Genomic DNA, 288,358 nt, shown 5'->3' with positions numbered 1-288,358 from the left:
TCATGCTGAAATGTCCAATTTTACAGCAGAAATCAATATGTTTACAGAATGGTAGAAAGAATAGTTACGGTCTCAATAGCTTATTTACCCATTCACAACACCTTCACAGGGGATGAACTTTTGCATAACTCTTCTGTTTAAATTGTACTGAGACTTGAAGTTGTGAAAAACTTTTCCCTAAATCTCTGCAACACAGATAGAGAACATAAAGTCAGCACAACCCATGAAGCCACAGCACTGGCAGGTTAAAGTCAAACCAAGTCTATTCATAAAGCATGTTTAAAACTACTATTGAGCAAAATACTGTACATGCTAGGGCAAAAAATACAAAATAATTGAAATAAAACAGGACTAAAAAAGTAATAAAACAAGGTAGGACAACTGGAACCATCCTTTAAAACAGATGCTGCCAGATGTTTTTGAGCAATTAAACCACAGAGACAAACAAGAAAGGCACTCAGAGAGCACAGTACTCCCCTGTTACATCACTGTATCAAAATCTTGAAAAAATGCATGGCAGAAATCATGGCACTGTAGAATGTGGCCATTTAGTATAGATGTACCCCAAAACAAAATGACCTTAGACTGAGCAAAGGCATGTTTTATACGTGCGTACGTTATGTACGGATACCAAATCGTGTGACCTAAATAATGTAGCAGGCGGCGGGAACTGATGGGACTTGGAAACACCCTCACCCTTTGTTCAATTGTTCCTTGTATCATTCCCAACGGGTAAGTCCCGATAAGTCTGCAGCGGTTGATTTGTAGTTGGATTGCAATCATGTGATCATCAGCAGACAGCTGATGTAGTGTTCACTTGTTGCCATAGTTACAGTGACACCTTGCCACTATCTTGCAGTGACACAGAAATGTTAAACAAATCCATGGATCCAGACTGTAAGCTGCATCACTGCCAAAATCTAATCAGTTGGTCTTTCTGTCATTTCTGACTTTCCCTGAAAGTTTCATCAAAACCCATGAAACCGTTTTTGAGTAATGTTGCACACGGACTGACAGAAGGACAAAGTACGCCAATCACCACATAACTCCACCGTTCCTTGGCAGAGTAGCAAGAAGAGAGACAAGGATGAACATTATAATATGAAAATGTTCATTATTGCATTATTTGTGTTTAATCCACCAGCATCAAACTTTCATTCTCTTTTTAAGTAGGTAGTGTCTACAGATACGGACCCGTACCCGTAGCCTGTGGCCTACGGATACGGCACTTTCCATTTGCCGACAGATACAGACCCGTATGCGAGTCTCGCGAGTCAAGAAGCTGCTAACTACTGCAAACTGTTGAAAGGTAAGCAAAGGTTAAGGTTAGGGTTAGGGTTAGGGTTAGGTTTAGGGTCCGTACCTGTAGTACCGATGCTACGGGTCTGTGCCTCCAGCGTCTACCGGGAGTCACGTGACCAGATCTCGTGTATCTGATTGGCAAATGGAAAGTGCCGTATCCGTAGGCCACAGGCTATGGGTACGGGTCCGTACCTCTAGCAACAACCTTTTAAGTAACTTAATCACTAAAAATAAAGACATTAAAGACATTGCTGTGGTGGATATTTTCTGAATTATAGCACAAGACTGAGATCACCTTTATGGAGTTCTGAAATTAACTGAAACAGCAGCGTGCTTTAAGAATATAGAATAGGCTGTACATGACTTGTGGTATATGTGCTTAAATATGAACATTTATGCATATTGGATTTAAAAAGTTAAAAATCACCTTCACTTTTCTAAAAAAAAACAGCAGGAAAGTGTTTTGTTGTGTTGCGTAAAGCATAATTAATTTGTTGAAATGTGCTTAAACATGAAAAATCGCTGGTTTTGTACCTTTTCAGCAGGTCTTTGTGTGTTTGTGTTTCGGTCATGTGTGTGTCCACCAAGGGCATCATTTATCCAGCAGACCAGCGGCTAAAACAACCTGCTGCCAGTATTGATGGTTCCTCCTGCAGCACCTGTGTGGATTGGGTTCAGAGGTCAGCAGTCACAGGCAATCAGGAGTAAATGGAGCCTGTGTAACACCAGACAAACGGCTAAGAGCTTTAGAACAAAGCCAAGGCCGCCGTCCTGTGTGTGCTGCTGTGCATGTGTGTGTGTGTGTTCCTGCATCGCTGCCTCATTTCACTCAACCTTCGCCACTGTAACAGGATTAATTCTTGTTTATTTCTGAGCGTCTGACCTTGCTGATGATCCCTTTATCCCTTTACTTCTCCTCGAGACTGCAAACCTCGCCAAAAAAAATCGCATTTTTAACTCGGTGAAATGACTGCCGGGTGAGCCACTCGGCAGCCAGAACACATTTCCAATCCTTTTATCCCACTAGTGAGGTTTTAACACTCTCAGCTCCTGCAGTCGGGCTCGTCCTCCAGCTAATCGGACGTCGTTTTATTGTCTTACTGACTCTTGGAGAGATTGGTAACAGCTTGTGGGAAGCGTCACGAAGGCGAGCTGCCGAATTCGACGTCTCCAAGCGGGACGAGTGGAAGGAGGGGCCCACTGGAGGAGGAAGGAGACACATATCAAAGAGGTTTTAAACGCACTGATCCGCTTTGCCTTAACTCACTCTTACATCATCATAAAACATCATCCAATTTACCGGCACTGTCAGAGAGGAACCATAACACATTTGCATAATGCAGCGTCTTCACTATGTTAATTCTCCCTCAACTCAGCCATGTACAAGGACTCTTTCTTTTTGTGTTTATTCCATCTCTCGCTCTCGGTCTATAGTGTGTGCATGAGTGCATTACACCCTGCTAGCGTGTGGAAGATTATGGAGGTAAATGAGGCTCTCCAAAGCCCTCCAAGCTCTCGGTGATGGTCGCTGATACCGCGGGGTATCGCAGGAGGAGCAATAGAAACACATTACCGCTGAAATCACATTGCTCTCCTCCACTGAGGGGTGTAAGTTACTGGGGAAATGGATGGAGCTCACATGTGGGGTGGTGAGGGTGGTGGAGGAGGTGGGAGGGCTGAGGTACTCCACAATTTGCATGGACACATGTGATCTCTTTTTAATTTTCCCGGCAGTGTGAAATATGGGAGATGACTTGATTAAATTTCTTCCTCGGCTGGATTCAGATGCAAAGCGGCGCTCAGAGACTGACTGACTGCACACAAACCGCCGCTGCATTTGGAAGTTCCAGTGCGTTAAAGGGAGAAAATGCTCCTTCAGACTCAGTTTTTATCGCATCGATTTGTGGCTTTTGCAGGAATCGCTTGTAGCCGTTCTGGTTTCACGGCTCAGTTTGGTGGTCATATCAGTCTGACGGCTGGTTCACCACTTTATCCTGGACTCTGTGATTTGTTTAATGGTCGGGACCTTTTGACTTTGCCTGCAGCAGCACAATGAGGTTGATGTTTTTGGAATAATTCCATCTCTGGTCATTGATTGATCCTTAAAGCCCTAAAAAAACATCTTTATGCATCGAAATTGAAAGTTAGCTTTAAAATTTCTACCTTGGTGCCATTTTTTTTTTACTAATTTTCTGTCGTTTTTAAAGAACTTTATTAAGTTTTATGTTGTTGCACAGCCTTGAGGACAGCCACTTTCACTTCATTTACTGTATGAGCATGTGATGAAAACTCTTGAATCAAGGTTACTTATTGAAGCATTTTTATTTTTTGTGTGCAAATAATCTCTTCTTACTAGAAAATGGCTTGCATTAAGCTCTGTAGCTCTCTCTCTTACACCATATATGTCAGTTTGCACACTCTCAAGTGAATAATTTACACATTTTTGTACACTATAAGAACTTTTCTATTCATCAAAATTCAATGAATTTGCTGCACTCACTGTTTGTTAGACTTTCAATACTTTCTTTTTAACTTTTTGTCCATCTTCTAAGAGTTCTCTACTTGTGTCTAGCCTTTATAAAACTGATTGTCAGAGGACTCTGCTCAAAGCTCAAACTACTCTCAGCAACAGAGTGGTAAGTTGTAATATTGGAGTATTTCAGCCAGACATATTGGAACTGGAAGTCAGGGTTACGGAATATTGTTGTTATACTGTGTATTCATCAGGTGGATGCAAACAAGACTGAATGAATGCTGATGTGCGCTTCTTTTGATAGATGTATAAATAAGCAACACTTTGGCTCCACATCAACTCTGTACAATAAAAATCATTTATCAGTGTTGTATCTGCAAAACACTCAGTTCACATACATTTAAACATATCATGCTTCACTGAAACTTTTTTTTAAACAATGAGGTACTGTGTGTTCTGCGTTATTTATAGCTTGTTAGTCGCTCAGACGTATTGGGTACGAGAGGCTTTGACATTTGGACTAGAATTTCAGATGAAGTTCTGTGGGCTTAAAGGTGGTTTGTCTCGATTACATGTGTTTGCAGAGACTGACCCCTGGTGGGATAAAGAGGTGAAGTCAAATACAACCAAATGCAGAAGAGCCACACTGATTGATACCAGATCCATATACCTGATCTTCTGTTTTGTAAAGCAGCATTACAACCTGCAGGCAGCTGGTATTTCTAAAATGACTCCCAAGCTCACTTACGGTTCGATTTGTTCATTAGTTTGTCTAATTTGTTTCCCCTAAACTGACCAGTAGTGACTCATTTGTTCATCTTTTTTTCACTACCAGAAGCAACCAGTAACTATTTAGTATTTTCATCTGTTCCCTCTTCAGTGTCTCTTTTTTGTTTGTGATACTCTTGATCCTGCAGATTTTTTTAAAACCCTGTGCTGCAGCACTTTTACTAAAAAGTCAAACTATGATCCAACAGTTTTCTTTAGCCTCTGACTGATTTCTTTTTTTCATTGATGGATAAATTTGTTTTCTATCAGCTTCAAACTTTTTTTTTGCACACAAATGGTGTCACTACAATATTTAGATCTGAGTTTAGAGCTCATCGTAGCACCAAAACAGCACTTTTAGCATCTTTTAAGGATCTTTTACCAGTTATTGACTCAGAGGATTCTTTTAGACCTCAGAGCTGCATTTCATATAATGGATCATGACATCGTTGTCTCTCAGCTGGAGCTGCTTCCAATCAGTTTACATCATATGTAGCAGAAGCTTCACTGTTAGACTTGATCAGCTTTTTATCTTTATCAAATTCACTCATCCGTGGGGTCACCTATGAGTCCATTCTTGGTCCAGCTCTTTTCTATTTTCATATTCTCTGTTTGGGATCTATTTTAAAAATATCCAACATTTCATTGAGTCTCTATGCAGATGACACACAGATTTATCTCCCATTCCATTATAAAACCAGGACCCCTCTTAAAGGTTTTTAAAATTCTCTGATTGATGTCAAAACCCAGGTAGCATCAACATTATTTAATCTAAATGAACAAAAACCTGAAGTTGTGATGTCTGGACCTCCTAAACCTCCAACCCACGTCTCGCAGTGACCACGGCACTTGGGGTACCTTCAGTAAGAAATTTGTGAGAAATTTCTGACAAATTCCACATTTTTTGTACATTTAAGCAACTTATTATGACATAAATGTAGTACTTGAAATGTGACAGTGCTTACAGTGGCCGTAGGAATAAAAGAAATACATGTAGCCACAAGGTTCATGAAAGGAAGATGCCGAGGTTGATGGATGGGCAATGAAACTTTAGACTTTAACACATGAGACCACTCTTAATATTTGTGACATAACTGCTTATTTATCATTGTAATCATAATGAGGAAGGTCCTTGATTTTAGCAGCACCCCAAACTTACTGTAAATCCAGCTGTTTGTGTCGAAGCTGAACTCAAGCAAATTTGAGTGATCTTTGGTAATACTTTTTGCTAATAAAAGCACATATTTGTCAGGGCCAGCTTCTTTCAGCTTTATGCTCTTTGCAAAGGTCGAGGGTTTTCTCTCCTTCGCTGACTTTGAGAATTCACACCTTCGTCTCATCTCGGCTCGACTCCTGCAGTCGTGTTTATTCAGGTGTCAGCAGATCTCTGCTTTCTCTTCTGCAGCTGGTCTAAAATGCTGCCGCTCAGCTCCTAACAGATGATATTTCACTTGTATCAGCTTTTCTGCATCGGCTCGCAGTTAGTTTTGGATTCGATTATTAGGATTTTTGTGTTTGTTTTTAAGTGGTTGAAAGAATTAGTGGCGAATTACCGCTGTGATCTTTTAATTTTGCACAATCCCTGTAGATCACTGAGGCCTGCCGACCAGATGCTGCTCGTCGTCCTGAGGCTCAGATTAAAGCCGAGAAGAGATCCAGACTTTACAGTATCAGAAGCTCACATCAGGAAAACCCATTTTTATTCTTTCAAACCAGGCTGAGTTTGTGTTGTTTCTTTTTTTTAGTTATGCTGTTCTGTTTTAGTTTATCTACTCAGCTTATAACTCTCTGTCACCAGTATGTGTCTCACTATGTCATTTTGCATCTTCTAATATGTATCTTGTAGCAGTTTAAAGATAATAGGAGCAATGCTGCATGTAAACAGGTGGATAAATCTAACTGCATGCTTCTAGTTGGTACATTTAAGTGTTTAAATTGTGGTTTTCCATTCAAATGTGTTCAATTAAAGTTCCTTCAGTATGACTCATTAATTTAATGAACATTCAGACACTGTGACCTTATCATCTGTCACCCTTCACACAAAGATCATCACATAGTGAGGTAGAAAGTTTAGCTCCAGTTCAGCCCTAATTTCAGTTTGTTCTGTTGTATGCAGAAGTTTGAGTTGTCCTGTGTAAATTGCATCTTCAGTTGACTTTTGAAGTGAAAAGAAGTAATTATTACCCCCGCAGCAAACAGAATCATTTCTGAAAATGTTAATGCACTGCACTGGGTTTATTTTATGAACTTAAAGAGTAGAAAAGCATTTAAAGTGTTGGCGTTTGTGCGAAAGTTCATGCACTCTTACATTTGTAAAGTTTTGTTGGCAATTAGTTGACTCATTATGACTTCTAAGGAACTCCAAAAGTGGAAGCACTCAACAATCATCAGTTCAACTAAGAAAATGTCTGAGATCTGATAATGAAGCTAATTGACGCCTATGTAGCAAAAAAGGCTTTGAAATATTATGAAAATGCTTCAGGTTTGCAGTTAGGAGGAACTGTGGAGGTTGAGCTGATACAGGAGTGGTGGTGAATCATTTATTTTAGCAACTTTGATGCACAAACGGGGTCGACAACCAGGGAACTTTACATATACACCCACCAAGGTTAGTGTTTGAAATCTGCAAAACATCTGGAAAAGTCAGAGAGGTTTTAGAAAACAAGAGCTGTGGACAAACTGAGTTAAAGTACAGCTTTTTGGTCAAAATCACAGAGATGTGTTTGGAGAAAAAAAGCAGTATCATATAATGAAAAAACTTTGCTAACAAGCATTAATACTGATCTTCTGAAGGCTTACAAATTCTGCTCTGGGGCTGAGTTGCAGCCAGTGACTCGGTAAACATTTTATAGATAGAAGGAAGAATGTATTTCCCCAAAATATTTGCAAATGTTGGATGCAAATGTCACAAGTCAGTAAAGAAAGTGAGAGTAAAAATAGGCTGACTTCTAAGGACCACAAGCTGAGTCTCCTCCCGCCTGATCATTAGTGGAAATTAATGGAAAAATCTAAATATATGTCAGAATTTGAAGGGATCTACAAAGAAGAGTGACTGAAGAATTCATAAATCAAGAATAAGATTGCTCTTAGTGTTAAAAACTAAAAGCTGGGAGCTTAAAAGTCATCAGTGAAGCTTGAGGAGCAACACCACAGTCACATGATCACAGCACAGAGATGAGCTTGTTCTCTTAAAGAGCTGAAAACTCACTTTAATTAAATAATAATAAAATCAGGAATTGAACCACCAACCCTTCAATCATTGGGCAACCTGCTCTACCACCTGAGACACAGCCACCCCAAAATCAAAGCCTGCTGATTAATTTATTCAAGAGGAGAAACTGTGGTACTACATGCTCTCATGTTCTCTGCCTTTCATGCTGCTGGTATTGTGAATTTCTCTTTGGAGATTAATAAAGTATCTATCTATCCATCTATCTATCTTGTATACTGAAACCTTCTTCATTTAAGGATTGTGGTGCCATCTGCTGGAAGTTTGCAGAAGTGTCAGACGATGTGGATGTTTTTTTCTGCAGACACTTAAAGGAACAAACCAGAAATATTTCATATTTTCATTCAAGAAAGATCTTGAACGCTTTACTGGTGAATGTTTTCCAAAGAACGGTGCTTTAGACTTTCTGCTGTATTTTTCCTTTTTCCAGGCAGCTGCTGATTTCCATTTGTTTTTATGTTACAAATAAACAATCACTAAGTTGAAGGCTGCAAATAGTGATTATTTTCTTGTCAATGAACCTGAAAACTGTCACAAAAGTACATCACAATTTCCCAGACCCCAAGACAAAACATATCTGCACATGACACCTGTAGCACAAACTGGCTTTGTAATTTTATGATAAAACCTGAAATGTAATGTCCAAAATACACCACATTAAACCGTTTTTAACTTAATTTCTCTAAAAGAAGAAAGAGTTCTCTCGCTCTGTCCTTTTACCTGCACTAAACCTAATTTGCATTTTTTGACCATCATCAGGTGAAAGTGAGGAACAAACAAAATGTGAGCCAACACTTCCACAGGTGAGAACAATCAGCTTCAAGCCACAAGTCTCTCAGGCTGTGAGCATTTAGTTAATTAGAAGGCACATCTCAGCATTAAGAATGGACATTCAAGCTCAGATAAACAGCAACTACATTGATATATGCCTTAAAAATATATAAAATTTAAAAAATCCAATTTTCATAATTGCAATAGTAAAAGTTATGTCAGACTTATGGTAGTAAATCTAGAGTAAAACTAAAACTAAACTTTGCAGTTTTAACAGTAGATTACCACAATACCAAACCATCATGTTCAGTTATATTGTTGAAATACAAATTAATGGCAAAATAGAGGGGGAAAGTGTCATAGGGAATTTACAATTATCAGGAACAATCAGACATCCCCATAACTTCACTCAGATCTGTAGTCACTTTATGAATAAAGAGGATGAAAGGTATTGGGAGAGCTTTAGTTGAAATATTGCTTCTGTTTGCCACTTCAGAGCCAAAAATATGCAGTTAAGCTAAATGTTGCTATATGAATCATTAAGGAATATGTGGACTTAAGTAGAGCATCGTTATTTGCAGCAGTAACACAATCAAGAATTCATCCACTGCATTGTGGATAAACATGCATCAGCTGCAACACTTGGGACCTGGTGCTCACAAACTCTTCACGTCATATATGAAACATTTATTGAAATTAAATGTGACTGAATGTGGCGTTCTGTACTTTTTGTGTTCTTGCATAGGCTTTAATCACTGCGGGTTTAGAACTAAGATTAGGTGCTGTATATGATCCAGATCTGGAATGAAGATGGGGTTGCAAATGCTCACAGGGTCTAAGAATCAGACTAATTCCTGGGTAGGTTTTCTGTGGGTCAGACAAGGAAAAATCTAGGTTGCCAATAAAACCACAAAGTGAGGGATAACCTCTTAAACAGTGTTCATTTTTGACAGTTTGGGCAATATTGGTGCAATGCTTCTGTCACTGAAATTGGAAATACTCTTTTAAGATGCATTTTTACATAGTTGCTTTCTGCACAAATTTACTTCTGTAATGTTGAATACATTTTTGTATGTTTGCTGTCTTCTGCCATGGTGCAGTGTTCTAGAGAAAAGTGCTAATTAGATGTGGATCTGCAGACTACAAAAACTAAACATAACGAGCCGTTTTCTTTTAAATAATTCTAAAGCATGGAAGGTTTAGAGTTTAGATCAGTGTAGATGTTTCTTATTCACACCGTGGATAAATACTGCTTTGCACTGACAGCATCGTCATGCATTTGGCTGTGGTTAGCATTCAGTTTTTGCAGTCACTTTCACGACTCCAATGTCTAGACAACTTAAAACATCGTGCAAAAAAAGTGAGCCAAAACTGAATATAGAAGGGAACTTATTTGAGAAAATTATGAAACACTTTGTGCTCAACCAAACACAAAAAGCAGGCTTCACACAACAAAATCAGCAGATATTTACCTTCATTTCGTCCAAATCATAAAACTGTGTATAAATATGAACAACTTATCATCAGAAGTGAAGCCAAAAGATCTCATAAATAGGTTTTGCCATCAACTAGAGCCTGTTTGACAGATGGTACATTTGGTCTCCATTCTTTAGGTTTACAGCACTGCAGATATTCAGAAAAATAAAAGGCAACTATGTGCAAACAAATGCGAACAAAATAAGCATGTATGTCAAATCTGAACATATTTGACTCTATTCTTTGACAACAACTGAATGCTGGCCTTGCAATAGAATCATTTCATGGTGAAAACAGTAAACTTCCTGTGCTGCAGCTGCTGTGTTGGATTTACAGCTCTCCCTTCATCTGTCTGGTGATGCTGCAGGTGCTGATTGAAAACATGCCTCCTCTTTTATTTCAGATGCCACATTAGATTAGCTACCAGGCTCCTCTGCTCAGGAAATTAGAGATCCAATCTCCACTTTACAAAATTCTCCTCCACATGGTGCACATTGTCTCGCTGCTTCTATTTATACCGCTTTATACCTTTATTTTCTCATCCTTGGAGCAGCTTTAGATCAGTGAAGTACTGTGACATTTGCTGCCACCTAGAGGACACAGAGCTGCTGTACATGCTACTAGCAAGAACTGAATAATAACAGTGAAAGCTGCTGTGCTCCTCCTGCTTTATAAATCCAAAAACAAGTTGTCAGTACAGTATCCCTGCTGGATGAGTTTGCGAAACTTGTTGATGGCAAATCCAAAAATGAACATCAGTTAAAGTTGAGAAAACAACTGCAGCTGACAGACCAATAACGACAACTTCATCAAATTTAGTTTGTAGGAGCAGCAATGATTTCACTGAGCAGCTGTGCCTTTATGTGATGAAGCAGTAGAATAAAGTCAGTTCCCCATGCTGATGATGTTAGATATGAACTAAACGAATCAAGATGTCTTCAGATGATTTATTCTCCATCCTCTCTGCAGATGTCTCATATCTAATCAGGAACTTGGGCGTCAAACCTAAAAATGTCTGTTTGTGTCTTCAGTGTCTTGTGTTTCTCTGCCTCCTGTTGCTGCTCTCAACTCACAAAAACTGACGATTGTTGGTTGAACCACAGGCTGAAATGTAAATGAAAAAAATTTGGAAAGGTTACATGAAAAGTTCCAATAAACCCTGACAGAAAATATCAGGGTCTCAGAACATACATCTGAACAGTCTGTTTTAATGTTATCAGTTACACCTGTGCTTTTCCTGATATGACAAACCAACATATCTGCTGTGTAAACGTCTATCAACCCTTCTGTTGTCTTCATTTACAGACACCAAAAAATATTGTTTCCCTGTCTGAAAAAAAAAAAATCCCAAATTTTCTGAAAATTCGAAAAACCTTGTGGAAAAAAATCCAATACTTCTTTAAAAGTTTCCCCTAAAAATGTATTTTTAAGAAATCTTTTAATTTGACAAGAAAATTCTTGTAAATATTTTTTATAAAAAGATAAAAATCTTTCCAAAAAAATTCCCAAAATATCTAAAGTGATTACACATATATATATCAGTGAAACTTCTAGTATTTTCTTTAAGAACATTCAGAAAAGTGAATTTCGCTGGATTTTGATTGTTGAGAAACATTTATGAAACAAGATGAAGATGAAAAAAGCAACGGAGCCAAATCCAGTTCACTGAAGAGAAGCAGAGGAAATGTTTGACTGCAGACATAAAGCAGGAAGACACTGAGCTGCTCAGGTGTTCCTGATAACACCAAGCAGCCACCTGGACAGCCAATAGGAACACAGCTTACTGGAAGTCCAGAGGGCTGGCTTAGTGAAGTAAACTTAGTTTAAAATTGAAGCAGAAAGTTCACAAAGAAAGTTGAAAACCACCTTCTGATACCTGAAATCTCTGAGTTTTCACTCAAAGAACATCTGAACATGTCAAACTGGTTTCATAGTAGAACCTTCACTGTAAAAACGTCATAGTATGGTGTGTTGCTCAAAAAACATTATGACCGGCTGTCTAGGGTCAATGAGGAGCAAAAACAGGACAAACACTGGTTTCCAGGGGGTTAGGAGGATATTTATTTGAAAGAGTAAATTTACAACAACACAACATGTGAGCAGAAAAATCACAAAGTCTGTCTTTAGTTCAGCTGAAAATATTAGTGTGACAGCTTAATGAGTTAGGAACAGCTGCAGAAACTCACACACATATCCTGTAGTGCTGCTGAGTGTGTGTCTGTGTTTTACTGGTGTTGTACGGATGTAAATCTGTTTGCAGAGTCACATTATGGGGATAAAAACAGTCCTAATAATGAGAAGTTTCAACTTGTAGGGTGGGGATTTAGTAAAGTTTAGGGGGAGGATTCAGAGACTTGTGGGAATAAATGTAGGTCAATGTCAACGTAGGTTTATTTTATATACAAGTGAACCACAAGTGTGAGACAGAATTTTATTTGACATCATGATAATGAGCTTCACATATCAGCTGCTGCATTCTGTAAAATGTTCTTATTTAGGTATCCATCGTTTTCCATCCGTTTCATTACAGCAGGATTAAAATCAACAAAGGTCTTGAAATCTCTGTTAATGAAATTTTGTCTATATATTGTGGAAATCAAACTTACTTTACTGATTCATTTACTATTTTAAAAAAAACTTCTTAACCAAACATTAGTAACTGTTGGCGAACTGGAATGAGAAACAACCATTGTATAGTGCATATTTTAAAAATAAATGTTTTATATATATATATATATATATATATATATGTGTGTGTGTGTGTGTGTGTGTGTGTGTGTGTGTGTGTGTGTGTGTGTGTGTGTATATGTGTGTGTGTGTGTGTGTATATATATATATATACATACACACACACACACACACACACACACACACACACACACACACACACATATATATACATATACATATATATATCATGAATGACTTGATGTTCATTCATTTCAAACAAGTTTCAAGAATGTCCCATTTGATTTTTATACCATATTCAAATCAATAGATCAATAGAAGCCAATTACTGCTTAATTCAGTGGAAAGAAGAAGTTTCTGATGATTAATTCTACACCCAGTAACAAACATTGACAAATTTCTATAACTGAAGAAATATTTTTTTAAACTGTACTCTGTCCTTTCTATGACATCAAGCTTAGGTGCATCCTGTTTGTTTTGATTATTAGAATCTGCGTGATCGATTCCACCTGACTGGGCATCATACAGAGTAAATACACAACTGTTTTGAACTGTTTTACTAAAAAACGACCAATTGATTGGTTATCCCAGTGACGTCATTCAGCTTCTGGTTGATCAATCAATCTACTCATTCCTGCAGCTCTAAATTAGTATTTTACTCACTCTGTCTCTTGTGTTGCATCATTTGTTTCTGGAACTCATGGACATGTGATCACGTCAGTCTCCAGGTCGTTTCCCCTTTAAAAGAATTTAGGGGCCGCTAAAGAGGAGGAGGAGGAGGAGGAGGGGTGAGGGGGGTGAGGAGGGGGGAGACGTGCATCCACAGCCAGGAGTCTCTGCGGAGCGGACACGCGTGTTTTTCATCATGTAGAAGCAGAAAGACGAACAAACTGCAGCTTCAGCTCCAAACTTCAGCATGAAGCTTCTGTGACACAAACAGCGACTGACGCACTCGGATTTTTTTTCTGCAGAGGATTAGAATAAAAACGCAGGTAAGCTCGTCTCTGGCTCCTCTGGAGGTGACTGGATCTGATTTCCTCCCTGCATCAATGTTTCATGCGCGAGTCGGAGTCCAGGTTTGTTTTCAGGGACGAACTTTGGTGTGAATGCGTCAGATTACAGCGTTGATGTTTGGTGCATAGCGAGATTAAAGTCTGTCTGTCTGACCGCTGGAGACAGACAGACAGACAGACAGACAGACAGACAGACAGACAGAAGGACGTGCGGCTGCTGCTTTCAGCACCAAGGACAGATCCGGAGGCTCCGGTCGCTGCTGCGCACTTAGAAAGCGGAGGATGAGCCTCACCGCTGCTGCTGTGAATTAAACACAGACTCAGTTCATCAATGTGCACAGATGAGTTATCAGGTTGTTCATACAGCAGCTTCCTTCTGTTTCCTGCTTTCTCAGACACAAACCAGGTTAACTCCTTAGCTAAAGCCAGTCTGAATCAAAATGCTAGTTTTTTAAGGAACACATGTCAGATCAGGTAGAAAAATAAATAATGCTCAGGAGGGATCCTTCTTCCAGGACAGACAGAAATGCAGAAGCAGAATGTTATACATTCAAGGTTCTTTATTGTCATACCAGTAGTATTGGTAAGAGATGGCACAAAATTAGTGCTTGGTCCTGGTTGTAAGCAGTACAAATAAATTAAGAAAAATAATGGAAATTAAAAAAGTATGATAAAAACAAATGTGTCGATTTACTTTCCTCTGTCATTTCTGACAGTGAACTGGATATCTTTAGTTTTTGTACTACTAAAACATTAAAGTTCTGACCTTTGACTGTTACAGATAGAATAACTGGTAGGATCTTCACTAATCCATGAAATAGTCATGAGCTGCTTCTACAAAAATGACTCTGAAAATTAAAACTAACTGAAACTGAAATGCTTTGACTTTGGCTGTTGGAAATTAAAGTTGACAAAATCTGCTGGGTTAAAAATATACATTACAGCAAGATAAATAAAGTGTTTGTTTTATGGCTCTTGTCCAGGTTGTTTCTCCAGACTAGATCCTTGCTTGTGTTGCATCAACAGTTGTTGTAGACAGTTGAGTTGATCACATTTTCTTAGTCGCATGACTTTTTAACTTCTCGTAAGTGATTTTGATTGACTACAGCTGGTGACTTCTATAAAGAAATTTAAATAGAGAACGTTTGATCCACTCATTAGACTTAGCAGCTTTGAAAAGCTGAGAGTGCAAATATGCATTTTTGCATGCTCTGTGTTGATAATATTAGCTGCTCTTCATCTGCCTTTCAGCAAACAGGTCAAAATGATCGACAGTGTATGATAGTTTTACCTTACTGTGTTCAGACAGAAAAAGAGTCAAATAACTAGTTTATAAAGGACAAATGTCATGTAAGGAAAAGACACAAAAACCATTATAAAAAGAAAGAATCAGTAGAAAATCGGAGTGGCAGTTAAATATAAATAAATTGCAAATTCACATTTCTTCATGTTTTATTGTAACAAAACCAGCTGCTTTACATTTCTCTTCCAGTGAACTAGTTAAAATGGCTAAAAATGTGTGATAGTTTTGCCTTCGCATGCAGATATTATTCTACATGTGAGTTAGATTTCTCAGCAGGCTAGACTAAAACCAAGAGCAAAAAAAAAAAATTAAAGCTGGAATAAAAAATATTTTTATGAAAACAGTGTACCAGATGACAAAGTAAGAATGTGGAAGTGGTCTGCAGCTTTACTCAGTGCTTTATATTCCATGAGTTATGGTTCAGTCTCACAGCTTTTGCTACATCAAGAAAATGTTTTCAGTAAAAAGTAAGAAAAAAAGACCAAACAAAAAAAAAGTAACAACTAGCAGACAGATGCAATTGGAGTCAAACAAATTAGAGGATAAAAAGTCCGATATTGACTAAAAGTGAGTCAGGATTGAATTTGTAAAGAGGTCCTGTTACATTTTAAGTTGTGGATACATTCATCTTAGTGCTCAATTTGCATTTATTGCTCAGATCAGATTTCTTTTTAGTTAGAGATGAAGAATCAGATTGCAAGTGTCAGTTCAGGAAAAGCAAACACAAAGATATTTTAAATGAAGAAAAAAATAAGTAAAATTCTCAGGAAAATTGACAATGAAGAGATCCTTGGAGAAGGTATAATATAAACAGATTGTAAATGTATACTACTGTATACTTTTTACAAGACATCAAAATGCACAAGATTTTTACTTGTGACTGTGTGGGTACAGGGATTTCAGAAACATCAAATTATTCAGCAGTTTTTCATTTATCTACCAGTAAACCCCTCAAAAAGAAATCTCAAACTTGAGTCAAAGACTACCTGCATGACTTTAAGTAAGATGTTTTGTATTATATTGTGGTGCATCAATCCTATAATTGTGAGATTGCTTCTAAAATAGTCCTTCATAATCAAAAAGACCTGACGTTAGCTGTTATTCTCCTCTGTCTGTATAAAGTGACAGAGGAGATCACACTTTGAAGTTATAAATACCGTCAGGACTGTATTATTCTCTAAACAGCACTGTTAGCAGCCTCTGTTTGGTGTTTTCTTTTTGTCTTTTGAAGTAACTACTTACTATAATATTGTATCACTAAATGTGTTAAATACGTTTGGTTTGATCCCATTTTGACAGATGGATTGTGATTCTGTTTTACAGGAGCAGAAAATGGCAGCCGCAGACTTCTTCTTCTTCACTTTGTGGATTGCCACTGTCCTCACTCCTGGACTCAGCTGCCCGGAGCTCTGCAAATGCTCAGATAAATACGGCCGCCATTTTGCTGAATGCTCCTACAAAGACTTGGTTGAAGTCCCGGATGGTTTGCCTCCAAATGTTACGACTTTGAGCCTCTCCGCTAATAAGATAAGCTTTATCCCACTGGGGAGCTTCGACAACGTCACCCGGGTGACCTCGCTGTGGATGGCCCACAACGAGATCGTCTCCATTGAACACGGGACCCTCTCGCCTTTGGTTCACCTGCGCAACTTTGACATCAGCCACAATAAAATCGTAGACTTCCCCTGGGAGGACCTGCAGAACCTCACGGCTCTGAACATGCTGAAGATGAACCACAACGAGATGGTCCACCTGCCGAGGGACGCCTTCGTCAACCTCAGTGACCTGAGATCCCTCCGACTCAACAACAACAGGTTCGTGACCATCGTTGAGGGGACGTTCGACAGTTTGGTGGCTTTGTCGTATCTGCAGATTTACAGCAACCCCTTCTCATGCACCTGCTCCCTGGACTGGTTCAGAGTCTGGATCTCTACAACCGCCATCTCAGTGTCGGAGCAGAATCTGATCATCTGCGCAACTCCTGACAAACTCAAAGGCAAAGCGATCGGAAATCTGCCTGAGTCGAAGTGTATGAGCCCGAATGTTGTAATACGATCTGAGCCAAACGCAAAACTCCACGAGGACAGTAAACTGGTTTTGACTTGTGAGTTCAAAGGAAACCCAAAGCCGCTGGTCATCTGGAACATTCAGAGCAGAAGCCTGAAACAGGAGGTACCTTTGTTGTTCACTGAGAATGACTCTGCAGAGTCTAAAGAGGAATCCTTCAAGTCCCACTATTCTGTTAAAGTCTTCAATAATGGGACTCTTGTCATTTCTAAGCTCAGGAAGGAAGATGGTGGCAACTACAGCTGCTCTGCTACGAATGAGTTCGGGAGAGACGAGGATTTGGTGTTCGTTGAGGTTGTGGCGTCGCTAAAACCAACAGCCGTTGAAGAAACAACCACAGCAGCGACTTACACTCAAACAAGCCCACCTATACTTGAATCAACAGGCCAAATATCCATCTTTGATGCTGTGCATCTCCCTGATTTAAAGACAAAAGACATCATGAACGTTATACCAACTTCTCCTCCGACCCTAGATGTCGAGACCTACCAGGACACAACAAGATATCCGCCACGTTCGAGCAAATGCAGCTTGACGCCGAACACGAGATATGTTTCGAGCCACGTCTTCAACGGCAGCCTGGACGACATCAAGCAGTACACATTCGACTTTGGTGTCATTGCATTAGGTGTGTCAGAAACTGAGGCGATGGTGCGACTCAATCCTCTACTCATACCCAGAGACAAGAGCACCAACCAGGCCACCTCATCTGAGAGCTTTGAGGCCGACAGTGAAGAAGAAGATGGCCTCTCAGACGCCTCTGAAGAAATCCACTCAAACGGCTTGTATTTGTGCATCACTGCTGACCGTAAACACTTGGCGGTGCAGTGGTCGAGGATCGAGGAGGGCGTCAACATGTACCTGTTCACCGGTTTGCGTCCAGGCACCAACTACTCACTGTGTCTGACCTACCGAGGAGAGGACTGCGAGGTCCAGGTGCTGTTCACCACCAGGAGGAAGGTGCCCAACCTGCTCATCATCATATCGGTTAGCATCTGCCTCCTGACTGTCTCCACTGTACCGCTGCTCGGCGCTACCTGCTTCCACCTGGTGTACAAGTACCGCAGCAAGACCTACAAGCTGATCCTGAAGGCCAAAGACCAGTACCACATGGAGAGGAACCTGGCCGCCAACTTTAACCTCCATGCTCCGCACACCGAGTCCCAGAGGAAGATCAACGGCAGCCAGCTGGACGAGGAGGAGGGCGAGACGGAGAGCGCAGACGAGGAGAAAGAGGCCGATACCGAGGAGAGTGTGGTGACCGAGTCTTTTTCTTTGTCTCAGTGCAGGAATTTAGATGACTGCGAGATGGGATCAGAGTACAGCGACCGGCTGCCTCTGGGAGCTGAAGCAGTGAATATTACAAGCAACTACAAATATCCAAATCAGTAACTGGTGGCAGATTTTGCAGCTTATATTTTTATTTTTTTGCATTTAATCATAACCAATATTTTCTTCTGCTTGTGCCAACTTGTTAGGTTCTGTTTAGCTTTGCAGAAATACAGTGATCAGACCAAATATATGTATTCGCTTTGAACCACAAGTCAGGCTACAACGCTGAGTGACTGAGCTGCAGCCAGCAGTCAGGCTCTATTGATTGTGAGTGGAAATTTTCCAGACAAACATTGTAGAGAGAGCTGAACTAGGCTTTGTTTAAGTCCATATGTTTTTATAGTTGGAAATAATCCAGCTTGATTTCTTCCTTCAAAATGTTTCTTTGTCATTCTTGCTTGTACCGTTGGGAAAAGAAGCTCACAGAAACAGCACATAAAAGCAGATAAGACAAGATGTTTTTGTTACAGAGAGAAACTGAATGACCCACCATGAAAGCAGTTAATGTCTGTGTAGCTTCTTGTTTTTTAATAATAGTTTTCTATCTTGGGAAATGTGCTTATCTGATTTCTTGACAAGTGAGAACATCTGCACCACTTTTACTCAGCCACACCCAGTAGACCATTAGCTTAGCTTAGCTTAGCTTAGCAGAGGTATACAGTCACCTTTTTATTCATCTAGTTGGTTTACTGAAAACACACAGAGAACATGCTCTTCTTTTAATAACAGATAACGCTACAAATCTTTAAATGTGCATCTGAATCCAGATTTGCACTAAAGTACACCTAGTGATAGACAATCAAGGGATGCATGTATCAGATATTTTAAATTGTAACAGAGCAGGGAGTTTTTTTCTTCTCATTGTCGCCAAAGTGCTTGCTCAAAGGGAATGTTTTGCATTTGTTGGTTTTCTCTGAACAACATAAGGTCATCACGTTACTATGAGAAGTGCCCTGAGATGTTGTCAACTGCAATGTATAAATAAAATTGAATTGCATTAAATAAGAAACAAAATCAAACTACACATTGTAAAAAAAAAAAAAAAAAAGAACCTGCATCTGGCTGTGCATTTTGGTCCATTCACCCACTCAGCAAAAATTAGCTTCAAATACAGACAGGTGACAAATCAAAGGAAAAGCCAATGTAAAATGTCTTAGCAGTTGTTCCCTCATTTAGTGTTTTGATGATGGTGGTAGAGAGTTCTGTCCAACACATTGGTTCACAATCTTCTACATGTGTTCAGCTGGGTTGAGATTTGTTGCCGGTGAAAGTCACATCATCTGATTCATATCTTTTTCCTGAACGTGAACTTTTGTGTTCTATACATGGAGACATTGTAATTCTGGAAAACACCAGAAATCTGTTATCATAAGATCCAAGTGATCACTGCGAACAACTTTATATAGATTTGCAGTGACTCTTTCCTCTAAAGGAACCAAATGGACCCAAACCTCGCCAGAAAAATGCCCCCAGCAACGCCATCTGGGTCCAAGGTTCTGATTTTTCCTTTAATTTGTCAGCCATGTGTTTCTCAGCTGGTAGAAATAAAGAAAAAGCAGGAAGATATAACTTCTCCAAAAATGCAGTTAACACATAGCCTAGCCGCGCTAGACAACCCACGGCAACAAATTTAATTCTCTGCCAGGGTGAGTCTAGTTACCCTCCATAAGGCTCGAGGCTGGATTCTCCTAAAACTGGCCGGACCAATCACCATGAAGTGTAGAGTCAGAAGGCGGGCGTAACTAAGTGATGACAGAGGCGTGACGATTCTGACAGAAACAACCGGCGGCGCACAATAAACGGTTATCTTTCGACTCGGCTTTGGCCACAGCCCTTAAAGATTTGAAGCTAAAATTCAACTTGAAAGATAAACAATGGACAGCACTGAAGTGTTTCATTGAGAAGAAAGACTTACGGGATATGGCAAATCCTTAATATACCAGTTGGCTCCGCTGGTTGGGAAGCTAATGGGACTTAGCCACAATCCGCCGGCGCTCTAGGAACTACGTCAGCCTATTCGTTGCGCTGATTGGTTGTATACCTACCCAATTGCTGCAGAGTGATTTGAAAGACAACCTTTTAGCCCGCCTCCCTCCCTGTCGAGCGGCCCTAGACCCTTGTGCCGTCAGAATTCAGAACATGGGTCTAGCGCGGCTAGGCGAGTTAACACGCTAATTGTTAGTTTGGGAATCCTTTATACAGTAAAGCAGCAAAATTTTGCAACAATTTGAAGGCAGTCATTGACTCAACAGTAATTCTTTCCTCAAAAAATAGAATAGGTCCTTATTAATTGCTTACATTTTTATCTGAGTTTCACTGCTAGCGTTGTTTTCATCAGCATAGGTGCCCAGAGGAATAACTGGAAGTCGACTGCAGAAAGTAATTACAAACTTAAGTATCCGCTTTATGTTTAGTTCTTCAGAGCATCTTGTTAGATCTGTCTGAATATACCTCTCACAGGTGAACAGAAGATGAGAGCAAACAGCTAATCGATTATTTCTGTCTTCTGGCGTCAGAAGAAGAAGAGCAGCTGCAACTGATGTTTGAAAGCAGAAGGAGTGTGTGTTAAAATAAACGCAGCAAAGCTTGTGTCATGTATGAAATGCAAAAGCGATTAGGAAAATGTCAACTAGATGTAGTCGGCAAACGATAAGACCGATATTCTGCTTCAGTCTATTTAAATTGTACTGTTATATTAGAAGTGCTGCAGCTTAAGAATACAAAAAAGGGGTTTAAATGTTAATAATAAAACAAAGCTGTGTTGTTTTAATGGAAAAATAAAACCACTTTGTCCCGCAGCTAAGAACTCTTTGTCCAGTTTTACTGTGAACACTTCCTTTGAAAATAACAATAGAATCCAAGTAAACAGCTGTTTTGAATTAAATTTATCGTGAAATGTGAATGATTAGTTCGCTAACAGTACAAGCTCTGACCAGTGTGTCTATGGAGTTGTTGCTCTGTTGTATCTGGGTCACGTTGTCCAACCTGCTGTATTTCCCAGAGTGTTAGAAGACCTGCATGCTGCCTGTCGTTGTGAGTCGCAGTAAATACGTCCTCAGTATTCAAATAACAACATTGGGTCGGTGTTTGTTGTTTTATTTTTCAGTTTTATAACCCTGTAACAAAGACAATAGTATGTTTTTACCAAAGTGTTTAACTCTCCTAATCCTATGTGCCTCAATAAAGTTTGAACATAAGAAAAACTGCATAGCATTCATCTGCTTGTTAATTTTTATGTCCAACATTGCCTCATATCACACTTTTAATAAACACACCAATGCATTTATGAATTCAGGAGTTTAGAGGGTGTAAAAAAGATGTTAATTGACTACTTGAGTCTTTGTGCAGTATCACTAAAAAGTCAAATGACTCAACTCCTTCACCTCTAAATTTCTGCATTTCTAAATTGACATGTAAAGTATTTCCTCATATGAGCAATCAAAAACAAATACATTAGCCAGATTATATTGAAATTTCAAACCCCATAGTAGAAACTCAGTGCAACAAAACTGAGAATATCTGCAATTTTACATCATTTGAGCTGTATGAACATATTTAGAAAATGCCTTTTTCACCTCTGGACCTGTGGGCGGTGTCTACTTCATGGCTCCACATGAACAAGAATTACCAAAGTAACTGCAAAATCTAACTGTGAGGCTTCACAAAGATGGAAAAGGATACCAAAAGATCAGTGGCAGAATAAGAAAAAAAATAATCACAATTAAATTGTAGCAATAATCATGAGGTAAACAGAACTACATCATCTGCATATAATTGTATGCCCACAGTCTGATCATCAACTCCCAAGTTAGAGGCCTTAATCTGAAAAGCTATTAGAGACTGGGAGGTTTAATGCTACTCCAGAGAAGGACAGATTTTGTTTGCTGTGTAATTTGAATGACCATGAAAAACTTGGGTTGTATTTTAGAAGAGGAACCTTTTTCATTTCAGAATTTCTTTGCCAGGCCTGGGATAAAAAGAAACACATTTTATTTGAGAACGGAGCAGCAGAATGATGTACATTTTTGATGCATTGCTGCAATGCTAATATATCGGTGTCTTGTAAGCCCATGAGTGTTGGGCAAGAAATCAAACAATCAGTCACAATCAGGAGGTATAGAAGAAGCCATGGTGCCACTAATCAGAGCTGAGGTGGTTGTCCTGCTTAAATGATGATGCCACAAACAGTTTACTATTTGCGTAATCTAGCTCTGAAAGACAGAGAGCAGCTGCTACAGACTTGGTACAGGGGTTATCAATGGAAATCAGTTAATGTGACGCTCAGACAGTGTGAGTAATAGCTCACAACATGAACCTCTATCAAGAGAAAAACACCCTTGCCTTCTGTTCGTTACAGAAACTCAAGAATAATCTTTTCTAAAGAACACCAAAAAAAAAGAAAAGAGCCTGATGAACGCTGGGAAACATTTTTTTGTTTATACGTTTGTTGATCTCAGATGGAGCCCAGCATGTTTAGTGTGAACTTAATCTCGACTACCACACTGGAAGCATAATCCTGACAGTGAAGAACACAAGTAAGAGTGCAATGATACGAGGCTGGATGATGTGGTAGGATCACTGAAAATCACAACTGAAACAACATATAATACCAGACTTTCTAATTGTGTCTTTTATTTTTCTTTAGCAGTCACTTGTCACATTTTTGAAAAACAGTTTATTTGTAAATCCATTAAAACAGCATAAAGGAAATAAATGTAACAGAAAACTGCAATTTGTCATCTAAATGGGCAGTAATGTGCAATGTCATGTGTATTTAATCCTTTAAATTATTAGTAATTATTATAAAGCTGAAATACAAGAATAATTTAATCCAAACGTCTAACAGCAGATATTCAGACATCATATTGCAATTTATAGCATAGCAACCAAAGTTTATTCTGCTGTAAGTATGAAGTTCTTGCAGCTCCAATTTCAGAGATTTTCATGTTTTACTATTTATTTATTCTACTAGCTGTTACACTAAAAAAAAAAAAAAAAAAATCCTAACAGCATCAGAACACAGAGCAGAGAACATATGAGAACGTGCTGACAGGGCCACATTAACCCGGGACAAAAATAAACTATGACCTGCAATTGATCTTCTACTCCAGTTCTGATGCTGACATTGATCAGCGCCGTCAGTCTGTGCATTGTGAACGTCAATATGAAAGCCTCTAGACTACTGCACAGCCAGTAACAGACACCGATCTGTGGTTTCTGCTGGAGCCCCAGTCGGCTCTTATTTGCATTTAGATTTGTTAAATGTCAGTGTTTGTTCATGGATGATGCAGGGTTTAGACAAGCAAACTGTAATGGAGGACAAATACATCAGGAACAGATACAGGGGCAACAATCTGTGGCAGATAAAAATCTATGTGTTTACTTTAAACATTCATGCACCTATCAGAAAGCAATAAATCACATTCAGAGCGCAGTTAAAGCCTAAAAAAGTAAGCTTCTTCATCACCATGTACAGTCCTAAAAAAGCACTGGTAAAGACTGTATTTCATAGCAGTCTTGAGTTTCCAATGACTCCTATAATTCTTCGCTTTCTATGATCAACACACGCGTCTTTGTCACGACAAACAGTCTCTAAAATATTTATGATAGGTCTTCTGGAAATTTTTAAAAAGCTGAATCAAATATATACATACAGTAACTTGAATTATTGGTTTTGGTGATGTAGAAAGCTGTGGTGATCAAATTTTCTTTGTGGCGTACCTCTTAACATCTCATGAGTGATTACAGTTAACTACAGCTGCTGACTCTTATGAGCTGACTTAAATGGAACCCATCTGATACACTCAGTTACAAACACTGCAGTGGGAAAGTCTGAGGAGCTCAGCAAAGGTCTAAACAAGCAAGTTATTGACGTGAAAATCCAAGAAAGTCCCTTGCAACGATTGCAAAGCACCTGGATAAAGTCCATAGTCCACTTGTGTTACTGCCTCAATCAGGGAGAAAACACAAACCATCACCTGCTGCTGAGAGACATCTGGCCAGGATGATCAAGAGTCATCCATGAATCACCAAAAAGCAGGTTTGTGATGAATTAGAACACTGCTGGAACACAACTGTCAGTGTCCAGTGTTTTATATCAACATTAGCTGAGAGGCTCCATGAAGGAGGAAGTTCTTCCTCTGGAAGCAGAACTTTAAAGCTGCACTGAAGTTTGCTGCTGATCACATGGACAAAGAACATGCCTTCAAGAGGAAATTTCTGTGGTCAGATGTAACAAAAATTGGGCTATTTGGCCAGAATAAGCAGAAATATCTTTGGAGGAGAGAGAGTGAGGCCTTTAACTTCAAGAACACCAAACCTACCATAAAGCACGGTGGTGGCAGTATTATGCTTTGGGGCTCTTTTGGTGACAGCGGTACTGGTTGTTTACACAAAGTAAACTGAATAATGAAGAAGGAGGATTACCTCCATATTCTTGGGGTAAACCTAAAATCTTCAGCCAGAAAGTTGAACCTTGGACAGAGTTGGATGTTCCAACAAGACGATGACCCCAAACACACATCACAAATGGTAAAGAAGTGGTTGAATCAGGGCAAGTCCTGACTCCATCAATGCTCTGTGGACTGCGATGAGCCAACAAGTCTGTGTTAGAAAGCCAACAAATTTAGTTGAACTGCATCAATTCTGTCAATAGAAGTGGTCAAAGATACAACCAGAAGCTTGTAGACAGCTACCATAAGTGCCTATAGTTGAGGTGAAACTGGCCAAAGGACATTTGACCAAATATTAACATTTCTGTACGTATATTTTTGAACCAGAAGACCTTTAACAAATACATACAGGAACCCAATGACACTTATAAGTTAGTCAAAGTTATAGGAGTCACTGGAAACTCAAGCCCACCATGATATACATGGACTTTATAAGTGTATCTAAACTTTTGCTGCTGACTGTATCTGATTTGCCCTTCATTAAAGCTCCTTTGGATAAACCCTGACATTTTATTTTATTCTATTCAGGGGCCAACAACACTCCAACCAAGATCACGCTGGATCTCACTCAGTTTTATCCGGGCTTGCTGGAGTCTCGGACTGATCCGGTTCTGCTGCCGGCTTGTCGACCTCCTTCTTGGAGCTTCGGTTGGGGGTTCCATTCAGGACGCTCTCGGAGCTCTGCAGCGTCTGGAAGTGCTTCCTGGAGCCCAGCAGTGACGGGTTGTTGACCAGAGTGTAGAGCAGCTGCCAGCGACAGCGAATCCTCCGGCTGCTGGTCGCCTTGCTGGGACGGTTCTCCTGAATCCCTGAAAGCATGAAGGAGGAGCAGGCTGAGGGCAGAATGAGACAGCAGACTGAGGGTCCATGACATGTATGTTTGTTGCCATTCTTCTATCTTTAATACACTGCCCGTCCAAAAAAGTCGCAGAGTCTAATATTTTATTTGACTGCCTATTGCTTTGAAAATGGCAAACATTCCCTGTGACATCATTTCAGTAAGCTTCTGCAATGTCACAGCATTTATTTCTGTCCAGAACTGCATTATTTTTCTGCCAAGATCTTATATTGATGATGGGAGAGTTGGGCCGCTGCGCAAAGTCTTTTCCAGAACATCTCACAGATTCTCAATGGGGCTGAGGTCTGGACTCTAGAGGACAATCAATTTGTGAAAATAATGTTTCATGCTCCCTGATCCACTCATTCACAATGTGAGCCCCATGAATCCTGACATCGTCATCTTGGAACATGTCCATGTCATCAGAGAAAATCTCCATTGATGTAAAGACCTGGTCATTCAGTATATTCAGGTAGTCAGCTGACCTCATTCTTTGGGAACATAACGTTGCTGAACCTGACCAACCCCAGATCATAACCCTAACCCCCACAGGCTGGTAGACACTAGCCATGATGAGTTCATCACTTCATCTGCCTCTTCTTACCCTGATGCCCCCATCACTTTGGAACCTGATTTTAGTAGTTTCAGACATTTCCTTAGCTATTTTCTTTGCATGATACAGGCCAATAATTTGACCCTTCTGAGACAGATTAACATCCTTTCCATGACCATAGGTTACGTCTTCCAACATGGTTGTTTAAGAAATGCATCATGCATCAACTAGAGATAAATAAGTCGTTGCAGCTGAAACATATTCAGCACTGCAGTAATTATCCAATGGAAGGCTCTTCCCTATTTGCTTAGTTAAATCCAGGTGGCAACTTTGTTTTGGACAGGCAGTATATCATGTTATTCATCTTCTTTATTCCACTTAATAAACATGTTTTCTTCCTACTACACTTTTTTATGCTAATCGTGCCATCCTTGACTCTTTGGTAATGTTACATTTATAGTTAGGCCAAAAAAGCATACTAAACTTTTCTAAAGAACACAAAAAGAAGCCCAATGACTACTTGGAAACATTTTATCATCATATGACAAAGACAAATTTGGTCACGTCAGATAGGTCCAGCATGTTTGGTGTGAACCAGACTCAGACTACCACAGTGAATGCACAGAAGTGTGATGATATGGGGATGCATGAGCGAGAAAAGTAATGCTTTCCTTAAGGGGTCTTAAAATTGCTCCTACTCTGCTCATTATTCCATCAATAGATTTGCTATAAGTTCAACAGACTGTCACTTTGAGCTTTTCAGATTTACCATTTTTCCTGTATGTAAGCTGCTTGTTTTTTTATGTCTGTTCCCTGAAACCTAAAAGAAACTTTGCAAATCTGAGTAAAACTCCATTTCTGTACATGGATTTTTTTCGTTATTTTGTGTCTCTAAATATCAATTGTGACATCAGAGACCGAATCCTAATAAATTTTGTAATCTTTTGACTCATTATCTAGCAGTAACTAACACTAAACATTTTCACTGATCGACATGAATGATTTCAACATATTTGGCACACATTTTAGCACCAGTGACTTCAGACAGAAATGACTGCAGTGGTTCTTTGGATCAGGATCTAAAAATGTCCACCTCTTCTACTGTTCATCTGTGTTTTTTGCTGGGTTTACATGAGCATTAAAGTGACTATAGAGGTTTTGCTCACTGATATTCAGTAACCGCTAAAGTTCAGCTACATGTGTGTCTGGATGTAAAAACTTGGTGTATTTGCAGTTTGGGGTTTCTACCTTCTTCTGCGTCTCGTATTTTCTGTCCAGCTCTTCCACCTTCCACCATCATGTCCAGCAGCAGCCCACAGAAAGCCTTCATTACCGGGTGGGACTGACTGACCTCCACCTTCAGGAAGTGGGTGTAGTATTTGTAGGCTGGATGGTGTCAAAGGTGACAGAAATAAAGTCAGACTCATGTTATCAAATCACTCCAGAGCTACTAATTAAGTCACCTTTCTAACAAATATATGCACCTAAACCTCCATCTAATATGTTCCTTAATGCTATTGGATTCTGTTTTGGTCCAGGTCCTGAGATAATTGAATTGAATAACGTTACCTGGATCGTAGGACTCTGCAGTTCGGTGCAGCAGACTGATGTCGATTCGACCCAGATGGACGATGTTGAACAAAGCCGTTATCACTATCCTCCAGACCGCAACAATCAGTCCGACCACGGTGTTGATCAGGAACAGCAGATAAGTCAGGAGGAACAGAGACTCTCTGAAAGTTACCACGGACAAGAAAGTTCTTACAGGAGACTTTAAAGTGAGTTCCTAAAGTGTTATTTCTTTAGTCGCGCTGGAGGAGTTTTCTTGTCCCCGACTCTGGATGGAATTGGACACCTGATGTTTTTAGATTAAAGGCTGATCAAACTGTGGGGGTAAAAATTTTCAAAAATGCGGGTAAGGAGGCTCTAATAAAAGATTTTGAGCTGCATTATGAGACCTTAAGAGACCAGGACCTGTACAGGTAGTAATACGTATTACTAAATTAAGTTACACTTGGCTTTAGCTGTTCATTTCTAAATTATGTAAATGTGATTTTCCAGAGAGGTTTGCTTTAAAGCATTTTCTAAACCTTTAACTGTGAATCAAATGTTGAAAGGAAAATACTAATTTATTTATCATTAATATATTTGAGTATTAATCTGTTGGTCCTAAATACTAAAGATGGTTTATACTGAGTAAAGAAATATTGTCTATTTTCTAGTTTTTGAATTCTGCTATATATTACTTTAAAAAGATATTCTAAATAATAGAGCAACTTGTTATAGATACTTAATACATGTAAACTGTAAAAACAATGAAAAAGCTTCTTTTTTTAAAGAATTTACTGTTTTGTTGAATTACAGTTAATGTCTCGTAAAAAAAATCAAACAAATAATTTGCTCAACATAAAAAAATTAAATAGACAAGGACTTTAAGTGTCCATATTATAAAGCTGTATTTTTAAATAAATGGCAATTTATTTTAAAATGCTTTGCAGTTTTTAAATTAGCAAAAATATAAATTGTTCAGATATTTGTCATTATTATTGTTGCATTATATGTATGTATGACAAAAACAAGTAAACATTTAAAAATTCACAAATAATGCAGAGATCAAAAATCATTTTTATATTTATTATTCCTCTGACAATATGTGACTAATAAAATTACACAACTTTGCTATATTTAAATCAACTAAACTATTATTGTTTTACAGATGTTTGCCATTAATTTGATCATTCTCACCATTTTAAAATATTTTATTTCAAAGTCTATCTTTGCTGCTAAATTTTTACTTTTACTAAAGCAGTGCTTTATCGTGAGGATTACATTGTATTAATTATTATTATTCCACTAATAATTAACAGCCTAATCAACACACAGCATTACATTAAACTCCTTTTCTAGAAATAAGCTCAAATAAGTTAACATACCTGTTGTTTAAGTCTCTGGTTCCAGCTGCCTTCTTGATGAAGGCAAACTTAGCAGCGACGTGCTGCAGAGCTGTGACCAGAATCAGAGTGACCCAAGCCGGCCTGAGACAACACAAACACGGAATATAAACATCTCTGTTTGGATCAGTCAATAAAACATACAAAAAGCTGCTGACTCACCAGGCCTCTCCTGCAAGTTCAAAGATAATAAAGTTCCGGCCGTAAAAAATGGGGACGATGATGAGAAACACCAGAAACAAGAAGCAGATGAAAAAGACGACAGTCTGAATCGCCATTCCTGTAAAGACAGAACAGAAACACTTCTATCTTCAATTTAAACACATTTAGAAAATGAATCAGAGTCTTTGTTCTCAGTATTTTTATCTTGTGAGAAAGCAAAAAATTAAAATTCTTTGTGATGAGACAAAAAGAACTAATACTGAGGTTTGTCACATGCTCATAAAGTACAGCAGTGAAACGCAAAATGACAGTTCAACAAGACATGAAAATATTCCTTAAAAATAGAGGGAAAATCATAAACTATGAGGATTAAAGAGATTTTCATGCATATGAGCATTTGTGCAAACATCTAGATGTTATTTACACATCCGTTCAGAAGTTTGGGGTCATTTAGAAATGTGCTTATTTATGAAAGAAAAGCAATTTTTTATGAAGATATCATTAAATTCTTTGGAAATCCAGTCTAGACATTGTTAATGTGGCAAATGACTGTTCGAGCTGGAAAAGGCTGATTTTTAACCCTCACATGATCCAGTGATTGGATCCTACACTCTTCCATAAGTGGGTCAAAAATTAACTGTGTAAGAATCAACGTGTTCATTTCACAGAACAGCAACAGGAGAATGTCAACATCCATTTTGTGGATGTTTTTACACTCTTTTCCTTCAACGGTTGCTGCTCTCCATTCCTCCAAGTTTGTGCACTTCATCACCTTTTGTATGATATTATCAATGTTAAAGAGCTTTGGGTAGAAATAAAAATATTACAGGTTCTTTAAAAGTATAAAAGGTAACTTAAACATTTAAATGGAAGAATATAAAAATATGTTGTGTTATGTAATATAAATACTGTATATGTTTTTTGAGAAATAACTAGAAAATGAAATGTTAAAACTTCTAATAATAAAGGGTCATTTTTGACCCACTTGTGCATCTAAGGGTAAATGGAATATCTCCATAGGGGTACAGAGGAACATTTCCAGCAACCATCACTCCTGTGTTCTAATGCTACATTGTGTTAGCTAATGGTGTTGAAAGGCTCATTGATGATTAGAAAACCCTTGTGCAGTTATGTTAGCACATGGATAAAAGTGTGAGTTTTCATGGAAAACGTGAAATTGCCTGGGGGACCTCAAACTTTTGAATAGTAGTGTATATATTTACTTTGTGCTGTAGCTTAGAGTTGAGGTGCTATGATTAATATTAATTAAATGAATGAAAACAACAACTCTAACATCATATTAGTCGGTCTCTTTTCCATCAGCTCTGGTTGTAAATCTTTCAAAATTACTCACAAATCATGTTTTATACAAGTTGCACTCAAATATTGCATTTGCATCTGGATTAATTTACAGAAGCTGCTTTACATAAAATACATTATGTTCATGCTAATAAGAGAACAATGCTAACAGTATTTGTACATCAGTGGAGCTCTGTTACTCAGAAGACTCCCGTATTTCAGGCTTTGATAGATGATTTCTGTTGTTGTTAAAGATTTAAAGTTGGTTTTAGTCTTCTCAAACTATAGCAGCCTGTGTTACACTTTATTAAATTTCAGTTTATTTAAGGTTTACCGAGACAGACGATGGCAGCCTGGTATCCTGTCAGGCCCATCCAACAGACAACTCCAGCTCTGGATGGACGGATCGTCTTCTGGCTGTTATAAACGTTGTAAATATCCCTTTTGTACAGTCCTTTCAGGTTGGATCTGAAATAAATCAAAACAATAATGCATTAGGTTCAGTCTTCTCTACGTCACCAGAACTGATCATTTAATGTGCTTTATGTGTGTGTTTGATCAAGCATATATAAGTAATAAAAGCATTATTGAGCTTATTATTAAAACTAAACTGCTCATCTAATTTTTCATAAAGAAAACAGACTTTTGTGTGAACAGACACTCATACCTGTGGAGAACCATGGACCTCATGAGCATAATCAGACTGAGCAGACAGGACAGAGTCAGGGCACACAGGTAGCACACTGACAAACAACAGGGAGCAAAAGCAACAACAAATTAGTTGTTTGTTCATATTTGCAGACAGAAAGGTGACTCTGCACAAACCTTCCAGCAGCCAAGTGTAGAAAGTAACGATTCTGACGACCTCCATCCTGTCGTCTGATAGGATGATTCCAAAGCCCAGCAAGAGGAAGGCGATGTTCTCATCAATACCAGCTCGAACTATGTGTAGGGTAGGAACCACCAGGACGACTAACAACAGGGCCGTCTGACGAGGGAAACACAGAAACAACATCATACAGTTATACCACACTAAAACAAACAGATTCATATTCATTAAAACTGCTTTAAAAGGTGGAATCTCACATGATAAATGGCCACACAGGTGATAAACACTGACACAGCCAGCTTTAGAGGAAAACGGAACACTGAAAAACAAAATCAATCACTATTACTGCTGCTTCACTTTAAAGCTTTAACTGTAAACAGATAAGTAGTGTTAGTAAATGAAAAATATACATGTATATCTGTATGAGGACTCTCACCTTTCTCAGGCAAATAGATATAACTCTTAGGCACCTCCAGTATTCTCTGCAGCAGCGTCAGTTTGTCTGTAGCTGCAGAACTGCACAGTAGTGTAGGTTGTGAGTAAAAGTTTACCGATATCAGGATAAGTGACACCAGCAGAGCAGCAGTACATGCAAGCAACATCAGCATCACTTCTGAGGATTCTCTCTGATCTCTGAGTATATATTGTAGTTGGGAGAGGGGTCAGATTTCAATTACAGACCAATATGGAGACAACTTGCCTGCTGAGTCACGTCAAAATAGACAATAACTGATCTGCTGCAGTGTCTGCCTGTCTAAAGACCATTATGACCTCAGAAAGAGGAAAGAGTATTTTTTCCTTCACAAAAACTACAGATATTAACATGACTTTGTCAAAAAGGAGATTTTGGCACAGATGTGATTGATGATCAGATGGTTTTAGATCAATGGGGATGGACATGTTTCTCCTTATTTCACCAATGATACATTTAGTCGGTTCGGTAAATTAATTTCCTGTTGCTCATGTGTCATGATGATCTTTTACTGAGTATATTAAAATAAATCTCTTTTTTATCTCCACCCACCTGGCAGCTGATGACTTCTTGAGAAGTGACTTCACGTAGTTGGTGTAGTAGCTGCTGTCCAGGTCCTGAGAGCAAAAATATTTTAAAATGTGTCCATTTGTGAGCTTCAATTTCCAGAATTACTGCATGATTTCAATCTGCACGGCAATAACTGCCAAACTAACAGTAGTGTTCTGCTGTTTCTCCAAAAGTACAGTTAGATCTAAAATCTGATGCTTTTTGGAGTCAAAAACAAGAATTATCATTCACAGCAGCTACTGTAAAAACTGACTGTTAGCTGCATGAAGCATTTTTGAACAACAGTTTGATACTATCTGTTATATTATTGATAACTGTGTGATGCTCTACAATAGGCCACGTATTACTTTTTTATCATTACCCTTTCTTAGTTTGTAGAATACATCTAAGACTCCAATTTGTCAGCCACTGCTGCCGTTTGAGTAAATGCCTCAGATCTGTAAAACTTAACTTGCATACTTCTTTATCCTTAATTGTTTTAGAAATGTTAGTGCTCTATACATGTTTAAATGTTGGCAGAGCTAAATTTTAGACCATAAATGTGAAAATACAGTTATTTATAGTAAATATCTGCAATTCAAAAAGGAAAATAATGATTTAAAGGTAAATTCAGTTAACACGAATGTTGATTTCAAAATTAATCTATTATTCTGTATACATCTAGTGAATTATTACTGCACATTCCTGAAAATGACTGTAATTCTCAATGGATGAGTAAAAGCTATTTTTTAAACCAGTAGAAGCTGAAGTTGAAAAGATTAATGAGTAAATTAGTTCCATTTTTCCTTTTTATTTATTTATTTGTGACCAAAAAAAGGCCAAATCTGTAGACAGATTAAACCTGCTGTTGAAACAAAATCTCTGCTATATTAATACGTTAGAAAAAGGGGGAAAAATATCACCTCTCTCGTCATAATATGCTCAAAGATCCTGAGTTCAAGCTGTTCTGCTCGACACAAGCTGCTTACTGTGATCACGGTTGTGTTTTACATCGTTCAAATTCACATTTTATTTCTTCAGCTACAGCACAGACAGACCGAGATCAGTTTAAAAGCCATTATTTACTCAAGAAAAACATGCTGAGCTGTTAGTCATCATAAGATGAATCAGATATGTTTAGCTTTCTGCATTCGGACTTGTTTTTCTCACCTCGTCAGTCGTTGATCCTTTAACGAACAGTAAAGGAAACTGGACACAGAGATAAGCAAGGCAGCAAATCTGAGGCAGACTGGCAAGCAGAGCGTAGAACTTATAGAGCTGTGAAGATAAAAGAAATGAACATTTGAAATATAATGATCAATTCAGCCAAACTGTTCAGTTTTATCTACCCAGGCTTTGTGGAGCTTTGTTGTTAAAACATAAAAGAAATAACGAGCAAAAACAGTTTTTGTTTTTTTCTGCCAAAGATTAAAGCTGCAACAATCAAAATTTTCATACAAACTGTGGATTTAATTACTATTATTGAAGCAGAATGGTTTAATAACAGTGAAATCCAAATATTTATCACCAGGCAATGATGCCTCATAACAAAACGTGTTACATAAATGTATCAGCTCCACAATAAATGCAGTAAAACTATGGGATGCTTGTATTCTTTATCATCCGTCTGCATCCCTGTCATGTGAATTATGAGTTTAATGTCTCATGATTCTTGAATGTCTTTCATTTTGCACCAAAAAAAGCCACAAGTCTTTCACAAAGGAGACCAAGGTTTGTGTTCTGTAGGCAGCCAATGCTTTGTAGCATCTTTACTCACTGATTACTTTCATTTTCAGTTGCTGTTTTGACATTTTCAATCAGTGAACAACTGTTTTGTTAATTTTAAACACTAGAAAAGAGCTCATGGTTTGGGTTAAAATCCACTCGTGCAAACACTAAACTTAACCCAACCCAAAGATATTCCCCAAAACATTTCATGATTGTACAGCCTTTTTTGTGAATGAAGAGTTTATTTGCAAAAACAGATAACTCCATTTTATAAATTTTCAGAAAACTTACTTTTTATGGTTTACTTGAGATAATAATTTGTTGTTTCTCTGTTTTGTCATGTATTTTTCTACTGAGTCAAATCCACTCAACTTCAGTTTAATTGATATTATCTCAAGTAAACACTAAAAAAAAGTTTCCCAAAAATTTATCAAAACTTAGTTCTGTTTTTGCAAATAAATTCTTTGAATAATCATACATTTTGCACTGAAAATCTACATAGCTATTACATTTTTTTGGTTGTCTGTTTTTTGTGAGACTGGACTTCAGACTTTGTAGTTTCCATCTTGTTTTAGTTTTATTATTAACCTCGCCTGACGTACATCAGCAGGGTTACTGCATTCGCTTCGGTGTCTGGCTGGCTGGGTAAGTATGTAAGTGTGTATGTCCAGTCAGATATCTCTGCAAGTGCTGAAGTCAGGATGATCAAACTTGGCACTGAAGATCAGTCTAAGGTCCCCTGCTCAGTTGTGGAGTTAGAGGTCAGCAGGTCAAGGTCAAGGTCACAGGGGTCACTTAGCAAATTTCTGGCATATTGCATGCATGGGCGTGGTTCTGCCATCTACTGGGGGCTCGTCTAGTTAATTTAGCATTTAGTTGGGAGGCTATTTGGCAAAAGCAGGAACAAGTTTCACGAAAAAAAAGAACCAACTTGCAATTCTGACAAAGTGAGCAACAAGCTGGTGCAATTCAAAAGTGTCTTGTCTTGTAATGTCTTGTCATGTCTTGTCGTTTTCTCACCTCTGGAGTCTTTGGACAGTCAAACTTTTGCCAAACAAGAACCCCGAAGTGACTGAAGGAGAGAATCGTCCCGAACACATAACCAGCTTTGTGCTGCAGAGTCCCACAAACCAACAGAGGGTAATACAGCAGCGGATAGTAGAAAATAGCGATAATCTTCATGTACTCTGGCAAACAAGAGATAAAAAATGAAAACGTTATGCTTCATGCTCTGGAATTTGACCTCATATTTGCAGTAATAACAAAAAAGAAAGCTGCTCTAAAAAGCTTCTCATGAGGTGTTTTGATCATTTTCTGCCTCAGTTGAAACCAAACTGCCTTGAAATGGTTCATTTCATGCCTCAGTTTACTCTGCTTTTCTAAGTTTAGATGTATTGAAATTTCAATAAATAAAAAAGTCACTTTGAGTTTATAGTGTTGCCAGTTTATAGTTGTTTTTGTAGGACCCCTGAGGGAGGCCAAATGTTAAAATGTTGTGCATGTATTTCACATTTATGGCTTCCGTTTCTTTCAGTGATCTGTTTCAGCTTCGAGAGCAATAATTTAAGAGGTTCTACATTCACCACTGCCCCAATCAAACCATGACAACACATAACTAAAAGTAAAATTAAAGAGAAAAAACTGTAGATGCACTAAGGATGAATAAAAGCGAGCACCTTTAATGTCAGCCGGAGTGTCTTTGCAGAAAGGCAGAGGGTCTGGACTGATCACCAGCATCGCCAGCTTACTGAACACGAGTCCAAAAACCGCCATGACCAGTCCTTTTTTCTGAGTCTGGTCCAGAAAGTTGGCTGGACTGAAGAGCAAACAGCCACATTTAGATCATCTCAGACTAAAAATGCAGTTTATTATTCTTTAGATTACCCAAATTAGATAAGCTTTTATTAATCCCACAGTGAGGAAATCTGTAGCGTTATGTAGGAAACATCAGTCAAAAAAAAAAAAAAATATATATATATATATATATATATACACATACATAAGAATTTTGATATTGGACAGATTCTTTCATAGGTGGACTTCAGATTTTGCACAGATTCCTAGAGGAGTTAGAAACAACAATATTGCACATTTCTATGTATTGAAAAACTAAAATATCCACCTGAAGATGCTGGAGGATCCTCGTGTGAATCCCTGACAGAACTTGTTTTTCCTGGTGAGACCAGCCAGGATTAACATGATCACCAACTGAAAAAGAAAGAAAAATTCATCAGGCCTCAAAAATTTATGCATTTGCACTTTACAGTTATCAGTTTATTCGTCCAGTACAGTTTTACGTGCCACACATCAGGAAAAAAAATGGATTTAAGCCTCAATTCAATCCTCCAGAAAAGTTTCAGACATTTGTTTCCGTCATATCATGGACAAAAGCTGTAATATGTGGTTTAACACTCTGTTACTGGAGAACCCAGGCACAGACACAAACAGGCAAACTGGTGTGATCAAAGAGGGGTTTTATTGAAGCAGAAAACAAATACATAAATTAATGGCTGCACTGGGAAAAAAACAACAAACCAAGCTACAACTACAAACACTATAGAACACTATGAATTTAAAAGAAGATCATTAAACTAACTGAAATAACAGAACTAGGCTCGGGAAAGGTACTCACAACCAGGGGGAACCCTGAGAATAGAGAACCTACACAGACAACCAGGGGAAACAACGGGGAAAGTCCAAAACTGACAGGAGCACAACAGAGTCCAAGAGGGGGGAATCCACAAAGTGGGAATCAGAAGTGTCCATAATACTGAAGTAGTCCAGCAGTGGTAGGTTTGGTGGGGGAACAGAATCCATGACAACATGTGAGTCAATGATCCAGCAGGGATTGAAATATAGCACAGAGCTTATATAGCTGAGGTGAGGTGGAGAACAGGTGAGTAGTGTTGAGCTGATTACTGCAGCTGACACTCATAGCAGTAATCAGCCAGTAGAGCAGGCAGCTGAAACAGGGGGAGCAGGAGGACAAGTGACAGGAAGAGAGAGAGACATGAGGGAGAGGTGACAGACAGGGAACCAAAAAGGCAGGACAAAACCAAAACAGATCAGGAAACAAGAAATGAGGAAAAAGAGGAAGAAAGAAAGGGGCCAGAGCAAGATCCTAACACTCTGTTTCAGAAGCTAGTTAGTAAGCCTTGAGTTAAGATGTTTTATTTTACCAAGTAGATTCTAATCTAGATTTGTTTCATCACTTTAATTTACTCAAATTCAATCTTTGTTTGAAATATGTTGGTTTTGCACTGAAATCTTGAGGGACAATTGACATAATTATGCGTTTTATGTGCAAAACACAACAAAAAGCACATTTTCCCAACTAACTGGTGATATGTTTCATTCAATCTTGATTATTTTTGCTTTTAGTCGTGTTTTATTAAGTTACAGTAGCTCAGAGAGTCTTGCAACTTTATGAAATAGTGCAGAGTTTAAGACAGAACTCAAAGTAATCTGTATGTCAGGAGAGCCTCGTTTGGCAGAAAACTTGGTCAGACTACAGTTTCTCATTACGTCTGATGAGCTGCAGTGATCCGACTGCCACAGTTTATTTTACATTATGAACTGAACAAAGGAACTGGGCCACGTCCACTCTGTGTACTGTATGAGGATAGTCCAGAGTTTTCTTCTCTTGTAATTGAATTGAAGGCAAATGTGGTTTGCAAACATCATTAAAGTGAGTTTTTGTCTGAAGCGAACGCAGAAAAAACGGAGGGATTTGATAGAAGAAAATCATCATATTTAACTAATGTTCTGCTTAGAAGAAGTTTAGCTGAATTGTTAAAGCTGCTCTTCCTGTTCAGAAGTTAACCGTGTTATAATGCAGATTTTTACTGAATGTATATTTACACATGAGAACCACACAACCAGCAGAAATCTGCTCTTACTAAATATGAACTCAGACTGTTAGATAATAAGCTGTTTTCCATTGCAGGCACTTGTGGGTTCTTAGGAACCTTTAGAACCTCTTTCAAGGCAGAAAAACTTTCCTTCTGCTGCATAATTACTTCTAAGAGGCCCTGTTCAACTGGAAGGGAACAACATTTATTTTTTACTCTGCCCTCTGAATCACCCAGTAAAATCTCAGTCTTATTTGCTCTGATAACAGCATAATTCCAGGACCTTCAATGAAATTCAACTGGATTTCTCTTTTCAGTTCTTGAGGACTTTTCATCCTCAACCAAGAGGCTTCTTTAGTGAACTTAAAAGTCTTCAAGACCCTAAAAAAATAAGTCCGGTTGCTTTATAGCTCCTAGAACCAACACAACATGGATGACTGAGAATCTACACTTCTTTTCTTTTAAAGTATTATTTTTTTGGCCTTATTAGATAGGTGCAGTGTAGAGATTGACAGGAAATGAGGGAGAAGAGTGCAGGGAAGACATGCAGCAAAGGGCCACACAAGTGGGAATCAAACCCAGGCCGCTGTGTCGGGGACCAGCCCCTATACATGGTTTGCCCACTTAACCTGTTGAGCTATATGGGCGCCCCGAATCTGCACTTCAAAGATTCACCAGATAGACCAGCACAACAAACCTTAATTTTTCTATTTGCTGTGTTCTTAGAAGTGGAGTTAGGTCAAGTTATGACTATTTGTTGTTGTTTTGTTGTGAAAGTTGTGGTCAAAACCTGAAATAACTACCTGGAGGCGTCACCAAGATGTCTGCCAGGAGGATAGATTTACCTCAAACAGCTTTTATGCAAAAGCCTCAGACTGTCTCTGACATTCCTTAAGGTCCAAGTCAACTTAGAAAGGTATTTATCTGGACCAAACTACTTAAGAACTTCACATACAAACTAGAACCGTGCCATAAATGGCTCCCTATTTACTATCAAGTGTGGTACATTTTGTGTCCCTACATAAAATTGTCTTTTTTCCTATTAATTAACAGAGTTTCTGGTCTTTAAGCCAGTAGAACCAACTTTCCGATAGTTTTATCTCAACAAATTCTCCAAATGAACCAAAAGTGACACCTAGAAACTTTTTCAGCAGGATGACATTTCTGTGTCTGCAGCATCCAAAACGACAAAAAGTCTGCTTTTTGACAATGCTGCAGCTCAGATTAGATTATTTTTAGGACTGGAACAGCTTCATAAGAAATAACAGTTTGGGACTGAGGTTGAGGACTTTTATTTATATGATTTAAAACAAGAAAATAAACCATTGTATCCCATGTTAAGCGGCTGATATCTGGCTGTTAATTCCACCTTTTGCACTCAACAGTACTAAACCTGTTGTAGGAACAAGGTTGAATTGAAATGCTGTGGGGACAGTTTCACTTATCTTCATCTATACCCAACCAAATATTCCTTTATATTTCAGATGCACAGACACTGTTACTGACGTGGAATACTTACAGATATTGATAGTATACATATGTGGAAGAGTCTGTCGTCAGCTGTTGGGTCACATGGTAAAATAACTCTGTGGAAAAAAGAAAATGACATTAACAGAACAGAACAGGACAATAATTTGGCAATAATGGTTGGAAAAAATAGAGATTTTGTGATTTTTTAATGACTTATAAATGAAGAGATATGACTTATTCTTAATTGAATGAAACCTGATTTCAAGATTTTGACTCTCAAATGGTGCAAATTAAACAAAATCACTGATCAAAACAATACAAATCTGCACTTTTCTTCCATATCAAAGCACTAGCAGCCCTCTTGTACAAATAATCAGAAATTTAAGAAGTTGAAAATATAATATTTAAGAAAAAGAATCAAGACTTTACAGACTTTTGGCCTGATCTGACATCTTTACTGTCTTTATACTCACTCTTTGGGTGGTTTAGTCGGCTCTGCGTTGTACCAATCTGAATAATCATAGTAGGAATATTCAAAAGGCTCAAATTCAACCTTGCTTTGATTCATCGCAGCGATTCAGTCGAGTCAGATGGGTAAAAGAAGCACTGATCCTGATCCAGAGGATCCTCCAGAGCCTCCTGCAGTCGGTCAGGTAGCTTCAATCAGAGGTCTGCTGGTTCTGCAACGTGTCGGACAGTTTGGCCCAAACACCTCGAAACATTCCAGCCTGACTAAGAGCTCAACGCTGCAGATTAACACTGAGGGAGGGAGGAGAGCAGGTTCAACAGCACAGGAAAGAAGGAAGGCAATGGAGGAAGAACTGTCTGAAACACTGCCACTTATTTAAGATATTCAAAAGTCACTGATTAGAAGAACATGTTCTGCAAGAGAAGGACTCATAAGTGCACTCAGTTACTTAAAAATGTCAGGTTACAGAAATAAAAATGCACGCATCAAATGTTTTTTTTTTTGCTTCCCCAAAAGAAACACTGAAAGTTCAACCTGTCGTGTCCTGATTGGAGTTGAATCTAAAAGACTATTTGACCGAAGCTCAAACCCCAGTCATTGCTCATCACCTGTTAACAACATCCTACAGTGAAACATAGTGGAAATCAAGTCATGATGAAGGGCTGTTTATAAGCAAGGGAGGCTGTTCTAGATGAGGGAAGGAAAAGGACTTTTTTTTTGCAGAGAACCTGCTTCAGAGCACAGCAGACTAAGACTGGAGTGACTGTTCACCTTTCAGAATGACAGTGAACCAAAACCACCCTGGAGTGGATTCAGGACAAACCTCTGACTGACAGACTTAAACTAAACATAACATCTGTGAAGGGATCTGACAGATTCTTCCCATCCAGCCTGAGGAAACCTGAATGAAGTGATCTGAGCTTTCTGTAGCTGCTACAATCTTTAAACCTGTGAATTTACTTTTTCAGAATGTTAGAAGCTGCTTGATTTGTGTGTTTGTTACAGCCCTGGATCATTGCTACTCCTTCACCCCTTTGCTCTGTTTTAATGTCTAAAACACTGTAATGTCTTGAGGTTTTCATATTCCTCCACCACTGTGTTTTGTAATGTCATTTTTTGCGCTGCAACGTGGCGTCAACCTGTTTGCCTCTCTCTGCCTGTTACTTAAGAGACTAATCTCATAATAAGATGAAAATCTCTCATTTGAACAGAGGCTACCTTTGTGTGAAACGAGCTTAGTGAAGGTCAGAATGTCGACACGTGAGGAAAGGCCTCGGTTCACGATCACTTTTCATAAAGTGGAAACGAGACGAGGACAAACAGCGTGAGGAGCATCCAGAGCTGAGGATGAACACAGGCTGCAGAGCTTCAGCTTCACTAAACTGGAGTTTAAAGTGCTCGTTTTGTGCATCATAAATGATATTTAAAGGTGCATTTTCAGCCTCTGCGGACTCTAAAAGCAGCTCACTCTGCTGCAGATGAATCTCCTCTGGGAGTTCAAAGTTTCATAATCTGGATCGGTGAGCTCCCTCATATGACAGATCTGATCCCAGGATTTTTCTGACGTCCAAAGGCCAAACACGAGACCCACAGTTTCTGCATAAAAACCTCCAGTTAAGGTGTTGGATGCTATTCTTGTGTCCCCCAAGAATTAGAGCTGAGATTTAGCCCTAGAATATTAAATAACCTGATTAAAATCCAAGCTGTTCACTTCCTTTTCTCCCTTTTTTAATCATCTTTTACACTTAGCAGCTCTGGATTAAGAGGCTGAAGAGTGTGTTTGATGTGTCCATTAGAAGCAGCAGGAGTCCACTTCTTCTCCTCTGTTGTGTCTCTCTGACGGCTTCAGTGTGTTTGAATCCAAAGCTAAAGTAAAGCTGAGTGACGTCTCTTATCCAGCTGACATTTAGTTCACATGCAGCAGCTCTCCATTCAACCACAAACGTCTGATGTCACATCTCATTTCAAAGCGGAAAGCATTTTATTTCAATCATACTGTAATAAATTAACTGTACAGGTGTCAGTGTAAAGATACGAGGTACAAATAAGTGAATTTTGTTAAGTTAATGCTAATTTTCAACACATTTACAATAAACAAATTAGAGCAAGAACAGTTATATATTTTTATCTGAGATTTATGGGCAGAAACTGAGAAGTTCAGCTGTGTTTGTTGTGGAAAAACATCAAAAAGCTCCTATTTCAGGTGGCAAAGCAAACCAGATTTACCTCCAGTTTCCTTTTATTGCTGCTCTAAGATGCATCTATGAAAAGTGTTCATCCTCCTGAGAAATTTTCCTCTTTCATTTTTTTTAAAACAATGAATCATTGTCAATATGATTTGACTTTTTTTTATCAGAATTTAAAGAAAAAAAAAGACCCTTTCTTGGCAAAGTGAAAACAGATTTCTTATTAATCCTAATTTTTGCTGTTGTTTTAAATATGCTGCATAAACAGACTTGATTCTGCATTTAGCACAGATTTTAAAGCATCTATGGGAAGCAATTTTGGAAATAGTTCTTGAGGATCAAAGGAAAAACCTTTTTTTGAGAACAGATTAAATTAAACTTCTTCAATGGAACTGACTAGTCGTTGCATTCAATCTTTGCAAACCAGTTTTACTAATTAAACTCATATTTTAGTTAAATTTATGCCCCAAAGTTACAGAGCCTTAAGAGGTATAAATTCATGTTCAATTAATGCAGTTTAAAGTTGTACATCGCTTACATTATTCTAAGACTAGGCTTAATAGGCTTTTTCCTTCCATTTCACCCTTGTGTGACAAATGCAAAGTGAGTAATGGTACATTAGGGCATTTATTCTTTTTCTGTCCCTTGCTTAAAAATTTGTGGTCTGAAATTATTTCACTTGTACAGTACGGTATATAAGAAGACCATAACACCAGATGTTTTAACGGTGATACTTGGCTGTTCAGATCAAACTATGTCATGCTCCCAGTCAGTTCAGCAAGCAATCATGTTTGGCATGACTATTGCAAAGAGGGTCATTTTGAGAGAATGGAAGTCCACTACGCCTCCTCGTTATTATAAATGGTTGAACGATATGATGTCTTGTTTATATCTTGAAGAGATCCGGTATGGTCTGTCTGATACTCAAGATAAATTTAGAACGATCTGGGGTCCCTTTGTTGACCATATCAGGCAGAAGGGGACTCGACCTGCAACCTCAGGGGACTGAAATGTGGAGTCTGCTCACTCTGGACTGCTGGAACTGTTGTATTTTTACTATGTGGATTGTATGCATTCATTTTTTTAATATATTTTATGTGAAAATACCCTTGCACTGGCAGTGTTTGTGTTCATGTTTGGAATTTTAATGTGAAAAAATGAATAAACTATATTTAAAAAAAATATAAAAATTTATGCCCCAAAGTTAAGTAGTTAAGGTTGTAGTTAGGAAATCAGTGTGGGAAACAGATGCAGAAAACAGATGCTTCTTATTAAAACATCCTCATCCTCTTCTATAAACGTCTATCTCTTAACAAGATGTCAGCAGAGCATCTAGGGACGAGTTTATTACCTGAAGACACGACTCCAGTCTGATCCAGAAATGTCTTTAACTCAGCATAATTGGAATAAATCAGTCATCCAAACTGCATCTATTGTTTCTAACAAAGCAAAGAAGAAAACCTACATTGAAGCGACTCAACTTGTAGCTACATTTAATTCTATAAATGTCATTTAGAGGTCATGCTAAGGATACATTTTTGGAATTAAACTCAACAGAAGAGGGCGCTGCTTCATGGATCCTCTGCATAACTGAAAGTCTACGTCTCTGAAAACCCCTTTTCATTTTAGTAATGAAATATTTCACACAGAATCTAAACCTGTTGGAGCATTTTTTACTTCATCAAGGCATGACAACATGAATACAAGAGTCACATGAATGACAGCAGGTTATACAGTTCATCTATCACCAAACAAATAAAGATCTGCATGTAGGTTTGAGAAAAAAAACACAAAAACAAAGAAAATCTAGAGGATGAAATGTGATCGAGAGTCTATATATGATACAAATAGACAGCAAGCATGATGACGAGAACTGAACTGCATCTTTTCTCATCTCAGAATGACCTGATGTGGAAACAACAAACAAACAATAATAAAGTGGCCTTTACAAAAATAACAGCACGCAGAATCTCTGATAAGTATACAGTAATACAAAGCAAATATCTGTCGGGTTTTAATCCCGTCAGACTCTGGATGACTGCAGGAGGTTTGCTTGTTTTAGTTTTTGAACATGTCACAGAGCAGCTTCTCCATGGGAGTGTTTCCGATGGTCCTGTGGAAGAACAGCAGCTCTACTCGCTCCGAGTTCACAAAACGCAGCGATGGGAGGAGGAGAAGCAGCTTTCCGAACCTGAACGCAAACAAAAAAAATCACGATTAAATCAGTTGCTGCTTGCAAAATGAAAATGATGAAGGATAAAATGCCATCAAACTGTTAAAAAAAAAAGCTCTGTGTCTAGCAGTTTTGCAGCTTAATGGTGTTTTTTTTTTTTTGAATAACTGACCAAAAAATAAAATATTGTAATGAAACTGGAATTTAATTTGTCAAAACAAGTTAAGATGCAATAACTATAACCAGCTGCAATGGGATTAAAATAATTGGAAACAGGATATAAACAAATGATTTTCAAACAAAATACATCATTTACTTTGAGAAATTCTGATGGAACATAAACAGAACTGAGCCTGTTGTTGGCGCCATCTGCTGGTTGCAACAGCAATTACATCAGAGCTTGCATTTTGTTTGAAATTTAAAGCATCGACAAGAAACAATTTGGGAATTAGTCTTTAATATTTAAAGCACATGTGCCTAAAAATGACATTCATACAACAGTGGAGCTCATTTTGGAGGACAGAACCTACAACTTCAGACAGAAACAGACTCTGAACCAAACAAATATGAGGCTATTTTCTGAGGTTTATTAGTAAAAACAAACATTTTGGCCAAATTCCCTTAAGTACTAATCAAGCCTTAATCCGACTAATAGTGTTTTTGAGGTGGATTATTCTTCACCTTTGCGGTGACGGGGATGTTTATTACCTGGCTGGCTGACTCGGGTAATGAGAGCGGATGTGTTGACCCAACATGACCTGACTCTGATCCTGCAGGTTCTCCACCTGTTCTGGATCTTTCAAACCACGAGTCTCTGTGGAGGAAAGAAAACTGTGTGAGCCACACAAATACTGCTGTAAACATCTGTAATCTAAAATTACACGCACATGATTACACTCATTCATACTGACAGCTTCATTTGATAAATTATTGAATGTAAATAGGGCTAAAATTCCCATTTTTCATTTCTGTCAGTGATGTATTGTTCGGTTGTGAGCATTTGATTGTTAGAATGTGTTTTTTGTAAGGTAAAATATATCAGCTTTAAATTTCTGACTAAATTTCTACAAGACGGAGCCGACTAATAATGTTTTAATATTAATTTAACATTAATATTAATGTGGTCTATGGTAACTCATTCCTATCAGAATAAAGAAACAAAAACTGCACTGTACAACATTAAGAATTGTAATCACTTAATATGAACAATTAAGATGGAATTATGACTTTAGTTTTCTACGAATTGGGGCATCAATTCGTAGCTCTTCAGTTGAATAAATATTTTTCTTCAAATGAACAGCCATAATATGCGATATAATTTTTTTTAAAAAGCTAATTGGATAAATGTTATTTATTTTCACATATTCCATCAGAACCACTAAATTTAAAAAAAAAACACTAGAATATATTTCTTTAAACTAACCTTTCAGTCATACTTTCCCTTTATTGTTTTTATTTTGTTGCACCGCTGCATGACTAATATTTTGAAGTGTTTTTCTGGAGAGAATGGGGTTCCATAGCCCAGAAATGACTAGTATTTTATTATTTTTGAACCGTAATAGTTCATTTACAACTCTGATAATAACAAATGTATTACCAGTATCATTATTTACATTTTTAGGTTTGAATAAAAAAAATACAGAGACACTTTGGCCTCTGGGTGGCGCTAGAGGAGAAAGTCAAAGGCTCATCCTCTGAGGAGAATGACTGAGGCCAGTGCAGATTTAATGATAATCTGTTGACTGACTGACCAGCAGATCATTCCTTCCGTTCCTCACCTGGCTTGAAGAGCACGATGGCCTTGAGGCAGGCGAACTCGGTGGGATCGACGGCGAGCGCCTTGAAGCGGCTGAACACCTCCTGCAGCAGGCGGAGGTCCAGGCTGGTGTAGCTGGTTTTGCCCTGCATGCCGGGACACAGATCAGGGAGGGAGAGCAGAGGACAGCTGTCCAGAGGAAGAGACCACTGGATGGCACAGAGCAGGAAGAGCTCACTCCAGGCTTCCTCCAGCAGGATCACCTGGAAAACACACGAAAAAAGAACAAGGGTGAAACTCTGACACAGATAAGACAGAAAGACCTGTTTTAACTGAATGGATGGATGCTCATTTGCAGGTTTTTGTATCCAATATTTAGGTATTTATTTAATATTACATTGTGTATTGACTGTTTAATGTGACGTTGTTGTCACTTGCCATGATATTTAAAATATATATATATTAGATTGATGTGCCGTGATACATTTTTTAAAAAGTTCTTCCATAATTACAACTCAGAGACACAAATACACAAAACATACTGAGTCATGGAATTATTAGGGGTTTCTGAATCACATTTTCTCGTCACTGTGAAGTTTTTTTGTATTTGTTATGTGTATATACAGGGATGACAGTGGAATGCAAAGTGACTGTTACACAATGTTGTGCAAAACCAGCAAAATATGTTTCAAAAACATAATTTAAAATAGAAGAAAATGAAATTTGTCAAAAATAATCAGTAAGAAAAAAAGTCAAAAATATGGCATATGACTTTATATTGAATATATATATATATTAAAATATATTATTAAAAACAAATCACTTAACATTATAATATATCATATTTCCAATGGCCTATGTTTGGTTGAAATTATTACTGTATAATTATATAAGTTCATTTAATACTTTGATGAATACGTATTGCCAATATCAATGTTTTTGATTTTTTTTTCTTGCTGTTAAATGACAGAGGGCTGCATTACTGAGTAGCAGCAGATGATGCTCTAGTGGTGTTTTTGTCTGTGTCTGACGTTTAAATTTCAATACATCATTATCACAATTGAAGTGCATTGAATGTTTAAACAAATTAAACATGCAGGTTAGAAAAATAACAGCCTCTTGCAGTTACATTAAACATCTGCTACAGTGCAATAGTGACACCATAACAATCCAAACCTCTAAATCAAACTGAGCTGAAGTCTCACCTGGTCTCTGAAGGGCAGGTTGGAAAACACCGGCAGGTTCTTGGCCCATTTCACCGACATGAAGAGCAGCCGGGCTGAAGTCTCGTAGACGTTCTCGGAGCTGGACGGGTAAAGAGCCATGTGGTACTCTGAGGACGCTCGCTCCGGCTCATTGCTCGTCACGTCAATGTTTTCGTCAACTGAAATGGAAAAATCAGATTAGAATCAAAATGCTCTGATTGGTTTATGTCTGCTAACAGATCAAACTCAAACTCAGGTTGTTTTTGTTCCCGAGAAATTTCAACCCTGTTTCTTTCTGACTCGTCGAATCACCTTTCTCTATGCATTAGCCATAAAAATATTTATGGGATTCTTGATGAAAAGAGCGGGAAGAAAGAGCGGGAGAAAAGAGTGGGAAAAAGAGCCCAACCATTGCATTAGCCTATGGTGCTAACGACCAGTAGTGGATGATATAAACACCTATATAAAAACTGCAAAACCAAATAATAAAAATAAAAAACATGGGATCTAGCGGAGAGAACATAAACCTCAACATAGTTTAAATTGAACTACATACAATATAGAACCACATCAATATAAGGGTAGCGGCTAATGTGTGAAACAGCATTCTAACAGGAGCACAGTGGTCAACTGTTTGTCTGCTTAAAAGAAACATGACTCCAGTTCCTTCCTGAAAACAGCGTCATCATGACCTCATCCTGCACCGATTAGGCCCAGGTCAGACTACAGAAGTTTCAGACCGATTTAACCCCGTTTCACCTCCAGACAATTGGAGGAGAAATCTGGACTGAGATCTTTGAGAGTGAAATGGGGATAAACTCCTGTAGTGTCAGTCCAGCTCTAAGAAAAGATAAAACCACCACAGATTATCATCTAACTCCACCTCTTTGTCCCTCCAACACTGTAAAAAAAAGTTTTTTTTTCTGTTTTTAACACTAATTTCTTTTAAACAGCGTACTATAAACATAATAGGATTCTATATTTTCCTTGTTTTGCTGTATCACACACTGCTGTGTCCCTGCACGTTTGGATAACACATCTGCTGTGAATGACACATGATGGTGCTGCACATTGAATTTCCAGCAGAACTCTCGCTCCTCACCGTCTTCGGGCTCCAGCTTGGCGCAGGTCTCGGCCGTCATGAGGCTGGCCATGAAGCGGTGGTTGTTCTGGGGGCTGACGCAGCGCTGGGGGGCCACAGAGGAGGTGATGGACATGGAGGAGGTGATGTGGGGCCACGTGATGACGGAGCCGCTGGAGGAGGAGGAGGAGGAAGAGGAGGAAGATGATGATGATGAGGAGGTGGGCTCCCGGGTGGTGGCCAGGTGCTCCTTCTCAGGGTCCACGTCGATGGAGTCCAGACGGACCTGAGCTGTGCTGCGAGGCTGCCGCTCATTCTGCACGGCTGCAAACAGGACGAGACACGTGAAATAACCTGGATTTTAGATTTTGTCCTCACACAGCTTCATGTTTGAATCTCTGAAGCTGAGATGGGATGTTTAATAAATGCTCTGAAGCTGTAAAATCCACTCACCATCTTTGTTCATGCCCGCCTGCAGACACTTCTTCAGCCTACACGCCTGGCACTGGTTCCGATGAGCTTTATCCACTGGACACATGCCAGTACCGGCCTGACACCTGCAGGCCCAAAGTGAAGCTTTTAAAGGGAGAATCCACTCAAAACTAACACATATTTCATCTGTTGTCTAAATGATATTAAAAAACAGCAAGAGTGTGTACATAATATTAAGACAAATATAAATTCCCTGAACATACACAACCGTTCAAACATTTGGAGTCACTTAGAAATGTCCTTATTTTTGAAAGAAAAGCATTTTTATAAAATGAAGATATCATTAAGGTTATCAGGAATCCAGTGTAGACATAGTTAATGTGGTAAATGACTATTCTGGCTGGAAACGGCTGATTTCTAATGGAATATCTCCATAGGAGTACAGAGGAACATTTCCAGCAACCATCACTCCTGTGTTCTAATGCTACATTGTGTTAGCTAATGGTGTTGAAAGGCTCACTGATGATTAGAAAACCCTTGTGCAATTATGTGAGCACATGGATAAAAGTGTGATTTTTCATGGAAAACATGAAATTGTCTGTGTGACCCCAAACTTCTGAACGGTAGTGTAGGTTGTGAATAAGGTTTACTGATATTAGGAGAAGTAGCACTGACAGGGTCTCATTTCTGAGGATTCTCTCTGATGTTCGTTTACATATTATAGTTGGGAGGAGGTCAGATTTTGGGTGACTCCAAACTTTTGAATGGTAGTGACTAATTATGCAATATATGAATGAATTAGGGTGAAGACACTCCTACATCTCAATCTAAAGTTTACCAAAATAACTACATTAGACACACATTTTGTGATCTAAGTCAACAAAAACAAGAAATGTCATCATGAAAAGTAATAAGACAAGTAATTACAGTGTGATTTTTAACTGAATAACAAGTTTTTGACAACAGAATTTAAACAATGACTAATTATTTGTGTAAGTTATTTGTTTTCTGGGGCTTTAAAATGTTTGTTTCAATATTATTGTTCATATATGTGTGAAAAAGTAGGTATTTTCAGTTATTATCAAGTGACAAATTCCGTATTTGTATTCATTCAATATATTCCAAAAAATGTTAGCAAAAGTTATAACTTGTGCACTTCAAGGTCCAATTCGTATTTTTACAGAATAAAACATTGCAGCTATATTCACATATCATCTTAGAGGTGGGCATATAAGTGCAATCAGCTTATGAAGAAAAATCACTTTACTTATCTTTTATGACACTACTGTAAGGACTAGAAACCATAAAAAGGTGTAGATTTAGTGTTTAGTGGTAATTTTCTGTACTATGAGACTCATCAGTTAATTTAAAAGCGATGGCAGCTTTTGCAATTTTGCATTTAAATTGTCTCAATCATTTAACTGCACAAGCGCAACTTAATACTATTGATATACATACAATTATCATTTATTATACAATGTTTTTGCAAAATTTGTGTGTTTTGAAAGATAAAATTGACCTAAAGTCCGAGAAAATGCTTTGGATGAAATCTTTGCCTTCATTTCCCATGATGCACCTCTTTTGCTAACGACATGCTGGATGTTTGAACAGGTGAGTTCCTCTGTCTCACCTGTAGATGAGCCTCCTTCTGACGCTGCGTTTGAAGAAGCCGCTGCAGCCGTTGCAAGCGTAGATGCCGTAGTGTTTCCCGCTGCTGGTGTCTCCACAGACTTTGCAGACCAGAGCTGGACTCAGAGCTTTTCCTGGAGCCGGACTCTTGGCTGCGTGTCAAACAGGGGGACAACAGAGGGGCAGGTCGGTCGGTTAGTTATTGTTTCATGCATGTGCCTGCCATCTGCAGAGGCGGCTCGGCCTGCACGGAGCTCCACACTCTCACAAAAGCACACGAGCCAATATTGCAGCAGACGTTCAGGCCTGAAAATCTCATTTAGTGAATGATTATGACATTAAAACAATAAAAAAAATAGCTGCAGGCAGATTAAGAGCTAATATAAACACTGCAGGGTGCTGAAATGAATCCAAATAAACCTATTAATTATGAATAAATTCAACTTGCATGTCTTAGAGTTGCATACAAATATAATTTTTACCTTTTTCTGTTTTAATCAAGTGCATTTGTGTGTAAGAATTACTGTAGAGCTATTCTTTCTTTGCATATTCATGATTTCCAGCAATGAACAGATGTGTTTTGAGTCAAATAAACCCTGAAACATAAACCTCCACATCAGTTTTTTTCATTGAAAAGCCTCAAACATAAGTATCCATTATTTTTTTTCATTACAAGTCCAAGTTTTAGTCTTCTCCTTTTTCATATCTCCAATTAAATTTTATGTTTGTGTGAAAGAATCGCACTTGGTTGCTTGGAGCTATTGTTTCCTAGCATATTCATGATTTTTGTCATTGAACTGATGAGTTTTGAGCTAAATAAGGCCTGAAACATATGATTTTTTTTATTGAAAGGTCAAGTTTTAGTCTTTTTCTCTTTAGTAGCTGCATTTAAAAGGTATATTTGTGTGTATATTCATGATCTTTTCATTGAAAAGATGAGTTTTAAATTTAAATAAAGCCTAAAGCATGAACTTTCATGTCATTTTTTAATTATACCATCAAGTTTTAGTCTCCTTCTCTTCAATATCTGCATTTAAAGGGCATATTTTTGCGTATATTCAAGATCATTTCATTGAATAGATGAGTTTTGGGTTTTAAAAAAGCCTAAAACGTGAACCTCCATCTGAATTTTTTTATTTTAAGGTCAAGTTTTAGTCTTCTTCTCTTCAGTAATTGCATTTAAAGGGTGTATTTGTGTGTATATTCATTATCTTTTCATTGAACAGGAGAGTTTTGAGTTAAATAAACCCTCAAAGATAAATCTCCAAGTAATTTTTTTTTACATAAAGCCAAATTCTAAACTTCTTCTCTTCAGTATTTGCGTTTAAAGTGAATATTTGTGTGTATATTCACAGTCTTTTCATTGAACAGATGAGTTTTGAATTTTTAAAAAAGCCTCAAACTTAAATTTCCATATGATTTTTTTATTGTAAAGTCAAATTTTAGTCGTCTTCTCTACAGTCATTGCATTTAAAGGGTATATTTGTGTGTATATTCCTGATCTTTTCGTTAAACATGTGAGTTTTGAGTTTTAAAAAAAGCCTCAAACATGAACCTCTACATGATTTTTTTACTATAAAGTCAAGTTTTAGTCTTATTTCTTCAATAACTGCATTCAAAGTATATATTTGTGTGCATATTCGTGATTTTTTTCTTGTAGTTTTTTCTTCAAATGCCAAGCTGCTGCTCATCTTACCTCCTCTGCTGTCGTCAGTCCCTCCACTGCCGGAGGATTCGGTGGGTGAAGCAGACGGCATCATGGGGATCTTGGACAGGTGATCCTCCATCATTTTTACTTCTTTTTTGCAGAAAAAGCCTCCTCGAATGACTGAAGATTGCAGAAGATAAACTTTGCTGTAAAGTATTTGTCCTCTTTTCAGGGTCCAAAATCAACACAAAAATGTTCCTTTTGTGTTTGCTGCGGGGCCTCCTGGTGCCCCGCTGGACAGATGGCAGGTTTCTACTGTACTGAGGGGATGCAGATGGGCTGAGGTCCTGCCATGAGCTGTGAGCCGACACTTGTTGCACTCGGACAGGTTGTCTGGTGTCGTCCTCCCTCCGGTCCGTCACTGTCTGTGGGTCCTTCTGGGCAGCAGGTCCTCAAAAGGGAGGCCTGGGGGGTGGAGGGGGAGGATTAGCCCCAAGCGCTGTGTAAGCAGCATGCTTATTTGTCATCCTCTTAATCTTTACTGTTCATCTACTGGATCAATCAGTCACATTGCCAGAACATTGGTCAGAACTTCACTAAGTCTGCGAAACACAAACGAACGAGGAAAAAAGAGCAGCGGCGGCTCCTGAAGCTCCTGAAACTCCTGTAACTTTAGACCCATCCAGCTCCTCGTGTCTCCTACACATCAGTCAACGCTCCTCTTCAGTATCTGCATGTGAAGGCATGATTACATGAGGCGCACATTATTATATTTACCAGCCCTCTTCAATTTGTATTTCCCTTCCTTTTCTATATATTTTTTTTTACCTCTGAATTCCAGCTCCATTTCTCCCTGCTGTATATTTGATCTGTGTGATTGCTTCCCATTCATAATGACTCCCAGTGTTTGCTGAGGATCTGCCTATTAACTCCCATTTCCCTCTTTTCTTTTCTTTTTTTTTTGACAAACTCGAGATCATCCTCTTCCACCCCCGGCCGCCAGGAAGAAAAAAAAAGGTCACAGAGGGAATAATAGAGTTTTGAATGACTGATGTTTTGGGCGGCACTAATTTAGCTCATTCATGAGGGTCCAACATTTATTATTGAGGAGCTTGAATTATCCTACATGTGGCATTTACACAGGCAGAACTGCAGAGGAAAACTCAGGAAGAGTATAAAAAATACAACTTTATGATTGAGTTGATCAAATGTTTTGACAGTTTGAGGCGGAATGAAATCTTCTGTGCATTATTGCTGTGATTAAAACAAGAAAGGGCTGAAAACTAAGCCATAAAAATACTTTTCTGTAGCAATCTTCAAAAAAAATCTAACTGAAAAACAGTCATTGCAGATTCCTACTAAACATAAAGCGTTGTACAATCAACTGTAAAATTCATTTCTGCTCTTAATAACATCATTATCATCTATTGGTCCAACCTTTACACAGTTTCTTACTTTCATTGTTTGTTTCTTGACACAGTTGAGTGGTTGGCGATCTGGAAAGGACGTGAGCTGCCATGCTTGTGACATCTGTGCGCTGTGCGGCATCTGCACTGACTTGTTGTTGTTTGTGTATCTGTTTGCTGTTTGCTCTGTGTTTGACAAGCTGTGTTAATTGTTTTTTTATGCCACTCTGGAGCAGACGAATGAGCAGAAACCATCTGACATGATGTTGATCCACAGTAATGTTCAGATGGAGCCTGTTTCGTCTGTTGCCAGCTGATAAATGTAATGTTGTTCATTCTCTTGGTCGAGTACAAAATGATCCAGCGTCTTTAACAGCTAGACGCTAAATTTGTGCCTTTTGGTGCTGGGCAGGTCATCGACAGTTGGTTTGCAGCTGCCTTCCCCAATTAAAAAACTAATTAACTAAAACAGACAAATATGTATCTGTAGATTTGATGATTGATTAGCAGAGTGATGGCCACTGCTCGAGACACAGAGAGCATGTTTTTACTTTTGTTTCTGGGAATTAATTGGATTTAACAACCTAAAGACAGCTTTGCATTCTTTAATTACACTAAAGCTCAAACAGTTGTATGACCTATTACTTTAAAGGAATGCAAAAATGTCAATACGGTATAGTTTTTTGAATTTTTGATGGATTTTTCTACTGACAAGCCAAAGTTCTTTTGACTTGGGTGTGTTGGGAAATTTCAGCTCATGACCTCAGTATTTCTGAAACTTGCAATAACGATGTTTTTTTTTTTCCAGTATGAGAGCAACATTAACATATCATCACCATCACTTCAACATAAAAAACAAACATCAAGCCATTAGAAAATAACACCAGCTTTCATTTGGGTCCGCGTTCCACTTTCTTTTAGCGCTGATTTAGGTCTCAGCCAACTGCTATTTTTTTACACAGTAACATGTCCTCATCAGTTACTTTAATATAGACCTTATGAGCAAGAAGCTCCAGCTGTTAGAGATCAACACTGACATTCATCTGGATCCAACTGATGCTTCTAAGTCAAATATTAAGTCTCTTTTAGCTCCGGTTTTGGTCTCCACCAATTACATTTTTTCAGTCCAGTTCTGAAGACAACGTTGAAACAATATTGTTTTTAAATTTAACATAAAAGTCAACAAGCAAGAACATCCAGCTGTTAGCGAGCTACACTGATATTCATTTAGATCCACCTGATGCTTTTCAGCTCAACATTAAGTCTATTTTAGCTCCAGTTTTGGTCTCCACCACTACAATTTTCTTTTTAGTCCAGTTATGAACACAACAACCCTTTAAATTTAACATAAAAACCCATTCACAAGAACATCCAACTGTTAGAGAACAACACGGACATTCATCTGGATCCACCTGATGCTCCTAAGTCCAATATTTACTTTCTTTTTGCTCTGGTTTTGGTCTCAACCATCTACAGAAGGAAATATGTCTTTTTTAGCTCCACTATATTCATCACTTAGCCTTGTAATGTGTCCATTAGCTGTTTGATGCTGAGAAGGTGGATTTTTTTTTTTGAAGACGAGCGACATGAGAATGTTGTTTTATTTGTTGTTCTAAAAACACGGCTAATCGCTGCCGCTACTATTTAACTGTATAATCTGTAAAATGCGGGAACATCTGCCCTATACGCTCTGTCCGCTTCATGTCCATTAAACTCCAAGTAGAAAATTTGCTTAGAGAGCAAAATTAACGTCGATGTCAGCATGTTTCAGCAGCACAACAACAAGCCCCCGGCATAATTGGAAAAACAAAGTGGAAAGCAGCTAAGTAGATTAGAGGTGGACCACATTTCGTCTGCCGGGGCACTGGTCTCAGTCACCACAAGACTGGTGGAGGGGAGCCACACAATTAGCTCAAAAGATTAAAAGAGCAGTGAAGACACACTTCTTGTGGGCATCTTTAGCCATATGGTGGCTACTCTCTTCATCCTTGGCCAGCACACTTGACCTTTGTAAGGTTTACCAGTTAATTAGTCGTATGAGGTCAGCGGTCTGCAGGATTTCTGGATAAGTTCACCCAATTACACGCTGATTACTGATTCTGACTCATTTACGTCATACATCGGCTTGCTTTCTGATGGTTACGTGTACCTGTGCCAGTTAAAGTAATGAAAAAAAATGAGTTGCACTTTTAAGGTTTTTTGTTGTTATCCTAACTTGATCTTCCTTCTTATGGGGTGGTGGGGATCTTGATTCATGATATGATTCTTTTGCTCTCCTAAAGGATGCCTTTTCAACAAAAATCTTTGTTTAGAGATGCCATAATATACCAGAGATGTGCTAAGTTATATATGTAATTGTTTTTGCATCTTCATATTCACATAAAAGCAGAAAACACTCACTGATTTCTATCATATGTTGCAGAAATTTACCTCAAACTTGCACAAAAGTTTGTAAACCTTTTGGAATTTTCTATATTTCTGCATGAATATAACCTAAAACATCATCTTAGTTTTAATAATGTCCTAAAAGTAGATAAATCAGGAACCAATTACACAAATTAGACCATTCCTTTGTGCAGAGCAACTTAGCTTTAGGGTTTTTGGTGGGTTTCCTCATGTGAACCGTTAGCTCAGGTCCTTCTTCAACTTTTCGATTGGATTAAGGTTGGGATTTTGACTTTGGCGATTCTTCTGTGTTCATTCTTTGCAACGTTCTCTCATGAGATTCAACGTTTTTCTAATAATAATAATAATAATAATAATAATATTTTTTCTATAATTCAGAATTCATTGTTGTGCCAATGATGAAGAGCTGCTCTGGCCTAGATGCCGCAAAACGGGCCCAAACCATGATACTGCCACCACCATGCTTCACAGGTGAGATAATGTTCTTATCTTGGAGTGCAGAGTTTTCTTTAAATCTGAACCAAAAAGTTCTGTTATGGTCTTATCAGTCCAGAAGGCATTATTCCAGTAGCCTTCTGGCTTGTCCACATGAGATTTCATTAACATTAATGATCACATGGGCTTGTCTATTTAAAAAATTGTAATAATATATTGTACCCCTGTATAAATGTCCCCAGAGTAGTGGTGTTTTTTTTTTCTTCACACATGATAAACATGGACTTAGATAGGTTATGAAACTTCTCCTGGTCAAGAATTGAAAAGCCTCAAAAGCAGCATGTAGACCAGCTGACGTTTTAGACCAAAGTCAACTAACCGACTCATGTTTGATTTACCTCAACCTCATATATTATGCAGCTTTAATTTACTTATAATGTGCTGCCGGCTCCTTTAAATATCTTATGAGCAAAGAAGCTCATGAGTGATTGCATTATTGCTTTATTATTTATTGAAATCAGTGTGTGCTGTGCATGAAGGTTAGGGTAGGCAAACTTATTATGAACCCCAGTTCTAATCACAGAAACTGGTTAAGAAAGGATGATGGATCTAAATATCCCAAAATATTTGTGCTTCTAAAATGCTCTTTTGCTGAATTGTTCTCGTGTCGATCTTACACAGATGAAGCAATTTCCAGCCTTCAGCCGCATCAGGAAGTGTTACTGCCTTCTTCAAGTACAGTATGTGAAAGAAAGTTGCACCCAGTGTTTACTATTTCTAATACAAATCACCTAAAGGTTTTGTGCAGGACTTCTGTTAAGTTTGCAGATGTTTCTGATTTCATAATCATTATTTTCTTGTTGTTTTAAAGCCAGAAAAATATTTTTATACATATCATGGTGGTTTAGGGGTACAAGCTGCACTTCACTGGTTTCCTGTTAGTTTAAAGGTTAACTTCGTTTTTTTTCAACCTGGGGTCTGTTTTCATGTCATTTCATGCATGTGAGTGATGGAGACATGAATTTTCGACATAGCTCCAGTATTTAGCCAGGCAGGCAGCTTAGCAGCTCAGCTAGCAGCTCAGCTAGCGAAAAGTATGGGGCAACTTGCCCCCCCGCGTCAAAGTCCGCTCTAACGTGCTTTTTGCCCCACACTGACTGGCTCAGATAGTCTCAACGAGTGTCCCACAACATACTAGAGATGAGAAGTGAACGAAAACCTCCACATTACTTGCCGATCGCTATTTGTTGTGGTCTGTATCCAAATCTCAGGATGCTAGAAAGCAAATCTCGTTCCAAAATTGCGTGAAAACTCGCGCCATAACACCGGTGATAGCGCAACCTTTAAGAGCTGGTTATAAGGTGTTATAAGTGTTAAAAAGTGTGTAACTCCAACATATATTAGTCCTGCAGACTTGGGTCCTCTGATTAGATGCTCCTGGTGCTTCCAAAAATCCAGGTTCATCTCCAGATGTAAATCCAACAAGCCACATCTGTACATGCATAGGATTTCTTGTCACGATCTGAGCTGGTGGACCCGAGCAGAGAGCCACACTACCAAGGCTGGTTGAGGAGAAAGTGTTTTATTGTGCGGGGGTGAGTAATGGTGGCTAGGTGGGGGAAAACCAGGGTGCAGGAGTGGGGGTCCAGGCAGGAGTGGGGGGTCCAGGCAGGAGTGGGGGGTCCAGGCAGGAGTGGGGGGTCCAGGCAGGAATGGGGGTCCAGGCAGGAGTGGGGGTCCAGGATGGGGAAACCGGTGAAGGCTGGTCTGGGGGAGAGCCGGAGCGGAAGGAGGATGGCGGGGGATCCCGGACAGCTGACTGAGTGGAGGCAGGAGAAAACAAACGTGAGAAAAACAGGGTAGAAACTCAAACAGATAATGCAAAAGGCTGGAGAGCAAACCGAACTGCGTGGTTCTTGGTTAACACTCTGGCAGGGAGTGGAAGGCTGAGCCGGTACTTATTGCAGAGGTGAGTCGTTAGTGAATGATCGTCAGCTGTCCGGGAGCCATGGAGATAGTTGATTGCCTGAGTGGAGTCAGCTTGAGAAGCTAGACTCCACTCAGGCACCGAGCTGCAGGGGAAAGACAGGGCAGAGGAGCGGATGGGAGACAACCAGACAAAGACAGGGCAGAGGAGCGGATGGGAGACAACCAGACAGAGACGGGGCAGAGGAGCGGACGGGAGACAACCAGACAGACAGACAGGACAGAGGAGCGGAACTGTGACATTTCTTCTTCATTATATGCACGTTTTGGTTTTTTTTTGGGTTTTTTTTGGGGGGGGGGCGGGTTTTTTTAGCCTTCTTGTGCTTTTGTGTGCCTCACTTGTGTCCAGCTGTTGGAACAAGTAAACTTACACAGTGAGGGATTGTTACAGTTAATCTAATTTTTAGCTTTTTACTTATTACTATCCTACAAACAACAGGGAATCACACATACATCCTTGCTAAAGTCATATTATTTTGATTTTGCATTCGGTCCATCGTGAGTATGAAAATTTGTTTAGTATTTTCGATCGGTTTGTTTCATTCAGATAGTCTGAGTGTGTAGTTTCCTGCTTTTTTTAATTTTAGGTTTTTGTTCTTTAAATGTTAGACAGCACTTCGGTCGACATTTGCTGTTTTAAAATGTGCTCTTTCAGATAAACTTTGACTTGAATTGGCCCATATGACACCCGTACATCATTAAAATTGCCAGTAGAGTTGCATCAGGTGCTGAATAGCCACAAAAATACATAAACCTGCAGATTCTTTGTCATTCAAGAAAGTGTTGTATAGTTCATGCATATATGCAAATGCAAAGCCCTGTCCTGCAATAATATAACATGCTAAATAATATTCCTGAATCTTAGCAAATACATATTAATTGTTCCTTTGTGCATAGCTTAACTGTCCACAAAATTAAACCGATATGTGTTGAAAATTTCTGCATTATTAATAAGCAAAGAACAAAGTACAGAAAATGTTTTTTGTTGTTGTTTTTCTTTAAGGCAAAGGAATTAATGACACAGTTGATCCATCAAAGAAACAAAGAGTTAAAACCTCTGGCTGCAGGTCTGTCTGGTACATAAGGTGTTGAGCAGCAGATCAGATCTTGTCGCTGTATTTAGAGGAAGACTGTTGCAGAGATGATCGGCTGCTGGCCCGGCCTATCGCAGCCTTACAGCAGTTTACATAATAGCAATAAGCTGCAGTGACACCATCAAGTTTTAGGTGAAGACTTGCTTACATTAGCAGGTTATAGATTATGCCAAGACAAATAGATTAGCATGGGAGCAGTCTAATATTAGGATTCAAAGAATGATTAGAGGAGCTGTTATGTAATGACATTAATGAGTCTCTGCTTTATGTGAAGACGAGTCTATGAGACAGCATGAACCTCAGTCAACAGACTTCTGTCTGTAAACGGCAGCTTCATTATCTTTGTTTATATTCTGACTGTAAAGCTTGATTCTCCAGATGTTTACTGTCAGTATTCAGCTCAACATGTAGAAACTGCAGATGACAAACACACCAAAATCTGTGAATTTTGAGAAATCTGTCACCAAAACTGTATTTTATTTTTTTGTTTGTAGAATTTTTGCATAAACTAGATGCATTCATTAGTTTAAAAGCTCAGAAATGCTAATATTAGCTCATTTTTATGTTGTACATTACAAAATATTTCTTGGGGAATTTGCACATTAGAAATCCAATAATGTGCAAATTGTCCATAGTTTTTTCGATTTTTTCCACGAAACTAATATTTATTTAAAGTTAGATTTCAGTAGACTGATCTTGAAAACTACTTTTCATTTGTAGCCACAAATTATTAAAAATCCAGTTGTGTTAAAACTCCTGCAGCTACAAAACATGATTTGCATGAATTACAGTCATTTACTTTACAAACTTGACACTTCAACATACAGAAATGAATAGAAACGAAGCAAAACAAATAGAATAGAATAAAATTACTTAACTAAAGAATTAGGAGAAATTTGGTTGTTGTTGCAGGAAGAGTACAGTTCCTACCACCAAAAATACAGATAAATAAGCAAAAAAGAAAAATATATGAATCCATTATTTCTCACTTCATCCTTAAAATCTTAAATTTGAGAACTTGCCCATGCTTAAATCAGTATTTTCCTTCCAAATTAAAAAAATCAGGGGACCTGTTGCCTCCACTTTACTGCATGCACGGCAGCAAGAAAAAATCAAATCTGTTTATTTAGATCAACTTTTAAGTTACAAAGATTTTGATAAGTTGTATTTAGATGATTATGTTGATAATTTAATATTATGTGTATTTTGAAGTAAAATTTCTGCATTATTTGATGTAAAACAGCTTTTAAGTTGAAGTAAATTAATTAAATTGGGTTAAAAACATATTTTCTGTTCTCCACCTTTGGTTCAGGATTTCAAGTCCTTAAAAATGCTTCAGCTCTATGCGACCAATTATAAAGTAATTGGTGATTGATAGAGGAAAGACTAGTTTCCCTCATGAGTATAACTGGTTTGTTGTCAAAACTCAAAAAGACTGAAGCCTAAACATTAGTTTTTAAAGTCTTTTCTCAGCTGAAGTTATTTTGTGGCACGTATTGACACCCCAATACATTACCAGAGGTTTTAATAAAACTTTGTCTGCGCTGTGGGATGATTGTTTGACCAAAATAAGTTGCTTTTTTAAAATCATACACCTGTTGACCATCTTTGAGAAACAGTCTCCTCTTATCACACCTGCTGTTCACACATTACAGCACACACCTGATTACATCACCTCACTAACACTCAGTGACCTCAGTGGCCTGAACAAACCACACGTATGAAAGAGGATAATACACACACACACACAGAGGGGTGTAACGAAGGATCACGAAGGAAACTCAAGGAGGCGTGTGGAGATTCAGGGGGTTTAAATCTGATCTGAGCAGTGCTGACGATGGCAGTGTGGCTGCGTCCTCACATCAGGCCTCATCAGTGTGTGTGTGTGTGTGTGTGTGTGTGTGTGTTATATAACAGCATGATAAACCTGCCTTTGGGATCTGATTGTGGCGGCTGAGCCTCTTACCTGTGTGTCAGGTGGAAAGCTCTGGCAGCAGATCTTCATCTTCCATCACTCGTCTGGATGGATGTGGAGTTAAACACACGTTGGTCTGTCAACACACAGAGTTACTGATGAGAGAACTTAAGATTAGCTAAGATTCCTGGCTTGATAAGTAAAACTAACTAATATTTTTGATTTGTGATGGTCACTTTGATAAACATTGCAGTTCACAGGTCACGTTTGAGAATCTACATCGTGCTTTAGTCCTGAAGGAGTGAACCAGACAATCATGATTTTCCCACTTTATTGCTCTATTTTTCTTGTTATGGTTTTTCTCCTTACGTTTCTTTCTTCTTCATTCTGCAAAACAACAATGTAGAGTTTGTTGATTGCACAGATTAACAATGAGGTGATGTTTAGCAGGTAAAAAGTTGAGTAGGGGTGCATGCTAATATTTGCTAATTAGCACTAAACTCAACTCTTGCTTTAGTTTTGCAGGTATTTGATCAAACATTTAAATTTTGACTTTAGATGGAAAATTAAGGTCTCGTTTGAGTTGGTATAATAGGGTTAGGGTTACTGGGAGAGTGATATGTTTCAAATTTCATTACAATCCATTCAGTAATTGTTTAAAACCACAGACATCAAGTTGTTGATTGGTCTAACTCTGAAAAACTGGGTAGAGGATCTGTAATTTGAAAAAAAATTACCAAAAAAAGGACATTTCAATGTGACATATTCAATGACAATATGTTCTATCTTGAAATGTGCAATTACAGTTCAAAATAAATCTTTTATAAAGGTTACTCACCCAACAATTTTTGAATGCATTTATTTCTTAGACTTTACTACATGAATAGAAGCTGCAGCAGAAAATCTAAATTAACTTAATTTCAAAATGGTTGTTGGCTTAAAACCTTTTCTGCCTACTTGTACAACATCAGTTTTCAGCTTCAGTGTGTATAAATTCTGTACATGATCAGTTCTTCATCTCTAGCTCTGCTTTTATCTTTTATTTCTGTATATTCTGTATGTTTAAAAAGCTGCCGGTGTCTTGAATTTCAATCAAATCGGAATCAAGAAAGTACCTACCTACCAACATAACTATAACAGTAATAATGTAGGAAGCTTAAAAATGGTTTCCAAATATGTCTGGAAATTTTGTTGTAAGTAGTACATTTTTAACAAATAAAAAACTTCTGTTTACAGTGAAAATGATTAGGTCAGTGCTGTTGAAAAATATATCTGATTTTAAGGAAACTGACTCAGTATAATTGAGTGGTTGAATTTAAACTCAGTAAAAGTAGTCAAAATGATTCATTAATGAATTTTCTTTTATTCAAGGCCAAACATTTGTATTTAGGGTGTAGAAAGGTCAACATCTGACAATAATATAAGGAGGAACTCAACAGTTTCCCATCATGTAACCACATGAGGCTCAACCAGCAGTAAAGTCTGTTTCCTCCTCTCATGCATCAGGCTTCTGTCCAGCTCCAGGCCTCTGTGTTCTTCAGTGTAGCTTCCAGCTGCACCGAGGTCCAGCAGTCTGTGTAAACTGTCAGCAGGAGTCCAGCTCTTTCTGTCTGTCCTGACCTAGATCTCTGACAGTAAACAGCTGCTTCCTAAAGCGACGTCGTGCTGCCATCAGCAGAACGGCCGCGAGAGATAAATGTCAGATTGGAGCTCGGCTGAGCCTCTTGATGCAGCTCAGAGTCCTGTGGTTTGTTTAGGAGCTCCACAGACACTTAGGGCCAACTGCTGCTGCTGGTTTCTGTTGTTTTTTTTTATTGTAATTAACACTGTTTGCATTCAGGCCAGACAATAGACAAAAAAAACCCCTTCACGCTGCCTAAAAACAGGGGCCTCACGCCTGATTCAGTGAGCATCAGAAGCCGTTACGTTTACACCTGGACTCTAAATATTCTATTCATGTCCTAATTTAGCAGCTCAAATGGGGACAAATATTTATATGAGGTAAACACTGTCAGCAAGCAGCTGATGTAGTGTTCATTTGCTGTCATAGTTAGAGTGACGCCATGCCACTATCTTGCAGTGATACAGAAATCTTTAACAAATCCATGGATCTAAACTATAAGTCGCATCACTTGTGCCATTTCTGACCTTCCCTGAAAATTTCATCCAAATTCGTTAGTCTGTTTTTGAGCAATGTCACTAACAGACAAACAGACAAACGCCTGCTGATCATCACATAATTCCACCGTTCGTTGTAGTGATAAAAATTAATTTCCAACATGCACGACCTATTTGGTTTGAGGATTATGTGGGTCATTGTATAAAGAAATCAACACTGACCGTCATCCAGAAACACCAGTGTTAAATTCTGAGCCCTCCATCTACCCCGACCTCCTTATTTTGCAAATTTGATTGACTTTGTAGTGTCAGTGCTTTTTCCTTTGAGTAATAGCAATAATTTATCTGGCAAGAACAAATTTCTAAAGGTCTTTGTCCTTTTACTGTGAATAAATCTTCTTTGGGCTGAAACAACTGATGCTTCTCTTCTCTGTGGGAAGACAGTTTGACCACATTTGAGCAACTCGCAAGCTGTTTTCTGTTGAACATTCTGACTCATCGAGGTAAAGAATGGATGAATTAATACTGTATCGTTGAGTCATGTACAGAAACACAACCGGCTTGCATCCGTTTAACAGCTTTCATCTGTATAATTTGGGATCTTCGTGATCTATTACACGATGTGGCACCATAATTCAGTTAATTACGTCTTTATATGATCATTTCATTGACTTTTTCAGCCACAGCAGGCTATAAGACAACCACATAAATTAATGACTTGACTCTGAGTAGACAAATATTGTCTTTGATATTGCAGACATTTAAATCCACAGAACTCTTCTGTGGTGAATCAACTTAAGAAGATTGGAATAATCCTTTCCAATGTCAGCTATTGTCAAAGAGTAGGATTACAAGTTTCAGGTATGCTGTTATTTACTATGAGGGCAACAGGTAATAAAGTATCACGCACTGACTTTGATTTAACATTTACCGGGCAGTAAAATATAATTCAGAAGGAAAATACAACAGCAAAAAAGGTCAAATTTAGATAAAACTTACCTTCATTCACTTTTCATATTGCAAATTCAGCCAATAATGTTTAAATTTTAAAAGTTATTTTCAGTTTAACTGCAGCTAATGTAAAAGCAACCGGTTATTAATTAAATTATAATAAGTAAATGTAAGTAATCTGTGGATTTGACTTGGCTTTTATGGTTTAGGATGTCAGCAGCAATTTTCCTTTGAGGTGCACCTTTAATTTAAGCATCTTCTCACCTGTCTGAGTTTCGTTTTTGCATCAGACGAGTAAAACACACCAATTAGACGCCCGTCTGGCAGATGGCTATCAGTCAAAGAACTAATTTACCTCGACCACTGCTGCCACTGCTGCCGCTGCTCCGGATTAGGTCAGATGACTTTAGACGGGATTAGGGCCCCTGTGGAAACGCAGAGGAGGCAAGAAGATTACAGCAAATGAGGTAACTGAAATGACCATTGTTTCATTTGTGAGAGCTGCAACACAGTGACACCGCTTTGTTTAAACAGATGGAGGAGTGTTGTACTTTCTAAATGTGAAAAATGTGAACAAAACATTTACTTTCTGGGGAATTTAAAATATTGATTTTTGTCACCTGTTGCATAGATACTGGGATAATTGTCTGATACAGCACCTCTGTAGTTAAAATATGCAGGAAATGTGGGGGGAACTTTTACAAAATCTTTTACAAAAATGTAATTTTTATGAATTTATGTTAATCCAATGTCACTGTAAGCAGAACATTTGGGGTTTTGTGGGACAAAATACTCAATTTGAGGTCAGTTTAAGCTCTGTTAACAATTTTAATTGGAATAATTTACACTAAATTAACATTATGATGTCATGTAATGACCATTGTGTACTTTGTGAGAGCTGCAACACAGTGGCACTGCTTTTTGTTTACAAATGGAGGAGTGTTGTACTTTCTAAAGATTTAAAGGAAACATTCCATTTTTAGGAAGTTTTGGACCCTAAAAGATTGCTTTTTGTCACCTGTTGCACAGATAATGGTATAATAGGTTAATACAGCATCTCTGTTGTTAAATTATGCAGCAAATGTTGAAGGAACTGAATAAAACTTCAATATAAATCTCATTTTTATGAATTCATGTTAATCCAGTGTCATTGTAAGTAGAACATAACAGGTTTTTTTGTGGCAAAACAATCAGTTTTATGTCAGTTTATGCTCTGTTTTTTTTTCTGTTTTCCACAAAATGACGACCATGTCATGTAATGATCATTGATTTTAGCTCATTTGTGTAATACAACACAGTGTACTGCTTTGTTTTAACAGATTTAGGTGCATTATACTTTCCAAATTTGAACAAAACAGAAAATATCCTAGAAATATCAGACACGTGGGAAGCATAGTTTTCATTTCTGGGAGTTTGGGACATAGAACGAAATTTCTAAAACTTTCATAAAATGCAGATCTTGTCAATTCTTGTAAGAATTGCAGAAAATATGGTGAATCTTTTCTGACAAAATATCCCATTTTAGATCAGTTTTAGCACTGTGAACTATTTCTGACAAAATCCTCCACAAATCAGGTAACTACAATGACTATTATTAAATCTGCAAAGCAGTGTCCCTGCTCTGTTTTAACAGATTTGGGAGCATTGCACTTTCTAAATTTAAGAAGTTTAAACAAAATATAAAATAGATTAAAAATATCAGTTATGTGGAAAGCAGTTTTCGATTTTTGGGGCACTGAAAGATGAGGATAAAGCGGTGTATAGAGAATGGATGGATGGATGAAAGATTGATTCCAGAAGTAATTTGCTCTTAAAGTGTCTCTAGTTATACAATGCAGTAAATGTGCAATGAACTTTTTAAATCTTACACAAAAACACAAATCTTGTACATTTTTGTAAGAACTGCAGAGCATTTAGGGATTGTTTTTGGACAAAATAATACATTTTTATGTCAGTTTAAGCTCTGTTAACAATTTTAATTTGAGTATTTTCCACAATACCGTCCATGAAATTAGGGTCACTGTGGAAATGTGGAACAAAACTGAAATTATCCTAAAAAATATGACGTGTGTGAAATTGAGATTTCATTTAGAGGGGCACTGACAGATAAACTTTTGTTGCACACAGAGCAATAAGCTTGTGTAGCATTTCTGTAGTCACGTGATGCAGAAAATTTGGAGTCAACTTTGTAAAATTTTCATAAAAATGCAAATATTGTAAATTCTTGTTAAATTTGCAGAACATTTGGGGGATTTTTAATGACAAAACAATCAACTTTCAAGTCATTTAAGCTTGAGTAGAAATATTAATGATGATATTTTTCCACAAAATCCCCCATGTGCACTTACAAAAAAAACATAAACCTTCCCATTTTGTGTAAAAAGTAAGTGCATTAATTGTGAACCTTGTGCATTGTGTTTGGCTGTAGTTCACAGTAACAGTAGCTGCTCTGTTTACAGTGGATTCCCTCATTAACAACAGAGCCCACTTAGCTGCGGTGGGGCTTTAATACCCCTCCTCACCCGTCCGTCCCCCTCCTCACCCTCGTGTGGCTCATCTACTGACTGCTGACACAGCCATTGCTCACAGTCTGAAGCAGCTCTTTGGCCTGCAGCTCGTTAAGGGTTTGATTAAGGGGGTGTGGGTGCTGCTTTGGGAGGAGGTGAGTGGAGTGTACAGGGTCAGGCCAATGGGCAGCTGGGATTAGCGGCGGCCCACCATCTGCCACCCAAATGCTGCAATAATCAGGGTGAGGAAATCAATCGCCTGAGTAAATATCAAAGACACGTAAGCTCATTTAACCCGCTAAAATAAAGTATCGGTCAATTCTGAGAGTGTCTTTGGTTCACTTTCCAACATGGAAATACAACTCAGATATGACCAGTAACTTACCTCAGTGTACCTACATGTTTGTGTGTATCTATCCAGGAACAAAAATAAATGTTTTTAAACATTGTTCATTGAACAATTTACTGTCATTTTACAGATTTTCCCTGTTTTGTTAAATTACAGATAATATCGAGTAAAATCAGAGAAAAATGGCTTTAAGTGGCGACTGTAAAAACAAACAAAAAAATGACATTTTTGTTTATCAAGGGGTCAGAAAAAGCTGAAAAAAGCCGAGATTTCTTTTACTGATAATGTAACACAGATTCATTGCTTTTACTACATGTGGACAGATCATTACTATGCATAGTCGCCTCCTAAAGGCCCATTCTACACCAGAAAGAACTTTGCTTTTGGTGCACCAACCTATGTGTTTTTATAATCCAGTTTGCATTTGTATGCAGATGACGCCATCTTCTATACATCTTATCTTCTGCAGTGCAGGACATTAAAAAACTTCAGACAGCTTTTCACTCATCACTGTATTCTCTATGATCTGGTCGGCTGGACATCACTAAGGATTTGAAGACAACAAAACTGGAATATGTTTATCTATAAAGCTCTGCTGGGCAAACTCCCAGAATACCTCAGCACCTTCTCACTTTCAGTTCTAGTGACCATCTGTGTGCCTCCAAGTGGTTGCTGTTGATTGTTGCCCGGATATTCAACAGACACGTTCTCCTATCATGCACCATAGTCATGGAATAATCTTCAAAAAACTCTTAAACTAGAAACATTAATATCCATGAATGAGTTCAAGAATATCATAAAGAATACAGTTAAGGAGTGTCAATGTTTTCTTGAGAGGTCACTGTCCTTGAATAGCTGCCAATCTGTTTCGTTGTTTTATTGTTAATTGTTTATTTGTGTCTCCATTGTTGCTTTCTTTTAATCTGGTTTTATTTCTTATTTTACTGTTTGTTTTAAACTGGAAAGCACTTTGGTCACATTGAGTGTTGTAAAGTGCTCTATTAATACATTTTGATTGATTTCTTTTTACTTTTTACATTTTGTAAGGCGGCTACCTTGGCCAGGTCTCCCTTGTAAAAGAGATCTCTAATCTTAATGTGACTTCCTGGTTAAATAAAGGTAAATAAATATATTTTTTCCGATTACACCGACTGATTCATTAATGATGTGAACTTAGTGTCACCTATGTGCTGTTAGAGCAGGGAACATTACACCTTTAATATTCTCATGCTTCAATCAAAAACACCATGTACCTGAGGAGGATATTTAAAACCTGAAGTCAGTAATGTATTTTTTATTTCCAGACTGCTATTGTTTAATTAGGAGTTATAGAATATTTCCGGAATATTTTCTTGAAAATACGTATTAAAATCCCTGTAAAATGTGCTGCTTTTAGCCCAAAGACTTACAGATGCTGGATCCACAAACAGTTTTAACCAAATGTTTCTTTTTGCATAAAAACGCTCTTCTAGTAAAAAAGTAAAATGCATGTTTTTGATATAAGGGTCATTAGTTTCAGCTCAATCATCTCTGCAAATATGGATACTTCTAAAGACATTTGTGAAATTGTAGCTTGATGTATGAAATATTTTATGAGATTTAAAAAAAACAATAAATATTTTTTAAGACTGTCCAAAATTTGAAGCTGTGTTTGAACCACAGTATCTCAATAAGTACTTCAGATAAAGTCATGACGTTTTTACTGTTCTAATTGTGGCACTGATCCAGAATTTTTAATATTGAACGAATATATGAAAATATTTCTGATTTAGGATGAATTAAAATACAAAATAAATACATAAATCTGTCATGAGAAATCCCTTATTTGAGCTCAAATCCATAAAAAAATGGATAATGTTGCAGTCAACTAGTCATATTTTCTGAACCATGTGGAGCTTAATGTCACAATGACACAAAAACATATAGAAGACTTTATAATATGAAACATATGTCCTGAAAATAACAAAAACATGTCCATATTATTATACTGAAAATCCACAATTCTGTTCTACTTGACTTAGCACATCTAGAAAAACTCAGTAAATTATTCTTACTAATTTCTAGAAAATGCCTCCTGTGCTGGAAACCAGTGGAATTAACATAACACCAGAATGAAGTTAGAAAGTTTTCAAGTCTAAATTGACTCTGTGACGTCCTTCTACAGGTTTTTTTTTCTTAAATTGAACACTGTTAAGCAGATCTCAGTTTTGGCAGATCAAAGCTTTAATATCTCCAACTGACCTCCAGATGCTGCAGATCCCTGATCCATAATCCAGCTCCAACTTGTGTTTAACTGATTGTGTGAATAAATCAGGTTGCGTCATACGTGGTGACCAATAATCTGCCCAATATGACCAGTAATGGTGAGATTTATCTTTGAAGGAGAACACAGATGCTGCTGCATATGAGTCATGCAAACAACATGTAGAGCTTAATTCAAACAGATGCCTCGCCTGACACACTTTTCCCGCCTTCAACTAAACCATCATATTGTTATCTAATCGGCTCAGGCGTAATTAAACTGATATCCACATCCTCTCTTTAACACCATATTACCTTCAAACATCTAAATCGCCAACTGCCTTAATCCTAAAGAAAACAATTAATTTCCATGCAGCAGCATGTACACCATAAAGGAGCCTCCCCTGGTATGTACTGGATAATCCGCCAACATGCAGCAGCTAACTGGGTGCTATAGAAAACCAATATGGCGCTCTGCAGGGGAAGAGGAAGATCCCAGCGAGAGCCGGCTGCCCTCTGAGGTCAGCAGTGGTCACTTATTGTTGTGCTGTCGAGGCCGATGCTGCAGAGACGCGTCAGTGGAGGATTAGCTAGTGGCGGCACATGTCAGGCAGCGAGAGTGTGGACCGGAGCGTGCCGGACTCCCCGAGCGTCATCAAGCTCAGAGCTGCTGACACTCAGGAGGAAGCAGAGATGTGCACAACACACAACCTGAACTGCATCCACACGTGATTCTCACCTGCACACTAACAACAGAATGAATGACACATCATACACACTGGGGATAGAGCGATTAGCGGCCTGACAGATTACCGTTTGCCATTTTCACCAATATCTGTATCTGTATTTATACCTCCTTTAGCCTCGCCTCTCTGTCTTTTGTCACAGAAATGTCTCTCAATCAGAAACTGAACAAGACACACACCAGGAAGTTAGCTTCTCTCACAGTGGCTAAGGCTACGCTAACAGCTAGCGGCTAACTTAGATTAATCTGAAACAGAGTCTGGAAAACAATAATTAATACGGCTTTAAGATCTGGACCTTAGTGGGCAATAAAAGTGATAGAACAGTGAAAAAAATACTATTTTATCAGATCTTTATTTGACAATGTTGGTTTACCAGACACGTACACAACCTTTCAAAAGTTTCGGGTCACTTAGAAATGTCCTCATTTTTGAAAGAGAAGCATTTTTTTTCAACGAAGATAACATTAAATTAATCAGAAATCCAGTCTACACATTGTTAATGTGGTAAATGACTGTTCTAGCTGGAAACAGCTGATTTTTAATGGAATATCTCCATAGGGGTACAGAGGAACATTTCCAGCAACCATCACTCCTGTGTTCTAATGCTACATTGTGTTAGCTAATGGTGTTGAAAGGCTCATTGATGATTAGAAAACCCTTGTGCAGTTATGTTAGCACATGAATAAAAGTGTGAGTTTTCATGGAAAACATGAAATTGCCTGGGTGACCCCAAACTTTTGAACAGTAGTGTAGGTTGTGAGTAAAGATTTACTGATATCAGGAGAAGTGACAGCAATAGAGCAGCAGTACATACAAGCAATGCCAGCATCAGTTCTGAGGATATTGAGACAACTGCCTGCTTAGTCACATCAAAATAGACGATATCTGATCTCCTGCAGCATCTGTCAGCAAACTTTTGAACGGTTTGTGTATATATATATACTTTCCATGGTGGCTACTTGCTGTGTGGTGACAAGTGTTAAGAAGCAGTACCAGCTTTAGTAAAGTTGTCTTATTAGAGTAAGATTAAAAAAGTAATTTTCTTTCATAAATTTCACAATTATTGGCAGTACAGGTTGCCTTGTACACATATAGAACACATGAGTGATGCACTTCTAAAGGGTTTTGACAACAGAATCCAGTTAAGTGCAACTAAAACTTGATAGTTTGCTCCCAGACAGAGTTAAATGACCAGAAATAACATATTTTTAGTTGTAATATTTAAAGCTTGAAGGATCAGCAGAGCTATATGAAACCTTTTTCTTCTTTTCTCATCTGGGAATTGTGCAGCCGAAGTCCTCAGCAGGTTTGCGAGCTGCCATGTAATCAGGACGGGAACTCGAGCTGTCCCTCAGCAGGTCGCTGTGGCCCCACTCATTATCTTATCTCCCATTGTGACCCGCTGTAATTCCCCCTCTCATGATTGATGATGTCGCTGTCTGATTACACCAAGACAAAACCCCCCTAAGATCACCTTTCGTTCCCGTGGCCAACTCCACGAGCTCCACGAGCTCTGCTGGAGGGAGGACGAGCTGCTGTCACATGCACGTCAGGTTTCTATTATTCCTGAGCAAGAATCAGCACCGTGTTGTAAAATGGTTTATGGTAAAAAAAACAAAACAAAAAAAAACAAAACTGATGTAACTCAGAAAAAAAACACCTGTAAAAGAAGTCAAACTACAAACAACAACCATAAGGCAAAAATAAAAAATAAAAGACAGATTGAATTCAACGTTACAAAACACATCTTAAAAGAGCATTTCCTATGTCAGTGACAGAAGAATTGCACAAATATTGACCAAACTGTCAAGAATGAAGACTGTTCAAAGAGGTTATTCCTCACATTGTGGTTTCACTGACAGATTTATGCCTGGGTTCTACCATTAAACATGGTAACAAACAAACTTCCAAAATTTGATGCTAAATTTATTTTAATTTTGATTTCTTTTGCGAAACTCCACTGCTTTGCCTTAAAATCTCTCCTAAAATCAACAGCCTCTGACCCTTTTTCTTTTATTTTGCATTGAAAATAAAGAAATGTGTCCATTTAAATGCAGTTCTAAACATGTAATTGTCATAGTTTCCTGTTTGTGTGGGTTCTTTCATTAGATTGTTCACTAGAAATCACACCAGTGACAAGTTGAAGGTGCAGCCTGGTCCATAATAACTCTCAACTGCTGGGATAAGATCGTACTCATCTGGGATTGCTGGATGTAATGTTTCGGAAACAATAGGAAACAATGAAAACACCTGCCAACCCACCTGCTGCAGATGTTGTGACGTCACTTTATTCTCTGTAAATTTAATATCATTTACAATATGGAGAGTGAAAGTACATTACAGCAACTCGGAAGAGACCTCACTCCTCTCTCAAAGCGAACTCTTTTCCAGACCACATAAGAAGTCCATCTTTCCAAAGATAAAAAGCCTCTCAGTGGCGTCAACATATCTTCTCTGCTCGGCCTCAAACTTCAACCTTTTGACCTTTTCTTCAACATTTAAGCTGAGCTACATGAAAGTTACTCTATTGACATGAAAACTGTTCCCCAACAACAAAACAGTAAAATGAACAAATACCTTCACACACTCTCTTGGGGTAAAAGTAGTTAAGTTTTGGTGCTGCCTGCTCATGTCTGATTGATTGTAATTTGCTAGATGCACCAACAAGACACTGAGGGAAGCATGTCTGATGAGCAGCGCCGTGTGGTGCAGCACAGACAGAAATAAGAAAGCCGCGGTATAAAACATTTAGACTGGAGGCTCCTCTGCTTCAGATCATGTCCCTGGCCTGCCGTGGACAAATCAGATAGGTAACCTGTGCTCTTTTTAAGTGAGACAGTGAGCCTCATCTCTCCATGCGGCAGGTGGAGACAGATGCCTCATTATCCATGCCACAGGGGACAAAACAAGCCCGGGACCCGATGCCCCCCCGCCGGCGTTTAGTTTCCAACGCGCCGACACAAGGCAGCCTTGGACCGCCGCCGGGTCGAGCTCATCTCTGACCTCAGCAAGCGCAGGTCGCTGGCTGAGTCACATTAAAGATTCAGAGGACCCAAAGGTCCCCGTCAGGAGTGTTAACAGCAGCATTGTCCCAGCTCCCCCTGACTCAAAGGGCCAAGTGTAACAGGGCACCCCCTCCAGTGGTCAGGACCGCCCCCCGGGTCCACAGATACAGTGACACCCTTCAAATCCATCTGCAGCTCCTCTAGAGAGTGTGAGTCGGACCCGGACACAAAGACACAAGACTCAGCAGCAGATGTTTGTTCTGGAGGACGCTGGTTCTGTCGGCTCAGACCGCAGCGTAGTGTAGGATCAGACTCAGATGATGGGATTCACTACTGAGACGGCTGATCACATTAAAGGTGCAGTCCGCCTGCTACAGGCTGTTACACGCTGCCAACTAAGACTCACTAAATATAACTTTGCTGTTGTCGCACTTTGACTTGCACATTACACTTTCTTCACAGTCTATTCTTAGTATTCTGTACTCTAATAACGCTATTTATTGTAAATACCACCAATCTGCACCTTAAATTACTAACAATTTTTGCACGTTTCATGTCAATAGCAGCATTTTTAGGCACGTTATTGCTGTTTCTTTGACCAGCACTTTTGTATATTGTTCCTCTATCTATCTATCTATCTATCTATCTATCTATCTATCTATCTATCTATCTATCTATCTATCTATCTAAATCTGTGCAGAACAATGGAGAATTTACCTCCTCTAGCACAGCCCTTTGTCTGATTGACAGGTTTTAGATTCTGACGTTGTATCTCGTCCAGAGCTTCAACTAACAATTAGTTTCATTGCTGATTTATTTGTTGATTTTTCATTAGATGTTTTTGTCTGTGAAATATCAGAAAATGCTTCAAAATATGCAGATCAGTCTTACCAAAAGCCCAACAACATGTCCTTAAATGTCCTGTTTTTCATTCTGCAATCCAAAGATATTGAGTCAAAGGTGCAGCTACCAAGTAAGACTCACTAAATATGTCTTTCCTGTCTTCTTGCTATACCTAAAAATTAAACCAATGCTTAAAATGTGTGCAGAACTACAGTTGCTTGGCAGAACCTGTGTCTAGAAAATGGATCGACTCTAGCAGATTCCTTTGGCTGTTCGAAAACAACAATTACTTCAATTGTTGATTTATCTGCTATTATTCATTTGTTGTTTGATCAATAAAATGATAATAAAAAAATTTGGATCTGTGTTATCAGAAGCCCAAAAACAGATCCTTTAAATGTCTTTTTTTCCTGCACACCAGAGGTGTTCAGTTTACTGTCATCGAGGTGGAAAGAAAACAGAAAATATTCACATTCAAGAAGCTGGAATCAAAGAATTTTTGGTATGTTTTTGTTGAAAAAAATGATCAAACTGTTTAAGTGATCATAAAAATACTTTGTTATTAATTTAGTTGTTGACAACTTATCAAATATTAATTACAGCTCTACTAGACAGATAGTTTACTTTCAAAGAGGAGGAAAAAAACCCTGAAAATAATTAAATTTAAGTTGCTGAAACCATGAATTTAGTCTTTTATTTTCTTAAAATATTTTCCAGACTTTTCAATATATAATCAAAATAGTTGCTGATCAACTTAATTGTTAAAGTCTAATTGATTAATCTATGTGGCTCTGTCCAAGACAACTGAAATGCTGCCAAATCTGACACAAACGTGTCACAAATGAAAATATTTCATGATCAGTAATGTATCTGCCTTCATAACCTAAATTTGTGTTAATCTATTTTAATTTTATTTGAAATACTAAACTTATTTAGCGTTTAGTGTTAATTCAAAATGTCACCCAAAAATAACAACCTCCAACTTCCTTTCATTTAGCACAAAAAAACAGAAATATGTCCATTTTCATGCCGTTTTAAACATGTAATAGTGATAGTTTCCTGTTGGTGTTGCTTCTTTCATCAGATTTTTCATTAGAAATCACACTAGTGACATGTGTGGAAGGTGCAGCCTGGTCCATAATGACTCTCACCCCCTACTGCTGAGATAAGATCGTACTTATCTGGGATTGCTGGATGTAATATTTCATGAATGGTGGAAAACAATGAAAACACCTGCTGCAGATTTTGTGACATCACTTCCACCTGCTGCAGCTTGGCAGAAAACTGGACACACAAATAAAGAAATATAGCAGAGAATAACATGAGGGATTTGTTTATCCTCCTCAGAGTGCGTCATTTGTTTTTCTGCACCACTGATTTTATATTTGGTCATATAAATATTTACAAAAATCCCTTTGGAGAGCATTTATTGCCTTTGTTTTATAACAGGCAACATAGGAGAGAAACCAGGGTGACTGACATGATGTAAAACTCATCATTTGACGGCATTTCCATGATGTAGTATTTGCTGTAACCACTCTGCTGTCTGGTCGCCCTCTTTGGTCATTGATTAAACCCCTAAAAACTCATCTCTGTGTACTAAAGTTACACATTTCATGAAAATAATCACTTTTTGCATTAAAATGTCTTGAGAAAGCACAGTTCAATGAAGTTCCCACCTCTATCGCTGCAGCTCAGCACGCCAGCTCACCTACAATTCTGCTCAAACACTGTAAACTACTCTACACAATGGCACGTTGTAAGATTGGAATAACTCAGCCACACATATTGAAGAAGACGAATGATCCAGAAGGCTCTTTTTCTAAGCTCGTGTCTTAGGTTTGTAACATCTATGTTTTTGAGATTGTCAGTAAAATTGAAAACTGCAGTTTTAATGTGGACATGCTTAGTCATAGTGTTAACTGCGTATCTGACGTATCATCCAGACAATTTCAGGTTTTCCACGAAAACAACAAACAGGAATATGTCCACTCACACTTTTATTCATGCACTGACATAATTGCACGAGGGTTTTCTAATCATCAATGAGCCTTACAGCACCATTAGCTAACACAATGTAGCATTAGAACACAGGAGTGATGGTTGCTGGAAATGTTCCTCTGTACCTCTATGGGATATTCCATTAAAAATCAGCCGTTTCCAGCTAGAATAATCATTTACCACATTAACAGTGTCTAGACTGTATTTCTGATTAATGTTATCTTCATTGAAAAAATGGCTTTCTTTCAAAAATAAGGACATGTCTAAGTGACTCCAAACTTTTGAACGGTAGTGTTTGTGGGTAAGAGTGTAGAATGTGTGCAAAAACTCAAATTAAATCTGAAAACTAACTTGAATCATACAAACATTAACTCATAAATATGTGAAAAGATCATTTATTTATATATACAAAATAGATGCATTTTTATACATACAGTGCCTATCATAAGTATTCACCCCCTTTGATGCTTTACCCTTTTATTGCTTTCATAAATCAATCCTGGTCAATAAAATTTAGCTTTTTCAACAAAAAAATTTATTGGAAAAAACTCTTTAATGTCAAAGTGAAAACAGATTTCTATAAAGTAATGTCAATGAAAGAAAATTATATAAATAAAAATAATTGTTTGCATAATTATTGACCCCCTTCAAGTCAGTATTTAGTAGATGCACCTTTGGCTGTAATCACAGCAGTGAGTCTGTGTCGATAGGTCTCAATCAGTCTTGCACATCTGCCCACTGCAATTTTGCTCCATTCTTCTTTGCAAAACTGCTCAAGCTCTGTCAGGTTGCGCGGGTATCAGGCATGAACAGCCCTTTTCAAGTCCAGCCACAAATTCTCTATAGGATTGAGGTCTGGGCTTTGACTCGGCCACTCCAGAACATTTACTGGTTCTTTTTTAACCATTCCTGTGTAGCTTTTGCGGTATGTTTTGGATCATTGTCTTGCTGGAAAATAAATCTTCTCCCAAGACGTAGTTCTCTTGCAGACTGAAAAAGATTGTCCCCCAGGATTTCAGTGTATTTTGCAGCATTCATTCTGCCCTCTATCTTTACAAGCCTTCCAGGTCCAGTTGCAGAGAAACCTCCCCACAGCATGATGCTGCCACCACCATGCTTCACAGTGGGGATGGTGTGTTTTTGGTGATGTGCAGTGTTTGGTTTCCGCCAAACATGACGTCTTGTCTGATGGCCAAGAAGCTCAATTTTGGTCTCATCAGACCAAAGAATCTTCTTCCACTTGACCATGGAGTCTTCCACGTGCTTTTTGGCAAACTCTTGTCGAGATCTAATATGACTTTTCTTCAACAGTGGCTTTCTCATTGCCACTCTCCCATAAAGCTTTGACCGGTGAAGAACCCGGGCAGCAGTTGCTACATGCACAGTCTCTCCCATCTCAGCAGCTGAAGCTTGTAACTCCTTCAGAGTAGTTGTAGGGGTCTTGGTGGCTTCTCTCACTAGTCTCCTACTTGCACGCTCACTCAGTTTACGAGGGCGGCCTGATCTAGGCAGATTCACACAAGTGCCATATTCCTTCCATTTCTTGATAATTGATTTCACTGAACTCCGGGGGATGTTCAGTGCCTTGGAAATTTTTTTGTAACCATCCCCTGAATTGTACTTCTCAATAACCCTTTCCCTGAGTTGCTTAGAGTGTTCTTCTGTCTTCATGGTGTAATGGTAGCCAGGAATACTGATCAACCACTCTCTGGACCCTTCAGACACAGGTGTTTTACAACTCAGTCACTTGAAACACACCCACACCACTCAGGTGATCTTCATTTCACTAATTGTGAGACTATTGGCAACAATTTGATGGACCTCTATTGAATTAGACCATTAAATTAAAAAGGGGGTGAATAATTATGCAAACAATTATTTTTATTTATATAATTTTCTTTCATTAACATTACTTTATAGAAATCTGTTTTCACTTTGACATTAAAGAGTTTTTTTCCAATAAATCTTTGTGTTAAGAGAGACAAATTTTATGGACCATGATTGATTTATGAAAGCAATAAAAGGGTAAAGCATCAAAGGGGGTGAATACTTATGATAGGCACTGTATATATATTTCTCAGTGGCAATAATACAAAAGATCTGAATTGCTATAAAATCAAGGTAAACATTTGCTGGCTGTTTAGAACCAGTGTTTTACAGCTGGTCAACTGGATGGATGGCTCCACTTTTAAAGTGACTGACTTTATAGAAATGGTTCCATTAATAGTTCTCCGGTTCTATGGGTACAACCTCTCACCATCCTTTTTGCTGTTCTAAAAACAGCTGCTTCATTTTTAACAACATGCTGTACAGTCCCTGATAAAAGTCTTGTCGCATAAGGATATAGTAACCTTAAAAGGCATATAACTTTATTTCTAATCAATCAGTTCTCACAAAAAAAATGGTTCATTTTAATGTCAAGGGCTTTCACATTAATAACTGGGTGCAAATTGAACCCGTCATAAAGTGTCCTGATGTTCACGTCTTGTTAAAGCCCATGACATCTGTTTTTGCAAGGACAAGAGTCTTGTCATGTCTTTAAATGATTCAACCAATCACAGATTAGAAGTTCACCTGTGACAAATACTGTAACTGACACATTCCCAGGCGTGTATAAAAAGAAACCCAAGACACAAGACCTTCATATGAAGCCCAACCTGACCCCGACAGCATGCCAAAGATCCAACCACAGACCAAAGTGCTGATCATCAAGACCCTGAAGACCAAGTCTGCTGCTGAGGTGGCAGACAGCTTTAATGTATCCGGATGTCAAGTAGAGAAGATAAGAAAAAGATTTGAAGAAACTGGTGACGTTTATGACAAGCCCAGGTCAGGCAGACACCTGTTAGAGAAGAGCATTTGTTGCTTCAACAGTCCAGGGCCAGCCCTTTTTCAACTGCAACAGAGTTACACGTGAACTGGTCGCCAGAAATCCCTGTATCTACCAGAACAGTTTGTCAAATTCTCTCACGCGGTGTTCTCCATGGTCAAATTAGTGCATAGAAACCAGCATTAAACTGAAGACAACAAAAAATCGTGCTGCTTTTGTCAAGGTCCACAGCTTGCAGGAAGGATGGACAAAGAAAAGTGGTAGAAGGTTGATTTTTCTGATGAATCATCCATTGAACTGCATCCCAATCAACGCAAATCCTGCAGAAGCCGCACTGACCCAAGATTCACCAAGAAAACAGTCAAGTTTGGTGAAAGAAAATCAAGAAATTCTTGTTGCCCATTACATCCCAAACTATGAGAGAGGGCAAATTCTGCAGCAGAATGGCGTTCCTTCTCATACTTCAGCCTCCACATCAAAGTTCCTGAAAGCAAAGAAGGTCCAGGAGCTCCAGGATTGGCCAGCTCAGTCACCAGACATGAACATTATTGAGTATGTCTGGGGTAAAATGAAGGAGAAGGCTTGGAAGATGAAACCGAAGAATCTTGATGCACTCTGGGAGCCCTGAAAGACTGTTTTCTTTGCCATTTAAGATGACATTATCAATAAGTTATTTGAGTCATTGATGAGATGTATGGATGCAGTCCTCCAAGCTCTGGAAGTCATACACAATATTAATTCTTTTTTGCAAGACACCATGACTTAATGTTCTGATGTTTTTATAGCATATTTGTGTATTCAGAATAAAATATATGTATAATTTCAACATTATTTTTGCATGCGACAAGACTTTTGTCCAAGCAAAATCTGACCTTTCTGTCCTAATTAAATGATCAAACTCAATGAATGATACAAAACTTTATTTTGACATAATAAATATAATCTAGAGGGCTTTGTCATTAATATGAGCCATTTCTGATTCCATTTGATCAACTACAAGTCCAGTTGTTATTTGTTGTTCCTACAACTTAAAGAGAAGCGACAAGACTTTTGTCAGGGACTGTAGTGTTTAAGGCCATCATGTGTTTTAGCATCACTGTAGATCATTAGAATATTGAGTAAATGCATGGACGGACAATCACATAAGAATCTCTCGCAAATTATATGGCTTTTTGAAGGACCACACTGGCAACAGAGTGGCAGAAACATTCTAAAAATAACATTGATATTTACATTTTCACCATTTCTGCCACAGATTCATTTGTATGAGAGACAAATGCCTTTAAAAGAGCATTTAAGTGCTAAAATTCTCAAGTTCAGTGCACCTGCTCAATGCAAAAAGAGGTCTGGAATAGATTACTACCTTTCTAATTGAATTCAGAAACAAAAATAGAATTATTTTAACAATAACTCATAAGAAAATAAACCTCGATAATAAATGTTAATTGTAACTACATATAACTATGTTCAAGTGGGGATGCTGGTGTCTGGACCAGCATTTATTTGAGAAAATTTAAGTGGCAGACAAGACTTTTTTCTCTGTTGTGAAGGATAAAAAGAGGGTTTGCTGCCATCTAGTGGTTTGTTCCTGAATCTTCACCACAACTTCAACTCCAGAACATAAACCCTGATTACCAACGAACTGGAATGATCTCATTATGTAATCAAAGGAACGAAGGAAACACATGAATACATAAAATTGCCAAAAATAGAACACTGTTTTCTGTCCCATCTTTTGTTTTTGCAAAGTTTTTTTGATAAATAGGAGATGAAAACAAGGCTGAGAGGTGTCATTCCCTCCGCTCGTCGGGCTTGCTTCGATGTTGCTGCAGTAGGTAAAAGAACACAGCAAAACTGGCAAAAAACTGGATTAGACCCATAGAAATGATGCCGTAGCTCACGTAAAGGAAGCCCCCAATAGTTGGTCCGATTGTGCGAATCAGAGACTGAACAGATGCACAGAGTCCCAGCATCGTGCCTACGTACGAAAAGAGAGTGGGTTCAAGTAAAAAAAAACTAAACTGTCTGATATGACATTGATAGATTGAGAATTTATTGATTTTCTTTGTCTTACTGAAAGGTAAATCAAATATTGTTAAGGTTTATAAGGATTTTTTTAAGGTGTATGTTCATTACAATGAGTAATTTTTCACACCAGACACCAAAACATCACAGATTTTCATGTCACACATCAAGTGATTGGCTTTATAAGATTCAGTCCTGTGAAAGACTTTCTGCTGTTCATGTAACTGTGAATGCCTGTGGGGATGAGCTCACCTGTGTCGGCGGACGGTACGCTATTGGTGAGGATGCTATCTGTGATAACGTTAAACATACTGAGAGAAAACATCCACGGGACGATGACAATGCACAACTGGACCACAGTCTGCATGTAGGCCTGAACAAAGAGGAAGAAATGTGTAAACAAAAGCAGCTCAACAGCAGCTGAAATGAAGGATTATTTACATTAAGGGCTATCAAAGTTAGATCCCTGAAGAAAATATTGTTGAAGATTTTAAAAGATTCAAAATATTTATCTACACTGAAAGATTTGAGAAGATATAACCTACAGAACAACCGCTATACTCTAGATAAAAACTAGAATAAATGTACAATAATGTGCACTAGAAGAAATGCTAAAGATGCTTTTTATGAACCCTGTTGATGGATCCGTCTGTTATTTCCTGTTAACTTTAAGTTTATTTTTATTTGTTAAGGAAAACAAACACCATCATTCAAAAGTCTGGGATCACCCAGACAATTACATGTTTTCCATGAAAACTCACACTTTTATTCACGTGCTAACATAATTACACAAGGGTTTTCTAATCATCAATTAGCCCTAATGTGAAGCCATCTGTAAGACAATTGCAGCTGAACCAGACGTTGATCTTTCAACAAGATAGTGATCCAGAAACTACAAGCAAATCCACCAAGGAATGACTCAGAAAGGAAAAAATGGAGGGTTAGGAAGCCCAAATTTGAATCCGACTGGCACGTTGTCGGGGGAAACCAACAGTGCATGCAAGAAAACTCAAACATCTTGTAACAGAGATTTTGAATGGCACAGTAGCAAATTATGCAGAACGCCAACAAGAAGTTATGTCTGCTAAAATGGGCAACGGCAGCACCTGAGACTGACTTTACTTATTGTTGTCCACAGAATACTGATATTTTATTAAATACATAACTGAAAAGCAAATTTGCTTTGAGGTGTCATTCAGTTATATCATCTTTATCTGTAAGGACAGTAAGAAAGGAAGATCAAAAAGATTGCTTATCCAAATATGCCAACTATGTCAAAAAAAATTATTCTTATACACTACGGTTCAAAAGTTTGGGGTCATCTAAACAATTCCATGTTTTCCATGAAAACTCACATTTTTATCCATGTACTAACATAACTGCATGAGGGTTTTCTAATCACCAATGAGCCTTTCAACACCATTAGCTAACACAATGTAGCATTAGAACACAGGAGTGATGGTTGCTGGAAATGTTCCTCTGTACCCCTATGGAGATATTCTATTAAAAATCAGCTGTTTTCAGCTAAAATAGTCATTTACCACATTAACAATGTCTGGACTGGATTTCAGATTCAATTAATGTTATTTTCACTGAAAAAAAAGCTTTTCTTTCAAAAATGAGGACATTTCTAAGTTAGCCCAAACTTTTGAACGGTAGTGTAAATCATGCTAAGCATACACTTGGTCGCACCCATTATTTAAAGATTTAAACTATAGATCACAAAAATTCAATAATCAGAGGCATCCAGAGGCTAATTCCAATACTTTGATAACATTCTGCTGTCACAGAATATTATTCCATCTTATAGCAGCTTGTTTTAATAAGGTCATTATCCCTCAGAGAAGACTTTGTCATGGTGTTCCTTGACTAGCTAAACCCCCACAATGCTCTCTGTTTGACCACCTAACAGTAAGAGCGGTGCAACTAGAAAATACAGCTAGTCCACAATGCTTGAAATGTGTGTTATCTAGGAAAATGGTGTTGGCACATAGAAAATTGCAAATAATTTGGATCATATCAGGAGCAAAAAAACATAGATCAAAACTTGACCAGGCCATCCAGCTGTGGTGTGTGTGTGTGTTTTTGTGTACCTGACCAAGTCCCACAAGAGAAGAAACTCCAACTGACAAAAGCAGCATCGAATTCTCAGAGTATCTCGCTGTGAGGCGTCCAATCACTCCTCCCTGAAGAACCTGAACAAACATCTGGGTTTTACTTCTCCTTGTCTTACAGTCTGGTATCATCTGAGCCAAAGCACATTAAGCAATGACACTAAAATCAGACTGTGTTTCTGTTTTACCATTTGGACGATGCCAAAGTAGGCCATGAGGTAGCCATTCTGCTCAGGATCCAGCTTGAAGAATTCCAACACAATGATGGAGAACATCACCTGAAAAACGCCTTCGGAAACAGATGCAGCGTTTCTGTTAGATTTCCACATTTCTGTTCTCTGACATGTACAATGACTTCATTTCTCATTTGTATTAGAAAATCAAACATGGCTGCATTTCAAAATACATCCAGTTGTGATTAAAAGCGTACAAACGCTTGTTAAGACCATGCATATTGTAGCAGTCTGGAGTTTCCAATGACGACTATAACTCAGAATTTTCAATGATGGCCTCACTCAAACACGTGCATCTTGGTCACAATAGACAGTCTTGCATTTTGGTTCTTTCATAGGTCTTCTGGAGATATGACAAAATTTGCTGGACAAAAGTACACATACACTGGATGCAGTTGGGTATTCCAACAAGACAATGACCCCAAACACACATCAAAAATGGTAAAGAAGTGACTAAACTGGGCTAGAAAGAAGAATTTAACTGTAATTCCCAAAGTCCTGAGTTAAACCTCATCAAGAACTTGCAGACTGATGAAGAAACAAGTCTGTGTTAGCTTAGCCCCGCTAGACAACCCATGGCAACAAATTTAATTCTCTGCCAGGGTGGGTCTAGTTACCCTCCATAAGGCTCGAGGCTGGATTCTCCTAAAACTGGCCGGACCAATCACCATGAAGTGTAGAGTCAGAAGGCGGGCGTAACTAAGTGACGACAGAGGCACGACGATTCTGACAGAAACAACCGGAAACAACTAGCCTAGCCGCGCTAGACAACACACGGCAACGAATTTAATTCTCTGCCAGGGTCGACAACAAAAACGACAACAGTCGTTGAGCTCCATTAGCACCGACTCTGAATAATCTTTCTGTTAACATGTCTGTAATATACTTGAGCTTCACCCATTGACTGTATAAATAAGGCTTCACCGAACTACCGCATCCTCTGATTTCCGGCGCTCTAGGAGCCTATTTGTTGCGCTGATTGGTTGTATACCTACCCAATTGCTGCAGAGTGATTTGATAGACAACCTTTTAGCCCGCCTCCCTCCCTGTCGAGCGTGCCTAGACCATTCTAGACCCTTGTGCCTTCAGAAACAAGGGTCTAGCATGGCTAGGCTAAGTCTGTGTCAGAAAGCCAACAAATTTAATTGAACTGCACCAATTCTGTCAACAGGAGGGTCAAAGATAGAACCAGAAGATTGTGGATGGAAACCAAAAGAGTCTAGCTGAGGTGAAAACAGCCAAAAGAACATTCAACTGAATATTACTACTGCTAGATGTATATTTTTGACTAAGCACATTGTGTCAGATTCCCAGAAGACCTTTAATAAATCTATAAAAGAATCAAAAAAGCATGATTGCTTTTTGTGAGAAAAGTGCAACCATCCCATCATAGAAAAGTAAGTTACAGGAGTCATTGGCTGCCACAATATTCAAGGTCTTGTGTAGGTAAACTTTTGTTCACAACTGTATGTTTAACTTAGAGTAAGTTGCTTTACCTTACCAGCTCTTGGAGACATCTCAAGTAGGTTTTAATTCTTGCAAGTAAAGTTCCGAACGGCTAAGCTGAACCCAGATGGAAGAAACCATTGTATATGTTGTTCTAATTGACATTTTCTAGTCAAATATGTGCAAGTGATCTCCAAAAAGCAGCAAAAACGTCGAAAATCTAGAATTATCACCTTGCTGCTCTGCCAAACAGTGAAGCTACAGTTTACATCCATGACCATCCAGACCACATATGTAGTGAAGCCTTTTAAGGACTTCAATAGGTTGGCTCCCACGATTAACATCACAAAATCAATATCTCACCAAATGTGAACTACAGTCACAATTTCCTCTTTCGTTCCTGAGTTTTTGCAGAGCACTATGTTGACCTTTTGGATATTAAATTCATCAGATTATCATTTCATCCTATTAATTATATAAGTTAAAATTTTGTCACATATATTTGTTGCTTTTTTTAGTCTATTCTTAACAGACTGATGTTGGTGTGGGAGAATGATATTTCTTTTCTATTGCTTGCACAGATGCACAGAGAAATGACAAATAACGAACTTCTCAAATCTTGAATTAGTGTATGTATTCTCGAGTTATGGCTAAAAGCATGTTGTGTGAGACCACAGTCCTCTCCAACCATCCAAATCCAATCACTTCATCTTTGAGTTCAGGTGAATGTTTGTGCCAGATTTAAAGAAATTCCCACAAGTAGTTCAAAATGTACTGCATCCATGTGAAAAGGGTGAGTTTACAACCAAAAATATAAAAGTGGAGGCATAAAAATATGGAATTTCAAAGCTATCTATTGCAAAGCAGAAGGACTGAATGGGATAAAAAGCGTTACATTTCCTGTAGTAAAAACAGTTTGCAGTAAAAATGCTGAAGTATGAATGAAACAAACGTCTTAAATCACAGTTTTGCTCATGTCACCTCTTACCTGATGGCAAACCTGCAAAGATCTTGATGAGAAAAGTTCGCATCACTCCTGGATACTTCATCAGTCTTGTGATCTCTCCCATGTTGAACACCGATTTGTTTTTGTTGTCATTGGCTGAAAAAAATCAAAAGAGAATAAACGTGACGTAAACCCAGACGGCAAGCTATGAGTGAGCAACTTATAATGCCACAAAAACCAGCTAACCATTAAGACTTCCAAAAAATTTTCTTTAATGTAGGTTTCCTGCTTCTTGTTGTATTTTGTGGTTGTTGGGTTTTCTATACAGCAAGTTACAGCCTGTATCAGTCATTTTGGAGGGTTTGGCTGGCTATAAATTCAGTTTTATCTGCTTGAGACTGACTGGCATCCAGGTTTAACTAATGTTTGCTAAGATAATGACTAAGTGAACCTGTTTTGTAAAGCTGGACTTACAGGTCATGTATAGACTAACTATGAGGGAAACTGCAGTTAAATTCTTATGCTCAGACAGAACAGAATGGGTAGCAAAAAGCTAAAGTCAAACCATTTAAGAGCAGCTTCAGATTCTTTTGTTCCAGTCTCAGGATATGGATTTATATTTTGGATAATAAGAAATGGCACAAATGTAATTTTATAAAACTCTGCCTGCAGAACAGTTCACTTGTTAGAAGCTGTGTCTCATGCTTACAAGAACCAAAAATGTTTCACTGCAGCTGTTTTACTACGTGTAATGATATTAAATTCAATATTAATTAAATGCAGCATTTATGAAAGGGAAGGCTTGATTTTCTCCTCTCTCGGTGAAGTTTTTTTAAAGTAAATGCCACTACCTCTCTAAAACAATGTGCACAAATGTTGATTAAAAGTTGGTTTTTTAACATCGACTACAGAGCAACCTGTTCTACAACGACTAAAATTGTTTAATCAGTAACTTTTACTTGCTGTACCTGCCAGATTAAATAATATCTAACAGGCCAAAACAGCAGAATACAGGACTTCAGTAAACACACAGAATTAAGTTTAGTTCTAGCAAAATCAAATCACATAAGGTGTTTTTTGAAATTTAAATTCAAGCAAAACCCTGTATTGCTGCAGATTCCCCCACAGAATCCCAGATTTCTAATATACAAGTGGAACTTGAGCTGCATTACACAAATACTTTGGCCAAAAGAGCTCACAATAAAATGGGTAAAGAAGGAAAAAAATGCCAACAGTCAAACTCCTCTTTAACTTTGTGTGTTTGGTTGCTCTCTTTTTTTAATGACATACATTCAAAATATTTAATTTGAAAAATACTTTCATGTTAGTTCACCTGAAGATAACTGAGGAGCTGCTATTATATTTCGTCGATTTATTGTCTTTTTTGTGGCTATTTTTCTGCAGCAGCTCCTCTGTCAAAGAAAGATAACATCCCACTTTTAATTTTGCCATCAAAGCTCTCACTGGCTCAGTAGGTTCAACACTGAAAAAAAATATTTATAGTAGTCTATCCCTGCAAATAAAGCACTGGTGTTGGTTATTGTACATCAAACTGCTTTATTTTGCTGCCCTTGTGAAGCACTTTGTCCCTTGGATATTGAAAATTGCTCTATAAATCATGATTATTATGATACAATAGTTTTAAGAAACTCTTAACGGTCTACCCCTGTACTGGATGTAAGAAGAACTTCAGATTAAAATGATAAAAAGCATTTTTTTTCATAAAATATTTCAGATTATAACTTAATAACATGCTGTTATGGGCGTTGCCGTATTTGGGGTTTCTCCTCCTTCTTTGAGTGCTTGTGTGCTGTGTGTGTTGTGTGGTGTGTATGTGAGTGCGCATGTCCTGTCACTCCCAGGCTGATGACAACTCGTTCCACCTGAAGCTGGAGTAATCAGGAACAGCTGTGGCATGAGAATCAGCCAATCTGGTGCCAGGGTGGACGAGTACAAAGACGCCAGTCAGCCTGAGGACGATGAGCTCGTCGCTGTAACCAGCCCTGCTCCAGTGCCTTCGATTAGTTAAACTTTGTTAGTGATCTGGAAAACTGTTGTACTGTTGGACTCTGTTTAGGCTTTAGTATTTTGTTAACTCTTGTGAAACTTGTGGATTTGGAGGCACTAGTTTTTCGTTTGGTTTTGTCACACACCATTAGTGTTAGGATTTAGATTAGGATATTTCTGTTGATATAACTCTAGTTTAGAGTCTCTTTTTGTTGCCGTTTGTATTTTATTTTTACCTTTATCAATTGTTGCCTCTCTTTTTGTTCATTATTGTACTTTTTATTTTATATATATTAAAACATTTAAACGCCGAATTACATCTGGGCTTATTATGTTACACCTTTACCCACATAACGAGCTAGGGTCGTAACACATGCACACAACGATGTTACATTAGATCAAAGTGAATTTATAAACATATTTTTATGATGTGAGTTTAAATGAAGCTCTCAGATTCCATTTTTAATCCTCTAATCTTCAGTTTGGACTCCATCTGGACCTGTCTGGATGTTGTTGGGACGTTGGACTTCTCTGAGGAGAGCAGTGAGAAGTTAGACTGGCTGGATTTGACTCCAGACGACAGCTTGATCTCCTTTGTGTTCTTGGCCACCAAGTTCAGCTTCTCAGCGAGATTCTCCTCGATAGCCGCTAGTTCTTTCCTCATTTTTTCATTGTCACTTCTGTAGGCATTCCTCTCTGCGGTCACTGCTTTGAACTTTTCCTTTTGGTCTCTGGCTGCTACCTGGCTCTGCTAGCCTAGCCATGCTATACCCATGTTTCTGACGGCACAAGGGTCTAGGGAAGCTCGACAGGGAGGGAGGCGGGCTAAAAGGTTGTCTATCAAATCCCTCTGCAGCAATTGGGTAGGTATACAACCAATCAATGCAACGAATAGGCTGACGTGGTTCCGAGAGCACTGGCGGATTGTGGTTAAGTCCCATTAGCTTCCCAACCAGCGGAGCCGTGGAGCCAACTGGTATATTAAGGATTTGCCATATCCCGTTGGCATAAGTCCAAATACGTCTTTCTTCTCAATGAAACACTTCAGTGCTGTCCTTTGTTTATCTTTCAAGTTGAATTTTAGCTTCAGATCTTTAAGGGCTGTGGCCAAAGCCGAGTCGAAAGATAACTGTTTATTGTGCGCTGGTTGTTTCTGTCAGAATCGTCACGCCTCTGTCGTCACTTTGTTACGCCCGCCTTCTGACTCTACACTTCATGGTGATTGGTCTGGCCAGTTTTAGGAGAATCCAGCCTCGAGCCTTATGGAGGGTAACTAGACCCACCCTGGCAGAGAATTAAATTCGTTGCCGTGGGTTGTCTAGCGTGGCTAGGCTATGGCTCTGCTGGAACTGGAAAGAAACCTGTGCCAGGTTTTGTTTGAGCTCCTCACACACCTTCTGAGTTTTCGTCATCTCTTTGGTCTGATCGAGCAGCTGCTTCTGTGAGAACTCGATCTTCTGGTGAGGCCCGTCTTGGCCGGGCTTCTTAACCACAGCAGGTTTTTGTTCGAGCAGATCTGCCCTCTTCACCATCTGATTCTTGAGAAAGTAAGACGGTATGCTGTCTCTCAGCTTCTCCCTCTGCATCTCTATCTCCTCCTCACACCTTCGGAGCTGCCGATTGTGCTGCTCTGCTTCTTTTCCCAGGAAGTCTTTCTGCTTTTCCAGTTTCTCGTTGTCCAGCTTGAGCAGGTGGATTTGCCTCATGTGCTCCTTACACTGACCGTCCTTCTTGCTCCGGTTTGACTGCTGGGTTGCGATCCTGTCCTGCAGCTCTGAGTTTTCATGTCGACAGTGCAGCCACTTCTCATTCAGCCCGTCTCTCTCTTTGAACACCTGCTCCAGCTGCTCCCTCAGGTTTTGCTGCTCAGCTCTCTGGGTTACGATCTGCTGCCTCGCCGACTGCAGCTCCTTCTTCATCGACTCCACCTCTTGCTTCAGGACCTGGTTCTGCTGGTGCTCCCTCCCCAGCTCCGTCTTCTGGACCCTCAACGTCTTCCCCAACACCAACACTTCATTTTTGCATTGCACCAACTCACTCCTCAGCTGGTCTCTGTTCTTGCTCACGCTGCTGAGTCTTTGCTGCTCCACCTTTAAATGTTCGCTCTCGGTCATCAGACACTCCAGTCTCTTCTTCAGGGCTTCGTTTTCCCTTTCAAGCTTTTTGTTTTCAGTCTGCATGTGGTTGTACTGCAGCTCCACATCAGGAATGATGATAAGACGTACTGCTGATAAGCTGACAGCGGGCGTCTCTTAGGCTGCTGCTCGTCACCAGGTCCAGAAGCCACATCTTTAGGGGACTCCATCTTTTTTAATTTGTTGCTTTCTACACCACCACTGGGCTGACTTAGATTTGAATTCTCTTGTCTCCTTAGTCATTGCATCATAACATTCCAACAGAGTGGAAGAGCATCATTCACCCTCCAACTGAAATTGTAGAAAGAGACTCAGGGACGGTTTAGAAAACAAGGAAATAGTTCTAATTAAAGTACACTAATGAAATCTGGTCTTTTCATAATATACACTATCCCTCAAAAGTCTGAGGTCACCCAGACAATTTCTTGTTTTCCATGCTAACATAACTGCACAAGGGTTTTCTCATCATCAATGAGCCTTACAGCACCATTAGCTAACACAATGTAGCATTAGAACACAGGAGTGATGGTTGCTGGAAATGTTCCTCTGTACCCCTATGGAGATATTCCATTACAAATCAGACGTTTCCAGCTAGAATAGTCATTTACTGCATTAACAATGTCTAGACTGGATTTCTGATTAATTTAACGTTATCTTTATTTAAAAAAATGCTTTTCTTTCAAAAATGAGGACATTTCAAACTGACCCCAAACTTCTGAACAGTACTGTACATAATTCATTTATTGTAATTGTTTATGTTTTGCAGATTCTGCAACAATATCCCACACTGATAACGTGTAAGTGGAACTAGAGCTGCACTACTCACAAATACTTTGGCCAGAAGAGCCCACAACAGAATATGTGAAGAAATAAAATGCCAACAGTCAAATTCATCTTTAACTTTGCGTGTTTGGTTAGCTTGAAAAATCCAAACTGAATCTCCATGTAATCTCGTATCTCCATGTTAGGAGATACAGGAGAATCAGTTTGGCATTGAGCGAATTGAATCGTGTTTCCCCTCCGGGAAAGTTTGGTACGACCAATCATAGCACGGGAGGCGGGAGTTAATGCTGCGTCATCTTCAGCGCCTGGATTACCCATAAAACACCTGCGCACCTCCCGTAACCAAACACAAACATTAACGAAGTTATTCCTAACACCGCTAATCGTTCGGAAGGAGTCTTTTGTTGCGTAGCCTTTTCAAAAATAAGTGTTATACTTGAGAGTACCCCATGTATTCGCAGATTTTTGTGACAAAAACGGCAGTAATCATTCACCGCGACGCTTTCTCGGCTGCATGCCATTGTTGTTTGGACTACATGGACTTCAAGGTCGATTTGTTTGTGCGTCACATCCGTGTTACGCTGATTGGTTCTTTCTCGTTCAAGCTGCATTCGTTAGCCCCTCCTTTTTGAAATCGTCTGCTATAATCACAATGCCAGACTGTCTTTATTTATATTTATATTAATACATAAATAAAGTCAGTCTGGATTTTCCAGGCAAGTGTTTGGTCATTTTTTTATTTTGGATTTTTTGAAAATGAATTACGATCAGAACTTTTGATTTGAAAAATACTTTCATGGTAGTTTACTTGAAGATAACTGAGGAGCTGCTATCATATTTAGTCAACTTATTGCCATTTTTGTGGCTATCTTTCTGTTACAACTCCTCTGTCAAAGAAAGATAACATCCTACACATAATCCTGCCATCAAAGCTCTAAATGCCTTAGCTCTTCTGAGGCAAAAATTCCTTCTTGATTTTCTGACAAACACATCTTGATTTTTACATTGCAGATTTGATGGTCATAATATAAACTTAAATAATCATTACATTTTCTTGTGTTTCTGTCTTCAGTAACAGTGAGTTTGGAAAAAAAAAACTAAAATGAAAATGCTTTGATTCCATTTTTTAGGTCTTTTAACAATTAATTGGAGTCTTAACAGCTAGCTATTCATCAAGACGGCTACATTTCCTCCTTTTTACAACAGCTGTAGTCATTACAAGCAACAACCGACATCTTCAGGTGGTCAGCAGTTCAACTCCATCTGTGACGGCAGGTTATCTGTCTGCTGGAACTTGCAAATCTAGATTTTATTTATATATTATTCTTACTGGTTTCAGAATGAGCCATCAGTTTGTCTTGTCCTGTATTCTAGCTCCACAAAAAAGACATTCAGCAGGAAAAAGTGCACCCACACTAGAATGCCATGTATGTGCTCAGCTGCACACATTAAAAAAATTTTTTTTTTTCTTCCCTTCAATAACAAAAAGTGTGTCTTACTTTTTGTGTTGCTTTCAGGAGCTGCAATTTTAGTGGTTTTTGGGATGAACTGTAAAACCAGCAGCAAACTGAAGAAGCTCCCTGCAGCACCAACACATGCAGTAAACGTTTCCCTGGAAACAGGGAAGCAAAAGCAGTGTGAGCCGGACAAATAACATGGACATTTTACAGAACACACACATCTGTCATTGCTGTTTTCATTGCATTTCTATGCTTAGTTAAACCTGAAATTATGCCTTGGTCACTCAAGGGCAGCAGAACAAGCTGAAACTTGTTTAATTTTTTAATTTTTTAATTTTTATCTTAAGCGAACTCTGTCAGATCTTTATGTATGATCTTAAATGTTGAGATGAAACCCAGATATATGGAAAGTCTAACCAGCCAACGTGGCTCTAATGCTGTTGCTTTGTCATTTTACACATTTCTGATGAAGAATTTCATCATGTGAATTGCTCTTGTTATATTAAATGAAAGTGGAACTCATTGCATAAAACATTTTGATTCTATTTTGAGAAATTTAAATCAGATTTTGCATATTTTTGTTTTGATTTCCAACAGTTTGCTAATATCTTTTTATAAAGCAGTTGTGACAAACATGTGAACAAACAGCTGCTTAAATACAAAACCAGCAGACTTGAAAAAGCATTTTTATTTACTTGGATTCATGTTTATGGCCACCTGATTAATGTTTGTGTATTTTTTTTTAGCTCTATTATGGCCTTATAGAAACATAGCACACAATTTAACAGTCTATTTTTTTTTACAAGCTAGTTGCTAATTATATCTTTGTGCTGTTTGCTGCTGGAAAGTTAATGAACTGTGGGTTTATCAGGGATTTGGATTATCAACACTGGTCAGTTTTTTTGCAAACTGGGAAACTGACCTTTAATCTGTTGACATCTAGGTTACAGTATCATAGACAGCGTGGTGCAGCTGCATTTTTATTCATCCAGAAACATTTGTGTGTTAGTTTCTTATTGGTTGCAGCAATTAGGGGTGGAGCGATGCACTTTGTTCTACAGAACATTCTCTATAGGGGCCTTTTGGTTTGGCATGCATGTGTACAAAACAAGTCCAGGTGTGGAACTTTATTGTATGTGCAATTCGATTATTTTTTTATTTTAAAAATGTATAAAAAATTTAATTATTAATTAATAGGTCGCACCCAGTTTTGGCAGACTTTAAAGACATACACAGCCTTAGTCTGCTCAGTAAACTGTTAAATTAAACTAGAAGCAGGTTTTCTTGTTTTTTGTTGTACTGAAAACATACCAAACCGTGATTTTTGTGTATCGTTACACCTCGAGCAGCAAAGACTGAAAGAAAAACTAACAAAGAAATACTGTGTCTATCCAACTACAGAAAAGGCTAAAAAAATAAACACAACACATCATTTTTAGGCCTTCTTGTGTTTTTAAGGTGGCATATTTGGTATTATTATGTGTCCCAATCAAACCATGACTCTCTCTGGACTCTGACTAAAATAGTTGGAGCATTGTTGTGCTTCATTTTTACATTAAATTTCATCAGAATTTTGCATCACACTCACCAGTATCACTACCCATTCTTGTCTAATTTTTAATTTTGATTAGATGGAAATATATTTTTCAACTTTTACTAGAACTTTTTAAATCTTACTCTGCCCTGATTAAGGCAGCCCTGACTGGACTAAGTAGTTTAAGAGCATCGATTTATAGATCCTGACCGATGACTGGGACACAGAAAAGTGACCGTATTTCAAAATTCTCCCAACGATTCTTTATCCTTAGAGGCTGACTTTGTTCTGTTTGGTCTTATACAGTATGACAACACAGCAACAGAAATAGTAAAACTCACCCGTAGTGCTTGATTAACTGTCCGCCCAGCGTGGACCCGGCTATCATCCCGATGCCAAAACACAGACCCATCTTGGCCAAAGCATCGGCCCGTTTGTCAGGTTCTGAAAGGTCGGTGACGACCATCTGAGTGGCTGCAGACGGGAGAAGGACGACAAAATAGAAACAAGTGAAACCGCATCTATTTCAGGACAAGAAAACAAATAACATGAGGATAAAATGGTATTTCATCCAAATTTCACAAGGGTGAAACCTTTAACTATCATAAATATATCGATGTCACTGCATGTGATTTGTGTCACATGTTGCAAATCCTGTTGATGTATTTGTAGCAGTACAGTTAGAAAGTACTTGACTGTGACTATATGTCAACAAATACCAGGGGAAAGTGCTTTAAACGCCCTCTTTTTAATGTTTCACCGTATTCGAATCACAGAATGTAAATATCACAGCAGGGACAAAGTCTGAACTCCCTACAAACCTCAAATATTCAGTTTACAAATAAAAACAGCAAATCTTCTCTTCTAAGATGACATGTCTTTTTTTTTATAATTTTTGCTTATAAATTAGTAATCACTAATCATTTCAGCTATAAATGATGAGTAATATCATATTCTGCTTATTTTCATACTATTGTGCGGTCTGCTGATGCTCTACAGTATTTTATTTCTTATCTTGTAGCTTCATGGATTCATACAACTCCACAAATCATAATAAATTATGTTTTTTTATCTGTGTGGCTTTATACATTTTATACAACCGAATATTAGGGACAAACACATGAAGAAAATAATCACAGATTTTGCGAAAGAAGTCTAATTATTATGAGAATTATTAACATTTTTTCCTCTTGTGTGTGTATAAAAAAACAATGAGTGATTAATTCATATCTATTGCATTGACAGAATTCAGGAAAAAAGGGGACTAAGTTTAAATACGACAATAGTTACAAATAATTAAAAACCGATAAAGTGATGAAAAGTAATAAAACGTCAGTAGTTTTAAAATCAGAGTTAATTAAAACACGTAGCTATAACAAAACTCAATAATACACACTAATAGATATCCAGTAAAATAAAAAAATAAATTAATTCTTGTACTGGTTCAGTTGACACTTGAGCATTGTGACCTTTTTTCCTGAAAACAGCAAAAATTCTGGATTCAGGACGTGTTTTTGTATCAGAATCTTCTGCCTCTCTCAGCACAGATGTTTCAAATACAGACTGAAGGCTGCGATTTTCTTTTTCTGTGGAAAATTCAGACTTTAACTGTGCTGACAGGGTACAATACTTGTGTGCCATGTTGAATTATACTCTCCAAAATCATTTAACAAATCATGAACACAGGTTCACTACAGAGTGTGTTCTGTGTTGTAGAGGTTTTCAACGTGCCATGTGGAGGAGCTGTGACTGCAAAGATATTCATATGAAGGAGGCTGATTTGTGGGACTTTTTTTTGTTTTGAGGTTTAAGCTACTCACCAGGGAGGACGTGCATAAAGATTGTGGGCAGCTTATGGATAAACAGCATGGCAGGATGGTTTGCTGCAGCCAGCAGCAGGAAGAAGGCGATGGTTGCAGAGCAGGACAGAGACAAAGCTGCTCGAGCCCCGAACAGATCTCCAAACCTGCCAACAAAACCAAACCCTGCGGTCACATTCTTCTGCCAGATTTGATCAGTGAGTGTCGCTATCACCATCAGAAAATCTAACAGCAAAAGAAGCTGTAACTTATTGGTGTTACCTTCCAAACAGAGGACCTCCAACCAGCTGAATCACTCCGACCGTGGTCTGCAAGTAGCCAAACCACAAGGTGTCGAAGCCAAGTTTCTTTGCCAAATACTACAGAGACAAAATATAAATGCTCACATTAAAACACAAGTAATAATATACCAAACCAGTCATATTCAAGGATTTTTATTTATCATTTTTATGGTACAGAACAAAACTGAACGCATTAAACCTAGGAAAGAGCAACAACAAACTGAGTTTCAAATGTAAAGATTCCAGTTTGTTAACTGGAAGAGTTTCTAGCTAACAAAGTTAATTTCTGACAACAGCTCACCAATTAATAGCCTTGTCAGTAGTTAACTAGTAGAATTTATTGCCTTCTTAACTTCAGGCAGTTTCTGGGATTTTTTCTTTTGCTCCTGTTGCATTTTTTCACTGCAATTCAAACCTCTATGGAAACAGCACAACTAGGATCAGAAGAAAAAAACTCAAAACAAGTTTTTGTACAAACATACACTACCAGTCGAAGGTTTGGACACACTTTCTTATTCATTTGAATGAGAAACTTTTGACTGGTAGTGTATCATTTTTAAAAATTCATCCATCCAACCATTATTTTTACAACACTTAATCCTCACTGGGGTCATGGGGGGCTGGAGCCTATCCCAGCTGACTTAGGGTGAAGGCAGGGGACACCTGGACAGGTCACAAGTCTATAGCAGAGCTACATATAGAGACAAACAATCACACTCGCATTCACACCTACAGACAATTTAGAGTAACCAATTAACCTCAGTATATTTTTGGACTGTGGGAGGAAGCCGGAGAAAACCCACACATGCACAGGGAGAACATGCAAACTCCAGGTAGAAGGATCACATGAAGGCTGGAACGTGAACCAGGGATCTTCTAGCTGCAAGGCGACAGTGCTAACCACCAATGCACTGTGCAGCCCTATAATTTCAAAAATAACATGCCAAACTTCTCTAAGGGCCCACAGGTGTGACCAATACTGTGGAATAAATGGTGGCTCCACTTACTACAGATATTTACATTTTACATTTTAATTAGCTTCCATGCTTGCCTCTTATGTGTTCTGTGTAAACACTGCCTGCAGTTCAACCTAAAAGTTTCTGAATTCTTGTCACAGAACCGTTGGTTGCAGCTGAGTCGCTGTTAACTTCTCAATTGTGCTGGAAAACACAGATTTTTTTTGGTTGGGTTTTACGGGATCTTGCGCAAACCATTTCTTTTTAGCTTTCAGTTTTAAAATGAGACCATCAGAAAAAAGTGAGTTTAAAGAAATATCACAATTTTGAGCCTAGATTTGGTTAATTTTCCCAATGACGCAGCACGTCAAAGGTTAAAATCCAGTGATTCTTCTCTTATTTCTCTGCTACGTTTCTGTCATGACATGTGGGATTAGAAACATTAACTGGAAAGATTCCTGTGTTTACAGTTTGAAAGTGTTCAGGTGGTGATGAAAACGTGAAGCTGCCACGTGACGTAAAAGCGGCATTAATGCGTTTGTCTTTACTGAATGAGAGCATGAGTCATGCTTGAGGAAGGCGTTGGGTTTTCTGATAGTGGTAGTAGCAGAAGTTAATCTTCTGCTGCACTTCTTTGTTTAATGAATGACTGAGTTCTATATGAACATGGAGGTCAGAGTTGAAGACAGATTATATTTGACTTCAGATACAGTACAGAGCGGCTTTAAAGTCTGGTACATGTTTACTGCAGTTACAGGAGATTCAGTTTTTATTTGACGCCAAACATGCTCCCTCCATCTGCTACACAAAAAGACAAATATGTATCGTGCAATCAATATTTCAAAGAAAAAAATGCAATAAATGTCCCCATATCCGGATATTACATTCTTTTGTGTTTTATGATGATTTGTAATGCGATGATAGATGGTTTAATGTTACAGTGTGTAGTTCTTTTAGGTAATTATGTTCTGTATAAATACATTTCGCCTACAAAGCTAATCATTTTATTACTGTATACTTAATAAAATGACTGTATTTATGGTCTTGTTTAATGAAAATCTGATTTCTTACTCCAGTGGAATCATAACAGACATCATGATGTAGTGAAAACACCCACTTTTATAGATAAAACTACCCAAAATGCACAAAATTAATGGATATTCTTATTGTTTAATCACTGATTTTAAGTTTACTGTCAAACAAAACATAGAAAACAGAAAATCTTCACATTTGTGAAACTGGAGTCAGCGTTATTTATCTTTAGCTTCCTGGAAAGTGTCTTAAATGATTCCCAAATTTCTACATTTGTGTACTTTTCTGTACAAGTACTAATCAAATAATCGCCTAATTGTTTCAGCAAAGTCTTTCAGCAAAGACAGAACTTAGCTCCTTCAAATACAACTTACATATAAGTACATAACAGAAGAATTTACTTTTGTCATATAGTCCAATATACAGCATATATAATAGTGACTTTTTGATTAAGTCCATTTAAGTGAATTTTCTGACAACCTGTGTGTGCATTTATAAATGTGGTGTTGGAAGTACTCAGGTCTTTCATTTAGTAACATCACAAATTAAGTTTCATATGTAAAAGTATTATTAGACCTATTACACTACTAGGAAGCACCTAATTGTTAATCCTGGTGAAATTTTAGCTGCTTACTGTTGGGTAGTAATCCACAAATTCTAGCCTGATCATTGGATTGTTTTGCAAAATTTGAGCAGAGCTGCAACAATTAATCGATCAGTTGTCAACAATTAAATTATATGCTAAAACAATTTTGATAATCGATGAATCAGTTTGAATAATTTGTTGAGAAAAAGAGTCTAAATTCACTGATTCCAGCTCTGTAAAATCAAACATTTTGTTTCTGTCCTCATCTAGGACAGTAAAATTAACTTCTTTAGGTTGTGGAAAAAAAAGGCATTTGTCATCATGGGCTTTGGGAAACACTGATCACTATTTTCTAACATTTTATAGACTAAACAAGTGAAAATAATTTGCAATTTATTTGGCAATTGTGGTTAATTGCAGCCCTACTGCAAAGTAACAATAGGTAATATCTGCTTTTAACTTCAGTATTAAGCTACATAAAACTTAAATACTGGCCTAAAGCACCTTGAAATCGTGTTTGAGGGCAGTACTCGAGTAAATGTACTTAACTACTTAATACCAGTATTTTAAACTGTATTTTAAGGACAGAACTTCACCATTAAGTGAAGCATTTTACTCCTTTAGTATAAAAGGATAGAAATACTTGTTGCACCACTGCTTACAGTGAGGGATCTGCAGCTACAATAAAGGGAGGAAAGACATCTACTATTGTACAGCACAAAAGCTACAGACCGACTGTCATCATAGAAAACACAAGAAATTTTAGATTTTTGATGAGTTACTGACTGCAGTTTTGTACTGTGTTCTTTTTTTCGTATATTTCTGTATTGTGTTGCTACTCTATACTGTCTATTATTGTGTTGTTTTCTTCTTCTGACCTGTTAAGGGTCTGTATAAGTAAATTATCTTGCAGCTATGATCTTCTAAAGTGAATCAACTGTTTACATTTTAGCTCGGCTGCAGCTTTACATAAATAAATGCATTTCCACTATGACGCCTTCACGGGAGTCACGGAAATTTCATGGTTTGACACAACAGATACTCACAGGGGTGACAGAAAACTGCAAAAACATCCATGTGATGTCCAAAGTAGCGATGATATACGTGACATAAATGATTTTCGTCCTCTGTCCGTGGTCTAATGCGATGGTAGCCGGCGAGGAAACCGAAGCTGCAGACGTTTTCTCGGCGGTTTCACTTCTTCGACTCATTTTCGGACGCTTCTTTAAAAACACCTTGACAGCAAATGTGGTCTCCCCGAAACAAAAACAAAAAACAACAGAAAGTAGACGAGCGTGTGGAAGTCCACCTGCAACCGAATGAGATGTCGTCCAGCTGGTAAAACGTCCTTCGACCCGGTGAACTCTCACCTGAGCTGTTAGCTAACAGCCGGTTGTACTTTGAAACAGGCTACAGGAGGCGTTACCGGCGGAGATGGTGGCGAGTTCCTACAAAATATAATCCAAAATGTTATAACAACGTGATAACGAGCGAGAGACCATGAAAGCCTCTCCGGTTAAAATCCCTTCGAGAATGTGGAAGTTTAGTACGTTGATGCGTTCAAGGACTCTAGATGCAATCGTACTTTCAATGTTTTAGGAGATGTCGTCATCTCAAGTTTTATGGCTGAAAGAGTTTTATTTCGTTTGCCTGATTGTATTTAATCAGGTGATTTAGAATATTATGCAATCTGGTAGGATTTAAATCTCAATATTTCCCAATTCACGCGCAATACTTTATATGCAATTCTTTAATACCCATGTGCAACATTGTAATTTATTCAATTTATTATGTAAATATAATGCCACTGTTTTTATAGCACATCGTAGTTTTTAGTGTAAATTCCATTTTTATTTATTTAACTTATCAATCTCTTCCTTAGCATATCTAGATTTTTTAGATTGTTACATTTATTAGGTCTTCAGATTTCGATTTCATATTTATATAGAGAGATTTTATATTTATTACTTACTAACCTTGTTGCTAAGTTGTTGTCTAACTAACCTTTTGTGAGTGTCAGTTACCAAGACAAATTCCTTGTGTGTGCAAGCTCACTTGGCAGTAAAGCTTTTTTTTTTTTTTTTTTTCAGTTCTGACTCTGATATTTAAACTAGTCAATTAAATTTTCTGATTTAATAAGTAATCTTAACCTTGATATTTAAAAAAAAAATCTGTTAAACTTGCAAAATTAATAATATTCCAAGATCTTACCCTTAGTATGAGGGTAGATTCAGGTGGATTTGTGTTTTGTATTATATTATGAGGTCTTAGCGGTAGTATTTAATTAAATTTACACAAGAAAGGCTACTGTAGGGTCTTAATATTTAAATCTGTTCAGTAAATTCCTAACAGCAATGCTTTTTATTTACGGGAAAGCACTTGGGCTCAGCATGTGTTTTATGTTATGTTGTACTTTAGATGTGCTTTATCCAAAAAAACAAAAAAAAACAACAACAACAGTGACTTACTTGGTTTGGCTTGACTATTAAAGTTTTCTTGCTTATATTGATGAACTTGTGTTACTGACTTTTTGTGTCTGCACTCTTTTTGTCTGAACTTTATCTTCATTATGGTCATGATGCCTTCTGAGTCTCTTGCTTTTATGATATCTTTGTGATATTATGATTACAATTAAGGTACAGAGGTACACACGTGGACAAAATTGTTGGTACCCCTCAGTTAAAGAAGGAAAAACCCACAATTCTCACTGAAATCACTTGAAACTCACAAAAGTAACAATAAATAAAAATTTATTGAAAATTAAATAATCAAAAACAGCCATTACTTTTGAATTGTTGATTAACATAATTATTTAAAAAAACAAACTAATGAAACAGGCCTGGACAAAAATGATGGTACCTCTATAAAAGATTGAAAACTATTTGACCAGAGTGACATGATTAACTCAGGTGTGTCATTTAATTGACATCACAGGTGTTTCCAAACTCATAATCAGTCAGTCTGCCTATTTAAAGGGAGACAAGTAGTCACCCTGCTGTTTGGTGAAAAGGTGTGTACCACACTGAACATGGACAACAGAAAGCGAAGGAGAGAATTGTCCCAGGACATCCGAAAAAAAATTATAGACAAACATCTTAAAGGTAAAGGCTATAAGACCATCTCTAAACAGCTTGAAGTTCCTGTGACAACAGTGGCTCATATTATTCAGAAGTTCAAGACCCACGGGACAGTAGCCAACCTCCCTGGACGTGGCCGCAAGAGGAAAATTGATGACAAATTGAAGAGACGGATCGTTGGAATTGTATCCAAAGAGCCCAGAGCAACCTCCAAAGAAATTAAAGGTGAACTCCAAGGCCAAGGTACATCAGTGTCAGATCGCACCATTCGTCGTTGTTTGAGCCAAAGTGGACTTCATGGGAGACGACCAAGGAGGACACCACTGCTGAAAAAAACTCATAAAAAAGCCAGACTGGAATTTGCAAAAATGCATGTTGACAAGCCACAAAGCTTCTGGGAGAATGTCCTTTGGACAGATGAGACCAAACTGGAGCTTTTTGGTAAGGCACATCAACTCTATGTTCATGGACTCAAAAACCAAGCATACGAAGAAAAGAACACTGTCCCTACGGTGAAACATGGAGGAGGCTCAGTAATGTTTTGGGGCTGCTTTGCTGCATCTGGCACAGGGTGTCTTGAAAGTGTGCAAGGTACGATGAAATCTGAAGACTATCAAGGCATTCTGGAGAGAAATGTGCTGCCTAGTGTCAGAAAGCTTGGTCTCAGTCGCAGGTCATGGGTCTTCCAACAGGACAGCGATCCAAAACACACAGCCAAAAACACCCAAGAATGGCTGAGAGAAAAGCGTTGGACTATTCTAAAGTGGCCTTCTATGAGCCCAGATCTGAATCCCATTGAACATATGTGGAAGGAGCTGAAACATGCCATTTGGAGAAGACACCCATCAAACCTGAGACAACTGGAGCTGTTTGCTCATGAGGAGTGGGCCAAAATACCTGTTGACAGCTGCAGAACGCTCATTGACAAATACAGAAATCGTTTAATTGCAGTGATTGCCTCAAAAGGTTGTGCAACAAAATATTAAGTTATGGGTACCATCATTTTTGTCCAGCCCTATTTCATTAGTTTGTTTTTTTTAAATAATTATGTTAATCAACAATTCAAAAGTGATGGCTGATTTTGATTATTTAATTTTCAATAAATTTTTAGTTATTGTTACTTTTGTGAGTTTCAAGTGATTTCAGTGAGAATTGTGGGTTTTTCCTTCTTTAACTGAGGGGTACCAACAATTTTGTCCACGTGTGTATATGAAGCATAGCAAACACATGCATTTTCAGCTTAGTGTCACAATGCAGTTTGTTCAACCTTCACAGTGGCCTGTAGTCCTTCAGAGTTTTTATCAAATTGACTTTAACACATATTTAATGCAGAGGTAGTGGTGGCGTGTAACTCGCTGCATTCAGATTAGATTAGATTAAATTCAGCTTTGTCATTGCTCGGAGTGCAAGATGACAAAATGCAGCTGAGGATCTAAGCAGAAGTGTAAAGGAAGCAAAACTGTAGCAATGGGAAATGTATGCATGAAACAGGTTTAACAGCTGTATGAATGTGTTAAAATTGATGCAGTATTAATGCTTTCAGATATCAACAATATGGACAGAAATAAAGGCATAAAAGGCAAATAAGTATTTTAGATTAAACTATATTTATTTATTTGTTTATTATTTTAACCTTTTAGTCTGGTTTTAGCTACTTGTGTTATTTTATTATTTATCGTGTTTTTACTTTTTTTACGTCGGCTTCAGTCCGGTCTGAAGTCTTTTATTCCTTGTATTTATTTATCTTAATTTTTGTTTCTCTTATTGCTTTTATTTATATATCCTATGTATTTTTATTTATATATCCTTTTATTTATTTATCTTAATTTTGTATTGCTTTTATTGCTTTTATTTATATATCCTATTTTTTCCATTTTACTCTGTTCCTTATTGTCTGGTGTTTCCCCACTGTGTTAGCGTTTCCTCAAGTGTTCTTAATTCCCGAGTTTGTGTGAGTGTGTGTTTATGTGTATTTGTATGTGTGTGTGTGTGTTTGTTTTTATATCTCTTGTATTAAGTGCTTTTAATTGTTGTATTGTTTTATGTAAAGCACTTTGAGCTGCTCCCTGGTATGAAAAGGGCTTTATAAATAAAGATTGATTGATTGATTGATTGATTGATTGATTGATTGATAAGTATGTAAGATGTGCACTACCGTTCAAAAGTTTGGTTCACTTAGAAATGTCCTTATTTTTGAAAGAAAGGCATTTTTTTCAATGAAGATAACATTAAATGAATCAGAAATACAGTCTAGACATTGATAATCTGGTAAATGACTATTCTAGCTGGAAACAGCTGATTTTTAATGGAATATCTCCATAGGGGTACAGAGGAACATTTCCAGCAACCATCACTCCTGTGTTCTAATGCTACATTGTTTTAGTTAATGGTCTCAGCACAGTTGACAGCGGAGCACATCAGCAAAACAAACATCGTGTTTGTAGTTAACCAGTGTCTAAAATACTTGGTCACTGAAGACTTCCAGCCTCCAATGGTCAGCTGAAACCTCCAGCATCACCCAGCTGGAGTCTTGGGGTCTCTGAGATGGGAAACAACATGAGTTGTGTGATCTGAAATATCAGGACAAGACTATTGGACTAGATATTCTCCCAGCTTTACAAGCCAGTGAGGGTTTTATTGAACTCCTGAACTAAACAAGGAATTGTCGTCTAGTCAATTCTGCTCTGTAGTTTGCAATCTCCAACCCTCTGTGTGAGCACAGCAGTGGATCCAACGGCATGATGCTGGTCCTGGAGAAAAGCGAGCAGGTCTGGATCACACTCTGGCCAAACAGTGTTGTCTTTGATGAGAGTCGGCTCGCAACGTTCAGAGACTTCCTTGTCTTTCCCAAGTAGCTGGAGCATGACACACCTACAGCTGCTGTAGAGACGATGGAAGAGGTCAAATCTCCTCCTCACAACTCACAAATTAAAGTCTTGTATCATAGGAACAAACAACGGGGAAATAATGAGAAACCTGAAGTGGTTTTTGATTTTAAAAAGCATGCTGTTGCTATTAAAATTAATAAAGACGAACCAATAACCAGTTTTTAAAATTCTGACGTTTTGCTGGAAATCTCTGGAGCCCCAATGTCCCAAAAGATTCATTTTTTTTCTATTGTTGATTATTGATGTAAATCAGGTGTGAAGGTAGTTTTAAATTCTTGCCGGTACTATTACCAAAACCCTCATGTTGTTCTAACTTCATGCATTTTAAAATAGCAAAGTCAAAACGCAAACAAATAAAAACATTAATTTTTTACTGTATGCCAATGGAATATTAAAAACACTTGAAAATACGATAAACCTTTTTGCTTTAATTGAAACACCGAATACAGAGTATTAAGAGCACACACGAGGTCACGAGCAAACACTCAGAATGGAACTAAACATCAAAACACATCACCTAAAAGATTTTCCACAGAGGCCTAAAGTAGTTATAGTCCTCTGAGTGGCAGCACCAGCGAGCCATACCGCTTGTTGGGTGGTAACTCATCTTCAGTGTCCCTGTCTTTTCTTTTCAACAAAGAGGTTATTTTTTTCTGCATTATTACTTTGACAAAAAAATCTTGACTGTTTTGTAGTGCTTCTCTCCGTTTTTATTTAAAATATCGATCTGTCGTTGATAACCGTTTTAAATCCTGTTGAAAGTTTTTCAGCCAATCACAAGAACATGTGGAATTTCAGGTGTAATTTATTGCTCGTCCCGGTGTAAGCGGGGCTTGCTGACGTCTATTGACTAGTTGTGGAAAATGTCCCAGTGCAATAAATCAACCTATTTGCTGTTGGCTGCTGCTGGTCATAGCAATCACTGTGTTACGGAAGAAGACACGCATGCGCACTCACGTACTGCTGCAGTGTTCCCAACTTGGCGACTTTCTCGCTAAATCTGGTGACTTTCCAAAGCCTCCTGGAGGCTTTTTTTTTTGTCAAAGGCAACTAGTGACAAATCTAGCGACTTTTTCTGGTGTGTGAGACTTTGACATGAAAGCTCGGATTGTCCTGCAGTTACTGTCCTCAACAAGCAGCAGGTGCTGCTGCTGTGAGCTCCTCTCTATCCAAAAGCACAGCTGGACAGTCTGGTAACCCCATAGCAGTCCCACCATAGATATGTATAGAAGAGCATAGATATGAATCTTCTGTACATATCTATGTAGAAGAGTCCCACTGTCTGATTGGAGACCCACATCGCTACGCGTCCAGGTGGCAGATGAATGTAGAGGGCTTGAAGAATTGGAAGTACATCCTTTTTAGGAGTTTTTTGTATGAAATACACTCAGACAGTTTTCACCAAAGAAAAGCTATTGTATCATAATGAAATCTATACAAAAAGGCTTGTGCATTAATGTTGTCTCATTTCTGTTCACAAAGTACATTTCCTTGCTGGAAGAATAAATTTTTAAAGAATAGTTTGGAGTCTGGAGACTCGTTCCAGATTAAAATTACTTGTGTTTGCTGTGTGAATGTGGAGGAGAAAGGTGGAGCATTAGAATGATGAGGAGAAGGACTGAGGTGAAACTGGAGACAAGTCGAAGTAATTGCTTTGCTACAGCAGTCGTCTTCTGTTAATGAACACCACTGATGTAACCCAGTGTAACAATAGCAGTGGTCTAGCTAAACATTTTCCTTTGTTTAATTATGAATCTTGCCACAAAATCTTGTTCAAATTATGCATTCAGACAGAGATAAGTGATTGTAAGAGATTTACAGTGCCTATCATAAGTATTCACCCCCTTTAATGTTTTACCCTTTTATTGCTTTCATAAATCAATCATGGTCAATAAAATTTCCGCCCAGGGCGGACCCAGCACAGGACCCCGGGCCCCAGGCATCCAAGGGGCAACCCCCACCCTCCCAGGCAGAGGGCCAACATTGCCAGGGCAACCAGCCACCCCAGAGGGCCACCCGGCATGGGCCGGCGCCCCCACCGCAGCCCAAGATCCAGGCCCCCCCACCACCACCACCACCCTCCCCGAGGGTGACTAATTTAAATATTAAGGTTATGCCCTATAATATAGTAAAAATGTGCTAAAAGGCAGCTCAAAAACATTAAAATCTTTCAAATGACTGCAAACATAAGCAAAATTACCTCAAATGCATGCAATATGACACAATGCATTACACAATTACAACCAGAATGTTTTTTTTTGAGTTTGGATACTTTTATTTTGAAGGTGCGACTCAGAAATGTCTTATTCTGAAATCCGGGGAAGCCCTCCTCCTGGTCGTGTGCTCCATCATCCGTCCTCCGTGTGTACATATGAGTGTGAAAGCTGTCAGGCTGTCAGATGAGAACTCCGGTTCATCAGTTTGAGTAACATTTCCCACATTTTTTGGCATGTAGATGTGGGACAAACACGGAGCCAACATGCAGATCTTGACCCCTCATGTCTACTGGGCGCAGCGGCACGGAGAGATCTTCCTCCGGGTGGAACTGAGCGACGCCAAGGTAGGACAGACCTCCACTTCCAGCTGGATTTCTGACTCAACTTACAGAGAGTTTCTCATTTAACTGTTGCCCACATAATTCGTTAAAACGCACTTAAACTTTTATTTCCTTGATGCTAACGGTGTACCGTTGGGTGGCTGTTGTTGTCTCCGCTGCTAATAGCAGTTAGCCTAAGTGTTAGCTAAGTGATGCTGCAGCTAGTTACACTTGTAAGATGGATAAATTGACCTCTAACGGTTATTTATGGTACCCAAATAGACAGAAAACATGGCAAATATTTTACGTATAGTCGTCATGTGTTCAGTAAATTGTGTGTATAGGTTTTTTGAGCAGACTAAATGACATATTTTTGTTGGTACTGTTAGCCACTTCTTGTTTGACGTCGAGGTCAAACACTAATGTTTTTTTAAAAATGCTAATCATTTTTGCTATATTAGTTTAATATAATAAATGCTAACTGCAGCAATGTTTTTGGATTACTCCAGTATAACAACTGAAAATGACACCTTTAGTATAACTTCCTTGTTTTGTAGATGTTCTCTATACTGCTGTCAACCTCATTTAGAAGCTTATACAATTAAATAATTGAGAGCTGCAATTTTGAGATTATTCCTATCAGCTAATCATCAGAATAAGAATAATCAGAAATTAGAAAGAAAGAATATTATAAATAACTGCCTGCTATAATTTCCCACTTAACAAACTGACTTATTTTACTGTCTTGTTGTACAAGCATATCACAAATATCATTCACTTTACTAGCATATATAACAAACAAGGGGATCTTAACATCTGAATTGTTGTTTTTCCCCACATAATCATTATGGTTTGATAAACTAACTAACAGCAGCAATGACTTTTCAATTGCTTCTTAGTAACATCTGAAAATGACAGCTTTACAGTGTGACTTCCTTGTTTTGTTGCTCAATGAACAACTAAGAGCTGCAAATAACATTTTCTAATTATTAAGTATTCGGTTGGTCTATGAAAAGTCAGAAAATAAGAAATAAATAAATAAAAGCCTGCTATAATTTTCTATATCCCAAAGTCACTTCTTTAGATGTCTTGTTGAACAGACACATCTCAAACATCATTCACTTTACTAGCATATGTAACAAAAAAAACAGTAAATCTTAACATCTGTGTTTCAGTTTCATTCTCACATAATCATTAAAACAGTTGTTTGTTTGACTAAATGTCTGCCAGTATTTTCAGTCAAACTAATCATGTGGCTGTAAAGCAAAAATATTGACATTTTGTTCAGTAGAAAACTTTTACGTTTCTTTGAGATCTGTTAATAGTTTTTTTGTCTTTACTAAAACAACAATAAATGCTAATCTGCTGCTTTAGCTTTTAAATTACTTGAGGATACTCGCTGAAAATGACAGCTTCCCCATTTTGTTGCTGCTCATTTTACACTTAACTCCAATTGTAGATTTCTAGGAAGAGGTGCATCTCGTGGCTATTTTCTTTTATTGTCAATCAAGTATTATGTCCATGAAAATTGAGAAAATAGTGAAAAATTCCAGTTATAATATCCCACTTACCGAGGTTACTTCTTTAGATGTTTTGTCGAACAGGCCAAAACAATGATAAATCAATTTACTATCATATAAGAGAAAATGAAACTGCAAATTTAAGCATCTGAATTTCCGTTTTTCTCTCACAAACAGTTGTTTTCCAATATTTTATGTCCGTCGACTTACTAATTGATTGATTAACCTTGTGGACATAAAACAAATACTTTAATATCAAATTTAGAAGAAAATGTTAATTTCTTACAAAATGCTGTAAAGGAGTTTGTCTAACAATAAAAAATGACAGCTTTATAATGTGATTTTCTTCACAACACACAACATTCAAACAGAAAAGGATTCAAACAATACTTGAAAAGAACTGAGCTGAAGCAGATATTATTTTTTTGGGAACTAACTGCTGCTTCTCGATCTTGAAGCCCCATCCACACGAAGACGAAACGAGGTCTAAACACATAAGTTTCTTGCCGAATCTGCGTATCATCCACACGAAGACGGCGTTTTTGGGGTCTGTAAATGATCATTTTTGAAAACGGGTTCCAGAATGGAAAGATTTTGAAACGCCGTTTACGCAGCTCCGTGTGTATGGGCGATCCGCTGCTTTTCAGAAACGCTTGCGTCATAGTTTTGTATCTTCATTGACATGCATGCGCCACACGCGGCCACGACAACAACAATGGCGGCGTACAGTGTAGCAAATGTGCTGATGAAGGTCTCTGTTTACAACTTTTACCGCAAGTGCGCATGCCCACAATTTTTTTCTTCTGTTTGCGCGTGTTTCCGTCATATCGTTACAGCGCCCCTAGAGGTCTGGCATGTGTTTTACAGCGTTTCCATGCGTATCGAGTGCATTCGTGTAGACGCATAGATTTTCTGAGACGCCTTCGTCTTTACGGCGATCGTTTTTGAAACTGTTCAGCATTTTGTCTTCGTGTGGACGGTGCCATAGTCTTCACTAAGGCAGATAGTATGCTTTATTAATCCCCCAACCCACTTAATCAAATGCTTAATCAAGAAAATAGTCTGTAGGTTTTAATAGTTTTGATCAGCCAATCAAAACGAGCATCTAAAATGTGACTTTTATCTGAGTTTTGTCTCCAGCTCCTCAGCAATCCTGTTGCTCACTTCCTTAACTTCATGCTGCTGGCTGACTGCATTGGTAACATGAAATGCAGGTTATTCTCCTCCCTATTGTTTGCAGGTTGAGACTTCCTCGCCCTGCATCTGTCGGACAAATGTCTTATAAAAGATGCATGTTATTTAATGGCACTTCTGGATCTTGCTTAGCCTCTTAGGAGAATGGATTAATGGTCACTGAAACAGGCTGAGAGAAGAGCACCTGTCAAGTTAAACGTATAAGTCCCTTTTAAGATGAACTATGACAGGAAACTCCTCTCAGTGTAATGGAATATTTGGATACCAAAATTAATATCCGGATAGTGCCGTAGCGAACGAATATTTGGATACCAAAATTAATATCCGGATAGTGCCGTAGCACTAGGTCCAGCCCTAATTGCCAGATCAACCTGCTACTTTCGCTTCCTTCAGTAGTACTTTCTAAAAACAATGACCAGCTGTTTCAGGAAATTAATTCTCCTTTCTGGCTCAGAATTATTCTTCAGGGGGATTATGGACGATGGTAAGCTTGATAGGTCTGTGTACTGTAAAGGCAATGAGTCTGTACTATCATTTTTGACAGAAATCTATGAACTTTCCTAGTTATTTCAAACCATTTGAAAAGCAAAATTGTTTCTTGAGCTTCAGTAAATGAAAGCCAATTAACCCCCCCACCCCGGCAGTTTGTGGATGTTTTTGACTTCTGTCACATCTTTACTGACTGAAGACTTATTATTCGCTGCAATATAAAGTCCTGCACCCACTATAGAAACAATGTTTTTTGTGCACTGTAAGTAAAAGTTAGAATGGTATACAGAAGATGCTTTTTCTACTTTTTTCATTTGTTTGCATTCTTGTTTTGTATCTGCTCTGTGTAAACACAGCCTGCAGTTCAACCTAATTCAGCCGAAAAGTCTCTGAGTCCCTTTTTGGCTTCATGATTTCTCTAAGCAGCCTAGAATTTATAGTTTTGTTTTCTTTACAGTACCTGGTTGGTGTATTTTTGCCAAATCTTTATATACGACTTATAGAATAAAGTGATTTTGATTAAATCTCACAATTTTAAGCTTGGATTTGATTATGTTTTGTGACTGAAAAGCATGTCACGGGTAAACAGGTTAAGGAAAATTCAAAAGAATTCCTTGTTTGTAATCTGATTTTAAAGATTTACATCTTCATTCAGAGCCAGTGGGGTTGAGCGTACCAGCCAGAGAGGAGAATGGGATTTGTTGGAGTTTATTAGAATATGGAATATCACTTTACTTTCATTTCTTCCTCAACTTTTTGTCTCATTTTTAAGTTGTGGTTTTTGCTTTTGTGTTTCCAGAATCTCAATATCAGCCTGCAAGAAAACAACACACTTCAGTTCAGAGGTTGGTACTAAAATTCATGTAAGAAAGAAAAAAGAAAATTATGATTTCAACAAATACTTCACAAGCTCTCTTTCTGTGTTGAAGACAAGTCTCATGTTGTAACACCATAAACTATATTATTGTTTCCACAGCACAGGGCCATGGAGCGAAAGGAGACAATGAATATGAGTTCAGTCTGGAGTTCCTGGAACCTGTTCAATCTGAGGTAGTGATCCTTTATTATTACAATTTAACATTCTGCTGTTTTTGTGATACTATATACATTGTCTTGAATAGAAATGCAAATGAAATTCATACAGTTCAAAATGGCATGTTTTGATTGTGTTTATTGCCCTACTGTATCTGATATTAGTAGTACATAACATGTTTTTCTCACGTTGTTCTGAGAAAATAATCCACAGTTTTATCACGACTGGAATACTTGCATGATAATGCATCATGCTGCTGATTGAATGAGCGCAGCAGCTAGAAATCGCTGTAATCACGTCAAGGTGAATGCTGACTGAAAAATTCCGTCATGCTGAAGTGGGGATTGATTAGCTGATTCATCTCTGCCTGGGATGTTCAGTCACGTTGCTCCAATTTAAATTATTAGAGAGACAAAGAGCTGCAGATTTATTTCAGCCTTCAATTAAGATGCAGTTTTTGGCTTGGCAGATTGATTTAAAATAAGACCTGTGATGTCTCCTATTGCTCAGAATGACCTTCAGCCCTTCAGAGTTCTTAATATTCAATCGCCAACCAATTCCAACCAGTCTTCTTTTTTAAAAGGAATTCACAACAGCTGCATCACTGCTTTGTTTGTCTGAAGAAACCTGGTCTATTTTTCTAATACGGTGTTTTCAGATCAACCATAAGTCCACTCAGCGACAGGTGGACATCAAAATCAAGAAACAGGAGGAGCGCTGGTGGGACCGGCTGACGCTACAGGAGAAGAAGCCTCTGTTTCTGGCTCCGGACTTCGACCGCTGGCTGGACGAGTCGGACGCTGAGATGGAGCTTCAGGCAAAGGTGAGAACTTAACAATCCCAGCCACTGTGAAGAGAGACTAAAATGTTGTCTGCAGTGGAAAAGGCTGGTCTGAGTTTTTTGAGAAGGCAAATGAGCACAAAAAATAGTCTTTGTAGATGCAAACAGGTTTTGTGGGATTAGCATAATCTCTGCCTTGCAAAGCTAACCCAAGAAATACTGCATCGCTCAGGTGTAATTTCAAATAGGAACATCAGGTCTCATCCTTTCTTAGGTGTTAAAACTACAGAAACTAACTGAATCAAAACGCTGCACATGCTGTTACAGTTTTCCCAACTGATCAAATACAACGTGTATGCCAATAAAAGTGAAGTATCTGAGAGTTGAAACGTCATGTTATGAGCTTCGTAGGATGTTTGCAACATCCACGGTTCAAGTCCTGACCTCAGTGCAGTCTTTGTTGCATGTCATACCCTGTCTGCATGCATTTCCTTTCTTTCCCTACTATTTCAAATACATACTGCAAAAAAGACAAAGAAAAGAAAACTGGTCCATTATTTGTATGCTTTTTATGTTTGGTCTTGTGGTAGAAGGACTCAGGTGGTTCTCAGTGGATGCCTTCCAGTCTGAAGTTTTTGTTCTAATAACTGCACTTGTAAAACTTCACCAATATTACCTGCTGCTGTGATTATTTTAATTGGCCTATTTTGTGTTTTTTTGTCGTTTAGGGTTTGTCCCTAAATAGAGGATTTTTTAGTGGCTCCTGAAAAGCTTTAAGCCAGCACCAAAAGAAAACAAACCATGCCAAAATGAGAATGAAATCAGATTAGATTTTGGTAAAAAAAAACAAAAACAAAACCTGCTTTGTTAAATGAGGTTTCATTCACTCAAGCATAATAGATGCTTTTGTCTATCAAATGGTCAAAAATAACAAGAAACTGAAAAATTAATTGCCTTTTCTATTAGCAGATTGATAATACTTATTATCATGTGTGATCATCCCTCAAAAGCCCATTCTGAGCCAGAAGGACAATTCTGTTAATAATTTTTATTTAACAACTGTGTCTTTGGTCCTCCAGACTGACTTTGATGATTTTGCGTCACTGCAGACTTTATCTTTGTCTCAAAATCAATTAAATGTCCTGTTGTGCCTTTTATGTTGAGTTAGATACAAAGCTGTGACTGTTGTTGTATAGCTAGTTATTCTGTTAACATAAAGCTTGTTGCTGTGAAAACTGCAGTAGCCTTTTACTCTCCTGGTAAAACGCCGAGGACATCTTTTGCGATTCATTACTTTTAAATGCACCGAGTAAAACAAATTAGTCAGTTAACAGCTTATGTGTTGGGCTTTCAGGAGGAGGAGAAGATAAACAAGATAAGCGTCGAGTCAAGAGTCCGCAAAGATCGTGAGTCGCATTCAGCTGTTCCCCTGCAAACAATAAAATGCACATTTTTGTTATTGCTTAATGTTGCTGCTTTATTACTGTTTTGTCGTAGACTGAAATTGCAGTATTGTCATTGGCGTTAGATGATTGTAGTCCTTTTTCTCTGTTTCCTCAGCCTACCTCGGCCTGAAAAAAGGCTACTTATTTATGTACAACCTGGTGCAGTTCCTGGGATTTTCCTGGATCTTTGTCAACATGACGGTTCGACTCTTCATTCTTGGTCAAGGTTCGTGTAAAAATGCTGTCAGTTTGTGGAATAAAGTTTTCTGGGCGAATGATAGAATATTTTTATTGGCCAAGCAAAATAAAAGGTTTATTGCAGGTTCACAGATCATAAGCACCACATCAAGTCAAGACAATTATGCTGTTGCTCTAAATGCACAATATCTTCATTATTTATCTTCAGTATTTTTCCTATTAGCATTCATTTGATATTAAATGTGCCAGAAGTTCTACCAGATGAACAATTTGCAACCTTAGATTTTGGCAGCATTTGGTCAGTTTTCTGCACAAACTACAGATAGCTGATGGATATTTTTCTGCATTTGTAAATAAAAAGGAAATTAAATTGGTTGAATTCCTTTAAAGGATTATTATAGCATGATAGCATTATTCTCACCAAGTTAATTTTAGTAGTAGTTTATTGTTTTAACCTCGTTATGTGGAAGTGAAGGATAAATTTGCATACCTGAAATGTCAGTACTTCACTGGAAAATAACGTGAACAGCTATAGTAATTCAAAGTTGAAGCTATAAACTGATATTTACTGATGTTTCAAACACCCTCTGTAGAACATCTGGCTGCTAGTCATTTTTATTGAGGTCTCTGTAAGTGTAGTTTTGTGAGTTTTAGTCTGAAAAGGAGATTATGTACACTTACCATCTTATAGTTTTATGTTAATTTTAGAAGCATGCAGTACAGGGTTCATTTCTTCCATTTCTAATTAATTTATTGATGTCATAACAATCTCTTTGTCAGGAAATGAAACCTGCATGAGATAAGCAACTCGTCACGTTTTATAGTTAGTCAACCTGTTGTCAGCTTCATTGTTCTTGTGCTTTATTCAGAACATCACACAAACCCAGATAAAAGTGAAAACAAAGAGTTGAGTAAAAGCAGAATTGGCAGACGGTAGAGGGTCAGGCTAAATATAGATAAGAACAGGAATTAAAGCTGAAACGATCCCACTCCTAAATAGCTTTTTTATATTCTCAACAAAATAATAAATTACTGGACAACAGCTTTTTTTAGTGGGCGTTTATGGAACACAGAAACTGAAACGAGCCGAACACAATTAGCAGCACAGTGCAGTGAAATAAAACAAACAGGAGGTCCAGAAAACACACTGAGAGAGGTCTGTGTTTTTGTTAGTGGGCAGCTATTCACAGATGAGCTCATTTGAATAGAAACAGGAGGACAACTACGCAGCAGGGATTTGTTTTGCAAATGATGATGGTCATGGATAGTGGCTCGTGCAGCGCGCTGCTTAATCACGTCTGTTTGTTCCTCTGTCTCTGCCTCCACAGACTCGTTCTATGATACCTTCCACACCACGGCCGATATGATGTATTTCTGTCAGATGATGGCCGTGCTAGAGGTCATTAATCCCTTGTTGGGTCTGGTTAAGACTGGATTTTTTCCTGCTATGATACAGGTAATACAAGGGATTCAGCTCTGATTTGCTGTAGTTTTTATCCTGTTCTGAAACAAAGTGAACAACTGCAGAAATAATCCAAAAATAAATCGCATATGTAACACATTTTACACTGCAGACAATGAATATTCGGACATGATTTATAGTTCAGCACTAGATTTTTACTTTACATGTTAATGGCACCACAGCAACACAAGATGAAACATTATCATAGCAAGTTGTGTATTCATTATGCATCTCCAGTGTTAGCGCTCACATTATTACATTCAGCCTCTGACAGTGAGGGATGATTGTGGTGGGCAAATAGAATCGCAAAATCTCAGGATATGAGCAGAGTTTCTGAAAAAGGATGAACTTACTTTTACAACTTGTTCATATTTAGCCAGTCTCCACCAGCCTCAGATCAGAGTTTTTGTAAAAGATTTCACACATTTGTTCACAGAGATGTTAGGCAGCACTTGTATGTGTAAAGAAAAAACAGTTGTGTATAGCCATTTGTGACTCCATAAGAAGCTGTATGCAAACAAGGACTGTAGTAAACCAGAGGAAAATCTTGGACTGAAATCATACCTAGTCTTCAAACAATTTATTGGTCACAGAGGGAAAAAAAATCTGCATGTTATTTGTAGATGAACTCCTCAGTCACAGCACAACTACAGCACATCGAGGGCACTCTTCCTGCCAGCCTTTTCAGATGTATTTAATTATAAATAAACAGAAAATAGTAATATTTGCAACATGTTAAATCATTTTAACCTGTTTATTTTACACTATCTGATAACAGACTCGTAGCAGACCACCTGCTTGTAATGATGATATCTGAAAATCAGCTGGTGATTCCAGTACAAGGACTGTTGAGGAATAAAACACAGATACATTAGCTGCTATTTTAGATGATCTGCCATATTGGCTGTTGAGCTGTGATATACAAACTGCTCCTTAGCTTGAAATTTTGGCTTTGTACTTTATGGGAATTCCAATTACACCAACAATCTCTTTGACATGGTGTCAGTTAGTCTGGAGCTGACTCAGAATACTGGGAAAATCAGAGTCTCTGGTCAAGTGCAAAGGTCTGTCTGCTCTTCTCACTGCCAAAAATAATGACATAATCCAGGAAGTGTGTTGATGCAGCACGTTTCCTTATTGAAGTAACACTGGTGATTGTCCTAACAGTGAGAATTTCATAGGATAAGAGTGCATTGGTCTGGAGACTGAAACAGGTTCCTGCAAGAAATAAAAAAGAACATTATCTCTGGTTTGTCAAACAGTGTGTACTAATTTTGATCTACTTCTTTTCATCACATTTTTGAGGCAGCATGCGTGACCTTCATCAATTAGTACAGAAAAGCAGCAGACTATATGATAATGCACACGTAGATTCAGCTTTACTGTTTGTTGGAAGCAACTCTGTATTTGGTCCACAGTCATTGGAGGTACTTCAGGAAGGAGATACCACAGCTGATGAAAGGGGAGATCTGTACAATAGTTTATAAGTGGAAAAAGGTCCCTTGCTAAGCTCTGATCTGCAGTTTTCTTTCTGTGCTGTCAGTCTAAAATCCTGTTTATTCTGCTCTGTGATCTCTCCAGGTGGCAGGAAGGAACGTCATTTTGTTCGTCATCTTCGGCAGCGTGGAGGAGATGCAGAACAAACCTGTTGTCTTCTTTGTGTTCTACTTGTGGAGCACCATTGAGATCTTCAGGTCAGCTCAGATCTCCTTCCTCCACTCTCCTGATGAACTCGAGTCATCTGTTTTAGCGTCTGCTCTTCTCTCTCTGCATCAGATATCCGTTCTACATGTTGGCCTGCATCAACACAGAGTGGAAGCTGTTAACGTGGCTGAGATACAGCATCTGGATCCCTCTGTACCCTCTGGGGGTTATAGCTGAAGGTTGGTGACTCTTTGGCTAGTAAAGAGTTAGTTAGTTAATTTTTATTTCATTCATTGACAAAAAGTAAAAAAACAATTCAGTGCAATACGAAAACAAAAGGTTCCAAACTTCTGATTGAAAGGGACCAGAAAGAAGAATAAAAGTATTTAATCTGCCACTTTGTAACAAACAATCAGTTTACAATGAGCATTAAAAACAAACAAAATTACTCTAAAGTTTGAGAGGCCTGCACAGCTGCTCTCACTCATAGCAGAGTTTTCTCTCATAATAAACACTGATACTCTCAATTAATTTCTTTGTATATTAAAAATATGCTGGTTTTGATTGCATTTTTGAATCTTGCATGTGATTTACATTCTTTTGATTCCTTGTCTAGCTTGTTCCAGAAATTGGCCTCTTTTACAGAAATGCAACATTCCAATAATTTGGTTTTATGACCATCTCTATCCCTTTTAGGTTATACTTACTTTCTCTTTTTGCAAATCTGTTTTGGACATTGACTGGTAAAGTTTCTTTATTAGCTGTATACATAATTTGCAGAATACTAGACTCTACTATGTTGTGGAATATCAACAATTTTAACTGAAGAAATAAAGAAAAGTTGGTAGTAGGGTAAGGGTTAGCTGTGGCTAGGTGTTTCTGACAGTGTATTGATCTGTGCTTGTTTCCAGCGGTGGCTGTGATCCAGTCTCTGCCTATCTTTGATGAGACCCGTCTGTTCAGCCTCCCACTGCCTGCGATGCTGGGTCACTCTTTAAGCTTCTCCTACAGTCTACAGCTCTACCTGGTCCTCATGTTTCTGGGTGAGATGTCCACTTTGATTCCACTTAGTTCTTAGGTTTAGCATACATTCTAAGTCCCTTTGTCAAAATACATGTTCCCATTGGACATTTTGTATCATTGTAGGCTGATTAATGCAAAGAAGGAGAATCTTTTTTCATTTTTGTCATTTAGTTTGTGTTTGTATAATATATTTTGTCATAGTTTTAGTTTCCAGAGGTTGGTATTTATTTCAGGTTTTCATTGTGGAAAGAGGTAATGATGGAATATCCTTATGTGATTATTTTCTTTCAAGAAATTCACACTGCATTAAAATATGTCCTAAAGAGGGAAGCTGATTTATAATGGTTATGAACGAGGTTCATGCTCGTGGAAATCTGCTATGCCACAACAGTTACTTTCCTTTTACAGTTAGTTTTCACTTACTAAGCTTTTTACTGACTGTGGGCTCATTTTTCACTGCCATGTAAAATCCTACACCTCTATGAAAATAGAACAATCATGACTAGAAGGAGAGACAACTCTTACATATCTATTTCCATAGATCATAAAAAACAACAATTGAAGTTAAATTTGATTAATTATTTTACAAAATCTAAATAAACTGGACTCAATACATTCAACATTTTTTCATGTACTCCACAAGTGTTACAACACTGAAAAAATTGGTAGTGGTGAAGACATAAAATATCTGTGCAAATAGATATTTAAATTATCAATTTGTTTCCTTACCTTTCTTCTCTCTCTTCTGTGTAAACAACCTGCAGTTCAGCCAGAAGGGTTTATGGTTGTGCAAAGGACGCAGACCTTTTAGTTTTTTACTGAATCTGGTCTCTTATTTAACCTGGGAAAACTGTGGTTAACACGTTTGTCAGTAGTTGCAGTGTAACGAGGATCTGTGCTTGTAGAAGAATTACTTTGAGGCATGTTTAGAGCAGTGCTGTACAGACAGGTCTTCTAGTTTGCTCGTCTGCAGAGACACTTCGGTCCTTCAGCCACTCAGGCAGAGAAACAGGACAATAAGTTAATGAGCTGAATACTGACAGAAGTTCTGTCTCCTCAGGACTCTTCATCAACTTCCGACATCTGTACAAGCAGAGAAGGAGACGATTCCGCTCGAGGAAAAGGAAAGTCCACTAACTGATCGCCACTCTTACTTTGCACATCCTGCAGCTGTTTCCTTTTCCTCTTGTTTCCCTTTTCATCTTCCTAAACACCCACTGAGCTGATGGTGGAGTCACTTTATTCCTCCACTGGGTGAACTATATTCTCTACTGTACAAGCTCTAAACATCTCCTAGGACGCTGTACACTTTGATCTGGTACTTTACTGATGTGAATTTGAGTTGTTACCAAGTGTGTTCTTTTGAAAATGACCATATTTAATAAGATTTCCACACAAGGTCTGTCATTCTCCGGTCAGCGTTTACGGTTGTGCAAACATTTTGTTTCATTTTTCTGGTTTGGGATATGGGAAAAGTGTTTTTAGCATTTTAAGAAGGATAAAAAGGAATTATGAAACCTGCTGCCCAATATTGTTTTACTATCATGGTTCATAAAAATGAAGGAGTGATTTAATTTATCACTAGAAAAACAAAAGTTATTGTTAACGCATCATAGGAGTTTGTAATCTGTTCTAGAAACAAAAATACTACAACAGGTGAGTCACTTCCGTTTTATTTATGAATTTCACATGATTTGTACAGTCTGGTTCCAAACATCTCTTTGCAACATGTTTTCTGGTGTTTTATGATCTGTTAATCCATTTATTACAATTCACAAATCTTTTACAGACAGTCTTCATATTATATTTATGTTTGCGTGTTAATGGACTAATGGAAGCCGATAGAGTTTTAATGCTCTCTTGATGTGTTCAAAGATGTTTCACTGTCTCAAAATTTAGGATTTTTTGAGTTACTTTAAAAACAAGACACAAGTAAACACATCTGAGGATTTTCCTGATGTTTGCTCATTTTCTTCTGACTTTATTTTCTGTAAACAGTTCAATAACTCTGCTTTCACTTTCCATTAGCTCAGTATCAGTTACAGGAAGTGCATAAATGTACCACAAGAGTTTGAAAATGGTTGTTTAGCCACGGCATAAAGTGCAACATTTCTGACTATGTTTACATGCACAGTAATTCTCCACTTTTATTCTGCAACAGTGTATTAGTCATATTCACTGGAGTTTGCACGACTACGTGTAAACAAAAATCTTAGCAGAATATTTCTTATCGTCGCCAATTTAAACAGTTTGGTAGGAATGCTGTAATTTTCAAAATAAGTACAAGAACTGGGATAATCTGTGCATGTGGACATTGTTTTTCAACGTACGCTTGAAAAAAATAAATGCTCTCTGTGATGGATTATCTATCTTATGCTTGGTGTTAACGCTGAAAAGGGGGTCAGCAGTGATGAGCAAGTTAATAAGCTAAAACACCTCTTTAAGGGTTTTTTATTAACTTACATGCTACATCGGATGCTTACATAAGATTTATTTTGTTGGTTTCAGAAGTGAATTCTGAGCGCTCAGCCTTGGATGAAGCTGTGAGTCACTCACTGCTTTGAATATTAACAAAACATGCAAATTGCTCCCTGCAGAAAGATTTGAATTCCTGGTAGAATTCACAATCCTGTAAACAGTTAGTTTATTTGTAAACAACAGGAGCTTGTCATTACACCATTTTTATGCTCTCTGATTCATAACTTTTCTTGTTTAAAGCTGCAAAAGGCACATGACTGGAAATGATGGGATGTAAACTGTGAAGGAAAACCTCATTCTAGTCCTGAAGTCCTCTAATGTGACAGTTTAAAAAAAAAAAAAAAACGCTCGTGGGATCAGTCAGTGGTACTTTACACCACAGGATAGAAAAATAAGCGAAATGGGGAGAAGAGTTGCAGAGAAGTATAACACCAAACTGTAAAGCAGTGTTTTTAAAGCTCAGATCGCCTCCAACCACAACGGCAGCTCTGATTACTGTGGTGGAGTTCAGGTAGGAGCTTTGCTGCACCTGTAACCAGGATGTCACCGAGTCCTGGACTCCACCTGCACATCACATATCAAAGCCAGATACTCTGGGGGCGTTCAGTTACACTTTAATGTTAGTGAAGGAGAACACACAGTTCAGAGCTCCGTCAGTCGTTCTGTGATGCAAACAGATTTCAGTCCCTTCAGGTGCAGCAGTTGAGAAAGTAGCAGGTATAGAGGTATTGATCGCTGCTGTTTCATGATGTTTAGTTTGTGCATGTTGAAATCAGGGAAGGAGAAAGACAGGAATGGAATGTGTTGACAAAGTGCTTGATCATTTTTAAAGTGAATTCCCTTGCTTTGTAGCTTGCTTGTTAATATTACAATATGATGAATAATATAATGAATTATATTATTAGAGTTATAATATTCCCTGTCCTTTATTCGGTGTGTGAGTGAATTTCTGCCAGATAAAGACTGACTGTAGCCCCAGTTCTTTACTCCTATGTGTATGACAGTATGTGTAGAATTTAAAGACCTACTTTCCTACAGTGATAGTGTTAGATAAATGAATGCATGCCTCCATCCTCTGACCCATAAATCTGACCAAAGGAAACACATTTTTGTGTTTCCAGAAACTTCACCAGGCAGTTAAAGGAATTCAAACGTGCTTTAGTCACACGAAAAACCCTAAACATGGTGGATTTGAAGGAATCGTTCACTGTCGGGACCAGCAAGGCGACTTATTGAATCATCAGTGAATTTTACAGTTTGTTTGTCCACCAAAGAACCAGTTACCAAGTTTAGTTTTCATCTGTCAAATGTCCCCCTAAGTACATACGGTGTCCTCTAAAAGTATGTCAACAAGAAACTGATGCTTTCACTGCTTTTAGGCATTTTAAGTTTATATCAAAACAAAACAACAAAAATTTACTTCTCAATTAAAAAAGAATGCTGTGTCTGTGCTATAATAGTAGATGGCAATTTTACTGTAGTGTTAACTTACTTTTGGATTTTTATGTGTACTTCTTCGAAGTCTGTTGTTTAAAAACAATATTTTTATGATATTTACATATAAATAACATAATTTTGACAAATTTTTATGTCAATTTCAAATGTTTAACATGGCTAAAACTTTGGTTTCTCTCTAGTGTTAACATACTTTTGGAGGACACTGTGTCTTGGTCACAGTTATTTTTTTTAATTGCCCCCTGGGGGCAAATACGGTTTTCTGAATCTGAATTATTTAAGGAAAACAGATTTAGCAGATCCTTACCAAAATGTTTGCCCAGTTTAACAGTTTATAGTAAAAAGCTGATGTTTTCTTTTTCTCACGTATTAACTTTTGTGTTTGTGTCAGAAAACCTACTATTGTGGGACTTACAGTTTGCTTTATAATAAATTTCTTCCCTTTGAACAGTAACATGTTGTTCTCTTGGACAGTTTGTGGATTAATGAGTAGATTTAAGCTGCACTTCTGGTGATGAATGATGAATAATTTCCAGGGGAGTCTCGTGAGTACATCGATGGATTTAACTTGAAAAACTTAGCACTCTATCATAATATTGTGTTGTTTTCCTAACTTTTGCCATTTTAATTCTTGGTTTGATCTTTTGTTTCTTTTGGAGCCCTGAAGTCCAAACTGGAAAGATGGAAAACATTTGTGGAAGTTTAGTTTCATTAAAATGAAGGATGTCACTGCTTGTACTTGGGATTCAGCCATTAATCAATAATTGTTGTGGATCCTTATGAGCCGTTCATCATGTTTTTATCATTTACGTTACTGACTGTAAATTGAGTAAAACTGAATCAGTTGTTGTGTTTTTGGTCTATTTCCTCTCCAGTTCTTCACTGTTTTACTTACCTGTTCACCATTTCAAAGCTTTTTTCTCTTATATTTATTTGCGTTTGCTGATTAAATTGTTGCATTTATTTAGTTTCATTCTGTGTCTTTTGAGAAAGATCTGTTTTGGACGCACAGCTAGGCTCTTAAATATCCATTTACTGCATCTTTAATGTTCTTCTGCAGGCATAAAATCACAAGTTTGGCTTCTTTTAACATGTACCTTAAAAAAAAATAAACATTTCTCTTTTAGAGGTGGAATATCTTTTCTCCTTTTCTGATGCTGTTTTGTGTTCAGCAGGTACTTTACAGTGGAGACTTCAGACATGCCAGTAGGAGAGGCCAGGATCAGAGTAGTTGTTCTGCAGGTAACTGGTGTTCATCTTAACCACCAGGAGGTACGTCAGTGCAGAGTAGATAAGAGGAACAAACTCCACTCTCATTAATCTGATGGTTTGAGTTTATATTCTCTAGATATTTAAGCACGTCATCTTCCTCAGGACATGCTAAAATTTGTTATAGAGCAGTCAAATGATCTAAAAAAAACCCTTTTTATCCTGAGATATTCATACCAAAACGTATTTCTGAATAATGTGGGACCTTTAAAGGATAGTGTCACTTTTTTCAGTTCTCCTCTATGAACACTGGCCATGAAACTGCCTATTATTATTAGAGATCCATGACAAATACACAATCTGTGTTTTATGCACGAATACTGTATATTCCAAAGAAAACACCGATGCTCTGTTGTACATAAAGACACTTTAACATTGGTTTTAGTGTTTGTGTGTGATGTAAACACAAATCTATGTGGGTTGTTTTATTCAGCTTTCTGCACTGAAAAACAAAGTAAAAAATGAAGTTATCGTAATGAAGGCAACAACTCCAGGATCTGGGTACTCTTAAAGCTGCTGTCCGGAGTTTGCGTTTGTTTTCAATCTATGTATCATTTTTTAACAAAGCTTAAATGTGTTAGTCTAGTTCGATACTATAATATAAAGTTAGAATAACGCGATATGAAAATTTATTCCTGAGCTCCGCCTTCCTCTCATAGACCCCCATGTTATTCCAAAAAGCACCAGTCCCTGCCGACCAATCAAGTTCGAGCTTCAGCTTTGTCATGCTGTCAATCAACGGTTACGCGCACAGCAAGCAAGCCCATGCAGAGGTGGGCGAGCTACGCACTACGCAACCGTGCGCACATTTGTTTTGCTTGTGGAGGAGAGAGCATCAGGGCTCAGCAACTTCCAGAAAAGTTACCAATCCCATGGCTTGTCAGGCCAAGAGACTGCAGGACGTTTTTTGGCTCGGGGTGCTCGCGTCGCTCCCCGACCACGGCCTCCATAGCCCGGCTGACGGCTTCGTTTAGATGCCCGACCTCTGGAGGAAGATGTTTGGGGCGTCTGGGACATACTCTTCGTCAGAGGAGTCATGCAATTCTGAACTTTAGATAGAAATAAATAAATAATGTAACACATATACACGCGTAAATGCACTAAGTTTGATAAACAACGTCATCCAGAGGGATACACGAGTGTAATGACATATTGAAACTTTACTCGTTCGTCCTAGCAGATTCATGTTATTTTGGTATTAGGACAAGTTAGACTCGATACAGAATTCTAACGTAATTCCTTTATTATTTACTAAATGTACTAAATGTAGAAGAGTGGAAAACGGCAAAACAGGCGAGATGCTGCAGCACTCCGGGCACTCCTCTCATGTACTGCGCGCGTGCACAAATAAAGGGGCAAAATCAGAGGGAGGGACCAACAGTGTTTTGGGAGACACTGCGATTCAAACTCCAGACAGCAGCTTTAAGCCTCTTACAGATTTTAACAGTGACTTAAATTTATCAGTTCAGATTTATATTTAATTGTCAAATTAAGGATTGATGTAGCTACAAGTAATCAGCTCAGGTTTTTACTACATTTTTGTTCAATGTACCTTGAAATTAAAATCACTTTTGAGGCAAACCGTGAGACAGAAATAAAGCATATAAAAAAACACAAGGGGACTAAAGATGGAAAAAAAATACTAAATCTAGGTTAGGAATAGTATTTACTTTATTTAAAACCTTTCTTATTTATTTTTTTATTAATCCTAATTTTGGAGGGGCTTTATTCAGCTTTCTACATGAAATATATGTTTAAATAGAAATGAATTCATTGTAATGGCTGTATCAACCCCAGAACACAAACAGAAATGTTAACTAAAGTAAATGCTAATCTGTTTATCAAATATTGAATTTGTTTTTTTAATTTAATTACTAGGATTGGGGTTGATGTTGGCTCCAGTTATCATCTCAGTTCATTTAATTAATTTAACTTTTTTTTTTTTGTCTGAGGGAGACCCATCCAAGAAGCCACACCGTTATAAAAATGAAATAAAAATAAGACACACATAGTAAAATCTACACAGTCCTCCATTTGTGTAAATGTACAAATATATCCATGGACAAATATATTCCAATAAAAATTGTGTTGCAGTGCGCACTACCGTTTAAAATTTGGTCCTTATTTTTGAAAGAAAAGCGTGTTTTTTTTTTCCAATTAAGATAACACTAAATTAATCAGAAATCCAGTCTAGACATTGTTAATGTGGTAAATGACTATTCTAGCTGGAAACAGCTGATTTTTAATGGAATATCTCCATAGGGGTACAGAGGAACATTTCCAGAAACCATCACTCCTGTGTTCTAATGCTACATTGTGTTAGCTAATGGTGTTGAAAGGCTCATTGATGATTAGAAAACCCTTGTGCAAATATGTTAGCACATGAATAAAAGTGTGAGTTTTCATGGAAAACATGAAATTGTCTGAGTGACTCCAAACTTTTGAACAGTAGTGCACCTTAACAATTGTGAAGTAGTGCTTTAGTTAAATGGAAACGCTAGGTATGAGTTAAATAGTGTTCAATGACACCTTTACTACGGCATACATGTGAAGCAAACATTTTCCAGATAAACCAAAATGTTAAGCCTGACATGGACCAAACCTACAAAAACAATGAAGCCTTTTATTGAGAAAAGTGTTCAGTGTAGGTCTATGCTGAAGCCATTTTGTTCATCAGTCAGGAGAAATGAAATCAACTCCACACCAGACCACACCCAACATTAACGACTGAACTCCTCCCGTGAGCCCCTGAACATCTCACCACTGTGCCTCTTCCGGGCTCTCCGCCCACCACTGCGCTGTGAATGTTGGTGTATTGATACAGCCACATGTGTGAAAGGGAAGGTGAGAGGTGTTCGGCTCCTAATCCTCTTAGCGGCATTATGCTGAGCTCCGTTCCAGCCCTGACATGCGGTGCGCCCTTGTAGCTCCCCAAAAACCGGAGTCAGCATCTCTGCGTCCGTTGCGCACAGCTGGAGGGACGCTGAGCAGCCGGAGCTACAGGTAGGACCCGCACCTCCGCACACCTCTACACACCGCCGCTCTCTGCAACTTATTGTCTTTATGGAAGTCTTATTGATCAATGAATGATTATAGATTGACGATTCAGCTCCATCGACCTGCATCTTAATCCGCGCTGGCGTCATAATTAAACCCCAACACGCCCAGTTGGTGTTGGGGTTTAGTGTATTTTTTTAGTTGTTAACACGGAGATCTTCACGCGATGATGCTGCGCTTAATTAATGTTTCCTTAATTATCACGCACTGCACGCGCGGATTTTATCGCGGTCTTTCCGCACACGTGCCCTGGCCCTAATGATAAATGTAATAAATCCAAAATTAATCGCTTCTATTTCGTTGTAGGTTTGATGCGTTTTTTAGTCCCGCTTTAACGTATTTGACGTGTTTTCAATGGACTACTGTTTGTGGAAAGCCAAAGCCTGAGTGATTATGTAGCCATAGTAACAGGTGGCTGTCTGCATCCTCCATCAACACACACACACACACACACACACACACACACACACACACACACACACACACACACTTGAGCAGATCTGCAACATTTCAAGCAGAGAGGTGGCTACACATGTTCATGGTGAAGTGATTTTACAGATGTGTATTCTGCTCCGTCCTTCCACAGGTTGAAGCTGCTCGCTGTGGAAGATGAAACACACTTTGTGTCTGTGTGTGAGTCTCTTCTCTGTCAGCGGAGTCTTCATGCCACATAGCAGCACAGCAGCCATCAAGGAATAGCAATGCACCTGACTTAGCTTCCTGCTTGGAGTCCAGACCATGAATGTGCACTCGCCTCCGAGGAGGAGACTCAGGCGCAGCCGCGTCCTCTTCTTCGTCTCAGGTGTGCTGCTGTGTTTTGTCTACACGCTGACTCTAAAGGCCCGGCTGCCAGAGCCGCCAGCCTCCACCCGGACAGATGACGGAGCAGAGGAGGGCGGTGGTGAAGTGGTGGAGGTCCGTGTTCGGGAGGTGATGGCATCCAATGAGACTGAGGAGGAGGTTGTCTCACCTGAGGTCACCAAACCTCCTCTGGTGATCATCGTCAACAGGACAGATATCGAACAGTGTATCTATGTAGATCCTCAACCTCCCAAACCAACTTCACCTCCTCCTCCACCTCTGACCACCGCGGCTCCTTCTCCTCCCCCACCACAGCGCCCTCACAGGAAGGGCGACTACCCAGAGGACATCTTCTCAGTGGAGCAGCGACGACAAGGCTGGGTGGTCCTGCACATCTTGGGCATGACCTACATGTTTGTCGCCCTGGCCATCGTCTGTGATGAGTTCTTCGTTCCTGGACTTGAGGTCATAACCAACAAGCTGGAGATCTCTGACGACGTGGCCGGAGCAACCTTCATGGCGGCCGGAGGCTCTGCCCCTGAGCTCTTCACCTCCCTGATTGGGGTCTTCATCTCCCACAGCAACGTGGGCATCGGCACCATCGTGGGCTCGGCCGTCTTCAACATCCTCTTTGTGATCGGCATGTGTGCCATCTTTTCTCGGGAGATGCTGCACCTCACCTGGTGGCCCCTCTTCAGAGACGTGACCTTCTACATCCTGGACCTCATCATGCTCATCATCTTTTTCCTGGACAACATGATCCTGTGGTGGGAGAGCATTCTGCTGGTGCTGGGCTACATCAGCTACGTGAGCTTCATGAAGTTCAACAGTCAGATCGAGCAGGTGGTCAAGACCCAGATCAACAAGCACATGAGCATCGTGAAGGTCTGGACCGCGGAGGAGCCAGAGAAGGTCAGTTGATGCCTCGTTTGGACATGTATCTGTAGACAAAAGATTGAAGTTCTGGTTGACTTTATCTCAGGAGGGGATGCAATGCACGACGATGTCATTAGTGTTTGCTCTGATGTTGCAGTAAACAACTTGCCACTGTTTGTCTGTTTCCTTCAGGTGATTTATTAGTTAACTAGAGATGTAAGCTGCTGCTGCTTCAGCTCAGTTATTTAGCAAAGAACTCTACATTTAATATTAGCAGCTTCACATAAATTACAGCCACAAAATGGCACCTTTACTGATTTCAAAATGAGATTCTGTAGTGTCATGATGGAAATTACAGCTGTAGTTTATCTCCAGAAATATCTATATTTTTTGATAAGACATTAAATATTGATCCTTTTTTGAAAAGAAATACAAACAACCAACCAGTTTGAGGTCTTTAAAGGTTTTCGTAGCAATCTACGACTGTAAGCCGATTACTGCTGTAGAAATCTAAGACAGTAATCTAATTATTCAGTTCAGCTACTTATGAATTTTCAAAGGTTAATTGGACAAAATATCTGACCAATCAAACAATAGTTTCTTATAGAATATTCAGATGAGCTGAAAATACAAACAATGGTTGTTATTTTTTGGATATTAACTTATAGTCAACCACCAACATGGGAAATCCTTGCAAAGTCTAGTTGTTGTTCTGTATAAGTGGCAAATAGTGAAGTTTTTAAAGGCCAGTGCCAATTATTAGTGATCACAACATATGTGAACGTACTATATATTTTGCAGAAAAAATGAAAATATTTCAGTCAACCTTGCTGAAATGCTTTGTTCATGCGTCACATTTGAATCCTTGAGTGTTGATTGGTTGTTACTTGTGACATGTAGCCAATCATATAGTGCTGTGGACGGTACATTGCTCACAGTGATGGAGACGGTTGCACATTTTTAACTAGTTAATTTATTTGATCTAAAATTAGTCTTAAAATGTATACAGCTAATCAGACTTTCTGTAGATTTGAACCAATGATCGGCTGCTCCTAGTTCTATGAAAGTGAATAAATTCCACAAAATGCATTTAAAACAAAAGGTAAAGAACTAACCATGTATTAATAGAATGACACTACAGGACAAATTTAAAAGATTAGGTTAGTTAAAATTTTTTCCATCAATAAATCTCTTGAAAAGACCAGAATCAACTGTGGTATTAGAGGCACATCATCGCTTTTATTTCAACTGAATCCCTCATTCAATAGTCAATAGACCCCCAAACAATGCAGTTTTTTCTTGTTTGAGGAGAATTTTTTTTAACCTTTTTTGATGAAACAAACTGTATTTCCAAGCCAATTTTAAAAAGAGTGTAGAGATTATGAGTGTAACATTATTCGGTTTGAAATTACATTTTGAAACAATGCTTTTAGCAAATCGCAAAGGCTTCATTTATGGATATAAATTATGCAGTTGATCGATCCAGGATTTAAAGTGTTGTATCAATAATTTTACAAATTCATACGTCATTCCTCCCTGTGAGACCATCAGGCTGTTAATGGATGTTAGTCAGCTCTGCAACAGAAGCATGAAACAATTGCTGGTTTTGGTTTTTGCATTAGTCTGTGTTGACAGTAGGAAAAAATGAAGTGAATCACATCAAGTGTTGAAAACACTTGCTGTAACAGGTGCTGATTTAAAACTGTTCCATCCCAGCAAAATGGTAAGAACATCAGTAATCAAACATGACACAAAATGGATCCAGCCAAAGCAGATGTCTGTGCAGAGCAGTTGTTACTAGACATCCCATATTTTCTGTCCTTTCATCTCCTCACACTTCGACTGCCGCCTGCTCAGACACTGAAAGAGAAACACTGATTTGTGGGTCTGAGCGGGTGACAGCCTGTATTTGTGTAAAAGTCCTTTGATGCTGCTGAACAGAAAGGACTCCAGGTGTCGCAGCGATGAAGTGACCGAAATGTCACTCTGCTTCTGACACGGCTCTGAAATGCCAGCGTACAGAGACGTCATTTCATTTACAATCATTTCAAACGGACTCGAAACAAAGGAATAAAAGATTCTTACAGAACGCCTGCAGACTAAACCGCTGGAAGAGATCAGCAAACGTCTAAACATGCAGGCCTGTGTTTCCATGTTTCAAGTACCACTAGTGCATCTCCAATTAGTCTGAAGCATGTCTGCAATCAGCATGCGCTCCTTTAGTCCAAGCACCGAGTGTAATGAGGCATGCTGCCACATTAATTATCCACAATTGCTGAATGTATCTAAATGTATGCATTTTTCTTCACCATTTATATACATTTTTCACAATCCAGTGCTTTTATAGCTCTTTCTATGAATGTGTTTAATGAGGAGAACCTGTTGAATGTTCAGTAATTCACACAAAACATAAATGATGCCGTTACAGAGACAAAGGACTCAAGTAGGTGAGCGTACGAATAATTTGAGAAAAGAGGGACACATTTTAATGCATTTATCTCAACCTGGAGCAAGTTTTCTTATGTCATATTGTGTTTCAGAGCAGCATCTGGTACAAGAATTTGCTTTTGGAATAATCTTATCTTTCTACCTTTTAATCAACTAAAGCAAAATATGTGTTTTTGACAAGTAACCCTTCAGTAGTTTAATAGTTCACTCTGTGCCTTATGCAAGTCCTCTAAAAAGAAACCTGATATATTCCTGATATCACCTCTAATAAAAGTATTTTATTGTCTATATTAGGGCAGTCATTTCAACTTGACAGCTTTTTTTTTTTTTTTTTGCATCTGACTGCGTATAAAATTGCTTCTTTATGTGTTAGAACTGACAACTCCTATAATAGTTTATTTTCAGGTCCTTTAATACGTGAGACTGTTCTTGCTGCACTTTTGATTTGCTCACACACAGGAATGTAAAGCCAGTTCTTACAGAGAAGGACTGTCAAATTGGGGATAGCGGTGCACATTTTCAGACATCTGTAAGGTGTTCATAGTTCTGCACTTGGTTGGTCACGTGAAAAATGCCACAGATAGGCAGTTATTTTTAGATTTTAGAGGCGACCCCTCCAAATTGGATGATAGGAGTTAGGAGAGACAGTTTCTGAAGCTGTTGTGACCCATTGTGGTTAAAAATGTGCCAGTGGGACCAAGCTTGTACTGATCAGCTCCAGACCTGGGCCCTCTGTGGATGTCTTGGCTTTTGGCATTGGTTTCTTTGGGTCCTGTGGGTTGCAGATTGGGATCTTTGTGAATCGGGCTTGTTTCGATGCATCCAGTGGCTGCTTGATTGGGTTTGGGGAGTTTGGAGGCCGGTTCTACAGTTTGGATTCTTTATAATGCCCAGGTTTTGTAGTGTAACAGGTTGCATTTTCCTGCTAGGGGAGGAAGCTGCTATTATTGCTATGAAGGTGGTCTGCAGCAGTTTTTAGTTGGGTGTTCAGGTAACATCCACATGGATGCTAGGAACAGAGGTTTCCTGGCAGAACATTGCATTGTGAAAAGATTATCACTATTAACACCTTAATTTTCAATAACTGTAGAAAGAATAACGCATTAAATAAAAATAACGCATTTAATCACACCTTTCTCTTATTTCTGACACACCAGTAACACTGATGCACACTCCAGCCCAGTAGGTGGTGGTAATGCACCTAAAGTCTGTTTGCAGCCGTATAGAAGATACACAGAAAGTGCTTGAGTTTACATAGTCTTAAAATGTTGCATATAATCACTGTAATTGCACTTTGAGTTTGCAGTAACCTGTGAATGTATTAGACGGATGAAAAATGCAGATAAATAGAAATGAAACCAACATTTTTAAGTTCAAGTGTAAGTTCAAGTATATGTCTATTCATCGATCCAGTCAACAGAATTTATTTAAATGGAAAACTTTACTTATTGTCAAATATTACTATTTGGCAAAAAATGTGATTAATCTTGAATAATTACAAAACCTCTATTTCATTAGATTAATTTTTTAATCCCATCCCACCGCTAGTTATGGCTCGTCTGTATAAAGGTAAATGACAGTTCGAAACTCAAATCTTCTTACAGCCACAACCAGATAAACATTTGAATGGTCCAGGGGCAAATTTGAGCAGGTTTACTTGATGCTCATTTGCTCAAACACAGTTAATTTATCACTGTGCACCGTGTAAGAACCTGGATGTTGATGCAGGGCTGGAGGATGAAGTAATGAAGGCTCCACTTCAAGGCTTAAGGTTTGGTGCTTTTTTTTGCTGATTGTGAGAAACTCCTACAGCCTATAGTGTTAACTAGATTACTGGATTACTGCAAAAGCTTCAGTTCAACCAGGAACGCTGGACGTATCCCACCACCCACTTTGTCCTTTGACAGTCAGCACATTAAATTATAGCTGAGACCGAGTTTCACATCGTCAGGATTAAATCAAACGCGTTTTATTACTCGAAATGGGAATCTGAACATCTGTAATCCACACCGTCTGTCGCTGAATGTATGTCTGCATGTAGGAAAGTGAATTGCCGATGATTAAACAGTGTCTGACTTTACAGGAAAGTGAAGCTCCTCCGCCTCCTCCACCTCCTGCTGCTGCTGCTCCTGCTCCTCCAGCTGATCCTCCAAAACCTGAAGAGAAATCAAAACCAGAACCAGCTCCTCATCCTCCCAGCAGCCCTCAGTCCAGCAAACTGCTGCCAGAAACACAAGAGGACAGGACAAGACTCAGGGTATGAAAAACTGAATCTGTCATTGTTAGGCTCATTTTATTCATCTTTTGAACTGATCAGTGTTTTGAATTGAACTCCAAATTACAGACACAAATTGATCTTTCACCTTTGAACTTGTTTAATGGAGAGTTTTACCAGTTTGTCACAAAATGTCTTGAAAGATCTGCAGGTATTTAGTTAATTTTATACAGTTACATTGGAATTTACTCTAAGTTTTAAACCTACTTAAAGAAGTCTTAAAAATTCTTTAGGTCCACCCAGTAGCTTAGTAACAGCGGTTTAATTTATCCCCCAAAAAACTGTACAAGAAAAAAAAAACTCCTTAGGTTTCATTTCTGAAAATGAAACATCTGCCCACTTTTTAATGTCTCTAGATAACTCAAAACAAGAATCCTTCAGACATTTTAAAGTTAACCTCTGGTTGATTTAACCCCCCATGGGTTCAAATCCAGCTCATCGCTGTTTGCTGCATGTCATTCCCCCACTCTTCGACCCACGTTCCCTGTCTCTCTCTCTCTCCACTGTCCTATCTTTTAAAGGCAAAAAATGCCAAAGAAAATCAAAGAAATACAAGCACTGTAGGAATGGAATTCCAACGTAAGTCGAGGACCCCTCTGTATTCAGAAGTTTTTGCATATAAAAATAATCTCTTAATGCCTTGAAATAACTTGGATCTCACTCAGCACCGTTGTTTCCTATAGAATGTGCAGATCCATAAAGTCTCTACCTCTTTCCCATTTGCTGCAGCTCAGACACACCAGCTCACCTCTGATTGAGCTCAAACACTGTAAAACTACTGAATGCTCCACAATGAAATGTTGTCATATTTGAGTAATATATAAAAACATGTTCAGACCAGAAAGAGATTCTGAAGAAGAATATGGATGCAGAAAGTTACACTCTGCAGGACTGGCTCTTCAGGTTTTGAACAATAGAATTCCTGAAAGTCTGCTTCTATGGCTTTGAGACTAACATCAGCCATGACATTTACAACACCAAAATAAACATACACACGTGGACAAAATTGTTGGTACCCCTCAGTTAAAGAAGGAAAAACCCACAATTCTCACTGAAATCACTTGAAACTCACAAAACTAACAATAAATAAAAATTTATTGAAAATTAAATAATCAAAATCAGCCATCACTTTTGAATTGTTGATTAACATAATTATTCAAAAAAACAAACTAATGAAATAGGGCTGGACAAAAATGATGGTACCCATAACTTAATATTTTGTTGCACAACCTTTTGAGGCAATCACTGCAATTAAACGATTTCTGTATTTGTCAATGAGCGATCTGCAGCTGTCAACAGGTATTTTGGCCCACTCCTCATGAGCAAACAGCTCCAGTTGTCTCAGGTTTGATGGGTGTCTTCTCCAAATGGCATGTTTCAGCTCCTTCCACATATGTTCAATGGGATTCAGATCTGGGCTCATAGAAGGCCACTTAAGAATAGTCCAACGCTTTTCTCTCAGCCATTCTTGGGTGTTTTTGGCTGTGTGTTTTGGATCGTTGTCCTGTTGGAAGACCCATGACCTGCGACTGAGACCAAGCTTTCTGACACTAGGCAGCACATTTCTCTCCAGAATGCCTTGATAGTCTTCAGATTTCATCGTACCTTGCACACTTTCAAGACACCCTGTGCCAGATGCAGCAAAGCAGCCCCAAAACATTACTGAGCCTCCTCCATGTTTCACCGTAGGGACAGTGTTCTTTTCTTTTCTTCGTATGCTTGGTTTTTGAGTCTATGAACATAGAGTTGATGTGCCTTACCAAAAAGCTCCAGTTTGGTCTCATCTGTCCAAAGGACATTCTCCCAGAAGCTTTGTGGCTTGTCAACATGCATTTTTGCAAATTCCAGTCTGGCTTTTTTATGAGTTTTTTTCAGCAGTGGTGTCCTCCTTGGTCGTCTCCCATGAAGTCCACTTTGGCTCAAACAACGACGAATGGTGCGATCTGACACTGATGTACCTTGGCCTTGGAGTTCACCTTTAATTTCTTTGGAGGTTGCTCTGGGCTCTTTGGATACAATTCCAACGATCCGTCTCTTCAATTTGTCATCAATTTTCCTCTTGCGGCCACGTCCAGGGAGGTTGGCTACTGTCCCGTGGGTCTTGAACTTCTGAATAATATGAGCCACTGTTGTCACAGGAACTTCAAGCTGTTTAGAGATGGTCTTATAGCCTTTACCTTTAAGATGTTTGTCTATAATTTTTTTTCGGATGTCCTGGGACAATTCTCTCCTTCGCTTTCTGTTGTCCATGTTCAGTGTGGTACACACCTTTTCACCAAACAGCAGGGTGACAACTTGTCTCCCTTTAAATAGGCAGACTGACTGATTATGAGTTTGGAAACACCTGTGATGTCAATTAAATGACACACCTGAGTTAATCATGTCACTCTGGTCAAATAGTTTTCAATCTTTTATAGAGGTACCATCATTTTTGTCCAGGCCTGTTTCATTAGTTTGTTTTTTTAAATAATTATGTTAATCAACAATTCAAAAGTAATGGCTGTTTTTGATTATTTAATTTTCAATAAATTTTTATTTATTGTTACTTTTGTGAGTTTCAAGTGATTTCAGTGAGAATTGTGGGTTTTTCCTTCTTTAACTGAGGGGTACCAACAATTTTGTCCACGTGTGTAGCAACAAGTTAAATAATACTAGTTATACTATAAATAGCTACTTGATCGTGTAGATCTCAGGCATGACAACATAGAAATAGCATTTTTTTTCTGTTTTAAAGAGTAGAATTAATATTGTTTTATATGCTTGACAATGTGGTGGAGATGGCGCAGTCTATCATGTGTATCTCTCCAACTGCTCGATTCTTTACCCGCCCAGCTGTCACTGTTGACTCTTTTCCATTAACGTGGACGACTTGGTTTTGCTGCAATTATCGCAAACAATCCCACAATGCGTCCAGCAGCCTAGATCACTGGCACTTAACAGTTCAAGGGAATGGTATTCATAAAAAAGCTTGTTGGACAACAATTGGTAAGTTTTCCATCTCCCATCATCTTCTTCCATCTTTCCCACTGACAAATTTCTCTAGTTCTGAGCATGAGCTGACATCATCAGGTGTTAACAGTGAAATAAAGTTGTAACTGTTGGTCATCAAAGATCTGCATCACCCGGATGTTACCTGGATGTTAAATGCTGCAGTTTGATGTCTGACTTTGGGTCCTCTGGCCTGTAGGTTCGTCCCGTCCTGCAGAGAGGCGGCAGCACGGCTTCCCTCCACAACACCTCGCTGAGGAACACCATCTTCCAGCTGATGATCCACACACTGGACCCTCTGGGAGAAGGTAACCAGCAGTTTAGTCTCTGCCGTAATAAGATCGACTCTGAAGCCTGTAGGTACAAATGTTTGGAGCAAAACGATCTCAGATTTTTAAAAATCTATATGAAAGGTTTCACCATTACGTTTTAGTCAAATAAGTGATAAAATGACCCCTGTCGATGATTTAAGAGGTAGACTATTGCCAGTGAGGAGAACGTTTTAAATTTGCAGTACAAAATGCTTTTTGGAAAACAACTTAATCTAATTTCACATCTAATTTTAACATTGCCGCCCCGTCTGACAGGCTGCTAAATGTGTTTTTTGAGATTTACATTTTGCATCTTAGGATCATCTGACTTTTCTGGAACTGCATTTTTACTCTGTTCACCAAAAATTATATTTAATAATCCAATTAAATGTGACTAAAACTATTCATCCCTTGAATAAGGAAACCAAAAAATGTCTCTTTACAAATGCAATGTAATTCCTTTGTCTGCAATTAGATCTTTTAAATAACATGTTAAAATGTTTTATATTTGATTTTAAAATAAGTAAATGAGTTCACTTGTTCAGCTTTATATCAGTTAATTTAGAACACATTAAATCCCCTATTTAGCATTTGTTAGCACTATTTGAAGAACTTTTTACTCACTGTAGTTGAGCTGCAATTGGAACAAGACACAAGTTTATCAATGCACAGTATTTATCAACAATTCTAACTTCTCTACCTCCTATGAAAAGTATTAAGTATGACTGTAGATGTGTTTTGCAACCTCTAATAGTAGTCAACAAATTCATGAGTAAGCAATTAAATCTAATAGGTTAGAAACGCTTATTAACTGTTTATGTTGCTTTTAAATGCTTGATGGGCTAAAGTTCAATCTAATTAATATCATATATGACAAATAATTGTGTCAGTCGACTGAATGTTCAGCTCATGATGATGCATTGAAGCTGACAGTGACTCAGCTCTGTCCGTCCTGTTCCTTCCTGCAAGTCAGCGTAGCGTGATGAACCAGGACGACCTTCATCCCGTCCTCGAACTCACCGTGCCGCTGTTCCTCGCTCTCGCAGCCTCTCGGCCACCGCTGAGCCTTAATCAGCTTTCCAATACAGGCTAATAAAAGCTGGATAAGAGCCAGAGTACGAGCAGACCAAGCTCTTTATCTGCGTGGAACTGGTGTGACGGTCGGACCGGAGCAGGAATCTGTCAAAACGTGAACCCGAGGAGATTTAGTTTGCTGATAAATGCAACTGTGGGTTTATTTTGTGCACACATTCAGCTACGGAGCAGCAGATGATGTAGTATTTGTTGTGCTGCAGAGGTTTTCTGTGACTGGCAGGAGACGAGAACCAGGAATCTGACTTAGGCTTGTGGATCAGTTTGAATCAGTACAGCACTGTAATAAGATTAGAATTTTTATTTGTTTTACTTTCTAGTAAATTATCCTCTGTGGGGGGGGCTTTTATTAAAGACAGAGTTAATAGGGAATCCAAAGAATAAAAAATCCCTTGGCACTCTCTGAATAATCAGTTATGAGCCATTACAATAACAGATTTTGGGTTCCCAGATTGTGGCTTCCAGTAATTCTTCATAACATTTGTATTATAGCTCTTAAATACCATGAAGGTTCGTCTATTGACTTGTTTCAACATTTCTGCTGCAGGGCTCTATAGCATTTACAACAGTAGACTTCGATTATTTTAAGAAGTCTTTATTAACAAGTTAATATGTAGAATTACCACTGACTAAAACCTATTAGAAAGTGAAGAGCTGTAGATGCTTTATTACCCTTTTAACCCGTTTATGCATACCCCCTGACTCTATAACACCCCATGAAATTAAGCACTCACCTTGTCTGATGTATAACAGTACATGTGTATGGCAGATGAAAACTATAGCAGGTAGTGCTGCAGTTTCCAGTTTAACCTCATGGGGGCAGCGTTTTCTTCCCATTTCAATGCCTGAACTCAGACACAGTGATACGGAAATGTCTGTGCGACTTATTGTCACAGTAGCTATAACTGATGCTATTTGGGCACCTTTAGTTTGGAGCTGCATGTTTTTTACTTGGTGGAGGCAGTTAGCCAAAGTCGCATCATGTCCAGATGTTTCACAGCTCAAAAGCTGTTTGATGGCAGAAAATGTGCACTAAATATCAGGTGTTGATGGTAATCAGAATATAAGGAGGAAGAATTCTTTCTGGAGCTCTTTAAATGTGGAGTTTAAACCTTTTCTGTGGCTGATTTTTGCATTTACTTTCATTTTATTTGATGCTAATTAACTTCTCATGGAGCCCCAACAGGACAATAATTATTTACCATGAACATTTATAAGTGTGAATGATTTTATCTCCAAGAAAAGATTGAAAATTGAATACTTTTGGTGAAAACAAATTTGTACTTTATGTATTTTGTTCAGCAGTGATCCTACTAAAATGACTTTTACATTTTCAGTTTCCTACACCTTTAGTCTACAATGTTACTAATAAATATCAGGTGAAAGCACTGAGGTTTAGATGTACAGTTGTTGGAAGGGAGAAAATACACCTGTAGAGATACCAAATTTGGAATTTCAAATATTTGTTGCTTATAAATTGTGAATTATTTTGAGACTAATATTGTATGACAAATCTTTGTTTAGGTTAATAAACATTTTGTGAACAAATTCTAGTTGTAGGAATCCGCACACCAGGGGGCGCTGCAGTAAAGAAAACTGGCTTAATTCTACTTGCATTCTCTGGTAGTTTTTAGATGCAGTGATGGTTTGTCAGAAGGCAGAAATGTGACACTGCAGAACAATAGTGAAACGCAGAAGTTAAAATCATTACTGTGGTTTCCATCCTAGAAGCAGCCCTTAGAGGGGCAGTAAAAACCCCCGGCCCGAGGAAAGTCAGAAGAGGTAAGAGCGACTACGAGGAGTCGCCTGGCTGTAGTGGTTGTCGTTTTGTGGTTGTGGGTTTGTGTGTTTCGTTGTCTCTGTTGGTTTATTGAACCCTGAAAAGAACATTTAACATCTGCTAGAACAAGTTGCTCAGTTGTCTGGCCGATGACCTCCTGTCTGAAGAAAATCCAACCACGGTGATGACTTCTTTATCAAGGTGTTAGTTTGGAGACGACTCCGACTTAATGTTCTGTAAATGTTATGAAAGTCGGGTGTTTCGACATTTGTTGATTGAATCTGTAAAAAGTGCCGAGATTTTTTGGCCTTGAAACTCGAATAACAAAACTAGTAACTGAGGAGTCACATGACTGGAGGAGACTGATGATGTGTGTATCTGCCAATCAGAGACGTCCTTTAATGGTGATGTCAGAGGGGAGGGGCCTATTCAGAGGAAAGGTAAGATGTTGAAACGCTGCTGTTGTGTTTGTGTTTTTAGTTTGTTGTTGTGTTCAGTCTGGTTCGCTTCTGAACCAGGTTGGTTGTTTGGTTGCATGCTTATGTTAGATGGTTGTTTGTATCTTGGATAAGTGCATGTTCATGTGTTTGTATCCGTGTTTCTGTGTTGTGAGGATCACTGACCTTTTTCACACGCTGGCTGTTTGTACAACTTTGAGTAAAAATCTCGGGCTTGTTAAAGAATCTGTTGGTGCATCAAAGCCTCTTTAGTTCTGACACAAAGCTTCCATGAGGGCATGGTTGTTAGCAGGGCTTCTGGTCTGCAGTACAGATGGGTTTTATTTGTAGTTATGTATAGAATCTCACACACGGGGGGGGGGGGGGGGGGGGGGGGGGGTAGTGGGAACATATCACTGATATTTTCAGTTTTCTTGGTAGATTCTAATGCAAAATATTGCAGTTACCATTTTTAAGACCATTTACTTTTATTTCATTGTGTAATTTGATTGTAAAAATAAGCAAGAAGACATGAACTGGTATATAAAGGTCTCTAAGTGAGCCAGCTCCTGTCTACCAAGAATTAATCTGAAGTAAAGAGAGCTTAGATTGTAGGCCATGTATTGATAATTAACTTACTAGTTTTATTTTATGGAGGCTCTCTACTGCTGCTTAAAGGCCAGAGTGTGAGAATAAAGTCAGCGGCATGTCGACTCACTTTGTGGAAGAACATCATCTGAAGTTTCTCTTGAGATTTGTCTGAGCATCAGTTCTCTTAATTTCAGCCAAGAACAAAGTAAAACCTCTTAACGTCCCGTCGACGAGCAAGTCTTATCACCGCCACGGCGAAGGTGAGTCTGATGTGGAACATTTAACATCTTTAAGGAAAAGTACAATCTGACATTATGGTAAAATTATACAGTCATGTCTGTCGAATCTTTCTCGTAGTAATCTGAGATGAGCTGGAAACATGCGTTAGCCTAGCTTAGCATAACGACTGAAAGCAGATGGAAACCACTAGCCTATCTGGGTCAGAAATAGCTTTGCAGCAAATGTGATTTTCACACAGCAGAATTAATAGATGAAAGAAAAACTAAGATTTAATTTTCTCAGTCTGTACCAATCCTTGATCAGAATATTTAGACCGACAAGACTAAAAGATATCTGAATGAAAACAGAGCAGTTAGTTTTTTTTTAAGTTTCCAAGTGTTGCACATTCAGTGAAGAGTCCATCTGTCACTGTGACTAAAACAGATAAAGAATCTCTTGAGCTTTGTTGATGCTGCGTCAGATTTGAGTTGCTGTTAAGAATTTTTGGAGCAGCTTCCAAACGTCATTGACTCATTGTTACAAGGCGGCTGTTCTTCGAAATAAGAGGAACAAAAGGCTGCGATCTCTGATCTAACTTTGATCTAGTGATGGAGACTTGTCGTCTTTTATGGTTCTCCAAAATATCTCTGATCAGCAATCAGTTTTCCAGCTGTGACTGAGGAATGCTGAAACGTAGCCAAGTTGTTCAAACGGTTTATTCTGTTTAAGGAAAGGTTTCTTTGCTGGAACAGGTAAAATTCAGATCAGGAGACGATGTCCAGCTTTAAAACTCCAGAACAGCATTTAGAATAGTTTTCTGCCTTAATGACACCATTTTCACAACCGGCAGTTAGTCAACTTTATTGTCAATGCCGCCGTATGCACAGAACATAGAAGGGATAGAAATGCCGTTTCTGTCAGACCTGAGTGCAAACATGCAAGAAAAAGTAGAAAACTAAGAAGAAAGCAATGCAATGGATCATGCTATAGTGTACCAAAATGCTGCCTGGCTGGTGTGCAAGTAGATATTTCCAGATGACAGTACATTACATTTACAAATGTGAAAACGTGCATTATATTGTAATTGGTGCAAACTAAGATGCAGCGATAATATTGTGTGTTAATATTTCCAATATGTTTTTGAAATACTTCTGAATTAATCCTAAAATGTACGTACGCAGTGTATTCTTAAAGCTAACGCTAGCATGCCAGCAACTGGGCAGACATTAACAAACACATGAGCCCCTGGAAACAAGCTGATTTCAGGTTTTTAACATTTTTGTAAAATAGATTAAAGAAATTCAATTTCACTTTTTTCTTTTTTTAAAAATGATTTATAATTTAGCTCTGTCATTCTGCACAAAAGATATTTCTGAGATTTTTGTCCTTCTTGTCATGATTGTTCTGTTTCCATCGAGGTGCACGACTTTATATTGCAGTAAAAAAAAATTCACAGTGAGTAAAAACGTGACGGGAGCAAAAAGAAAAAAACACCTGTTGTAGTAAACATATTTTGTAATGTTCTGGTGATCTTTTAGAGAACATGGCACAGTATTTTTGGCCTTGGTGGGGGTGCTCTGCCAGTAGGACTCTGATTTTTGTTCCATAATCAGATGGTTTAAGGCCAAAGGAGGATTTTCTCCCCAATCAGTGTGTGGGTTTGTTTGTGCGTCACTGTGTGTAGTAATGAGGTGCTTCAGAGTCATGAGGTGCTCAGTGAGAGTGGAGCTGCTGGAGGCTGGAGAGGCCTCGATGAGCGCGACTCAATCAGAGCTGAGAATTAACATGCAGATGGGACGATGTGTGTTGATGTGAATCCCTCCCCCTCCTCAAGTGAAGCACGTTTATCTCCAATCACTGCCACCCATCTTCATAGCACACAGCACCAGTCTGTCAGATCAACGTTAAAAATCTGTCAAAGTGTCACACAGCAATCATGAGTTACATTTACTATGTTACCTAAACTTTATTCAGGTAGTTTTAATGCAGAACACTTTACCTTGACTTCATTTTTAGAGAAAATATTTCTGTTTACTGGTTTACATTTTGAGAGAATTTTACGACATTTCTAATCAGAGGACAGCTGTTGGGATGGTCCCACCTGGCTCAGACCGACGGCCACATGCAGCCCAGTTTGATCTGAAGTGGGCCAGACCAGTAAAATCACTATAAATAACCACAACTTCAAATTTTTCCTTTGCTTTAGTGCAAAAAAGTACATTCTGAAAATGTTCACATTGATGGAATTATCTTTTTACAAAACATTATGAACAACCTGAAATTTCTTTAAAAAAAACAAACAATTTCAACAACATTTTGCCTCAGTTTCTCATTTACACATTACAACTTACAGATCAGACGTTATCTACAAAGACATAAAACCTTAAGTTACAGGTATCTGGAACTGAAATAGTATTTTATCTTATGATCAAAAGGACAAAAGTCAGACAAAAGAACATCAAAAATGAGATGCAAAGCGACAAAACAATGGATAACTGACAAAAACGTGACAAGAAATTACACAGATGACACAAACGACACAAAAAGCTCGAAACAAAACGGCAAAAAAATAGACAAACCACACAAGCAAGACCAAAAGGAAACACAAAACGACAAAAACGAGAAACAAAACGATGAATAAACCAAAACACAAAATGACAAAAAAGACAAAATATGGCAAACGATGCACAAAAATTTGTGCATCGTCATATTTTGTCTTGTTTTTTGTCAAGAACAATGAACAATCTGGTGTTTTACTTTATGATCAAAACAACTTGTCGTGGCCTGGAAATTATTTTTTCATTTATAGTTTTACAAATGTAAAATTTGCAGTTAATGTCTTTTGTGTCATTTTTACATTTTACGAAGTTGTTCCACGGCCGGATTGGACCCCCTGCCGGCTGGTTTTTGTTGTGTAGATATTCATTCTTTTTCTTTCTTCAGACGTTGATCACAAGCCAAAGTCTGAGCCGCCGTCTGCTGCTGGACCACCAGGTGGCGCTGCAGCCGAACCGTCCACATCACAACCTGTGAAGACTGAAGAGACTCAGAAGACGTCAGAACAGCCGGAAGAATCTAAGGTACGCTCAACTTTACTGGAACTAAGTCTCTCACAGATTATTACTGTTTTCCCTTTGTGTTAAAAATCAGCCGTAAACTTGAGCAGGGTCTGTTTCCTCCTGACATCCTTCATGTCTTTAAAAAGCTTGAATTCAGTCACTTCTTTATTAAATCTCCACACCTGGGAAATAAGAGGCCTCGACGAACATTGAAGGAGTCCTTAATGTTTCCCTAAACCTGAATAAATGAGCTCCAAATTCATATTTCTGCTTTTATTTTCCATGAAACATCCTAAAAACACACAGTTCACACGATGAAACAGCATTATTGTCAATGAGTCATATTTCTCTTGTGTGCAGACTGACAAAAAACTAAAACAGGATTTTAGAAGTATTAGCAAATCAGTCTGGTAGTCAGTGAAGAAACGATTTTGCTGCTTTTGTGTTAAAGAGTGGCAAGTTGGTGGCAGATTAACGGACATCTTAGTGCAAATAGTTATGCAGCTTTTATGCATTTTTCCTGAATTTATCTTCACAGATATTTATTTAAATACTGATCCTTTTTTTCCGTTGCAGCAGCAATATACTAAATACATAATTCAGTAAAACCTCTTATTCTTACTTTTACTGACATCATTCATGCAAAGGAATCAGACATAATCCAACACTAATCTATTAACCCTCCTGTTGTCCTCAGCAAAAATATTGTTTCCTCGTCTGAAAAAAATTCAGCAAAAAAATTCCCCAAATTAATGAAAATTTGCAAAACTTTCAGGTGGAAAATTCCAATAATTCCTTAAGTTTCCCTTAAAGGTTTTTATTTAAAAAATGCCCCAAATTTGGCAAAACGTTCTTGTAAATATTTTCAAAAATTAGTAAAAATCTTCCAAAAAGAAATCCTAAAAATATGTAAAGTGATTACATATATATCAGTAAAAAAAAATAAGATTTTCTGTAAGAATGTTCACATAAAGATCAACCAAAATCCAGCGAAATTTTTATGTGAACGTTCTTAAAGAAACATTTGTAACATTTCTTTTTCTTTACCAAAAAATGTTCAAAGATTTCCCAAAAAAGTTGAAAATGTGGACATCAGAAGTTTCACTGTGACAATATTGTTTTTTTTCCCCCACATTTAAGGACAACACGAGGGTTAAACATTCAATCCATCCTTAATGTTAACCAAACAAACAAAAACAGATGTAAAGTCTTTTATTTTTATCTGTTAACTTCCTGTTTGGTTTGTAGAGAAACAATCTGCAGGACTAAAGAGTGAAATGTTCTCATGTTGTGATGTAACAGCTGTCAGATTGACTTGTTTCTGTGTTTTCTGTCCTTCAGGATGCAGCAGCGTCAGCAGGAGGATCCGAGGGTTCGGACGGCAGCGGCGAGGACGACGACGACGGCGACGAGGAAAGCAGCGAATCCAGCGAGAGCGAAGACGACGATGGAGACAAAGAGGAGGAGAAGGAGGAGGAGGAGGAGAACGAGCCGCTGTCCTTAGAGTGGCCTGACACCAGGAGGAAACAGGCCAGCTACCTGTTCCTGCTGCCCATCGTGTTCCCGCTGTGGCTCACGCTGCCCGACGTCAGGAACCTGGTGAGGACGGACCGCCGTCACCATGGCAACCAGCACCTCACCTTAACGATGTTTAGAGGAGTCTGACCCGTACAGATTCTCAGCTGGTTCCACTGGTTTTCATTCAGTTCATTAACTGTTTATGAAGTTTTGCTGTGTTTAATTTCAGGGTTTCCTTGTTTTGTTGAAGCTTTAGCTCTTTAATATTGAGGTTTTGGCATGTTGGTATCAACGCTTTGACATTTTGATGCTTTAATATCCAGGTTTGGGCCATTTTGCTGCATTAATCTACAAGTGTTTGACGTTTTGGTCCTTTATTATCCGGGTTTCTATTGTTTTGGTGCAGTAATATACAAGTTTTTGATTTGATTTAGTGACTTAATATACAGGCCTTTTATTTTATTGAATTAATTTCCAGGTTTTTTTTTTTTTGGTTTTGTTGCATTAATATCCAGGCTTTTCATTTGTTTTAGTGCGTTAGCATCAAGTTCTGGATGTTTATTGGATCAGTATTGAGGTTTTTGATGGTTCTTGTGTCAAATTCCTGCATTTAGACGTTATGCAGCGTTAACTTTCAGGTTTTAGACTTTTTAGTGCATTAATATCAAGGTTTTTTAGTTTTTTTGTGTTTATATCCTTTTTTTTTTTAGTGTTTTGTTGCCTTAACGTCCAGGTTTTAACATGATGCTGTGTTAATATCCAGGTTTATTAACTTGTATTTTACACTTTATGATCATTGTAAGTATTTAGATGAATGTTTAAAGGAAGTTCTGGACTCAGTGTTAAACTTTTCTTTTTACTTCCTGCACCTTTACATTAAGTAGTTCTAAACCTTTAGTTGTAGCTGAACATAATTAGTCATCTGATGGTGGAAACTGATCTCATGTCAGTTTAACAGATGTTATTACATCACAAACATCAGTTATTTAATGAAGAAACAGTTTATTCTTCTGGATCTAAATCTTCTGTGGCTGTTTCTGCACCAGTAATGTGAACAAACGTTTGTGTTTTCCAGGCATCCAGGAGATATTTTGTCGTCACGTTCCTCGGCTCCATCCTGTGGATCGGAGTGTTCTCCTACCTGATGGTGTGGTGGGCTCATCAGGTCGGTCCACTCTAAACACAAGAACGCACTTCCTCTGAGCTCCGCAATTATTTCCTTTCCTTAGAGAACCAGATAACAGAACGGAGCACCACATTGGCTAACATTACCTAGAACTCTATTAAAGTTGTAGGGATATTTCTAATTTCAGATGATGTTCCCATGGGGTAAAAGTTAACTAAGATATTCAGAGGAAGTTTGCAGATTGTTTTCAGGACAAACATGGTCCTGGTGCTTCTGACTCGATGCATCCACTCTGGTTTTAGAGACTGTAGGTTCCAGATCAGCTCACCGGTGAGGAGTCACTAGTTTGGTCAAATTCCCGATGTGCACCGAGAAGTGGTCTGGAACACAGATGTGGTGTTGATAGTGAAGCAACAGCCTGACCTGCTAAAGCTCCACAAACAGTCCTGGAACTTTCTGATCACCTCTTTAAAAGTTTTAATCTGTGTTTTGATTGTTGCACATTAAAAGAATATCCAACCAGACAGATAAAAGCCCCTCTGAGGACGTTTCTTTATTCTTCTGTCTGTTTGCAGGTGGGTGAGACTGTCGGCATCTCAGAGGAGATCATGGGTCTGACCATCCTGGCAGCTGGAACCTCCATCCCTGACCTGATCACCAGCGTGATCGTGGCCCGCAAAGGTCTGGGAGACATGGCCGTGTCCAGCTCGGTGGGCAGCAACATCTTCGACATCACTGTGGGGTGAGTGACGCCTTCAGTGAAACCCTTCTGACCTCCTGGTTTACCTGAATAACAAACATGTGGAACTAAGATTCCTGAACATATTAGTCCTTTGAGTGGTAATCAGACCAACCAGGACCATAAACTGTGGTGTCGTTCGGAGTTTTTCTTGCTCTGTGGCCTGTGGGAGGCGACTACAAATGACAAACCCATTGATCAGTCAGCATACTGTACGCTGTGCTGGAATAAATCCCACAAAACCACAGTTAACAAAACAGTGTAAAAAAAAGTTTTTTTTCTACACTGTTTTGTTAAATTACATTACAGTAACCCAGACAATATGAAAAATAGAAATATACTTGATAACCCTTTCAAAAAAAAATAATAGTAGTAATAATATAAAAATAATAATATAACATCCACAACAAAAATTTTTATTCTTTATTGATGGTAATTAATTATTTAACATTGTTTAGCTGTAAAATTACAGTATATGTCACTATTTTAATCTGAAAAAATATTTTACAGATACTTGCCCTTATTTAAAAAAAGTTTAAGGATTGAAAAGAGGTTGCAAATTAGTAATAACAAAATAAAAATATTTCAGTTTTTTTTCAGATTTTTTTCCACTTGTTTTGTTAAATTACATTACAGTATCTAGTAAAATGAGAAGATACAAGAAGATGTAAAAAAATTAAAGATTTTTTTTTTTAATTCCAAGCTATAATTAACATCCTCATCAAAACCTAGATTTTTATTACTGGTAAATAATTCTTTAAAAATGTTTGACTGTGAAATTACACGATATTTTACTGTATTTAAATCTGCAAAAAAATTTCACAGATACTTGCTATTATTAAAAAAATAAGTATATTAAAGATTTAAAAAATGTAACAAAATTTCCCTTCGGAGAGGAATAAAGTGATTCTATTAAGTTACAAATAATGTCCAGTAAACTTGCAAAAATAATACATTTCTACATTGATGGTATGAAAAAAAGCTGTAAAATATGTGGAATGTCCTCATTAATAACCTGTATTTAAACAAAAAATCAGTAAACTGCTCTTTTACAGTGTGACTGTAAAGTTACTGTTTAACTGTAATGAAATCAGCTAAAAATATTTGTACTATTCACCATTTTTACATTTTTTTCTGGCATCCTCACTATCAGATTTTTACCCGTTTTTTTCACACGATTTTTTTTATTTTTGTTTGCACTGTAGAAGTTAAGTAGAAGTATAAATGCAGTCAGTCCAGTTAAATAAAGAACCTCAGAGTTGTTTTCTAGTAAATCGGTGCTGACAGAAGTCTCTGTCCGTGTGTCTGCAGTCTGCCGGTGCCGTGGCTCATTTACACTCTGATCCATAACGGCGACCCGGTAACCGTCAGCTCCAACGGTCTGTTCTGCGCCATCGTGCTGCTCTTCCTCATGCTCCTCTTCGTCATCATCTCCATCGCCGCCTGCCGCTGGAAGATGAGCCGGATGCTGGGCCTCACCATGTTCGTACTGTACTTCGTGTTCCTGGTCCTCAGCGTCCTGCTGGAGGACCGAGTCCTCATCTGTCCCATTTCTATCTGAGCGGTACTAGAACTCGTTAGACGGAACAACCGAGTCGTCCAACACTAAACAGGAGAAGGAAAACTCCACCTGTACCTCATTTCTAGTTTGTTGTCGACGTTTTCCAGCAGTTTTGACCCTCTGAGTGTCTAAACGGTCACATTTAATCAACTATTAACCCTGCCATGCATGGTCAGAAAGGATTTTTATTCATCTTAAGAACATTCAGAAAAAACCAACCACAATCCAGCGAATTTCGCTGGATTGTGGTTGGTTTTTTTGTGAATGTTCTTAAAGAAAATAGAAGTTTTACTGATATCTATGGAATAATTTTAGATATTTTTAGGATTTTTTTGGAAGATTTTTACTCATTTTTTGAAAATATTTACAAGAATTTTCTTGCCAAATTTGGGGGATTTTTTAATGAAACTTTTGAGGGAAACGGTTAAGAAATTATTGGAATTTTGTTCCTGAAGGTTTTGCAAATTTTCAGAAATTTGGGGGATTTTTTTTGTTGAATTTTTGGATTTTTTTCAGATGAGAAAACAATATATTTTGGTGCTTGTAAATGAAGACAACAGGAGGGTTAAGTATTATAAGCGTTCCTTTCAGTGTTATCTGTTGAACTAATTGTGATTAATATTGGCTAATTAGACAGAATAATATTTATATAAATATATTCACATGTCCACTCAGCTGGACAGTATTTTTTTTGTTTTGTTTTAGAAATATGTATGGAACAAACAAATACGAAACAATATTAGATTTTTGACTCCATTGGATACAGTTTTCTGACATTGATATATATTTTTCTCCTAATTACAGAGAACATCAGGTCTTTTTCTACTCTAGTTTTGATCCACTGAATGGTGCAGACATAAAATATTAGTTTTCAAATGTAAACATTTACTGGACAAAAGAAGAGAAAAAAAACTATTTCTGTTTAAAATCTTTCACTTTCACGTGACATTTTCCAACAAAATTGTCAACTTGTAGCCCTACAGACTGATATTTAAAGCCGATACCGATGATGATGCCGCCGCCGTGCATTTTAGTCTCATTTTCCTGCACGTGTAGGTGGTCCTTTTTGAAATCATTATTTCCTCTTTGTCAGACTGCTGAGTTTTGGTGTAAGTTCTCAGCTCTAAAAACAAGACATTTCTGTTTTTAATTCTGTAAAATTGACATTAAAAAGTCAAAAGACTGCTGGAAACATCTGATGACAGCCTGATTAACTCCAACAAAACTGATCAAAGTTCACAAAACTAAACCAGAGCAGGAATGCAACAACCCCAGCCTGTGTCTGGGTGGAGTTTTCCTTCAATCCTGTGACTACAAAGCTTCTGAGGAGACTTACTTAGGTTAACGAACCACTTTAGATCCATTTGTTAGTGGAGAAACACATTCACTGTGCAGCAACTCACTGGATGCAACTTCAGTTTTGTATGTTGAGTATTTTCTGGAACGTTCCCTGCATTTAACCAGACTAGTGTTTGTTCCTGTTTAGTGTTTAAAGGAGTTTTTTTTGTGTGTGGAAACGTGTTTCTGTGCGTCGCAGTAACTGGAGAGAATCTGTATGTGAGTGAACCGTGTTAGAAAAACTGTCGTCACGTTACCGTCGTGTTAACGCTCTGGTCAGACTGAAGTGGATGCAAATGTAGATTATTGATATGGAAACTGTCAATATTTCAATTTACAATTCCATGCTGCAATAAATTATTTTTTTAACAGTGAACTGGAGCTCTGGAGTTTTATTAGAGGACAAGACGAAGAAGTAAGATAGATGTGGTGCTGTCAGGTTGAAAAGATGGAGTTTTCTTCTTTAAAAGACTTCAATGTTGCTGTGGAAGTTTAGCTGCAGACTCAGATGATTTAGGTTGAGAGTAAAGGTTTACTGATATCAGAAGTGGTGACACCGACAGAGCAGCAGTTCATGCAAAACAGAAGATTCTCTCTGATCTTTGGGCTTATATTGTAGTTTGGAGAAGGTCAGATTTAGATTACAGACCAATGTGGAGACAACTAGTCTGCCCGTATAAAGACCATTATGACCTTAGAAAGGGGAAAGAGTAATTTTTCCTTCACAAATGTGAGATTTTTTTTATATTATTGGTGGAAAAACAAAAGTCGGAACTAGGTGAATTCAAACTGCACTGACTTCTGATCACTGCATGAACTTAAAGCTGCACACAAAACTAGTTTCAGGATCTTTACAGAAACAAACTCTCTGCTTTCATGTCAAGAAAAGACAAAAACACACCAATAATGTGACGCCAATACTTCAAAAAGAGACGCAGCAGCCAGCGGTGAGTGTAGGTGATTTTATTTACAGTTCAACAGTCTGTAGATGTTTTGCTGTACAGAACCTTCAGCGTCACACGTGTGAATAAACTGTTATAAAATGAGATTTATACAAAGGGCAGATTAAAATGTACACGGCCCAGATTCTGTAAAATCATTCATTTGTACAGAGTTTGTTTATTTTCTAACAGAAATCCACAGATGGAGGCAGCTCCTCTGAGCTGCTGACATCAGAGTTTCTCCTCGACCTGCTGCTCGGTGACATTTTCACACTTAAAGGTCGTTTTGTTTTTTTTTATTTAAAGGAGCAAAGTGCTGCTTTCTGACTTTTCCAGTTTTGGTTTCTTCGGCTGTAAATCTCACACTTGGTTGAATCTCATGAGACCTTCAGGGTTCAGGTCCTCCTTCAACCAGACAGTCGTTAATCACTGATTAATACACACAAACAACAACAAGCTGCTAAAGTAACGTTCTGTCCAGTTGGTTTGGTTTAAAGTCTTTAAAGGCTCAACAACCCAAAACAAACGTGTTCAGTGGAAACACTGAATGACTTTTATCCAGTTTGTCCCAAAGAAAAACGACATGGATGCACATTTACAAACATTCATTTCTGTTTTATACTTTTACAAACTGCGTGGTAAATCAAACGTTTCCTGCTCACAGCTGATCTCTGTCCTGTTAAAGTGTTTCTAGACTTCAGCAACAATCATCGTTGAACCTTCAAACACGTTTTTCTGAGAGAAACGTGTTAAAACTATGATCTGAGCTCCCGTTTAGACAGACGGCTGAGTTGGAGCTCTGAAGCAGCAGGTTTTCACACATTTACTGACACCAGATCAGATTATGACAGAAACTAAACGGGTTGTTTGTTTGGATGAGTGTGTTCAGGAAACAAAAACACAGAAGCTCATTGGCTCCACAAAGTCTGTTGTTGTTGAGACGACACGGATGAATATTAAGAATTAAATCCAGCATCTGAACTCTCATAGTTTCACCAGTCGTGTTTCCAGAACTTATTTTTATGTGTATCGTTACAAGAAGTCAGTGAAGGCAGCAAAAGTCAGAAAAACTTCCCAAATTTGTCAGAATCTTAATTTGCTTTACATGTTTTTTGATTAAACTTCTAATTTACTGAACATTTAACTCGCATGATGAATTAGAAGTTTCTTTCAGTGCGAGGTCACACAAACAATAATTCCTACAGACTTCTATGTTTTGTTTCTTCTTCTGAGTCTTTTTTAGTGGTTGATATTCCAGATTTTGTCACTGCTTTTTAGTTATCCATAAATGATCCTACAGCGCCACCTTCTAGCGAGTTTATTTGCTCCAAAACATTTAGTGAAAACGGGCCTAATTAACATTTACTTTGATGTTTTTCTGACAATTTAAACGTTTGCTTCCGGTTTTCTTGTGGAAACACGGCTGGTGTTTATGGATCTGGTTTGGGAAAACTTTGAGATTTAAGCAGCAGAATGTTTTGATAAACTGTTTTTAGGACGATAAAACTGATAAAAGGAAGCAGAAGAAGTTCTGTCTGCAGTTTGATATGTTAACTGTAAAATGTGAAGGTTTTAATGTGATATGAAGGAGCTGGAGCTGGCTGATCTGCTGCTCTGTGGCGTTTTACTGAATGTGAAACCAAAGATTTTTAATAAGCAGAAAACAGGAACAACTGTGAGGTTCAGGATTAATTAAAATAATTCTGTGACTGATATGAAACATTTAAACCATCCAGTCAGATATGCTGCTTCAGTCAGATGCTGGATTTAGACACAAAATGCTGCCTAAATAAATGATCAGGAATCTCAGAGAATTCATTCATATTTCTACAGTTTGTTGTTTACAGTTTACTTGATTATTACTGACATTTTTTTTTGCCAACTTTGGGTTTACCCTCCAGTTAAAATGGTTTAAATGTAGATAAACTAGTTTTTGTTGTAGTTTTGTGTCCTTCTGTTGACAGGTTTCCAGATTTTCTCCGTTTTTGGTTCCATATAATCATTTACTGACAGAACTGATGCTCTCAACCATAAAAAACAGCCAGTAAAAGGATTTTCCTTAAATCACCTGCTAAACGCTGTTTCAGCACCGACACTGATCCCACACAGGAGAGCAAATGACGGCAGATTATTTGGTTCAGTATTTTCTCCAGAGCAGCTTCTCTTTATTTAGAACAAACCGTAAAACTAACAGGAACTCTGATATTTGCTTTGACAAAAAGTTCACATGATGATGAAATATTAGTTTCTGTAAACAAAACCAAAAACTTACTAGTATGTATGAAAGTGTACCGTGTAGACAAATGAGGAACAAATGAAGATTTTACCTCATAAATTTGATTTACTGCAGGATAAAGGAGGTTATTAATCATCTGAGGTTCAGAGAGCAGAGCGATGATGCTGCAGAGTTTAATAAATAGTTCAATATTCTCCCAACAGCAAACGTTCTGATAAAAATGGAAACTTAACTGTTAATATGTTAGTCAGAGTTAACTGTAGAGAATGTAAACAGAAATAAAAAGCAGGTTCATGTTTTCATGTAGAGCCCAGCGTGGTGGAGGCCCAGCGACTGCATTTTCATTTGATTATCAGTAGATTTAAAAGCAGATAAGACAGATGATCACTGTTTTTACATAGAAAATCTGGGGAGTTAGACTAATATTTCACACATTAATCAGGTCTCAGAGCACTGTCTCATTGCAGTGATGGGTTTGTAAAAATACACAATAAAGCACAACAAAAACCTTCAGAAACAAAACCACGGGATGCTGAGCAACTTTTTACATTTACAGATCTGAGAGATACAGCTGTCACTTCTATTTTTTTTTTCTTACGTTTATTGAGCTTCTCAGGGCTGCACAGTGGTGTAGTGGTTAGCACTGTGGCGTTACAGCAAGAAGATCCCCGGTTCAAATCCCTGGGTGGGCCTGGGATCTTTCTGCATGGAGTTTACATGTTCTCCCTGTGCATGCGTGGGTTTTCTCCGGGAACTCCGGCTTCCTCCCACAGTCCAAAAATATGCTGAGGTTAATTGGTTACTCTAAATTGCCTGTAGGTGTGAATGTGAGTGTGATTGTTTGTCTGTATATGTAGCCGCCCCCCCCCGAGACCCTAGGGAGGATAAAGCGGTGTATAGAGAATGGATGGATGGACTTTTCAGCAATTATTGCAGTAGTTACGAAGACATAAGTCAATACTTACTATTAAAACTGAGGATCTAAGGGTTATACTGATGTAAAGCAAATAAAAATAAAAACTGCACTACTAAAGAACATGTCCTGGTGCACAGTGGTAGGTTTAAAGGGTTCAGTGCTGCATTTCTAAAAAGCAAAAACTGTATTTAGCTGCTTTTCTCTTTGAAATATTCTCCTACAGTGTTTTAAAGGTTTTCTGCAAGTCTTAAGGTGTCTCTACATCAAAAACAGCAAATGCTAAACTTAAATTGAATTTTGGGGAGAAGAAAGAAGTCGCAGGGAGTCAAATGTATGCTGTTATTCAATAAAACGATGCAAACGCCACGGAAAATGTCTCAGAACTTGTAAAAAGTTAAAATCTGTCCACAAAACTAGAAACTAATTGTCATTTATTTCATTAAATCAGCTGCATCATCGCCTCTGCTCTCTGAAATACTTCAAAGACTGATCAAGTTTTTAAATAATTACAAGATTTCCGTGCTGCTGAATGTTCAGAACAAGGAGCTCCACAGAAAGCGCTTGATTTCAGAAGATGGATGAACACTGAAAAAGTGGGTTTTAAACAGTTAGTCCTTTTCATTCCTCATTTTAACCCTCATGTCGTCCTGCAGGTCAAACTGACCCGTTTTAAAATGTGGAAAAAATATATTTATATCCACATTTTCAACATTTTTGGGAAATTTTTGATCTTTTTTTTGGTGTAAGAAAAGAAATGTAAAAGGAAATGTTTCTTTAAGAACATTCACAAAAAATCCAGTGAATTTTGCTGGATTTTGGTTGATTTTTTGTGAATGTTCAAGAAAACTATTACAAGTTTTACTGATATATATGGAATCACTTTAGATATTTTTAGGATTTTTTGGAAGATTTTTACTCATTTTTTGAAAAATTTACAAGAATTTTCTTGTCTAATTTGGGGGATTTTTCAAAAATGCAAATTTTCAGAAATTTGGGGAATTTTTTGCTAAATTTTTTGAATATTTTCAGAAGAGTAAACATTTTTTGGTGGTGGTAAATGAGGACAACAGGAGCCCAACAGTCCAGACAGAACCAGTGAATATTTGGCATTAATAATCAGAGCGGCTGTTATTTTTCTGTACTGTCTTTAAATGTTTTTGTTTTCTGATTCTCCAACTCCTAAATCACAGAAACTCGTCTTTTCAAACACACTGAACACATGAAGCGACGTTTTGTTCCGCTGAAGTGAGGTGAGTTTTTCAGGTGTTGTGAAAACTCCTCGACGGCGGCGCTGCAGCGACCACAGGACGGTAACCACGACAACAGACGCTACAATAAATAAAGCTGACTTTGTATAAATAGAGTTCAAGTTAAAATACTGCTAATATTAGTCTTCATGTGATGCTGGACTATACAATATAAATGTTGCTTTTTAAAAAAAACACTTCCTCTACTGCTGCCTCTGTATTTACAGTTTCTTTTTTAGTAGATTTTTCACAGGATTTCCAGAGAAACCAGGAGAGTGTGGCTTTGTTAGCGTCTGTAGATGAAGCTACATGTCGCTGACACACACGTTTTCTGTACCTTTAGTTCCTCATTCAGCCTCCTGCAGGATTCCTGAGCTGGTCTTAAAGCGTCCACGAGTGTTTTCACAGGTAAGGCTCGCCGAACGTCCTGCGACACTCCATGACTCCGGTGCTCGGAGGACGGTCGCAGTTGTGAGTCAGTTTCACCAGGTTGGGCGTGAGACGGTCGTAGGCCAGTTTGTATTCTCGATCGAAGGCGTCTGACGGAAGAAAAGACGAGACGTCAAACCAAAAACAAGTGAGTGGAGTTTTTTTAATCTCAGTTTTTGCTGTTTGAGTCCTTTAACCTTTGTGTCGTCCTGCGGTTCAAAACTGACCCGCGTTCAAGTTTGAAAATGTGGGGAAACAAAAACTTCTGATGTCCACATTTTCAACATTTTTGGGAAATCTTTGCACATTTTTTGGTGGAAAAAAAGAAATGTTAAAAATGTTTCCTAAGAACATTCACAAAAGAATCAACCAAAATCCAGCAGATTTTGCTGGATTTTGGTTGATTCTTTGTGAATTTCTTAAAGAAAATTTCAGAAGTTTTACCAACATATATGGAATCACTTTAGATATTTTAAGGATTTTTTGGAAGATTTTTACTAATTTTTTTTTTTTTAAAACATTTACAATAATTTTCTTGCCACATTTGGGGGATTTTTTAAAAAAATAAAACGTTTAAGGGAAACTTTCAAGGAATTCTTATTTCTTCCTGAAGGTTTTGCAAATTTTCAGAAATTTGTGGAATTTTTTTGCTGAATTCTTGGATTTTTTTTTAAGACAATGAAACTATATTTTTTGCTGCCGGTAAATGAGGACTACAGGAGGGTTAAACTAGACTTAAAGTGAGAAAACCCTCCTGATTTGCGTTTGGTGGTTTGGAGAAGGAATGAAAGAATAAACTAACTGAGAATGATCAAGTTTATTGCAGCTAATAATAGAAAAATCAACAAATATTGCTGCAGGTGAAGAGCCACAAGGATCAACAGCTGTGGAGCAGAAAAACACCAACATGAATCGTTTCTAAATGTGAATAATCAAAGTCCAGATGGTGGAAAAACATGATCTACTCAGCTTTGTTTAATCACAAACTACAGTAGCTGTATCCAAGCAAACTTTTAAATAAATTGATATTAAAACTTCACACTTTAAATTCTACATTTCCATTTTATTCAGATATCTTCCTTCTCTCTCTATTACAACTGTCTGCTTTTATAATCAATTATTCCTGCAATGAATTAATGCACCTTTAAATGTTTAAAGTGGATACAATTAAAAACGATCACAATAAATTCTTGTTTATTTACTCTGATTACAGTCAACCCTTACATGCATAAGTGGGTCAAAGTGGCTCCATGAGGTCGTTTTCTAGAAATATCTTTGTAATGAAAAGGTTTTTATCGTTTCATTTTCCAACTATTCCTCAAAAAAATGTGTTTTTGACATCATTCCATTTCAGTTTTTAAGTTGCCTTTTATACTTTTAAAGAAATTGCAATGTTTGTATGACTACTGCAAGCTCTCTATCACAGATAATATCATAGAAGAGGTGATGAAGGACGGAGAGCAGCAGCAGTTAGAGGAAAAAATGTCAACAAAATGTAGACATTCTTCTGTTGCTCTTCTCTGTAATATTCTTCTTTTTCAGTTATCAAAATGTTCAAAATCTGTTAAAAAGTGAAAAATAAACACGTTTCAAACATTAAATCATTCTTGTGTGGATAAAAATATAAAACAAACAAATAATACAAATGATTATTTTTAACCAAAATGATACAAAAAACACACTGATTCTTATTGGGGCCATTTTTAACCACTTATGGTAGAGTGTGGGGTCCAATCAGTGGAGCATCTGAGGGTTAAAAAGTTAATTTTTATCCTGTAATTCAGTTAATATTAGGAACAAACGGGAACTAAAAAGCATCCACTGAATGTAATAGAATGTCCTGCAGGTGAAGCTGGAGCGTGTGAGGCTTAAACTCCGACTCACCGATATCGATGTTGTCTTTTCCCAGAGCCACCAGCGACAGGAACAGGATGTCTCTGTACAAACTCCTGAGGAGGAGAGTCGAGGTCAGAGACGTTTTCTGGATTTTACATCGACTGAATCACACAAACACCATCCTGCTGCTACTAATACTCACTACTGGACCAAAGGTGTGTTCATCCGCTGCTGAAAATAGTCCTCAGCATGAATTACTTTAAAGGCATTATGGAGGATGTTTTTTTTGTTTAATTTGTCTGATTCACATAAAATGAATATACTGACCTTTAGTGGACTTGTATGTATGGTTTCTAAAAGAATAAAAAATAAAAAATAATAACTGTGGACATGGCAGGACCTGAAAAACATCAGCCAATCAACGCGCTCGGACCGAGGCGTTTGGTTTGCTCCCTTTCCTGTCAATCAAAAATCTTCCGGCTCAGGCCTAGTTACGTAGATTACGTACGCCTTGGACTTACGTGTTTTCTGTATGTGTTGCTTTGGTATAGCTTCGTAGTTAGCTGGCGACTTGTTTTGCTCATCTTTTTCTACATAATGGCAGATAAAGATCCAGGGGGTCCCAGTCGTAAAAGACAACTTCACGAGTGCTACGCAAGTTTCTGGAGGGGGGCGTTTCTTCATAAATGTTAAGAGGGGGGAGGTTAGAGGGGGGTGAGGGAGAGGTTGTATGTGCGCATGCGCATGCTACGTTCAAAGTCATAGGAAATTAAATTTCCTCTAATGCCTTTAACTATTCATGAGGTGTTTTTTTAACTCAGTGTTGGTCTTTTTATGGGTTTTGTTGACAGTTTAACACTGAATATGAAACTTTACCAGCTCTATCCTCTAAATAAAGACTTCTCTCCTCCTCCTGAGCCCGTTGGAGCTGCTGACCTTTGCCGTTTGACTCCCAGCGTGTGACCGAGCAGCTGCAGCAGCTGAGCCATCGGCCGGCCCACGTCGTTCCTCTGGATGCTCTTCACGACGCCCTGCAGAAGATCCTCTGTGAACGGCTTCTCCTCCTCCGGTACCGGCCGGCTCAGAGGGTAGCCCACATCTGGCAGAACAGAGACGGGTCAGCGGGACGGTTCTGGTCCGGGTTCAGACAAGTAATGACAGTACTCTGGGCTGGGTATCTGGAGCAGCGTTTGAATTCACGTCTGTGCTGAGTAGCAGCAAGTAAACTATAAAACTTAATCAGATGGAAACAATAACGCCAAATAGTTTAAATTCAGGTATTTCTTTTTGCATTCCTACAAAATGTACAATAAAAGCACAACATATTTAAACAAAAATAATGTATTTTCAATCCCTTTAATATGATAAAACGTGACTTTTTTTTTTTTTAGCAAACTGAAGATTTCAACTTTTATAAATAAAATATTTGGAAAGATTTAGATTTTTAGATTTAGTTTAGATATCCATTCTCCACTATTTTTCTTATTTGCTTCCTGGTTTCCTTGTGTTACACTTTAAGTACTTCATTTTCCATCTTTTATTTTAGATTCTCTATTAAAGCAGCATCTATCAGGTTGAATTTAAAGTATTTAGTATTTATATAGAAAAAAAAGAGGCTAATTTCTCAATTCTGCACTTTGTTGTGTTTCTTGGGATTCAGTCGCTTCAATCAAACCGTTTTTTGTTCCTCCAGTGAGTGAACAAAACTGGAAAACTTAAAACCAAGACAAGTTTTTTTTTTACTCACCAAGTCAGTCAGTCAGCAGCAGATAAATAATCACTGATCTGAAGCTGTAAATCCCAGACTACTGTACATATTATTACTGTATTTAACAGAATTATTTTGCAGAGACCCGAACTGTCCACACATTTCTATTTTTCTCTGAGCTGATCAAATGAAGCCAAATATGACAAAAAATACACTTTATATCCTCACATATGTACCATTCCTCCTACCATAATAACTTAAGTTTGTGTACATAATCACTATTATTGTACTTTAGCAATAATTTGAAGCTAAAGTAATCAGAGTACAATAAACTGACTCAGTTCTGCTACGAACACTTTAAGGTATTGTAACGGAAATGTTGATTTATGTCCACTCTGTTCTCTTTAACGTGTTACTTTGATCTGACTGAAACAGTCAAGTCACGTTATTTATCTTCACATTTAGAAACAGAAATAAGATCAGTGTTTGCAAATCAACCTAAAATTTTGAATGACAAAATTAAGAACCAACAATATCATTTATTATACACATTTACCTCAATTTATCATCTAAATTGAACCAATTGAAATATTTTTTCTAATGCATATTTACCTAATTTAAATACTAAGGCCAAGTAAATACAGCATTCTATTAAAAAATACAAATGTACCAGACTAAATGCTCTATTAAATACCTCCTTGTTGAGTTTTGCACTCTCCTGTTTACCTACAGCGTCTATAAAAAGGATTCACCTACAAGTTTTCCCTTTGATGCTTTTAAACACTGAATCCAGGTTATTATCATTTGATTTAAAAAAATAAATTATAAAAAAAAGACTCCATGTCAAAATGAAAACAGATTTTTGCAAAGTAACATCAGTTAATTACTAATATTTAGTTTGGTTTCCTGGTTACACATTTGTGACGTTTTAATGGTGGAACCTGTGAGCTCAGTGACGTTTTTATGTCGACTAAATGAAAGATTAAATCACTGACAGCATTCAGAGTGTGATGTTCTGTTCGGTACCCAGCCCTTAAAGCACCACAACAACATTCACCTTAAAGCTGCTAATGCAGACATTCACCAGAGATGCAAACCCACAACCTCAAATACAGAGCAGAGCCGTATTTGAGGCAAACTTCAACCCAACCGTCTCAGTAAGAATTCACACAGACACTTTCACTGCAACAGCGAGACCATGAGACATGGAGGCCGACGACGACACTGCAGCCATCGAGCAACAGCACAAACAAACAAAAGACAAACAACATCTGAGCGGAGGAGAACACTCACTCTCTAACAACAGAGTACAATTAAGCCCTGGAAGACAGAGAGCAGACAGAGGCCGTTAGCAGGACGATCAGCCGCCTCCGTCACACTGTTCATTACTGCAGCAGGTTAACGCCGTTCATTCACAGCACGTCCAGCTGCAGGTGTTCTCAGGATTAAATCTAACATAGTTCTGCTCAAAACCACTCTGACATTTAACGTTAAACCTGCAAAAGTGACATTTTTTTACCCACTTTGAATCCATCAGTATCAACAAAATCGGCACAACAGCAATCAACAGTTTTCTGTCAAAGTGTGGCACCGTTTCTGTGCAAACTGATGTGCATTTTCCTCTCAGGTTTCAGCAAATAAAAACAGGTTAATGAAAATAACCAGCCTCTTTTGCTTTCTGTTTTCACTGGTTTCTATTCAAATTCAGCTCATATTTTACAGAAATATCCAGAGAATCTTATGAGAAGAGAATCTTGCAGATTATTGTACATTTTTGTCCACTATGTGAATTCTAGGACTTGACACCTCTGGATAAATAGCGCCACCTAATGTTTAATGTGTCATGAAAGAATTGGAAGAAGAAGGTACTGTTGTGGAAATTCAGCGAGGCCCAGAGAGAAACACTGGAGCCTCAGATGATTTAGGGTGACAGTAAAGGTTTAATGATATCAGGAGAAATGACACCAACAGAGCATGTAAGCAACGGCAGCACCAGTTCTGAGGATTCTCTCTGATCTTTGAGTTTATATTGCAGCTGGGAGAAGGTCAGATTCAGATTACAGACCAATATGGAGACAACTAGTCTGCTTAGTCACATCAGAATAGACCATATCTAATCTTGACCAGAGCAGAGAGTCCTGACATGTCTTCCTCCTACAGTGTCCTCCAAATCAAAGGTACAAAATCATGTATTTCTGGTGTTTTCTTGTTCATCTCCTTTTGTTTTTTAGGGCAGTGAGTAAAGTTACTGGCTAATTAGTCGATCTTTTTTCATTTTCTTCAAAGGTAAACTTAACTTGCAGATAAAATGATCCATAACTGCAGCTTCAAGAGACACAGAGGTAAAGATTCTTTTAACCCTCCTGTTGTCCTCATTTACAGGCACCATAAAAATTCTTTGTCTGAAAAAAAATCAAAAAATTCAGCAAAAAATTCCCCAAATTTCTGAAAATTTGCAAAACCTTCAGGAAGAAAATTCCAATAATTCCTTAGAAGTTTTCCTTTAAAAAATCCCCCAAATTTGGCAAGAAAATTCTTGTGAATATTTTCAAAAAATGAGTAAAAATCTTCCAAAAATATCCTAAATATATCTAAAGTGATCACATATATACCAGTAAAACTTCTATTTTCTTTAAGAACATTTTTAACATTTCTTTTTTTTCCACCAAAAAATGCTGAAGATGTGGACATCAGAAGTTTCACTGTGAGAATATTTTTTCCCCACATTTTCAAACCTTAAAACGGTTCAATTTTGATGACACACGGGTTAAGTCGCTTCTTACAACCCACTTTTATAGAAGTTCTCTTTTATCACTATGTTCTCCCTGTTAAAGTACTTTGTGAATGTTCTTCTGAAAGGCGCTAAACAAATAAAGTTATTATTATTCTAAAGAAAACACCTATTTATGATTCACTCCACAGGTTTGTGCATTATTTAACCACGCCTGTCGAACGTCAGCGGGTTACTGCATTCGGTGTGGTATCTGGCTGGGTAAGTATGTATGTATGTATGTGTGTATGTCCGTTCCGATATCTCTGCAAGTGCTGAAGTTAGGATAATCAAACTTGGCACTGAAGATCAGTCTAAGGACCCCTGCTCAGTTGTGGAGTTACAGGTCAGCAGATCAAGTAGGAAGGGAGATACGTACGATGATCAAAATTGATACATATTGCATCGGTTGTATAGGGAGGACAGAGTTTTCGCCAGTAGAGGGCGTGGTTCTGCCCTCTACTGAGGGCTCGTCTAGTTTTCTTATTGTCATTCCCCTCCTGCTCTTTCCGATCATTCTCTTTCAGTTTCCACAGTTTTTTTTGCTTCTATCCCATGTTTTCGTTATTCTGTTTTTCCTCTGCTGCTTTGAGGGTCATTAAAATTTAAACCAACAGTTTCTGAAGATGTTTCAACAGCAGTCGAGTAAACTACCTCTGAATAAAAATGAAAAACGCGAGCAGCCAGACTCACTGTAAGTGTTCCAGAGGATGTAAAGGGGCTGAATCGGCTCCTGGTGCAGCTTCAGATTGTCCCATAAGATCTGGATCAACACGTGTTTGCTGTCCTCAGACATCCAGTGACGAGGAACCTGACGACAAACCAGAGACTGTGAGTCCGGCTGATTGTAATATTCATGGTGATCAGAAATAAATACGTGTAACTTGCAGAACTGAGACATTATTCCTGAATGTGACTACAGGTAAAAACAGCTGAATAACAGCTTTGGTATTTTCAAACATGGACCCTGATTTCTGATATTTATAGAATAGAATGCCATTTATTGTCACTATACACAAGTACAATGAGATTTAGAGCATCTCCATCAGTGCAAGATACATGTAATAAAAATCACAAAAAAGGATAAGTTAAAACAGTTAAAAAGAATAAAAGTGCATGGTCAGTGTGATATTGCACATTAGAATAGTCCGTATTGCACAGTAGACGGTTTTGAGGTAGTCTGGGGGGGGGGTTTGGAATGTCAGTGCATGTTTGAATTCAGAGTGGTGATGGCTTTTGGAAAGAAACTGTTTTTGAGTCTGTTTGTTTTGGTTCTGATGCACCTGTAGCGCCTTCCTGAGGGCAACAGGACAAACAGGTTGGAACCAGGGTGGAAGTTGTCCTTGATGATGTTTCCTGCCCTTTTAAGGCAGCGGGAGGTGTAAATGTCCATCAGGGAGGGGAGGGGGCAGCCGATGATTTTCTGTGCTGTCTTAACAATCCTCTGAAGCCCCTTCCTATCTGCCATGGTGCAGCTGCCGTACCACACTGTGATGCAGTAAGTCAGCAGGCTCTCAATGGACGAGCGATAGAAGGTCGTCAGCAGGGTGGGGTCCAAGTTGTGTTTCTTGAGAACCCTCAGGAGGTGTAGTCGCTGCTGTGCCTTCTTAATGATCGCCGTGGTGTTGTCCGTCCAGGAGATGTCAGAGGAGATGAGGACGCCCAGGAACCGGAAGCTGTGGACCCTCTCCACACACTCACCGTTGATGTAGAAGGGGGCTAGGTCGGTGCTGAGCTTCCTAAAGTTGACAATGATCTCCTTTGTTTTCTTGGTGTTCAGAGCCAGGTTGTTTTCTGAACACCAAGCTGCCAACTTCAGGACCTCCCCTCTGTAGGCTGCCTCATCTTCTCCTGTGATGAGTCCGACAACTGTTGTATCGTCAGCAAACTTCACGATGAGGTTGCTGTTGTGGGCCGGACGACAGTCATGGGTGTAGAGGCAGTACAGGAGGGGGCTCAGCACACAGCCTTGTGGGGAGCCGGTTAGGGCCTGAGCACTGACACTGGACCTTAGGGATTATCTTTTGCCCAAAAGAATACAATATTTGAGGGCCTAAACATGACCAAAATATCATGAAAATTTGCACACGCATGAGAACAGGTGAAAAATATATTTTATGGGACTTGCACATGTGGCAAAATGGCTCCATAGCGCCCCCTGCATCATCACTACAGCAAGCATGACATTTGGTAGACATGTAGCACGTCAGGTTGCACAAAAAATCCACATAATTGTCTTTTAACTATCATAAATATGAGTGTTTTTGTGTGTGTCTGACCTGTGAGTCGGCGTTGCAGTGCTCCGAGGTGAGGATGAGTCCCGGCAGGTTACTGGGCAGGTCCAGGCGTCTGAAGTACCAGACCAGGTTCCAGTAGATGATGGGATGAAGGTCCACCATGTCGGCCTCCGTGATCACCGGGTCGCCCTCGTTCTCCAGCAGACTCTCCAGCTCCTTCCACAGGACCAGCGGGCTCAGATAAGGAACCGTCACCGGCTCAGGGTTGTGGAGGCGCCACTCCATACTGAGGGGGTCCTGGGTGGGGCAGAAAGGACGGAGGGTAGAGTTGTAAAGAGGGAAAACGAGGAGATCCTGATTCAAACCTGAAGCATCGATGAACAGAATCAAAGCACCAGCAGAAAGAGAACATTAATAGAATCACTCGAACACACCAATTTATAACGCTTCTGGCACATTCTCTCTCATGTTTTATTCACCGTTTGCTGCTCATTTAGATATTATTTCTGTAGAACTGTTAAGTAGAAACTAGCATTTCTAAATCTACTGCTGTCATAAAGTTCTGTACACCACAGTTCACTGAGATGTGTTTTATATCAACCTTTAAGCTGAATTTACAGTTTGTTTTAGCAGAAAAAAGCTGTAAACAGAACACTAACTACTGTATTTTATCGTTGAAGTTTATATGAGAATGCTTCTGTTAGAAAACAGCTGCTTTTTCAGACATGCAAGAGATGCAGAGCAACATTAGCTTGTTTCTTGCTAAGTTTTGGTCATTTACGTGGTAAATGCTTCACTACAATCGCCCCTTTGTTGCTAAATAGGTTTGCTTACTGCTGGATAATTACTTTTAGCTTTGTTTTAACCTGAAAAAAGTCTGAGAGCACTGGGACGGAACCAAAACACAAATCCGGAAGACGCTAGAAGAGAATACAGGACGGGGAACAGTAGAACTTGATGATAATTTTCGTTACTATGAGAGAAAACTTTGATCCATTGATAAATCTAAACCTGCCTCCACATTCATGTCAAAATCCACTCAGATTTTTTGTCTTCTTGCTCTTGATTTAGGATCAATTCCAATATCACATCACCAAAACACTATTCTGCAGCTACTGCCTGGTAATCTGGAAACGTTCTGATTCTGGAAACTCATGGTTCATTTGCTTTGGCAAATTATGTCTGGATCACCTCCTGGTCAATCAGATTTCCACAATTTAATTCATATCTGGTTGATTTGATACGCTGACTGAACACTTTGAATCTGCTTTTGTGTATTTGCACTAAAACCTGTTTACATTCTGAGTGTCAGCGCTACATCCAGGGGTGTCACTAGGTTTTAAGGACGGGAGGCTAAGCCCCCAGGAGATGCACAGGATGTGAGGGAACATTTAATTTCACAAAAACTGAGAAATTGCTTTTCCACTTTTTGGTCAGATTTAGATTTATTCAGAGATACTTTACTGTGTAAATGTTTTAGGCCACAGTGGCCATGACTTTTGCTCACAACACAATAATTCAGGGCTGCCAACTTGTGACCAGAGCTTAAAGTGAGATTTGGTCTGTGTGTGATGCTGACAGGGGGTCTGGGGGCCTCCCCCCCAAAAAATAGAAAATTATTGATCCTATTTCCTGCATTCTGGTGTAAATTAAGAACATTTTGCCCTTTTAAAATCTTATTATAGACACAACATTAAGGTATAATTAAAAAAAACATTGGGCTTTAAAAAAAAAAGCAGGAAAAAACAGAGCAAGATCAGACAGGATTGAAAATGGTTCTTCATGTAAAATTTGGATGAAAGTTCTGTGGCTGGATGAGCACAACACATTTCAGTATTTCCCATAAATATATGCATAACTAAAATAACTCCAGCAACCACTTTGTAACATTTGTCTTGGAGGATTCTAATGCACTCAACAGCTTCAGGTTGACCACATCAGCCAACTAAACAATAAAAAGTGCTGAAGCAAAAACAAAACATAACGTCATAACTTAAATTATCCATTCACTGAACAGAATTACAATCAGACACGAAAATCTCTATTAAATGTCAAAACAATCCATGTGACTCTAAAAAAAATTAAAAATTAAACTCTCCACAAGGATCCAAAATAAGTTGGACTTCTGCATGACAGCTTTAATTATTCTTCGTCTACTTCCTGAGAAGTTTGGCCAATAAAAAAGACAAAAACTAATATTTTCAGCTGAACTAAAGACAGACAGCAGTTTCTATTCTTGCTTTCACTTTATAAGCCTTGTCATTGGCTGTAATGTGTATTTAATACTTTTTTGTTTTGGGGGGACTTTTTTAAAAGAGTGTTGAAAATGGAGTTTGGTTTCTTCAATTATACCAAAAAGTTAATCCAATCATGATGCAGGACTTTGATTTTGGGGAAAAAGTTCAAAAAGTTATAACCCTACTCAGGAACTTCGAAGATATCAGTCCTTGGACTGTCTGAAAGTTAAATCTAACAGAGATCTACTGTGGGACTTAGAAAATTTCAGCCCTCAGACTGTGTGAAAGCTCAGGTCCTGAGGACTCGGGAGGTCTGGAGGATTTGGAAAGTCTTGGAACTGAGGGTCCAACCCTCCAGCACAAAGGCTGAAGTCCAACCTCCTGAGAAAAACAGTCAAGATGAGACTGAAATTTAAAAAAAAACTCGAAAACGACCAAAAATAGATGATAAATGCGCAAAAAGAAAGAAGAATTAGTATCTGAGCGAGTAGCTCAGGGGGTAAGAAGAGAGACTACCAAGTGGAAGGTAGCAGGTTCAAGATCCACCACAGGCATTTTTCTTTGTTTGCCTTTGTCTAAGTTTTTCAGAAAATTTAAGAAGGGTCTGGTCTTGAACCAGCAACCTGCAGCTCCATAGACAAACCCTTAACTCACTGAGCTACAGATCAGACAAAAAGAAACAAACTCGTCGTCTCTTTGACATCATAGTTTCTGTTCCTAATAAGTGATCACATGGGTGAAGCCAAGGCGGAGTCTGGGTGGAGAGTAGGAGGGGAGGTGGGTGGCTGCCTCCCCCCTCTACCCCCTCACCTTCCCCCCACTACCCACCACACCTTCCCCCGTCCGACGAGTTTTTCGAAAATCCGAGTCTCGACGGATTTTCCCCGAGTTTCTTGAGGGGATGGAGTGACTTTTTACAGCGACTAGAAGAGCAGGTCTTTTAACCAGCATCCATAAAATCCTTGGAGTCGGCTCCAGAGAAACAAAGGGAGGTCAACTTTTATCAACCTCCATCCAGATGTTCAACTTGATATCTTTACTTTGAGATTTTTAGCACCACAAACCTTTAGTATCACACTTTATTCTCATTTATTAGGACTTTAATGGAATCCAGCAGCAGATTTATTTTTATTTCAGAAACTTAATTCTTGTCATCATGGGACTGCAGTGTTTAAAACTTTTCCTTCTATTTGACCTCATGTTTATTAGTTTTAGTGGAGAAAGTTATTTTAATTGTCCATTAGTCTCTTTAAAAACAAATAATAAATTGGATTAGTCAAGAGGTTTAAATTTCTTACTTTTTCATATTTTAAATGACAAAATAAATAAATTTGAATTTAAATTGTACGTATCTTGTAATGTTGGAGAAATTCAGCCATATATGTTGGAAAACACATTTTCTTTGTCCATTAATTTGTTGATTGTTTTCTCCTCCATTTCTTGTTTTGATTTATAAAATGTCAAATCCAAATATATTCAGTTTACTGTCATAAAAACCTAAAAGATTTACATTCATGATGCAGGAATCAGACAGTTTTTCACTTTTTATCTTAGTTTAGTCAGAAAGATAGTTGATAATGTGTGAATTGTTGCAGCTTGTGAGCGGTAAAAGGTTTTAATGTTTGGGGCTGAGTGTCAGAAAACATTTAGAAACCAACATCAACAAAACATTCAAAGATTTGATCATCATTAAAGGGAAATCCAACTTTTGCATGACAATGTCTCATTAAAGGACATTTATTTCCAATGTAAATGTGTGAGATCCATCCTCTGGAGCTTCTCTTCTCATCGTCTTCCACCTGGACTGGTTTGGTCGGGAGCATGTGCAACAAACATGTGAAAAACTGCACTTTAGCATCAATGAATGACACTGAAGTTTAATCTCTACATAAATGAGACTCAGTCTGGATGTGTTGCTCTGTTATTAACTCCCTCAAACTAAAGAGGACAGTTCAGATCAGACTTGAGAATGAGCTTATTTTGAACAAATATCTCAGACTTTCTGAGCTTCAGTACCTACAGAAAGATATTTAAACAACAAGCAACTCCAGAGATCCAGAAGTTTGAGAGAGTTAGCCAAAGAACATGTGGGACGCTAACCTAGCAAACATTTCAGACATTTCTCTGTGAATTCTGAGAAATAATTTCCTATTTAATGACAGAGCAACACATCTGAACTCAGTCTCATTAAAATAGACTCTAATTCAGTGTCATCCATCAATATTAAAGTGCAGTTACCCAAAATGCTCGCTGCATGAGCTCCAACAAAACCTGTCCAGGTAGAAGGCCACTTTGACAAACAGGAAGTGGAAGATTTCAAGCAGATTTATAGAAGGGGGAACTAGACTGTACTAAGTGTGATCCAGTATAGAGGGGTGTTTTGTGGGTTTTTAAGGCTGATAGTGATTATTAGTGAGACATTTGGAGAAGATATTCATTTGTAGTAAATGAAAGTATTTAAAATCTTAAAATCATACTATTTTGACAATATACTGCACTGTGACATTTTCTGAACCACATATCATACATGACAATTTTAGGCTGAAGCCCCCCTAAAATAGGCCTAATGGCTACATCAGTAATTTATTTGCTCTGTATGGTTGAAGGGGTATAAAACTATAAATAATTTAGTTGATAATGTACCTTGAAATTAAAAAATGAGCTGATAAATTCCAGACTAATTTGCATTTTCTTGTTTTTCTAGTGATTTCAGGCAAGTAAAACTGATCAGAATTTTGTTGTCTGTCAGTAAAACTTATGAAACTTTTCTAAGGATCCACTGCTCAATCTGCACATTGTCTTAAGCTTGTGTGATTCTAACCATTGCGAGTTTTTCTAAATGCAGTTCATAACAAATCCAGTGTTCATATCCAACCTTGGCTCTGGAAAAAGGAAATAAAGTAGCTTGGATTAATCAACATTATTCCGGCGTGCTCTGTGCATGTTTATGCTCACTCTCTGCTGACACATACTAACTAGCACCTTTACAACATCTTTAACAGGATATATCTCACCCTAATAACAAAAAGAAAAACTACTAAACCGGACCAAATGTTTGAAACACTCTTCTGGTTAAACCTACTGTGGCTTCGTTCAGGCGGCTCGGCAGACTTCCTGACGTCGGCATGCAGCGGTTGAACCTCGGCGGTTCTTCCAGAGGACCGAAGGCGCTGACGCTTCGAGCCATCGGAGCTCCAGAGGACAGCGCCCCCTGCCGGCGCTCTGAGGGGATGCTGATGCCTTGAGCTCTGGTGGATCGAGTCCTGAGGAAACACAGAAAGACGACGGTCAGGTTTTAATATCAACACAGCAGATGTTCATTCCTCCTCTGATTTAAAATTTGTTTCACCACCAACTATAGATATTAAGAAAATATTCAAAAAATGTGATGAATGGTGATGAAATAACCCAAAAATAATATCCGCTGAACCTATAAACTACATTCTGTACCAACTACACAGAAACAGCTACTTTAAGTGGGTTTTTTTTTTTTGTTTTCAAATCCTTAAAAACAGGAAAATATTTTTGCTTTTCTCACTACATGAACCTAAAACACGAAGTTCAACTGTTTTGATGTCTTTGGTGTTAAATTATTTACTCAAAAAAATAAGAAATCAGTTGCTGTGTTCAAACTTTTAAATAAATATGTTAATCTCAGGGGTTGAATGAAGTAATCTATTACATTACTCATGCAATATTTATACCAGAACTCATCACACAGCACAACTTCCTTCTTTACACTTACAGAAATAATCAGACTCACATTAAGAGAAATCCAGCCATGTTTGCTGCTACTTTTACGCACATAATATGTGTATTGTTTAATCTTATTTTTGTGTAGGGGTGGAACATCCTCAAGAACCAAAAAGAGAGAGGGCCAGTTTCTTCTGACTGAAGCTCTTGTTTGATTTGTGTGTACTCAGCCTTGCCCAAATAAGTGGATTCTGATATTTAGCAAAAACAAAATGCAGTAAATCCCAATAAGCTCTCTCACACTGTTCATCTGGGTCGCTCACACATTTCAGAAGCTCCCTCCGTCACTGAGCTTTGTCAACACCAGGTGCTGCACGTCGTCTCTCTGCTCTTTTACAATGCAGATGCAGCTACAGTTGGTTCCTACTTCAAAAGCATTTTCTAATCAGACAAACTGGAAGCTGCATGAAGATGAGCCACGGAACAAACAAACAAATCCTCCCAAAACATCTGAGAAAACACCAAAAAGTTTTCATTTTTAATACTCTGACGTCGATCTGTGGCAGGATTTCTGGTTGTGTTCATGCCTTCCTGTTTCCAGTTTGTTCTTTTCATTTGTCTTAGCATAACATAAGAACACATGAACAATGAAGGAAGTTTAGTGGACAAACTGTAAAACAATCATAACAAGAAATAAGTTCTGAATAAATTAGATTTCATTTGATTTGTTAGTGTCAAAACTCAGATTTTACATTTGACTTGAAAGCAAATGGACAATCAGAAAGCAGATACAAAAACTGTTGCAGTTTGCTTCTTTCAGCTCATTCGTCTCCAACATTCATATAAAATACAACCTGACAGCGCTGTGATAAAACACACCCACCAATTATTCAGTATTTTAACAAGACAGGGATATTTTTCTCTATTTTAGGCATTTGAGACCAAAACATGATTCCCATTGAAAGTATGTAGACAGCAGATTGAAATTTCCCTGAACTGTAAACATACCTTTGGATATCTCTATAAAAATATATACATTTACACATTATTTTTATGTAAATAAGATGAAATTAAAACTATCGTCAGTCTCTACTTTTGTCTTATTGACATGATTTAATTTCAAATTCAGCAAAAACATCAGTCTTGTTCTGTTGTTTAACATTTAAAAGGAACTGCATGTGGGATTAATTCAGCTTTTAGTTTAAAACTAAGTAGGTGTGTTGTTAATAAAAACAGTGATTATGCATTAGGATTTAACAATGTGCAAAAAATTAATAGTAATAAAAATAATAATATGGTGATTCTTTTCACAGATTTTGCAATGTGAGTCACAATTACAGTGAAAATTTGGTCATTTTTGCATTTATTTTTCACTAAAACAAATCTAAAATGACAGCATGACCCTTTTTGTACCAAACACACGTTTCCTTACATCTGGAAAATATCATCTGTAGGCCACTGCAGCATCAGTGCTTTATTTAGAACTGTATGTTGTGACATTTTTTATTTTTATCAAGAAACCACAGCACCTGATATTTGCAAATTGCACTGACTTTAATAATATTTTTTCTTAAATTCAATGCAGCAGCACAAGATATACTGTTTATTTTACTAAACATGCTCTTCTTCCTTGTTGAAACCTCACAACTGCATTACCCACAATGCAACTAAACTACAACCTGATTAAAGTCATGTTTGCTCTAATTATAGGTCACTAAAGCAGCTAAATGCTTCACAATGTTAGCAGCTGTTGATGGAGCAAATCATCCGATTTTATAACAAGTTTAGTTCCTACTTACGCTTCATCTTCTCTACTTTCAGTCAACCTACAGTCTTGTTTATCTGGTGCCATTATCAAAGCTCTTGTCTTTATTTTCCCGGACTGAACTACAAGTTATCAAATAAAATATAAAACCAGTTAGAAATAAAGAACCTAAGAGTGCCTCTGAGTGTACAAATACATAAAGACAGTGTTGCACCACTGAGAGACAGTTAATACCTTCCTGAACACTCCTGCACAGCGATCAGCGGTGACGGAGACGACATCACTGTGGTGGGACAAGGAGTGGACAAAGTGGACGTCCCGGTGTCCAGACCTGTGGAGGCTGAGTAGGAGGACGTCATCGCCTCATCCACCGATGGGCTGCCCTTCAGGAAAAGTCTGGAGCGGAAGGAAGTCATGTCAACTATTACAGAAGAAGTCTGGTTCCTTTCTACTGAAGCTCTTAGGGTGTGACAATGTGAAGTCAAAGAGCAGAGCATCCCCAAACACAACTGACTGGTGGATGTAAAAACGCACTCCAGGCCTGAAGGGGCAACATGAACATCACCAATGGAGTGGAACTAAAAGATCACAACCAGTGCTTCCACAGGGACACAGTTTACCTGGGCACCATCTCATCCAGCATGCTTTAAAATGTTTGGTGATCAGTCAGTCTTCCTTTGATCCTGGTCATCATAAGAAGTAAGACACAGCTGCTGTTTGGACTGTGAGGATGCAACTGGTAGGACTGAATAAGAGGACTTGAAATGTTTATTTTGTGTGAAGAAATTGAAGCTTAATTTAATGAATTTGGTTCACATTCAAAACATTTTTAAGTTGAAAGTCAATTTAAGTTTATTTAGTAAATGTGTAAATTTAATGTCTTTGGTTTAAAGAGCTTTTGATGTTTGAAAACACTAATGTGTGTCTTTTTCTATTCATATTGAAGGTTATCAACCTGTCGACTTTCATTCCATCTTTAAACGGCAATTCATCAATAAAACAAAGAAAGAAGACTGAGTTGTCCCTTTGTGTTCCTCATGGCCAAACAGGCTTTTTTCAAGTTTGGGCAAAGCTGTGATGAAACGTACAGAACTTGACAATGAAGCAATATGCACTACAAAGCAATGATTCTGTACTTGATCCTGAAAAAGTCAAGAATAAACTCATAAAATAAATGCATTTCTCTCTACAGATCAGTTCAGCTCAGGATTCAGGAGTCGTCGCCTACCTGCCGGGTCCTCTCATGTCCCTGATCTCCACGTTGAGGAAGGGTAAGAAGGGGTTTCCACAGAAGGGGCAGGTGGTGTTCAGGTTGGAGTCGTCGGCCGTCCAGCCGGCCATGATCTCCTCGTCGTAAACCAGACAGTCGCACGTCTTGCAGCGAGAACAGCTGGAGATCAGCAGCTGGACAGACAACAGACACAGAACAGCATAAGAAACTACTGCTGCTCAATAGGTAATAGTTTTAATCTGTTTATTTTAGTCAGTGTTGCCTGTAAATGACTTCATAAGGAAAAAGCACATTGCAGAAAACTAAACCATCTTCATAGCAAGAAAAGAAGCCAAGTCTGCACAGGATTTGGTTAAAAATTACAATGCAACATTTTGATGAACAGAATCTTTTTTTCAGGCACAAATCTCATGTTACACAAACAGATGTCAGGTCAGTGAGAGTCTTAGAGAAGTAATTGGTTCAGAAAACCACTGTTTGAAGTAAATGTGACAACCACTTATCAACCACACCCAGGAAGAAAGAAGTTTTTTAAATGTAAATATCCCAACAAAGTTTTAAATCTATAAATATTTCTAAATATTTTAAAGCAAAATTATGATTACTAGCATCATTATTTATTTAAAATACTAATAATGAAATTACATTAAATACAAATAAATAAAAGAACAATCAAAAAATGAAAATACTATAACTTTTTCAACAAAGCTGGTGTTTATAAACTGAATAAGTAAAAAAAAGAAATTTAAAAAAATAAAAATATAGTAACAAACATTTATTAATAAATAAATGCAGATAATAAAATAAACCAAAAATATCCTCAGATCAAACTTCAAATGAGACCTTTGGAGGATAAAGTGTTGAGATCGTAAACATGCATTATAATATATAACAATATATTATCTCCTTCTGCTCTCTCTGTAGAATACCATTTAGTCTACAATGTAGATCAACAGAACTTTTCTTTTTCTTGCTGTAAACAATTTGCACCACTTTTGGAAGCTTGAATTTATATTTTTACAACCTGGATGAATATTACTGATGAAACTCATGAGATTCAGTCTGTATCTTTATGTACAAAACTGTCAGGTTCATTATGATGCGAGTCTGAACTGCGGCAGAACTTAATGATTAGCTCAATAAGCTGCTCTGAGTGAAATACCATCAAAGAATTCAACAGTCAGCAGCAACTCGGTGACAAAATCAATACAAGGAAAGTTCTTAGTTGCTAAGGTGCTCCCATTTATAAAGTCTGACATTAGCACAGCAAAAATAGATTTTTCTGTAACAAATCAGAATCCCTAACACAGTTTATTTTCAGGAAAAAGACTAAATAGAAGCAGGAAAACACACTTTAAAAATTAACTGTACATTGCACATACAGTTAATTATTGGGACATCACTTCTGAATTCTGCTTTTTTACTTAGTTTTTGTTTTACCTCCATGGCGTAGTTGTTGAAGATGCTGGTGTTGCTGGTGTAGCGTGAAGATCCGAGGTCTGATTTGTCTGGCAGAGGGAAGCCTGGTGGAGAGACGACACATCCTGGAGGAGGAGAAAGAAAAATCAAATCAAACAGCGGCCTTTTAATTAGAAACAGTTCAGTACAACAGCTGTCATATTTTCTGTCCTTTTCTGAATGTTATTTAATTATTGAGGCGAGAGTTAAGTGTTTTTATATCAGGACCGCATTTCTATTTTCACAACAAATTCTTATTTACATACAAGAGCAGGTCAGAAAATTAGAAACAGTGAACATAAAATGCAGTTTAGTGTAACACCACCACTAAGTGTGATCTAAATGCTAAAATAAATCTGTAAATTAACAGCATATGCACAATGAAAGTTGTTTGGCAGCTTTATACTCTCCAGGTGTACCTGATAAAGTGGGATATACGTGACATTATACAGGAGGAGTCAACACAAAATTTAGATGTTTCTTTAGAGAAGAGTTGTCACTCAACAGTGATGAAAGTTTATCGTTTTGCAGGAAAGACTGTTAACTCTACTGTTTGCTTTAAAAAAAAAAAACTCATCTAACACACTGCTAAATTCTCCTTCTAGATGTGACGGTAAAGATTTAATGAAATCACAAGCAGTTATACTCAAATAATCCGACTTTAGGTGTTCTAAAAAGGAGCCAACCCTGTAAGGTTTCTTTAGTTGTGATATCTTCTGTTTGGCAACTCTGAGAAGACTTATTCTTTTTTTTTACCAGGGATCAGAGATGTGGGTCTCCCATGGTTGGAGCCTGCAGTTGGGCTGTCCAGTCTGCTCCGGAGGGGGCTTCGTCTGGGGCTCCTGCGGGGCCCCGTGGGGCCGACGGGTCCGTTCCTCTGTGGAGACACGACGGAGGACCCAAACTCCCCACAGTCATTCTCATCCAGCAGAGAGGAATAGTCTGGATCTCCAACACCGACAGACGACACGCTGAGGTGGTCGCTGTGTCCGTCCTGATGAACAGAACCAGGAAGCTTAATGTCAGCATCATCAGATCTAATAAACTACAATACTCACATCAACAAGCACTTATTAAAGTCCTTCTCTGGTGTGGTGATAAGTTTATACCTTGTTAACATGTCTTCACGGTGTTTTATATCCTAGATCAGTGGTCTCAAACCATTTTTGCACCATAGGCCAGTTTCAAGTAAGAATTCAATTTCAATTCAAATTGATGGGTCCCCCCATATAAAGAGGCTGGTTCTGCTCAAGGTTTCTTCCCATTAAAAGGGAGTTTTTTCTTGTCACTCTCGCCTTAGGGCTTGCTCTGGAGGTTCAGGGATATGAGTTCTGTGAAGTGTCTTGAGACAATTTGACCTGTAATTGGCACAATATAACAGTCCCTCCAGGATTTCGCGGGTGTTTTTTGAGATTGTTTTTCGAAAATGCCTGAATTCGCGTCAGCTTTTCTAAAAAAATTGCAGTAAAAGTTGCGATATTGCGGGAGACAGTGACAATTGCTAAAAAGCTGCATTTTTTTTCCAGCTTGTAGAACATGTTTCAACACTGTAATTGACAATATTTATTCCGAAATTAATCATTTAACGTTCTGACCCATTTCCACAAAAGCTGGTGCACCATGGTGGGACATTAGCAGCAGCCAGATACTGGTTTAATATGCAGGGGGCGACAGGAATTGATGGGACTCAGAAACACCCCCACAATTTAATCAGTTGTTCTTTGTGTCATTTCCGATACGTCCACAGTGGTAGATTTGTTGTAGGACCACAATCGTGTGATCGTCAGCAGGCTGCTGAGGTAGCGTTCACTTGTTGCCATGGTTACCTTAACAAAGCCGTGGATCCAAACTTTAAGCCGTATCACTGCCGAAGTCTAATCATTTGGTCCTTGTGTCATTTCTGACCGACCCTGAAAACTTCATTTAAATCCCTGAGTCTGTTTTTGAGTGATGTTTGTAACAGGAAGGATTCACACACGCTGATCGTCACATGACTCCGCCGTGTTCCTTGGTGGAATAATTAATCTAATTTACCTCATTATTTCAGTGCTCTAACAGATCTGGATGCAACAGTTTCCATCATGGTGATTTGTCTGGTCTGTTGTCTGATCATTTCAGTCGTTCTAATATGTTTCGTGTTTTAAAAAAAGTGTGTATCAATTGATTTTTTTGTTTGTTTTTTGTATTCCATCACAATATTGTACAGTTGTAAAACAGTTTAGCTCCGCTTTGGTGAAGAACATCAGTGAATAAATTGTTTATGACGGTCTTTAGCAGTAATTTTTGTCGGTAAATGAGAGACATTAGTATCGCACGTCTGCATCTTCAAACCATAAACAAAGAAGTGAATTCGGTGACGTACGTGCATTAGGTTTGCGCTGGGGACTGCTCTGATTGGTGGAACTCACGTTAGGTGGGCCAAAATTGTGGGGAAGTTGCGGTGATTGGACAAAATTGCAAGGTCGCGCAAAATTTGCGGAGATTGGTTGATTTCTCATGAATTTGTGCGATCGCAACATCTCAAATTCCTGGAGGGACTGATATAAATAAAACTGAATTGAATTTCAAGCGAGATAATTTTCCATGGACCAGTCATCGCACACAAACCAAATTATAATTGTTTTTTAAATTTAAAAAAGTGTCTTAAACAAAATCAGTTTTCATGGCTGAATATGTATTTATTTTTTGTCAGTTTTAGCATCAAGTCTCTCCCACTTTTCAAAGAAGGTCTCCAGTGAAGTTTCTATTTTATTAATTTTGGCAGACTGACAGCTTCATTTAACAGCCAGACAGTTAAGTGCAGGAAACAAGCACAGACAGAAGTTAATGGAAGACGGTCTAGTCATTTTAAAAAAATAAGACATACTGCAGACTCCGCTGGAAACGGAATAAAAAACCAAACGTTTTCATTCTCTCTGTGCGGCCCGGTATCAAATGATCCACGGCCCAGTGGTTGGGTACTGCTGTGCTAGAAGACTATTATGAGCAAAACAAGCAGTCAACTCCATGACTGAGTGTTTTCACCCTGAAACTCATATGATGGTCTCAAACACAGATCTGTACTTCCATGGTTTCATGTGTAACAAACCAAAGGAACCAAACTTGTTAATGTGCACTGAGGGAGTTTCTGCATCATTATTGTTCTTCAAAACTAGTTTACAGTTCAAACATGTTTGGCTGAATTACTTCAATATTACACTTTGTCATTGTGTAGCATAGATTAGTTTTACGTTGTTAAGGAAACAATGTGAGAAAGCTGGCGTGTTTGAGCTGCAGTGGATGGAGAGAAAAGTAGGGATTTAGATCTGCATGTTATAGAGTAGGTAGCAGTATAGAGCTCTAAGCCATTTTAAGGCGGGAAGGGACTGATTTCATGGAAAAACTTCTAAATGTGTAACTCTGATAGACAGATATGAGTTTATAGGGATTTCATCGGTGACTGGAGAGGAACTTTGAACCACAAAAACTCATCTTTCTGTGTCAAAGCTGCAAATTCAGAAGTTTTTTTTTTCATTAAAACAATCCCTTTCTGTCTTAAAACAGCTTAAATTTGTTACATATGAAACCCTGGAGGTCTGAATCTGTGGTATTGCGACTGTCCTACAGTTTCAGGGTGGACATGCTCAGTTATGGTGTTTTCTGCTTATTTCACTCATACTCTGTCTTTCAGCATTAAAAAAAAACTCCATATTGACATGCTGACAAATTAGAAGTTTGACTTTCACCATGTGAGGTGTGTAGCAACCAGCACTGCCTGCGAGACACAAAATGTTTTGTTTTCTAAGCAAACAAATGCAGATAAATCTAGAAATACTACATTTGAACACAGTATTTGGCTATTTCAGCGTATACAGTTCTGCATCAACGCAAACTGTGCTGCTGATGGAGGAGCTCACATGTTGTCAGATCTCCAAACTACAGTTTACAAATATCTGAGCACAAAAAGTCTGGCAGCAGGTTGAAATCACACATTCTGCAGATGGCAGGAGGAGAGTTTGGCTCCCACTGTGGATTAGCGACTGAAAAAACCATTTGAAGCTGCATGCTGTCTGTGTGATGCAACTACATTTCTGTTGTTTTTTGTTTTCCACAGTTTTGTAAACAGTAACATACAGAGCAGAGCAGGTTGATCAATATAGTTGGTACATGGAGGTTTTCACACAGTAAAATACTGTTAGATGCTGAAAACACCACAGGATGGCAGCAAAACTCAGACTGTGAGCCTATTTTAGACTACTGCTTTTAGGTTACTGAGATTGTTATACTGCATGGCATTAACTTGGATATGTACCAGTGTTAAAATATAATCACAGTCGAGGTTATTAAGGCAACGCTGTAAATCCTGTTTGCATTGTATTAATGTAAGAAAACACAGACAACAAAGATATTTTTCTATTAAATCTATACAAGTTGAAAATTAGGCTATTAGATCTACTTGGAACTATTTTCATCTTTAAAACAGAACAGAACAGCAAGGTTCACATCTCAGGTTCAAAAACAATATTTCATGTAACTGATCATGTCGGCATCTAAAAACAGGTTCACAGGCCAGGAGAGGTTGAGAAACCTTGAAAATATTTATAAGTGAATAGAATCGATCAGAAGCGCTGAATCATGGCTACAAGTTGGCACAGCTGTATAAATTTTGGGTATAAAAAAACATGTAAAATATAGAACAGAATTAACACAGCAACACTATGTATTTACCATGGTATAGTAATGGCTTAAGCACAGGCACAAATACATAAAGTTTGGAAATTTTAGATGTTTTCTCATTGCTTTTCAGTCATTTCCTGTCTGTAAAATTATTTTGCTGAACCTAAAAACCTGTATGTGTTGCGTACAAAGTCAAGCTTTTCAAAATAATCTAGTTTTCACAAAACCAGTGACAGCAGGACTCTGTACCTTGGTCGGTGTTGTATACGTGGCTAGACGTGAGTACCAGCGGCTCGCCTTCTCTGCGACACCCTTCCCTGCAGAGACCATGCTGGTCTTGAACACGTCCAGCGTTGGTGTGAGCAGAGTGTCCAGAGCGAAGGAGGAAGAGGAGGGCGAAGGCGACGCCAGGCTCATCCGGTCGGCCCTCTCCCTGTAGGGGCTGGGCCGGGGGCTGGGGCTGGGGGTGGTGCTGGAGCTCCGGCAGGGAGGTGACGACCAGAGGCGCTGGCGGGAGATGGGCTGGGAGGGCGAGGGCGGCTGGAAGGTGCGGGAGCGCGGTACACCGGCTGTCCTGAGGGGGGAGCTGTGGGGCAGGCTGGCTCTGCGGGGGGTGTGGAGCGTGGAGGGGTGCAGCAGCAGGGGGCTGGCTGGGTCCTGGAGGTCCATGCTGGGCGTCCGGCTGCTCAGAGGGCTTCCCATGTGGTTCATGTAGAGCTCGATCTCCCGGGCTAGGTGTCTCCGTGCGCTTGGGGTGCTGACCTCGTCCCCCTCTGGGTCCTGGTCCTCAGTCTGCTGCTCAGACTGGGACTCTGCTGCCAGGAGGGAAAGAGGATCGAAGCCTGTTTCAATGCCGGTTCGCTTCACGGCCCCTCTGGGTGTCATGGACGTCATCCCACCGTAACTCGCGCTACGTTCAACAGGTTTCTTGTGAGGTTTGTTGTGAGTTATCACCCCTGTGGCAGGTTTGTCTAAATCCAGATCCTCCAAATCAAAAATGGCCTCCATGTTGCTCCTGTCTTCATCACTGGAGTCCTGACCCTCCGTCTCCTCTTCCTCCTCCACATGACTTCTCGCAGTGTTTGCCTTTGCAGCCGCCCCCTCCAGCCCACTGAGAACCAGCGAGTGGGGCCTCTTACTCTTACTGAAGTTGGCACCAGAGAGAATTTTGGCATCTGCTCCCAGGTGTCCTGCGATCTTATCTGGGTCGGTTTCACCCTGGCTCATTCCCAGACCGAGGACGGTGGTTCCGCTGCCGCTGCTGGCCACCGTGTCGCCGCTGAGCCGACGGTTCCTCACGCCCTGCCAGTCCAGAGCCGAGCCGCTGCTGGCGCTGCCCACCACCTCCTCCAGAGCGCTCTTATGTCTCCTGATCAGACTGTTGGTGTGAACCTCACCGATCTCATCCAGAGAGGAGGTGAAGAGGAGGCCTGCAACGTGACCTGACAGAGAGGAGAAATTGTTGGAGGTTTGTATTCAGTGGAATATTACAGAAGTAAATGTCCTGTTCACTTTCTGCACAGATAATGTTATAGAAAGCAATGAATCATTTTATATATTTTTATGTCAATGCATATTTGATGATTTGGCAAAATAAATAATCCTCCATTCATGCATTAATGTTTAATATCCTAATTAAATGTATTAGACCCTTTATACTATGGCTGAACTGATTATCCAGTATGTTTTAGAACTAAATTACAATTAAAACTGTGAAAAAAAACTGTTTACATGTTGCAGCCATAAAATAACTGTTTGCAGTAAAATAAGTGGATATGTTAATAATACACAAATGTTTCACAATAATGAATTTATGACCTCACAATGTCTCTAAAATGTATGAATATACTGCAAAATGTGTACATAAATTATAATTTCAAGTTGAACAGTTAAATCAGATCATATTTTATATAAAGGAAAAAGACATGTGGAGACAAGTTGGGTTAGTTGTGCTGTCTTTGCAAGAATCACCCTTAGGTTTGAATTATTGGTGCAAAGCATGCACCTGTGCTAGAAAATATCTCACATTCTCACCTTAATGACTAAAAATTCAATGAAGGAATAAACTACAAATTACATGGAGTATTTCAATACAAATCCTCAAAAAAAGAGCTGAAAGAGATGGACATTTACTGGTTTGTAACGTTAAATCTGGAGAGTGCAGAGAATATGCTCACATGCTTTATTATTAAAACAAACACATTTTTATCACACAGTAAACACTGCTGCAGCACCTCTTCTTAACATGTCTTAAATTACTTTGTTTTAGCTCCTGTTTCTTTGAGGCTTCCCTCCTGAAAAGTTATAAAAAAACTCATCTTTCTGTGGATGAGTAAACTTATGTAAAGGTTATTTTGTTTATATACACTTTGTTCATACTGCTTGTTCTGTCATCTTATCTGCCCATAAAGCTCTTCTACTCAACATTTTTCATTGCACTTCACTTTTACTGCATATTTTGCACTTCTGGTCAGATGCTAAACTCCATTTCATTGTCTTGGTATTTGTATTATTTGCAATGACAATAAAGCTGAATGTAGTCTAATAGAATCTAGCCTGAGATCTTTGAGTTTAAGGGTGTAGCTTTTGCAGAAGCAGAAAAAGACATCGGACTGTGAGGCAGTTGCTCACTAGCTTTAAAAAAAATGCAGCAGTTCAAATCCTACTACTTTCAGACGAATTCAACGAGGTTCTGAATTTACTACAGCTGTTCGTCTCTTCCCATTTTTGATCTTCTTCCTCTCCATGGCAACAGCAGCCAAGGCTCACGTGTACCTCGGTATCTGGAGCTGTTAACGCTCGACTAAACACGCGATTTCTCAGAAACAATTAAAACTGGAGGCCATAACGTAAACCTGACTAACTAGTAAATTATCCAAGAGGCTACTGTGTTTGTTAGAAAGCTTTGAAATGGTAATTTACAGTAGGGAAAATCTATTGAGCTGTGAGGTTCGTTCTATTACCTGCGCTGGCAGAGCTTTTGGGTTTACTCGCTGAATCGTCAAATGCACAACTGCTGCGAACGATGCCGCGGGGTTTGAAGGAGGAGTTGATCTCCAAGTCCAGCTGAGGGAGGCAGTCTTTGCTTCCTTTGGCACTTTCTGTCTCTGACACTGCAAACAAAGAAATTACACTTTAAAATGGGTCTTTTCTTACAACACATCACTGTTCTTTACAAAAAAATTTATAAATCCACTGAAGGACAACACGCTGCTGAAATGCTTTGATGTTCTTGAGAAACCAAAAGGGGTGAATCATCTCTGGAGGAGACAGAAACATCAAGGCAGAGGAAAGGGGGAATCCCATGAGGCCGCAGTGCAGCCAAGTTACAGTTTTTCAGGAGGTTCGACAGAAATATCAAGCGATATCAGATCAGACAGACTACTGACAGGAGCTGCAGTCGCTCTCCTTCTTGTCATCTTTGTCAGCGGTGGAGTCCTGGGTGGTGTGGTCTCCTCTGCGAACCTCCTCTTTGGACAGAGAGTTATAACCCAAATCTGACTGATCTCCTAGAAAAACAAAGAGAAAGAGAGAAGCACTCAGATGAAACAGCCGAGAGAGAGACTCTGAAGTCTGACAGTAAACCAGAAGGTCACAGAAATATACAACACAACAAATGAAAAATCAAAACAGTAACTCTAAAAAGAAGGCTCTATAAACTGCCCGAGTCCTTTATTTGAAGAGTTTTGGGTGTAAAAGTGTGGCTCTGTCGGAGCTTTACTGTGACTGGAGATGTAAATGAAACATACATAAGAGAAAAAACTAGCGAGGCGTTGCTTCGCTTTCATCTCCTCAGTTCTGGGAGGCTCATAGCTGTTGCAGGGAGCAGACAGAAAAAGCAACTAAGCTGTGCTAGATAAAGGAATCCTCCTCGGGGCCGTGAAGGGATCTACTGTTACTGTAAGAAAACAAACTGCATCTTCACAGCTGCTAATGAATTTGACTGCTAAGACTCGAGGCTGACTCTTCCATCTGCCTCTAAAACTTCCCCGAGTCTCCAGGCAACCAGCTGTCTCATGATTTGTTCTCCTCTTTCATCCTTGCTATGAACCTCTGTGGTCGTTGTCTCTAAATAAACCATGAGGCTGCACAGCTCGGCGGCGATACAGTGTGCAGCGACTTTGAGTGACGAAGCCCGATGCAGGACTGTAATAATCGATGGGCTGCACACGGACGTCGCCGCCACCTGCTGTGGTTCCCCTTCACTTTCTCTGCTCACAAAAGCGAAGCCTCCCGCCGAGGTGCCATCTCCGTGATTAAAATTATTTCCGTAATCAAAAAGAATGTGCCTCTGGGTAATTGCTTGCCGTAATTGACAATGACAAATCACTCGGTGGTGAAGCGAGGAGTGAGGGTGATACGAAGAAATGAGCAAGAGAGCAGCAGAACAGAGAGAGAGGAGATCACAGAGAGGAAGAGGAAACGATGAGGAGGAAGAAGACAGAAGATGAAGATGTGGCAGAGCAGGCACGATGAGAAGTTTCAGAGACAGACAGGCAGACTGAGAGAGAGGTTTACCTGGGTGGAGGGTGGCTTCTCTGAGCTCACAGCCCCCCCAGTGTGCCACCGGGGCCCTGGCGCCCACGCTGCCGCCCCCACGGCCAACTGCATGCAAGGGCAACACAGGCAGGGCCAGAGTGAAGGGCAGGGTTAGGGACAGAGCAGAGCAGAAACCACAGCCGCAAAACCAGGGAGAGGTGATGGATGCACGGAAGGAAGGTGGAAAAAACAGGCAGCGGAGGGGACGAGGAGGAGGAGGAGGAGGAGGTGTGGAAGGAAGGAGGAGGCCGGTGAGTGGGACAAATGAGGAAGGAGGAAATAAAATAATGTCATTGAGAGAAAAGGAAAAGAAAGATGTAGAACAAGATGGCTGCCTGTGAAAGATGGAGTCACACAGCCATCATTGGAGGTGTACCTGTGCTAGATCTATCGTCAGTGGGGTCTACTTTGGGGGCGTCGGCCGGGTTAGTGTCGGCAGAGCTATCCAGGCTGCCGTGACTCACAGCATCCAGGTCGCTGCCATCTGCCCAAAAACAACAAGGCGTTAAAGGAGGCTGGGCGCCGTCACTGCTCCACAACGTTCTCCTTTCTGGGTTTTATATCACATATTTTATCTTTTAATGCTGATAAATAAAGCACAAGAAAGAACTGTTTGACTGAGTACGTGTCAATTAATGCTAATTAGTAGGGCTGCATGATGCTGGAAACAACAGACAATGAGATATTTAGTTTTTCCGTGATATATATTCTAGTATTTTGATCAGATGATTTGATTAAATCCATTTGGAAATAATTAATAATTCTCTAGTTATTGAGGTTATATAAAAAATAATTCAACCCTCTGAACGCCAAAGCCTGTCAGCATGTATGAAATGTATTTTTTAAGTTAAAAAAAATAGCAAAAAACTGTAAAAATGAGGAAAATTCTTTGAGTTCGAACTTTGTGATGTTTCTTTAACTCTGCACTTTTAGCTTCTCAAAAAAACCAAACAATATATGATATGTGATATTAAATCATCAGATTCTACGCATCTTATTTTTTCTTAAAAAAATGTCAAAAAATAAACTCTTTCCAATGACCACATTATGTAAAACACTAAAAAATTCAGTGCTCTTAGTGCAACCGGGAGGCTATTAGTGGCACAGCTGTGGTCACATCAGATCATGTGACAAAACTGTTTCGGTTGAACTGCAGGCAGTGTTTACACAAAGCAGAAAAGACACAAGTACAAAGACAAGTTAAAAATCAAAAAGAGTAAAATATCTCCAATTATGTGGAGCTACTACTTTCACAGATTTGGTGACCCCCGTGGGCACTTCAAAAAAAGTTGTACGTGTTGATTCCAGGTTTATTAAATTCCAATCTCATTATTTTTCTTATTTTCATTATGGCATTATACCTTGGTTATGCAGCACAAACTGCATTTGTGAGTTCCCTCTACTTCTACTCATGGTTGTGCTGTTTCCATAAAGGTGAAGGACTTCATATTGCAATGAAAAATGAGTCTACAGTGAGTAAAAATGTGAGGTTAAAGGTAATTTATGACTGCATGACAACAAAGTCTGTGTTTTGAACAGCTTGAAAAAAACACTTTATTCAATAGGCCTTGTATCAGAGCAAGAGATGTTCTATCAGATAGATTTCTTTTGTAGATAAGTTCTGGAAAATGAGAACTGTGTGAGTTCACTGTTTTTAATCCAGCAAAAAAAAGAGTTGCTGCATGACGTGTTTCAGTTAATTGCATACATCTAATTTTAAGTTGTAATGATGATAAATAAAAGGAGAAAGAATTGTTTCAAAGCCAGAAAATTCTTTATGTTGACAAATTTCTTCAAAATGAATGCAGTTTTTAAAGAAATCACTAAATCATCTTCTCCATTATAAAACAGTCTTCATGAAAAATTTATTCTCATAGAGAAGAACTGTAAATAGATATGAAAAATAATATGTAATTTTGTGTTAATTACAAGGAAAAGGAAGACTGACTTGACAACTGATTCATTTTAATCACCTACTAGTGTAACCTGGAGAGTCTTTTATTCAGAGCACAGCAGCACAGAAAACCTGTCATGTATTGTAAATTATAAATGCTGCGACAGACAAAGAGAAATCCCACTGTGTGAGTGTGTTTTACAGAATGAATCAGTGCTGAACTCTGGCTGCAACAACAATGCGTCGGCTTTTAAACAGGGAGTATCTTTAAAAAAAAGCAGGATTAGCAGGACGGGAATTAGCATGCACCGGGTGTGCAGGTGTTCACTGGCATGCAGGGGAGTTAAATCACACAAAGTGAGGTAGTCGTGTTTTACAGTTTCACCTTTCGACTCCGCTGGATGTTTATTCCAGCTGACAGATGTATTTTTAGAAACAGTGGGGAGGGAGATTGGCTTTTCTGAAAGTGAGATTATTGGATGTGGCTGTTTGAATTTGTGAGGAGCGTGTATCCTTATAAAGCTGCTGTCCTTAATTTGGTTCTCTCAGTCCGTGGTCATCATCAGTTTACTATATATGATGATTAATAACTGGCAATGAGCTTCACTGATTCATTTAAAGAACAAAGTTTTTGGCTGTAATTTTATAGCTGACAAACACGTAAGCAATAAAAACATACACTAACATGACAAAGAGCTTATCAAATGTAATGTTTTGGAATATCGGTCACCGTTTTGCATATTCTTTTTTAAGTACATGAATTTATTTATTATTTTGCTCCATACCAGAGGACTGAACTATGAAGCAACCTCAACATAACCTGGATTTCTTTGTGAGCTGACTCGACCAAATCTACAATCCCAATTAAAGATAATTAGTGTCATGACGGCGGTTCTCAACTGTCTTTGTTAATCAGGTTTTCTTTTTCAGACTCCAATAAAAGGAGGTGTTTCATACATAATTTAACTCTCCCTTTGCCCAAAATTGGCCAATTTTATGCCTCCTTCTTCAGCCAAGAGAACCAGGTTGTTATATGAGGAGAGCGATAAAGAATTCAACCATTTATTACTTAAAATAAATCTGGTATTGCAAATCGTTTCAAGAGAGGAATGCTGGCAGGAAACTGTTGATCATAGATTTATTTTGCCGTTCAGTGACTGAATGCAGCTGCACATTAAAGCCCTGAAACTTCAAACATTTAAACAAGCTATTAAAGAACTATTAAAGAGTTTACATCTGACACTGTTTGACAATAAAGGCGATGTGGAAACACTTTAGTTTTTGGCTTAAAGTGGAATTAATGCTACTGACTGAAAATTGTCAGTGATAATTAACAAAAGATTGCTACATTTTCTAACGTGTGTTCTATCAGCTGCAGTAAGAGCACTGTCAATGGTTTTTGCAGCGAATACGGACCAAATATAATAAACATATTTATGTATTTTCTGCATCACCAGCTGAATGTATGTAGTTTCTCTTGGCAACACAATGCATCTAGGTTCTGCTATTGTAACTGTGGCTTTGTTAAGTGGGATTACTAATGTACAGATCAACAGGTTTGCAGATAAAATGGATGTCTTCATCTGAAAATCTGCATCACTCAGAGAAAATATTATCAGGAAAAAACTGGCAAAAGAGAGGCACTTCTTACAGCTGATTTAAATCCCAAACTATGAAGATGAGCTATAATGTTGATCTAGCAGGTTAAAAGAGATCCAACTCTGGCTTCAGGCTCAACATACGTCACTAAATCATAAATTTACTCTGTAGTACAGCTCTCTGACTGGACCTTATTGTGGCGTCTCTTTCTGTAATTTCTTTAATTTTGCTGCAACTTGAACTCTCAACCAAAGATTTAAAAACACCTGAACGTGTCAGTCGGTGTCCTGAAAGCAAAACTTTTCTGAACTACAAAAGAAATAACCGATTAGGGCTGAAATATTCGACAGCTACCTGACAGAGGGCTCTGGGTGAGGGGTGCATGTCGTCGCAGCGCCCGTTTGAACTGCGCCACGCCCAGGATGACATTTCTCAGCTTCATCCACAGAAAATATCCTCCTCTGGTGCTGGACGGCCACGTGCTCTCCAACACCGCCTGGACAGAACAGAATGAGAGGCTTGAATTAGACGACTGGAAGAAAGATCCATCCTCTATACACCGCTTTATCCTCATTAGGGTCGCGGGGGGTGCTGGAGCCCATCCCAGCTGACTCGGGCGAAGGCAGGGGACACCCTGGACAGGTCGCCAGTCTGTCACAGGGCTACAGACACAGACGAACAATCACACTCGCATTCACACCTACGGACAATTTAGAGTACTCAATTAACCTCAGCATGTTTTTGGACTGTGGGAGGAAGCCGGAGTATGGAAGAAAGATGTTGCTGCTAATTTACTCAGAAAAGTTATTTCACAAAGAATATTTTTGGATTTCTAAGATCCCTCACCATGAATTGTGCTCATAATCTTCTCCTGAACAAATTATTGAATGTGAAGAGTCTGAATATTGTGAGAGCGGCCGCTGCGACTTCATCTGTTCAATTTAAACTCAACATTTTTGATGTGAGTGAACTGAAACCGAACCAATCTCCGTTCCATATGAAGGATGAATTTTTCATCAGAGGCAGCAGAGTTGGACCCACAGTCACACTGAGGCGTCGCAAAAGGAGAAAGGAAAAGGCCGCTGTTGGTGGCCAAGTCACGTTCGACAGAGTCTGTTTGCCCCTAAAATAAACTTCAGACACCCCCCTGAGAACAACTCGATTGGTATGCCGCCGAACAGAAGTGGGTTTATTGCGCAGGCTGCTCTTGTAGGGAGGCTCTGAGGATGTGGGCCAGGTGAAACGAGGCTGCCCTCCCCGAGATGCTGTCAACAATGTTGTTAAGACAGCTAAAGCACGGCCACGCTTTGTACTGCAAGCATTTGTAAACACGAAAGTGCAGATAGAGAGGGAACGAGAGGGCGACAGGATGTGAAACATGACAGCTGTTTTTTAGGCTGAAATCAGTAACATCTTTTATTGACTGACAGCTAGTCTCTGGAAATGATGCTCAGATGTCAGGAAAACAGTTTGACATTTCGGGAAACACACTTAATTGCTTTCCTGCTGAGAGTTAGATAAAAAAGATTTACGCCATCAGTCCAAGTAATGTGAAGCTACAGCCAAGAGACAGTTAGCTAAGCTTAGTTTAAAGACTGGAAAATGGGGAAAAACTGCAAGTCTGTCACAGCTGATCAAACTTATTTCAACTGACTGCGAACATTTTGCATAATCGCTACAGTCGTTTCCATTTGCCTGCAAAAAAACAGCTGAATGAAATTAGGAGAAATGTCTTGTTTCAGCAACTATTTCCACATTGTTTTCCACCATTTGCTGCTCACTGTTCCACTGTGGTTTAATGGCACCGCCTGTTTATCTCCTGGCGCCTAATTCTAATATTCTACTGGCTGCATTTCAATGAGCATCTATTGACATTAACATCATGAAAGTCAAACAGCTCAGCGCTGATGTTTGCACAGTTTGGTTTAAATGAAAAAAGATAGGCATAAAATCGTCAGGAAAAGGCAATTAAGTCATTATTTGTACTTAACTGTCATACAATTAATTAAATTTCCTAAATTTTATTATCAGGACAGCCCTTCTATTGAAGGGAAAGAAAAAACTCCTCCTACTACCAACTGTTGAAGGCTGTGATTAACATGTTATATCTGTCTGATCAACAACGATCAACACCTGCTGCTTCTAGTTTCATATTTAGCTGACAGACGATACTCCAGGAAGTCATTATGCCCTGCAAAAACAGTACACATACATACATTATGGGACTCTAATGTGTCGATTTTGCACTGTGGTGTTTGTAGAGAAAACAATCAAACCAGCCGTTTGCTGCAGAACTGAGCTACAGAGGCCACCGCTCTTCTCTTTCCTTTAGTATTTTTAATTTCTACTAAGCAACAAACCTCTGTTAGATTTATTGCTCATTCTAAGCTTGATTAAAACCTAATATTTATCAAACTCACTTTTGCTCGACTAACCTCGCCATGAAGCTCAGATCGGCCTCCTGTTGTGCAGAATGCTTATTTACAAAAACATACCACTGATAATGGAGAATGATCGTGTGGTTTTTCTGAGCCGCCGAGGCCAAAACCCAACATTCACGAAAACAGATGTTGTTCAAAGTTCACTGCTGTGATGTTAAAGCCCAAAACTCTCCCGGACAGAGTCTGTCACGATTTATGGCCCTCTCAGACGGCACCGGTCACAGCATAGCGTGCAGCAGTCAAAGTTCAGATTAGGTGAATTCTGATTGTTTAACGCTGAGACGAATATCCACACAGCCAACAGGAACGAAGCGTCCAGCCAGGCAGAGGAGAGAAAATGGAGGAAAAACTGATGTATGTTTGAATTTTCTCAATTATGTGACACATGTTTGCTTTAAACAGAGACTTTAGGAGGAAAACCTGACCTTGGATTTCTATTCAAGTTCACCTGTCAGGTATGTTTTCACCTCTTTATACACAGTCGATGGTTTTAACAGTCAGATAGCTTGTTGTAGACAGACAACATGTGTAAACAGGGCTTTCCTAAATAAAGTAATGATACAAGGAGGTATAATTTTTATTGATTTAGTGATGTCCCACCAGAACCCAGCGACAAGCACAGCTCATGTCACATTGTGTCTAAAAAGGGCCTTTAATGATGTCGCTGTGTTGTTGTTTACCATTGGTCTGGTTTTCTACTGTTTTTACCATCAATGCAACAAACTGTGTACAATTCTACACAACAGTCTGATATCTGGTCTGTGTTTTCAGCAGTGCTCTCCAGTCGTGTCTCCTGATGGCCTTTTATGTCAACTGAATGTCACTTTTTGATTCTTTCCTTGTAGAACTTGAACTGAACCGTGAGATCACACGGCGCCTCGCCTCCAGTGCTGATCTGCACGGAATATATATATATTTTATATATTTAAAGCGCAAACAACAGAAAGCTTCAGATCACTGTGAACTCCCTGTGCTGCGAGGCAACAAGGTCACTTTAGTTACACTTTTTAAAATAAGTTTTACTTTCGTTACAGTTTCAGGAAGAGTTTTCTTTTCTGTTTAGTTTTGCGGCGCTACTGCTCACTAGTAATTCAGCTGTTGTTTCTTTGTATTGAAACAGGAGTTATTTTAATTATTTGGATCCATTTTAGGTGCAACTGAAGGCCATAGGACTAACAGGGAATGAGCACATGGGTGGATATACTTAAACAATTCGTAAAAAAAGTTTCAGAATTTTCAGAAAGGTAAACTTTAACATATTCTATATTCATTACACATGAAGTGAAAAATTTCAAACTTATTTTGCTTTAAATTTGATGATTATGGTTTATACTTCATTAAAATCAGAAATATAGTCTCTCAAATTATTAGGATACTTCCTAAGATCAATCAAAAAGGATTACAGTACAGAAATGTCTACCTTCTGAAAAGTATCTTTATTTAAATACTTAATACCTGGTTGTGGATCTTTTACTACGAATTACTGCATGAAATATTGGAGTCAAATTGAAAAATTTGAGTTACAGTGTTTTAGAATCTTTAGTGATAATTATCAAAATTAAACTAGTAAACTGCTTGAAACACTTTACATATAATGAGTCTAGGATATAGGAAATTGTAACATTCTTAAATAACTGATGGAAAATATTTAACCAGTTAACCAAAAGAAATCTCGAAATTAAATATTTTAATATTTTGAGCTACATTTTTCTACATTTTTTTGAGCTTTAGATCATAATAATCAAAATGAAATGAGAAAAATGCTTGAAACATTTTGCTCGTCACATAATTAGTCTAGAACTTCTTAAATTTTTGCTTTCCTAAATAATTGATGGACAATATTGAACCAGCAAACTCGAAATAACAGAATTTAATATATTGCAATACGTTTTCCAACTTTTTTTTTTTAGCTGTAGGTAATAATTAACAATAAATGCTGATGAACTAGTGGAAATTCATAAACTCAGACTGACATGTTTTAATATTTTGAGCTGTGGGTTATAATTTTTAAAATTAAACTAGAAAACGGTTGAAACATTTTTACTTTGCATGTTATGAATCTAGAATAGAAAACATTTTCACTTTCTACAAAATATGATGGAAAACACAAAACTCTTCCCATGATATTGTAATTCAATGAGATGCACTGGACTTTGAAGACGTAAAAATATACTGAAAGGAAAAAAAACCTGCAGCTGCAGTAAAAACAGAATTTGTGTCCATGTAAGAATCAGCCACCTTGTGCCTTCAAACCTGCCATTTCTAAAATGAAATAAAACCCTCCGAGGTGTCAAAACACACCGGAGTAACCTTTACTGCGGCCTTGTCTCCTGACAGGCTGCTCCCACATCAGCCAATTTGCTTTTATGCTGCCTGGATGGCCGGATCAGGGACAGGTTGCGATGATAACAGAGCTGCGATTCATCCTGACACCTGGGTGAGATCACATGCAGTGTCCAACAACCTTGGGGGTAAACTGCAAATGTCACCGATGTTTCTTTTTTTTTAATGTCTGTGGAGGCATTTCTGTGATGAAGCGTCTCTGCCTCATTAGTGCCAACCGGAGGGAAATGAATGTTAAGGATTGAACACAGTGGTGCGATAATTTGGATGCAATTATTTTTGCGGTTATTGTGAATCATGAATAACCAATCAACATCAACGCTGCAATCAGTCATCATCACCCACGATCCTGAGCTGCAATTATCCAACATGTGGCTGAACCTTTGGAGAAACTGCACCGAATCAGAGGCTCTAGATGTCACTTAGAGGTCATTTTACGTAAAGCAAAGACGTTGTGGGTTATAAGAGCAACAAAACAACACTACTTTTTTAATATTCCTGCAGTATTTTTCAATTCTTCTCTTCAACTTGATCAATTTTTTCAACAATTTCTAACATGACACCTGCAAAAACCTTCTGCTGCACAAGTTCATGGCAGGTTTTTCCTATAGCGGCCTGCCTCATTTGTACAGCAGCCAATTCCCTCACTGTGTCTGCGTGTTCATCCATCATCGCTGACAGAAACTGAGCATCTCACGGCACAGCGTTCCCAGAGATGTGCTTTTGGCTGGCATGGATGTGTTCATACAAACTTGTAGCTGAATAAGCAGAACATAAATAAGAAGGACAGCAAACCCAGGAAACAGGGACGCACTGGCATGTCCCAGTACTCATATATTCTTATTATTATCGGTGTGAGACGCTGCAGTGGGTATCAACAAGCTGAACCCATCATTCAGTGATTGTGTAAACAAGTAAAGGTGTTTTTGTGATGCTTTTATGATATAAATAAAAAACCCTGGTAGATTATCAAACAGCTTCTGGTTATATTTTTAGTAATAGAGGCGAGTGTTATACCTTGTTGTAGTAGCCGTAGGTGATGGCGTTGGGGTGAACTCCAGCCTTCTTCATCTCAAAGAGGACCCTGACAGCCAGGACAGGTTGACCGTACTGTCCACACAGCTGCATCAGAACCCGGTAACACACCTACAAATGCACATGTATGGATGTTTAGGCAGAAAGACGGTAACATCAGAAAACTACAGCAACGTATTGATGCCACACCAGAAAAAGGAAAAGGGAGAAGTATCATGCAATATCATAAAAAGTTTTTGCTTAAACCAAGATTTTGTCGTGTTGTAGCAAGATATTTTCATGTTTTTACAACTTATGTGATGTGAAAGCCATGTCTGCATAACAAAACGGTGTGTGAAGAATGGATGAATGGAGGAAAATGGTTCATTTACAAGATGTGATTAATTCTCTGAATCCCACAACTTGCTGACAATAATAAAAGGCATGTTTTGTTTTAAATCTGCAAAATGACAGAATTTAACAGAGCAAAAAACCGTAAAAACAGGGAGTCATTGGATTTTCTAACGGTCCTTGAACTTATCATGTGTGATTATTGGTTTTATCTGGAAAATAATCTATGTCTAAGCTTAGAATTGTGATATTTTATTAAAACCACCTTTAAAATGTCGACAAAAAAATCTCCTAAAAATATATATTTTCCACAAAACTGTTTCTGTAAAAAACTAAAAATTCTCCGCTCCTCATCGCAACGGAGAAGCCACAACCGACTCATCTGTGACCCACAATCATTTCATAAAAATTCAGATTTTGACTGAACTGGGCTGAAGTGCAGGCTTGCAGAACAAATAAGAGACAAATATGTCAACAGATATAAAATTCTACTTGTCACATATAATATATAGTATGGAGATTTACTACTTTTTCTTCGTATTGGTGACATCTGTGGACAAAAATGTTAAACATGTTGATTTCATTTTTTTTTCTTTTTTTGTAAAATAATCAGAAATTCAACATTTGTTTTGTCTTAGTTTATTATTCATGGTATTCTAACTGTGTTGTTCTGCACAGAAAACATGCCTGAGTTGTCTCTACATCCAGCCACGGCTGTGCTGTTTCCATAGAGGTGCAGATTAAGATTCTCTGTTATTGAACACAGTAGCTGATATTATCATGTATCCATGGAGCCTTCAGAGCCTCCAGCACTGAGAAATGATGCTTCCTCCAGAGACTCATTCTTCTTTCTGTGCCGCCTCTTGCATTTTAAAATCCTTCTTTGTGTACGCATAATTATCACAAAATCATCCACAATAGAATCTCACCATGTCTCAAACCAAGCATGAGGTAGAGCTAAATAAATCTTGTAAATGAGCCAAATTTTTCAACATATACATTCTCTGCACAACATTTCCTCATCTAAACATGACATTTTACATTATAACAAGATAAGTAATATAGTGTTTATTGTTGTCATAATGGCGTGAAAACATCTTAATAAATTATCAAAAACATCTTGTCATCACAACTAATTTGCATGTTATGATATTAATCTGTTTTTCTGGTGTGGAGTCAATATGTTGATGATAAAAAACAGACCCTGGTTGCTGAAACAAGCACCTAGGTACATCAACTTTGTCAAAGCTCATACTGTGCCAGGTATTTTTGAGGAGCCACGACTGTACCTCATCAGGGGGCTGCAGCTTCTTCACCTGCATCTTCCTGAGGACATCGTAGGCTGTGCGAAGCGCCCGAACCTTGGAGTGACAAACCTTGACATATGCTGGCAGACAGATGAACCACAGACCATAGCAGTGACGGAGGAGGCACTTGGACCACAGCTGAGGGATGGACGAGTACTTCTTGGCGATCTTCTGGGCTGATTTGATCTCCTGTTGGCGACAAAAAAGGAAAAGTAGTTTTTAAATGCGCAATTCAGGCTTGAGGATGTGTCAAACCCTCATAGGAAATAATAAATATCTGCTGGCAAATCAAAATCCCCATCACCATCTCTCTGGAGAATGATTTCAAAGTATTACAAAAAGAAAAGTTCTAGTTGCATTTTTATGTGTGGATTTGTTAAAGTAGCTCTGCATATGCTTAACTTCCACTTGTAAGACTCAAAAATTGACTCTCTTGACTCATTTAATTAGAGAGTAATTTTCTTTGTCACCAGCTTTTTGTGCAGTTTTAAATATTTTACTTTTTACTGCAGGCTTTGTGAGACCTTTTGTTCTCATTTGAGGCTTCAGCTCAGCACTTAACTAAATAAATCTATAACTGACAGTGTGACAGCAGTGAGTTACTGTTGCTCTGACCTGCTTAGTGCGTCTGAACATGGGGGCAGGGCTGGTGGGGCAGCTGTGCCTGGCAGCGAGGCGGGATGAAGGGGTCCGCAGACCCTCCACCGGGTCAAACAGGTCAAGGCTCAACACTGGAAAACCATCGTACCTGATGAAGAACAGCATGCACACGTGAAAGACAGAGGCAGCACAGTTTCACTATCTGTGCTCCAACACACGACTAAAACATCCCTTTTCTTAATATTTACATGGATACTAAGTGGGTCGTAAAGTCTTACAGTCACTTTTCAAATGCTTCAGTTGTTTCACCTCATGAGGATTCAACCAGCACAGAGAAAATAAGTATATTGGGAAAAATTGAACATAAAATGATTGTATCCAGGAGTACAGTGACATTAATATGGCTTTTTTGGAATTGTCTTCACAGAGAGCTGTAAAAATATCTGGAGAGCTGCTGGTCATTATAGATTACTGGAGCTTAACTTAAGTGGTTGTGAAAAAAATCTCTCGGCGTAAATTATTCAGAGTGAATCATAACCGCAGAATACAAATCCCACATATACTGATCCACACAGTCCAGCAGCAGAGTTCAGTCTGTAGTCATCCCACTCAGAGAGCTGGACTCCTGCTGGTTCTCAATCAGCAATTCCAAGAAAAAAAATTAAACAACTTTCAACTCAATTTACTGTTTGGATTTTTCAATTTCATCCTGCTGTTAGATGTGAGTCCTGTCTCCAGTTATTCTTACTGAGGATGTCAAACAGGACGACGGTTCTCGACAGAACAGTAATAGTTCTGTAGCATTTACAAATATCAAATCTTTTAACCCCAAACCCTGCTGGCAGGTTTCAGAGGCATATCGTTTTAGAAACCTTTAAAAATTCCACAACTTATCAGTGTCAGAAACTGTGAAAACAGAAACTTTTTATGTTAAACGTGTGGCGTGCAGTTCCGTCAGAATAAACAACAAACTCTAAGTTTAAAATTGTGATATTATTAATATTACTGTTGTTATTCTACATGTCTCATAGAGAAATTCCTCAAAAAAATTGCATCTGCACCAGATCCTATAAAAACAGAAAATACTGCACTCCTTGGCTCAATGTAGAAGCCATTTTGGATTCAATTCAAATGCAGGTTGAGTTTTGACAAAACTGAGGAGATAACAAGGGAAACTGGGAAGAAAATAAAACATACTTGAACAACAAAATGAATGCAGGATGACTCAGAAACAACTGATGGTTGTTAAACTAATCATCTGTAACACATTGTTTTCTCAGGAAAAGAAAATATCAGCTTGAAATCAGACTATTTCATGACTTTAAAATTCACTTTATCTACTTGCATTTTTTTAAATGCCTCAAAAAAAATATTGGCTTCAACCAGATCCCGTTAAAACTAAAAAAAATTGTGCTCCTTCCCACAACTGAGAAGCCAGAAGTGACTCAGCTGTGACCAACAGTCATGTGAGAAAAATTCAGTGATTTTTCATTTGAGCTGCATTTACACAGAGTCAAGGGGACATGAGATGATGAGGAAAATTAAATATGCCTGATCAAAAATTGTGTACAGATGTGCAAGCTGTTGGAAGATGCATTCAGCATGGTGAAATATCTTTCTAGAGTTGATGTGTAGAGTGTGAAAAACATCGACTTAATCCAATGTTATTCATATAGCGTTCATTCACAATACGTCTCATAATGCTTCATATATAGTAAGGTACAGATTTTAAACACACCCAACAAACCCAAACTTTTCATTGGATTCCATTTGAAGAAACACTCAGTGACAGTGCAACAGGAAAAAGCTCTCATTTACCCTTGAAGGACAGGAAAAAAAATACAAAAACAGACCCAGGTGAGTGTAAGGAGGAGGAGGTGGGAGAGGTGTTCTAGTTTGTAAAAGTTGCAAAAATGTAAACAGATCTGGTCAGATAACATGATCATAACACTCAGAGGCAAAACCAAAAACTGTGTGCCACATGGAAAAATAATGTACATATTGATCCCAGTTTTTTAATTTTTGTAAAAATGGCATCTTCATCATCATCATTTTATTGTTTTAAGTGCATATTTCAATAAAACATGAGTCCATGGTGAGTAAAAAATGTGACGGGAGCAATGAAGACACTCAGAAACCTGCTTGAAGGTCAGAAGGTTAAAACTGACCAATTTCACTTTGTGATTAAAAAGCTTGAGCGTGTGAGTGATTCCAGCACTGATTTAGTTGTATTCTGTTATTTCTGGTATGACAGGCAGGTTGGTTACAAAGAAATAAAAAGCACAAAAACACCAACTCCACCGTGTGAAATGAAATAGCAGTTGCATGAAGACAGCTTTTACCTGTAGCACAGTGGATATTCCTCCCCGTCGGGCAGCGGAGGCAGCTCTGGAGGTGTGATGAAGACTGTGTGCTCGCTGCGCTGGGATTCATCAATCTCTATCAGCCTGGTCTCCTCCAGCCTGTCACCGTCCACCTGCAGAACAAAACATGAACAGAGCTGACTGGGTGTTGGTACCGTGACCCTTCATCTATCACTGCTGATGGACACAAGGGGGGGGTTTCCCCAGTGGGCAGGTGAGAACTTCCACACAGATCTTGACATTATGCCCTGCAATAAATATTTCAGTGTTTGTAGAAGTAGGTTTAAGTGAGGCAGAGGCAGACTGACTTTTGAAAAACATTCTTTTTTTTTAAATTTCAAAACAGCTTTGTAGCTGTCATCCTGATAGCAGGATTTCTATATAATGTGTATCTGGAAGAGCAGAGGGAGAATGACAGCAGGTGACCTAGATTCCCCGAGTGAACATGTTCCTCTTTGCTTTCTTTATTTCTTTCCTTTTTTTAACACTCACTCTACCTCTCTGCAGCCTCTTGTCACCACACTCAAAGCTGACATTAGCCTGTGCAAGTCAGTTTCATTTCCCTCCTTTACTGTGGGGCTGCACGGTGACGTAGTGGTCAGCACTCTCGCCTTGCAGCAAGAAGATCCCCGGTTCAAATCCCAGCCTTTCTGCATGGAGTTTGCATGTTCTCCCTGTGCATGCGTGGGTTTTCTCCGGGTACTTCGGCTTCCTCCCACAGTCCAAAAATATGCTGAGGTAAATTGATTACTCTAAATTGTCCGTAGGTATAAATGTGAGTGTGATTGTTTGTCTGTACATGTAGCCCTGTGACAGACTGGCGACCTGTCCAGGGTGTCCCCTGCCTTCACCCGAGTCAGCTGGGATAGGCTCCAGCACCCCCCCCCCGACCCTAATGAGGATAAAGCGGTGTATAGAGAATGGATGGTCTCTTATTGTGCAACGTGTTGTTAAAACCATCACACACAAATCAGCCATAACATTAAAACCACCTTCCTCATACAAGATGGTAACAGCAGATCCTCTAAGACCTGGAAGCTGCGAAGTGGAGCCAATTTGTTTATCTAATTCGGTGCTTTTGTATTGAGATCTGGGCATCTCAAAAAATGTCCATCCTTGGACAACGTTTGGTACTAATCACTGTAAACCCAGAAAACACCCAAAAACAGCTGCACGTTTGACACCCTACGACAGAAACTAAATTTAGGTGCTTGTATCCTCGATTTTATTCTTTCAAGCAGAGCTTACAACCACAGGAGAGGGTTGGAACATGGATCGATCGATGAATTCGAAGTTGTAAATTGCTGTTAACGCTGCACCAATCTTCAATCTGCATCTTCTTACTCTCCATTTTATCATTATCGGGAAGCGAGACATACTTAACTTCCTTTACTGGAGGCAGTAACTACCCCCAATTGAGAGGAATCCACTGTTTTCCACAGCCTCAGACAGTGAGGCACTGACTACACACTCCCAACTTTCTCCAAACCCAAGCTCAGACATCCAACATAACGCTCAGTAGTTTTCTTAAACTTGACAAACCCGCTACTACTCCTCGTGAAGGCTCAACCAAAATAAATGAAAGTCAGACTGGCAGAGAGCCCCTCTGAGGATTAACTGACCTCAGATTCAAACTCTTGTTGTGGTCTGTGCCTTTGCAAAAGTGCGAGTAAGTCACAGGCTTTGACTGACATTTAAGTGAAAGACGAAGAAGATTTATACCACCAAAACGCATGAATCGATAGGTCAACTGTTCAGAGAGAGTGTGTCGACTCTGTAAATCTAAATCTGCACCTCAAGGGAGCTGGCGTAGTCTGAGCAGCAAGTTCATTCTGCTGCGGATACTTTCAAAAAGAATCCATAAAACCTTTATTTCTACGGAGATTAATTAGAATGGCATTGTGTTAACGTATTCACCAGCAGCGTTTGTGTTTAAAAGGTTTCAAGACCAGCTCAGTAATTTAACACCAGGCTTGGATGACCATTTGATTTATAAATCCCACCCAGTCATCACAGCATTACAGCAGTGTGCTTTGAGTGTAAATTGGCAGTGGAGAATTTCTTGTGCGAATAAAATCCCCTGCAGTCAGTCAGTAGGAGTTTGATACACGACAGGTGCATTAAATTACAGCAAAGAGTTTCTGTGAGTGTATCTCCAGCAGGAACCCTCTATCCTGGAGCTGACAGTTTATAGCTGCTCACTGGTGGGGAAAAGTGCTCTGACTTTTCATAAAAGATGCCAGAAAAAAAAAAAATCCAGGAGGCGAAAAGAAATGATAGCGAGCACAATGGACGTCAGCTATCATTTCCATCAGTGACAAGGGGACTTCCAGTGCAGAGTCGTGTTAGTGGAGCAGACAGATAAGACTTAAAGTGAATCTTACAGCAGGAAGTCTGAGCTTCATGGTGGATATAAAAAAATCAACAGCCATAAATTGAGAAGTATTTAATGACAGGCTGTAGAGCTGCAGGCAGTGATTTTATTAATGTCGGATGAAATGAAGGTGAAGCACTTGCTCAAAGTTCATAATTTAGCCTAGTTAGTCTGATGGTGATTAAAGTTTGATATCCGCCTCAGTCAAAGCAGTGAAGTGTGGAAGTGTCTGTTCTTTCGTGCAGACTCAAAAAAAAAGATTTCATTCTTCCTCTTTTGCATAATAACGCACATCAAAGACGAACATAATGTCCTGTGATGTTTCTCTGAGCACATTTTAAAGCACAAAGCTAAAAGTATGATGACATACGAGCAGCGGTGTGACGTGCAGCATGTGCAGGGTGTCTGCAATCATCCACAGATAAGGTGAAGGTGGGAGGGTTGGAAACGCTGCTGGAAGGAGTCAGATGAGGTGATTCAGGCATCTAATCAGAAAACCTTCCAGGCATGTTGAATCCCAATACCATTCTCCACACACTCAGGAAGTGTTTGACGGTTTAGGGCTGTTCCACTGTGAAGTACAGGGCTCTCATATGGGCTGTTTGATGATATTATGCACCATTTCTGTAAGACCTTTCTGAGGAACTTGTCCGTAGTTAATAACCACATTGGTGTCATATAAAAGTGGTATCCTACCTGCCACAAAATATACACAAACCAAAGTTATCTGTCAGAGCATCTGGCTGCTTGCCTGTGAGGTCATTTATTGCATTTGCTGGTTTGTCAAGTTGTTTGTATTTTCAGTCAAACGTCCACGTAAGAGTTAAAGGTGGTCGTAGCGTTCCTGACTTTTAGTGGTTTGCTAAAATGTACAAACACTTTAATGTCACAATCAGGAAGCGATTAACTGAGCAGAAGATCAAACTGTGAAAGAAACATAATGGTGATGCATCATTTCAAAGTAAAGTCTGCTAGCACAATAACGAGTGTCTATGTTTCTAGGAGCTGTGACATCAGTAAAGGCCTTAGAGTGGCGATTAGCTCCTCTTATATTGTCTGGGAACACTTTGTTATTTACCAGAAAGTGGAAAAAGACAGTGTGTGGGATGTCTGGATGGGCAAGCTCCAAAAATGGCAGAATATGTATGTGAATGTATTAAAACAGTATCTAACCTACGTGACGTTAACTCATTTTTTACAACTAATCTATTGGTTTGATGCTGAGGATCTCCTGAACCCTTGGCAGGATCCTGATTTAAGGATATAAAGGCTAAAGTCTAAGTCAAATTAGGAAAATTAATAAAGGTAAGCTCACCACCCTAGCTAAAATTTCGATGTTTTGTTTTTCAAAACAATACTTGATTGATCTGGAGTGCATTCACTGATGATGATCAGCGATTTTCCTGCACTGAGAAATTTTTGACACTGACTCATGTCATGTCATTTCATTCTAATGAAGCATTTTCAAGCAAAGTTAGCATTCATAATTTTAAATCATTTAATAACCAATTGTTGGCAGCCTTGTTTATTATTAATAATAATAATAATAATAATAATAATAATAATCTGTAACACAAAATGAGCATAGTAGACATCATTATATGTCCTGATAGCAGTCACATCACTAATATGACAGCGTATGCACTTGATATGGGCCATTTGTCTGACATGATCAATTAGCCACTGCAATGACATGATATCGATTTAAGTGCTTCTACCTGCTGAAAACTTATGGTCATTTAGCACCAGAGAAGACTTTCTCGTAATTATACTTTATTTGCTTAATATCCACGTTGCTTTCTGCTTGCTCATACGACCTATATTTGGAGTGACCGTCTACTCTGGTTGCTATGGTATCAAACAGTGAGAGGCTCCATCTGGTGGAACAACCAGGAACTACAGTTAATCTACAATACATTTTCTGACATGCATGACTTTTGCTTTATTGGATAATATATTTGTAATCGGTTAATATATTCCAGCAATTGATCGATTAATCGTTAATAGTTAACATCCTACTACAAAGGTGGGTACTGTGGCGAACGTTATTTTACAATTTATGTCGTGTTGTACCCAAGCACTGTTATCTAACCATGCCAATTTCATCCTGTAGAGGGAGTCTATTCCAGGTGACGCCCTGGACAGATCATCAGATAATCGCAAAGCTAAAACAAAAAGAAAACCTGACAACTACGCAAACAGACAATTTAAAATCACCAATTAACCTACCACGCATGTCTTTAACTGTGTTAGGAGAAAATCCACAAAAGCAAAGGAAGAAACTAAAAGAACTAAAACTCAAATTAGGGCTACTCATTTTTAGACATTTAAATGTAGAAATGTTACATATCATAGCTTGAGGCTAAACTAATAAAACATCCAGCATATACATCAGGGACTGTTGAAACACAGGTATTTCTTAACTCCCACATGCACAAACGTCATGTAATTTATACCTTTGGATATACAAGTAAGGTGTTATTGTTTTTAAATGCGATGCAGCCCACACTGCTCCATGGAGACTGAAGTTGGCTGTGATAATGAAGGAGCAATTTGTCTGACAAGTAGGTCCTCCATCAGTTCAGACTTTAGAAAAAAGAACAGACAGGTGAGATGAGAAGGTCTGGTCTACATCTCACAAAGAACATTGAGTTAATCTGGATCAGCCAAGAAGCTTTCGAAGGGACTGAGCGCACAGGAGTGTGCTGAGTGACTGCAGATTAACTTACAGAGATAGAAACAACAGTGGTTTCATTATACCTTTAGGTTATCCAGCCTCCTCCCTAATATATTCAGCCAAGAACAGTCCAGCACATCACCCCCCAGAACACCATAACTCACTGACACTTTGTTTTTGTGCAGATTAAAAGAAATGTAGTTGCTTTTGCACACAGCCAAACTTAGCTGGCCGACATATGTACGGTGGAGACATGAGAGCGATACGGATCCTCTCATCTACTGTAACTCCCTGCAAGAGAGAGACCAAGTTTATTTTCCAAAATGTCAAACAAATCCTTGAAATGTACACTCCCTGATTCTGATACGGCACAAAATGGACGCCCCCGGACCCAAAATGTTCTCTCAGTTCATATTTGACATTTTGGAATTCAGCTGTCAACTTGAGTTCAGTCTCAAACATCAGTGAGTTGGCAGGAAACTTTGGCTTGAGGAGACACTGCTGGGAGTGTGTGTTTAAAGATACAATTTAAAACCAAAATGTAAACTAACTACAGCGCTACCACAATCTCTTTAAACAGTATCAAATTTAACTGACAAGTATTTTAATTGGTGGTCTTACCATAAACAACAATAAACCAGATCCCTGGCAGACATATCAGTCTGCTCATATTAGCTTACATATATTACCATATATGTAGTCGGATATGAAAATAAAATGAAGAAAAGGCTAAATAAAGATGGATATTTATTAATGGTGTTGTCACAGAGTTTTTCCAGCAGAGCAGCTTACACTTTTAATTGCTCACGACATTCTCAGCAGTGTCTGCAGCGCATGTAGCAGAGCATTCATGACACTATGCAGATGTTGGTGTGGAGCCAAGCAGTGTCTTCATTGTTTGTACCATAGTTAGAGGTGCAGAGCAAAGCGGTGTCTACATGCTTAGTTGGTAACTAGCCAATAAACCGAGGAAGGAAAAGCAATGAAGTTATCATTCTCCCAGTTCAGTTAAACTAGAATATATATAAAATATAAGATACTGGAGCTATAATTATCAAAAATAAAATAAAAAAGCCTTGAATCATTTGAGTTAAGTGCAATGAATATAAAATATACAACATTTTTTTAATTAAAGTACAAAAACTAACTTTGAACAATGTTCTACTTTTTTGAAATGCTTTACTATATAAATATGGAATAAATTAATGAGATGGATGGATGGATGGATGGATGGATGGATGGATGGATGGATGGATGGATGGATGGATGGATGGATGGATACAGCATTTTTTCTATAATAATTTTACGCATATCTTGTAAGAATTTTGTCTTGTCATTGAAGAGTCTTGTGAAACAGTCACATTGTGTTTTACAGCCCATACTGTGTAAGCATGTGACGAATAAAGGTCTTGAATTATAGTTTTGATTCCTTTATATAGAATCCTACAATTGTTTGTGCTTTTACAGCTTTTAATTAACAGAATCATATCTAATTTACATGATTATGTAGTTGTCGTTTCATGTCCTTGCAGGATTTAATTAGTTTTGTTGCTACAACGGACTTCTTTCCCTCGGGGATCAATACATTTTAGCCTTATCTTTGTGTATGGGCCGGCTGCTGTGTGTGTGTGGGCTGAGTGGTGCGCTGTGTGTTCCCTCTGAGAGAAAAGATAATGTAATCCAGCCACAGTGCAGAAAGACAGCTGGAGGATTTAATCGCGCGTAGAAGTGACGCACAGAGAGCGTTCGGAGACCAGAGACCCACTGCAGGTCTGGGAACTCAGACAGAGGAGGATGTGGATGGTGGCCTCTGGATTCACATCCACTATGTCTCAATTACAGCCACAACACACACAGACACACACACACACAGACACACATACACAACCCAAGGACGGCCAAGTCTATTTCAGTCGGTTATAAATGTCACCTGTGAAAACCAGTGACCCACAGACGTGACTTGGGAAACGAGTGGCTGCGTGGACTTCAAGACTGCAAACACAAAATTTTACTTTCACCTCACAGGCTGATAGACAAACACAACCCCGTGTGCTCATGAGGTCAAGCTACTCAAAATGCTCCCAGCGGAGTAAAGAAGACCCACCAAGTGCCTCTCCACGGCCTCACATTGTCTCACTGGAAGACATGAGCCCAGGGGATTATTAAAAAAAAAAAACTTCAGGCTCAGTTAGTGCTCCAGAAATCACTGAAGCGCTGAAAGCCCTTACTCACTAGACCTATGAAAAATTGAGGACAGAAATCTTTGCAGAAAACTGTGCACATGGATTTTCTATAAAGTGGTACCTTCACTATCTCAGAACAACCTGCTGGGGCAGCAAATCTGCCGTGAATGGTGGATACTCCAATACTCATTAAAAATAGAGAAAGTCTGGAAATTGATACAACTCGGTCCACAAAGAATTTAAACTGCACAACGAGAGGGACGTCCAAAGGAATGCTACCTGCTTCTAGGAGCTGAAGAGACCAGCGCCGTCTCCTTTACAACCTGTTTCTATTCAGAGTAAGTTTGTTGATTGCAGGGACGGTGCATCATGCAACAAATCCCCCATCTAGAAGCAAATCTACCAAGAACAGGCGAGAATAATAACAGACTTACCTTGCCTCCCTTATCAGCGCTCCGTTCTGAATTGTAAAGCTGCTCACAAGTGGAGGCAGGAAGGAAAAGAGAAAGAGACACTCAAGGAATTGGAAGCAGAAAGGAGAGATTTGGCTGAAGACAAGGTGAAGTTAAGGCAGCAGAGACTGGAGACTACTAATACTAACATAAGCAAGACACTGATGAGGTCTGCTGAGCAAAACAAACAGCTCCAAAACAAGGAAAAACTCAGCAAACACAAAATTAATGAATGGCCAAAGGTGAAAAAGTGTTTTCTAATTCATTTTTGGCAAGAAGTTTACTTTCAAAGTGTCAAAAATTAACATGTAGACTGTAAACAATGAACAGTTTTAACTGTAACTTGAATAATTCACTGTTCACTCTTTGGTAAATCACAGATAATATTTAGCACAATCACAGATAAAGTATTAATTTACATATTAACCATTAAAAAAACTGGTCACACTTTACATAACATCCACATAAAAAAAAATCTGTGTTTTTATAAATGATTGTTCATTCATTTACAATGTGTAGACGTTAAATTTGTATGTGAATCAGAAAAAAAAACACATTATTTTAAAGTATTATTTGAAAAAACTTTTTTTAGTATATTAAGGACTGAAATTGTACAATAATTTACTTCATTATATATATTTATAAATAAAGGGTTACACTTCTCTGAACATATCTTTAGCACCCATAAATTACAGATGTATATTATTATATATATTTACTGGTATTTGAAAGAAGAATTGTATATATTAAACACTGAACAATTATTTTACAGATTTTCCATGTTTTGTTCAATTACAGAAAATATCTAGTAAAATCACAAGAAAGTATTAACGGTAACTGAAATGCCAACTGTCAAAAAGAGGCCAAACTGAACGTAATGTCCACATCAAACATTTGTACTTTTACAGTTAGGTTACTGCATTTAAATCTGTCAAAAAGATCACTATTTTATAACTATTTGAATTCATTATCAGCATTCTCTTCAGTTTTTAAACTAATTTTCCTGGTGCCCTTGCTGCAATTTAATGTTATTTCACATTCACTTTTGCCGTTTTGTTAAATTCCAGATAATAATCAGTGAAATCAAGACAATGTATTTTACTGATATTTGCACGAAATGGTCAATAGCAAGTACATTTTTAACTGTGATTTTACAGATTTTTATTGTTTTAGTATCTAACAAATCACAGAAAAAGCATCAATCATACGTTAGTTGTAAAAAAAAAATTAAAAGGGTCAAAACTGTACAAACAAATGTCAAAAACCTGTATTGTAATTCACTATTTCATGTGTATGTGATTGTAAAATTACACTTTTATTTTACCGATACTTTAAGTTATTTCCCATCCTTTTTCATTTTTTAATGTAACAGTGTTCCATAATTTTTTACATATTTGGTGTGGCACTTTTGCTACCAAAATTTCTCCATTGTTACGTATAGAATACTGTATGTTATAGTATTATTATATTATACTACTGTTGTTGTAGTATCATATGTATTATATGTCAAGTAAAAGGTTTACCTTGTCCACACAGTCGTCAAAGAAGGCCAAGCTGGCGTCTTTGTCGCTGACAAAAGAACATTCCTCGATAAAGCGGATGAACATCTGGGTCTTGGTCATTAGTGAGTAGAACTTCTGGTGCGAGCGATCGCGGCTCTTCAAGAACCCTGAGGACATAAATGCATTACGTTAACCTTTAAAAAATAAAAGTAACCTTCCCCAGCAGAGACAATTTATGATAGAACAGCAGGCTTATTAACAAAGTCATTTCATCTCCCAAAAAGTATGGGGAATATTTGCAAGGACAATTTAGGGACTTCTTCCAAAGGTGTGTGATTTTGTGGCTAAAGAATCCATCACTGTATAAAAGGCCGTGCACACACAGCTTCCATTTGTCTTGGTTTGGATAATGCATGCCACGGTGTTATTAGTATAATGGCCAATTTGGGATGTACAACAACGCAGTGAAGAGCTTCCTTAATAGATGCTGAAAGCAGCTTAACCGAGTAATAAGCCACTGCTGTGATGAGGCTGAGAGCAGGATGGATGGCCGCTGGCTCGCAGGACGGAGCTGGAAGCCAAATATTTCCTGCTGCTGATAAATATTTTAATCCTGACACTGGCCACTTGTAGCCTGGACCATCAGTTGATTCTGACCAAAAACTCCTCTCACTAGCTTCACTCTTTACGACTTTTTATATTATAGTCAGTACTGCCTCACACTACAGTCTAAAACATTAGGAGTGTCCAGAGGGAACAATCACATTGCAATTTAATGATTAGACCTTTTATTAATTACTATTTGCTAGTCTGACTCACCAGACTGGAGGTATAAGGCTGCCATTTCCGCCACTCATTAAACATAGATGTCTCCTTCCCTTCCACTATCTGTATATTACTGTTTTACAAAATCCCCTTTTGTACACTGAGCAACAATCTCTGAACAGCAGCCTACACTGAAAATGGAGTGTTTTAAATAAGATTTCATTCAGTAACAAAGGTCTACTTGATCCTAACGTCAATATTTTGCAGGAACTAGCGCTGTAAAACAATTGTGATTGGTTCAAAGAAACACAAACAAGCCTGAGTGTTTTTCCCCCATTATAGCAGAATGATAATGAGGTGCGGTCAGACCATTCTCCAGCACCGACAGAGTGTTTTGGAGACAGATCTGACTATCCAAGACTGGTTATTTGCCAATAAAACAACAGTGGTAAAGCATTTCAAATAAGAGCTGTTGGCTGCCTTTCTTTGTTCCGTACTGTAACTCAAATACAACCATTTAATGAAGATCAGTGGACAAGATCATGTAAAAATAGAACAGAACTTTCCAACAGGTCTTGAACCTATCATGAGTAACGTGTGGTTTGTCAGGAAAATTAAGCAAATCTAAGCATATTTTATCAGTTTATTCTACGTGCTGCTTTTAAAAATCTGCCAAAACACAGTTTGCACCAAATTCTATTAAAAAAAATTCAGATTAATTAACCACGCCTGCCTGACGTGTACGTCAGCGGGGTTACTGCATTCGCTTCGGTATCTGGCTGGCTAGGTAAGTATGTATGGGGGTGTGAGGGGGTGTATGTCCAGCCAGATATCTCTGCAAGTGCTGAAGTCAGGATGATCAAACTTGGCACTGAAGAACGGTCTAAGGTCCCCTGTTCAGTTGTGGAGTTAGAGGTCAGCAGGTCAAGGTCAAGGTCACAGGGGTCACTTAGCACCTTTCTGGCATATTGCATGCATGGGCGTGGTTCTGCCGTCTACTGAGGGCTCGTCTAGTTGGGAAGATGCGACCAACTTTCATGTGACAATAATTCTGCGACTATTTGCCTCAACTGCAGGCTGTGTTTACACAAAGCAGACAGAGGACAAGTATGGGAACAAATTATAGAAACTGACAACAAAATAAGGCATAATTGAGCTATAAAATAAATGCAGCTTGGCTCAACACATAGTATGAAGAGGAACATGTTGTCAGTAAGTTGTTGGAAGATAGATTCAGCATGGTGAAATGTCTTCCTGAAGACTTTCTGAACATCTCGCTGTACAGGTTGGAAAAATGTAAGCAGTAAATTTTTATTAGCATTAGTAACTCCTGAAAGGACTTAGAAAAACTGTGTACACATGGATTCCATTTGTTTCACTTGCTGAAAGGTGTTTCTTTTTTGTATATTATGATTTATAGCATCCTATCAGATTTTTGAGTTCTCTCTACTTCTTAGTCATGGTTGTGCTGTTTACACAGAGGCACAGGGCTTAATTTTGTAGAGAAAAAATGATCGAACAATGAGTAAAGATGTGACTGAAGCAAAAAACAAAGCAAAAAAACATCCATAAAGCACTTTGGGTTCGGTTGATTGAAAAAAATGCATCAAACTTTTGATCCAAAAGAATTATTTTTGATCCAAACAAATTACAGTATCTGAGAAATAAGGCAAAATATGTATAAAAAATGTGTAAAACAGAACACGCTGTATTGCAATTAGTGTGTTAGATGAGTCTGCACTGATAAATTAGAGAAAATGATCACCAGCTGATTAAAATATTTTATGTTTAACTATATTTAAATATCCCATAGCAATATTTACACCAGAGGCCAAGAAATACATTAACACATTTAGAGCATGTTAGGTGACAATTTTTGTATTAGCCATCAGCTCACAACCAGATGGAGATAAGAAAGCACTGCAGAAGAAAACAAATCTGTCAAGTCTCGGGTTTATTGTGACGGTAGACAGCTGTAAATATATAAATATATAATTCCACAATATCTAACTTTGCTTTCTCTGTAATGTTTGTTTATCGTCTGCCTTGCGAGTTTTTACTCTCTAAGGAGAAAAACAAGCGCAGATGCAGCCGGCATGTAAAACTGTCAAAGTCGCAGATGCTGGGGTGAAAGCACTATAATCATATCAGGGAGAAAACTGCTATTTTCAGGGAGGAAGGAGGGAAACTGAAATAATAGTCTACATGGACGCATTAACAGGTTGTGTAATTTGTTGCCGTTATGGATATCAGGTCCAACAACGGTCAGGAGTTCACGGATGATGCATGAGCTGCTACGTCTTTCCTCAGGTCGTTATGTAACGTACTGCAACCATTTGTGTTGCTGGTTCACATAACTCAGACTGGATGCGACCTTGGCTGCGGCTATCCTCCGGTGTAGCAGCCATGATATCACCCCGACTCCTCTCAGCTGTGATGTCAACCAGCTTTCACAGGCTCCCATCCAGAGGCCAAGCTCAAACCTCTGGCGCATTTCAGCAGCTGTGAGGCAAACCGACTAACCTTCAGTTTGCAAACATCCTTGAACCTCCAGCATCTTCTCCAGCCTTCCTAACCAAACGCGTTCTGTGTGTGTTTACTCGCAGGTGGGGACGGACGCTTATGAAAGCTCATGTATTAAACAACGCCATCTGTTTTTGAGGCCGGCCAGCTGCAGGGAAAGAAGGCGCGACAGATGACGTGGTGTTAGTTTATATATTCAGAGTCATTAGAGCTAATCATTCACTGTAACTGTACGCCTATGAGTCAACTGACTTCACAGTCTGAGTAATGATGAGAAAGTGGCGCAAACTGAACTTTTCTGGACAATACGATCCAACTGTACTGGTCAATGTGCTCCAACATGCCCAAAGGTTCTCAGTCACTGGCCTCCATTCTGCTGCTGCACCTTTTAAATCAGTCACTTAGGTTTAGTAAATAAAAGTCCTCCTCTCAGTCCCACGGACCTTGAGTGAGTCATGATGTAAAGAACTGGCTGCACATGAGATGTCAAGTGATTTCCAGATGCTTGCAGAAAAAAAATGAAGGCAACAACATTAGCAATGGGAACATTAGTGGGCTGGGACTGGGAATGCTGTGGTGGGAATGTAGAGCTGCACGAGAAATTATACTGCAATTCTTACTAGCCTTTATAGTGCTGCATGGAATACTAATATCACAAAGGTAATGCAACACTCTGTTGTTACAACAATCGTACTCACTAGTTTTTTGTACAGATACTTTAAGAATGTCAGAGTTATACTAGAATTTCCATTTTCTAAGTTGTTTAAATGTTTGTCAGCGTGGCAGTGTGTTTGAGCAGCGTTTTACTTTAAGTCCCTGCAGGCATCGGGGACATGCCAACCGTTTTTTTTCTTCTCCCATCAGCGCAATACAGATTTTATAGTGATAAAATCAAAAGGAATAACTGCAAAAACAAGTGCTTTTCCACTGCCAATGGAAAGAAGATGCACAGAGCAAAATACGGCATTATTTTGCTTACTGAGAACAGTTAGGCGGTTTTAGACACCACAAAACCATCTCTAAAAACTGTTGCAAACCCAAACTGAAGGATCAAAGATGTCCAATTTAGCAGAACACCTCTTCAACAGACAAATCAACTTTCAACACAGGATTCAAACAGTGACAGGTCAGTTTGACAAGGCAATTCAGGGCAACAACTATTATCTAATTTGGCTTTATCATCTCAGCTAACCGAGCTAAAAAAGCATCTACAACTGGTAACATTAACAAAGACTAACTTGCAAGCTGCTATGCTGGGGTGAAAGCACTATAATCATATTTATAATCATAAGCTGCTAAAAAAAACACATTTTATAAATGACCAACTTGCAGAAAAAGTAAAAGTTGGTGATTGCAATGCAACTGTTGCACTTATGTCTGCAAGGATTCCTCGTTTTAAGAGCAACACTGTGATGGTGGAGAAACAGGAACATATATAGAGATGATCTTAATGAAGAGTTCCTGCAGTTGTGGTGGTCGTTTTGTGGCTTTTTTCACATCCTCCACCGCTTTGTATTGGAAAAATATTGTCAATTAGTTTATTAACTTAGATACAAAGTTCCATATTCTGCTATTTATAATCCCACTACTTTTCATGATGTTTTAGTTTTTGCTGCGCTATCACTGGTATCAATATATTAAGGCAGGTTTCATATCACAGTCATAATTTTGATACTGTGACAACATGAGGGTTGTACCACAAAACTTGACGGTTTAACATTTTCTGATCCCTTGTTCGCTCTGATACAACCCGGCCTTCTAAATAAAAGAGACACTAACAAGAACCAGCTACCTTTTAACTATATTTAATAAAAATGTAGTTAAACACAATATTAACAGCACAGACTCTACAAGAAAAATGAGGAACTGAAGGGAGAGGATGCTACCTATACAAAAGAAAGTAACATCACAAAAAAACATCTTCCTGAGGTTGTAAACACTTTCTATTCTAAATACTATTCTGTTAAATTAATCAATCCGCTTCGGGCTCGGAAGCATACTTTGTTACAACCCAGTTCACCAGAGGAAAGGGGAAATAACAAGAAACATAGCAGGGACGAAACAAGCTCCATCAGACTGAAGGTAACCATCTGCATGAGTGCAAACAGGTCCCTTTCAAAAGCAATATAATTCACTTTAAAAGGGTTTGGCGTCATCATTTGACAGTGAAAGTTCATTGTCAACCTAAAAAAATAGTAGTTAAAAACAAGTAAATGCCACTTTGGACATCAGTCAAAACATTCTCAAGGTTCTTCCCCTTTTATTCTGTTTGTGGACTAAACACTACAATTTGTATGTACAGCATAAACTGTACAAATTATGGGTTTTCCAGTGTTAATTCACTACGAAGCACATCAAACCAATAATTCCATCACTCAATCAGCACCATCTTTCCTGGGAGTTAGAGATGGAGTATCTGGTCCAACACATGACAAAAACCCTTCCTTTGGCTTATTGGTGTTAAGGGTTGCGCAGTCATGTAAACACTTTTGTGGGAATCATTCAGATAAATTTCTGCCTGAGAGAAAAATTGGCTCTTTACACTGTAGTGTGCTTGTTATGGTTCCTGTGTGAGGAGTTTGAAGAGGCCACTGGGGAAAAGGACAGCTGGCTTCATTCATTCAATCTGTTGCCTTCGTGACTCTAGTTTGGCCCTCTGGGTTTAAAATCCTGCATGTGGAGAATTTGTTTCTGAGATTTTGGCTACAAGTGCTCAGAGTGACATTATCCCAGATACCTTGTAGGTCAAAGAGCGAGCTGGCGTCCGTTGCTTTCTCTGACGGTGCCTGGGTGATCGGTCGCAAGAAGGAGCGGTAGCCTTTCAAAATGGCTGCCATGAAGCGCAGGAAGGCTTCCTGGATCTCCAGCTCCAGAGTGTGGAGACTCTTTCCACAGCTCAGCTCTGACGTATCGCTCATACTCAGCTCCAGAAGCCCGTCAGGCCGGCACTGACCTGCAGAGACACAAGAATACATTTCAGAAGCTGCCATCGTATATTAGCATCTCAAGGTTCATGTCGACATCAAAGTTGAATCATGACGTCTAACCGAGGCCGCTTCTGAAAAAGCTGCATCGTTTGTAATCTGATGAAGTCACTGTGATCAAAGCTCATGTACTGAAAGGCCTCATGCCTGTGCACCGGTTTAAGTGTTTAAAGAGGGACTGCAGACTATGACGTATGTTTTTTAAGCTTTAAACGAAATTATACAACTCTACTGTGATAAAACATTTCAATGTTGGTGTTAATATTGTCATGTTTAATCATCACAATTTATAAAAATCTGTATCTTGTGGGTTGAAAAGAGCCAACACGTGATCTACTGTTCTAATAATATTTCACACCTTGCAAGACCAATGCAGACTTAACACGGACAAACATTTTGATTTCCAGAATTTGTTTCTTGATACAGTACAGACGGCAACTGCTTCAACTGTGAATGCCAATGCAGAGTGCACCAAAACAACAACAAATACAACAAACAGCAGTTACTTGATGCAACTCGAGTTCTATGAGCGTGTAGGAAATAAAAGGGCTTGTTGTGTTTGATTTTATGGTCAATTTTTACAGTGAAGATAACAATATTTGAGATTGAGTGATTGATTTAGTACTTACCCTGGAGTAGTTACTTTGTCTCACCTAAAAACAGCCTGAAAGAGGGTCTGTAGGGGTGTTTTTTGCTTCAATATTGGCATGAACCTAGACCCAATCCTTTCTGTTTATGTCCTTTGTCACTGAGTGTGATTTCAATACATTTCTTACTTTTGTTTCTCATGCACTGATACTGCTGGCCACAAAAGCCATAATCATGAACGCCAGTGGGATGCAGGAACAACACTGTACTTAATTCTGTCTTGATTTAATATATGAGCACTGGTCGGAGGTCATTTGGTGTCACAGACGATGGTCTCATGGTGCCCATTTACTAATTAAACCCCCATAATGCTCTCCACTTGCCAATACAGAACTTCCTGCCTCTTCAGGTCATTACAGTATTAAACAGCATGAGGCTTCATAACTACCGACTACAGCTAAACTACAAGATTCAAAGCATCAGCAGATCCTAAAGATGAAATGACTCAGATTTGACTGGAGGAGGGGATCTCTAGCCATGACATTTTAATGAAAAAAAAAAAAAAGTTGATTTGCTACAATCCGCCCCTGGTCTGTTTGCATATGTAAAACTGCCATCTTTGTCCAATATATCCTGATAGAGATTCATCATTCATAGGCGTTTCCGCTATTTTTTATGACACTTCTACTTATTACTTTTCAATTTTGGTATAAAGGTTTGGACTTTTGCTCTGGGCTGCATTCTTTCCCTTCAGAGCCTCATTCTACCCTTCTTACTAAGGTTACCACTCAGAGACTACGGTACCTTCTTCCTCTCTTGTAATTTTGTCTTCCTGCCGAGAGCTGCAGCTTCAAACTGGAACCAACAGTTTAAACTAATACAGCTCTGGACCACCCTGGTTCTCCACCACAGCAGTGTCCACTTCAGGGGTTCTGGAGGAGAAAAGTCCTCCACCTCAGAAAAACCTGCTGTGGCAGATTTTGCGTTGCTTCCAATTTCCCCCTCCCCTAATACCTACATCGAATAACATGGTCTTTCTTCTAGGACAATTTGTCACTTTTACCATTTATGTGAATGGAGTTTGTTGTTACAAATAACTGCAATGTGAATTTCAGCTTTCTGTAGCTGAATCATGCTCAGTTGTTTCAGATATTTACAGTTTAAATCTGACTAGTCATAATTCCAGTTAAATATATCCACTTAAATATTACGTTGTCAAGCTCTCAAAGTGGAATTCTACCCAGAAATGTAATTCCAGATATCCAAAATTACAGTTTTCAACAGACAAAATTATGCTGAAGACATCTGTAGTTACGGCAGACGCTACGACAAGCGGGAGGTTGAGGTGACTTGCATTTAGCACATATTATGCTACTGCAACTGTAACTGCATATGACAAACTGTCAGAGCCGCCTGAGGCTAATATTGTGGTAAATTTAGACCACAAGTCTCCAGTTATTTAAAATTCTTGTTCTCCACAAACTTCTTTTTGATAAGTCTGTCGTATTTCTTTGCATCTTCTAACCATTCTCCACCACAGCAACCAACACTATTTCTGCTAACAGTGTTTGCGACTGTTTTGCTGCACCAATATGCAACGGGAAGCCTTGCATGAGCAACAACTATTCAGAGACTATTATTTTAACCAGTCAAAACTGACTTACAAATATCTCCACCTGTTAGAGATACAAACCCTACCCCTTTGACTGATCTGAGTGATGTTGGAGATATCTGTATTTCAATTTGCACAGTCAAACTCTGTAACTCCTGCCTCACACGTCCATGCCTTCAGAGTCCATCACCTACTTTCAACACTTTTCCAAATCATGCAGAAGGTGGAGTTCTGGTCAGAGCTGAAGGGTGAAGCTAGACTTTCAGTAAGTAGTGGCAAATGAGGATTAGCATTATGTAATTTACAATGAATAACCTCGAGCTGATATCTGCTTTTCCAAAGGGTCCAAGAGGCTTAACTGTCTCAACTAAAACCTCTGGCATGCATATCAATATTCAGCCATTCTGGCAGCGACTGGACAGATTTTCAACTTCACTGAATCAGAAAATTCATTTATTCAATTTATCCAGCTCGATAAGCAGCAGGTTTCATGGTCTCAGAGAGTGTGGCTTTCGAATCGCAGACAAAGTTGACAATAACACAGCGAGCGCCACAGCAGGGCAGACGGGTAATTAGGATATTATGCTATGATGGGATTATGGCTGGCATTCCAAATGTTGAATGGAGAGCATAACAATGCAGACTTAATGGAGAGAAAATGGTAAAGACAACAGAATCAAACACTAAATATGATGAATGGAGCACAGCATACCCTGTGTAGACCTTAATCAGCCATATATAAATGCTTTTTTATTAGATTTGATTACACAGAAGGCCAGAAAAAGTAGAAATGTTGCTTTTACAAGGACAAAACAGAATGTAAGAGGAGGTTAATTCTCAACACTGACACGTTCTATTCAGATCAACTGAAAACAGCCACTAACGGTAATGCTTACACAGTGTGCTTTACCTGACATGCATCAAAAAAGTCACTCAACAAAATCAGAAAACTGACACGTTTTTACGATCATTTTTCCCACCAGTTCAGTACTCACCATCAACCAGCTGCTGGTGGAGATTGCTCAGCACATTCATTAGGTTTTTACAGGCTTTCTTTGGCAGGATTTTCCACGTGAGGGCTCGCTTATCTTCATTGCTGGAAAAGCAGAAGCACAAACTGAGCCCTGGAGAGGCTGAGTGGCCAAAACCAACAGGGACAGCGGTCAGGTTGGGGGAGCTCAGACCACCCCGACGCTGTGAGGCCGGTAATGAGGCCAGAAATGATGTGAACCATTACTGACCTTACCTGAAGCACTGGAAAATTGCATTCTCTTCATATTAAAATGAGTCTGACACTACAGAAATAAGCATTTCCACCCAATCTATCGGAAAGTGGTCTAGTCGCTAAACTTAGAACTCCTGAACTGGCAGCTTTGTGGTCTGGAAAGAAATGTTGAGGAAGTGCTGCACAGCATATGTGTGGATTACTGCACTGTAGTTTAGTCTACAGAAAACGACACAATGCATCATTCATCGTGAGAAGCCAGAAGACGGAGAAGATTAACCCCATGAACCCTTAAACCCACCGACAGGATTCAAAGACAGGTTATCTTTGTAAAAAATAGCCATAATTACACAATTAATCATGGAATCATAGAAGCTGTCAAAACAGAAAGAACCTATCAACTTTTGTCAGATCTTTGAGCTACCTGACATCCTGTACTGACAGAAAGCTTAACCAAATCCAAGGTTACCACTGTGCTATTTTAACAAAATCACTTGATTCTTTGTCAAATAAAAAAACTGCCAAAAATATACCATTTTTATTAACCAGATTCTGTAAAAAAAAACAAAAAAAACTGCACTCTTCAGTGCAACCGAGAAGCCAGTAGTGACTCAGCTTTATCCAACAGTCATGCTGCAAAAATTCAGGCACTTTCGGTCGAACTGCAGACTGTGTAGATACAAGAGTGATACAAAAGCAGATTTACAATTTAAGTAGTAAAACATCTATACAGCTACATTTTTTCCTAATGTTAGTAACACCCGTGGAAACTTGCAAAAATGTCGTACATGCTTAATCCATTTCTTACAATTTGTGTTAAATAAATAATCAAAGATATTCCACATCAGTTTTTTGTTTTTTTGTGTAATTTATGGCATTACAACTGTCCTACACTACATAAAGGCATTTTTGAGTTCTCTCTTCTTGTAGCCATGGCTGTTACCAAAGAAGTGCAGGACTTTACACTGCAGAGAAATCCAAATTCATGGTAAGTAAAAACGTGACCTGAATGAAAAACACCCAGAAACTGCTTGGGTTTCAGAGAGTTAAGTTCTGCAAAAATCTGCATTTTACATATTTCACTCTTTACATCAATTCCTTGCCTAAATGACTACAGCAATTACAAGCTTTTAGGTTTTGTACTCACTGGAAGATGGTGTTTGTGTCCAGGTCTACGCAGCTCACATCCGGTGGTGGATCATAAAGATCAAAGTAGCGAGAATCCACTCCAACAATGAACGGACACGGGGCGCTCAACACATCCGCCAAGGCCAGGGGGCACAGAGGAATATATGGGCACGGCCAGTGGAACGGAAAGATCATCTGAGGGAGAGGATGAAGATGAAGAGAAACATTAGAAGAAAAAGATGACAAGAGTCCTGCCATGGCAGCCTGGCACAAAGCTGCAGAGCTTCCATTATCATGTTGCTGGTTCATAAGTGTGCCAAAGAAACAAAAACATCGAAAACATAGTCTGTCTAAGGGTGGGAGATCTGACAGTCTCATATTGTGAGTGCTTTTATGTTGGCTTACCACCTACTTTGCAGTTGAATCGTACAGATAACGTTATAAAAAGTGCAATATGCAAGGACTAAATTGAATTTGAAGTGCAGTTCTGCCAGCTATTTGGCTATTCTCAGTCTGCTTCATGTTTCTCTATCTGCAGGTTCACCAGGTCACACATGCTATGTCAATCAGCTGCCTCTCCACCTGCAGTCCAAGACAGTCGAGTTGGAGTTCATCCATGGCACAAGAGATTCACTGGAGAGGCAGTTGAGTGGCACTGTGGACTGCTACAACAGCAATTTGGAAAGCCTGCAGACAGGGAACCACAAGACTGGACAGGCTGAGGCTAGCTGGTTAGCAGCAGCAAAATGGGAATCACTACTGTTTGTCAGCTGGAGCTGAGCTGACATATTTTGCATCCAGGCAACCGTATGCACATCGGATCATGTCATCACGTGGAAAAATTCGGATTCAGATTGTGGATCATGATTTTGTTTGTCATATGATCCCCTTGGTCAGACTGCCCACTCCTGGTGTGGTCAGCTTTACAGAGTAGTTTTCAGCTATAGAAAAAAACTGTATCTCAAAACCATCTTCTGACATCATCACTGAAGCTGGAAGAGCAGCCTGCTACACACTTGGGTCCCCTCATTCAACAAAATATATGAGTTTCTCTCATTTTACCTTTCTTGAATCCTCCAAAGGCAGTGACAATACAGAAGTTCCATAACAGACATATTATTAGAAACAGCCGCTGTAACAGTTGGTTCTGCAGCTTACTAAAAATAAATGTCAAAATTAAACATAAAACAGCAACATGGTGGAAGTGAGACACACTTCTGGTTGGGGTGGGGAGTAAAACTTCCCCGTACAGCTGAACGCAGTAACTTACAGACACCAGAGCCTCGGTGACGCTGGTCAGAACAGCCGGTCGTAACGAGTGAACCAGGATCTTGTGTTCTGTGACGGCAAACACCAGCAAGGTGACGGCGTTCTCTGGTCCGAGGTTCTGGAGCAAAGTGGAGAACCGACCGCCACTACAAAACACAGAAATGTGCATAGTTCAATTAAAATCCCCACTGCCAAGATTTCTGGAAGGAACTGCAGTGCAGTCTCTAAACCTGCTCTGCTTCTTTTAGGTTCTAAAATGCTCTTGATGCCACCAATCTCATGTGCATGTCTTTTCCCCAGAGAGCATAAATTTGATTATTCAGAAAAAATGTTATATGCTATTTAAGACTTTACAATCTTTTCTCATGTCAACATATCTGTCTTTGAATTCATCAGCAACTTCAAGGTTAAAAACACACATTTTCTGCAATACTTTGATATCTGAGCAAATTACATTTTTTGCAGCTTTTTAGAGCGAATAAAGTTAAAATACAACCTCGGCAAATATTACACATATTTCTTTACAAATGTTAATTCACTGCTACTTTGTCTTTCATTAACTTGAAACATATCAGGTGTCTCTGACCTTGAAAATTCTCTCTCTTCACATCTTGTGATAACACTCAACAACCTTGAGTCACACAAAGCAAACAGCTGAGGATCTGAAAACAAAGCTAATTGATGTCTACAAAGCTGGGAAGGCTATTAAAAGATATCAAAGCACTTCCAGCTTGCAACTTCCACTTTAAAAATGTCATTAAGAAATGGTAGCTAAGGATAACTGTGAAGGTTAAGATGAGATCTGAAAGAGGAAGAACATTTTTAGATAAAACTGTACTTCTGCTAGGGAGAAAAACAAACAAAAACACTATAAGACTGCAATCGAACTGTAGAAAGATTCAGCAAAGTTCTTGTGGGCAAATCTCATCACTTGGCACTTATCTCAGTAATCCATCAGGCTGTTATTTCAGGCTAACAAGACCAGGTCTCTCTCTAAATGAATGAAGAAAGAGCCATAACTGCAGTTTAAATGGTCACCATGCTGCAAAAAGGGCATGTAGAGAATCACCTGTCAAATCTGATCAGAAACATCTAAAATGTGCCCCAACTGAAGAGTTAAAATGATTGGCTTGATGCTTCCCACTATATCTTTTACAAAGCCGATAATTGGTTATTTTGAAGGAAGGGTGAGTCGTGTTCATAACTCTTCCATAGTTTTCACTTCAGGATACTTCAGTGGTGGGTCTTCAGGTTTGGATGAAGGAATGGATGGATGGATGGATGGATGGATGGATGGATGGATGGATGGATGGATGGATGGATGGATGGATGGATGGATGGATGGATGGATGGATGGATGGAGCTCAGCTAGGTGTTTTGGCGCGATTTTGGAACAAGATTTGCTTTCTAGCGTCCTGAGATTTGGATACAGACCGCAACAAAGAGCGATCGCCAGGTAATGTGGAGGTTTTCGTTCACTTCTCATCTCTAGTATGTTGTGGGACACTCGTTGAGACTATCTGAGCCGGTCAGTGTGGGAAAAAAAGCACGTTAGGGCGGACTTTGACGCGGGGGGGCAAGTTGCCCCATACTTTTCTCTAGCTGAGCTGCTAGCTGAGCTGCTAGCTGAGCTGCTAGCTGAGCTGCTAAGCTGCCTGCCTGGCTAAATACTGGAGCTATGTCGAAAATTAATTTCTCCATCACTCACATGTATGAAATGACAAATGAAAACAGACCCCAGGTTGAAAAAAACTGAAGTTCCCCTTTAAGGACTCTACCTCTAACCTCATCAACAAACTCAGTGTCTGAAGTCTGCAGAGCTAAGCAACATCTGAATAAGTCAGTTTGGAAACATCAGCTGTGGACAGGTGAAATTCAAAATGAGCTCAGTGGCAACAATCACTGAAGATCTGTTTGGAAAAAAAGCAAAGTAGCATCTTAATCCATCCATTCTTCCATCCATCTTCTTCCACTTATCCAGAGTCAGGTTGTGTGTGGTTGGAGACTAAGCAGATACTTCCAGCTGTCACTCTCCTCAGCAACACTCTCCAGCTCCTCCCAGGAGAGCCTAAGACATTATATTATTTTTTTCAGCAAGTTCTGGTTCTACCCTGAAGCTTCCTCCCAGCAGGAAAACCTCTATAGGAAGTCGCCCAGGAGGAATCAGATGCCCAAACTACCTCAGCTGGCTCCTTTCAGCATGAAGGAGCAGCAGTTCTACTCAGAACTCCCTCCAGATGTCCAAGCTTCATGTCTCATTTCCAAGACTGAGTCCAGCCACTTTAAGAGGAAATTCATTTCATTCACTTATATTCACAATCTCAGTCTTGGAGTCATGATCGCAGGTGAGGGTTCGAACATGTACTGACCAATAAATCAAGAGCTTTGCCTTCCAGCTCAGCTAACTATTCTGCTTTGGGCTTATGAGATAGCCAGTGGCACTGGAAACACTGGATGAAAACTAAAAATCTTTAAATTCAGAGTGTGTTCATCATCTCGTCAGTCAAACTAGAGACAATGAAAAAGCTGGTTTCTCCAACATCACAATGCTGCAAACAGATATTAAAATACACCATGAACTCCTTTACAAAAGACAAGATGAAGCTTCTGAAGTAATCCCTACAGTCTAGGACTTCAGTGTCATAAAAAAATCTGTGTTTAGAGTTGCTCTGTGTGCAAGGCAGACTAAAAATATTACAGAACTTGAAACAATAGACAAAGAAAAGCGGCAGAAAATGCCATATATCAAGATATAGACTTGTAGCTAATGACAAAAAGTAACAACAAGCTGTAATATTGGTCAAAGCAAGGGGTTACTAGGAGTGTGGGGTCCACATGCCACGATTACTGTTTACTTTAATGTGTTTTTTAATGTCAAGATATAAAAGTGCTTTTACATTTGAAGAAATGCTCATTTGTAATTAACGCTGCAGGGGATGTGTTTACTTTGCACTTCAAAAATATACAAAATATGTAATTTGCCCAGAGGTGCCTTAGGTTTTAACTGTCTTTCTCTTTGACATTAAAAATCACTTTTAACCAGAAAATCTCTTACCTGAGAGGCAAAGGAGAAGACACCGGCTGGCTCAACATCAGGCTGTCATGAGGGGAAAGCTAAAGAAAAGCTGGAAAGTGAGATAAAACCAACCAAGCACAAAAAGCCTGCACTGAATCATTTAAATGTTCATCCATAATGGAGGCACCTAAACTACCGTACCCTCAGGCAATCTAAGACACCTTCAGAAAGCGATGCGACTTTTTGCAAAACGATGATTACCCGGCTTCTAAAAAGCACTGTAAACATCGGCGTTTTACTGTCGCAATTAAAACTCACCTGCACCAGGATGCGAGGCCTCTGACATGATGGGAAGGGAACTTTGTGCATAAAGTGAGAGATGTGCCTGGGAAAAGAAGAATTAGAGGGAAGTGAGGCCAAAAATAACAGCAGTGGGCGGCTGAGTAATCCATCAGGGCAAACACCTTGAGTTATGAGCAGCAGTGAAACATGAAAAGCATTTTCTGTTACACATTACCTGGTAATTTCAAGAATCCTAAATCAACTCTACCCTGGTGATGTCTTTTCCATTCATACAGATATTTTATCACTAGGGATCCCCCAAATCTCAAAAATAAATAAATAAATAAAAAGCTAATTTCTTTCTATGGTGTAAATAGAAACATTTTAGTTATGAGATCAATAGAAAACAGCAGGTGTGACCATCAGCCCCCGAGATGGACTAAACTTTACAGACGAATGACACTATACATTAAATTCCAATAATAGGAAGTTGCACTTTTTCCAAAAACGTTTATATTTGAAGTATTATCAGGTGAAGCTATATTTTCATGGCGCAAAAGGCATACTGGCTACGACTAAGGTATAATACGTGAAATTACCAGAGCATAAAATAGCGAAATAAAGAGAAAACAAGGGAGGACTCACTTCTCAATGGGCAGGGCGTGAGGGCCAGAGATGGAGTAGCGATAGAGGAATGTGAGGAACTTGCGGAAAGCGTCGAAGAAGGGCCAGTGGGAGAGCAGGCAGATGCACTTGTTGGTGTGGACCGAGCGAGGGCTGGTGCTGCTGTTTGTGGTGCTGCTGTTTGTGGTGCTGTTGGGGGCAGCAGCTGCCGTGCTGGAGGTGGAGGGGGTTTGTCTGGGCTCAGGAGACCCAGCTGGGAGAGCTGCTGCTCGGTCAGACACTCCGGAGGGTAGGGCTCATAGAACTGGATGGCAGCACCGTAAACCTAAAACAGAAAATTAGATCCACAGTTATACTGTTAGTCTCAGTGTTACTGAGATACTCGAGGGTTGGTATGCACATACAGTAAGTGAAGAATCTATAAACAGTCTAAAGGCATGCCGCATGTCTTTGTGAAGCTGTTATATGTCTGTGATGCCATATTCCCACAGTTAGACGAAAATATTTTGCAAGTCTAAAAGAAAATCCTACATGGCTCTCCACTTCTGCAGCCTCAGAGGTCTTTGCAAATGGTTATTGATGCTGCTGCACCAACGTTTCAGTAACTAAGTTTTTAGACTAGAAAACTTGATGCTGTGAATAAAGTTGTGTAACATGATTCACACAGATCACCACTCACACTTTGGCAGGCATGCGAAGTGCAGATTATTTGCAAAGTTAAACCATAAAAGTGTGAAATACGGTTTCAATGCAGCTGTTTCCTTTAAACGAAGCCATTTTAAAAAGACTGATGTAAATCCACATCAAAATTTAGCTGGTCATACTCCACATCTCCACAAAGTTTCATGAAATTTAGCTTGGTGAGATTTGAGTAATTCTGCTCACAGACACACAAACGGCACTGAAAATTAAGTTCAGCAAGGAAAATTTGCCTGGATCTCAATGCAAAGCAGTTTTGTTTCTACAAGAAAAGGTAGTTAACAGTCACAATTACAGCAGTATTTATTTATATTTATTTTATTCTCCATATCCAAAAAAAAAACGGAAAGCAGAAAATGTTTCCGTTAGCAACTCTGCCCAGAAAATTTTGCTATTTAAGCTCGAAAAATGACAAATTCTTTCGAAGCATTTGCCAAGAATTTTTCTGCTGCTTAACTAATCAGCTGTAATTTCCCAACTAACTGCTTGCAGTTTGGTTTGAATACACACACACACACACTCCCATGGGTGCACATGCACATTTGCCTGTGCTGCTGGACTCTTTAACAAGGCCAGAGTCCCCAGTGACACTCTCTGACTCCACCTCGCCACTGACATTGACTGAGTGCATTACATTAACACACATCTCAAGCTGCTTACACAATATGCTGTGTAAAGACAAACAGGTAGCACATTTGCACTTTGCTGGACATTTCAAATATTTCTAGTACTTTTTTAACACTTAAAATTCCCTGGTTTTGCTGCAATAACTGATGATTGATTGACTTGCAACACTTGATTTTTTTTTAATTCCTGGTATGTGAAAACCTACCTGACATCAAAACTGATCCTGATTCTGATCTGTATAAAGGGAATACTGACCTATCAGTTTATTAACCTAACCCCAGAGTCACACCTGAAGCTAAACTTTATTTTAAATCAAATTAAGTTTAGGTAGCACATTTTAAAACAACCTGAGTTGACCAAAATATGTATGTTATGAGACCAGCAGCGACAAAAATATGTGCAAAACAGCAAGACACAGAACAGGATAGAAACTTTGTAAAAGAAATATAAAACACTAAAAATATAAAACAAAACAAATTAAGCCTAAACCCAAGTCCCTACCCTCCTACAGTATTCTGAAAAAGTGAGGACTTTCTCAAACATGTCCCACGCCTCAGAGTCTTATTACAGCAGAGGAATAACAGCACAGCACGAACAAACACACACACTGAACTGAAACCTCTTGTCATTGTTTAACAAATATTTTCCAGACGACCTAGCCAACTAATAATCAAAAGGAGCAGACAGTTCAGAAACCTCTAAGCACTCCCATGAATCATCTCTGCACTCCAAAGTAAAAGGAAACATCAATAAGCAGACAAATAAAGTGGGTACAGTGCACCGTTGTGTAACCTTTATTGAACATGCATACCATGAGTGCCAGCTGTGGGCCAAACAAACAGCAGTTAGCGGAGCCAGAGTCAGCACCAGCCCAAATAAATCCCCTCCGCTTCCTGGAAATATGAGACTTTCTCAATTCATGCACACATCAAAGCTAACTGGCTTATCTGCTGTGCCGCCGGTGTGGGTGGGTGGGTCGGTTTTCAACATTTTCCTCCAAAAAGGGACTGAGGTGACCCGTGGTTTTGTTTGCTGTGAGTGATCTGAGGAAGCCTGTGTGTTTCTGTGAGTATGTTGTGTTCAGAAACTGAATGAATGAACATTGTTACATTGCTAAACTATGAATATATATTCGATGTTTGTGCAACACACAAAAAGTCTACAGTCATGTTGGTTTGTTTTTTGGCATTTCAAGAGAAACGGCATTCCACCAACCTCCAACTATTCAAGGACCTGATTAGGGTTGGTTTGGCTTTCTCATGCATTTAAAAAACAACCTAAAAAAACACAAATTAAATCCAAAAATAAAGTAAGCGTACAAGAAAGTACAATTTTTTATATTTCTGTTTACATTTTGACAGAGTTGTGGGAAGAGTTTCAGTCTGAGTTTAAATTAGTTTTAAACAATGAAGAGTTTACTGGAAGCAGCAGTAAAAGACCATTTTCTCATGTTTGAACTTGTACTTTTCTTATACGTTTTCAGCTGTTTTATACACCTGCAAAATTTCAGAGTGGAATATGTACAAATATACATTCAATGAGCAACACTTTTGTAATAATTTCTAATTTCACAAAGCATCTACATTTTCTGTTTTGGTTGACCTGGACAACCTGAGGTGGAAAAATATTTGGAAAACTTCTTCACCAATCCCTATAACTTCAATAGTGAGCTTTAAAGGGAACTATCACCTTTGACAATGTGCACTAAAAGAGAAAATGTACAAGCCTTGAAAAAGTAGAATTTAAGGTATTTATGGACAATATGTGCATATCTATACTGCATTTATCAGCTACATGTGTTAGTTAATTTGTAGATTGAAACTTTTCATACAAAACATGTAATAATTATATAAAATATAATGTTAAGTAAATGGTTCAGCATATCCATAATTTATCTGCAACAGTAAGGTATTGGCTAAATGTGAAAGCATCAGTAGAATAATTCAAAAGTACAACTGTATAATTATGTGGGCCATTGTGCATTATGAGAACTTTTATTTCTGATCTTTCTTCCACCACTAAGGTTTGGCTTACATACAGAAGTGGGTGGTCAGTTAACAATAATACTGGCTGCTTCAACACCTTTCCATTCATTCATTCAAGCTGTTTCTAAATCTCGAGGAATCACTGAGGGATGCCCTCATTTCCAATGATGTCGAGAGTTTAAAGCGGGTTCTCGTAGTTATAGAAAAACGGTGCATTTAATGTGCACATTGGCCAACAAGTCTCTCCTCAGCTAAACATGGAGTCTGCAGACTGCCAGAGTCCTGCTGGGTTTCGCTCTGACCTTGGCCAGTAAAAGACAACTCAGCACACATACTCGTCTAATATCCTCCTGTACGTGTTACAGCAGGACCTCCATTCACACGCTTGTACACACAAACTTGACTCAGCAGCAGGGTTTGGCACAGGTGATCATCTCTGACCCCTAAATGACCTTCAACAGAGCCGCCGCTATTAAACACCAGCAGGCTCCGGATGTTTTCAAGTATGATTGTGTTTCAGCGTGTACTTCACTTGTCTACCTTTTAATGGCGTCCGTGTTGTTGCCTAATTAGTTAATGTATTATTAAACTGTAATTTATCAATTAACCAATAATCATTAATAGCCCTAATTGGGATACTAAAATCATTGGCAAACCAGTGTGCAATCATCTCTGTGTTGCTTATCTGTGCATGCATGATAGCAAGTGGGTGATTTAGAGAGTATTACATTGTTGCTGTTGTTGCCTGGGAAAAGCCTTATTGCTCAATGTTTTTTTTTCCCAAGTCTACAAGAAGAAACAACCTTGTTGTTAATGCAGTGGTAATGCATTTACTATTTTAGTGCTTCATTGATTTTTTTTTTCATCTCAAATGCCTGCTCTAAAAAAGGAAACCCTAGATATGGAGCTACAAGGTTTTCGCCAGACAATGGCAGCATGCCTGACCCACTTTTCCTCCTGGCATGCAGCACATTGTGGCTTTCTTGTGCCCCACCGTAGTGTGTCAGTCTGTGGTCACGTCAGCTGTGTAGACGACAGTTGAAGTCTGTTGATGAGGTCTAACAGTCGCTGGCAGCCTCTCGTTTCCGATGCTGCTGCTGCCGACATGTCTGTTAGACGCCTGGATGAGTGAGGACAGAAAGTGAATTTACCCATTCATCCGGCTTACCTTTTCTCCAGAGGCTCCAGTGAGGACAAAAGTGGAAAAAACAGGGAGGGAGTATTTGGTGTTAGCCGGCCAGCACTCGATCGTGGCCCCCATGGGAAGGCAGAAGAGAGGGACAGACTCTGGCAGAGGGAAAGACTCGTAGTCCTCCTCTGGATATCTGCTGAACAAGCCTAAAGGAAGGCAGAATAAGCAAAACAAACAAACTGAGAACTCAATTTAGAGAGCAGCTAAGGGCAAACGTCCCCTGTGAATATCAATTAAAAGGTAATGTAGATGGAAAATCGCCTTTCCAATAAGCTGAAAATGAAACAAAACAAGTTCAGCGTACTCTAATCACAACTATAATGTACTGCTTTATTGAGTCAGTATGTCACTGGAAACGCCCGGCTGTGTAATAAGCAATCAGTCCACACTAATCGGGCCTTTGGGTAATTAGTCACTGTCAGCCGACACAAACACGAGACAATAAAGTAGTTATGTAGTGCACTTTTGTAAAACTCTGTGCTGCTAATCTAACATTGGCTAAATGATGCTACCATACAAGCAGTGCAACCGCATTTTGTGTGTAAAAAATAATTCTCTACCCAGTGACAACCCTTCAAACCAGCATCAAACATTTGTTTTATAATATATTTATCGTCAATGCTGCGGATTTAAACATTTAAAATGCTCATTTACATTCTTCAAGAGAATGATTAACTGCTATATGAATATTAACATACATGATTTTTTGAAGATGAAGCATCATTAGACACTTCACTAAAAAAAAAAAATCGGACACAATTATTCATTATTAAAAGACCCTCAAGTGCATAAGTACATTATAACCCTGGGATGAAGGAATCAACAAAAATTGCTGTGACATAAAGGTTTAATCAGCAACTACAACTACCAGGCAGAGGTTCTACTAGTTATCGATAGATTTATTAACCATTTCAATGCCATTTCTGACAGAATCGAAATCAGTAAATTACGACTGTCAGTTTATAAAGCCCTGAATGGTTGACACTGACAGTTAAAATACAGTTCTGATCTGCTACACTGCAAACCATCCAGACATCTTAGGTATTTTTTTTCTGTTCTCAAAGTCAAAATGAACCAGCGAAAGGCAACTTTCCATTTTCACCCACCACATAACTGTAATAAGCTCCCAGAAAACTGTAGATTTGCTGCAACCCTCAGTTCTTTTAAATCACAGCTGAGGACTTTCCAGTCTCCCTCTGCTTTACATCAAAGCAAATCTAAGGCCTCTGAGTATCTTCAATTCCAAGGTAATTTTTACTTCTTACTTTATTTTACTTTTTTATTCCGTACTTATTGTGTCAAAATGTCTTTTTTTATACTTCTTTATCTCCCTTTTGCACTTTGTCTTGATGCTCTTTGTGTTTTATGTAAAGCACTTTGAAGGGCCTTGCTGCTTAAAAAAGTGTGCTACAGAAATAAACTCACACGGCCTTAGTAAAGAATGGCTAACGGGGATACACTGGGTCAGTGTGAAGCGGCCATTGACTAGTTTCCAATGCTAATGGGTTATTTTCCATTTTGCACTGAATGAAGTCCAGCCTCATGATTCAGCAGCCACATCTTGTATATTCTGCTGCATGTCTGACCCAAGAGCTGATTGAAATGTCAGTAGTTTTATGTATTTAAATCTATTACACAGTGAAGACTGAACTGATATCCTCTATCACAACCACTGTATCTGTCACAGGAATCACAGTTAAGATATTTTCCCCAAATTGTTCAGCCCTACTGAAAACCCATCTCACCCAATCTTGAGCACTAATTCAGAAACTCCGCAGACGGAGAAACACATTCACTGTTCATCACTGCAATGTCATTTTGACTTCAGTTAATAATGATAAGTACTCATAGTAGTTGCACAGCAGTGATGGGAAAAGTCGACAAAATTTAAATTGTGCACAACATAGGTAATTTTAAAAAAATGTACAAAATACTACTAGTTATATGTAAGGCTGCCTTACCACAGCAGTTACCCACAGCACCAGTAACTCCAGAACACATCTGAACATAGAGGCATAGTCTCACACTTTGGGGAAATCCATGCATTCAGGACCACCAGTTTAGTGGTAACAAAACCTGCCAACAGGAACCTGTAATGTTGACCAATTAATGTGTTTAATCCTCATAAAGCCCTAATAAAGTCCTCATAAAACCTGCCTTACACTTTGGATTGTGCACAAGTTAAGCCTAAAAGATACAGTGTCAAACTGTTTTCACTTTTTTCACTGGTTTAATTGAACAATAGATTCCAATAAGCAAAACTTGTGTTCTAAAAATGTATGTGACTCTTTCAATTTCCAAATTTATCATACATTTACTTGCTGGATTTAGATGCAATTTTAGTTTTATCTGAGTGTACACTCCCAACGAATGTCCTTGTAATTTATTATACTACAATTTGCATGACTTTTGTTGTGCTGGTTTTATTTGATCTGGTTTCTAATTGACTCATTAGTTTCAATATATTTAATAGTTTGTCTAATGCTGTAAATCACCTTGGTTACTGTGTTGTTGTGTTTAAATGTGCTACATAAATAAACTGACATGACTCATTATTTTTTCACAAATAAGCATTCAAGTCAAACTGATGAACCAAACTCCTCTTTTAGCTCTATTTTGGTCTCCACCATTTCCTGATAAACATATCTGACGTTTCTTCTCTAGCTCGTTAAAATTCTCTCAGACCATCACACAGAGCATGACTGCTGAAAGTAGTTGATGTTGCTGTAAAAGCAGTTGTTTACAACTGAACAGTTGCTGCCAGAGCAAATCAGTTACCTAATAAAGGTTAATAAGCTCTGCTGAGCTGCAGCGTTATGATTTCATGTGTCATTCAGGCAGCCCCTTTCACATTACACTATGATAACGTAAAAAGATCATAAATAATGCTACTTTAAGAACTAATTTAGTAAAAGGAGAAGGGTGCAGCCAGTTCTCCTCTCTACAAATTATACAAATATATTGTGCACAGTGATGAATGTTGTGTAGATGCACTTTCTCCAGAGTTAAATGTGCTCATTCACAATATTTCATCCCAAAACAACAACCACGTATCCACCAAAACAAACTTATCTTCAAACTGTCACATTTATAAACTTGATGCGGGCTGGATTTTCTCTGCCTGTATTGTGGAAAATAAGCTTCATTTCTGTGAGCTGACTCATCCAACGCATTAGAGAGAAACAGATAGGATCGCTCCATTCACAGTCTGCTGCATATTCAAGACATGTACGACAAAACATCAGCCAGCCAGCCGGAGGCCGAGCCAAACTCTGAGCCAAAGAGCGTTATCAGGAAATGACAATCCTCTGTGTTTTTGGCACTGGAAATCAGACATATTTAAAATAAAATATGTGAATAGTGAAATAATCTACATATTACCACTAAATATAAGCTAACTATTCAAACCCTGTAACACTGGAGGATACTATTGGCATGCACAGGCTTATCTCATCGCCCCAATTCTGAGGCATCAACATGCTTCAACAAGCCTGAACTTGCGGTGGTGCAGCTAGTGTACGCTGTAGGAGACTCCCCTCTCCAGAGGAAACACAGAGTTACAGCGAATACACAAACAGGCACTGTGCTAAATGCAATATTTATAACTTCAAGATAAGTTCTCTGCACCTGATTCAGTGTATTGTTTGTATAACTGCATGTTTATCTAAAATTACACTCTGACTATTCACAAGAAGCCAATATTAGCACTGAGGAAAGAGGGGAAGGATTTGCAGGCAACATGTTATTTGATATGTCAGAGGTTCACATCAGTGTTTGGATCTGTGTGCAGCAGTAGTTACGGGATTAGGAGGCTCACCTGCTTTGTAGGCTACTGTGTTGGTTTTGGCCACAGACTTCTTATAACACAAGTAGACAGAGGAGCCCCACTGAAAACAAGAGCAAAAAGAAAAGTTAGCGTGATGTCCTCTATGAATAATACAGACGACCTTTTGGTGAATCAGTAACAAAACGCATAAAAATCTAATCTGGCAAAGTACTCCATTTAAAAAGTGAAATTATGTCCTAATTATTTCAAATTAGGATCCCCATCAAATAAGTCAGTACAAGGACTCTTGAGGTGTTTGCATTTTGTAGCTCATTATGACTTAATACCTGATCTCCAATTATTAAAGTATTCACCTTGCTGCAGGAGTGAATGACACATTAAAAAACTTCCATTAGAGCCATTGCCAAGTTTTTGGACTGCTCTTTGCCTTCTTCCAAAAAACTGCTGGTTTCACTTCGTATCAGTACAGCTCATTTTAAAGTATATATTTGCCTATTATTCGTTACCTGGACTTTGAGCTCTGATTACATTTGAGTGCAAGGCTTTAGCAGCAGACTGTCTTCTAATGCACCACCAAGGAGACGGTTCAAAGTGGCCTTTTCTTCCAACAGATCATATTTTCTAAATTTTTTGAGAGCCTTTTTGCATTTATTAAACCCATGGAGCAGTGAGTTGGCAGAAAGTGAAGAGGGAGATGGGGGAATGAAATGCCCTTGCCAAATTTGAACAAGGGACTTTCAGACTAAATTGCTTCTTTCTCAAAACCTCAAGGCTACCAGGATTTTGATAACATCACCACATTTGGAGCAAGTTTTAAACCCATGTTGTACAAAAATGGAAACCAATGGATGTCAAGAAAATTAAACATGGAAGGCTGGGGTAAAATGGAAAGCCCTTTTAAGGCTGATAAGAGAGATGAGTACTATTTACAGTAAGTGCAGATGATTAACATTCATCTATTGTGATGACACTGGAAAAAACTCAACATATTTACCATTTACTGTGATTAAGCACAATTACATGTTACTTGTACATGACTTGAGTGTTTCCATCTATTACTTTACTCTATTACATGTACTAGGTGTTTTGAAGAACTTCTAAGTGCATGGGTACAAAAAGCAAACTAAAATTTGGCCAATATCCCCTTCAAAGTAGTCTTCTTGTGCAATGACATACTCCTCCCCATGTTTTGACAGCGTCTTGGACTTCGTAAGCACGACTGTGTCAAAACAGTGTTCTGTCAACTTGAGCTTCACTTTAGGGTTGTTTGATTGTTGCTTGTGCTGAATACACTCTCAGACGTCTCAAGATGTTAAAGTGGAATTAGATCTTGACAGTCCAACTCTGGAAGACAAGTCTTTGGTTCACAACCCCGTGAATGCTAAACAAAACACCAAATGATCTGGCACACTCTCTTCAATCTTGAAGACAACCAGCTTTTCCATTAAAGACTGCTGTTTAGTCTCGGAGCTGTAGGCGTAGACACAACTCTTGTCTCCATTGATGATCCTGGACATGATGGTTCAATCAGTTTGACAAAGAATTTTATGTTTGCTTTCAACAGAAGCTTAACATCCATGGTGAAATCATCACTGTACACTGGCAAGTTGTCAGAACGGGAAATCCAGAGATTGTTACAAAAGTGGCAGGAACACTGGGAGCTGTGCATCACTGCACAAGACATCAACCTCAAATAGGATCTACCCAGACTTAAATTATGTCTTAACCATCATATATGATACATATTATAATAAATTTGGCACAGAAGCCATTCCTCTGCAAAATAAGCTCTTTTACTATTTGTTAATACAGCACATTTTCCTGGTAATACTTCTGTAGTTTTGCTTGAGTTAAGCTTTTAATGCAGGACTGGTACTTTTCAAGCACAATGTTGATCGAAAAACTTATTTTCTCCAATTTAGCATGCCAATTGATCAAATTAACTGGAATATAGACTGCAAATTTATATTATCCCTTCAGCAGTTCAATAATACACATCAGAACAAAAAGGAAGTGCAAGTACACTCTGGGATTTGCATCTAGTAACTAAACCATTAGCATGTAGATTGAAGCGATGATGCATCTGATAAACAAACATTGAGACAATTAGTCACTGTGAAAGAAAGCTGGTGCTCAGCAACTAAAATGAAGGATGACCGTAGAGCTTCACTGAAATATTAAAATGATCTTCACAGCTACTGCATTAGTCAGATTGAAAAATTAGTTTAGTGAGATACTTATCCTCTCCTTCAGGCACCACGAGCCCCTGTAGATTTATTTTCTACTAGATTTTAGGACACGTACAGCCACAAACACAGAAACACTCAGTGTCTTGGAGGGGGATGCCTCTTCTAGGAAATGCCTGAGGACTCTGAGCAGAGACGGCAATGACTTTTTTGCTGTAATCTAATGCATGTGTGCGTGGTCGGATGTGTGGGAGAGAGAAAGAAGCAGGAGGACGTATAACAAATATGGCAGGAAAGTGGACGGAGCAAAAACACCAGGTGAGGAGAAAAACTGAACACAGGAGCAGAGGCCGCAAAGCTTGAGGGCTTTACTATCTTTTGTTAAAACAAAACAAAAAAAAAAAACGGACGTCATGAAAAAATTTCCTCAGGCAGTTTAGGATGCTTTTCCATAGTTGGATGCACTTGCCAGTTTAAGCGTCTCACCTGGAGGCTGAAATCTCTCTCCTGACTACTCAAAAAACCACCAATTAACTAACAAAAAACCATCAACAGATGAGGGTGAGTCTATTTTTCATCCTCTGGCCTGCACACCTCCACTCACAATATGTTTCAGCACAAAAGACAGAATAATTCCACTGAGTTCAAGGCTGGGATTTTTCTTTAACACAGCTCCATCGCTTTGGATACCCAAGCAAGTGTGGCAGCTAAATCTGTCATGTTTCATCAGGCTTACTCACTGCGCTAAGCTCAATGTCATTGTGTATCGCTGACTAGTTTCTCACATTTAAAACTTAAGACACTTTAAAAATGTGTGGAGAAAGATTGGAGGGAAGTCTGATGGAGTTGGAGTGGAGTTGAGGGTTCACAACTTGTGACTAAAGAAAGTCTTGACATTTCAAATTTCATGCAAGTTCTAACAACATAAGATAAGATAAGATAAGATAAGATAGACTTTATTGATCTCACAAAGGAGAAATTTACCATTACAGGGCTCTTAGAAACAAAAAACTCTAACCCTAACCCAACATGAACATTTGTCTGCTGAATTCAAAATGTCACTCAGTAACTTTAAGAAAGAAAACACACCGTGAGTCAGTGATGTCTGTTATGCTCAAGAAATTCTAATAGTTATTCTGGTATGACGAATTTGACCTTTCTGAGATGCCATTTACCATCAGCCTGTGATCTCGACCTCATTTTTCCCCCATTCTGAAAAATTTCTTTTGACATCTACAAAAAGGTGACAAAAAAAATTAACCTGAACCCTTGACCCCTACAGTGAGGGATGTGGTGACTCCGCAATATTGTTGGGGGCATTTTGCTGCCACGGTTTGCCGCAAATCAGAACAAAATTGCTCTGAGTGATCACCTTTATCCTATGATGAGACATTTCTATCCTGATGGTGGCGGTCTCCTTCAGGATGACATGCCCGCATTTATCAGGGAGATGGGGTCACTGAATGGTTTTTAAATTATATGAATCAGATGCTAGGACCTTTATAGCCACCAGATTTCAACTCTATTGAACATGTATGGGTGATTGAGGACCAATGGTTTTAGAAAGCGCTGCCCACCGGCATCATCAAAACACCAAATGAGCGAATATGTTTTGGACGAATGATGTTCCATTCCTTCAGTAGAGCTCAGATCCGTACCCACTTTATCATCTGCATACCATGCAGATGATAACCTTTACTGTTTGTCTGCTGCAACTGCTGAGTAATGCTCCACACACAATGCTCAGAAAGACTTAGCTTGTTTAGGCTTACATCTTGATAGCTCATAGTGTGAGCTGGGTGCTGCTGATAGCATTTCTGTTTAGCCATTCAACAAGTACAGTGTTTCCCCTCCCATATAACCAGTGAGGCGGCCCGCCTCGTTGGTATAGGCCACCGCCTCATTAAAATTCTGCCGACATTGCCGCCTCACTGGTCCGTGGCAAAAAAAAAAAAAAAAAAAAAAAAAAAAAAGTGCAGTGCAAAACCCGCCGGACCGACGAGACCGTCCGCGTTCTGGGTGCACGGCTGCGGCGGAGACGGCCCGATAGTATATATAATCCCCCCCCAATCAACAACTTTCAGCTGAAAGTGACCCCACCACCTCACAGCCATTTCAACCCAGGGGAAATACTGAAGTAGTACTGTATGTGTGTGTGTGTGCGTGTGTGTGAGCAGTGTATGTATGTGTGTGTTAGCAGTGTGTGTATGTGTGTGTTTGCACGTCGTGTGCAGCAGCCACTGTGGTTTCTACTGAGCTACACCTGATAAGTGAAAACTCCTAATAGTCTTTTCACAGCATCAGCTGGAGGAGGATTTAGAGCAAGAGACCAACAGACACAGTCAACTATATCTGAAGCTCTGGCAAAAACCCACATTAAAGTCCTCACAGGGACACTGGATAAGCAAGTTTCATCGCACAGTACTGACTGCTTGAATGCTTGAAGGCCACATTCCACGTTTTTTTAAAGCTAAAATTTTTGATGTATTTATTGCACCTAATTAGTTGCATTTCTTTTGACAGATCAGGCGCTGCGACACAAATGTTATGCTACCATTAAAGAGCTGAAAAGCTGTTTTCTGTCACTTGTAGGTTCCATCCAAAGTTTTAAAAAAAACTTTCATTTCATTGATTTATTTTTTGCTGTAGTAAATTGGTATCAAGAATCATAGGATTTCAGTGGTAATAAATGACAATACTACTGAACTTTATGTTCAATTGTGTCAATACTGTAATTTTGTTCCTGTTTTAGTCATGTAAAGTCACCATTTTATCCCCTTATGTACATCAATGTTAATACAATATTTTACTTGCAATTCTTTATCTATAAGCTGATATTCAGTTATTACTTTTATTTGATCCTATTTTAACTACCACATGGCTGCTACTACTATTGTATAACTGCTGATCCTGTTCTACGTCTAACTGCTCTGCATGTCGTTGAATTACCCTGAGGGGACAAATAAAGTTCTTTGAATTGAACAGAACTGAAAATTGTGACATTCTTATGATTGATGACTAAAAACTCTAATGCAAATCCTGGAAGTATCTGGAAACAACCTGGAAATTCCTCACCACACAAAATGTCAGTCATGAAAAGCAGTTTTGTCACGATGATAAAGCGCCGTTGTCTCGTATGCACCAGTATCTCCCCTCACCATGCTGCTGTTCAGATTCTTCTCCACCTTGCAGAAGGTGTGTGGCGGCGTCTCCCCCTTGCTGGGGATGATGATACAGATGTCGGTGACGGCCAGGGCGGCGTGAGGCTGGCTCTCGGGCGCCCGGCGGTAGGTGACGTAGATGCGCTGGGAGGAGTTTCCGCTGATGTTGGCGGGACGACCGGCGGGTGTGGTCTGGATTAGGTGGCAGCCCTGCTTCAGTCGCTCCTTCCACTCGTACAGAACACTGCAGGAGGAGGCAGAACACAGCGGTCAGCCAAACAAAACACCACATCACCGTGTAGCTGCTAGTGTGATTATGTGTAGAAGTGATCAATGAAATTTACTGTTATTATCTCGTCGGGCCAATTAGGTGAACATTTAAATCTAACACTGGGCATTTATCCCAGATTTCAGCAGCTGACAGGACAGAGCTGATTAATCTGCTCTGAAAAACCAATAAGAGATCTATGATCTTATAAAGTGCAGTGAGAGTGTAGCTTAACTTCAAACTCTGAGACACTTTTAACCTCAGTAACTTTAGCCACACTCACGGGTGTGCCTTCAAGTTGTGTTGTTGTTGCTAGCAAAGGTTTTTTAGAACACCAGTGAGAAGAAACTTGCAGATTCTCCTCCCACATGTACAGTAGGTCACCCAAATGAAAGCCATTTATGTAGTTTATTTGTCACACTGTAATCATACCTGTTGGAAAAACACTGACAGTCCATATCAGGCAACAATAACATACCAGCTCACATAAATAAACAGCAAAGAAATCTAATGCAGCCAAGTGAGCTAAAACTGCACCCAACCTGAACTGACAGAAAGCTCCGACTATAAAATTACACCTTTGATTCATTTTGTTCGTGGGTATTACTGTGGAAAGTTAGTGACGGACATAAAGTTGGATGAATGCATACAGTATGACGCTGTATTAAGAAGCAGCACAAACTCTATGCACTCCCTGTCTACTCATTTTCTTCTTTTTATGCAGTGACTGTTATGCTGTACTGGGTTAATATGCTATGATTAACAGTGTACTGTAAGGGGAAAAGTAAAAGCAAAAACACTTCTATCTTTGTACAAAAGCAACTTTTCAACACAGTGATCTCTACTATAATTTTGAAAACAGTTGTGTTCTGAAATACATTTGCACATTAACACCAAATGTACCTTTAGATCGGTAGGTAAAGCTTTTCACTGCAGGAATTCGGGGTGCAAAAGTTTACAAGGATGTTCTGTAAGCAGCTCCTTTTGCTTTTCAGCTACATTAACTCTGGATGCACCACAATAATGATGAAGATAGAGATACTGAATGTAACTCCATTTCTAGGTAGACCTAGGAAATAGAATGTTGGAGGATTGTTATGTGAAAATCAGATAGGGGTGGGTGTGTGTGTGTGTGTGTGGGTGTGGGGGGGGGGGGGGGGGGGGGTGCTTGAGACCACAAAGTGACTGCAGGAAGTGAGAGAAGCAAAGTAGTGCTTCATTCTGTGATAAACAGTCTATAAAAATAACAATATTAATCATCTAGAAATGCCAAACATCAGTGTCCGTGATCAGTTGGGCTGAGAATCGGGGTTGATGGGTTGCTGGGTGAGGACAGACTGATGTCTTGAGCTCTTTGTCATGTTCCTCAAGCTGTTATAGAGCAGTTTTTGCAGTGTGGCAGGTCCATTATGCTGCTGCAAAGTGGGAAGCCATTATCTTTCATAGTGAACTTAACATGGAGGCATGTGCTTAGTCTGCAACAATGTTTAGGTGTGTGGTTTATGTGAAAGTAGCATCCCGACAAATGCAGAAGCAAAGGTTTTCTCTAGCAGAACACTGCATTTTAACAGGATGATCAATGTTATTTACTCCACCTGTAAGTGGTTTTAATGTTGTGCTGACTGATGGAGCACACTCTAAGCTCGAACCTTTGGGCAAATTCCAACCACAAGAATCATGTATGTGGAACAACTTTTGAGGAAGTGAAAAGAAACAATTCTAGCGCGGATACTTCCGAGCAGTGCTAAAATACTAATGTGCCATCACAGTAGTGTTCTAGCACCGACGCCGACTGTTCAACTCAAAGAAGACAAACGCTGATTTGTTAAACTCAGAGACGACAGCGAGCATTATTTCTGTCCTCTCAGTGTCCTTGTCAAGTTTTCTACTTTCAAATATTGTCAGGTTTAACATAAAAGTCACCATATACACAAACACAACAAACTTATATTGTTATGTTTGACACTTGTTTACAGAACTGGAGTTACATCCAGTAACTAAGTTTAGTGTTTGGCACAATTAAAGTTTACGTCACTGAAAAGTTACTCGCCCCAAGTTTGTGGAAAGATTCCCCACTGGCCTACATGTATATTTGGTGTTGATATGAAAATGTATTTCAGAACACAAGTGTTTTCACAATTACAATAGACAGCATTTTGCTTAAAAGTTGCTTATATGAAGATAAAAGTGTCTTTAATTAATCAGGATGGCCTCTTTAGGCTAAAATCTCCTTTTTGAGCACCCAAACCAAAATAGTTTTACCCCTTCAGTTACATTTTGTAACTGAAAAATTATTTTTGGCCTCTTTTGGGATTTGGTGACTCCTCACAGTCCTCATGTACAGTGTTCACTGCAAATCATACATATTAACCCATACAGCATTACAGTTAGGCACAAGAGGACCCTCACACAAACCACTCAGAGGACACGAGGTGAGGTACATCGCAGTGGCAGCAGTTTTAAACATCTCTCTTTGGACTTCCATTATGCACTTATCCTCCATTACGGTTTCAAGTGAACTCAACGGGCATTTTGTGGCACTATGTGAATGCAGAAAAGAGAGCAGAATTTAAAGTGGTCATCTGCGGGATGGTTTATAGTCTGTTTTTCATTCTAGCGCTCTGCACATCTTTCTCTGCTGCTGTTAAATCAGAGCTTTTGTTTAGTCGCTGCAGTCCATGCCATCAGACCAGCGCTGTTGACATCCATCCTGTATTGACAGAACCACCAGTTCTGTAGAATATCAAACTACGCTTTGTGTTTGCTGAATTAGACCTTGAATAGACCTCTCCAAACAGATGGAGTTGTGTAAGGAGGTCAAAGCTTTGCAATGAATTTTGCAGAGGAGTTGGTCTTTATTCCAGCTGAGGGTGCCCACCTCTGACAGAAAACAACTTAATAAAAGACTAAAAGATTTATTAAATAACACGGGAATGTCACTTCTATTCATATTCTTATTTGTGCTCATTACAAACCATTTCACAGCAGATATTCTGACACTTCAAAGAGGGAGAAGCACAGGTGGAATTAACAACATTAATGATAATTGCATCCCATTAGGAGAACCAAACTCAGGGCTTGAATTCTGCACGCTGGCACACTGAAGAGGTGCAAGGATTAATTAGTTAGTTGTCAGCTGTTAAATTAATCGCCAGCTATTTTGATAATTGATTAAAGGAAAACAAATCTGAATCGCCTTATAGCAGCTCCTTTATGTTGAGTATTTCCTGATACTTTCCTCCTCTGTGACAGTAAACAATATCTGAACTACTATTTTTACAGTATATTAATCTGTTAATTATTTTCAAAGTTAATCAATTAGTTGTTTGGTCAATAAAATGTCCAAAATTGTGAAAAATGCCAATCAGCGTTTCCTAAAGCCCAGAGGACATCATCAACCCAATAATATTATCGATTAGGAATAAAGAAAACAGAAAACATTTCAATCTAAGAAGCTGGAATCCTATAATAATTACTCCAACCAATTAAAAATTACAGTGTAACATTAATGTAAGAGTTTCCAGCTAAGTGATGAATTCACTCATCGTTGCAGTTGTACATTACAGACTAAGCAACAACTCACCGTCACATGGAGCAGTAAGTAAAAATGCACGTCAGTGATGGCTACATCTGCACACAACCCCCCCACAGTCAGCTTCCCATTAGTCCTACCAGTGTCTGGGAAGTGCAGCCCCTCTGGGCTATCAGCACACCAAAGCTGCTGATACTGTCTGAGCAGAGCCTCTGTGTCAGGGCCTGATAAGCACTACACTCTGTAGTGTCAGAGGCCAGCATGAACCTCCTTAGCATTGTCACCACCTGCCTCCGCCAGCCATAGGTGAGCAGCGACTGAACAAACAGTATTGAATTCACACTGTTCAAAAGATGTTGCTGAGGATGACACCTGTAACTGCGCTTCACTCCCAGTTTTTGTTGCAGAAATCACAACGGGGGAACGGTTGCAACGCAGACAGAAAGCGTCCGCTGTGGAAAACTGCTGCAGGCCAATTTTCAGACACGGCAAAGCACTCTGCAGTTAAGACTGCGCTTCACGTTCTACCTTTTCTCACAACAACAAGGAGCAGGGAGGTATGTAGAAAGCTGACAGTTACAGAAACAGCACCGCACTGCTTGCTGAATGTAGGAGTCGATCATTACTAGAAGTGAGGCAAATAATGGAAACAGCAACATGCTGTAATACATACATAAATAACATTCCCATATGGGTTTGGTCGGCTCACACTCAGTGCACTTCATTACAGTGATTCATTTCAGTTGTCTAGAAATGTCAGTGCAGCTGGACTCCTCGTATATTTACAGGGAGTACCAGAAAGTACAGCAAAATGAAATGTGAATGAGTGCATGTTTCCATCAACCACCTTTGTATTCGAGAATCAATGAATGAGAAGCAGGTGCTGCAATTTCAAAGTGCAAATGTAAAAATGAATTTCGATCTTCCTTTCTCTGCTTCAGTATTCACGGTTTCTATTTCACTGTTCATAGAAGAACAAGCCTGAGGTTGACATTTGCAGTTTTTAGTGAAATAATCAACAGCTACAGGATGGATTTCCTTGAAATTTGCTACACGTATTTACAGTAAGTTTCCCTTAGGACGAACTGTTAGAACTTAATTCCTTCACTTTCATGTCGTTTCATCATTTTTCCATCCATTTTGTGCAGCTTATCCCATTTTTCCAGGTGAGCTGACACTGCTGCAAACTTCACTGTGGTTGTATGAAACACTTATTCTGTCCCCTTCCTTTCCTAGCATCAATATAAGGTCAAAACTCTGTTTTTGTTTTCAAAGTTAATGTCAGGAAGGGAAGGCCAATCTGGTCAAAAGACATGACGATCTTTATATGATCACCATAGTACATTATGATTTCAATTATATGAGGATCTTTTGGACAAGAATCACAATCCGTGATCTCAATCATGATCCTCTCCACAGACTTAGATAAATATAATCACAGGACTAGTTGTACATATAATTGCCTGTTAAGGCTACAGGTCCAACTCAAAAATATATATGTATTGTGGCCATCATCAATGCCATTCAACTACCTCCTCATGGACAGACTTAAACTCCACCGTCTTGGACTGAAGCTGACAGTTTGCTATGTCATAACAGGCAGCTTTTATGGTATCCTTGTTCATTTCTGCAGCGTCAGTGATCCTGGTGTAGCGGCATGTGAACCAGTTGGAGTCAAAGACAGTAGAGTTGGAGTCCATCTGTAGATGAGACTCGGGAGGCTGCTGAATAACATGGAGGAAGATCACAGCAGCAACTATGCCTGCAAGGAGGAAACACTGGATGGGACAGACAGGGTTAGTTAGTTAGCAGGTTGACAGGTTTGTGGTTTTTGTTTTACAAAATATACAAAACCAACAACATTTCTGTTATTCTCTGCTGCAAAGGGGAACTTCGTTTTTTTTCAACCTGGGGTCTGTTTTCATTTGTCATTTCATACATGTGAGTGATGGAGAAATGAATTTTCGACATAGCTCCAGTATTTAGCCGGGCAGGCAGCTTAGCAGCTCAGCTAGCGAAAAGTATGGGGTAACTTGTCCCCCGTGTCAAAGTCCACCCTAACGTGCTTTTTTCCCCACACTGACCGGCTCAGATAGTCTCAATGAGTGTCCCACAACATACTAGAGATGAGAAGTGAACGAAAACCTCCCCATTACTTGGCGATCACTATTTGTTGTGGTCTGTATCCAAATCTCAGGACGCTAGAAAGCAAATCTCATTTCAAAATCGCGCGATAGCTCGTGCCAAAACACCTCTCGCGCGATTTCACGAGCCATCACTGCTAAACACCAGCATGTGAGCATGTTAGCACACTGATTAAACCATCTGCTGCAATGCAACACTGCTGAACAGAATCACAGATCTGCTAGGCGTGTTGCAGACTGAGGGTGCATCCCAATATGTGCCAGACAAAGTTTCATTCTGTCCAAGTAGATAGTATATCAAATGCAGTATGTCAAAAGTACCAGATGTCCAACTACATCTGGTCAGATTTTGCAGCTATCTTTTGGTTTTCTTTTCTTTCTGACCCTTGTTACATGCAATGTCTCGCACTAGCATAAACAAGCCACCAAGTGCAGTACGCATCCATCCATCCATCATCAATACGCCGCTTTATCCTCACTAGGGTCGCAGGGGGGCTGGAGCCTATCATAGCTGATTTGGGGCGAAGGCAGGGGACACCCTGGACAGGTCGCCAGTCTGTCGCAGGGCTACATACACAGACAAACAATCACACTCACATTCACACCTACGGGGAATTTAGAGTAACCAATTAACCTCAGCATATTTTTGGACTGTGGGAGGAAGCCAGAGTGAGAAAAAGGGGAAGGAAGAACATGCAAACCCCGTGCAGAAAGATCCCGGGAAGGGTGGGATGTGAACCAGGGATCTTCTAGCCACAAAGTGCTAACCACCATGTCACCATGCAGACAATATTTTCCAGTTGTATGCATACTGAATGAAACCCCATGTACTTTGTGAGGACAGCAGCAGCAAGTAAAAGAGAGAAGTATGCAGGCGTGAAACAGTCCTAATTTTCTGTGTTTTGTACACAAAAACACACATCGCAAACAAAAACCAACACTCCTTTGGTTCTTACCCCAGGTCAGTAAGTGGAGGCTTGTCGCGGCCTCGTCTGTAGCACAGGAAGATCTGCGGCGCCATGAGGCCGCCGTTGTTGAGATCAGCCGACTGGCCGGTTGGGGTCGCCTCTATGCAGGTGAACCCTGGCGGCACCTCCTCGCCCATCGAGCGGATCACCACAGCCACGTCGGTGATGGGTGCCTTAGGCTTGGCCGTCTTGTGGCAAACATCATCGAAGTGGATCTCCTGGTCCAACGGCTTGGACGGATCCGTCAGACCGGCCACCACAAAGTAGTCGGCTACACGAGGGCCTTTGTCCTCCATCATTTCCCATCCCAACCGACTGCCTTCAGAGCGAAAGAGGGAGAGAGGGACACAGGGAGGGAGAGAGAGACAGGCAGGGAGATTAATTTTCGTTGTGGTAGCAGGTACAGCCGGTTCTCGCGTCCTTGCTACGGCAGTAAAATAAAAAATCTGACGGTCATAAATCTTACTGAGAGGAGGCCAGCAGAAGGGCAAATGAGAAAAGAGGGTAGAAATAAGAGTAGAAGAGAGTATATGATTAGGTATCAGGCAGCAATTTGCAGTTTAGTTAGTTAACAGACGGTCTTTGACCAGACTGACTTCAGGTCACGTGATCAGCTGAAGGTTCAGCGTCCTGATTCAAGGACACACGTGGCTCTGATGAGGACAGAACATCGCTGGTGTTGAGGGTTTTGAACCTTTCTCTAATTCTCACAAGTGAAACAGCTCAGTTAAAGCCTGGCTGGCTTCACAGACCTGAGTTTGCATTTTAAAGAGGGAGCAGTGAGGTGTTTCTTCACACTTAACATTCTGCCTCAATTACATTCCAGTCCCGCATTAAATTGTGAGCTTAGAAGCCTTGTGATATCATGAAGCCTATTAGGAAGAGCGATAAAAGCCAAATACTAGTTTTCTTAATCTTTTCTAAGAAGGTCATGTCCTCACTGCACAACATGATCTGCACTCACTGAAGAAGCAGCGGCTGACAGGTACAATGACATGGGTGAGTAATCAAGTCAGCACTAGAGAAACGCCTGAGGTGTCGCACTCAAGTGGAAAAAAAATTGTGAAAACAGGCTTGTTAAAGACAACAAATAAAATATCCCTGGTAAATGACAAATTCTGGAGAGGTGAACATCTTGAACAGCACCACTAGCACTAATCGTCAGTTAAACAAAAGCCTGAAAACAACCCTTTCAAAAGCTGCAGATGTGACGATTTCAGACAAGCAACAGTTCATAGTACATGAATCTCCAAGGAAGATGACTACATGTTCTGCTTCAGAAACGCAGGAGAAAGACTCTCTGAGGATAACCGATACATCTTAACATGGTGTTACTTTGATCCAGCTCTTGATAACTGATGTTTGCCGTGTCACGATCATTGTGGCTCGTTCAAGACAACCAAAATCAGGAGCACCAAGGTCAAAATATGAGGCAAAACAACTAAATGTGCATTTGGACCAAAGACACAACTGAGAATATTAATGGAGTGAGGAGAAATGGTGGCATTTTTAATAGGAGCAGCTGCTGGAGGTTGGATTTGGTAAAAATATTTAGTTAAGCGTGTGTCATACCTTCTTCTAAAAGCCAGTTGTTTTGCACCTTGATTTGACTTTTAGTTGTATTCTGTCAATTGTGAAGCTAAATGATTGAAGCATGCAATGATGATGACTCTCCTTTAATAAATTGTTTGAAAATATATTCCTTAATAAGGCAAAGCATGAGAAATATGCACCTTAACTGTCAATTATTTTTTCTATAAGCATATGGAGACAATACACTGTTTTCTCTTTTATTACAGCAAATAATCGATTATTGATTGTAAACATGTTTGACTATTGGTTAAGGAAACTGAAAATGTGGTTCCTGATCAACAACAATATATTTATACTAGTGCTGTGCAATGATAAAAAAAAAATTAATCGCAATTAATCGCATTGTTATAACCAAAATTAAATAATGAATTTAAATGTAGTGTGTTCTGCACTTCTATTTTAAAGTACTGCTATGTGAACATGTGAACAAAAATGCAATAAAACTTGGTTTGCAAACATTTTAAACAAATAAAGTGCTTTTTGACAGCAGTATTTCCTTGACACAGTAACAGTTACCATATTTCTTGTAAATCTCAACTTACACATTATTATAATAAAATCAACTAAAGTCAGAGCTATTTGCCACTACAAGGGCATTAACGTTTCATCAGGTTTGGTGTAGAAAAACAAGTTATCCTCAGAGTCCAGAGCCACGATGACAACATTAGAACAGGAACCTTCCCAGCAACAGCAAGATAGCTTTATAAATTTGTGTTGTTACTGTTTTCTGAACAGGTACCAGCAGAAACATTTTTCTTCTATCAGAGAGCAGCAGAAACAGTCTGTGTTCAGCAGCAGCTGTCCTTGCTAGTGAGGTGAAGCCGTCAAGCACAAAAAAAAGTACACAGCTGGGACTGAATGTACAGAGAATCTCAGACAAAAAGAATAAATAAACAAGAAGTTTTACCAAACTTGGACCGCCCGGCGACAAAGATGACCCCTGTGACCTTGAAAATGAGGCCAAGGTTACCAAATGCGAACTTGACCTGTGTCTTATTATGGTACACCTGTGTACCAAATATGGTGAGGCTACATCAATATTTTATGGAGTTATCGCACGGAAACCAAATTGTTACAGACAAACAACCAACCAACCAACCAAGACCATGCAGCTCAAAACAATACCTTCCGGAAAACAATGTTTGCCGGACGGTAATAAAACTTTCAGTGATGCATTTTGAGGGAGGCTCATATGTAGCTAACTACGCTGAAGCATTTGCTAGCTTGTCTTATTTTTGTTTAGCGATATTTCCACCACACACTGCATTCAACACAGTTTGCTGAAACCTCCCTCTACTGTTTGGGTGAGAAGTGATGATGCCCATCCCAAGCCCTGATCAACATCCTACCCTTCCTGTGACCCTTGGTTTTTCTGCATGTGTAGTCAGAGCCAGTGAGCAACAGGCTTTCACAATAACAATAATAATAATAATAAATTGCCTTGTCCAATCCTAATTTATACATCATAAATCATGCCAGATGTCACATAAATAAATCAATACCAGGTTTTTGTCCTGCTTTGGCAGATACAGCATTTACTGTTGCCATTTTTGTCCAGTTATTTTCCATTCTACAAACATTACTGCCTTGAACAATAAACTTGATGTGACCGTTATTTCCTGATCTCTTCTTGGCAAAGGAGGACTCCATTTTGGATAAAAGTCAGAATGCTTAATGGCTAAAGTGTTGTTTTACATTAGACTTTTGGGGTGTTTTTTTGGTAACGTTGGGGTGTGGTGGTGTAAAATCTCAGTCTGCCTCAGCGACACTGAAGCCTCCGGGACATAAGTGAGTCTCTGTGGGTTAAAATGAAACTTTACCCCCGACAGCATTCTGGCTCTTCTCCTGGTCAGTTACATAAAAATATAAGATTACATTAAGCTCACTGCAGCTGAAGTCAAAAGGTGCGTACAAATACTTCAAATACCAAAACTGTCATGAATCACAACTTTACACACTTGGCAAAGAGAGGATGTAAAGCAGTTATATTTCCTTAAATAAAAAACATTTCCACATCACAGGCCATTACAATTTGTCCTCTGGATAGTCACTTCATTGCAACCAGATTTGTTAATCCAAAAGCTTTTGCTCAATTTAATTGTGAATAATTCAGCTGGACAAGGCCTGTGATTCCAACCATATGCCGTAAGAGGGTGTGGGAAGAGAGCTTTAATTAGCGGGGTGTGTTAGCCAGTCTAAATGCGTTGGCTCAGGGGAAAGGTGAAAAAGCTGCCAACTTTAATCTGAGTGATGCTATGAGAGCAAAACTCCAGCTGCCATCACAGCTACATAAAACACCGTAAGTACCTCATCATGAGAGACCATTAGAAGGCAAGAAGAGAGCAGAGCGACAAAATCTTTCTCTATTCTGGCCTTGACCAATGACTTGCTTTCATCTGCACATTGTAATTTTTGGTCTTTGTTCTTAATTTGCCGCAATGTTGAAAACATTTCATGTAAAACTTTCCTTGTGCTGCATGTCTCTGCTGACTGACATGAAGTAAAAACATAAAAACAGCCAAATTATGTTAATAACAAACCATGTAGGCTGAAGATTCTGTCAGTAAGGCAGCAGCAGATGGAACAAAATCCCATGTGTTTCTGTTTTCTTGGTTAACAGAGCCAGATTTTTTTAATCTAATGAGTGGGTCTATCTATGCTTATCTGTTTTGGACTAACATTTAGTGGATAAAACCTGGGTGTTTATTGGTATAATAAGATGATCTTTGCAGGGTCAACAAGCCAAGATTACACCCAAACAAAACAGTGATGTGTGTGTCTTTGGTTGTTCCTTCCAGCTATTGACAGATGGTGAGAAAACACCAGTATACTGTGTCCTGGCTCTTATACTCAGATTACAAATGCATCTCACCTCATCATTTCGACACTGTGGGAAACCAATGAGAAGACAGTCACAGCGCAGGGAGCCGATTCTCTGAGCCAAGTGATGTCTGGCCAGCTGTGATAAGGCAGAAACTGGACCCAGGCCTCTGGAAGACGTGTTCCTCACATATTATCAAGACTTCCACAAATAATCCTGTCTAGAGCTTCACTATTGATTGAATAATAATCACGGTTATGATTTTGGTTCACCACAAGTTCAAGATCAACTGAGATACTGACATTTGCAACGCATAATCCACTCATAAAAAAAAAAACAGTCCATGTAGATAAAATCACTTGGTTTCAACTTGGGTAAACCTAAACCAAAGAAACTCTGAGCACATTCATTCACGAGGCAGGTGAGCAGGAGTTAGACAATAATTGCATCTTAAGTTATACAGTGTGCCAGAGTTTGATTGAAATTTTGGTAAATCTGACATTAGAACTCCTTATTTCACTCTTTCTAAAGTAATTTTTATTTGCACACCTGTCTGAGTTGCAGGGCCGTATTACCTCATTCCAGACTAGAGGTTTTTCTGTGCATAGCCACCTAGCTAACATCTACCAAAACTTACAAGTGAGGCAGTTGGGAAATAATTACATGTATGTTTTGCCCCTAGGAGATGAACAGTATCCAGGCCAAGAAGAACCGTTACTGCATTTTGTTGCGATGGTTTGAACATTAGCAGGAATGTAGCAGAACGTGTAGCAGAAATAGTCCAAATCATTAGAGGCAAGTGTCACCGCTCAGCAGCCATATTGGTAACGGCCCAGGTAGTTATTTTGGGCTAACAAGGTCAGTCACCTATTCTTAATGAATGGAGAAAGAGTCAGAAATGCAATTTCAATGATCACCAGGACACAAACAAACTGCTTGAGGAAAATCGCCAGTCGAATCTGATGTTTTCACCCACAATAAGGTTTGAAAAAATCTTCTATCGCTTCAGGCTATTACTTTGACAACGTATTATATAACGACATTTCCTGGTTCTGCTGTTACAATGCAGACAGATGTTTTCTGTGGGGTCTTGAGTCACGCACCCACCATGTTTTGCATTACAGAAGCCTCCATTTCTATTTAGGATTCCTTACATGAGGAGTTTCTCCTTTATAACATCTCTGGAACAGCCTTCCTTACAGATTGCCAAACGTAGCAAAACCGGCTTCTCATCCAGCAAGCAGAGCAAGCAGCGATGCATCAAAGTGCTGAGAAGGCACAACAGTGTGAAACACCCATCTGCTGTATCAGCCCATGGATTTTTCATGCACAGATCATCACTGGATTCCCTCACAGAAGCTGTATCCAAAAGATGCAGAGCTGTGACTGTGGAAGTGAAAGAAAGCAGCGCTCAGTTTATTTAGATCCAAAGTGCAGTGAAAATGTTTAATAAGTGAAGATCAATGTGTAATCGTAGTCTCAGTATTGATATATTCAGAATAAGCCTGATTTTGGCCATAACCACGCAGCCTCAATTCCAACTAGTAAATCTATTCTGACATGAGCTTCACTCCTTTGACTGTGAGCTGGAGAACAGTTGATTAACATTCTATGTCTCAAAGCAGTACATTCAAATACTACTTTACAAACTAGTCACACTACTCTGTAAATCAGCTCTAGAAAGACATTTCACCATGCTGAATGTATCTTTCATCGACTTGCTGACAATTTGCTCCTCTGTATACCATTTCTAGGCCATGCTGCGTTCATTTTATTGCTTCGGTATGTTTAATTTTGCTCTCAGTCACTAATTTGTTTCCATACTTGACTCTTCTCTGCTCTGTGTAAACACAGCCTGCAGTTCAGCCAAATGTCACTGATTTTTTGTCTTGTGACTGTTTGTTACAGCTGAGTCAATTGTAGCTTCTCAGTGGTGTCAAGGAGTGGAGAATGTTTTTTAATCTAGTTAGTGCAAGTGCTTTATTTTTGGCAAACCTTTAAATGAAACATGCAGAAAAAAGTAATTTTTGATGAATTATCATGATTTTAAGCTTGGAGTTAGTTCATTTTCCCCATGGGAACTGCAGATCACAGATAATTAGTTCATAGATAGTCATAAAGTTAAAAATCCAACACTTCCCTGTGTTTTTACAGTTTCTCGCTCTGATAAATAGTGTTATTTTCACATTTTTTAAAAGACAATGTGTTTGTTTGTTTTTTCAAACTCACCAGCAGGTTTGGGGGTTCAGAGAGTTAAACTAAGTGACCACGGGAGCTTGAAGGTCCGTAACATCTGCACAGCATCCTGAGTCCAAGACCACAGTCTGCGTTCAACTTCCTGCCCAACACACTGAACAGCCTCATAAATGTTCCTGGGACGCTCGCATTACAACACACTGGTGTAACTCTCAGAGGGCAGGATGTGGGACACGTGCTTAGTTCTCTTACAGAAATGTTTACTCGGGAATTGAGCACAAGGCAAAACACATTAGAAGGTTATTTCTCATTTTAAAATGAAAACAAGTCCACTGCTGCGCTGGTGCATGTGAAAACTCAGCTGGTTTGAATCATCACCATACCAATTCAAAACACATATAGTTTTGTAATAACTCTGATTCAAACTCCTGCTTTTGTAGAAGAGCTGAGACACGAGAAGAAAACACAGTATTAGCCCTATAGGAAACATCACGAACACACACATTCCTATTGCACCTTCACATGTGCTCACAACACTCGCTGCGTGTTACGGGAAAAGTTGACAGGCACCCTGAAGACGAGGTGAGAAGTCCATGGAGTTGTGCGTATGAGTTCATGTGTGCTCACACAAGGTAGGTCCTGAGGTGAAGTTCTTGTATTTCACAGCCAAAAAAAACAAGCACAAACTAACATTCTCAACACACATGGTTTTATTAACTGCAGAACGTCGATCTAAGTTCCATTGTTACTCTTTTTTTTTAAAACAAAGCCAATGGTGAATATGTAGAAACTATAAAATAACGTATGCACTATATCACGAAGGGAATGGTGGAACAGCACAGGGGTGTGAGAGCCAGTGCAGCACATATCTCGTTTCTTGCAAATGACTGCAGCTTTACTAACCCGGTGGGATTTTGCATGAGACTCAACTGACATAAAACAGGCTTGGGTATTATTTCACAGAGCACGCGGTAAGTACAGCTAACTCCACACTTATTACAAAAGTGTAACAAAAGAAAGATGTTGACCTAATTCATTTCAGTCCTGTTGATGCGAAGCAGCAGAAAGCTCAGTAGTGTCACCTCTGTCGACTGAGCCACATGACGGGCCAAAGAACGACACTCATCCCTGCCATGCTGTCAGTCTGCTAAAAATACAACGAGAGCCGAAGCAGCAGTATCGCGGCACACGTTGCATAAGGATTACATCTATATGCACTGCATATGTGGGGCAGTCCTGAACACCCACTGAAATCAAACAGCCTCTACTGTCTTCACCCTACTCCCTCTTCTTGCCCTATATTTCAAGAATAGAAGAAATCAACAGAACTGAGGAGAAAGGAGATCCAGGTGACAGAATGAAAAATGTTTATTTCACAGCTCCTACTCACACTAAAGCATCGGTGAATCTTTTTGTGAAGATGACTGCGCTGATTCATGGTCTGCACAACCTACGCAGAGAGACGCTCAGTAACACTATGCTGCACTGATGTGATGATTAAACTCAGAAAACACAACAATATTGTACAATTAACTTCAACTAAATATGAGATGTTGAGTCTCTGCAGGAACAGTTTCTTTACAGGGTTTCTATCCAGTTAGAGCGAGCAGGCAGGCTGAGAAGGCATAACCAAGCGAAACACCCTTCTACTGTGTAAGCCCAGGGATTTTTCATGCACAGATCATTGCTGGATTCCCTCCCAGGAGCTGCATCCAAAAGATGCAGAGCTGTGACTCATACTGTGCCTGACATGTAAGAATGAAAATCTGCAACACAGCTTAAGTGGTCTAATCCAAATATCTTAATTTGCTGGCTGCCCTACTTCTCCCCTGGCAGACTGACCTGGTAGGGAAAGCGTGACTTGGTCTTGAGGTAAACGCCCAAAGAGTCAAATCCAAGTGAATCCTCCTGGCATGAATGACTATTAACGTGGAGGAAAGGATGTGCTCAGACCACAGGCCTCTTTAAAAGGTCACTGGAGCCCTTCACAGTGGTCCTAAAGCACTGCAGAATGTATTTATGCATTTTTGAATTATTTATGACGTAGGTTTGATGCCTTGAGACGTGGCTTTCCCCAAGACTTTGCAGACTATTTGTCTTTCTAAAGCCAAAATCAGCATTTGACTGCAGAATGTCTTCAATGACGTGGTTCATTTGCCTTAAACTTCTAAACCCCAAAACCCATCAGTGGGTTTGAAAGACGTGTTTTCTGTAAAACAAAATCAATGAAATTACACAATTTATCAGAACCAGAAACTCGTTTCAGCTTTCCAACTGTCCTTTTAGTTCTTAACAGTCACATGTTCACTCAGGGAAAATAACCACAAAATAAGCTTGTAATTATTATACTGTGATTCATCCAAGCCTTTTTTATACATGTAACATTCAAAAATCCCAAAATAAATCATTTGCAGTAACTAGATTCTGTAAAAATAAAAAAAATTGTAGCTGCCACCAACAATTATGTGACAAAAATCCCAGGACTTTTTGCCACACTGGGCTGAACTGCAGGCTGTATTTACACAGAGCAGATAGGACATGAACGGAAAAACAAATTAAAAATGTAAGCAGTAAATATTTAAAGTATGTAGAGTCACTACTGGCTCTTCCAGTGTTGCTAACACCTGTGGGCCCTTGGAAAGACATTGTACATGTTGATTTGTATTTTTTTGGTCAAATAAGTAATCAACCAAAATCCAACTTTTCTTTTTTATGATTTATGGCACTGTAACTTTGGTATACTTCCAAATAAGACATGGTTGACTTTTCACTGCTTCTAGCCACAGTCAGGCTGTTGCTGGACTTTATTTTGCAGAAACCTGAGCCTATAATAATAAAAAATGTGACCAGAGCAAAAAAACAGCCAGAAACTGAATGGAGTTCAGAGAGCTAAAAGTACTTTGTGCCGTGACTCAGCTGAATGCACAGATTATCTGGTTTTGGTGCAGTCTTTCTTCTCATTCTTTACACTAATCATACAAGCTAGAGAGCGGCGGGAGCCAAAGTAAAATCACCACAGGCCCCGAAACTTTAAACTTGGCCACATGAAGGGGCCTGGTGCCAGAGCCATAGACAAAGCTTCCCAGCCCAAACTCGCTGACTTATAATCACGGTAGGAGCTCAGGGAGGAGTTCGATAAGATGTCCAGACCCAACAGACCTTCAGTCGCTTCCACGGGGGTTTTGTTTAAGCCAACGTGACAGAGGAACCATTTCCAGCTGTCTCAACTTCACAAGAACTGGGGCCAATGAAACTCGCCAAAGGGCCTCTGGTTCTGGGCTCCGACGGGCCAGGTGCTGCTCGGGCCCAGCTGTATAGACATCCAGCAAAGAGACGGCCACAGCAGGGCAGACACGTGGAGGAGGTGAAAAGGAATGTGCTCAAGAACATAAACACAAGTCAGTAGGAAGTCCAGCATCTGCTTCTAGTTAACCCACAGGGGTGGCTGGTTGACTCTCCTTGCTTTTTAATGCCATCAGGTCGAGTAACATCTCAGAGGAAAGATAACCTCTGTGAGAAAATGGAAAAAGTGTAATCGCCACACTTTATTTGTTATTGAACCTACTCAACTAAACGCTATGAGAAAGTCAACTCGAGCTGTTGCACACTTCTGGAAACATTTTTGAGTTTATGCTGATCCTGATGTTGCCATCTCCTCAAACTATCATCAAAAGAATTACAAATACAGACATTAAAAGGAGGCTTAGTACTCACAAAGTAATGAAAAGAATGAAGAAGTAAAACTCTTTTACTGTTCCGACCTCACAAAATGTATTTACTACCAGTCGCTTTGGCAGAAAACCATGTTCATTTTGGCATCACCATGATTGTAATTATGCAGCAGCTTCTGCTAAACATGCACTTAAATTGCCATTACAGTGAATGAGTGTGTGTGCGTATTCAAGAGACATTATGCATAGGAGATAGTTGGAATGCATTAACCTTTGTCAAAAGGCATTGTATTGTTAATTAGGTATGTGCCTATTTGTCACTGTCAGCTTGGTTATTTGTGTGTTCGCATTTATAAGAAGCAGAATTTTCTCATACTCTGAAACTGCAGGGACTAATAAAGTTATCTTACAATGAGGCATCGTTTACTTTATAGTCAGTTCTTCACCTTGTTTTGACCTGCATCTGCGGGACTTTGTTTTGAGTCAAGTGGTGTCAAAAAGTCAGTGAAGCAAAGAAATGTGGAAAATCACAGTTATTAAATGAACATTTACTCTCATGTTTAGTCAAAATGTAGTCAACTCTTTCTACAAGGTTATATACAAGACCAATAGTTGGATAAATGGACAAAAAGCAGACACAAATTAGCTTTGACTTGCTAAAACAGTGGAGGTCGACATTTTAGAGCCTTTTTGCAAGCCAACATCACATTCATAGCTCACCGGAAACACATGATATGTAATAGTTTTACCAGAAATAATTGCACCAAAGAATATTACATGTCAGAGCAGGTTGTTGTATATTCAAATCCAGACTGATCAGACAGCAGGGATGCAGCTGTTACGAAGAGCAGATATGTATGTAAGCAATCAGGTTACAGGCAGATTATAACTTACCTGTACCATAAACGTGGTTTATGAAGGTTTTAACAAATTAAATTGGAGCTTCTTAGATCTTTCTAATATAATCAAGGCAATTACCCATTTCACAGTGCAGCCAGCAAAAGGATAAACTAATATTTTTAGTACTTTCCAGCACCACATAGCAATAATTCCAACTTATATCGTCAGTTAAATGAATGCAACCTGGACATAGAAAACCAAGATAACCAGCTGTTACAGCAATATACAAATGACTACTTGACTGAAATTCATTTCAAGCTAGCGTTATAACTACATGTCTGGTAAATTCTAGCCTTTAGCATATGAATTCACGTGATGCTGATTAAGCCTGTGAGCACCAAGAACATCTCTCTTTTCCGTCAACTACCTATGATTGGTATACCAGAGCTGAAAAGGGGAGCAGCCACGACAAAGAAGGCTACAACGAGTATGGTTGAGAAAAAAACAGGAAGCCTCCAAGAAAAGCTTCTGATTACAGCAGAAGTTCCCAAAAGATGCGATCAATGGCGAGGCATCTATCATTCACACGCATTAGCGGTGTGTATCATTACTCTCACTGTCAGAAAGGGAAGACAAAGGTTTTGCAATGAAGGTTTAACACTTGCTCTTTTTGAGGCAATGAGCTTCGCAGCTACTGCAGCTAGCAACAGTAAAAATGCTTGGCAGAAATCGCACAATGTTGACTGAAAATCATCAAAAAGGAATCAACAACCTCCTGTAATCAGCATTCAGCTTATAGGTATAATGCTGCTCAACAACCATGCCGTAATATTACAAGCAAGAGAATCATTTACAAACATTTATGATGTTTGTAAATGAAAGACTTCCAGTACATTCTAAGGCCTACATTTCAGTAGATAAAATGAAATTGTTGTAAGACTTCAAGGCCTGCGGACACCCTGACAATGCACAGGAAGCAAAATATTTTGACATTTAAACCAGAACAAACAACAGCTGCAGAATAAAGCCTCAAACATTAAAAACAAGGTTGTGAGAGGTGACAGGAGCTGTCACATGAAATCTGTGCAGAAATGTGATTTTCTTCTATTATTTGTGACAGCTGCAGGGTGAATATCTAAAACATGTTCCAATCAGAACCAGAACCTTTCACAAACGATAGCTAAAAGAAAGATTACTGTGACTGTGAACGATGTATTATTGTTTAATTGCAGTTACTTAAAACTCCCTTGGCAACTCTGGTCAAACAGAACATGTTGAGTTGAGATCCAAATGTTGAAATGAAAGAAGTTTTAAGAGATTTGGATAAAGGACTCTTTGCTTTGGCAGATCAATTTCCTTTCTGCTTGTAGAAGGTCGCAGAACTCAGTTTACATTGAATTCATTTCCAGATAAATTTCTGGCTTCATGTACAGCAGCTAGAACAATTTTAGACAGGCTTCAGCATTATATTACTTAACTGTTATGGGAGAGCTGAAACTGTAAGATGAAGGTTGAAGGTTTAAAGAGTAGTAGTTATTACCAACCCTGAACATCGAAGGCTGTTGACACCAAATACATTTACAGCTATATTAAGTCAAGAGAATGGCTTTAGGTAAAGGGTATCAGACAGCACAGAAACTTTCATTTTTCCCTCTTTATTTCCCCTCGAGAGGCTTACAGTCAACACTACTGTCACCTCCTGAATAACTACAGAGAAAGGAGTTTCTCTGCCCGTTCTCAAAAACACAACAACACAAAAACGGTCCCCAGCTTTGTGAAATGCAAAACACAAATGCCTTCAAACAGGCATCAAAGTCTGAGAGAAAATGCTGCTTTAGTCAACGAAGATAACAAAGGTTTAGCTGCAGCTACGGCATTTATTCCCTCCAGAATAATTCTCCTCGACACCAGAATTAAATTTTTGACGTTAAGCACTTGTCAAAGCAAGAGGAGGATGCTCAAGGCCAAGCACTGCGGTTTTATCCACAAACGCTCGCTGCTTAGTTTTACATGAGTGAAGTAACAGGTCATAATGCAGAAAGAAAGATCAGCGGGTAGAAAATGGAAATAGCTCTGTCAAGGTCAGCAATTTGGGCCCTGCTGGGACTAACCTATATCAAGCAGGAATATGCTAATGGAACTGTAAGGAGATTCAATAGAAAAGCCCTGTTGAGCATATAAAGTACCTGCAGAAAGTTTGTATAAAGTCTTGACCTAAATTTCAAAAGGTGTTTTGAGATGCAGCTCAAGTTTAAGACCACCTTTCTCTCTGGGATGAGACTGATGAGTTTGTTGTGGATAATTAAGCACCAACTATGATGGATGGTGAAGGAGCAGTGTGAGTCACAGCAGTGACAGACTCTACCTGCTGGCAGCCGATACTATTAACCTCAATATCTGATTAGACCTCATTAAAAAAAAAAAAAGACAAACACAATAACAAGCCATGAATATGTTGCAGTGTGGACAGAAACTGACTACCAATTTAGAGCTGCACTATTTTTTCCGACACATTATCACCAATTTCCAATATTGATATATGCACATTTTGTTTCCACCACATTTCAGGGTGCATCAGGTTTCTCCTTTAGTGGAATTAACATAGTATGTCTGTTGTTTTAATGATGGTCCACTGGCAGATGCAGATATAAAATATAATGCTTTTTTAAATGTACACATTCTATTTAAAAGTCAAACATACCATATTTATATATATTGTAACATATTCAAACAAAACTGTGACCTTTAGTTATGTCTGTTAATGCTGAGTTTGACTTTATCAGCCGATACCAATGAAACTGTCAATATCATTGTGCATCCCTGACTAAGTCAATGCCAAAACTCTAAAAATGTGACGACATTTTATTTTCTAAGATAATAGACATACTGGCCGCTAACAACAACATGTAGAAACGTAAAGAAAAGTGCAGGTGCAGCAACAGATCGGATGCGATTTGTGGACGAAACACATTCCAACGAGGCTGTACGGACATATTTTAAATGGAAGAAGTAAACACTTCAGACTTATCTCAACAGCTCAAAGACTGACATCCAATTCATGAAAACTATTTTGAAAAATACTCTTTGATGACCCCTGTTTCATGACAAAAACACAACAAAATAAAAAGTAATATTTCAAGACAAAGAACTATGAAAAATTGTTAAAGGGTGAAGACAGAAGGATATACAAGTGAACAATTTGATGGTTTAATGTACCGTAAAACGGGGCTATAAGGGACAGCGGGGTAATAAGGGACATTTTTCCGGAAAATGTTTTAAATGTAATTCTGCGGTTTTTATGTTGAGCAGGATGTGGTTTTGTGTTGTTTTTATCAATTATCCATGAATTCTTAAAGAAATCTAGGTAAAAACCGCAGAATTACACGCATGAAAACACAAGTTTATTTTCTTCATCTGTTGCACACCCAGTAAAGGTTACATTCAACTGAGGCCCAAAGTGTCAGCCATATTCTTTTCCAGAAGGAAGAAAACGTCATTCAAACTCACACTGACAGTTGCATTAAAGCAAATTATAAAAAGCTTTAAACAGTGGACAGTATGGACTGTATAGCTGAGGCCATTACTACACGATTTCCCATAATCCTTCGAACACTGCAAGTGACTGCACTGACTCACACAAGCGACTGGAGCGGTGGATTTCACTAAAGGTACTGCGCTTTTACCAATAAATCTGCAATGAGCTAACATTTTAGCTGAGCCAATTTACCCATCAGCCTCTATTCAATGAATATGGTCCAGAATCTGGTTCCAAAGGTCTGAGCAGCTCAAGCATTTCTCTTGGACATTTTGTTCTGGCATCATGCCTTTTTGGAGCACTTGATGTTCCACTTGGTGAACATCTCTCTGCAGTCTGATCAGCAACAGAGCCTTAGACATTAAATAAAGATATTAGATTTGTGGAGCCTCCTGCACACAGATTTTGAACTCCACCTCCGAGACATTTAAGCTAACACCAGCGAACCGCAATTTAACAGCTGCAGGGTCAAAAAATACCACCTTAGATGCATTTTAAAGGTCATATTTCAGTTTCCAGATCTCAAAGTAAACACTGGAATCAGAATTCCCAGTGTTCAGTCCTATGTGAGGTGTTACCATCAAGGCTGTGTGTACAGTATTAGCACAGTGAAGTGCTAATGCAACACCCTGTGGGAATTAAACATCACGTCTCCAGGAAACCTGATCTCACCGACCTGCCTCGTCTCCCAGCCTGATCTTTTAATTCCCTGGTTGGCAGAAAACTGTTCTCAGGGCTGCAGCTTTGCCTTCAAGTCAAACAAAGTGAATTGCATGAACACAAATTTGTTTGTCAGTGTATGCTCATTGTATTTGCTGCTTGTTAACTCTCTGGCACTTTTGATTTAGTGATGTCTTCAGTCTCTTCTGATAAGCGCTGGTTCCTATGTGAATGACTAGCAGAAAAGGAAGACAGTGGGGAGTAATCCTTTGCCCTTGTGAACCCAACAGACCCCACAGCAGCAGCAGAATAATGTGAGTATCAAACAATTACAGCCTTCACCAGTGGAGCTTTGACTGTTGCAGGCCAACGTCCAACAAAATTTTAGTTAAATCTATTGAACTGAAAGCTTCCTCCAAGTGGAGCAGAGCAGAAAATCAGATTTTAATGTAAATTTGGTTGAGAAAACAGTGTTTGTCTGCTTCAGTGCCTGCAAATGTACACACAAAAAACTCAAAAACTGCTGCACATATGGGGTTTGTTGGGATATTTGAATTGGCTGGCTTTACCCATTGATTCACGGTTGTCTTTTCACATTCTGATTGGGGAAGTTAGCCCAAAAGATTTATTTTTCAGGCCAAGGCCTTCATTCTTGTAAAAAATGAAAACACAAAAACATACCTGAAGAGATGTCAAGCGGATGCCAAAACAACAGTGATATATCCTTAAAGGCATTAGAGGAGATTTAATTTCCTATGACTTTGAACATAGCATGCGCATGCGCACATACAACCTCTCCCTCACCCCCGTCTAACCTCCCCGCTCTTAACATTTACGGAGAAACGCCCCCCTCCAGAAACTTGCGTAGCACTCGTGAAGTTGTCTTTTACGGCTGGGTCCCCCTGGATCTTTAGCTGTCATTATGTAAAAAAAGATTGACAAACTGAGATGGCTAGATGACAGGTCAGAGAATCACCAAAATGGCATGCGCCATGTGGTGTTCCCAGTGTGCCATGATTAACATCTACCAAATGTGGTCAAAAGTGGTCATGAATGCCAAAAAAAATGTATTGATGTTTGTAAATTTCACAGACGAGTTACTGTAGAGCCAAAGTGCTGAAAACCTTGAAGCTGGCTATGATAGAAAGGTGTCAGAACACTCAGTCCATCGCAGCTTGCTGTCTATGAGGCTGCAAACTGTTTAACACTAAAAGCACCTACAAAGGGAACATGAGCATCAGAACGGGAATATGAAGCAATAGTAAAAGGTATCCTGGTCTGATGAACCATAATATTTTATCATGTGAGGAAAAGACAGCAGCAGGAAGAACCAGGGGAAGAGGGCAAGTGTGATTCTTTGAGTCTTGGGTCCGACATTCATGTGGACGTTGCTTTGACACCTATCTAAACACTGGTGCTGACCACATACAGCCAATCAAAAACATTCCCTGATGGCCTCTTTAAGCAGGATAATACACATTTCCAAGCACTGTTCAGGAACGATTTGACAAACAAGACAAAGCATTCAAGGTGTTTACTCAGCCTCCGAATTTCTCAGATCTCAAGCTAATCAATACCAGTGGGATGTGCTGGGAAAACAAGACTGATCCATGGAGGCCCCACCTTGAAGCTTCCAAGACTTAAAGGATCTGCTGCTAACATCTTGGTGCCTGAAATTACAGCACACCTTCAGAGGTCTGTGGAGTCAGAACCGTTTTAGCAGCCAGCATAACATCAGGCAGGTGGTTCTAATGTTGTGGCTAATCAGTGTACATATTCTAGTAACTCCACGCTGAAGTATAAGCTCTTTTTGTGTGAAACTTTAACAATAATTGCAGCTATTCTTGCCTCTTTCCATGTATCCTTTCAGTCCAAGCACCTGTTTACTCCGGTCAGTTCTTGAAATTCCTCCACTAGATGTAATTGTACCAAACTCCATTTATTCAGTTCGCACGTATAGCTGCATCATTTTCCTCTGAGAAAACTCAATAACAGCTGGACCAAGTGAGATGTGTTTTTGTCTGACAGATGACTTTGCCAGGCGCTACAAATCTCACTTTTGATGATGAAACAGGTGCCTAAATTCATTTTGTCTACCATCAGATGCCACCCACCAACTGAGGACGCATGGTGCCTTTCTCCCTGCAGAAAACACTCTGAGCTTACAGCTAATTAGTGTTTGTGGAGGGTATTCCCGGGGAACATGTAATCCTATTCTCAGTTGCTCTGTGTGCACATCTATAGCGGCTTTTCTCTTCGGTACAGCGTCTCCATTTGGATACAGAATACAAAAACCAAGAGCCTTCTGTGCTGTGACCTTTAGGGTGACACAATGTCCTGTTTCTATCAAAGAATTCTTCACATCACACATATCTGCTCTGCTTCCTAAAAGTTCTGCCTTAAAAATACTAAGTTTGTGGAATAATCGACAGAAATGTGTCTGCAGCATTACGTGTCCCAAACTCACAACTTGGTTCTGACCAATTCTTAATTGTGTGTATTTTAAGTGATAAGATCATTTTAATAGTTAATTTTGGTTATGAACTTGTTTCATTTAAGCAATGTTTCCTGTACACAAGTTATTCTTTGATGTATAACAGAATCATTTCAGAATTGTCTGCTTTTAACAGAGAAAAAACTATTCTAACTTCTATTAAGCATAGAATAGCAAGGTGAATAGTTTAATTATCTTTACTGAACCAAAGAAATATGTGACTTTAGCAAAGGGCTCCAATCTGTTGTATATTATCTTGATAAATCAAACAGTTGCTTTGTCTACAAAATGTCAGGAAATGGTGAAAAATGTCAGTCAGGCACAATATGAGGTATTTAAATCTTTTTTTTTGTCCACAACCCAAAGAGATTCAGTTTACTGTCATAAAGGAGGAACAAAACCAGAAAACATTCAAATTCAAGAAGCTAAAATTGCTGTAGCTCTATTTTAGTGGCAGAGCAGAACTAGAACAATAGAATAGAAGTCTGTTATTGTCATTGCAAATTTGTAACAAAATTAATCAAGCTTTTAGTGCACTTTTCCTATATTATGGAATTTTTGGTACCAAAGAGGATTTAGAAAGTGCTAAAATGATAATTACTGAGAATAAAAATTACTATTGCATCTTTAAACCAGTTTTGCGAATTGAGGCTTAATTTAGTCAAGCATATTCAACATTTTTGTTCATCAAATGTTTAGAAATAACAGGGAGAATACATTGATTTCAGTGAAAAAAGTAACAGACTTATAGCCTTTAGTGCACCAGGACCGATCATGATTCATGCCCATTCTGAGACAAAAACCATGTAGTGGGTTGGAACATATGGGAATATATGTCAACAAAAGCTTTAAACACAACAGAGCACCTGTTTCTTCATTATTGATATGCTTAGAGCAAACACAGCCAAAGAAAGCTGCTGGTGAAGCACGTTTTCTTGTATTTCGGCTACATTAAAAGGGTGCTGCATTGCGCCTACATATCTCAGTGAAGTTTAATGACAGAAAATGTTTCCGTGTTATGCATGAGAGAGCAAGAGCTTCTTTATAGACCCACCGTGTTGAATCAGTCAACACTCATGCACAAATCACCAGAGAGACAGAGAGGACAATTTCAACGCTCACAGAAGCGGGAAATAGACCAGAATGCAAAAGAGCATGACTGTCATTTGTTTTCAGTGGTTACATCTCCTGCTCCGCTGCTCTTCTGAGCTGTCACCATCTCCATCACTCCCTCCAACTGCACAGCTGAATCCAAAACGCTGAATAACAGTACAGGGAGATTTAGAGCAGTGTTACTTTGTCTGATTTTGTCCTTATAACTCCTAAACAGTCTCCTCCGGATCAAAGCACACCAACCTGTGGGAAAGACTTTATATTGTTGTCATATCACTACTGTGGGTCAGCTTCTGGGAGGCGATGAGTTTCTCCTTTACAGTCGGTGAATACCAGACCAACTTCACTGTGAATCTGCCCAATGTGTGTCTCCAAAGCTGCAAAATCAATCTGGTATTAATCTCCATCCTGATATTAGTTTCATGCAATTAAATGAACATGATCGACTGCGATACTGACACCTAAAATGCTAATAGAAAACTCGGCTGCATATGAAATCAAGCCCTTCCAAAGCTAACTGCACACCACCAGGGAGCGATTCAGAGATTTTGGCTTCACTTTTGAGGAGTCGTCACACCGCTGCATTAACACTCCTGCAGTGGCAGTCTGAGTAAAAATTTCTGGGATGTTATGGTTGCAATCCGGAGTAGAAGAGTCACATACAGCAGAGAGCAGACGGGCAAAGTCAAATGTTTGGAGCAGATGGTGAAGAGCTGGTCCCTAGAAGCAGATCATCACCATCTGTTGCAGCAGTTTTGAGTTCTTGTTCAGACATAAAGTGAATAGATAGATGTTGACTACCTTGACAGTTTCGGCGAGAGCTCTCGCATTCTTCTTCTTGTTCTCGCCGAAACTGTCAAGGTAATCAACATCTTTCTATTCACTTTATGTCTGAACAAAAGAACTCAAAACTACTGCATCAGTAAGAAGACATGATGAATGTTTTAGAGCTATTAGTAACTGTCGGTTGGCAGGATTTGGTATTTAAGGCAAGCATTGTTAAACATGAACAAATCATATGCAAAGACTGCATGAGACTTGTCTTTGTGCCGCAAAGCAACACAGTCATTAACCACCTGAAAAAACTTCACAATCTGCAGCGCAATGAACACGTGAATGCTAAGAAGAATAACATCGCTGACTCACTGAATCCCCATCCTTGTCCAGCATCAACTCGAATGTTCAAAACAATATCAGCTCTTGTGGTTATGAGCTACAGAATACTGGTTAACCTTCTGAACTCCAAGCAATATATGGCATTTTTCGCTCCTGTAATTGTTTACTCCCTGAGGGCTCATTTTTCACAGCAATATAAAGTCCTCTATGAAAACAGCACAACCATTGCTAGAAGTACAGGAAACTCAAAGTGGCCTATGTGCAGTACAACAAAGTCGTGACAATATAAATCATTCAGCATTTAAAAGAAAAAGTTGAATTTCTTGATTTTTTCACAAAAATTAAAGAAAATAAGGGGATCAACAAGTGTTACCAACACTGGAATGAAATGTTGGCTCGACATACGACAGATATTTTATTACATAGATTCTTTACAATCTTGCACAATTCTGTACATCAATTCTAAACAGACATGTCGATAATGCTGAATGTTTCTTCCAACAACTTGCTGCTTTCTTAACCATGCTGTATTTTCTATTTAAGTATGTTTTACTTTCTTCTCAATCTCTCTTGCCCTCTCATCTCTGCTCTGTGTAAACAAAGTCTGCAATTCAAATAAACAGTCACCGAGTTTTTGTCACATTACTGTTGGTCGCAGCTGAATACGTTACGGCTTCTCAGTTGAGGCAAGAAAGACATTTTTGGGGTGGTTTTTTTTGCAAAAATTGGTTAGAGCAAATAGTTTATCTGAGGCAATGTATTTTGACAGTACATAATAATAATAATGATTTAACAGAGATTATTTTCCTTACAGAACAATATGTTACAGATGAGCAGTTCAAGGACTGTCAGAAAGTTACAAATTTGACCTTTCTTTCTGTTTCTGGCTCTGATAAATGATTTATGTTTGGCATTTTATGAAAACATAATATGCCTTTCTTTTTTATGTAAAGCTGTACTCATAATATGCCTTTCAAACTCTCCATCATGTTTTGGAGATCAGAGGGTTTATATTTTGTGTCTAGGAGATGTATTGTGAATAAGGACTATTCTTCTATTGATGCAAGTCTTTGGACAATAGCACAAATGAAGTGCAATATGAAGGATAAAGTGGTGTGGTGTTTAAATGTAAAACTGCAATAAAAATTATTCTGTCTCTAAAAATCAATGAATAATCAGGGGAAAAAAACAGCTGTGTCCTTAATATTGATCAAAACAATCCTGATTATTATTTTGAGTATAACTGTGTAGAATTAGAGACAGTTTCTGGTCCAAAAACAACATAAATTCTTTGAAAAAGCTGAACGTATTTAGAGCTACATTCTGAAATCGACGGCTCTGTGAAACAGACCATTTTCCCACTTTGTGTTTACTGAATTACGCAAAATGGGAAAAACATGAACCCTATGCCTCGGGTATTAAAAGCATCACTGCCACAAGAGGAACATACAGCGTCACTTATAGATGGACAGCCGGCTATAACCCTGGTGTGAGGATAAGGGAAGCCAGGGTTACCTGAAGGTTTCGATCCGCTAAGCAGACACCGTCTAGCTTTTAATCTTTTACTCACTGCTGTAAATCGTGTACGAGACTGCGCAGCTCAGTCTAGCAGCCTGTGCAATCAGTCGGTGCCTTTTGGCTTCTTTTTTCTATGCCAGACATTTTAAGTATGACTTCTTTTTCCTCTCTGGCATTCCTAAAGGTCGCCCTCCTGCCCTCTGAACATGAACAGATGAGGCAATAAGTCGGAACATAAACATCCTGTCCATCATGTGCACAAGAACAGAATCGATGTCGTGAAAGGTGAAGAGGCTACACACTTGAACGAAAATCCCTCCCAAAAAGGCAGAGCAGGCAGAGGATTTACGGGTTTACAGAGTAGGGTACCTTTCTGGTATGTGGAGCTGAGGTTTTCAAATGACAGGCTCGAGGGTATTTCTGTCACATGTATGATTTGACTAGACTTGTCTATCCCATGCGACACAAGCAAGCGATGCAAGGGGAATTTCTGGGGGAAGTAAATCTCCACAAAGTCAAACCATGACAGCACAGGCGTAGATTTAAGGGGGAGACACGGGGGACACGTCACAGATAAAACAACCTCACATGAGCAAAAAGTTTTGAACATGATCTATTGGAGAAAGGACAGAAGAGTGAATCATGCATATATGTGAGTTGATGCTGCAGTTGATCCACAAGAGAATACATATTTGAAAGCAAAAAAAATCCTCCCTACTGCATAACATTCTTTTACATTTCAAATTGTCACCTAGTGCCTGAAGTGTGTTTTCTTTGTGGTGTTTAGGGGTAGAGAAAAAGGAGAATTTAACATGAAGCTGGAACAGCAGAATAACTACAAGATCCACCTAATGAGGTCAGGAGTGCATGCTGGGACATTGCTAAAACTTCTGTAAGCTCACGTTGAATAGAACAGCAGATATTTATGATGCTCAATGTGGACCTGAGAGGGAGGCAAATGTTAGAAATGGTAGGATGGCATATAAATGACACAGACGTGATTTGCTGTGATTTAAAGCAGAGATATATTAAATGAGAGTTCAAAGTTTCATAAATGCAATTCGTAAACATGCCAAGGAAAGATAAGTAGAAGGGCTGTTTGTATACACTGCTAGCGGCATAGTTTGTATTTTTCTTTGTTTAGGGCAAATAAATCATGGATGCAGAGGCGTAGATTTTAGGGGGAATGCAGGGGATGCGTCCCACTCATAAAACCACTAAATCCAATGAGGAAAACTTAATTACATACATATGCTTACCATTATACTTTCAATCATCCCCTGGTGTCTGAGTTTTGTGTTTTCTTTTACATAACTAAAGACATTTCCACCATAATCTGAAGCAGAAAAAGTAGAAATTGGTGCATAATAATTCATCAGAATGCAGGAATTTAAGGATTCAATGCTCAGAATCTCCTAAGGGAGGACACCTGCTTCACGTGGACTCCCTTGATGCTCAAATAAAATCTATGTCCGTGGTAGCTGTCACTGCTGCTCAAGTCAGACGTCTCCTGTCAGACATCAGACGGAGCAGGATTACTTCAGGTGGTTTGTCCCGGGTTGTTCCTGCAGCTCAGTTTCCACACCTTAACCTGACATACCTGCAGCATTTGCACAATATCACTGAGCCCATTCCCAACCAGACACATTAGCACGGACATAGTTTTAGCTTAACACTGAGAGAGACACATTAAGCAGGGGTCTGGGCATCCTCCACCAGAGGATTCTGAGCATCAAACCCCTGATTACCTGCATTCTGATTGGAGCTGCAACAATTCATCGGTTCATTGTCAATTAGTAAGTTAATTTGCAACTATTTTGATCAGTCTGATTCATAGAATAAGTCAAGATTCTCTGATTCCAGCTTCGTAAATACGAATAGGTTTCTTTACTTCTCAACGACAGCAAATTGAATATGTTTGGGTTGTGGACAAAAAGAGACATTTGAGCATTTTAGGACCAAACAACTCATCAAATAATTGAGAAAATACTCATCATATAACTCACAATTACAATAATAATTAGCTGCACCCCCAATTCGGAAGATCTGTGCCTTCTGTGCATCAACTGATGATGAAAATGTCTTTATTTACATAAGAGAAAACAAAAAATTCATTCACCTTGGCCAAATATTATAGAAAATGCACATTTTCTCAACATTAACCCAGATACTCCTGTCTGAAATCTTCCCCTATGCACAGTAGTAACACTTTCAAGGCTACATAAGCATGCACTCAACAACCTTTCCTAGAGCTGAACACCATTTTTGCCTCACATCACCAGACAGAGCATTAAAACCTCCAACTGCACAGTAAGTCGTTTCAGCATTGACGTTGCACATCCTCAACAGTCAGGCAAAGTCCGACAAATTACCTCACACCACAACATTTTTTGCTGCTTGAAACAAAAAAAGGAAAGTCTCATTCTCCTTTTGCATGACTACTCCAAAAGAGAAACCATAATTTACTCTGATTTAAGGGTTCCTGGACGGCTGTTAGACTTTATTTACAAGACAAGGAGTTTGTTGACCTGCAGCCTCCACATGCACACAGCAAAATCAGCAAGGAGCAGAAACAGTAAATATGAAGATTTGGTTGCAGCAAGAGGTCAGTTGAAGAAAATATTTCAGCTACAGAAAAGATGACGTTGACCAAAAACAGGTTCTCTGTTCATTGACCAGCACCACAAAGCTCTGTGCCAGAGTTATCCAAAGCACAAAAAACTATGCCAGTGTTACATCACATGAGAACGGTTACAAACAGCTTTTAAAAACATAATTTTTATTTCCTATGCAGATACACTCCCTATAATATCACCTCAATCATTCTGGATTGAGTATTTCTTTCCAAATACAGTCATGCTTGGGGAAGATCCTGCATTTTCTCATCTAGCAGCATATACCACAAAAAAACTAAATGTCACAATGTTAGTTTTTCCCCATATTGTGCATCTCTACTGCATAATCATGCACCCAACACCCTGAAGTCTCTTTTTGCTTCAAAAGACCAGACAGAGCTTTAAAAAGTACGACTGCACCACATCTCGCCTCAGCATCGACGTCACCGTGTGGACATTAACAACATTCAGGTAAATTATTGCACGCTACATTTTTTCATTTTTTGTAACTTATTGAAAAGAGGAGTCATATGTTCTTGGATACTCTGATTGTTTAACTTTAATTACAAGACAACGGGTTTGTTGATATGTCGCCTCCACAACAAAATCAGTGAGGAGCAAAAATGGAAAAATTTAGTTGCAGAAAGAGGTCAGCTGATGGGAATATTTCAGCTACAGAAAATATGACATTGAGCAAAGACAAGCTCTCAGTAGCAGCATTTGTTGATCAGCACCAGAAAGCAAAATCCGATCTGAATGCTATCCAAAGCAAAGAAGAAAAATCTATGCCAGTGTTACATCACATGAGAAAGGCTACAAACAGCTTTTTTAAACATTTATTTTTACTTCCTATGCAGATACACCCCTCTTCAAAATCATCTCAGTCATTCTAGATTGAATAATTCTTTCCAAATACTGCCATGTAAGTCAGCTGGGGTACAAGCCTGCATCTTATTTTTTATACCAGAGGAAAAACTCCATTTCACAATGGTAGATTTTTCCAGTATTGTGCAGCTATACTCCATAAGCATGCACTCACCAGACTGAACTCTCTTGCTGCTTCCCACCACCAGGCAGAGCTTTAAAAGCCCCTTGAAAACCCACTGACCTACCCTCCAGTGTGGGCTGCAAATCCTCCACACAGCACCTGAAATGACTCTCCTTGCACCTCCTGTGCCTTCTGCCTAAAAGCAACGTTAAATCCCAGGCGCTTTTCTCATACAAAAGTACCAAGAGAACAACCTAAAATACCCCCCAGGCACACTGGTAGTGTTTGGGGTTATTTTTAGCTCGCCAGCAGGGTAAAACAGACATATCAGCGGCTGACCTGCGCTTTAATGAGGGTTGACTGACTGGAATACTAAAATATTCACGAATTAGCTTTGATTGCAAACAACCTGTGGCACATTTTTACTGAGCTTCGTGAGGAGGACAGAAAAAAAAAAAGCATGAGAGGCTCCAGCGCTGTGACGGTGGAAATGTCATCTAAACAAATAAAACAGAAAACAAATAAAAAACAATCAGGAGTGAGGTGACGGAGCTAGCATGAGGGATTTCTAGCTTGTCGTAGTTAGCAGCTGTTAGGTAAATCCCTCACCGGCTGATCAGTCCCTGTGAACGGTTCATCATTTCGCACTTACCCTGCTTGTGAACGTCAAATCGGTCCTCAAACACACACACAACTTCGGCCGGTGTCCGTCGTCTACCGGTGCTGTTGCATTACCGACACGATGAAGTGTCGGGTGTCGTCGCTGTTTGTTGACGTTAATTTGTGTGTTTCTTTTTTCTCTGTCCTCAACCGGAGCCGAACCGTTAGCCGTCCAACAGACCGCGCGAGGCTGCTGCTGCTGCTTCTTCTGTCAGTCAGTGTGCCGAGCCGGCTGTCCGCTCCGCCGCCATCTTGGTTGTGATGGGAATCCGCCGACACACACACACACACGCACACACGCATGGTGGTGTTTCCATCACTTCAGAGGACATCTCATTGACTTCCATTCATTCCCTGCAAACTCCAACTGGAACCACAACAGTCTGACCCCGGTATCAACCCTTTCACTACTCTACCACAGTGTAAATATTACCATAGGCCTATTAATTTAAAAAAAAAAAACATATTAATACAATTAGTTGTGACATATTGAAAAGGAACATCTTTCTCTTCGACCCTGGTCAGGAGTAATCTTACCTCAGAAATCATTTTGAGTTATGCAAACTCTTTACTTATGTATATGAAAAAAAAATCTAAATTTGATGTTGTTCTTAACTGTAAAGCAATCACTAACATTTAAATTGAAAAAAATCAAATTAGCAATCACCAGGGAGGCCTAGCCTATAAATTCAAGCTAACTAGCAAGTGTGTCCGCAAGATACTTTAGCATGACGTTATTGTTTTATAATAAAGTTAGCTAGGTAGCTAGTGCAGCAGAAAGCTAAGATAGCATAAAATGATTTATTTAATACATATTGTTTAACGTAAAATCGGCTCGTTTGATAGGTAGTTAGTGATATAGCAAGCTAATATAGCATGATAGTAGTAGTTCAACACGAAGTCACCTAATTAGCTAGTTCAGTTCTTTATATATGAATATAGGTCAAAAAGAAAGACAAAATGACAAAAAAGGGACAAAAAATTACAGCAAAGTAATCTTTAAAAAATAGGAAAGGACCACAGAGGAAAAATAACAAAATGATGGCAAACAGATGAAAAATTACAAGAAAGACACTCAAAATGACGACAGAGAGGGGAAAAAAGAACCATTAAGTGATACAAAACGACCACAAATAGATAAGAAATGACAACAAAGAGACAGGAAAATGACTGCAAGGAGCCACACAATTATAAAAATGAGAAGCAAAATGCAAAAGAGAGACAAATTAATCATCAAGATCATCACGAGATAGAGAATGACCTCTAAGGTATTTAAAATGACAACAGAGAGATGCTAAGTTACTACAAAAATATGGATTAAAATTTGTCTTTCTTGATGGGAAGTTGCTTTGAAAAATGTGTACTTGCTGTGATACTGATGTAACTTATACAGACTACAAATGAAAAAAAAAACAGAATTTAAAAAACCTTCAGGCAGGATTAAATGCACTGAACCACTGCAGCCTCAACTGCTGTCTGTGAGAAAATGGATAATATGGTGGCTGAAAGAGGAAAATGTGTATGAAATATTTTCCTTTTCAATGCTGCCAGTCATCAATGAATGTCATAAAGATCGTTAGTGAAGAGAGGAGCGCATTTTCATCTCCTGGAAGCAAAAGTATGGCTTTGGATTGCATCCAAAAATGAGCTTTGTGACTTTTGAAACTGTGCCATGTGGGAAATGTACTTGTGTACCTCTTGTCGATGGCACCTGTGTACCAGCATTCTCTATACTAAATGAGCCCCCTGATCTTTTCTGCGTCAGTGGAGCGTCCAAGAGAGAGAGCAGTAGAAAGACCATGTTAGTATTCAAGATGTTCAGTGGAGAGATTTGAAATGCTCAGTTCACACTGATCAATAGCAAAGAGAAGAAGTCATTAAATAATCATTGAAATGCTTCATAAAGCCTATTGGCAGTCTACCACGGTCCATACAACCAAATAACATGAATACAAACATCAGCCTTTTGGAAAATGTAGAAAATGTACTTATTCTTCTCTTTTTACTAAGCTAATTCTACAAAGGTTTTTATAAAAAGGAACACTGAAAGAAATGCAAATGTCTTTTGTACTTTCCTAAATACATGTAATATTTTGAACATGCTGTTACTGGCAGAAAGTTTTTGACTTGTGAACTGAGTCACTGAATTCGTAATCGTGACCAAAAAGGCACCGCATTACACTATTTTCAGTTCAACCCACAAGATAACAGCAGTTGCGGCTGCTTAGTACCCTTTGGAACAGGAACTTGAAGAGGGGAAACCCAAGCAATCTCAGAAAGTACCCAAGCTGCCCACATAAGAGGTGCAATCACAATATTCAAGACCATGCTAAAAATAATTAAAAACTGCACCTGATTTAAATTTGGCTGCCACCTCTGTCAAAGTCATCTCCTTGTGCAGCAATTCTGCGCTCCCAGTGTTTCTGCAACACTTCAAAGCATGTCCAGCACCATTTGCAATTACAGAGAAAACTCCTTGAAAACGTAAACTGTATCAAAACAACAACGCTTCAACTTGAATTTCATTTGTTGGAAGAGGAAGAAGTCTCAGGGAGCCAAATCTAGCTATAATAATGGGTGAAAAGTGACTTTTGTGATGTTGCACCCAAAAGAATTTTTGCATATAATTTATGCATTGTGAGCAGCTTCAAAGTGTGCCCACCTGCTATTGCACTACAGTTCACACTGTTTGCACTGAGGTTAACTTAAGGTCACAGGAGTTAGTCAGATAATTAGTGCTTTATTAAGCTAATATAGCACAACACTATTAGTTTAATATTTAGACAGCTGGTTAGCGAGGTAGCTAGTGCTACAGCTAGCTAATATACACTACAGCTTAAATGTTTGGGGTCACCCAGACAATATCCTGTTTTCCATGAAAACTCCCACTTTTATTCATGCGCTAATATGATTGCAGAAGGGCTTTCTACTCATCAATTAGCCTTTCAACATGATTAGCGAACACACTGTACCATTAGAACAATGAGTAATGGTTGCTGGAAATGGGCCTCTGTATGTGGATATTCTATTAAAAAGCAGTTGTTTCCAGGTAGAACATTAACAATGTCTAGACTGTATTTCTGATTCATTTAATGTTATCTTCACAGAAAAAAAAATGCTTTTCTTTCAAAAATAAGGACAATTCTAAGTAAACCTAAACTTTTGAATGGCAGTGTAGCTTAATATTATTAGTGTAACATAAAGTCAGCTAGCTAGCAGATTATGAAACAACAGACTCTTGGTCACAGACCTGTAAAAGGGCCCCCGCCAAAAGCGAGTTTTGTGTTGTTGGTCCCAAAAAATCTGTGAACATTTGCTTTGTCATGAGCAGTTACACAGTGTATTGTTGCACACATCTGATATTGAACCGATGGTTGAGGTTGTTTGCACTGAAATGTTTCCTACAGACATTTCAGGACATTACAGAAGAACTGTGGGAATGATTAGTCTTGGAAACTACAGCAAACCACTGTTTCTTCTCTTAGTGGTAGCCACAGACCCACATCTTGTCACCAATGATGATCTTCCACATAAAGATGATATTTGCACTTTGCTTCAGTTGGTGCTTCATGGTGAAATTACAAATGTGCACCTACAAGAAACATGTCATGTTAGACATATAGCAATGCCATCCTTTCACCTGACTATTGACAATTATTATTTGCGCATGTTGTGTGCACATAAACCCGACGTGCTCAATGCACCACAAACAGTATTGAAATTTTTTTGATTGCCTAAGGACGTCTTTAAACATCTACATCAATAATAGCTGACATAATTAAGTAATACAAAGCAATTTTCCTGTAGCGCTGTGCTGCTACATTTATAACTTGTTGAACCAGGTATGTTTATTATATAAAATCCATGCATTTATAGTCTGCTGGACCCAGAAATGTTTTTGGTGGTACCTGACTGGTTGTTCATAAAAACTGAAGCACTGCAACATATTTTAATGCACATCGATTTGAACTAACTGCTTTCGTTTTATAGCCGTAGAGCACGGAGCTCACTCTGATCCTCAGTTTTTAATATTTTGTCCTCATGTTAGTTTCTTTTCACACTTCAGCGTAGGTGGAATCAGACTGTGTGTAATGTGTTATTGGCCCTGTGGGAAACTGGTCAGAGTTTTTTCCTGCCTGCTTTGCCCCCAGTGTACCCTGGGATTGGTTGGCTTCACATGTGTGTGTGTTGAAATGAGTAAGTGTGAATGGAGTGAATGAGAGGATGATTCAAGCTGACACATCCTGCCTCCAAGTCCTGATCACTACTGAATCACTCCATTGATTGTGAGCGACACTTTACTTATAGGTTCAGCAGCTAATTTTCAGGTTGAATAAGTCCAACTTTTCTTTGTGTTCAAGGGCAGAATATATGATGAAACTGCCTGAAACTGCTCGACTGTGAGTAGGTGTGAGGTTTGTTTGGTGTCGGTGCGGGTGGAGAGCTGGCACAGTGTTTCCCACACAGTCATGCAGAGCCAGAAATCCTTTAAATATATATGTTTTACCTTTTGTTCTCAGAAGTTAGATGCACTGAAACTGGCAAACAGCTCTCATGAATGTCTGAAACGCACATATGTTTCTTGTATTTCAGAAGCTGTAAGTAATGTGTGTTTGTGTGGAGTTTAGTTGGAGGCTGTTATTGGAGGCATGTTGCCCACACAGCATCTGATGCCTCCTTCCAGACTCTCACTAACTGAAATACATGTTTAAAGTTGTTTGAAAAAGCATCATAAAGCTGAATGATTATTATAAAGCATATAGACTGACTTACACACATTTTGCTTATTTAAATGTCTGCAAATGCTACTTTTCATTGCTTGTTGTTTTAGTCTTTTTAGTAAATGCTTATTATTCTAATTTTTATGAATGATTTATTATTTGTAACATGTTTTTGCAACAAATTTGTTTATTTTGAGAGATTTGGTGACAAGTTCTTTGACTGAATACAAGCATTTAACATTAAATCCGTAATTTAAGACCAAACTGATGAACTGAACTGTTTTAAATTGGCTGTTAAAGGATTAAATTAAAGTAAAGTCGCTCATTCTGTGCCACTTTAACACCCACCCTTGCATCAAAGGGGGATTTTAATTAACAATAAGTGAAAATGAAACAAATTTTCCTCTCATCATGTGATTATTTTGTATCACACATGAATTGTATCATGAAAAGTTCTGTTTAATGTTGATAAGACCCTGTAGGTAATGCAGGAATGAGCCCTTTTAAGCATCTTATCTTTCCACGTCTCTGCAGATGAGATTCAAAGCACGCTCAACCAAATCTTACTTTCTAGGAGATTAAATTCAATCACATATAACTCTTGTCAGTGTGTAAAACTTGTTGTTTGGCCAGTTTTCACTGCCTGAGTCATGTCTGGCTGCTGCCCTCTGCTGTCTGCTGCAGCCACACACAGTGCTTCCAAACAGCAGCTCACAAAGGTTTTCTAAGAAATTGTAATTATAAAGTATGTTCAGTTACTCCAACAGTAAATGTTAAGTAACCTTTCAGGGTCAGAATTGTTTTTCTAGATTATTACACCATGGCTTTCCCCCCAGATTGCACCAAAAACTTTATTTTCTAACCAAATGGCAACTATAAGGACAACTTACATTACTAATTAACAACTAACATTAAACATAATTATTCCCTTTCTTTCTATAGCTGAGTAGTATTTTTTAATGTTGAAACATGCCACCTGGGGACAGTAATCATCATCTGTGCTCCTCTGCAGCTTTAAAACTTCAGCAGCTCTCTGGATAACAGATGGGACATAACCGCCTGCTGCTACAATGCAGCAGTTAATGGTTTTAGTGGTGATTAACAGCTTGCAGCCTCTGATCATAAACATGCTGATGGCTGCAGAGTGTTCCACTCGGCACGGCATCGCTTCAGGTACCAGCCTCAGTCCATCCTCAAGACCACGCAAGACAGACGACATGTAGGTTTACAGACATACTCAGAGTATACTGGAGCACAATATAGACCCTCACCTGTCTGCTGTTCATTCAGCAATAAGTCCTTCTTTCAGTTAAAACAGAAAAGATGTAGAGAAGTGTGATATAAACTGTAATGAATAACTGATAATGTGGAAAACTTAGATCATGTGCTGAATATGTACTTTTGAGCTCTGAAATGTCAGTAGTACTTCACTCTAATTTGTCCCTCTTTTTATTTGTTTAATTTTTGGAAAAGGCTTGTTCTGTTTAAAAATCTTCTTTGCAAGTTGCCAAAAGAGGCAGAAGGAACGAATTAACAGCTTACAAACATAAAACTATTTAAATAAGGTTGACATAAAGATTAAGAGTGCATTACAGAATCGTAAAACGGCAACAGTCAGTTTATCATAATAACACTAACATCTGAACATGTCTGCTTCCAAGTCACAAAAAGTTGTTATAAATTCATTTAATCAGATCGGCTCATTAAAAGTCGAGTGTTTTTGCAGCCAAGTGGTACAGGTTCTGGGAACACACTGTGAAAAATTCGTTAACAGCTCTTAATTGTACTTTAGGAACAATATGCTGATATTTTACAGTATATTGTTTTGTGACATTAATGAAAATAATTAGTAGAATCACATGCTAACTATTTTAAAAAGTGGTCAAAACTGTGACTAACATCCGCATCAAAAATCATTACTTTTAGAAATGGTAGTTTGCTCTTTTACAACATTTGACTGTAAAATAACACTATTTTAATTGTATTCAAATGAGCAAAAATCATATTTTATACATATTTGCCCTTATATAAAATAAATATATGTGTATTAAACATTGAAAAATGGTTAAAATATGTTTTAACTTTGAAATATCCATAAAAATAATTTACATGTTTTAAAAAAGCAGGCTTTTCCAAAAGATTTTTTCCAAAATTAATTTGTTTTTCTACAAAAGTAGCTGTGACTGTAAAATTATACTGTTTGGCTGTGTTTAATAAGCTAAAACTATCATTACATTACAGATATTGTCACTTTTTTTCTTAGTTTTTGAGTGCTACAAAATTCCACTATTTTTAAGTATTTTTCTGGCACCCTTGCTGCCAATTTTTTTTTTTACAGTTTTTTTATAGTGCAGAAATAGGTCCTGGGAGGAAAGAAAATAGAGCCATAGGTAAGAAGGAACCAAAAATAGCTTTAAAAATAAGAACATACCAATGCTTGACTCTTGAGGGAGGTCATATATAAACAAATCCATCAAAATCCAGCTGGCTGAGTCATCTGATTTTGTTTTAAGATGTTCTTTTGACATCTTTTGTAGATTGAAAGCTCCTGGAAAAACATGAAGATGCTCAGTTTGTTTAAGAAAGATTTCAGCTCTGACTGCAGGCCGTTAGATTCAAAATATTCCACTTTGACTGGGTCTGAATTGTAAACTGTGTGGCTCCAGTAAATTAACTGGAGTCATTCTGCATTCTTTCTAACAGCCAGCAGGGGGCGACTCCTCTGGTTGCAAACAGAAATCAGACTGTTTAGAAGTCCATGAGAAAATGACCCTTCTTCTAACCCAATATGTGACCTCAGTAACATATTTTTTTGTTATTCGATAAAGAAAACGGTCTGAGGAACTGGCAATCAGACATTTTTTGGGAGGGAACTAGCAACAGAGACCAAAATTCACAGAGCTAATTTATATTTACAACATGTATTGCCTTGAACCTGATCTTTGGATTAAAACTGGAGAGACACCCAGAACTTCAGAGACATCATGCTTTATCAGGTGTTCTGTACTAATCATAAAAAGAATACTTTCTCAAAACCATCCACACTCTCACACTGACCAGTAGATTTGCAGTACATCAGCTCCGTTCACATGTAGAAATACTCTGGACTGGTCTGACCTGGTCTCTCATAATTATACTTCAGCCAGCTACCATTAGAAGGTACAAACCAGCAGAGTAGGTCTGTGGTTTGCTGCGATGTGTTGAAAACCGCAGTGTGAATATTGATTAATGTAGCTTTAATTACTTGAAACATGACATCATATCCTACTATACTAACTCATGACAGACAACAGTGAAAGACAAAAGTTTTCCTTCTATGTATGCTGGACAGTGACCACAAAAGATTCTCTGACAGCCCTCATATCTCGCTGCAGCTTATCGTCGGACTCACATCCTGCCTGTCTCCTGAGCTCTAATGCACAGAGGAGGGGATCATCTGGACAAAAAAAAAAAAAAAAAGCTTGTGTGTCTCTTGCTAGTCATGTAAACATTTGCAAACCCCAGAGAAAATCAATAGCAGAGAGGAGAATTTCCAGTAACTCTGCATCCGTGCATGCAGCTTGTCTTACAGCGGAAGTGTGAGCTGTGGTGACAAACATGCACAGCCATGAAATGAAATTCGGCCTGGATGCTCTCTGGGGTTTGACCAGTCATCCTGTGGGGGCCTAAATTTAGCTGTTCAACAGGGTAAAGTTCTGTTTTAAAATCTGTCTGGATCAGCACTCGTAAAGTTCCTCTATTCAATCATTTTCCTGTTGATAGTGAATCATATAACCCTGTGTAATGTGAGAGGAGTGAAGTGAATCGACAAATCTACAGAATTTCATTTGCAACTGTTATTAGCAGCAGCTTATTTTTGCAAAAAAAACGGTCAGGTGCATCTTTTTTAGGGTGATTTAATCTGCAATAATGAATCATCTAACAGACAAATAGACCTGAACCAAGTTTTCCAAAAGTATCTTGAAGCCAGGATGGCTGCTGTGCGGAGAGTGTCAGGGCTCAGTTTATCTCACTTTTTAGACAGTTTCAGGAGACCTTACCATGAACCTTTTTTTTAACATTTAGAACTATTATTTCATTTTCTGCACTTCCATAGAAGAGTAACACTGTATGACTACATACACAAAGCATACATTAATTATATTAGTATGAATCTCTATTAAGATACCATTCAAAAGTGTTCATGAGGTGTAACAAAAAATAAATATATGTGTTATTCACACTTTATAGATCAGTTTTAAGTTAGCGATTTTTATCCTTTCTATACAAATAGACACTAAAAAATAATTAAAAGGTGCCTCAATCAAGCAGTTATGGATGCCAATAAATGACGTATAAGCAGATGTCAAGTTCAGACTCAAAGTTTGTGAAGTGTTTCTTAGCCTCTGATCCAATTAGAGCCAGTTAAGACAACAAAGATTTTAGGATGAAATGCAATTATTTTGTTGCGTTGCAGCCTCCCATTTACACAGAAATGCTATTTTCCTCTCGCTATTTTAGATTACCTCAAATGGAAACTTTGGAATATGGAATCCAGAATGACTGACCAGCAGATTTGCAGGATGTCATTCCATGTTCACTTGTTAAAACATTTTGGTCTGGTTTCTCATATTAATAAGATAAGCAGCACCTTTCAGGCTTTATCTCTGACATCCAGATGAACGAATTGACTCCTCTGTAGATCTAATCTATATTGCAATTATTTTTGAAAAATTGAATACATGATACCCATGAGCCAGTGGCTCTGTGGCCTTTGTGAGGAAATGAATCATAAGTTTGGCTGAAACTGTTGCACTGAAGAGATATGATTCACACTTACTCGATCAATAGCAAAGATGCTCCTCAGTATAGATCATTTTATTCATACCCCAAATGGAATGTGTCCAAAATATGGAGAATATTCCATGACACTTTGCAGGCTTGCTCAGTGGCTCTATGTGTACATTCAGTCTGAATTCGGTTGAAATAAAATCTTGCACTGTGGAGTTATATCACTAAATTCACATAAAACAAGCCCTCTCGACTTGAAGGAAATGATGATGAACAGCCTCATCGTCATTTCTGGAGCCCTTCAAATATGATAATTATTAAAGGTTTAGTGAAGACTGCAGAGTTATGCAGAGTAGAGTGTGGAAAGTATGTTTTACTAAAATATCTAATTTGTAGGAAATCTAGTTAAATGGAAATGAGCACAGCCACTTATAAAAGTTAAAAACAAGGCAGAAACAGCAGGTTACAATCCCAATGCTGTCATTATTTACCATTAAACCAAAAATAAACACACAGCTGGGGTTTAAAATACAGACAATTACATGATCAGTGCTGTTCTATGTTAGAATATCACAGGAATCAACCTGATGTTTCTAAGCTGACCTCAACCTCTGACCTCTGAACCCCTGACAGGAAGAAGAACTTCCTTTCTGGGATCAATACAGCGTCTCATCAAAGCACTGAGAAACACTGGAACCTGACTGATCAGGTCATCAATAGAGATTCACACAGAAACAGTCAATAAACGATCATCAATGTATCAGACAGAAACACTACAGCAGAGGTTGGTTCAGGGACACTGAATACATTACAGCATCGCCAAGACTCATGTGTTGTTAAACCATGACAAGGCTGAACTGAAGGTTTCCTGTTCAGCTTCATTTTTCACCAGAGTGATGCCGACTTCATCTCCTTTAGATCTACACATATGATGACCCACGAGGTTTTACAGTAAAGCTGCAGTGATATTAGAAATGTCTGAAATCAGGGACACATTGTTAGCGTTCAGAAAGTCCTTGTTTTTGCCCAAAAATAACATAAATTGTCTTTTGTTTGTTTATGTATTTTGCACAAGAACAGCCTAAACAAGGTCGAGATTACCGGTGTAAGTTGGGTAATGTCACTTGTTATTTTCTAAAATTGTATTAAATTTTTACTATTATCTTCAATTAGACCAAACGGGTAAAATCTGCCAAGTAACAGTTTTAAAATATTTTTCTACTTTTTATCCATTCATACTGTTAATCTTTCTTTAAAATGACAGCTAATATTGGTTAAAATCCCAACTTTTTGCTGAGTTAACTACGGGATAAATCATGTAACATGGTAAAATGTTGCAAGAAATTACTTATTTTGTAATATACACACATATATATGTACATTCTAAGTGTCATTTAATACTTTTTCAGAGGTTTTACAAGATATTATCTGTAATTAACTAAAGCAAACCATGGGGAAATCTGTAAAATAACAGTGAAAGCAATCTTGTACATTTTTTAAAATGTTCCATATACATCATTGTTTAAAAAAAATGGCGAATATATGTAAATCAGTGTTTCCTCTACATTCATTTAGGGGCAGCGGGAGTGTCGGGCACTCGCAAATGCTAAGGTAAACTACAGATAACCATCTTGCTCAGTATCTACTCTTTGATACGTCTTAACTGATGTTAATTAGTCAGGAGACCGTGTCACATCCAGCATCCAGAGAGTCTGAGGAGTGTCTGCTTGGAAAACAGGGCAGCGACTTACCGGAGGAAAGTTATGAGTTTATGATAACCCATAATAGATTTTAGAAGCTAAACAGACACTAACATAATACTGATGGCCAGCTAACACTAGTAACATATCAGTAGCTGACGTTAACTCGGCCCGGTGCCAACTCAGTGTCGCTAACGTGAGTAAGCTAATTGATAGCATTAAGCTAATATCTTGACACCACGATTAACTGCTGACTGCACTTTCGGATGAGCTCATTCAAATATTTTTTGTTTTATTTTTTTTAACATTCAGCCTTTAAAAAGCCATTTTCAACTGACCATTCAATACATAAGGTGTGAACTCTTATTTTGAAAGTGAACCCAATCATACAGGTTTGTCCATTATGTGTGTCAAAAAGACAGAAGTTCTGGTTTGTAAGCTCCTTTGACATCAGGTAGATTTAGTTTAGACAGTTTAGCACAAGAGGAAGCCATAAGGTGGTGTTTTTATTTTGAAAAGTCAGCATATTTCCGTCCCTGGTAAGATTCTAAAGCTTTTATTTTGGTAGTATACAGTACCTCTGTGCATGCTGTTAAATTTATTCAGCTAACTAGGGGTTTTACTTTGAAAAGCCCACATAGATTTTCTTTTCTCAGCGTCTTTAGGGCTTTAACAGATTTGTTGTTTTTATATTTTAATTTATTCATTCATGTGTCCAATATTTCAGATTCTAAATCAATTATTGTTTTATTATTGCTCCTTTTAAACCCACCAATCATTTTTTGGATGAGCTGGGACTCGTCACCCCTGTAACCTCAGAAAATGAAGAAAAAGCTTTAAATATGTTGTGAAAAGATCATATTTAACCAAGAACATGATATTTTCTTCAATCTAACCACCTAGTTGTGGTGCCTGAACCTAAAGGAGCTTGTTAGAAGTACTTATTGATGTGAAAATGTTGACCAAAGTGTGATATTTTTCTGAACCTAACCATACAGTTTTGGTGCCAAAACATAAAAATCAAATGTGAACAAGTGAAAATTAAGCTTAAATCTGAGAGTAATGATCCCACACAGAACAAAACTTCACACTCCTGGATGAAAACCCTGCTGCTCACTTATATTTCCATCCACTTTGTGACTCCTGCAGTTAGGAAGCCTTTCCTATGTCAGAACAGCCTCATTTTTCAGGATAAAATATGTTGAGAATGCAGTTTGTCTTGTGTAGAAATGTCATTTTTGCAAGTTGCACCTTTTGTTTTTCTGACACTTTCACGGGAAACTTCTCTTTTTGGGGGAACAGTCAGTTTGTCATTTTAGGCATTTTTGCACCAAAATAAGGAGAGAATGGGAATATATTTTCTATAGTAGAGAAAAATTGGATTAGAATTTTCTGCCAAGACAATATTAACAGGCACATAAAGTGACAGAGTGATTCACTCACACAAGTATCAGAAAACTTTTCTAATTTTCTGCTCTGTGGACTTTTTAAAGCAATTGAAGTGCTGCACATTGTTCTGTTATTTATTCTCAGTGTGACATTGCTTAAAGCTTTTCATGGCAGGTTCCGAATTTGTACTGAGGCTGAATATGCTGACAGATCCCCCAGTAACTTACCTGGTAGAGCTCAATCACCGTTTACAGCCTCAGCAGTCAGTCCACGATCAGCTGCATGTCATCCATTCTTTCTCCATCATTTTCTGTCTCTCACCAGCTGTTCCTGTAATAAATAGAAAAAAGAAGCACAAACAATTTTTAAAACAGCAAAGTATGTCACGTAGAAGCAAAAAGGGTCATAAAAACTATATTTTTATAGCCACAAATACTGAATTGTGAAAACCACTGCTGGATCATAGCTGAACTTATAAAGTATGAACTTTTTTCATTTGTGTTTCCTATTTTAACCCCCTGTTGTGTTTCATAATCTTTTGATTTTTTTATTTACTTCTGCTTGGGGCTGCACAGTGGATCGGCGGTTACCATTATTGCCTTGTAGCTAGAAGATCCCTGGTTCGCACCCTGGCCTTACTGTTATCTTTCTGCAGCTTCCATGTTCTCCCTGTGCATGCATGGGTTTTCTCCGGGTTCTCCAGCTTCCTCCCACAATCCAAAATCATGCTGAGGTTAACTGGTAACTCTAAATTGTCTGTAGGTGTGAATGTGAGTGTGATTGTTCGTCTGTATATGGGTCAATATATATTTGAGGGACTTTTGAAGTCCATGGGATATATCTTGCATACATTTTTTTTTTAATACTGTTTTTTTTTTTTGTTCATTATGATCATGTCTTTACAAATTCTGTAATTATTTATCATGGAAACAATCACTTATTAATAAAAAATGACTAGATATCACTAAAATGTCGACTAAATAACCGTCCAAGTTTAAGAACCAAGTTCTAATCAGCTAAGCCACAATAAAATGAGCAAAAATGGTTTTGATTGTGTTCTTTGTATTAAGTTGAGATAATCATGACAGATATTTCTTTTTGGGAATATATTAAATTTTATACGGAAAATAACAAATTGTACTTGTGACCGAGAAATCACCTTCAACTAAGTTCCCCATTACAAAAATACCTCTCCAGGAAGTGTGTTAATTCCAGATCACATGACCTGCTCCACATGATGTCATTTACTCTTGACATCAAGACTGGCCAGACTCCATGGCTTTCTGACTTATTTAATATAAAGTAGTGTGTGAGTCAAGTGTGGATACTACTACTATTACAATATATAAATAATTTCAAATTTCAGTTTGACTCAAATATATATATATATATATTATATTTAGAAGAATCTTTCTCTAAAAATGCCGTGTGGTGTTTGGTTATAGGTGGCCATGTTGATTTTAGGGCCTGAAAACAGCAAAAATGTCAGCTATGATACAAAAGGTAAATTATATTTTGACCCATATGTAGCCCTGTGACAGACTGGTGACCTGCCCAGGTGTCCCCTGCCTTCCTACTAAGTATTTATATTCAGTCCTGCCAGATTCACTGTTGAATGTTGTGTGTAATTAGCCTAGCCATGCTACACCCATGTTTCTGACGGCACAAGGGTCTAGGGAAGCTCAACAGGGAGGGAGGCGGGCTAAAAGGTTGTCTATCAAATCCCTCTGCAGCAACTGGGTAGGTATACAACCAATCAACACAACGAATAGGCTGACGTAGTTCCGAGAGCACCGGCGGATTGTGGCTAAGTCCCATTAGCTTCCCAACCAGCGGAGCCAACTGGTATATTAAGGATTTGCCATATCCCTTCGGCATAAGTCCAAATACGTCTTTCTTCTCAATGAAACACTTAAGTGCCGTCCTTTGTTTATCTTTCAAGTTGAATTTTAGCTTCAAATCTTTAAGGGCTGTGGCCAAAGCCGAGTCGAAAGATAGCTGTTTATTGTGCGCTGGTTGTTTCTGTCAGAATCGTCGCGCCTCTGTCGTCACTTAGTTACGCCCGCCTTCTGACTCTACACTTCATGGTGATTGGTCCGGCCAGTTTTAGGAGAATCCAGCCTCGAGCCTTATGGAGGGTAACTAGACCCTCCCTGGCAGAGAATTAAATTCGTTGCCGTGGGTTGTCTAGCGTGGCTAGGCTAGTGTGTAATGGCAACACTTTGGTATAGTTACATTTTCTCCTACTGCAAAGTTCACATGCACAGTGACTGCAAACATTTCACAGATTTATCTAGAACTAATGACAACTTTAAGCCTCTTTGATAATACAGGTTCTTAATTCAGATTTTGTTTTGCAGAAACGCAAAAAGATTCAAGGTGGTGGTTTTCAGAAGAAATTCCAAAATAACAATAAAAAGAAAAGTATTTTTTTCTCTTTTTCCCTACATATTTTTCAGTTTAAAAACATCCCCTTTATCAATGAGGATTAAGCGGTGTGTAGATAATGGATGGATGGATTTGTTTCTGCTCTGATGTCTCCTCCAAGTTCTCCTAAAAAGAATATTTTTCTCTCCCACAGATTTTAATCTCTGTTAAGTACATAAACAAACACTGAAAAGCTTCTATCTCAAATATCAGTGAGTAGAATAGTGTGTGTGTTCTAAGGCGAGGCTGTATACTGAATCCGAGGATGTGATGCTAACGAGGTGTAACTAGATTTCTGCTCTTGTGCGCCTGTGATTTAGTGACATGTGGCAGTAATCAGAAGTAATCACGTTATCTTGTTGGAGTCCCATCCTCTTCATCCTCTTAATATTGATTCAGATGCTCTGCTGTCAGGGCATCTTTACACGAAGAGCTGATGGAGTGTAAAACTCTGTTGACTCACATCCTGTCAAATAATTCAAGTCAAACACTGCAGCTCCCAGTCTCAGTTTATCAGTAAGATGTGGAATTAAAGCTGCGCATTTGTCTGTGTGCTTTGTTAGAAAGCAGAAATTCATGTATTTTATGACTCCAGAGGCTAATATCGTGTGTTTTTCTGCTTGTTTTGCAAATTACAGCATAAGATTTATTGAAAAGATAATGGTTTGTCTTAAATAAATTCCCCAGCAGCTTAAACGATTGGTTGATCAACAGAAATTAAGCATTTTTTGTGACAAAAGCATAAAACATTTGATAGTTGCAGCTTCTTAGCATTCCAATGAATTTCTATAACGTAAGAACAGAAACAGCAGATTGCTTCATTCTGAAAATAATCAACAGCTGCAGTTATATTGCATAGAGAACATTTAAAATCCACTTGCAAAACTAAAAGTATGGATTTTCCTGCATAGACAACCTCTAAAAGAGGTTTCAGCCAGCACCAAACTGATTAAAACTGAGAATAAAAATCGCAACTACATTTTTTACCCAATTTCGTGACTTAGGGTTTAACTTTACTCAAGCTCAGTAGACACTTTTGTTTATCAAAGAGGCCTGAAATAACAGGAAAATGCTTCGATTTTCATCACATAGACTCACTGACTTTGGTGTACATGGATTAATCATTTATGAAATCACTCCCTAAAGGTCCACTGGGAGCCGTAAAAATCCTGAAAATGCTACGTACACACAACTGCATCAGTGGTAATATGTATAATGATGATATCACATATTGTACAACAGTCACTGGGGGCTTTTACCTCCACTGAGTACTTTACTTATATACTTTTAATTAAGTAACATGTTCTGTGCATGACTTTGACTTGTAAAGGAATATTTTTACAGCGCTGGTACTTTTACTTAACGAACTTATTACTTCCTACAATGCTATATCTCTAGTACTAAATGCATAAAAAAACCTGGAGCAGGTAGACGCCACAGAGTCACAACTGGCAATGGCTAAAATACCAAAACCAGGGTTTCAAAACAGCCATCCACAAAGCAAGAGGTGACTTCACAGTGGCTAGATTCAACTTTTCTGTACAGTCTGTGTTGTTGCCTTCCTTGCTGGGTAAATAAGTATTTTTATTTTATAGAAGAAAACATACTATTGTAAACCAAATTTAAGTGGAATTTTGGGGTATTAAGATCCTAATGCTAGGGCAGCATACTGACATTGACCAAACAAAACAACACAGGGGCTGATGGGATTGTTTTGTAATTATTTTTGCCGGTATTTGGTCAAAATTTGAAGCAGTAGATAAAATAAAAAGGCACTGACCAGTCAAAATATTACAATTCCTCCTGTGGACAGCAGTCTGTCCAGTTTTTGTTGAGATGTCATTGGAATCATTGCCTTATTTTCTGTTTTACAAAAGATAAATACGTTCACATTTAGTTAATTACTTCTTTAATTACATTTTGACTTCATTTTAAGGGTTTCTGCTAAATGTTCGGTTCAAATTTGCTTCAATTTAAAATCTGCTTTAAAATACTCAAAATCTGCTTTCACCCAATCTGAAGCAGAATTATGGAAATAATGATTGAGTGAATGGACTGAAAACATTTAAAATGGGTGTCATGTTGAGCAAGGGTTGGAGCTGATTGAAAACTTGAAGACGCTATAAACAATTATACGATTGACACCCTTCCTTTATCATCTCTTTTCCGCTAAATTGAACTATAACTCCCTAAATAAACATCATGCTGTATTAGAAGAGACTTAAAGCCAACAATTGAGACCAAAAACAAACTTAGAAAAAGTTTGTTGAGTAACAAAATTAAGTGAGAAGTAAGATAATTTTCTCATAGATTTTTACTTCTTTTGCAAGCAGAGAAGTCACCCCCTGCTGGCTGCTAGAAATAATGCAGGTTTAAGGCACTTGCAGGTTAGTGTCACTTTTCAGACCTGGAAGTTTTATCAAAGTCTTTGAAAAAAGGCAACAAAAAAATTTTAGGTATAAGTTTTTGAGACATTTCTCTTATGTGCCACTGCAGGAAAATACATATAGGCCTATAGGGTATGCACTTGGAAAGTTTAAAATAAGTACACACACTCATGTATACAGTACCAATGTCTGTATGAGTGCATTTATGTGTGTGAGCTGAGCCACAGCGAGTCCAGTGACCGGCCTTAGCTTAGGTTTCACTCTCTCTGATCTGATGGACAGGAGAAACCTCTCTGGATGCACCTTACTTGCGGGAAGCGGAGCGGCTGCAGGCATAAATAAACCTCCCCTGAGGAAAGCTGATACGGCGGCTCACATGTCCACAGCAGATGAATATCCAGGCCTGTCTGCATCTTAATGGCTACAAAGCACTGTGCATACGATACACGCAAACATCTTAATATGTGGAAGAACTACTCAAAAAAATTAAATGCAGCAGCGTCACAGCTGAAGAGGTGATAAAGTAGTTTATTTTGGAGGTTTTGTTAACTAAGTCCTACCTAAAAATAAAGATCTTTAAGTAGATAAGTAAGATTTAAAGAAGATCAGGTGATGATAAAGAAAAGAAAGAATAAAAGACAAAATGAAGGGAAAAAGAGAAGACAAAAAATTTCAACGATACATAATGAGTTAATTATTCAGCTTTCGAGGTGCTGGTATCATTCTGAAGCTAAGCTAACTAGCTGCTGTTTGTAGCATAAACTTTCACTGACTCATATGAAAGTATAAATCTATGCATTTATTTTTTATTTATTTTTATTGCACGAGAGTGATTAAGCGTATTTTCCAAAACTTTTTATTCACTGAGTGAACACAGAATGAGTAAAAGTTTGTTTTTAAATAAGGAAAATACATTCCACAGCCCAAATGCTTTTAGCTGAGCTACTTAGAATACTATATTAGTTATACATTAACCACATTATACAGCTAATGTTATGTTGATTACAAGTATGGAACAAATGAACAGTAAGAAAACAGCTGCAGTAAAAACAACGGGTTTCTCTAAATCTGGGAATATTTGCACAAATTTATACAAAATGACAGTATGTTTCTATAGCAACATAATGTTTTAAAAGTAAATGTCTCTATAGCAACAGAATGTTAGAACACATAAAAGTCTCCATAGCAACAGAATGTTAGAACAATAAATGTCTCTATAGCAACGAAATGTTAGAACAATAAACGTCTCTGTAGCAACGAAATGTTAGAACAATAAATATCTCTATAGCAACAGAATGTGAGAACACATAAAAGTCTCCATAGCAACAGAATGTTAGAACAATAAATGTCTCCATAGCAACAAAATGTTAGAACAATAAATATCTCTATAGCAACGGAATGTTAGAACAATAAACATCTCTAACGAAATGTTAGAACAACAAAAGTCTCTATAGCAACGGTGTGCTGCAATAGCAACAGTTTCAATAGCAAAGAAAAGCTGTGATATAAAGCAACAGAATATTGTCACAATGACTATTTCTTTTCTATGGCAACAAAATGTTGTGATTTGAGATATTTCTATGGCAACAGAATGTTCAACTACAACTGCTCAAAATAGCAACAATTTGCCAACTGCAGAATAATACAAAAAAATTATTAATGATTAGTTCAAACAAAATATGTCAAAAACCTGTGCAAATAAAGTTCAGAGATGCTCTAAATTATGTTTGCTTTGAGGGGAGATGTGTCATAATTGAGGAAGCAGGATGTTTGACACGATGTGGAACATTTCTGTAAGTGAGATGTAATGAGACCCAGAATGTGAGGCTCAGCTCAGCACTGCTGGTCAATGGAGTCTCTGATACAGATCAATGAAAACAACTGAGACCAGTGGAGCCAGAGACTCCCCGCTGATTCAATTTACCATCTCTGTAACTCACATGATGATACTGCCTGATCGTACACACACACACACAGACAACAAACACAGGCATATGTATGGTGAGATGTTTCAAGGGCATGAAAATTGTTAATCTGTCAGTTAGATGCTAAATAGAAATAAAAATAAAAAAGACCGTCATTGTGATGTAAGTGCTGCCATCAAAGGAATCAGGAAAACTTTGTCTCAGTAAATACTAAAGTATCAGGATTTCAGTGGTAGGATAATTATTTTTAATTAATTAATTAATCACCAGTCATTTTGACAATCAACTAACAGAAAAAAAGTCTAAATTCTGCACAAAACCCCCCCCCAAAAAAAAAACTAGCAACAAGGGTTGCAGAAAAGATACTTTAAATAATGGTTGTGTATTATAATGTCTACAACCTGTCAAAATTGTGAGTATATTGGTAATATCTGTAAAATAATTGTATATTTTTTGTAAATTTACAGTCACACATTGTAAAATGAAGATATATTTTGTCAGTTTTGTTACAGTCACCATTAAAAGTATTATTTTTTTATGTGATTTTACTAGATATCTGTAATTGAACAGACAAAAACTGTAAAATGACAGTGATTTTTTT

The 288,358-nt window shown here is 38.7% G+C and overlaps 7 protein-coding genes across 8 annotated transcripts; 3 read left to right on the top strand and 4 right to left on the bottom strand.

The window, feature by feature from the left end:
- The first annotated feature begins 13,501 nt into the window (after nucleotides 1-13,501).
- LOC110945803 (immunoglobulin superfamily containing leucine-rich repeat protein 2-like) lies at nucleotides 13,502-19,473 on the top strand. Its single transcript, XM_022187401.2, has 2 exons — nucleotides 13,502-13,699; nucleotides 16,347-19,473. The coding sequence occupies exon 2, from the start codon at nucleotides 16,356-16,358 to the stop codon at nucleotides 18,480-18,482; it is 2,127 nt and encodes a 708-aa protein (XP_022043093.2). The 5' UTR covers nucleotides 13,502-13,699; nucleotides 16,347-16,355; the 3' UTR covers nucleotides 18,483-19,473.
- Nucleotides 19,474-23,024: 3,551 nt separating this feature from the next.
- Nucleotides 23,025-40,303, bottom strand: LOC110956499 (receptor for retinol uptake stra6-like). Its single transcript, XM_022202032.2, has 17 exons — nucleotides 40,050-40,303; nucleotides 39,626-39,692; nucleotides 36,378-36,463; nucleotides 35,932-36,071; nucleotides 35,276-35,442; nucleotides 33,698-33,805; nucleotides 32,531-32,595; nucleotides 31,943-32,022; nucleotides 31,764-31,825; nucleotides 31,503-31,665; nucleotides 31,345-31,420; nucleotides 31,012-31,145; nucleotides 29,379-29,496; nucleotides 29,199-29,300; nucleotides 27,835-27,998; nucleotides 27,514-27,651; nucleotides 23,025-25,683 (listed from the first exon to the last, which is right to left on the bottom strand). The coding sequence occupies exons 1-17, from the start codon at nucleotides 40,142-40,144 to the stop codon at nucleotides 25,439-25,441; spliced, it is 2,010 nt and encodes a 669-aa protein (XP_022057724.2). The 5' UTR covers nucleotides 40,145-40,303; the 3' UTR covers nucleotides 23,025-25,438.
- A 3,603-nt stretch (nucleotides 40,304-43,906) lies between these two features.
- Nucleotides 43,907-52,929, bottom strand: LOC110956510 (photoreceptor-specific nuclear receptor-like). Its single transcript, XM_022202053.2, has 8 exons — nucleotides 52,204-52,929; nucleotides 50,509-50,659; nucleotides 48,900-49,003; nucleotides 48,468-48,770; nucleotides 47,366-47,544; nucleotides 46,183-46,423; nucleotides 45,113-45,218; nucleotides 43,907-44,422 (listed from the first exon to the last, which is right to left on the bottom strand). The coding sequence occupies exons 1-8, from the start codon at nucleotides 52,295-52,297 to the stop codon at nucleotides 44,290-44,292; spliced, it is 1,311 nt and encodes a 436-aa protein (XP_022057745.1). The 5' UTR covers nucleotides 52,298-52,929; the 3' UTR covers nucleotides 43,907-44,289.
- Nucleotides 52,930-76,537: 23,608 nt separating this feature from the next.
- On the bottom strand, nucleotides 76,538-99,908 carry slc22a18 (solute carrier family 22 member 18). Its single transcript, XM_022202051.2, has 10 exons — nucleotides 99,393-99,908; nucleotides 95,753-95,850; nucleotides 95,492-95,637; nucleotides 94,013-94,145; nucleotides 92,177-92,289; nucleotides 85,795-85,908; nucleotides 83,316-83,416; nucleotides 83,107-83,208; nucleotides 81,266-81,386; nucleotides 76,538-80,966 (listed from the first exon to the last, which is right to left on the bottom strand). The coding sequence occupies exons 1-10, from the start codon at nucleotides 99,555-99,557 to the stop codon at nucleotides 80,779-80,781; spliced, it is 1,281 nt and encodes a 426-aa protein (XP_022057743.2). The 5' UTR covers nucleotides 99,558-99,908; the 3' UTR covers nucleotides 76,538-80,778.
- Nucleotides 99,909-106,623: 6,715 nt separating this feature from the next.
- LOC110956508 (very-long-chain (3R)-3-hydroxyacyl-CoA dehydratase-like) lies at nucleotides 106,624-122,695 on the top strand. The gene is made up of 12 exons (XM_051944949.1): nucleotides 106,624-106,676; nucleotides 106,767-106,871; nucleotides 110,850-110,895; nucleotides 111,027-111,100; nucleotides 111,742-111,906; nucleotides 113,219-113,270; nucleotides 113,425-113,535; nucleotides 114,836-114,963; nucleotides 116,551-116,663; nucleotides 116,746-116,852; nucleotides 117,525-117,656; nucleotides 118,697-122,695. Exons 2-12 carry the CDS (start codon nucleotides 106,767-106,769, stop codon nucleotides 118,771-118,773), a joined length of 1,110 nt encoding a protein of 369 aa, XP_051800909.1. The 5' UTR covers nucleotides 106,624-106,676; the 3' UTR covers nucleotides 118,774-122,695.
- Nucleotides 122,696-125,530: 2,835 nt separating this feature from the next.
- On the top strand, nucleotides 125,531-149,430 carry LOC110956506 (sodium/potassium/calcium exchanger 1-like). 2 transcript variants are annotated; one of them, XM_022202048.2, is made up of 12 exons: nucleotides 125,532-125,841; nucleotides 126,482-127,608; nucleotides 132,104-132,277; nucleotides 135,483-135,591; nucleotides 138,415-138,468; nucleotides 138,856-138,906; nucleotides 139,689-139,754; nucleotides 142,657-142,793; nucleotides 144,114-144,371; nucleotides 145,366-145,455; nucleotides 145,992-146,158; nucleotides 147,467-149,430. In XM_022202048.2, the coding sequence occupies exons 2-12, from the start codon at nucleotides 126,634-126,636 to the stop codon at nucleotides 147,714-147,716; spliced, it is 2,331 nt and encodes a 776-aa protein (XP_022057740.1). In that variant the 5' UTR covers nucleotides 125,532-125,841; nucleotides 126,482-126,633; the 3' UTR covers nucleotides 147,717-149,430. The 2 variants fall into 2 exon arrangements, with proteins under 2 accessions (XP_051800907.1, XP_022057740.1); XM_051944947.1 differs by lacking the exon at nucleotides 138,415-138,468 and having other exon boundaries at nucleotides 125,531-125,841.
- A 572-nt stretch (nucleotides 149,431-150,002) lies between these two features.
- On the bottom strand, nucleotides 150,003-268,721 carry LOC110956505 (C-myc promoter-binding protein-like). Its single transcript, XM_051944946.1, is given in 36 exon segments — nucleotides 150,003-154,933; nucleotides 156,708-156,772; nucleotides 157,596-157,758; nucleotides 159,661-159,687; nucleotides 161,831-161,948; nucleotides 163,417-163,671; nucleotides 168,694-168,874; nucleotides 171,304-171,465; nucleotides 172,298-172,473; nucleotides 173,741-173,844; nucleotides 174,515-174,752; nucleotides 178,664-179,856; nucleotides 181,378-181,527; nucleotides 181,804-181,923; nucleotides 182,933-183,019; nucleotides 183,330-183,437; nucleotides 186,801-186,942; nucleotides 192,248-192,376; nucleotides 193,885-194,091; nucleotides 194,518-194,650; nucleotides 196,845-196,978; nucleotides 204,534-204,572; nucleotides 206,075-206,220; nucleotides 212,079-212,294; nucleotides 215,521-215,621; nucleotides 216,898-217,073; nucleotides 218,149-218,293; nucleotides 221,203-221,261; nucleotides 221,482-221,548; nucleotides 222,091-222,298; nucleotides 222,301-222,394; nucleotides 226,549-226,718; nucleotides 230,390-230,459; nucleotides 235,704-235,950; nucleotides 242,607-242,937; nucleotides 268,431-268,721. Coding segments are annotated over 35 exon segments (6,078 nt in total). The 5' UTR covers nucleotides 242,918-242,937; nucleotides 268,431-268,721; the 3' UTR covers nucleotides 150,003-154,796.
- Nucleotides 268,722-288,358: the final 19,637 nt, after the last annotated feature.

Source organism: Acanthochromis polyacanthus, chromosome 2, assembly GCF_021347895.1.
Source record: "Acanthochromis polyacanthus isolate Apoly-LR-REF ecotype Palm Island chromosome 2, KAUST_Apoly_ChrSc, whole genome shotgun sequence".
Classification (NCBI taxonomy): Eukaryota; Metazoa; Chordata; class Actinopteri; family Pomacentridae; genus Acanthochromis; species Acanthochromis polyacanthus.
The sequence above is the reverse complement of the archived record's forward strand: the minus strand, read 5'-3'. Positions and strand labels throughout refer to the sequence as shown.

Coding starts and splice junctions, on each gene's coding strand:
- LOC110945803 (XM_022187401.2), top strand. CDS start 16,356: ATGGCAGCCGCAGACTTCTTCTTCTTCACTTTGTGGATTGCCACTGTC.
- LOC110956510 (XM_022202053.2), bottom strand. CDS start 52,297: ATGATGGAGGATCACCTGTCCAAGATCCCCATGATGCCGTCTGCTTCA. Junction 45,219..46,182: donor CATCGTGCTCTTCAAGCCAG/GTGAGGAACGGA, acceptor TTTCCTCCACAG/AGACTCGTGGTTTGAAAGAT. Junction 44,423..45,112: donor TACCCGAGTCAGCCAGCCAG/GTAATAAACATC, acceptor GTTTGCGTTCAG/GTTCGGAAAGCTGCTTCTCC.
- LOC110956506 (XM_022202048.2), top strand. CDS start 126,634: ATGAATGTGCACTCGCCTCCGAGGAGGAGACTCAGGCGCAGCCGCGTC. Junction 132,278..135,482: donor AGGACAGGACAAGACTCAGG/GTATGAAAAACT, acceptor TCTGGCCTGTAG/GTTCGTCCCGTCCTGCAGAG. Junction 142,794..144,113: donor AACAGCCGGAAGAATCTAAG/GTACGCTCAACT, acceptor TCTGTCCTTCAG/GATGCAGCAGCGTCAGCAGG.
- slc22a18 (XM_022202051.2), bottom strand. CDS start 99,557: ATGAGTCGAAGAAGTGAAACCGCCGAGAAAACGTCTGCAGCTTCGGTT. Junction 95,638..95,752: donor GGAGGTCCTCTGTTTGGAAG/GTAACACCAATA, acceptor TTTTGTTGGCAG/GTTTGGAGATCTGTTCGGGG. Junction 85,909..92,176: donor TCCTGAAAGCAACACAAAAA/GTAAGACACACT, acceptor GATTTTTTTCAG/CCAATGACAACAAAAACAAA.
- LOC110956508 (XM_051944949.1), top strand. CDS start 106,767: ATGTGGGACAAACACGGAGCCAACATGCAGATCTTGACCCCTCATGTC. Junction 111,907..113,218: donor AGATGGAGCTTCAGGCAAAG/GTGAGAACTTAA, acceptor TTGGGCTTTCAG/GAGGAGGAGAAGATAAACAA. Junction 113,536..114,835: donor ACTCTTCATTCTTGGTCAAG/GTTCGTGTAAAA, acceptor CTGCCTCCACAG/ACTCGTTCTATGATACCTTC.
- LOC110956499 (XM_022202032.2), bottom strand. CDS start 40,144: ATGAATCAAAGCAAGGTTGAATTTGAGCCTTTTGAATATTCCTACTAT. Junction 31,666..31,763: donor CCTGTGTGGCCATTTATCAT/GTGAGATTCCAC, acceptor TTCCCTCGTCAG/ACGGCCCTGTTGTTAGTCGT. Junction 27,999..29,198: donor ACCAGAGACTTAAACAACAG/GTATGTTAACTT, acceptor GGTAACTTTCAG/AGAGTCTCTGTTCCTCCTGA.